The sequence below is a fragment of the Dermochelys coriacea genome, chromosome 2, assembly GCF_009764565.3.
Source record: "Dermochelys coriacea isolate rDerCor1 chromosome 2, rDerCor1.pri.v4, whole genome shotgun sequence".
Taxonomy (NCBI): Eukaryota; Metazoa; Chordata; order Testudines; family Dermochelyidae; genus Dermochelys; species Dermochelys coriacea.
The window spans coordinates 124610300-124898657 of NC_050069.1; the positions used below are offsets into that span (position 1 = coordinate 124610300).

Consider the following 288358-nt stretch of genomic DNA (forward strand, 5'->3'; position numbering starts at 1 on the left):
CTCCTGTCTTCCCAATTTGCATTAATGTACTGTAGTCATAAAAAACCTCCAAATCCTCCCATGGGTCAATGGTGTAACTGACATGGTATTTCAGTTATTAAGGCTTTCTCCGAGTCACAGTTTAGAAAATGAGAGGGGGTTAGGGAAGGAGGGAGATGAATGAAATGTATGTTTCATTTTTTTAATTCAGTAACTAAATTATGAACTAAAAATAAACCAGGTTTCACTGAAACTAGCTGTATCTCCAGTTTCTATCCTGACTTAAGCAGAGCACACAGATCATGAGTCATTGTCCAAATCTCACCTGTTTCAAAGGGTTTGCTTTAATTGATTATTGAAAACCAGTAAACATATTCAACTCAGCCTGAGCTTTACTGTTCCTCCAGGATCTACTGTGTGACCGGATCCCCCATCTCCTTCTGTCCTGGTTTTTGAGTTTATGGGTCCCACCTGCCAGCATGACTCGGCAGTAATTTCTCTGAATCTTAATGCAAGGTTTAAGCATCTGAATCAATGGATTCTCAACAGAAGAGCTACATTCTTATGTGGGGCCTTAGACTCCATTAGGCTGTGAGACTATTTTTGGGACCTTAAATGCATGTTTTTCTAAGTCATGTACAGGTTAGTCAAGCAACAACAGTTAGTTTTAACATGACTTACTACTAGAAGGGACAAAAAATGCTACACAGCACGGGGAGAATATGCCTCAAAGTATTTTCTGTGTTCACATGACATAAACTAAAGTTTTATAAAAACCTTATTCAATGAGAGACAGCAATCTTCCCTCACTGATGCCTTTTACTTACAAATTTTGGGGAAACTGGCTTGTGAAAATTATTTCACAAGAAAGTACAAATTCCCTCATTCTCTGCATTAGAATAAATTGACCTGTGTCATAGTTATTCAGAAATGCTTATCATGTGTCAGACAGCTTACCCATTTTTTATTCTCCAAGTAGCTGAGTGTGTGTAAAATGGAATATAGACTCACATGCCTGCTAATAGGAAAATGTATTCTCCTAGTCAGAGTAGAGATAGATGGAATTATTATCTGGGCACTTATTTTGAAGGTCTGTGTATGTTCCTCACTATTAAAAATTAGGTTATTGAGAGGATTCCATCTCATTAACAAAGAAGCAAGCTTATTGCCACTTTTAACTGCATTTTGATATATGAAACTCTACAAGACTATGTTTGCAGAAATCATGTAAAATGCTGGGAATGCATTATTTGTGCTTGGTACATGCAGCTTTAGAAAAGCAATTTATATTTTTGCACACAGCAGCATAACTATCGGAACATAAGCAGGATGATTAATGACTGCTATAAAAGACTAAGTGTTTCAGCAACAATCTAGCAAAGCACTTAAGCATGTGCTTAACTATAAGCAACATTGAAGTCAATGGTGACAGTCCCATTGCCTTCCAATGGGATTGGATTAAGCCTGTGGTAAATTTTAAAAGAACTGCTTATGCACTGCAAGTTAAGCGCGTGCTATAATTAAAATGTCTTGCAAACGTTGGAAATGTATATTTTAAATTCTGTTTTCACTGTGTGTCGGCCCTAGGATATCAGAGAGATGGGGTGGTTGGGGGTAATATCTTTTATTGGACCAAATTCTATTGGTGAGAGAGAGAGAAGCTTTTGACACCTTAGAGACTAACAAATTTATTAGAGCATAAGCTTTCGTGAGCTACAGCTCACTTCATCGGATGCCTCTTTGGAAGTGAGCTGTAGCTCACGAAAGCTTATGCTCTAATAAATTTGTTAGTCTCTAAGGTGCCACAAGTACTCCTTTTCATTTTAAATTGTGTTTCAGATGTCAGGAGAGTTGGTCGGAACATTTTTGGTGTATTGTGAAGCCAAAACGCTTTTCAGAGGTGAATTTGTTTTGACAAAGTTTCAGAGTCTGTTCCTGTCCTGGCAGAGCAGGGACTTGAATGTGGGCTTCCCATCTTCCCAACCAGTGTCCCAATGTGGAATATAAACAAATGATGAAACCTCAAAAGGTGCAATGAAAAGGAATTTCCCTCTGGCCAGCTCTAGATGGCAGTGATCTGTAGGAGTAATAACAGGTCAGATCTTGTAAGGCGCTCAGCAGCTGCCGCTCCTATTGATTGAAATGTGTGTGGCAGTTGCACAGCATTTCTCAGATTTCAGCCAGTAATATTATTTATAAAGGGCTGCTCTGCTAAGGTAGCACAAGAGGCATAGGCGCCAACTCTGTGAGTGTTCCACTGGCAGCCCTGCGGCTCAGTGCCTTCTCCTCCCCCCAGCACCTCCTGCCTGCTGGTGGCCCCGCCAATCAGCTCTCCTCCCCTCCCTCCCAGAGCCTCCTGCCCGCCATGGATCAGCTGTTTAGCAGGGTGCAGAAGGCGCTGGGGGATTGGGGAAGGACCGAGGGTAGGGTGTGCTCGGGGGAGGATGTGGAATGGGGACGGGGCCTAGGGCAGAGTGGGGGTCAAGCACCCCTCCTGGCAACTCATAAAGATGGAACCTATGGTTTGAAGTGCTAAGCAGGTAGTTAAAGTCTGAACCAGTTTTCCCATTTCTAGTATAAATGTTTAGATCCTGGAACCACAAAAGTTTAGAATGAAATTCAGGGTTGGCCAAACACTGTTTCCACTGTAGAGGTTCATTGGACAATTGGCTGGGCTGCTGAGAACTTTGCAAATCCAGTCACTTCATTTGCAGTAGCTTGAACCTTCTCTCTATCAATTGGCCTCGCCTGGCTCTAAATGATGTGTCATGAGTCTTGTTAATAGCTGTGCTTAATTACAAGGTATTTTTGTCAATTATAGCTGGTGCACATGTTACCAAGGAAAGTTTGAGGAGTGGAAGAAACTGTTTTTGAGCTGAGGAGCGGGGGGAGAGAGAGACAGAGAGAAACATTAGACAAAAGTCAACATTTCAAATCTAGTTCATTTTTCATTTCCTGAAGCTCAAAAATAGTGAGAGAATTTTTCTTCAAACTGGCAGAAGTGTTCTTCTCTGTCTTTAGAGTACATATGGCAACACTTCAGATGAAATTACCAAACAAAAACTACATTTAGTGACAGTTAAAGTTGTGGCAGGACACATCCCATCCACCAAAAAACTTTAAAGCATTGAAATCAGAAGTCAAGGGGAAAGATTTGTGCATTTCTTTCTACCTCCATATTGCCTACAACACTGTTGATACACTGCAGTGCTCTGTAAGATACGTAAGTCTTCCATCTCCAACATCAACAGACACACAATAATACATACCCCATCTTCATAAACTTGCAAAACCTTTACAGTGACTTCATACACTTCTATATCAACCGGTCAGTATATTCCATGCATTTGGGAAGTTTGGCCTTAACACTGCTGAGGTCTCTGTTAAAAGGCATTTTAGTACAAACCCTTATTATGATGGAGATCAGAACCTGCATTGAAACTGGTGGGCATGATAGCACTCTTCATTCAGGATAAGTGTAAGAAGCAGTTAAGCTCATAAGACTGATCATACTGGATCAGACAATGATCCATCTAGCCCCATATTCTGTCTTTGACTGTGGTCAGTGCCAGATGCTTCAGAGGGAAGGAACAGAATAGGGCAATTATCAAGTGATCCATCCCCTCTCATCCAGTTCCTGCTTCAGGCAGTCAGAGGTTTAGGGACAGCCACAACATGGGGTTGCATCCCTGAACTTGTCCAAGAGCTATTGATGGACCTATCCTCCATGAACTTATCTAATTCTTTTTTTGAACCCAATTATACTTATGGCCCCTGGCAGTGAGTTCCACAGGCTGGGTGTTGTGTGAAGTAGTACTTCCTTCCATTTGTTTTAAAATTCTGGCCTAGTGATTTTATTGGATGATCCCTGATTCTCCACCCCCTTCATGATTTTATAGACCTCTGTCATATCCTGCCCTCCTCCACCCCTTAGTAGTCTCTTTTCTAAGATGAACAGCCCCTGTCTTTTTACATTTCTTCTTGTATGGAGGCTGTTCCATACGTCTCATCACTTTTGTTGCCCTTCTCTGTACTTTTTCCAATTCTAATACGTCTTTTTGAGAGGAGGTGACCAGAACTGCAACCAGTATTCAAGGTGTAGACAGATCATGGATTTATATAGTGGCATTATATTTTTTTCTTACTATCTATCCTTTTTTTTTTTTTTTTTTTAACATTGTTAGCTTTTTTTTTTTGTGGACTGCATATAGAGGGGGCCAAAACCTCTCCCCTGAACCTTGAAAAACTAGGGTGGCTTGGATAAAATGGGAAATAAATGGATAGGGCTGGTAAGCTGGGCTCCCCACTGAGTCCACAGCCCATTTCCCAACTTACCTCTATGATTTCCCAGCTCTCCAGTCTTGCCTGGCTCTGCTGTTGTATGCCACATCTTTTCATATCCTCTCAGTCCCATGCCCATTCATTTGGAAACATTAAAGAGAAAATGCTTTAAAACTATGAATGGTTACAAATGGGGCTGTCGATTAAATCGCAGTTAACTCACACGATTAACTAAAAAAAAAAAAAGTAATTGCGATGAATCGCACTTAAACAATAGAATACCAATTGAAATTAAATATTTTTGGATGTTTTTCTACATTTTCAAATATATTTATTTCAGTTACAACACAGAATACAAAGTGTACAGTGCTCACTTTATATTTTTTTAAACAAATATTTGCACTGTAAAAATGATAAATCATATTTTTCAGTTCACCTCTTACAAGTACTGTTGTGCAATCTCTTAATCATGAAAGTACAACTTACAAATGTAGATTTTTTTTTTTTGGTTACATAACTGGGCTCAAAAACAAAACAATGTCAAACTTTAGTGTCTACAAATCCACTCAATCCTACTTCTTGTTCAGCCAATGGCTAAGAGAAACAAGTTTGTTTACATTTACAGGAGATAATGCTGCCCACTTCTAAATTACAATGTCACCTGAAAGTGAGAACAAGCGTTCCGCATGGCACTGTTGTAGATGGCGTCGCAAGATATTTACATGCCAGATGTGCTAAAGATTCATATTCTGCTTCGTGCTTCAGCCATTGTTCCAGAGGACATGCTTCTATGCTGACGACTCTTGTTAAAAAAAAATAATGCTTTAATTAAATTTGTGACTGAACTGCTTGGGGGAGAGCTGTATGTCTTCAGCTCTGTTTTACTCGCATTCTGCCATATATTTCATGTTATAGCAGTCTCGGATGATGACCCAGCACATGTTGTTCATTTTAAGAATAATTTCACTGCAAATTTGACAAAATTCAAAGAAAATACAATGTGAAATTTCTAAAAATAGCTACAGCATTCGACCTAAGATTTAAGAATCTGAAGTGCCTTCCAAAATCTGAGACGGATGTTGTGTGGAGTATGCTTTCAGAAGTTTTAAAAGAGCAACACTCTGATGCGGAAACTACAGAACCCAAGCCACCAAAAACACAAAAAAACCAAAAACAAAAACCAACCAACCTTCTGCTGGTGGCATCAGACTCAGATGATGAAAATGAACATGTGTTGGTCTGCGCTGCTTTGGATCGTTATTAAGCAGAACCCATCATCAGCATGGACACATGTCCTCCGGAATGGTGGTTAAAGCATCAAGAGATATATGAATCTTTAGTGCATCTGGCATGTAAATACCTTGCAACGCCAGCTACAACAGTGCCACGCAAATGCCTATTCTCACTTTAAGGTGATATTCTAAATGAGAAGCATGCAGCATTATCTTCTGCAAATGTAAACAAACTTGTTTGTCTGAGCAATTGGTTGAACAAGAAGTAGGACTGATTGGACATGTAGGCTCTCAAGTTTTACATTGTTATATTTTGAATGCAGGGTATTTTCTGTACATAATTCTACATTTGTTAGTTCAACTTTCATGATAAAGAGATTTCACTACAGTACTTGTATTAGATGAATTGAAAAATACTACTTTTGTTTTTTACAGTGCAAATATTTATAATAAAAATATAAAATGAGCACTGTACACTTTTTGTATTCTGTGTTGTAATTGAATATATTTGAAAATGTGGAAAACATCCAAAAATGTTTAAATAAATGGTATTTTATGATTAACAGCACGATTAATTTTTTTAATCACTTGACAGCCCTAGTTACAAATGGAATAGGGAGCAGATGGCTGGGGCATGGATCTGGAATGTTGAAGGGTCAATAGAAAATCTGGAGAATATTTCCCCAGGAGATTACTGACAGGTAGGTAGGTAGGTAGGTGTAATGGTCCTCACTTGGGATGCATGGCCTAGGGTCACAGCTACAGCTCCTGAGTGCCAAGCCTGGCCCCTCCCTCTCCACCAGGCTTTGATCTAGGTCCCTTTGGGCTACCAGTAGTCTGGCCATCAAGAGTGCTTAAGGCTGTCCTCCTTTGGCTTCTTCCTCTCATCCACCGCCCCCCCGCTTAGTCCAAGGCTTTCCCCTGATGGGGAATCCAAACCATAATAGGTAAGAGCAGGTTACCAATGTCCCAGATCCACTGGATACTCCCCTCTCTGGTAGTCACTAGGGCGGGTCATCCCTTCCCTCAGGGAAGGTCCCTTTGGGAAGCTGTATCAGAGTTAGGCTTCCCTCTCCTGGAGCTGTGGGCTGCAGGTCTGCTCACCTTCAGCTCTGCTATTCAAATGAGCTAATTCCCTGCCTTTTAATTCCTCCAGCAGATGGAGCATTTGCTGCAGGTGTGGCAGGGTGGGGCTGGCTGAGCCCAAATAATCCCTTAACCTCTTGTTGCGCACTGTGAGGTTTGTACATCACAGTAGGGTTAAGCCTGACAGTTTTATTGTAAATGTAGAGCCTGGTATAGAGCCTAGTTATCACCTGGCCATGGACAAGACTACACATAACTGGCCTTATGATTTTCATAAATGCTATGTTTTTCTCAAGTTTCAGCATTTGCTGATGAAGTAAATTACATTATTCATCCTTTAAATGTACGTAAAAGCACCTTCCATTCAAAGAAACAGCTGTCTTCAGTAACTTGGTCACAATACAAATATATCACAAAAAGAAAGGGAGTACTTGTGACACCTTAGAGACTAACAAATTTATTTGAGAATAAGCTTTCATGAGCTACAGCTCACTTCATCGGATGGTATTCAGTGGAAAATACAGTGGGGAGATTTATATATAGAGAGAGAACATGAAACAATGGGTGTTACCATACACACTGTAACAAGAGAGTGATCACTTAAGGTAATTAAGGTGGCCCACCTTGATTATCACTACAAATGGTCCCCTCCCCTCACCTCCCTCCCACTCTCCTGCTGGTAATAGCTCATCTTAAGTGATCACTCTCGTTACAGTGTGTATGGAAACACCCATTGTTTCATAATTCTCATAATTCATAATACATAGTTCTCTATGTATATAAATCTCCCCACTGTATTTTCCACTGAATGCATCTGATGAAGTGAGCAGTAGGTCACGAAAGCTTATGCTCAAATAAATTTTTTAGTCTCTAAGGTGCCACAAGTCCTCCTTTTCTTTTTGGACTGAAGAACTTATGGATCTAAAGGTAGAGGAGGCCTGGGATTACTTTAAATCAAAGCTGCAGAAGCTATCGGAAGCCTGTATCCCAAGAAAGGGGAAAAAATTCATAGGAAGGAATTGCAGGTTTCAGAGTAGCAGCCGTGTTAGTCTGTATTCGCAAAAAGAAAAGGAGTACTTGTGGCACCTTAGAGACTAACAAATTTATTAGAGCATAAGCTTTCGTGAGCTACAGCTCACTTCATCGGATGCATGTGAGCTGTAGCTCACGAAAGCTTATGCTCTAATAAATTTGTTAGTCTCTAAGGTGCCACAAGTACTCCTTTTCTTTTATAGGAAGGAATTGTAGACCAAGCTGGATGAGCAAGCATCTTAGAGAGGTGATTAAGAAGAAGCAGAAAGCATACAGGGAGTGGAAGATGGGAGGGATCAGCAAGGAAAGCTACCTAATTGAGGTCCGAACATGTAGGGATAAAGTGAGACAGGCTAAAAGTCGAGTAGAGTTGGACCTTGCAAAAGGAATTAAAACCAAGTAAAAGGTTCTATAGCCATATAAATAAGAAGAAAACTAAGAAAGAAGAAGTGGGGCCGCTAAACACTGAGGATGGAGTGGAGGTTAAAGATAATCTAGACATGGCCCAATATCTAAACAAATACTTTGCCTCAGTCTTTAATAAGGCTAAAGAGGATCTTAGGGATAATGGTAGCATGACAAATGGGAATGAGGATATGGAGGTAGATATTACCATATCTGAGGTAGAAGCGAAACTCAAACAGCTTTATGGGACTAAGTCGGGGGGCCCAGATAATCTTCATCCAAGAATATTAAAGGAATTAGCACCTGAAATTGCAAGCCCATTAGCAAGAATTTTTAATGACTCTGTAAACTCAGGAGTAGTACCGAATGATTGGAGAATTGCTAATATAGTTCCTGTTTTTAAGAAAGGAAAAAAAAGTGATCCGGGTAACTACAGGCCAGTTAGTTTGACATCTGTAGTATGTAAGGTCCTGGAAAAAATTTTGTAGGAGAAATTAGTTAAGGACATTGAAGTCAATGGTAAATGGGACAAAATACAACATAGTTTTACAAAAGGTAGATCGTGCCAAACCAACCTAATCTCCTTTTTTGAAAAAGTAACAGATTTTTTTAGATAAAGGAAATGCAGTGGATCTAATTTACCTAGATTTCAGTAAGGCATTTGATACTGTGCCACATGGGGAATTATTAGTTAAATTGGAGAAGATGGGGATCAATATGAACATCAAAAGGTGGATAAGGAATTGGTTAAAGGGGAGACTGCAACGGGTCCTACTGAAAGGCGAACTGTCAGGTTGGAGGGAGGTTACCAGTGGAGTTCCTCAGGGATTGGTTTTGGGACCAATCTTATTTAATCTTTTTATTACTGACCTTGGCACAAAAAGTGGGAGTGTGCTAATAAAGTTTGCAGATGATACAAAGCTGGGAGCTATTGCCAATTCAGAGAAGGATCGCGATATCATACAGGAGGATCTGGATGACCTTGTAAACTGGAGTAATAGTAATAGGATGAAATTTAATAGTGAGAAGTGTAAGGTTATGCATTTAGGGATTAATAACAAGAGTTTTAGTTATAAGTTGGGGACGCATCAATTAGAAGTAACAGAAGAGGAGAAGGACCTTGGAGTATTGGTTGATCATAAGATGACTATGAGCTGCCAATGTGATATGGCTATGAAAAGAGCTAATGCGGTTTTGGGATGTATCAGGAGAGGCATTTCCAGTAGGGATAAGGAGGTTTTAGTACCATTATACAAGGCACTGGTGAGACCTCACCTAGAATACTGTGTGCAGTTCTGGTCTCCCATGTTTTAAAAGGATGAATTCAAACTGGAGCAGGTTCAGAGAAGGGCTACTAGGATGATCCGAGGAATGGAAAACTTGTCTTATGAAAGGAGACTTAAAGAGCTTGGCTTGTTAACCTAACTAAAAGAAGGTAGAGAGATGATTGCTCTCTATAAATAAATCAGAGGGATAAATACAGGAGAGGGAGTGGAATTATTTCAGCTCAGCACCAATGTGGACACAAGAACAAATGGGTATAAACTGGCCACCAGGAAGTTTAGACTTGAAATCAGACGAAGGTTTCTAACCATCAGAGGAATGAAGTTTTGGAATAGCCTTCCAAGGGAAGCAGTGGGGGCAAAAGATCTATCTGGTTTTAAGATTCTACTCGATAAGCTTATGGAGGAGATGGTATGATGGGATAATGGGATTTTGGTAAGTAATTGATCTTTAAATATTCAGGGTAAATAGGACTAATCCCCTGAGATGGGATATTAGATGGATGGGATCCGAGTTACCCAGGAAAGAATTTTCTGTAGTATCTGGCTGGTGAAACTTGCCCATATGCTCAGGGTTTAGCTGATCGCCATATTTGGGGTCGGGAAGGAATTTTCCTCCAGAGCAGATTGGAGAGGCCCTGGAGGTTTTTTGCCTTCCTCTGTAGCATGGGGCATGGGTCACTTGAGGGAGGCTTCTCTGCTCCTTGAAGTCTTTAAACCACGATTTGAGGACTTCAATAGCTCACACATAGGTGAGGTTTTTCGTAGGAGTGGGTGGGTGAGATTCTGTGGCCTGCGCTGTGCAGGAGGTCGGACTAGATGATCAGAATGGTCCCTTCTGAGCTTACTATCTATGAATCTATGTGCCACAAGTCCTCCTTTTCTTTTTGCAAATACAGACTAACACAGCTGCTACTCTGAAACCAATGCAAATATATATCATTGCATAAATATATTTGGATAATCAATACTATATGCAGTAATTCCCAGTTAATGTTGCCATTGGAACCTTTCTTCCTCTGACTTTTGTACATTTAAATGCTCAACCTTAATGATGGATTAACCAAGGTTTCTGTATTTTAATACTGTGTTTGAAGTATAAGGTCCCCAGTTTTCTTTGTTGTGTTTGCCCAAAAGGGACCTTTTTCCCCCACTGACTCTTATTTAGCCTACAAGCACAGCAAGGCCTTTTACCTTTATTAGCCATAAATTTTACTGAACACCTGCTGTATTTTTGAATTAAATATTTATTGATTTTTTTTTCAGTAGAAAAATGCCCAACCACTCAATAAGGAACAATGCAACAAATTGGCACTAGCAGCATATAAGAACAAAAACCTTAAAGAACCAAATTCATGTTATGGAAGTAAGCCAAATTGAAGATTACAGAAGCAGGAGATACTGTCTGATGGAGAGGCTGTATTCTCTCTCTATTTAATTAATTATATGGGGAAGTGACTCTTTCAGTAAGATTGTTTATTCACTGATTTTAAGTCCAGAATAGCCTAGTCTGATCATATATATATGACCTCCTGTCTAACACAAAATTTCTCACAGTAATTCTTGTATCCAGCCCATAACTTCTATTTAGGCTAAAGCATACCTTTTAGAAAGATATTCAATCTTGATTTTAAGACTTCAAGTGATAGAGAGTCCACCATGTCCCTTGGTAAGTTGTTTCAATGGTTAATTACATTCACTCTTAAAAATGTGCACCTTATTTTCAGTTTGAGGTTTACTAGCTTCAACTTCCAGCCAGTCAATCTTATGCCTTGTCTGAAAGATTAAAGAGCCCACTGTCAGAAATCTTTTCCCTGTGTAGATACTTATAGACTGTAATCAAGACACCTCTTAGTCTTCTCTTTGATAAACTAACTAAATTTCTGAAATCTCCTAATTTAACATTCTTTGCTCTTTATTTAATTTTGGTAACAGTTTGAATAAAATTTTTTGGTAACTATTTGAATAAAAAACTTGGGAGAGAATCCAATGGCACTAGTCATTCAATGATGGAGTGCAAAAGCTGCCACCAGGCCTTTCTGAATCCTCCAGCACAAACAGAGTCCTCCAGCACAAACAAAACAAAAGTGAAGATGAAATTGACATTCTTGATATTTCCCAGGAAAAACAAACGAGCAAAAATCTCAACTGCCTTTGGTTCTTTAGGGTAATACTTTGATCATGGATTGATGTCTTTAGGCAAGCATTTACAGGATTGAAGAACTAAAGCAGTGTCCATTATAAGCATTACTGCTAAGAAAAAGGGGAGAAAACATAAGCAATATTTGGTTTTTGATAGACATTGTCTGACCCACTCCAATTACAAAGTCAATTTAATCCTTCCCGCCCCTTGTATATTCCTCAAAGGCATTTCTACGCCCTTCAAATTCTATACATGTGGTCTATGGATTTTATCACCTTTTATTACCATATGGCATCTTTTAAAAAAAACCAACACCTTGGCTCAGCAAGTACATACATGGTTGCTTCCCTTGGTCTTACTGAGACCAACTCAAAACGCTTTTCATATCCTTATCCTTTAGAAGTATGGGTGCTTGATTTTAAAGTGTAGCCTGCTTGGAATTAAAAACATCACACAGTCCATTGGGTTTCAGGTGACTCTGAAAATTCATCGAACACCTGGCAAAGACCTTAAGCTGGTGTGAAGATATTAACAGGTTTCAGAGTAGCAGCCGTGTTAGTCTGTATTCGCAAAAAAGAAAAGGAGTACTTGTGGCACCTTAGAGACTAACAAATTTATTTGAGCATAAGTTTTCGTGAGCTACAGCTCACTTCATTGGATGCATCCGATGGTTGGAAGATGTTGGTAGGAAGGTCCCTGTGGGTTAATATGTTGGTTAGAGGCATGTTGGAAATATTCCTTGAGTCGGAGACGTCGAAAATAGGATTCTAGGTCACCTAGGTGGGTTAAGGGAACGACTGTTGTGGCCCCTTGTGGCATGTAGTAGTTTCGAGAGTTTAATGTCCTTTTTCTTTTATAGAGAAGCAAACTGTGTGTTGTAGATGGCTTGTCTAATTTTTGTAAAGTCCAGCGACGTGGAAGTTTGTGTGGATGAGTCATTACATAAAGTAAAACTATTTCCCCATGTTATTTCTCCCTCCACTCCACCCCCCACTGTTCCTCAGACGTTCTTGTTAACTGCTGGAAATGGCCTACCTTGATTATCTTCAGCTCATCTTAAGTGATCACTCTCCTTACAGTGTTTATGATAAAACCCATTGTTTCATGTTCTCTGTGTGTGTATATAAATCTCCCCACTGTAATTTCCACCGAATGCATCCAATGAAGTGAGCTGTAGCTCATGAGAGCTTATGCTCAAATAAATTTGTTAGTCTCTAAGGTGCCACAAGTACTCCTTTTCTTTTTTGAGAATACAGACTAACACTAACTGCTGGAAATGGCCTACCTTGATTATCTTCAGCTCATCTTAAGTGATCACTCTCCTTACAGTGTTTATGATAAAACCCATTGTTTCATGTTCTCTGTGTGTGTATATAAATCTCCCCACTGTAATTTCCACCGAATGCATCCAATGAAGTGAGCTGTAGCTCATGAGAGCTTATGCTCAAATAAATTTGTTAGTCTCTAAGGTGCCACAAGTACTCCTTTTCTTTTTTGAGAATACAGACTAACACGGCTGCTACTCTGAAACCTGTTATTATGTAAAGCACTGAATTTAACTGTATGGAGTGGAAATCTATCAACTTCATGAAAAAACTCATACAGATACAGACAGACATCATCTTCCTCTCCAAATGCAAAGAGATGGACATCATACCAAAAGGACTGAAGGTAAAAAATCCATTACAATCTACATACCACACAGACAATGCTGACAGCTTGTGCCACACACTCTCAAAGAAACTGCGGAACCACCTGATCAACATCCTCTACAGCAAACAGGGAAAGATTAAGAATGAGCTCTTAAAACTGGATACTCTCATAAAGAACCAACCTTCCACACAAACTTCCTCATGGCTGGACTTTATTAAAAACTAGACAAGCCATCTACAACACACAGTTTGCTTCTCTACAAAAGAAAAAGGACACTAAACTCTCAAAACTACTACATGCCACAAGGGGCCACAACAGTCGTTCCCTTAACCCACCTAGGTGACCTAGAATCCTATTTTCGACGTCTCTGACTCAAGGAATATTTCCAGCACGCCTCTAACCAACGTGTTAACCCACAGGGACCTTCCTACCAACACTACAAAAGGAAGGATTCTGGGTGGACTCCTCCTGAAGGTCGAAATAACAGACTGGACTTCAACATAGAGTGCTTCCGGCGACGTGCACGGGCTGAAATTGTGGAAAAGCAGCAGCTCTTGCCCCATAACCTCAGCCATGCAGAACACAATGCCATCTACAGCCTCAGAAACAACTCTGACATCATAATCAAAAAGGCTGACAAAGGAGGTGCTGTCGTCATCATGAATAGATCGGAATATGAACAAGAGGCTACTAGGCAGCTCTCCAACACCACTTTCTACACTCCACCAATACCCTCTGATCCCACTGAGGGTTACCAAAAGAAACTACAGCATTTGCTCAAGAAACTCCCTGAAAAAGCATAAGAACAAATCTGCACAGACACACCCCTGGAACCTCGACCTGGGGTATTCTATCTGCTACCCAAGATCCATAAACCTGGAAATCCTGGACGCCCCATCATCTCAGGCATTGGCACCCTGACAGCAGGATTGTCTGGCTATTTAGACTCCCTCCTCAAGCCCTACGCTACCAGCATTCCCAGCTATCTTCAAGACACCACTGACTTCCTGAGGAAACTACAATCCATTGGTGATCTTCCTAAAAACACCATCCTGGCCACTATGGATATAGAAGCCCTCTACACCAACATTCCACACAAAGATGGACTACAAGCCGTCAGGAACAGTATCCCCGATAATGTCACATCTAAGCTGGTGGCTGAACTTTGTGACTTTATCCTCACCCATAACTATTTCACATTTGGGGACAATGTATACCTTCAAATCAGTGGCACTGCGATGGGTACCCGCATGGCCCCACAGTATGCCAACATTTTCATGGCTGACTTAGAACAACGCTTCCTCAGCTCTTGTCCCCTAATGCCCCTACTCTACTTGCACTACATTGATGACATCTTCATCATCTGGACCCATGGAAAAGAAGCCCTTGAGGAATTCCACCAGGATTTCAACAATTTCCATCCCACCATCAACCTCAGCCTACACCAATCCACACAAAAGATCCGCTTCCTGGACACTACGGTGCTAATACGCGATGGTCACATAAACACCATCCTATATCGGAAACCTACTGACCGCTATTCCTACCTACATGCCTCTAGCTTTCATCCAGATCATACCACACGATCCATTGTCTACAGCCAAGCTCTATGATATAACCGCATTTGCTCCAAACCCTCAGACAGAGACAAACACCTACAAGATCCCTATCATGCATTCTTACAACTACAATACCCACCTGCTGAAGTGAAGAAACAGATTGACAGAGCCAGAAGAGTACCCAGAAGTCACCTACTACAGGACAGGCCCAACAAAGAAAATAACATCACCTTCAGCCCCCAACTAAAACCTCTCCAACGCATCATCAAGGATCTACAACCTATCCTGAAGGATGACCCATCACTCTCACAGATCTTGGGAGACAGGCCAGTCCTTGCTTACAGACAGACCCCCAACCTGAAGCAAATACTCACCAGCAACCATACACCACACAACAGAACCACTAACCCAGGAACCTATTCTTGCAACAAAGACTGTTGCCAACTCTGTCCACATATCTATTCAGGGGACACCATCAAAGGGCCTAATCACATCAGCCACACTATCAGAGACTCGTTCACTTGCGCATCTACCAATGTGATATATACCATCATGTGCCAGCAATGCCCCTCTGCCATGTACATTTGTCAAATTGGACAGTCTCTACGTAAAAGAATAAATGGACACAAATCAGACGTCAAGAATTATAACATTCAAAAACCAGTCAGAGAACACTTTCGTCTCTCCGGTCACACAATTACAGACCTGAGAGTGGATATCCTTCAACAAAAAAACACTTCAAAAACAGACTCCAACAAGAGCCTGCTGAATTGGAATTAATTTGCAAACTGGATACAATTAACTTAGGCTTAAATAGAGACTGGGAGTGGATGAGTCATTACATAAAGAAAAACTATTTCCCCATGTTATTTTTCCCCCCACCTCACCCCCCATTGTTCCTCAGACGTTCTTGTTAACTGCTGGAAATGGCCCACCTTGATTATCACCACAAAAGGTTTTCCTCCTTTCCCCCCCCCCTTCTAGGTCACCTAGGTGGGTTAAGGGAACGACTGTTGTGGCCCCTTGTGGCATGTAGTAGTTTCGAGAGTTTAGTGTCCTTTTTCTTTTTTAGAGAAGCAAACTGTGTGTTGTAGATGACTTGTCTAATTTTTGTAAAGTCCAGCGACGTGGAAGTTTGTGTTGATGAGTCATTACATACTCTCTTACAGTGTGTATGATAAAACCCATTGTTTCATGTTCTCTGTGTGTGTAATAAATCTCCCTGCTGTATTTTCCACCAAATGCATCCGATGAAGTGAGCTGTAGCTCACGAAAGCTTATGCTCAAGTAAATTTGTTAGTCTCTAAGGTGCCACAAGTACTCCTTTTCTTTTTTGTGAAGATATTGTAACGTTCAAAGCATTAAGAAAAGGAGTACTTGTGGCACCTTAGAGACTAACAAAGCCACAAGTACTCCTTTTCTTTTTGCGAATACAGACTAACAGGGCTGCTAGTCTGAAACCATTCAAAGCATTGTCACCTCATTGCCAGGATGACTTGTTACTGTTACAGATTGGGTGAAACCTTATTGATGCTGGTGGGTGTAACTGCTGCCTTTCATTTAAGACAGTTGTAAGAAGCCATTAAGTTCCTTTATGGCACCAGATAGCTGAAAGAATAGGAGGCATCACCCAAAGCACAGTTATATGGCAAGACTGGAGTAGAAGCTGAACCATGTATCCCAGAGGGTTTCCCTGGGGATTGACACAGCAAATGCAGGGACTGGGGCATTGATTCGTGGAGCTGGGTATGTGTGGGTGTGAAAAGCCTTAATAAACATCACAAAAGGACACAGAGAGAAGGAGCAGAAAATCAGAACACAGCACTGGGAAAGTGCCCCTGAGAAAATTTTAGAGAGTGCTTTTGGGCTAAGTGCTGTTTGGAAAAGGGCCAAGAACCATGAGCAAGGAAACTGCCTTCGGTTGTGATTCCTGATTCTCAGGAAAACAGGATTTTGTACATTCTTTATAAATAAATAGGATTCCATTACAGAAATGCCTGCCTCCAACATCAGTTTCTTATTCCAAATCAAACCAATCCACTAGACCCTGAATTTTGACTAATTGCTTGGATCAAAAAGGGGGTAATTTTCCTTTTAGGAAAACAAACAAACAAAATAAAGTTGGAAAAATTACAGTCTGTCTCCCCAGCCATCATTGTCAGGGCACTCTTGTCTGTTATTCTCTCCCCCTCACCTCAGTCCTTGGCAGCCAGAGTCCCAAGTTAGTGTCTCAGCACTGGAAATCTGCCAGACCATCTGATATCCAGTCCATACCTGTTCATGATACTACCTCCTCAGATATGGTTCTCAAGTGATGAGGTTCTGAGTGTTGTAGTTTAAGACAGGCACAACTAAGTTTATCAACTGTTCATCCCATGAACTAGGTAGGTTCCCCTCTGGAATTAGACCTAGTACTTCATTTCTGGACTAGGGGAGCTTCAACAGAAAAAGAAATGTTTTTCTCTTACCTGTAAATTGGATTTTTTACAAGATGCTCCAGAATGCTGCACTCAGCTCATAGATTCATAGATACTAAGGTCAGAAGGGACCATTCTGATCATCTAGTCCGACCTCCTGCACAGCGCAGGCCACAGAATCTCACCCACCCACTCCTATGAAAAACCTCACCCATGTCTGAGCTATTGAAGTCCTTAAATCATGGTTCAAAGACTTCAAGGAGCAGAGAAGCCTCCCTCAAGTCAACCATGCCCCATGCTACAGAGGAAGGCGAAAAACCTCCAGGGCCTCTCCAATCTGCCCTGGAGGAAAATTCCTTCCCGACCCCAAATATGGCAATCAGCTAAACCCTGAGCATATGGGCAAGATTCACCAGCCAGATACCCAGGAAAGAATTTTCTATAGTAACTCAGATCCCATCCATCTAATATCCCATCTCAGGGGATTTGGCCTATTTACCCTGAATATTTAAAGATCAATTACTTACCAAAATCCCATTATCCCATCATACCATCTCCTCCATAAACTTATCGAGTAGAATCTTAAAACCAGATAGATCTTTTGCCCCCACTGCTTCCCTTGGAAGGCTATTCCAAAACTTCACTCCTCTGATGGTTAAAAACCTTCGTCTGATTTCAAGTCTAAACTTCCTGGTGGCCAGTTTATACCCATTTGTTCTTGTGTCCACATTGGTGCTGAGCTGAAATAATTCCACTCCCTCTCCTGTATTTATCCCTCTGATATATTTACAGAGCGCAATCATCTCTCTCCTCAACCTTCTTTTAGTTAGGCTAAACAAGCCAAGCTCCTTAAGTCTCCTTTCATAAGACAAGTTTTCCATTCCTCGGATCATCCTAGTAGCCCTTCTCTGAACCTGCTCCAGTTTGAATTCATCCTTTTTAAACACGGGAGACCAGAACTGCACACAGTATTCTAGGTGAGGTCTCACCAGTGCCTTGTATAATGGTACTAAAACCTCCTTATCCCTATTGGAAATGCCTCTCCTGATGCATCCCAAAACCGCATTAGCTTTTTTCACAGCCATATCACATTGGCAGCTCATAGTCATCCTATGATCAACCAATACTCCAAGGTCCTTCTCCTCTTCCCTTACTTCTAATTGATGCGTCCCCAACTTATAGCTAAAATTCTTGTTATTAATCCCTAAATGCATAACCTTACACTTCTCACTATTAAATTTCATCCTATTACTATTACTCCAGTTTACAAGGTAATCCAGATCCTCCTGTATAATATCCCGATCCTTCTCCGAATTGGCAATACCTCCCAGCTTTATATCATCTGCAAACTTTATTAGCACACTCCCACTTTTTGTGCCAAGGTCAGTAATAAAAAGATTAAATAAGATTGGTCCCAAAACCGATCCCTGAGGAACTCCACTGGTAACCTCCCTCCAACCTGACAGTTCGCCTTTCAGTAGGACCCGTTGCAGTCTCCCCTTTAACCAATTCCTTATCCACCTTTTGATGTTCATATTGATCCCCATCTTCTCCAATTTAACTAATAATTCCCCATGTGGCACGGTATCAAATGCCTTACTGAAATCTGGGTAAATTAGATCCACTGCATTTCCTTTATCTAAAAAATCTGTTACTTTTTCAAAAAAGGAGATTAGGTTGGTTTGGCACGATCTACCTTTTGTAAAACCATGTTGTATTTTGTCCCATTTACCATTGACTTCAATGTCCTTAACTAATTTCTCCTTCAACATTTTTTCCAGGACCTTGCATACTACAGATGTCAAACTAACTGGCCTGTAGTTACCTGGATCACTTTTTTTTCCTTTCTTAAAAATAGGAACTATATTAGCAATTTTCCAATCATACGGTACAACTCCTGAGTTTACAGATTCATTAAAAATTCTTGCTAATGGGCTTGCAATTTCAGGTGCCAATTCCTTTAATATTCTTGGATGAAGATTATCTGGGCCCCCTGATTTAGTCCCATTAAGCTGTTTCAGTTTTGCTTCTACCTCTGATATGGTAATATCTACCTCTATATCCTCCTTCCCATTTGTCATGCTACCATTATCCCCAAGATCCTCTTTAGCCTTATTAAAAACTGAGGCAAAGTATTTGTTTAGATATTGGGCAATGCCTAGATTATCTTTAACCTCCACTCCATCCTCAGTGTTAAGCGGCCCCACTTCTTCCTTTTTAGTTTTCTTCTTATTTATATGGCTATAGAACCTTTTACTATTGGTTTTAATTCCCTTTGCAAGGTCCAACTCTACTCGACTTTTAGCCTGTCCAAACCCCAGAAAAATTAAAATGTCCCAAATGAATAATCTGTTAAAGAATGTCTACGATAATATTATGTAAAGGCTGATGGCTGTTATTACCTCAGCATTTGACCATATCCTGTCCTCATGCTGATCATTGTAACAGCCTTCATGGCTTTGGGTCAGGAGGAGCTGCCATTCCTGTCAAAAAAACATTTCATAATGAATTTGCCATGGGCATTTGATTGATGTGTCAGAAGTGCCCAAAGAAGTATGAAGAAGGTGACCCTTTTGCCAACAAAGTGCGGATAATGAATATTGCAAATGTGTAAAGGGGACAGCTGTAGAAATGTTTTCCCTTCTGATACTGAGTCCACATTGTTAAAAAACCAAACCATCCAATCAGTGCTTTTGTTGCCATGCTGTGCTTTTCATTTTAGTCTGGCCTAACATTCTTCCAACACCATCTGTTGAATTTGCTTAGTCTGCAAGCATTAAGTATATAGTCCCCTTCACTAAAACCTAGCAAATGCCAGCCATTGGTCCAGCAATGTGTATGAGATCACTCGGGCAAACTGGATTTTATTCCCTGCATTCGACCCGCCACGCCCCGTGCCATTCCTTGTTCCTCCTCAGAGAAATCCCCCTTCGCCTAATGTGTCAGCAAACTGTATTTCAGTGTCAATGCCCCAAAAGAAATGATCACTCAATTAGGAAAGTCAAATTTTGTTCCTTATCTGTAAATGGGAATTCTGGGAGAAACACCCTCATCCAATGCTGATGGGCTGCTCTTTTGTCCTTGTAGGTAGACAAGGTGATTTCAAAGATGAGTCAGGCAGCGGCACAGACAGCTGCAGCAGCACAGGAGCTAGCAAACAGAGCTCTAAACAGGGGAGTTTGAGTGGGAGTTTGCAAGGGGAGTTTGGCTTGTGGTGCTTGTTTGGGGTTTGCTTTTGCTGGGGGGTGTGTGGTCTTTTTGGTGTGGCTTGTGTTTCCCAGATTAACAGGATTTAGGTGGGAAGGAGATGACAGATACAGAGGCAGCTGTGGGAGTGACTCCTGCAGTGAAAGACACATTGAGGATGACTGGATGTGGAAGCTGTGGTATGTACATGATCCTGGAGGGGGGAACCGGTAAGAGTTTTTTCTGCATGAAATGCCGTCTGATAGAGCTGATGGAGGAAAAGATCCGAGGTTTGGAGATGCAGGTGGAAAGTCTGGTTGAGTTTAGGAAGGGGTTTGAGCAGATGATGGAGCAAAGATATGAGGTATCTGAAGGGAAAAGCCCAGACTCACGGATGGAAGCAGGGCTGGGGTATTTTGAGGGGAGACTGGATGAGGAAAGTGGTCAGTGGAAACGTGACTCAAAGAACCAGGCAGAGAAAAAGACGGGCTAGTGAAGGAGAAATAGAGCTTAGGAACAGGTTTGCAGAGTTGGAAAATGAAGAAGGGGCTCAGCAGGTAGTCGCTGAAGGTGGAAGGGTAAGGAAGAAGAGAAGAGAGGCTAGCCCTATAGAAAAAGGGGAAGAGTCAAGGGAGACTACACCAAATATGAGCCCCAGGAGGATACAGAAAGAACTTGCAGCCAGAGAGAACAGGGGAGAGACTGGAGAATAGCACTGTCACCAGGAAAAGGCAGGTCTATGTGATCGGGGACTCTTTATTGAGAAGAATAGACAGGCCTGTAACTAGAGCTGATCCAGAGAATAGAAGGGTGTGCTGTCTTCCAGGTGCTAAGATGCGGGATGTAGACCTGAGGTTGAAAAGGATCCTAAAGGGAGCGGGAAAGAATCCCCTAATTATCCTTCATGTGGGAACAAATGATACGGCTAGATTCTCGCTGGAAAGTATTAAGGGAGACTATGCTAGACTGGGGAAGACACTTAAGGAAATTGAGGCTCAGGTGATCTTTAGCGGGATCCTTCCTGTTCCTAGAAAAGGGCAACAAAGGTGTGACAAGATTATGACTGTCAACAGATGGCTTAGGCAGTGGTGCTATAAGGAGGGCTTTGGGATGTATGGCCACTGGGAGGCATTCACGGACAGAGGACAGTTCTCTCGGGATGGACTTCATATGAGTAGGGAAGGAAATAGACTTCTAGGATCGAGGCTGGCACAACTGATAAAGAGAGCTTTAGACTAGGAATTAGGGGGAGATGGTTGGGAGATCTCCAGGAAATCTCCACACCAGATTTTAGCATTGAGAGGGAGGAAGACGAAGTAAGAAAGGATACAGCCGTGGGTAGGAGAATGTATATAAGGAGCAAGGGCGGTGTGGATACTAGTCTAATAGGTTATACTGGCTGTAGAATGACTGTGCCTAATAGGGTACAAAATGTGAGTGAGGCCAAACAGCAAAAATTAAGATGTTTGTACACCAACGTGAGGAGCCTAGGTAACAAAATGGAGGAACTAGAGCTACTGGTGCAGGAAGTGAAACCAGATGTTATAGGGATAACAGAAACATGGTGGAATAGTAGTCATGACTGGACTACAGGTATTGAAGGGTATGTGCTGTTTAGGAAAGACAGAAACAAAGGTAAAGGTGGTGGAGTAGCATTGTATATCAATGATGAGGTAGAATGTAAAGAAATAAGAAGCGATGCAATGGATAAGACAGAGTCCGTCTGGGCAAAAATTACATTGGGGAAGATAACTAGTAAAGCCTCTCCTACGATAGTGCTTGGGGTGTGCTATAGACCTCCGGAATCTAATTTGGATATGGATAGAGCCCTTTATAATGTCTTTAATAAAGTAAATACTAATAGAAACTGACTGATCATGGGAGACTTTAACTTCCCAGATATAGACTGGAGGACCAGTGCTAGTAATAATAATAGGGCTCAGATTTTCCTAGATGCAATAGCTGATGGATTCCTTCATCAAGTAGTTGCTGAACCGACTAGAGGGGATGCCATTTTAGATTTAATTTTGGTGAGTAGCGAGGACCTCCTAGAAGAAATGGTTGTAGGGGATAATCTTGGCTCAAGTGATCATGAGCTAATTCAGTTCAAACTGAACGGAAGTATTAACAAAAATAAATCTGCAACTAGGGTTTTTGATTTCAAAAGGGCTGACTTTCAAAAATTAAGGAAATTAGTTAGGGAAGTGGATTGGACTGGACAACTTATGGATCTAAAGATAGAGGAGGCCTGGGATTACTTTAAATCAAAGCTGCAGAAGCTATTGGAAGCCTGTATCCCAAGAAAGGGGAAAAAATTCATAGTAAGAAGTTGTAGACCAAGCTGGATGAGCAAGCATCTTAGAGAGGTGATTAAGAAGAAGCAGAAAGCATACAGGGAGTGGAAGATGGGAGGGATCAGCAAGGAAAGCTACCTAATTGAGGTCAGAACATATAGGGATAAAGTGAGACAGGCTAAAAGTCGAGTAGAGTTGGACCTTGCAAAGGGAATTAAAACCAATAGTAAAAGGTTCTATAGCCATATAAATAAGAAGAAAACTAAGAAAGAAGAAGTGGAGCCGCTTAACACTGAGGATGGAGTGGAGGTTAAAGATAATCTAGGCATGGCCCAATATCTAAACAAATACTTTGCCTCAGTCTTTAATAAGGCTAAAGAGGATCTTAGGGATAATGGTAGCATGACAAATGGGAATGAGGATATAGAGGTAGATATTACCATATCTGAGGTAGAAGCGAAACTGAAACAGCTTAATGGGACTAAATCGGGGGGCCCAGATAATCTTCATCCAAGAATATTAAAGGAATTGGCACCTGAAATTGCAAGCCCATTAGCAAGAATTTTTAATGACTCTGTAAACTCAGGAATAGTACCGAATGATTGGAGAATTGCTAATATAGTTCTTATTTTTAAGAAAGGAAAAAAAAGTGATCCAGGTAACTACAGGCCAGTTAGTTTGACATCTGTAGTATGCAAGGTCCTGGAAAAAATTTTGAAGGAGAAAGTAGTTAAGGACATTGAAGTCAATGGTAAATGGGACAAAATACAACATGGTTTTACAAAAGGTAGATCGTGCCAAACCAACCTAATCTCCTTTTTTGAAAAGGTAACAGATCTTTTAGATAAAGGAAATGCAGTGGATCTAATTTACCTAGATTTCAGTAAGGCATTTGATACCGTGCCATATGGGGAATTATTAGTTAAATTGGAGAAGATGGGGATCAATATGAACATCAAAAGGTGGATAAGGAATTGGTTAAAGGGGAGACTGCAACGGGTCCTACTGAAAGGCGAACTGTCAGGTTGGAGGGAGGTTACCAGTGGAGTTCCTCAGGGATCGGTTTTGGGACCAATCTTATTTAATCTTTTTATTACTGACCTTGGCACAAAAAGTGGGAGTGTGATAATAAAGTTTGCAGATGATACAAAGCTGGGAGGTATTGCCAATTCAGAGAAGGATCGGGATATTATACGGGCAGATCTGGATGACCTTGTAAACTGATGTAATAGTAATAGGATGAAATTTAATAGTGAGAAGTGTAAGGTTATGCATTTAGGGATTACTAACAAGAATTTTAGTTATAAGTTGGGGACGCATCAATTAGAAGTAACGGAAGAGGAGAAGGACCTTGGAGTATTGGTTGATCATAGGATGACTATGAGCTGCCAATGTGATATGGCTGTGAAAAAAGCTAATGCGGTTTTGGGATGCATCAGGAGAGGTATTTCCAGTAGGGATAAGGAGGTTTTAGTACCATTATATAAGGCACTGGTGAGACCTCACCTAGAATACTGTGTGCAGTTCTGGTCTCCCGTGTTTAAAAAGGATGAATTCAAACTGGAGCAGGTTCAGAGAAGGGCTACTAGGATGATCCGAGGAATGGAAAACTTGTCTTATGAAAGGAGACTTAAGGAGCTTGGCTTGTTTAGCCTAACTAAAAGAAGGTTGAGGAGAGAGATGATTGCGCTCTATAAATATATCAGAGGGATAAATACAGGAGAGGGAGTGGAATTATTTCAGCTCAGCACCAATGTGGACACAAGAACAAATGGGTATAAACTGGCCACCAGGAAGTTTAGACTTGAAATCAGACGAAGGTTTTTAACCATCAGAGGAGTGAAGTTTTGGAATAGCCTTCCAAGGGAAGCAGTGGGGGCAAATGATCTATCTGGTTTTAAGATTCTACTTGATAAGCTTATGGAGGAGATGGTATGATGGGATAATGGGATTTTGGTAAGTAATTGATCTTTAAATATTCAGGGTAAATAGGACTAATCCGCTGAGATGGGATATTAGATGGATGGGATCTGAGTTACCCAGGAAAGAATTTTCTGTAGTATGTGGCTGGTGAATCTTGCCCATATGCTCAGGGTTTAGCTGATTGCCATATTTGGGGTCGGGAAGGAATTTTCCTCCAGGGCAGATTGGAGAGGCCCTGGAGGTTTTTCGCCTTCCTCTATAGCATGGGGCATGGTTGACTTGAGGGAGGCTTCTCTGCTCCTTGAAGTCTTTAAACCATGATTTAAGGACTTCAATAGCTCAGACATAGGTGAGGTTTTTCACAGGAGTGGGTGGGTGAGATTCTGTGGCCTGCGCTGTGCAGGAGGTCGGACTAGATGATCAGAATGGTCCCTTCTGACCTTAGTATCTATGAATCTATGAAACTTAGGCGTGAATAGATACTGGGAGTGGTAAAACAAAGTAAAACTATTTCCCCATGTTATTTCTCCCCCTCCACCACACCCCCCACTGTTCCTCAGATGTTCTTGTTAACTATTGGAAATGGCCTACCTCGCTTGTCACCATGAAAGGTTTTCCTCCTTTCCCCCCCCCCCGCTGCTGGTGATGGCTCATCTTAAGTGATCACTCTCCTTACAGTGTGTATGATAAAACCCATTGTTTCATGTTCTTTGTGTGTGTATATAAATCTCTCCACTGTATTTTCCACCAAATGCATCCGATGAAGTGAGCTGTAGCTCACGAAAGCTTATGCTCAAATAAATTTGTTAGTCTCTAAGGTGCCACAAGTCCAGGGCTTGTTTTAGTGGTCCATTAATGTGTCAAGTGGTTGCAGGCATTCAGACAACCATAATGCACCCAAGGCATGTTATTATTTAACCTGTAAAACACATCCTGTCATGCCTTAATGCTGGTACCCATTAAAGAGGTATTGTCAGAGCTATGATGGTAGAAGTAAAATATTTAACGCCAAAGCAAAGAAAATCTTAGTTTAAAATCAAAACAATAGAGGTTGCTAAGTGAGGACAGCATACTTACCTATGGCACCATTTACAGCATCCCAATGGTTAAAAGCAATTAAATGGGTGATTAAGGAAGTCCATGCATTTTATATTGCCCATTTGATGAACAAACACATTTTTCGTATCAAGTACAGAGAAATACATTTTTAATCACAACACAACAGTCTTAATTATTAGCAGATTTGTAAATTGACAGTGGAATTTTCTGGTAAGGTAGTTACAATTACTTTTCCTTGAGAACAATGTAGTGAATTTAATTTAATAGGAAAAGTTATCATGGTGTCAATTTATATTAAAATGATGTATGCATGTATGATTTGCATTTAAAGATGATTAATATGTATCATTAATGTATAGCTATAGAGGGGCAGATCCTCAGCTGATGTAAGTCAGTTGCACTCCACTGACTTCAACAGAGAAACATCGATTTATACAAGTTGCAGATCTGGCTCATAATTTTTATGTGTGTGTTTGCTTTCCCCTGCTCCCAGGAGGGCTTTGTGCTCTGTATTTTGAAATTACTGAGGAAAGAATAACATTTATTTGGGGTCAGAGTTAAGATTATTTTGCTGTAATGTAATATACATTTGTTTGTTTCTGATCTGAATTATGAGTTTGTTTGTTGCATAGTGAGTTGAGATTTGTCATGTTCCTTAATTACTCATTGCATTTTAACTGCTTGGGTTTTGCAAATAATGCAACAGGTAAGTACATTACTGTCACTTAGCAACCTTATATGGTTTTACAAACAAAAGATTATTTTTTAAATTTTATTTTGGGGATTTCCGAAGTTTGCTTTATTTATATCTTTTTTTTCTGTTGAGAAGGTAAATGAAGGGATGGTTTAAAAAAAAATTAAATAAGAGGGTGGAGGAATCACCATATTATTAAATTAAAGAAACAAGCAGTACTGGCCAAGCCATAAATGAAACCTATGCCCATATTCCTCTCACTGCTTTGAAGCTGTAGAAAGCAAATACTGACCTCCTTTGTAAAGCACTTTGAGAGCTACTGATGAAAAGCTCTGCATGGGCACTAGATATTATTATTTACGAGTTGTCTACAAATAACATGTCATTGTAATATCTTTACTTTGGTCATTGAAAGGATCTGTTGATAAGAGTGCAAAACCTTCCCTTGATACCATTTCATCAATCAGTTAATGAGTTCACAGATGCCTGGGGCTGTTTATTTTTATACCAAGTTTGGTTATTAGATAGCTGTGGCTAGTGTTCAGATGATGGCAATTAAAAACTATATATTATAACTCCTCTTCTTGAAAACTTCCTGTTGCATGAGTCAATGTGAAAATCTAATCTAATCTTTCGGTCTAGCTATCTAATCGGTGTTTATCAAGCACTGTACTGTAAAAGGGTTAGAAAACCACAAGGAGACTGCCTGGGAGTAGTCAGTAAAATCAGCTTATCTTTTGAATTTGGTGACTTAATATGGTTTTATTGGCCTGACAAAAGGACGGCAAGGACAGATTAGACACTTTGCAAGTATTTCAAAAATGGGTGATTTTGAATGTTTTTGGGTCTGTTTGTTCAAAAGTTTCAGACTGTGTTCCAAAGGAAGCCCAAACCATCCAGAGTTCTCCCTCTCTGAGCTACAAAGAGATCAGGTTTAACTTAAAGGGCCAGATCTTCAGTGGGCATGAAGCGATACTGCTCCGTTGATTTCAGTGAGGCTAAGCTGATTTACATCCTGTGAGATTCTGGCTGTATATTGAGAGCCTTAACTATGGCGAGGCAGTCACGTCTTCAGAATCAGCCAGACGCACTTGCGAGCTCTACAGACACAGGCCTCTCCTATTTGCCGCACAGACTTACTTGCAGGCTTAGCTTTACGCACTGAGAAGAACATCTATGTTTATTCACATGAGCAATCCCACTGATTTAAATGAGACTGCTCATAGTGTGTAACGCGAAGCATGTGTATAAGACTGTGCAGAATCTGGGCCCTATCATGTGCCTAATGTCACTCAAGCAAGTCGTCTCATTGAAATCCATGGGACTGCTCATGAATACAATGAAACACGCACTTCATTGTTTACCGATCAGAACCTAACATGTTGGTTATACAAAGATCCTACCAGTCAACAAAGGACAAAATGGTGTCTCATGCACATAGTGCCAAATCCTGCTGCTACTAAAGTCAATAGCAAAACCCCGCCATTTACATCAATGGGATCACAAATGGGCCCCAAAATCTCATTGACAGCAGGAACTGGCCCCAAACTATCCACAACAAAAATGATTAACAAGTTTGCTTAATTACAGTTTGTGTTTTTCAAACACACATTTCAGGAAAAGTCTGAGTACTAGTGAAAAGCTATTTTTGAGCTAGGGAAACACAGACAACAGCAGAGCTAGCTGAAAAATGCAAATTACGTTTCATAGGAAATTTTGAATTTTTTCCCACATTTCCAGCTCATTTTTTTCAGCTTTTAAAACAAATCAAAACCGACAAAATAAAAAAATTGATAAACAAAAAATGTCAGTTCTCAAAAGCAGTTTTTGAACAGATTTTCAGCTTCTCTTAAAACAAACAAGCCCAAACAACTTCTTGGGTTTTCAAAGAACAATTTTTTTAAATAAAAAATCAAACTAAAACCTGATTTTTTAAAATTGAAAATAGATTTTTTTTTTACCAACAATAAAATAAATTTTGGTTTCAAATTTTTTAAATAAAAAAAAAGGAATTTTTTTAATCAAAATATATATTTTTTTTGCAGAAAAAAATTTTTGTTGGAAAAATGTTTTAATGAAAACATTTTGAACAGCTATAGACAGAAGTCAAAATTTCATATCAGGGCAAATTTTTTAATTATCTGCAACTCAAAGCAGTTCCATCCATTTCCTTTAAATCTGGCAGAAATATTCTATTTTCCCTTCAGAATACAGCTGGCAAATTTCAGGCCAAACCAATTTTCTGAGGCAAATTGATATAGGTACTAAAATAGGGCTTTACAAAGGAAAATGCTTGCAACCTTTGGTTCCCACACTACTGCATCTCTATAATGTATGTAAATCTCTCAGCTGAGATGGGAAGATAAATATGATAGAGTATCTGTCAGATCAGTGGGAATATATATGTTTGTTCTCTCAACTAGGCATAACATTTCCAATTTGCAGCTAAGATTTGATGTCCAGATGCTAATGCTGCTTTGAAATTCATATTTTCCTAGATGTAACACTTCTAAAACTAATTCTGTAGATTTTCTACAACAGAGCCAATACAAACGGAAAGGCTAATCATCCAGATGAACTCCTCTGGTTTAAAGAAAAGGAGTACTTGTGGCACCTTAGAGACTAACAAATTTATTAGAGCATAAGCTTTCCGATGCATCCGATGAAATGAGCTGTAGCTCACGAAAGCTTATGCTCTAATAAATTTGTTAGTCTCTAAGGTGCCACAAGTACTCCTTTTCTTTTTGCGAATACAGACTAACACGGCTGCTCCTCTGGTTTAGACTCCAACCCAGGAAAATCTTTCTGGTGACCTAGCCATGTCCACACCAGAGGTTAGGTTGACCTAACTTCAGTGCTCAGGGCATGACATTTTTCACAGCCCTGAGCTATGTAGCTAAGGCAATCTATTTTTAAGTGTAGACCAAGCTTTAGATGGGGATTGTGGCAGGCAACACCAGAATCCAGCCATTAGTGAACTGGGATTTTCCTGTTTTGTTAAGTGTGAAGGACTCTGTTTTTGCTACAACCCCAGTATGCAACTGTGCCAGCATAAGGTGGCTGTAAAAGAGTTAACACAGGATATATCTTCTCTGCAACCGGGAGTGTACTTCCCAGCATGGGAGACAGACACATGCTAGCTGTGCAGGAGTTAGCACTCTGTAAATGGCAGTGTGACCATGGAGCATAGCTGGCAAATCTGCCCGACCCCTGGGGATGTATTTACGTGGTCAGTCCAAGCAGCCAGAGCCACCCTTGCTGCACAGCCACACCGCTATTTTTATTGCTTTAGTAGCAGAAGGCTGATGGGCCAGATTTAGTAGTGATGTTATTGATGGTACAAAGTTTCGGAGTAGCAGCTGTGTTAGTCTGTACAAAGTAGATGATAAAATGGTTGGAAAACTAGGGTAAGTGGCCAAGTTTGGCATTCAGTGGGTGTACAAAACGACTATTTTTACTGTTCACACTAAAGGGGAGGAAAAGGTTGGAGCAGCAGGAAGATGAATTAACAGATGGGTGTAAAATATAGCAGCCTTCCACCGCCCACCCAGCTTAGTTTACACTCATGTGTTAATTACTTGCTTGCTACATTAATCTCTTATGTGTCCATGGCAGGTCTTACACAATCACTGAATGCCAATCTTACATGATTTTTGCACTAGACTGCATTTTCTGGCCAGATTACTCCCAGTGACTGATGTACACCAGTTTGTCCCAGCTGAATTTGGCCAAGGAGCTTTGACTAGCATTACACCTGGTTACTCTAGTGTTCAAAAATATCCCAGCTATAACTGCAATGAAGTCAGTGGACTGAATTCTACAATAATTCACACTCCATACAATCTCACTGCAGAATAATCACATTATCACAGAATTTGGCCCAATGGAGTTACATCAGAGATGAATGTGGCTCCAGCTCTAAATTACCCTGGTCTGACCTACTGAGCACTAAAGGCCAGATCTTTAAAGGACTTTATGCACCTAAAAAGGCAAATAGATACCTAAATCTCATGGGCATTTGATGCCAAATGGGATTTTGCATATTCTGTTACATGCCTCTCTGCTTCTTTACATGCCTAAATTCCTTTAAGATCTAGATCTAAACTGTAAGTATGAAATGCGAAAAAATATCCATTCACATAGCTGTAAAGTGGAATGCATGTTCAAAACATTCATAATTTACCGCAATGCCAGATTCATAATACTGAGGAAACAAAAAGAAACACATGTAATCAGTTGTCCTTTGTCACCAGGACTGGCTCGAGGTTTTTTGCTGACCCCAGCAAAAAATTTGCCACCCCAAGCTCCGAGAGCACCACTGCCCAAGGAAAAAAAAAAAAGAAAAGGATGCTGGAATGCTGCCCCTGGAATTGTGCCGCCCCAATTGTGCCGTTTGCTTTGCTGGTGCCTAGAGTCGGTCCTGTTTGTCATTGTGATTTTGGGGAAGAAAGGCTTGTCCCAGGACAAACTGCAAAGGAGTTTTGTTCTGAGTTAACTCCAAGGTTTAGCTAAACATTACAGTCAAGTAAGCTCCATGCGTTTTGTGATCCTCTGCACTGCAATAGCTTTTACAGGCCAAGCAGTGTTATTAAAGCATCAAATTTATTACAATGCTTAAGCAAATGCTACAAATCATCAAAGGTCTCTAAAATAGTATCTTGACAGAAATATGAAAACACCAAGTCTTTTGAGGCTTGGTTTGAATGGTCTGACTTCCCTCCCCTGCCCACTCCCCAGAATCGCTCACCCGTCTCTAATAAGAAAAATGTAATGTGTGCAAGTTGTCTTGGCACTGTGACTCAACCTCTTGTCACGTTGCACTATTGTGTTGACTATTCTGCACTTGGCGAGTGCATGATAAAATCCCAGAAGCGGTGTTCTGGTTCAAGCAACCACAAAAGCAATTCCCTTTGTTGATGGCAGTGGGAAAAGAGATTATACAGAGATGGGCATCTCAAAACTAATCAGCTAGTTTGACTTAAAGGGAACTGTATGGCAGAAAGCCAGAAGCATATTGCAGATCTAACTTTTCTCAGATTTAGCTACTGTTTCTCTAGCCTGGTTTTAGACTGCAGGAAGAAAAGGCCTGCAAATTTTTATTCTCAAAAATAGGATTTATTCAGTGGCGATAACCATGCCCGAAAGTGGGATAGAGTGGAATGGAGAGACCAATTATTTTAAACACTTTTGGTGGAATTTTAACCATGTATTTACTCTCATTAAAATATGTTGCTCTCCATTCTCTCCTTAGCTGGATATCTCTCTCCCCCGCCCAATGTCACTGGTTTCTCAGGTATGTATATGACCTGCACTACTGTGAGTATCTCATAACACTCCTGTGAGGTAGGAAAGTACTACCATCCCTATTTTAAGTATGGAGAACTGAGGCATATAGAGACTAAGGGCTTCTCTACATGGTAGGTTTTTCCTGTCATACTGGTATAATTATACTCATATATTTATTTAGATTTAAAATAATAAAGATGCCTCCAAAGCTCTAGGTGCCCAGACATAATTAATCATATAGTAAATAAAATAAAATTAAATCTCAGCAGCATGGAAATAAATTCCATGGAAACTTGACTAGTCACACAACCACCTACCCCCTTCATCATCTAGGAAGCTCATCCTCCGCTTTCTCCAGAAACCCTATCAGTGACTTTTGTAGAGTGCCCAGAAAGTCATCGCATTTTGGCTATTCCTGTTTGGAGGGATGTGTAGTAAAGCTTTATATTTATGCCAATTTGCCTCCCCTGTTTGAAGGGCAGGATTAAGGCATAAACTAACTAAACTACATCTTAGGGCCTTGCAATATGAAGGGCCTCTAAAAAAAAAAAAAGAAAAACTGACTCCATTTCAAATTTTATCAAAATCAGTTGATAAATAAAGGGGATATGGGAAAAGGAAGATTCTCAATAAATATAGAATTTTTTGTTCAAATATGACAAAGATATACACATCTGGCTACACAAATACCCTTACCCTACCCTTACCCTTCACTAATTGTTCATTACTGACAGGTGGGAGGCCAGGGCTGAGAAAAAAACAATAATCGCACTTGTAAAATTAGTATTTCTACGAGTAAGTCTGCTATCAGTCTCCTAAGGCAGCGTTTTGTTGGTCAGCTGCTACTGGTAAAATTCTGACCGTGCTGTTGTAACTTATGTAAGCAAATAAATAAATAAATCTCACTGCTGATAAAATTGGGGAAAATGTGAGGTCGGAGATGGCAGTGTCATGAAGCCATCCTGCCAAGCTCATACTCGAATGGGACTTGTTCGAGGCGCGACATCATGTACAGTGTCCCCCTTAGCTGGTAATAGCTGGAAGGCCGCCATCTTTTGTTTATGGTCCAGGCTTTTTGCCTGGCCAGGGGGCGGGACCTTGCGGGGGGGGGGGAAGAGGAGGAGCAATAGTGGGGCTCTGGGGGGAAGAGAAGGAACAGGGCATGGCGGCACAGCGCTGGTGCCCCCCCCCCACTTCTACACAGATTCCAGGGTTCCTGAGGTAGTCTGACCTCCTGCATGACACAGGCTAGAGAATTTCATCTAATAATTTCTTCACTGAGCCAATAACTCCTGTTTGATCTAGAGCATCTCTTTCAGAAGGACATCCAGTCTTGATTTAAAGACTGCCAGTGATGGAGAATCCCTCTCATCCGTAGGTAATTTGTTGCAATTGTTAATTACCCTCACTGGAAAAAAAATTGCATCTTTTTTCTAGTCTGAGTGTGTCCAGCTTGTAACCATTGGATCTCATTATTCCGTGGTCTGCTAGATTAAAGAGCTGTGTGTGCTATCTGAAATCTCTTCTTTGTGTTTAGATGCAAACTATTAATTCCACAATTCTCACATTTAGAAACTTGGTTACTTTATTTGGCCACTTACTATGAAGAAGAGAAAACAATCCCCATGCCCCTCGTATGGATCACTACTTTTATTTGTATATTTACGTCCACAGAAGGGTACTTTGTATTTGTAAAAACCGAGCAAGCAATTTACTTCTAATACATTTGTAAATACAGCTGAAAGCCTGCACTTGAGTCAGGCAGCAGAACCAGCTCCAGCCTTGGAAAAGAATCCGTTGAAACAAAAATTGATATTAGAGCTCTGCAAAGCATTTCATCAGGGCCTCAGGCTCACTTGAACTTAGCCTTAGGTTTGAGGTTGGATGAGTTTCTGAACCTCAGCTTATGCTTGTGAAAATTCCCAGATGTGAGAAATCTTACTTTTCCACCACCCCCAGCAGTTGCCACTTCTCTGGAAAGTCCCCAGGGCCACCCTTCTGATTGTGAGTCTGGGGAGAAAGCTGGTTACCTGCCTGCCCGTTCATTCCTCCTGTAGCTAGAGTTAATTCTCCTTCCCTTCCTTCTTGTCTTCAGGGGCACTGAGTGGCTGCAACCCCCAATAGGGTATTCAGAGACCTACATGGTCTAAGTGGCTGCCTTTTCTTATCCGCAGAGGGTCTTCTGGGCTGTCTGGATACACAGTGAAGGGGAATAAAGAAAACATTCCTGCTTCTCTAATACAATGGCCAGGTTTAGACTACAAACTTTTGCCACATAACTATGACAGTGAGGTTTGATTTGTGACCAATGTAGCTGTGATAGCAAAATCTCCTAGTCTAGATGCCATTACACTGGCAAAACTATGCTTTGACTGCTATAGCTCGGAGGAGCTGAAAAAGATACACCGGCAAAAGCACAGTTTTGCTAGTATAAGTTGTGTCCATACTAACAGCATTTTGTCAATACAAAAATGCTATGAAATCACACTCCTGCTTGACACTAGTATACAATCAAAAGTTTTAAGTGGCAACTTGGACTTAGTCTGAAAATGTCTTGAACAAACACTCCATGTTAATCAAACCAGCGAGATGTCAGTTGCAGCTAATAATTTCCAGTATGCTAAAGATAAGAGGCAATGTGATTAGCAAGGAGGTACTGATTTTGCTTCATTAATAGTTTATAAAAACACTTTTAAAAGCACAAAGCACATTGTATGGAAAAGGGTATTGCTCAGAGATCCTTTCATCTCTAGAGATTATGTAGCCGCTAGGGTCACATCGGGTATTTATGTGATATCTTTGTTTTGTTTAGGTTTCAAGCACTGCACGGTTTTGGATCACTTTCTGGAACATCAGAGAACTAAACTGTACCTCAGCAGAATTCCCTAGTATTATCAGACCTCTCTGGCCATGTCTATCCTGGGGAAATTTACAGAAAAATCCCCAGAAGCACTAACGAATTTTGCTCTGGTAGGATAAAGTAGCCAGAAAGTCAATTAAGAGTATGTCTACACTGCTATTAGACACCCTCAGTTTGCCCATATCACTTGAGATGACAGGGCTTGGGCTGTGGAACTATTTGGATGTAGTAGTTCAAGCTTAGGCTGCAGCCTAAGCTCTGGGACCATCCCACTTCTCAGGGTCCTAGAGCTTGGGCTCCAGCCCAGGCCTGAACATCTACACTGCAGTTAAACAGCCCCTTAGCCCAAGCCCCTTAGTCAGCTAGCATGGGATACTTGCAGGTTTTTAATTGCAGTGTAGATATACCCTTAGTCAATAAAGATAGTCTTGTGGTTAAGGCACAGGACTGGACCACAGGAGATGTGGGTTCTAGTTGTAGGTCTACAATAGACTTCATAAATGCCCTTAGACACACTCTCTGTACTTCAGTTCCCCATTTTTAATGTGGGGACAATTTTACATCCTTTCTCTCACCCATTGTCTGTCTTGTGTATTTATTTAGACTTTTTGGGGGAAGGGCTGCTGATTATCATGTGTTTGTACAGTGTTCAGCACTATAGGGACCCATTCTGGGTTGGGCTGTCTAGGTGCTACCATAATGTAAATAATAATAATTAACTGGCTACCTGAGGATTTCCATCAGGTGGTGCTGGGTCAGTATAATGGCTACTACAACCCGCTGCCTCCTCCCACCTCTCTTGGGCAGAGACATGTATCTCACTTCCTGTTTACTGGGGTTTTTCGAGGCTGCACAGTTCTCTGCCTACACCATAAGATCCCCAGCAAGGCAGACCGCCTAAACAGGCCAGCATCTGTGCTTTGCTTACTCTTTGAAGGCTATAAACAGCACAATTACCCAGAGTTATGTTACCGCACAGCTCTTTCTAAGCTAGCACATTTATTCTTAAGGTGAAAGCATTACAGAGAAAACATAATAGAAGAACCTACATGCAGGCTAATATGCTTACCAGAGATTGCCCCAACTCCCACAGTGACTCTGGCCAGTGAACTGTCCTTCAGATCCCACTAATGGATTTTCCTGTGGTTACAGATTCATGGGTGTGTTTGTTCTAAGCCAAAGCAGATATGAATTTATGAGTCACTCTGTTATCCCATTCAGGCCTCTGGTGATCAACAAAGGCTCAGGGCACAGTTTCAAAAGAATAGGTCCAGAGGTGAGAAGTTGTCCCCCTCCCCCAAGTATTTCCTAGGAATCTCACTTAAGTTGGTTGGTCTAGCATATCATTTCAAAGTGTCCTGTGAGGCTCATAACACTTTCCAAGTCAGGTCTCGCCCTTAGAGATGTTACATACAATTCCACAATAAGACATAAACATTTGCATTTTTAAAACAATGAACTCCTACGATACTTAAACTGAATTCATAAGGTTGGTCCTGGAAATTGTCATATATGTCACATAGGGCATGGCTGGAGACCTGTTCTATTCAGCTGACTATCAGGCCAACCCCTCTTGGCTGTTAGCAACTAGGCCTAAAATGGAATAGCCTTCAGGCTGCTCTTAATATTCTGAATTCTCTCAACCAGAGTTTCATTAGCAGGTTAGTCCCTATTTACATCTGTGGACTAGCACAGTTTCACCTTCTTTCCCCCCCAATCACTCCCTGCTGGCCAATAAAATCCTAATTAGTAAAACAAGTGTAGAGAAAATTGGAAAGAATAGAGACAAGTTACATGTACACAATGCTGATAATTCTTCAACGTGTTTACTAGTTTCCTTCACGATTCAAGTAAACAGGAAGCCAGGGTGACATTTAAAATGTTGCGAGGGGGAGGGAAAGGAACTTCCATCGCCAATTATTATGCATGTTTCAGCGATGTACTGGCGAAGAACCAATACTTTGCTAATTTGTTGACTGCAAACTGTGAATGATCTGATCGCGTCCTACTAAAAAGGTTCTAGTCCTAGTGCCAAATCTGGCAATGGAAGGCAGACGTTGCCACTGCCTCTGGCCACATTTCTCTCCATGGCGATTGCACGTAGGAAAGAAAACAGAGAAATTGAAACCATAAATGTTTTGATATTCCATATGTCTCTCTTGTCAGGCCATCTGATTGTATTTGTACATTTCTTTTTTGGTTCATTTACATGCTATTGCATGGCTAATGAAATGGTAATGCTGCGATCTAATCGGTAATTGTCTTTGCATGTGCATTGACTGGCATGTTGGCAGATGATAAATAGCTCCAGGCTGCAGTGTGAAAGGCCCTGCAGTGGCAGTGTTCACAGGACTATGACAGATGCTTTGACATTGCTAACGTAAGGTGCTGGGTTAACACAGGACAATGCTGTACTGTACACAAGTACACATGCCATTAATTTTATTGAGCTGGTCAGGCCATCATCATCACTCAGATATTACTACTTTATGATTTTTCATTGAGTATTTTTCTCTTTCCAAGTGTGACAATCCCTTTGCAAAATGAATGCCAACGCAGCTCTCGCAAAGGGGTGTTTTATGTGAATATTTGTTTTCCATAAATGTATAAAGAGATATCAGTCTAGATGTATAATAAACACATCATAAAACAACTTGCCTCTATATGGAGATTTGCAGCTGTTTTTACACGGCATGTCACAGCAACATCCATACATCAGCCCTTTCCCAAGGACGTTTCTTCTGTTTTCTCTCTTCTTGCCTTTAAAGCCTCTGTGTTAGAGTTTGACTGGTACTTCCACATGACCAAAATTTACCATCATTACTGTTATGAAAAAAAATGAAAGCATAATAAAGTATTAGGCTGGCTTGCTTCAAGTGTATTCAGAAGATGTGCACTTGAACTTCAGTGCCATTGGCTGATACATGAGTTGAATTAATGAACATCTAGTTCAGCTCTAGACCTCATTTTCCTTACACTAAAAGCCTGTTAACCTTAAAATCTTACCAGAGTGGAACTATCATTATATACAATCATTAACATTCTCTTTTATTTCCAAGGTGCTATCAAATTAGCAATAACCATTGTCCTTTGTGCGTTACAAAGATCTCTTGTTCTTAAGGGCCAGATGCTGCCATCCTTCTAAATCTAGAGTTATAATTTTCCCCATTGATTTCAAGAGTAGTCAGCAAGAGTAAGGATGGCATAATTTGATCATGGAAGATCATGGAAGATCTCCAGAGAGATGTGATGCCCCATGTCATAATATTTTCCTTGGTCACTTCTTTGCTCTTCGATTAAAACTTCATATGCTAGAAACCAAACACATCTTTGAAGAGTGTAATGGAACAGTAGCCTGTTTAGAGGTATCCTTTACAAATGATACAGGACACATGTAAGTGCGGACAACGTCTCAACAACAAAATGGTGAAATCTCTTCATCAGTGCATTATTCATGATGGTTAAAGGCTATCTATCTATCTAATTATGCCTTTCACCATGGTAACTGAACACTCACAAGAAACATGAGAAAATACAATGTTCTAACAGACCCAGAACATAAATAGAAGAACTCTTGAGCTCGGGAGTGCAGCCCAGTGCTGTGAGCAGAACAGAGCTCTGCTTCCCAAAAGGCATTCCCACCTTCTGATTTGATTAACAAATAGCTGTTTTTTCTAGAGTTTCCTGCATCTTGGACTGGCCTAGCCCTGCCTTGTTGTTCTGGCCCGCTCACTTGTGTGAAATCTAAGCAGGGATTAATTTGCCACTTTGTAGAAGTCAAGCAGGGCATCTGGATCCTGTCACTATACTCTCCTCTAAAAGTATGTAAATAACTCCATTAGACCACACAAACAGAGAGATTAGGAGGGTACATGCTTCCCTCATGCTGAAAGTCTCTGGTTGGAGCTAAGAAACTCTACACTTTTCCAAAGCGAAGAAACTTTCCAAGTTATTCACATTGTAGTTGCACCTACCAAGAAGCCCTAATCAGGGATTGGGGCCCCATTGTGCTAGGCACTGTACATGATAGCAGATAAATGATGCATGGTGTTTCCTTAAATTTGACCTTTTGTGGTCTTCCCTCCATTGTACTTTTGGAAATAAGGTTCTTGCCTGCAGCTGAACCAAAATCTTTTTGAGTGGGTATTGGGGGAGAGGGGTGTGAGCCACAAAAGAGGATTCACTACTGGTTCAACCAGTAGTACGTTCCAGATTGATTTCTGATTGAAAGCTGCTTGGACCCAAGTGGCGTGTGCTGCAGAGTTGCTTCCTGGTTCCTCCCCTTTCCTGCCAACACTCTGTAAGCTATGGAGCCACTGGATTGTGCAAGGGCACCAGGATGATGGGCTCAAGAGGGAGAAAGCAATGGAGCTGCTTTCTAATATGCCTGAGTTTGCTCCCCTCTCTGCTCTGCATACGTTAGCCTAATATGTGTAGGCCCTAGGTATTTTAATGCTTCGCACATGTTTGAATAAGTTTATAAAGTGAAAACTATGCATATTTGCTGGTGGTTCTCTGACTCACCCAATTAGAGTGGTTAGCTATTATTTGGCATTCATATGTCTCAAAACATTTAAAAAAGGCAGTTAGTATCCTTCTCCTCTTTTTACAGTTGGAGGAGCTGAGTCACAGAAAGGTGAAACAATCTCAGCCCTTGGCTAAGGCTGTCCAGAAGAAAAGGACTGTTTAAATCCACAGAGACTCTGACAGACTCAGCTGAATATGGATATCCTTGCCATGAGCCTAATGTAAACATAGTTCCTCCTGCAACATGCACTCCTGGGCATGACTTTTCAGCTTGGAAAAGAGGAGACTAAGGGGGATATGATAGAGGTATATAAAATCATGAGTGGTGTGGAGAACGTGAATAAGGAAAAGTTATTTACTTGTTCCCATAATATAAGAACTAGGGGCTACCAAATGAAATTAATGGGAAGCAGGTTTAAAACAAATAAAAGGAAGTTCTTCCCTAGCCTCTGTTTGTCAGAAGGTGGAGATGGATGGCAGGAGAGAGGTCACTTGATCATTACCTGTTAAGTTCACACCCTCAGGGGCACCCGGCATTGTCCACTGTCGGTAGACAGGATACTGGGTTGGATGGAACTTTGGTCTGACCCAGTATGACCGTTCTTATGTTTTGTGTTACACACAATATGCTGCAGTTATTGAAAAATGTTTAAATAAAAAGTTAAGGAGAAAAACAAGCCCTTTCTTGGTAGGGCTGAGCATATTCTGCAATACTTCCATCTGACTCAGAATTGCTAACAGATTTCTAGGAATTTAATTTTGATTTTCATTTAGTGAAGGAAATGCCCTGTCTGGAACTCAGAAATCATCCCACCAGACAATTCTTCTTCAATCTCTCGCTACATTTAATAGGAGCTTTTACTCTAACCTCAGGGATTCACATTTCATTTCATATGGTCAAGTCTGCACCTTTACTGGCACTAATGTTAATAACCATAATATAATCAGAGTCCCCTGGATTTGGGCCCCATTCTACAGAACTACAGTCCTACAGTCTACCTCCTACAATCTAGAACAGTAGCGGGCAACCCGTGGGCTGCATGCAGCCAATCAGGGTAATCTGATTGCAGACCGCAAGACATTTTGCTGATGTTGACTGTCCAGAGGCACAGCCCCCCACAGCTCCCATTGGCCATGGTCCGCCATTCCCAGCCAATGGGAGCTGCAGGGGGGCAGTGCCTGCAGACAGTCAACGTCAGCAAAATGTCTCGTGGCCCTCAATCAGATTACCCTGATTGGCCGCATGCGGCCCACGGGCCGCAGGTTGCCCACCACTGGTCTAGAAACATCTTCTACCAAATCCCTACTTTTCCTTCAGTTTGTTTCTTTATGGTCTTTCTTTGCCAGCAATTTTTACTGGTGTCTCGGTCCGGTCTACACTAAACTTTTAACTGAGTTTGTTAACAGTTGAGACACATGGTTGGCTGTGAAGCTAGTTTGCATTTGTACAGTTAGTAACTGTGGCAGTTCATATACAGACCATGGGTATGTCTACATAGCAATTAAATGCCTGTAGCTGTCCCGGGTCAGCTGACTCAGGTTCACAGGGCTTGGGCTGCGGGTCTGTAAAATTGCTGTCTGGAGGTTTTGGCTTAGACCGGATCCCAGGCTTTGGGATCCTCTGCTCTTGTGCGGTCCCATAATCACAAGTTTGAACATCTACCCAGCTATTTTACAGCCCCGTAGCCCAAGCCCCATGAACCTGAGTCAGCGGACCCAGGCCAGCTGTGGATGTTTAACTGCTGTGTAGACATATCCCATGCATTGCCCTTGCCAGTAGCCTAGGCTGGCACATGTTTGTCAAGTTGTAACACTGTTATTTTGCAGAGTAGATGGGACACCTGAATTGTTCTGATATCCATATATGGCTACTCTGGCACCCAGTTGGGAGCTGTTTTTCTTCTCAAAGTCCCTGGGTGGTAGGGCACTCCTGACTGCCTATGTTGCTGGTTCTACTCCATGCGCCTGTGTTACAGACATGCCGACCCTTACTGAAGCATTATGGGGGAGTTGTCCCCAGAATGCAAAGTTACAAACACAGCTAGGCAACATGATAGTTGTGAACATGCAAACCGAGCTGGGAAAAAATGGGGACATTTTCCATTGAAAGTTTTGTAGAATTCCCCCACCCCCATTTTTGGTCCAGCTTCACAACTGATCAGCAGCTTGTAACTTGAAAAAATAGGGGAACATGTTTGGTCTTTTCTTGTGTGATTGTTCATCACCCTCTTTTTTTAAAACAGCTTTTGCCCTGACCTGGTTACAAAAGCATGGTTGTTCTTATAGCACAGAAAAGGCCGTAGAGTAATTCCTCTCCATTTTAGCTAATAGCCCACAGTATTGCAGCCTGGATGCATACACTTTGATGGAAAAATTAATTAGTGAAAGGTCAGGCTGAGAGTGGGTGAAGATTTAATATAGAAATCATCGTAACTTTTGCATATTTATCCTATGGAGATTTGCTGATCTCAACCAGGTTGTGTTATCCCCACTTCCCATCCTCCCAGCTATCCCACAGTCCTATGCTACTCTTCCTTCCATCTCTGGTCCATGACTATCCATTGCCTCTCCCCTCAATCCAATTCATGACCTACTAGGATCACTAAGACCTGCCTTGCAAACTCCTTCCTATTTCATCAGAAGAATCCCAGATCTGGCAGATCCCCAGTCTTTCTGCTAGGTCAGGTTCAGTGTTCTCTCTAATTTTTCCCACGCATATGTGGAATGAATTTCGTTATGTGCACCAGTACGGAGGTGATGTGTGAGGGCTCTGGGGTGGGGCCAGGGATGAGGGGCTCAGGGCTAGGGCAGAGGGTTGGGGTCCGGGAAAGGGTGAGGGCTCTGGCTGGGGGTGCAGGCTCTGGGACTGCCCTGGGGCTATAGTGGGGAGAGAGAGAGGACTCCCCCCCCAGCTCTCACTCCTTGCAGCAGCACCTAGGCTGGGGGGTAAGGCACCTCTCCCTGCCGTGGCAGCTCCGGGGTTGTGGCCGTGGGATAGGTGCCTCTCACCTGGCCGCGGCAGGCCCGGGCGGGGCTGGGCTGGCCTCGGGGGAGGGGCACGTCCATATTGGTGCACATAATAAAGTTCATGTGGCAGGGGTGGGGCAGAGGGTTGGGATGTGGGAGAGGGGGAAGGCTCTGGCTGGGGGTGCGGGTCTGGGGTGTGACCAGGGATGAGGGGCTCAGGACTGGGGCAGAGGGTTGGGGTGCAGGTTGGGGGTGAGGGTTCCAGCTGGGGGAGCCTGAAGTGGTGGACTGTCTGTCCTGGTGGCCTGGAGGAGTGGCAGCAACTGTGGGCTCCTTTCTGCTCCCCCTTGTCACTGGCAGGCAGACGGCGACTTCTGCCTGCTGGTGACGGAGGGCAGGGGTGGAGAGAGGAGTCCTCAGATGGGAGCGAGTGGGGGGGGGGCGGCGGAAAGATGGCCTGGGCCGGCGGGCCTAGAGGAGTGTTGGGGACAGGACCGAGAAGAGGGGCGCTAGCCCTGTGGCCACTGGGCCACAGTGCAAGTGAAGTGGAGTGCCAGGCCAGGCTGGCAGGGACCCTGTTGAGCGTGGGTCTGCCGCCATTATAAACCCGGTCCTGGCCAGGCTGGGTTGGGACTGGGGAGGGGTGCCTCTCCCCACCGCAGCAGGTCCAGGTCTTGCGGGGAGGAATCTTTCCCCACCACAGCCCTGAGCACCTGCGCAGTGCTTAATAGACTTCTGCAGCTTACAGGGAACTTAGGTCAGGTTCAGTTATTTATTCTGAATCTTTGGGGAATCACAGGGAAATAACCTGTTCTGCAATAGCTTCTCATTTGGACACTCTCACTCTGCGCAAAGGCTATGTCTACACTACCGGGACTACAGCAGCATCACTCTGCCATCAGTGATGGCATGGCCACTCTGCAGATCCAGCCTATGGCGACGGAAGAGGTTTTCCTGTTGCTGTAGGACCACCGCTTGTCCAAGCACCTTGCTGCATCCACACTGGGGGCTAGGTTGACATAGCTAAGGCACTCAGGGCTGTGAAAAATCCAGACCTCTGAGCACCATTACTACGTTAACCTAAGTTTTAAGCAGAGACCCACCCTATGGCCATACCTACCTTATGGGGGCTACAGTGGCACAGCTATGGTGTCATAGCTATGGCATTATAGCACCATAGCATAGATGCTTCTACACTGATGGGAAGAGTCTTTCCTGAGTGGCAGTACTCGGTCAACAGAAGAATTCTTCAGTCACCCTAACTGCGACTTCACAGTGGGTAAGGTCGGCTTAATCACAGCACTCGTGAGTGAGAATATTTCACAGTCCTGACTGCTGTACTTATCTTGATCTTACTTTTAAGTGTAGACCAGACTGAAGTGAGCCTTTGTGCAACAGAAACTGTGGCTTTCTCTCCACCAGGGAGAAGTGAACATCTCATTATAGCTATGCTGGCAGCAGAGTTTGGAGTGTAAAGTGCTTTTCAGAACCGAGGGTGATAATGATGATCCAACTCCCCTGTACAAGCCAGGGCTTATTAGTGTTTTTTAAAATATAAAATGTGAGAAATTACTCAGAGACTGATGTAAGATGAGAAAAATTGGAGCCATGGCTGAAGACAGAAAAGCAGGTCAGCTGGGAAAACAGTTATTTTCCTTACTTGACTCAATTACCATTTAAAGTGAAAACCCACAGGGGGTAACTGGCTTAACTGCACTAACCTTTCACCTCTGCAGGCTTGCATTCAGTTGTAGGTCACACCTCAAAATACATTTCATTCCAATTATTGCTTGTGCTCAGCTCCAGACTAGTAGAACTTCAGAGTTATGAACACCAGAGTTATGAACTGACCAGTCAACCACACATCTCATTTGGAACTGGAAATACGCAAACAGAGACCCCCCCAACTCTGAAAAAAAAAAGCATATACAGTACTGTGTTAAATGTAAACTACTAAAAAAAATAAAGGGAAAGCAGCATTTTTCTTCTGCATAGTAAAGTTTCAAAGCTGTATTTAGTCAATGTTCAGTTATAAGCTTTTGAAAGAACAACCATAATGCTGTGTTCAGAGTTACAAGCATTTCAGAGTTATGAACAACCTCCATTCCTGAGGTGTCTGTAACTCTGAGGTTCTACTTTACTTCAGCATAATGCATACTTGCTATTTTTGTTAATGATTAGTTTATTACCATAGCACCTAGGAGCGCTAGTCGTGGATCAGGACCCGATTGTGTTAGGAGCTGTGCAAACACAGTATTAGAAAGACAGTCCCTGCCCCCAACAAGCCTACAATTTAAGTACAATACAAGAGATGACAAATCAACAGGGCAGCATGAGGAATAAAGAGACAATATTGGTCAGTATGGTAGGCAAAAAGAAAAGGAGTACTTGTGGCACCTTAGAGACTAACAAATTTATTAGAGCATAAGCTTTCGTGAGCTACAGCTCACTTCATCGGATGCATCCGATGAAGTGAGCTGTAGCTCACGAAAGCTTATGCTCTAATAAATTTGTTAGTCTCTAAGGTGCCACAAGTACTCCTTTTCTTTTTGCGAATACAGACTAACACGGCTGCTACTCTGAAACCTGTCAGTATGGTAGGCAGTGTCTCAACACACCAGCTACCTAACCAGTGTCAATTTTTTTGTAGGCATCTTGGCAAAGGAGAACTTTTAGGAAGGTTTTGAAGGAAGATGATGAGTTAGTTCTGCAGGTGTTTACAGGGAGCTTTTCCCAAGGGGAGGGGAGGGGAGGGGACAGCATGGGAGAAAGCACAAAGGTGCTTGTTTGAAAATTTACCAAGTGGCCTGATCGGAGGTGGGAGTCAACTTTTCCATATTGAATGACAGATGGTAAGTAGAATGGGGATAGGCCATGAAGGGCCTTGGAAGTAAAGACAAGTGGCTTATATTTGATATGCTAGAGAAGGGGGAACCCAGGGAAGGGCTGCAAAGAGACGAGTGACATGGTCAAAGCAACGGCCTAGGAAAATGATCTTTCTGCAGCATTCTGAATGGATGAGAGTGGGATCAGATGGCATTTGTGGATTCCAGAGAAAATGATGTTGCAGAAATCAAGATGTGAGATGATGTGAGAGCCTGAAGGACAGTTTTAGCTGTGTGGATGGCAAACAGCAATGGGAAATCAATGGGAGTTAAGAACCAAAGCACTTTTGAAAATCCCACCAGGTGCTTGTTTGCATCTTTAGTCATCTAATACTTTTTGAAAATCTGGCTTTTGAATCCTGATTTGTCATCATCTGTACTCTTCCCTAGAATTTTGCAGTGAGTTCAAGCATTAGGCATCTGCATCGATGCCAAGTTGGAAGCTTATGCACCACATATTTTCAGACTGCAAGAAAAAGATTCTATTTTAGAAGAGACTCTGCTGACAGTGAGCGCAAAGTGCAAGGCTTTAACTCCGCAATGGCACGAATGCAAAATAGCCTTTATTTGAGATAACGTTTACTGTTAATTGTAAAATGAAATGTATGGAAAATCAATTAAAATGTCAAATTTAAAATGACTTCTCATGAAAATGCTTACGGTAGCACAGCTGGGATGCAGGAATTCTTAGGAACGCTGCCTGCTATGAACTTTATTGATCTTTGCAGAGGGAAAATGGGTGTCATATCCCTGCCAAACCAAAAATGACATGTATGTCAGTTCAGACTAATTTCCCTCCCTTGTGACATTCGTAGAATAACTTTGGAATCTTTTACTTCTACTACTAACCTTGTCCTGTAAATTATGAGGATTAAAAATTGGGTTTTGCATTTGGACCAAACTGCATTAATTTTTTGTGAGTTGTTGCCCCATATCCAGATGTGAAGACAGGCATTGTCTGCTTTGAAGTCAGTAGTCTTAAACAGGCTAGAAAATAGATTGGGAGGAGGAGAGAAGAGTGGAGAGGGGCAGTTACTTGCAAAATTCTGAGTTAATTGCAATGGAAGGACATACTTACTTTTCAGTTGTGAACAGGATAAAAGCTAAAGTGCATGTTCAGGTTCAGAAGAACGTGAAGCTATGTCTTTCATGGACAAAAACGTATTATACTATTTTAAGCCCCTTCCATGCTGGAGAGAATTTTAGGGAGTATTGGGAGGCCAGGGAGTGCATGCAATACTGTTCAAGAGTGTTCTACCATCCTTTCAACAGATGCAAAAGAACCTGCCTATCACTAACAATGATCTGAATTAAGTAATATCTGACTAATCACTAAACACCTTGCATAGGATGTTTGTTTTTTGTTCCTTATCCAGCAGCCTTTGGTACCTATGCAAGGTCAGCCACAATCTAGCCTCAAATCCATGACTTTCTATTTCAGAAAGCCTATATAGGAAGAAGAAAAAAAAGGCAGGATAGTGATATAACCAGGCAGTAGACATTCCACAGAATAAGGGATAAAAGAAACAATATCTTACAGTTAGATTGTGGGAGATTGCCTCCCCGACCGAATAAGTACGGGACAAAGAAAGAGATGCTCATTTCTTGGTGATGAGTCTGGATCAAAACCATGGATCTGGCCACTACCATCTCCCCAACCTGGGTTAAATTCAGATTCAGATTTTGCAGCTGCTCCAATATCTCTCATGAGCCAAACTGAAACTGGCTCTGTGAATGTGCTGCAAAGTTAGGAATGTTAGAAGAAATTGTAGAAAGATAGTTTAATGTGGAAATGATGCAGTCAAAGGAATGTGGAAAAATCGCATAGATACTGATGCAATTTATCACATAGATATTGTGTCCCTATCTTGTAGATACAAATTTACCACAAGGTTCTGCAAGTTAGCACATGGTGTATGTGTCTGTAATATACACTGTCTCAGAAATTCTTTCACGGAAATGCTTTCACGAAAATTAAGTTGACTTAAGTCAATGTACAGCCATTGCAGTGATTAAAGTGGTGGTTCACATTCACACTTGGTCCTTCTGTTGGTGGTGTACGTCCTAACCAGGAGCGCTTCCACTGACTGAAGTGGGGCACTGGGGGACACTGACAGCTGGAGCCCAGCAGCCCTGGGGCTGATAGCCTCAGCTGTCAGCCCTATGTGGGGCTCACAGCTGGGTCCTCTCCCCCCTCCCAGCACTGACAGCCAGAGCTGTCAGCTGGGCCCTGGGTGAGCCCCGCTTGTGGCTGTCGGCCAACAGACCATGTAACGCAATGTCTCCATGGACACAACATCACCCTAATTACATGGATATAAGAGCTACGCCTCTCATGGAGGTGGAGTTATTATGTTGGTGTAATGGGGGACTTTGGCGGAAGCAGCATTCTAGTGTAGACACTGACATAAGTAGGTCAACGTAAGTAGGGTTGCCAACTTTCTAATCACACAAAACTGAACACCCTTGCCCCACCTCCTGCTGCACCCCTTCTTTGAGGCCCTGCCCCCACCCACTCCATCCTCCCTCTGTCGCTCGCTCTCCCCCACCCACACTCACTTTATCGGGCTGGGGCAAGGGGTTGGGTGTTGGAAGGAGTGAGGGCTTCAGCTGGGGATACGGGCCCTGGGGTGGGGCCAAAAATGAGGGGTTCATGGTGCAGGAGGGGACTCTGGGCTGGGGCCAAGGGGTCTGGAATGTGGGAGGGGGCTGAGGGCTGGGGCAGAGGGTTGGGGTGCAGGAGGGAGTGCAGGCTCCAGGTGGTGCTTACCTCACGTGGCTCCCAGAAGGAGCTGACATGACCAGCTCCTAGGTGCAGGGGCAGCCAAGGGGCTCTGTGTGCTGCCCACGCCTGCAGGCACCATCCCACAGCTCCCATTGGCCGCAGTTCCCAGCCAATGTGACCTGTGGAGCCAGTGCTTGAGGTGGCGGCAGCACATGGCGCCCCTGTAGCCGCCCCTCCACCTAGGAGCTAGACATGCCTGCCGCTTCCAGGAGTAGCGTGGAGCCAGGGCAGGCAGGGAGCCTGCCTTAGCCCCGCTGTGCAGCTGACCAGATTTTTAGCGGCCCAGTCAGCAGTGCTGACCAGCGTCACCAAGGTCGCTTTTCGATGGGGTGTTCTGATTAAAAAAATGGATGCCTGGCAACCCTAGACATAAGCCACCTCGCATCGGCCTAACTCTGTAATGTAGACCAGGGCTTAGGGATCATCTACATTAGAAATGCTACAGTGGCTACAGTGGCACAGCTGTAGCGCATCTGCTGAAGACACTTTATGCCGATGGGAGAGAGCTCTTGTTGACATGATAACTCCACCTCCATGAGAGGCAGTAGCTATGTCAGTGGGAGAAGCTCTCCTGCCGCCGACATAGCACTGTCCACACTAGTGCTTAGATTGGTGTATCTTATGTTATTCAGGGGGTAGCTGATTCAGATCCCTGAGTGATGTAAATTATACTAAAGTAAACTCTAGTGTAGACCAAGTCTAAGGCCTGGTCTACACTACAGGGTTAGATCGAATTTAGCTGCGTTAAGTCGATTTAAAAATTACTGGGTGCACACAACCAATCCCATTCCATTGACCTAAAGGGCTCTTAAAATCGACTTCTGTACTCCTCCCCGATGAGGGGAGTAGTGCTAAAATTGACCTTGCTGGGTCAATTTGGGGTAGTGTTGACGCGAATCGATGGTATTGGCCTCCGGGAGCTATCCCAGAGTGCTCCATTGTGACCACTCTGGACAGCGCTTTGAACTCTGATGCACTAGCCAGGTACACAGGAAAAGCCCCAGGAATTTTTGAATTTCGTTTGGTCAACGTGGCGAACTCAGCAGCACAGGTGACCATGCAGTCCCCCCAGAACCGTAGAGCATAGAGTGTTTCTATGCTCCCCTTATCATCTCCGTCCCTGAGGTTATTGCAGATTAGAAGGCAGAAAAAAAATGCACTTGTGATGACACATTTTCTGAGCTCATGCAGTCCTCCTGCACTGATAGGTCACAGTTTAATGCATGGAGGCATTCAGTGGCAGAGGCCAGGAAAGAATTAAGTGAGCACGAAGAGCTGAGGCAGGACGCAATGCTGAGGCTAATGGGGGAGCAAATGGACATGATGAAGCATCTGTTGAGGGAGCAAACGGACATGATGAAGCGTCTGTTGGAGCTGCAGGAAAGCCAACAAGAGCACAGACTCCCACTGCATCCACTGTATAACCGCCTACCCTCCTCCCCATGGTCCATAGCCTCCTCACCCAAGACGCCCAAGAACGTGGGGTGGAGGCTCCGGTCACCCAGCAACTCCACTCCAGAGGATGGCCCAAGCAACAGACAGCTGTCATTCAAACAGTTTGATTTTTAGTGTGGCTACAATAAGCAATATGGCCTTGTCGTTCCCTCCTTCCGCACCCCACCTGGGCTACTTTTTCTGTTCTCTCTCTCTTTTTTTTTTTAATTAATAAAGAATGAATGCATGGTTTCAAAACAATAGTTACTTTATTTCGAAGGGGAGAGGGTGATTGGCTTACAGGGAATTGAAATCAACAAAGGGAGCGGGTTTGCATCAAGGAGAAACACACACAACTGTCACACTGAAGCGTGGCCAGTCATGAAACTGGTTTTCAAAGCCTCTCTGATACATAGCATGCCTTGCTGTGCTCTTCTAATCGCCCTGGTGTCTGGCTGCTCAAAATTGGATGCCAGGCGATTTGCCTCAACTTTCCACCCTGCCATAAACCTCTCCCTCTTACTCTCACAGATATTATGGAGCACACAGCAATCAGCAATAACAATGGGAATATTGGTTGCGCTGAGGTCTGACCTAGTCAGCAAACAGCTCCAGCGAGCTTTCAAACATCCAAAGGCACATTCTACCACCATTCTGCACTTGCTCAGCTTATAGTTGAACTGCTCCTTACTACTGTCCAGGCTTCATGAGCCATGGGAGCAAGGGGTAAGCTGGGATAGGTGCGACCGTGCAGTGCTGCTGGCTGGAAGAGCAGCTGAGGCAGAAGTCTCCAGCTCACATGATATTCCAGGCAGGACTGAATCTCCATGAGATGAAACTTAAAGAAGAGAATGATCTGGAGTCTCTGGCTCTCATTCTGTGCTCTAAGAGTAGAATAGACATGTATGTCCAGGTGCCCCAATCAAACTCACCAAGGTCTGCCAGGAGCACCTAGGAGATGTATGATGGCTATCAGTCCTACTTCACTATCTGCCGCAAAGGCAAGGAGCTGCTGCTGTGTAGCAATGCAGTACCGCATCTGCCAGCAGCACCCAGGAGACGTACGGTGATGGTGAGCTGAGCAGGCTCCATGCTTGCCATGGTATGGCGACTGCACAGGTAACCCAGGAAAAAAGGCATGAAACGATTGTCTGCCATTGCTTTCAGGGAGGGAAGGAGGGGGGCCTGACAACATGTACCCAAAACCACCCGCGACAATGTTTTTGCCCCATCAGGCATTGGGAGCTTAACCCAGTGTTCTGGGCCAAGGTGCTCGAAGCACCACAGGCCTGGCAGGAGTACTCTGAGAAAAATGAGGCTTACACACATCTGTGAATTATTGGTTTCAGAGTAGCAGCCGTGTTAGTCTGTATTCACAAAAAGAAAAGGAGTACTTGTGGCACCTTAGAGACTAACAAATTTATTAGAGCATAAGCTTTCGTGAGCTACAGCTCACTTCATCGGATGCATTTGGTGGAAAAAACAGAGGAGAGATTTATATACACACACACAGAGAACATGAAACAATGGGTTTATCATACACACTGTAAGGAGAGTGATCACTTAAGATAAGCCATCACCAACAGCAGGGGGGGGAAAGGAGGAAAACCTTTCATGGTGACAAGCAGGTAGGCTAATTCCAGCAGTTAACAAGAATATCAGAGGAACAGTGGGGGGTGGGGTGGGAGGGAGAAATACCATGGGGAAATAGTTTTACTTTGCGTAATGACTCATCCATTCCCAGTCTCTATTCAAGCCTAAATTAATTGTATCCAGTTTGCAAATTAATTCCAATTCAGCAGTCTCTCGTTGGAGTCTGTTTTTGAAGCTTTTTTGTTGAAGTATAGCCACTCTTAGGTCTGTGATCGAGTGACCAGAGAGATTGAAGTGTTCTCCAACTGGTTTTTGAATGTTATAATTCTTGACGTCTGATTTGTGTCCATTCATTCTTTTTTTCCTCCTTTCCCCCCCCTGCTGTTGGTGATGGCTTATCTTAAGTGATCACTCTCCTTACAGTGTGTATGATAAACCCATTGTTTCATGTTCTCTGTGTGTGTGTATATAAATCTCTCCTCTGTTTTTTCCACCAAATGCATCCGATGAAGTGAGCTGTAGCTCACGAAAGCTTATGCTCTAATAAATTTGTTAGTCTCTAAGGTGCCACAAGTACTCCTTTTCTTTCTGTGAATTATTGGCTTTATTGAAGGTTAGTGACCCACCCACAACGGGGACTCCAAGCGTTGCAGTCACGAAAGCGGGGAACTGGAGCTCTGCCTGGGACAGAGTCCAATGGAAGGGCAGACAGTCAGTGTTAATAAGCACTACACAAAAACAGCTCATGAATATAGAATTAGGTACTTCTCAAAGGGAGGCTTTCCACTACCTGGCGAAGGGCCATGCAAAGCAGCTGTGTCCTTCAAGAACTATCTATATCTGCAATAACAAAGCAGCTGTGTCCTTCAAGAACTCTCTCTATCCCACAATAACGAAGCAGCTATCTATGTCCCACAGTAACCTCTTGGCTCAAGAAAGCAGAATTTCCCTGGCTAGGCCGTAACAAAGTCTTCCGCAGTCCCTTACACCCAGAATTCCAATGGGCAGCGGAGACTGCAGGAACTGTGGGATAGCTACCCACAGTGCACCACTCTGTAACTTGATGCTAGCCACGGTAGTGAGGACGCACTCCGCAGACTTAACACGCTTAGTGTGGATATACGCAATCGACAGTATAAAATTGGTTTCTAAAAATCGACTTCTATAAAATCGATCTAATTTCGTAGTGTAGACATACCCTAAGTCCTCATGCAAACAATATGCTTTTTAAGGATCTACTCTGCCTTCCCCTCCAGATTGCTGGAATAGGGTGATCTCAACAGCTGCTAATAGGGAAGGAGTGCTCTGTTCATTGATGGGATCTCTATACATGAAACTGAGAAGACTGAAAACTGCTTGACATTTGGGAGTGGGAGCTCTGAGTTAGTTTCAAGCTGCTTTGGAAAGTAATTTTGTTCTGTGTGTGAACTGCCCCAGAGACTTGGCAACAGAGTGTTACTTCATTGAGGTCTGGTGCATCCTGCTAATAATATGTTATATCCTGTCCTGCTCAAGACTGAAGACAATTCAAAGCTCAGGAAGTAGCCCTTTAAAACCACACCCATTTGGACAAGCACTACAAGTTATTCTTAAAGGAACATTGGCAGATTAAAAATAATAGCTTCTTTTTTAAAATAATTTCTTTCCTGTGTTCTTAATAATACCGTAGCATATTAAAACTAAAGGAATTTAGAAAAAAATTTAATTCCTGTTTCACCATTTACAGTTTGTTTAAATTTTGCTTTTCACTCAGCTTGGAGTCAGCCAGTGGAAGATTGACTACAAATTGTTTAGAAACTGATTAGCCTTTTTCACTTTCAGGCTGCCATGCACTAGTATGAAGCTGCAATGTTTGGGTTGAAAATACTGCAGGAAATCTTTATACTATTTTTTTAAAATGATTGAAACAATATTTAAATTTTGGGCAAAATTTGGCCTTGTGGTATTTTTCATTATATCTAATCCGTTTAGTTTGAGTTCTTTGTGAGTCAAATTTTCAAACGTGATCTCTTACATTGTCCTTTCAGGCCATGGTTTTCAAGTTATTTTAAGGGCCTCAATTTTTCAGTGCCCAGCTTGAGCCTCCTTAAAGAGACCTGGCTTACAGAAAGTATTGACTATCCACACTCGAAAACCAGATCCTTTTAAGATGTCTCAAGTACCCAAAAACTACTGCACCCCAAATCATGTCAGTTTTGAAGAGCTTGGCTCTAAATGCACATCTGGGTGCTCATATCTACACATAGGTACATAAAAGCCTGATTTACATACTGAAATGCCAATTAAACTTCAAGATTTGGGGGTTGTGCATTCTACTTAAGTAACCACATTGGGCCCACTATATTAATTAAGAAATTTTAATGAAAATCAGATTCACAGACATGCTTTTTGGTTATTGAAAAAAAACTCTTTAATTCTTAACTCTTTCATTTTCTGAGGACAAGCAGAAATGACATAGTAACTGAAAAAGTCTCTCAAAAGGAAAAATAAATACCCTAAGGAATAGATATATATTGTATCAGTCCCTTTTTTAAAATGTAGCTTTCATTTAAGCCATTTCTTGATTCCTAGCTCCCCCATTCCTGAAACACGGTCAAAGGATCCAGAGTGGTTTTTAAATTGATATTCACTTATGAAAACTTTTAGCATAATATAGCTGTGAGTAATTTTTTAAAAATCTCTGTTGTCCTTTGATGTGGAAAGTACCAGTCTTTTATGTAATGTTTCTCCCCTAAGGCATTAGAAGCCAAAGAACGTGAGAGCTTTCAACTAACACCAGCCATCCACATCTACTGTGTGAGGAAACTAGGCAGAACATGTCAAACATTCAGGGAGATGTTTTCTTAGAATCTTAAAACCCCCAGCCTTGCAGATCATCATCTCAATTGCTCAGCTAGATCCTTCAGACCTGGCTAGGACTGGCTCGGTTGACAGCTTTCCCCAATGCTGTAGTGTTGTGTTACAGCTGCTGGCCACTGCAGTAAGCACCTTTCAATTTCATGTTGTAACAATGTCCTTGTTTGCTTGCTCCTTCCCCCAACCTCCTAAAATATTCTTCTTTTAAACACGATCTCCTGCAAGCACTATCGCCCTACAACTATCCAGGGACACTACTCTCTGCTGATACTAGCTAGGCAGAAGCTTCAGGGGGAGATGATAGTCAGACTCCTTTCATGGTCTTTTCCTCCATGAATCTCAAAGCAAAGATGGATGGGCATTATCTAGATGGAGCAACTGAGGTATAGAAAGTTGAAGTGATTTGTCTTATGTCACACCGTATGTCAGTGATTGAGATGGAATCTATAGGCCGGTATCCTATAGACTTTCCACTGGCCTATGCTAGCTCAAGGGCACTAAAAGACTGTGAATACCTCACTATGTATTATATGGTGCAAGTTTTGCCTCAGTGTAACCAATGGGACTGATTGGAAGGCTTGTGCTAAAATTGCTGACTCCCCATTGTTCTCAGAATTCTCATGTAATTTATCTGTTGCAGTGTGATTTTTTTTTCAGTTGCCCTGAGAACAGTGCTAGGAAACCACTACAGCAGATGTAAAATTGCTTAATTACAGAAGTATTGTATATACTCTGGCGAAAAGGCCGATTCAGGATGTTTATAGACTAGCAAAGAAGGGTTTAAAGTGCGCCCCTCCAGCTTTCCTGAAAATAAAAGTGCTTATGAGTCTTCGAGGCCCAAGGTTGTTATAAACGTAACAAGGCACAATTTCTGCTTCCAATTGTTTATCAACACAAAATACCTGTGGTGGCCACTATTTTTAAGCATACGTTATGTATCATAAATCTCATCTTATCTCAGTTTATGAAGCAACAGTGCAGTTGTTAACTGCTCTTCAGAGTTTTACTGTCTGATTACAAATCAAGGACATTTGTTCTGCTGTCCTATGCAGAAGCACATGTTGCTGCATAACATAATCAATTGTTGAAGAGTCACCGAGTCTATGAGCTACTTGACAATGTGTGTGCTTGTGTACGAGTGAGCAGGATTGCGCCTTCAGGCTTTAACATGTTGGGTGAAATCCTGGCTCCAGTGAGGTCTTTGGAAGTTTTGAGTGATATCATTGCGGATGGATTTCACCCATTACTTTCAGGTTAGAGCCTCAGTTGGTGTAAACTAGCATAGGTCTATTGAAGCTAGGCTGCTTTAGTTCAACTGAGGAGCTCCCCCTACATGTTTTTACATATATATTTAATTTGAAAAATGTGAAGTTTGAGTAGTTCATTAAATTATTGGTTTTCTTTTCTTTGTGTTTTGTAGCTTTTTATTAATTTTATTTGTTTGCTGTTGTGTCTGATAAATACTGTCCATTACACATAATGGGCCCGAGTGTGCTCTCATTTACACTGGTGTATAGTAACTTCATTTTCCCCAGTGGAGTTAGTCTTGATTTACAGGTTCAACAGAAATGGGCCCAATACTACTGAATCAAACAAAAAGCAGCAAGCAGACTATATTTTAACATCTCAAGAACACTGCAGCAGGACACACCTTTCTTTCCAAAGCTGACATGGGGACTGTAAGTGACACCTTTATTATTATAAAAATATCTGGGCTAGACAATTGTAATTCATTGTGTGTTGGTAACATCACAAAATTCCTTAGCAAACTATGGCTTATTCAGGGATAATAATTAATCATTTTCTTTATTAAGTTCCCTACCAGGATTCCTTTGGACAAGGAGCTGTGGTTCAGAAAGAGTCACTCATGAAAATTGAGACTGGATAAAAGTTTGAATTCCAGCTCTTCCCAAAAAGTTTGTAGCCACACTTTGGCTTGGGACAATTTTTGTTTTTTCCCATCTAGCAATCAAGTCTGGTCTTACAAAATTCCTTTCCGGATCCGGGCAGTGTGGGGGGCAGAAGGGATGAGTGTAACTTGAGAGCTAGACATCTGAGCACAATGTTGGAAACCAGGAAGTCCTGAATACCCCTGGCTTTGACACTCTCTCTGGCCTTGGGCAAGTTATTTATCTTCTCTGGCTCTGGTTCCTTATCTATTAGTAGACAATGTAATAACACCTTATTTAAATCACAGGAATGTTGTGAGGATGTTTGTAAAATGCCTTGTAGATGAGAAGTGCTATTAAGAGCCAAATTTCCCTCTCCGTTATGCCAGCACAACACCTATTGAAGTGAAGTGGGGCTGGACCAGTGAAAACTAGGGAGAACACCTAAGGCCAAATTAAGTAATCTTATTAATCTTTCTTTGTAGAATTCTGTGAGACAAAGTCCAAAGTAGCTCTGTGTTGGCAACCCATTATATATTTTATTTTTCTGCTGATTTTTTTTTTAAATCAATTTTATGGGACCTAATCCCACTCCTGCCGAAGCGAATGGGACAGGCTTTGGCCAAGAAGTGCATAGTAATTTATAGACAACCAAGTGTGATCGAACTCCTCCCAAGATGCTCACAATCTGAAATGTACCAAGGCCAATTCTGTGCTGCACCTCCTGAGAGATGCAGCTCAGAAAGCATCGCCAGGGGCAGGTGATGTAAAGGTGCCTTTAAGCCATCTATATACAGTCTGGATTCTGGCCTGGTTTGGGGTCTGGGTGGTCATTGTAATAACTTAGGCCTGCATCCTCAAAGATATTTAGGCACCTAGCTACCATTGATTTAAATGGGAGTTAGGTGTTACCCAAAATTGGGCCAGCTAGTAAGCTTAGGGAGGACTAATGACTCACCAGAGTCTGGCAGAAAGCAGCATGTTTATTACACTGATAGCTAAGCTCAAAAGAAGGGGGGGGGGTCATACTCACACTTGCATACTCACGCTCCCAGGACAGTCATGGCACTGGAGATGTCAGGATCCTTCAAGGTAAGTGTTCCACAGCACAGCAATGGATGGTGTGATGAAGGTAAGTCTTCCCAAGGCACGATGGAATGCAATGAGGCAAACCACTGGCCAGTGAAGGGCCTTCATAGGAGGTACAAGCTTGAGAGTGCACTCCTGGGCACATGGCCCCTTCCCCTTTTAAGGACCTGCTCCTCATGGCCTGCGACTAGAGATGACTTGGCCGCATCTGGTTGGTCACACTCCACCTCAGGCAGTGTCCATGCAGTGTCCATGCACTAGGTATAAATTTGTTAGTCTCTAAGGTGCCACGGGTACTCCTTTTCTTTTTGCGAATACAGACTAACACGGCTGCTACTCTGAAACCTGCACTAGGTGTGTGATCGCTGCCTATTTAGAGTCCCAGACACCTTGTCTACCTTGGAGCTCTTCTGAAGCAGCCCATTCATCCCATAAGCATTCCAGGAGGGGAGTGGGGAAGCCACTTCCCAGGTATTCAAAGAGGGAGAGGAGACAAAAGGGGTGTGGGGGGGGAGCGTAACAGACCTTTTGAGCATAGAGGTTATATAGTAGATAGTCATACAGAGCATACCGATCACTGCTGCTCCTATAACATTAGGTACCTAAAAACCTTTGAGGATCTGGGCCTTAGAGCAGTCTTGGAGTCTGCTCTAATTTGTAGCAGCCTTACATAGGCTGCCGACAGGCTGCTCCTAGCCCAGAACAACCCAAAATCTTTGTAATGCTCAGCACTGGAACTGACCTTCCCACCCTGACACTGCCTCCCAACTGCCCAATATGCTCCCTATCATGGAGGCTGCAAAGAGGGTAGTATAGGCTGCATATCGTGGTCTTAAGGTGCTGCTGCACTGAGAGAATTCTCCCTTGGCCAAATGTGACATCTTTGTGGCCCTTCTATGCTATTAGAGCAGCATATGAGGGCTGGAGCAGGGGGCAGAAATGTCCCTACACTCACTAAGGAAATGTGAGCATGTAAAAATAAGCCTGTTAGAATTTGTGCTCAGGGAAAACATCACAGGGTGGGCTGGCCCTTCTAGGGATTTGGCTTCAGCTCCGTCTGGGCCTAGTTATCCAGCTCCAAGTAATGGATTTAGGCTTGGGTTGGGTCAGGTGACAAGGGTCATAGTCACCTCATAGTATTTCCAGGGTGGGACTTCCTAGAAGAGAGAGCCTGCTCCATCCATCGAGTTGTTGAGAGGCTCCTTGCTTTTGCAGGAGGAAAGGCTCAGGGAAGACTGGAAGGGGCTTTCCATTCTAGCCAGGTGGAAAGGCCTGACTGGAGCTGCCTGTTGTGAGGGGTATGAGCACCCACCTTAAGAGAAGCAACAAGGTCAAGAAGGAAGCAGCTTGAGGAAATGCCAGGCAGATTTTGGAAGAAACTCTTGAGCCCAGCAAGGGGCTGAAGAAACTGAGTAGCTGGGGAAAGACTTGTTATGAGTTGCATTGACATTTGTACTGTTATAAGAAAAGGAGTACTTGTGGCACCTTAGAGACTAATAAATTTATTTGAGCATAAGCTTTTGTGAGAAGTGAGCTGTAGCTCACGAAAGCTTATGCTCAAATAGATTTGTTAGTTTCTAAGGTGCCACAAGTACTCCTTTTCTTTTTGCGAATACAGACTAACACGGCTGCTACTCTGAAACTTGTACTGTTATGTTTTTCTAATAAACGGCCTTTCAAGAAGGGGACCTGCAAGTGGCTGAATGCAGTTCTTTAGAAGGTTAAGAAGGGGAAAGGAAGGCAGCATTTGGGTCTGATGTCATAATAGGTAAGACCCTGCCAAAAAAAAAAAAAAAAACATATTAGAGCCTAGGCCTTTCTGGGCTAGCATTTGCTAAATGCTACAGGTGGAATTCAGACATATTTTTGCCACTAGAACTCCTAAGTTCCTTGAGTTCCTTCACTCCTACTGAAAATGCAGCCTGCTGTTTTCTTTCACTTCATTCTGAATTGCTAGTTAACACTTGAAACTCACAGAGAACCAAGGCTGGAATTTTGACATTGCACGTGCAATTAAATGTGGGTCCCAACTACTGCACCTACAAGTTAATATTGCACCTGTAATTCATTGTGGGTACCAAACTGTGGATGTAATTAATTTCATTTGCAACAGCTGCTATTTATTTCACAGTTACTATACTCACATCTTCAGATCAGATAGTTAGATGTCTGAATCGGTGCATTTGCAGACACAGTGAATTGTGTCCATGATGCTGGAGGCTGGGATAAGACCCAGCTAAAAATCAGGGACCAAAGGTAAGCAACCAGATGGTATTCCCAGCCCTACAGATAGAGGTTTTTGATTGGACTTGGCTCTTTATGCTCGCTAACAGGGAACCATGGGCAAGCACTCAACAAAAATGACTTTAATCCTGCACATGTTCTGAATAAAGTTAAGAGGGAGTCAGAAAGCTGCTAGCATCAAAGTGGTTTGAATCAAGAATGCTTGCAGTATCCCTACTGTTTACACTTCATTGGTACCACAGACTTTACTGAGAGCAAGTATCTGCCTGAAGTGCAACATGCAGAATTTGGTCATGATCATATTTGCCTCGTAATACGTCTGTGGTGCTGAGAGTTAGGACTGTAGGTATTTAGTCCCTTTGAAAATGGACTGAATTCTACTGTTATACCACTGTAAAAGTGGAGTAACTGCATTGAAGTCTCACCTTCACTTGGGTAAAAAGCATATAGTGCATTGAAATGGGACAGTACACATACTCCTCTAGATTTTACATGGTTGTAAGGAAGGTGAAGAAAAGATGGGGACATTTCAGAAAAATAGCTCTCCTCTATTTTAATTTTCTAAGGCCCCCTCCCCAAGCAAAATAAAACCCCATGCCCCAAGCAGACCTTTGCCCCTCATAAAAAGGTAGGGCTGGAAGGAACCTCAAGAGGTGATCTAGTCCAGCCCCCTGCGCTGAAGCAGGACCCAGTGAACCTAGACCATCCCTGACAAGTGTTTGCCCAATTTGTTCTTAAAAACCTCCTGTGACCCTAAAAAGGGAGGAATGCTGGAGGAATGCTACAAAATCTGCTAGGGATTTCACAGTTTCTGTCGATTTTACATGGCAGGGGCTCATATACTATGGTGATGAGTGGCAGTGTAAAACTCTTAAGCTTAATTTGTCTCCAAAATGAAAATATAGCCTACTCCATGCCTGTCCTTATTGCCAGAAAAATAATCATCTGTACTTTTGTTTTGTGAAAGTAAAGAAGATAATTTCCCCTTTACTGCTGCCTTTCTTATTTCTTTTTATGGATACCAATGATGTTTTATCTGAGGCTCAAACGCAATGACAAACTCAAATTATATTTGAGGAAATGAGTCAATGGAGGAACAGGAAGGAAACAGACCAGCAGAAGCCTAGAAAACCACATACTGAGCCATATGCAATAATACATTAAAACCTGTCAACATAACTAGAGGCTTGTGATAGAGCTGAAAGGGCTACATTCCTATACTGTAATAAATCACATTGTTTCATTACAAAGGAGATCAAATGGGCATGTGGCAATCGCTTTTAATGAGACAAAATGAATTTTAAAATACAGCCAGCCAGAAAGCTGAGCTAAAATTCCCTTGAGAAGATTTTGGAAAGTTCTGAGAAGACAGGTGAAGGGAGGATTAAAGCAGGATCAAGAGCACTCGGAGGGCCCTCACAAATTGAAATGCTAACACTGATCACAAGCCATTCTTTGCACAAATGTAAGGCAACTTAGACTGGGTTTGGTCCCAGGACTGGAAATTTCTATCTGAAGGTGAAAAGGGCATACTTTCTAAGCAAGTTTTATGTATGGGTTGCTATAGTACCTTTAATCCTAGCACCTAAGTGCCACTTACACATATTAAAACACAAATTGCCTGAGTGGGTGGCATTAAATTACCACTGAGTCTGTTAGCAATGTGTTGTCAACTATATTGCAGGGGTAAAATAAACCTACCCAAAATCACCAGAAAGTGAAACATACAAATAAACTTTCCATTGTGTCTTGAAGGCTGCCAGTCTGGGCTTTGGCAGGATGCTAAGGAGAGTGAGTCCCAGAAGTTGAAGAATTTTACCACGTAATCCTTAACTATTTCCTCCTCTTCATTTTTGTGTTATGTTTATTCAGGGGCCATAAGGAGTTGTGCTCAGTGCTGGGGGTGGCGGCATTATTTCATGGCACAGTGATGGAAGAGAGTTACAAAACTGCTGCTAAAACAGGGAAAGCTGTAATTTCAATTTTGGGATTGGAGGATAAGGATAAGCTCACAAGCAATTATGAAACCACAATGAAGTTGCTATAATGGTCAATGTACTTCACACTTCTATGGCACCTTCCAGCCATGGATCTAAGAGATCATTACAGCCAATAATAATTAAGCCTCACAACATGCCTGTGAGGTAGGATTCGTTATCTCCGTTTTGCAGATGAAATGGTAGCCAAGATTTTAATGCTTGGGTACATAAAGTTAGACATCGAAATGTGAGGCCTAATTTTCAGAAGTACCAAGTACCTGCATAACAGCAGTTGAAGCTTCCTCAATAGCTTTCAATATCAGGCCGCTAATTTAGGTGCTAAATATAGAGTTAGTTGCCTAAGTTTGGGTGCCTATGTGTGAACATTTTGGCTTAAGTGATTTGCCCAAGGTCACATAGTTAGTCAGGGTCAGAGTTGGCCACAGAACCATAGATTCGATTTTCTGCACTGTGCAAAACGTTTGCTCCTGATGGTCAGACCATTATTACTTTATACTATAAATCCATTTTATGTTACACTAGATGGGTCAGGACAGTAAACGATCAATGACTTGAAATCAGGCTCAGTTGTCTTTGGTTTGCAAGCTTGAACGTGACATTTATAAAGATTTTTCTTTTTTCTTTTCTTTTTGACCATGGCAATGCCCTGGAACAACCTTTTTGGCAAAAAACAAAATAAAAACCCTCCATGAGAAACTGATCCTTAATTTTGAGACTCGTTTACAGTTCCAGCAAATGATTCAACAAAGGATTAGGGGCAAAGGTGTCTCATAAGCCCAACTGAAACCAGTGGTCTCTCTAAGTAGGCTGCTTAAGTCTTGGAAATCAAACCCTCGCTGTCTGCTCAGCTTGGTTTTATATAGTCTCTTTCAGGTTGGAAATAGAATGAAGCAGAATTTTGCTTACTAGTGGACACGCTGCATTTCTGGTTCTCCCCAGAAATGAAAAATAGAGCCAGATGCATCCCAGATATAATTTAAGACCTGGAGCCACTGATATAACATGAGGCCAGTGACACAGAATTTCACCTAATGTTTCTGGCAACATTTTGTAAGCAGTGCCCCAAATTCAACTGTTTAAATTTCTCTATCCTTATTATGTAAATCTGTGCAGCTCTGTAAATCGTAGGTGGATGCATATAGCATACAGCATACAGTGACTCATTTGCTTTAACAGTGTTAGCTTGATGAAATTACTAATTTTGCTTTGAGTGCTGAAAATAATAAAGCCATATGTGTAACTGCCATGTATATTTCATAAATGAGACTACTATAAACATGCATTACTATAAACTGTGAAAATAATGTCGCTGCTTAAAGTGGACTAATGTGCCAATGTCCTGCAGTTGTTAGTGAAAGCCAATGTAAGATGCTGCTTCTGTCCAACTGCCCCTAGAAGAGGATGGGCATTTTAAAAATGCTGTATAGGAAGTAACCGCTTTCTGTGCCATTTGCTTATGCACAAGACACTGCACTGGTATTGTCCCTTGCTCCTAGTGCCCCAGGGGATTGTGGAAATGGGAAGGTTAATAAGTGACATTAGTCTTCTGCTAGCTACTCCATGAGGTGGGTTTGACTTCTGCTTTGGAGAAGGACACCTGCTTTGGTTTACTGTCCAACAGTGAGTTGCTGCAGTATGGAGGCTTCAAGTGAGGGGACAGATGAAAAAAATATTCAGGGCACCAATAAGGGGAGTGCTGACTCTGCTGTAGTGTTCCCTGTTTCCTGCCAGTCCCAAGAAAACTCTCAGTGAATGCACTGTGGAAATGGGCTCCACTAACCTGGAAGGGTTGGGCCGTGTCTTGATGGGACATCAATTCCCGCAGGCATCATGGAGATTATGCAGAGTAATATCATCTTTGCTGAGCCTGTCAACATGATATGGTGACTTCCTCTTCTGCGTGAAACCCTCCCAAGCATGAGAGTGGCTGGTGGGGCCACAGGGTCAGATGTTTCCTGCAGACACTTATGGGGATAAGAGGGCTGGGAGAAGTAGACCTTTATGAGCATCCCAAGATCTGGGTGCTTAGGTGGCTGGTCCCCTGCCTATTTGATGCGTGAGGGTGGGGCAAATCATGCAGTGGAGAGCCTGTTGTTATGTATTCAACTCCATAAGTGTACATGGTGCTTTACAGACAAATAAAATTGGAGGCTCCCATCAACAGAGGAAACTCCATGAGCTGAAACTCATAACTGGAAATGACTGGGTATGAAAAGGAAACGGAAAGGTCTGTTTTTGCTTGCCTAGATAGCAGGTTGATAGGCACATGAGAGGCACCACAGACTGTAAATCCTAGAAGTTTATTTTTGGCAGCACATGTTTCTTACCTAAAGAACAGCAAGAAGCCTGCAGAGGTAAGACACTGACTCTAAGGAAACCCCACTCCTTAGACAACCTCTTTTACTTTCATTCTTCATCAGCTAGATTATCATCAGTAAACTCCAGTAACTTTCAAACCCGTGACAAAAAAATCATTGGTGAGACTGGGATGGATCTAAAATGTGGCCATGACTGAACAGTGAGAGCTAGGGGAAGGTATGCACTGCTGCCATCAGCACTTTCTTGTTCAATGGGATGTCTGAACAGGTATGACAAATATGGATCTCTGGCAAGCAGCAACTTGCAACTGCAGCTGTTTTCACAGTTAAAAAACAAGGCAGAGCAGACTGGCTACTTTCAGTGAAGTGGGAGCAAGACAGCTGAGTTCCCTACTTATCTCAGATTTATAGTGGTTCTAGTTTATTTTATCACTTCCCCACAGCTGCCTGGAGTCTCCTGGAGCTGCCAACATATGTCAGAGAAGTTTCCCTAGTAAAACAAAAGGTAGCTTGAGGCAAATAGGGCTGTACCTGGCTGGAATTGGGTGCTGTATTTATAACACATGAAAGATGAGGTAGGTAGTTTCAAGAGGTCAGGCCAAATAATCCCTTAACAGCAGCCGTGAAAGAATTCTCTGCGGTACGAGGTAAAAGAAAAAATCCTAGTGATGGAGAATGGTGTCACATAATTAAATTGAAACAAAACTGCAGCTGAACAACTTCAAAACTACTTGGGCCAAATTCACCCCATTTAGATCAATGGAATGAAACCGGGTGGATTTGTCCACTTGGATTTTAATGTGTTAACAGTTGAGGATTAAATTTAAATCAACACCAATACTTAATATAACACAAAATAAATGTCATTTTTTAAAGACTGCAACACACAGGTTTAAGACAGTTAGATGAAAGAGAAAGCGAACTCTTCTCTTCCCTGAAACATTTGAAAAGGTCTCACATTTTCAAAGAGGACCAAAGAATGTAATCTGACAGGTAGAAAATATATATCTCCTATTATCTATAATTTAAAAATATTGAAATTCAAAGACTTCAAAACAACAACCCAACAAAAAACCAACCAACCAACCAACCCTCATGACCTTAGGATGCAAGCCAGTCATTGTACCCCATTTCAATCCTGAGTTTAAAAGGGGTTAGGTACAAATATGCTCTTTATGTACATTTGCCAGTGTTTAGGTTTTGCATCTGTGTGACACAATGTTAAAAGGCCAGATTCTGCAGCCTTTATTGAGGCTTAGACCCAAGGATGTTAGAAAAAATAAGTGAACCTGAATGGATTTCCTAAACATGCATTGACTTCTATACTTTATATGCTTGGTTATTTGTACCTTATCAAGTAACTTCTGTATCCACATTAGTCCTGGAACATATCTGACCTGAATTAGGACAGGAGTGATATAACATTTCTCTCCCAGCTGAACCCCCAGCAGAACACTCTGTTCAATTCCCCATATGGCTGGCAAAGACAAATCCCTCATGATCTAGGATCCCATCCTGAAGCCTGGATTGGGTGGGGAGAAGAACTGGCCACTTTAGGAATGTTAGCTACAAGCCAAGTCCCCTAGCCTAGACCACAGGAGCCTATCCTTGGAACACAAGCGGTGGTAGAGGGTCAAAGGCAAAGGGAAGGGTGGAAGGGTGTGAGGATAAGCAACGGGAAAACTTGGGAGGTAAAATGAGATAGGGATGGGATGCCAAAGTTCAAAGGGAGCTGGGGGGTTGGGAAATATTGGGGAGAGATCTGGAGATGGAGGGAAAGATGTCTCAAAGAGAGACAGAGAACCCAGTAGAAGGTGGAGAGAGGAAGGGAGATGAAGAAGGGCAGAAAAGAGCACTGAGGTACCAAGGAGAAGAGAGAGAGGTTGAGAATGGAGTCTGAAAGCAAGCAGTAACTGAATCATGCATTTTGGCAAGAACAAGTTGAGAGAGACCATGGGAAGAGGCAACAAAAAGAATGAGAGGACAGAAAATAAAGAAAAAGGAGAGAGATTTGTAGGGATGGGAAAATAACAAACGGAACATAGAAAACAATAGGCAGAGAGGGTCACAGCAAGAATGTGGTTTGGAGAGAATGAAAGTGGAAGGTGGAAGAAGAAAGATCCATCATAGGTTAGCAAACAGTATTTAACTTATTCATGTTCCTCTGGCTCAGTGGTTCTCAACCGATTTATCATTGTGGGCTGCATATATTGCTGTCTATGTGTTATCTGGGCTGCCTCCACACAATATATATAATGTCTGTATGGCCCTGAGGCTGTCACATGGGCTGCAGCTCTGTGCTGATTGGGTCACAAGTGTCCCACGGGCTGAGAACCACTGCAATGGATGATTATATTTCCCTGGCAGCCACTGAGGGCACAATTACCATTACACAAATCTCTTCCCATACTGGGAGCAGCCAAGTGTTTTCTTTGAGGATAATAAATATGGAAAACATTCTTGAGCACTTCAGGCTTAAACAAAGTGCTCTCCAAATCCCCCTCTAGTCCTGGACAGCTTCTCTCCAGCCTTTCTGGTTGAAACTTGGCAGCTCCATTATAACCTACATGTAGGCTCCCCAGAGCTATCCCTTTATAGGCTTTCCTATTAGTGATATTCTTGTACTGAATATTAAAAAAAACACCCAACCCTGTTTGGCTAAAACAACCATGATTCAGATTAACTCTTTCCTTGTCAGAAATGGTGATGTTTCCCATTCCTTCTTCCATGGGTTTACTTATCATTGATATGTATGGCGCATATGCTACCCTGTAGTATCTGTCTGTAGCAGTCTGTATTTATGGCCTGACCAAAATCCTCTTCAAGTCAATGGGAATTGTTCCCTTAACTTTAATGGGATTTGGATCAGGCCCTTAGGGCCCAGCGCTGCATGACTTGCACATCCAAATATCCCATTTAACTCCTCATAGAATTTAACTTTTCTGATTCCAGTGAAATCAATGGGAAATTTGGGAATGCAACTCAAGCCATTAATCCTTTTTCCAGAGCAAAGAGCTAACCTCTTCCTACTGCTTTAGTTAACTTTTTCCAACCCATGGGAATGCTTCAAGAAAACATCTTCCTCTTACAGGACATTCTGTTCAGTCCAGACAATAACTTACAATAAAATTTTCAAAAGCACCAAAGTGATTTAGAAAAGGAGTACATTATTGTCACGGCAAACCTGGTGGCTGAACTCTGTGACTTTGTCCTCACCCATAACTATTTCACATCTGGGAACAAAGTATACCTTCAAATCAGCGGCACTGCTGTGTGTACCCGCATGGCCCCACAGTATGCCAACATTTTTATGGCTGACTTAGAACAATGCTTCCTCAGCTCTTGTCCCCTAATGCCCCTAGTCTACTTGCACTACATTGATGACATCTTCATCATCTGGACCCATGGAAAAGAAGCCCTTGAGGAATTCCACCAGGATTTCAACAATTTCCATCCCACCATCAACCTCAGCCTGGACCAGTCCACACAAGAGATCCACTTCCTGGATACTACAGTGCTAATAAGCGTTTGTCATATAAACACCACCCTATACCGGAAACCTACTGACCGCTATACTTACCCACATGCCTCCAGCTTTCATCCAGACCACACCACACAATCCATTGTCTACAGCCAGGTTCTATGATACAACCGCATTTGCTCCAACCCCTCAAACAGAGACAAATACCTACAAGATCTCTATCAAGCATTCTTACAACTACAGTACTCACCTGCTGAAGTGAAAAAACAGATTGACAGAGCCAGAAGAGTACCCAGAAGTTACCTACTACAGGACAGGTGCAACAAAGAAAATAACAGAATGCCATTAGTCATCACCTTCAGCCCCCAACTAAAACCTCTCCAACGCATCATCAAGGATCTACAACCTATCCTGAAGGACGACCCATCACTCTCACAGATCTTGGGAGACAGGCCAGTCCTTGCTTACAGACAGACCCCCAACCTGAAGCAAATACTCACCAGCAACCACACACCACACAACAAAACCACTAACCCAGGAACCTATCCTTGCAACAAAGCCCGTTGCCAACTCTGTCCACGTATCTATTCAGGGGACACCATCATAGGGCCTAATCACATCAGCCACACTATCAGAGGCTCGTTCACCTGCGCATCTACCAATGTGATATATGCCATCATGTGCCAGCAATGCCCCTCTGCCATGTGCATTGGCCAAACCGGACAGTCTCTACGTAAAAGAATGAATGGACACAAATCAGACGTCAAGAATTATAACATTCAAAAACCAGTTGGCGAACACTTCAGTCTCTCTGGTCACTCAATTACAGACTTAAAAGTGGCAAGTCTTCAAAAACAGACTCCAATGAGAGACTGCTGAATTGGAATTAATTTGCAAACTGGACACCATGAAATCAGGTTTGAAAAAAGACTGGGAGTGGATGTGTCATTACACAAAGTAAAACTGTTTCCCCATATTTATTTTTGTCCCCCACTGTTCCTCAGACATTCTTGTCAACTGCTGGAAATGGCCCACCTTGATTATCACCAGAAAAGATTTTTTTTCTCAACAGCTCACCTTAAGTGATCACTCTGGTTACAGTGTGTATGTTCTCTGTGTATATAAAATCTCCCCACTGTATTTTCCACTGCATGCATCCGATGAAGTGGGTTTTAGCCCATGAAAGCTTATGCTCAAATAAATGTGTTAGTCTCTAAGGTGCCAGAAGTACTCCTTTCCTTTTTGCGGATACAGACTAACACGGCTGCTACTCTGAAACCTGTCAAATTGATTTAGAAACCTAAGTCCCCTTTTCAAGACCTAACTGACACCTAACTCCCATTTGACTTTGAAAATGGGATGTAGGCTCTTAAGTCATGTGTAGGTGTTTTTCAAAATTTCCCTCTTAAATCTTTTGCCATTCCTTGAGGAAGGGATTATGTAAAAATAAAAAAGATTTTAACTTGACATTCTTTACACAATAGCATAATATTCTTTCAACAATAGCAGTAATTAAATTGATATTCTTCTAACATAAAAGACATGATGTCACATGGCTAACATTAAGTGCGTATAAAGTGTTTGACTCATCTGTGTCTCATCTACACTGGAAACATTTGTGCCTATTTTCCAGCAATGGTGCTAAACAAGATAAAATTGCTCTGTTGCTGGAAAATGAGTACAAAATTTAGAGGAGCAGAGTAGGCCTAGGAGGGTGAATCTAGATGTGATGGATTTATCAGCTTAATACGAAGCTTATTTCCTCCTTAAGTGCATGTAAAGTATATAATAACCCAGTATGGCTGTGGAATGGGGGATTTTACAGAAATCTCCCACTCTTGCTGTAGCACTCATATAGCTCTGTTGTGCTAGTAATGACTCTTATGTAGAACGGCTGCCTATACTTTTACCTTTGTGACAGCTAATGCTGCTCAGAGCAAGCCTGGACAAAATGTCATCAACTGGTCTTCACTAGGTCTCCCAGCATTGCTAGCACAGATTGCTGAATGGGTACTACAGCAATGGTGAGGGATTTTTCCTAAAATCCTCCTTGAAGAAAAGGCCTGAAAATGGTGATTTTAAAAAAAATTATTGTCAGGAGTACAGCCTCTTTTTGGTTTACCCAGTTTTATGAATGAAATCTACAAGTAAAAGTGAGACATTTTGGAGTGTGGGAATGTCAAATCACTGTTCTCTACACAGCACCATATGTGTGCATGAGCTGTCTACAGAAATATAAGAAGACACAGTCCCTGCCTTGAAAAAATGACAATCAAAGGACTTGATTCTGAAACGTAGTCACACAAGGGTCCCACTATTTTCAAATTAGACTTGATTGAAGTCCCTGAAACTTCTTACATGAGTAAAGACTACTTGTGTGAGTAAGGCTTACAAGATCAGACCCTACGTTAGATTATGTTCAATCAAAAAGATGTGGGAGGTGGACAGGGCAACACAAAATTGTGTAATTTGTCTCATTTAGATCAGACACTTGTTGTTTGGTCCAGGATTCTTTCTTTCTTTCTTTCTTTCTTTCTTTGATATGCTTGCTGACACCTGTGGACCCAAAGCACTAGCCTAATGTTGTAGCCTGTGCTGAGGGCCTGATCTTGTGTGGGGCTGAGTGCCAGAAGCCCCTGAAGAAGAAAAATATTTACTTCATATTCATGAAGGTAAATGTCCATATTTTATATCCTGAGAGACCCACAGAATACTCCATACAGCTTTGTTATTTAATAAATTTAAAAGCAGAGGCTATTGGAGCATTTGAAGTTCTAGTGTTTGTCATGAAGGATGTCATATTCAGGAAGCATCCACAAGGAACAATGTTCTCAGGAAAGCAAACACACCGGTGTGCTGATTTTTCCATGTATGCCCTAGATTATTATCTGATGTTTCCAACTATTGGTTCTGATCCTGCAAACACTTGGATATGTGAGTAAAGTTACTTACATGTGTAGTCCCATTGACTTCAGTTGGGCTATTATTTATGAATAACTTTACTTATATGCATAAGTGTTTTCAGGATCAGAACTTTAGTATATAAGTGTACAATAAGAAAAAGTACTTGTGGCACCTTAGAGACTAACAAATTTATTAGAGCTTTCAGAGTAGCAGCCGTGTTAGTCTGTATTCGCAAAGTGAGCTGTAGCTCACGAAAGCTTATGCTCTAATAAATTTGTTAGTCTCTAAGGTGCCATAAGTACTCCTTTTCTTTTTGTGGCACCTTAGAGACTAACAAATTTATTAGAGCATAAGCTTTCGTGAGCTACAGCTCACTTCATCGGATGCATTTGGTGGAAAAAACAGAGGAGAGATTTATATACACACACAGAGAACATGAAACAATGGGTTTATCATACACACTGTAAGGAGAGTGATCACTTAAGATAAGTCATCACCAGCAGTGGGGGGGGGGGGAAGGAGGAAAACCTTTCATGGTGACAAGCAAGGTAGGCTAATTCCAGCAGTTAACAAGAATATCAGAGGAACAATGGGGGGTGGGGTGGGAGGGAGAAATACCATGGGGAAATAGTTTTACTTTGTGTAATGACTCATCCATTCCCAGTCTCTATTCAAGCCTAAGTTAATTGTATCCAGTTTGCAAAGTGTACAATATAAACATTCTCTTAACACCACACTCAGTATTACAAAATGTTAATTTTCTCTCTTAACATACTCTGTGGGCCCAGTCTCACTCCCTTTGAAGTCAATGGGAGTTTTCCATTGGAGCTGAGTTGGGCTTTGTATGTATAGTTATCATACAAAAAGAATGTGGCACCTTAGAGACTAACAAATTTATTTGAGCATAAGCTTTCGTGAGCTACAGCTCACTTCATCGGATGCATTCGGTGGGAAATGGTGCTACACGGCTGCTACTCTGAAACCTGAAAGTTATCATACAGTTTACTGCACTAAAAAGAGCATATTAAAAGCCTTATATTACTTAGAATTGCTTGCTCATAAAGCACTATGTTCTGAGTTTTTCTGTTTCCTTAGTATGATCTCCTCATTTCAGAACCTGTAATGTGAATAATTAGTGCATTGGTGGATCCACACTACTGTACTAGTTACGTATATACTTGTGCTAGCATTTAAATAGGAGAATTTTTCTTCTTCTTCATTCTGTGTTTTATCATAGGTGGAGCTGGTAGCACTGCCAATAGCACTGCCTGCCTGACACTTTCTAGTACAAGAATCTATTTTCGTTTGTTTATGAGTTTGCCACCTTTTAACGGGTGAGGTTGGAATTTTCCACGCTGGTCTTTGGCTCAGGCTGTTTTTGTTTTTTTGTTTTGTTTTTAATTTCAGATAAAATGATTCAATTATTTCTGAGAAGAAAACAAGGGAAAACATATGTTGATTTGCCCATGTTAAAAAGTTTCTTACAACCTTCTCCTTGAGAAGCTCTGGCATTGCAATGTTTTGGAGCAGGGACTTGAAATTTAGCGGGAGTGGAGCTGGTATCAACGATGGGCTGCTTGCCATCCCTGTGAAAAAATGCCCATGTTTGGTCAAGTCATAAGTCTTTGAAAAGTCTCGGTTTGCAAGTGTTCAGTACAGCGTTGTTAGAATTTGGCAGCTAAATTCTCCAAAGATTCCATCCCATTGAGCTTACTGCAACCTAGGGATGAGGGTGCTGAATTGGGCTCTCCCTGCAATTGCTTCTCCCGGCCACCAGGAGAGAGTCTTGGGTGCCAGCACAAAAATTGAGAGCAGGGAGAGTTTCTCACCTGTGCTATAAATGTTCTCCCTGCTGGCACCAGGCAGTGTGTAGGAGGAAGCTGACTGAAGTGCACAGGGGTCTTGGAGGTGTGGAGTGGTTTGGAAGATGGGGGTTGTACATTGGGTAAAGGAGCGTGTGGGGTAAGACTAGGACTGTGAGCTTGGGTAGGAAAGATACTGGAACAGGCTGGACAAGGAGACTGCAGGGTCGGGGAAGGGAAACTGGGGTTTGGAGGTTGAGAGATGGGGACTGAGATCAGACAGGAAGTCTGGGTAAGGGAGGAGGGAGACTGCAATTAACTGAGTGAGGAGATTGGAACAGGAATGAGGGGCCATATGCGGGGAAGACTAGGACTGGGAGAAGGAGCCGGAGGAGTTAAGGGGTTGGGGGGACTGTGATGAGGGGGACATGGGAATGGGACAGATTAGAGGGAACATAGCCAGAAGGGGTCAAGATTGGGGGCACTACACTGGGACAGAAAGGTCTGTGTATATTAGAGAACACTCCCCTCCAGAGTCTGGAATGGAACCCAAGATCCTGTGAAGAAATAGTATGTGATCATGTGATTTAAAAACTGTATCATAATCCAGATGCACAAATTGTGATAGCAGAGGCACCTTAATTCTGGCATTTCCTAACTTTTGAATGCCTGATTTTGCAACCTTAATAATGTTTTTTTAATGTAATTTTTTGCATACAATATAGTTATGTCCAGTTATTTACCATTGTACCATGGCACAGCACCATATTGGTACTCCTGTATATAACTCGTTAACAGTAAGAGAAGTGATTGTATAGTAAATTATGGTGAAATAGTTCCATGTCATGATCTGTCATTCCCTTGTGTTGCGTTTGTATATTATTTTTGCAATTCAGTCAAACCTCAGTTACCTGAGAGGAGGACAGTGAATTAATTTGGATGAATGAGGGTTCGTATAACTGATGGACTCTCGATATAGTTAATGCACATCAAGGAACACTGTATTGCTTTGGAGGAAAGAGCATTGTGAATAATCAAGGTTTGGTAACTGAGCTTTGCCTGTGTGTAAATACTAGGTGTTTTTCATTAGGTGTGTTTTGTTTAATATACAAGGAACTATTAATTATAAAAGAATAAAGTTAGGGTTCTATATTGACACACTTAAAATAAGGAAACAGCCAGTTCTGATTCATGTCAGCTTGTACTTCTTAACATCATATGGCAAGGTGGTGACACACGTGGTGAGTGGGAGATTAGAGAGGTATAGCATCTAGCTCTGTCAGGACACTCATTTTTCCCTTCTTGATGTGTTTTTGTTGTTGTTGTTGCTGTCATTGTTGACTGCAGCAGAAGTGGAAGTAGTAGCTAGGATTACACAGATGGCATAGACCTGGGGCAAACGCTGACCTGTGGGCGTCAGCAATGATATTGGGCTTTTTGTCCAACCTCTATTGGCATTTGCACCAATAACTGTACCTCTGGACTAACTGCACATGGTCTGATTTGTTTGGGTCAAGTTGCTTTTATCCCTCTAGTGTTCTCTCCATAAAACTCACTCTGTGGGAAGCCCAATGTACCCACATAAGCCCTTAACACAGGGCTAGAGTGGTTCATATGGCCTTGTATGGGACATCTGTCACTCTCTTTAATGGTAAAAAGAAAAGGAGTACTTGTGGCACCTTAGAGACTAACAAATTTATTAGAGCATAAGCTTTCGTGAGCTACAGCTCACTTCATCAGATGCATTTGGTGGAAAAAACAGAGGGGAGATTGATATACACACACACAGAACATGAAACAATGGGTTTATCATACACACTGTAAGGAGAGTGATCACTTAAGATAAGCCATCACCAGCAGCGGGGGAGGGGGGAAGGAAGAAAACCTTTCATGGTGACAAGCAAGGTAGGCTATTTCCAGCAGTTAACAAGAATATTTGAGGAACAGTGGGGGGTGGGGTGGGGTGGGGTGGAGAAAAGAACAAATCCGCACAGACACACCCCCTAGAACCCCGACCTGGGGTATTCTATCTGCTACCCAAGATCCATAAACCTGGAAATCCTGGACGCCCCATCATCTCAGGCATTGGCACCCTGACAGCAGGATTGTCTGGCTATGTAGACTCCCTCCTCAGGCCCTACGTTACCAGCACTCCCAGCTATCTTCGAGACACCACTGACTTCCTGAGGAAACTACAGTCCATTGGTGATCTTCCTAAAAACACCATCCTAGCCACTATGGATGTAGAAGCCCTCTACACCAACATTCCACACAAAGATGGACTACAAGCCGTCAGGAACAGTATCCCCGATAATGTCACGGCTAACCTGGTGGCTGAACTTTGTGACTTTGTCCTCACCCATAACTATTTCACATTTGGGGACAATGTATACCTTCAAGTCAGCGGCACTGCAATGGGTACCCGCATGGCCCCACAGTATGCCAACATTTTTATGGCTGATTTAGAACAACGCTTCCTCAGCTCTCGTCTCCTAATGCCCCTACTCTACTTGCGCTACATTGATGACATCTTCATCATCTGGACCCATGGAAAAGAAGCCCTTGAGGAATTCCACCAGGATTTCAACAATTTCCATCCCACCATCAACCTCAGCCTGGACCAGTCCAAACAAGAGATCCACTTCCTGGACACTACGGTGCTAATAAGCGATGGTCACATAAACACCACCCTATATCGGAAACCTACTGACCGCTATTCCTACCTACATGCCTCTAGCTTTCATTCAGATCATACCACACGATCCATTGTCTACAGCGAAGCTCTACGCTATAACCGCATTTGCTCCAACCCCTCAGACAGAGACAAACGCCTACAAGATCTCTATCATGCATTCCTACAACTACAATACCCACCTGCTGAAGTGAAGAAACAGATTGACAGAGCCAGAAGAGTACCCAGAAGTCACCTACTACAGGACAGGCCCAACAAAGAAAACAACAGAACGCCACTAGCCATCACCTTCAGCCCCCAACTAAAACCTCTCCAACGCATCATCAAGGATCTACAACCTATCCTGAAGGACGATCCATCACTCTCACAGATCTTGGGAGACAGGCCAGTCCTTGCTTACAGACAGCCCCCCAATCTGAAGCAAATACTCACCAGCAACCACACACCACACAACAGAACCACCAACCCAGGAACCTATCCTTCCAACAAAGCCCGTTGCCAGCTCTGTCCACATATCTATTTAGGAGACACCATCATAGGGCCTAATCACATCAGCCACACTATCAGAGGCTCGTTCACCTGCGCATCTACCAATGTGATATATGCCATCATGTACCAGCAATGCCCCTCTGCCATGTACATTGGTCAAACTGGACAGTCTCTAAAAGAATGAATGGACACAAATCAGATGTCAAGAATTATAACATTCAAAAACCAGTTGGAGAACACTTCAATCTCTCTGGTCACTTGATTACAGACCTAAGAGTGGCTATCCTTCAGCAAAAAAGCTTCGAACACAGACTCCAAGGAGAGACTGCTGAATTGGAATTAATTTGCAAACTGGATACAATTAAGTTAGGCTTGAATAGAGACTGGGAATGGATGAGTCATTACACAAAGTAAAACTATTTCCCCATGTTATTTCTCCCTCCCACCCCACCCCACCCCCCACCCCACTGTTCCTCAGATATTCTTGTTAACTGCTGGAAATAGCCTACCTTGCTTGTCACCATGAAAGGTTTTCCTCCTTCCCTCCCCCCCCCCCCCGCTGGTGATGGCTTATCTTAAGTGATCACTCTCCTTACAGTGTGTATGATAAAACCCATTGTTTCATGTTCTCTGTGTGTGTATATCAATCTCCCCTCTGTTTTTTCCACCAAATGCATCCGATGAAGTGAGCTGTAGCTCACGAAAGCTTATGCTCTAATAAATTTGTTAGTCTCTAAGGTGCCACAAGTACTCCTTTTCTTTTTGCGAATACAGACTAACACGGCTGCTACTCTGAAACCTGTCTCTTTAATGGTGCGATTGTAATTATTCATCTTGCTGGGTGTTTCCACAGTAAAGCTTTGATTTAGCTGAGGGCTCGCCCATGTGTCTTACTTGAAGTACATGAGCAGCCCCATTGATTTCAGTGGCACTTAAAGTGCCTTAAAGTTAAGCACATGCTTAAATGCTTTGCTGGATCAGAGCATAAATATCTATTTTAGAGGGTTTACTGTGTGCATGGATACGTATGTATTCCTGTGGGAGATGAGATTAAATTTGTTAGTCTCTAAGGTGCCACAAGTACTCCTTTTCTTTTTGCGAATACAGACTAACAGGGCTGCTACTCTGAAACCTACATTGACTTTGTACTCATCCTCTTTCAACCCCATAGCAGTTAAGGAGGCTACACATGATGCAGATTTTGGGCCTGTAACTCTCAAGTAATAAACATTTCCTCCACCATGAAGCCTAGGACTGTTAGCACATGGGAAAAGACGCTTCCTAAATTTGAGGTTTTTTTTGCAGGCAGGGGTGGGGATCCTAGGTACTTTATAAAACTGAGTTACTGGGAATACATTGCTTTTTTACAATCACATTTGCAGGTTAACAATCTGTAAAAAAGCTCACAGTGTGTAACATTTTTAAAATATTTTGATGTAAAAGAAACCAAGGGATTGTGTATGTGCCTGTCATATTTTGATGAGCCAGAATGTTCATAATAATTTTTAGCATAAAGTATCAATATGTACAAATGACAGTTATATGTAACCAATAGGGCCTGAGTGTGCTTCCACTGAAGTCTTTAGGAATATCATCCTTCATTTCAGTAGAACCAATTTTGGGTGGATAGGCTTATGTTTATCACAGTTTTAAGCCGTCCTTTAATGAGGCACCATGCAAGACCTGGGGATTGCCTACACAGCGCTCATTACAGGAGCAAGGCTTTTGCTAGCAGGGGAGGAATTATTGCAGAAAGAAAATCTCCGTATCCCAGCCATACTTTTGGGCCTGACCCTACAAACTTGCAGGCCCTGATTCAGCACTTTAGCTGAGTAAATGAGTAAATAACCATGTCATATGCCAGCTCATTCTCACAATTTTATTGCGAATATTTGGCCCAGCTCTTAGAGTCATGAGAAAATTTCAGCTTTCAGCTTTAAAAGGAAAAAAGAAAAAGAAAGCAGTTTTCTAGCCCTCATGATTGCCGAGAAAAGCTTGAAAATATAACCTGAGTGCATCCTAATGGCTCAAAAACCAGACGGCAAAGAAAAAGTACCCCTAATTTACTATTTTTTAAAATATCTCATGATTTTCAGTCCAGTCTTATGATCTTTGAGTGCCTGATTCCTGATTTTGAAAGCTTGGCATTAGCAATACTGACCTGCTTAATTGCTTTGTTGACTTGGGGCCTTACTACTGTATGTGGTGCATACGAATGGTCCCTGTGGTGATCAGTGGCATGCTCATGATGGACAAAAGTCAGTTGCATTCAGAAAAGGGCCCTGAAAATTGTTGGGACAGCTTATGGTAGTTAGTATTACTTTGGTTAGTAACAGTCTTGCAGGATCATGCCCTATCAATACTAACCATACTTGAGCAAACAGGGCCTGATTTTATTTCTTGGAATAAATTATCATCCACAATTAGTTCAATTATTAAAAAAAACCAAACTGGAAATTCACTCAGCCAAACCAATGAGATGGAAATGTTAAACATCCGATAGGAGAACACACAGCCGCTATGAAATAACAAACCCAGGCCCTCACTGTGTTAGGCAATAGGGAACAACCCTTATCCTGCTTGTCATTGCAGTTTACTTTATTTGCATTAGCAACATATTTAAGAGGTCATTGCTAACTGTGGTGGTTCTTGGCATACCCAGGACTATAAGGCACCTTATTAACCACCGCCTCCAGTGAGAGTCTTTCTTATGGTAGCTGGATGTCAGATCCCTGACATTGCCAGCCTCCTGACATTGCCAGCCCTTCAGCCACTCAAGCACTCTCCTCTGGGTTTATACCATCCCTTCCTTTGCCTTGCAGGTTAACAATAGGTGCACCCCAATACTTGAATCCTTTTGAATTGTTCCCCTGTGATACTCAGCCCCTGAAGCTGGCTACTCACAGAAGTTCCAGATCCTCTGACTCAAAGGTGTAGGGTGCCCCAATTTACCAGCTTTACCATCACTCGCTGCTCCTGTAAAGAACACAGCACTTGTGAGCACTTATAATAAAACAAAAGAATGTTTATTTTAGAAAGAATAAAGTTTTAACTAGAAATGAGAGAGTGGTGGAAACAAGTGGTTACAACACAAAACAAAATCATAAAATGCAAACCTGGGTGTACACTTATCAATAGTTATCTATCCTATCTAATAAAGTAGGTTATCCCACAAAGTTCAGCTTGCAGAGCTGCAGGTTTCTCAAGAATTGGGACACAAACCTTCATGAAAGCATGCCCTCTGCTAGGGGTTTTCTTCTGTGAATGGATCCAGAGTGCCTTGCCCTACACCCTATTATATTAAAGCAGTCTTCTATTCACAGCCAGAGTGAACCCCTCCCTTCTTGTAGAAAAGAAATGGTTTTGATTGTCATTGTCTAATGGTTTTCCATTGACTGTGGCAGGGGTAGACAATAGAACTTTGCACTACCTTGCTAGCTGAGTGGGGAAGGGTAACAACTCCATCTTCCTTGAATGGGCCATTATCATGACACCCCAGGGATTAATTTCTAATCCAAGTCCACAAAGCATACTTTCCATTTACTTACATTATTCCTTAAATATTATCTGTACATAAATCTCACAATGACTATGAGTCTTGACAGTTACAAGCTTTCTGTAAAAAGAAAAGGAGTACTTGTGGCACCTTAGAGACTAACAAATTTATTTGAGCATAAGCTTTCGTGAGCTTTCTGTAGATATAGGATATTTATCCATAAAGAGTACATATAAGGTAAGATGAGTTTGGTGTAGTGAGTTTATCCTGTCTCTGGTGAGAGCCTTTTGCAAAGAACAGGGGACCACATAGTCAAGTGGTCTATGTTATGCCAGGGTATTTTTCACCATATTAAAAATCTGAATACTTTTCCTGAATACTGCATTTTAAAAAAACCCTACTAACCAACCAACACAGGTTTCAGAGTAGCAGCCGTGTTAGTCTGTATCCGCAAAAAGAACAGGAGGACTTGTGGCACCTTAGAGACTAACAAATTTATTTGAGCATAAGCTTTCGTGAGCTACAGCTCACTTCATTGGATCCATTAGATCCCCTGCAAAAAAACATTAAAAACCTCCAACAACACTACAGAGACATTGGAAGGTGAAATCTATTTCCTTTTCTTTATTTTAAGTCAACTGTTGGGAACTTTTCAAGAGTACTAATTGACACCCCTGGAGTCTCAAATCCTCCTTTTCTCATGGCAAGTGAAGGTGGTAACAGAAGCAGTGCAAGATTGTCCATGAGAATTATTATACTTCCTTTCCCCTATCTTTTGTCTGTCTTACCTACTTAAGCCCTGATCCTGCAAAGACTTACTCACATGCTTTTCCCTTTAGCTTTAGTAGAACTAGTCAGATGATTACAGTTAAGCATATTGATTACTCTGTGCAGGATCATGGCCACAGCTGTAAGCTATTTGGGGCAGGTACTGTCTTCAACTATGTTTTTGTACAACTCCTAACATGATGGAGCCTCCATCTCAGCTGGGTCTTCTAACTGCTACTGTAATACCAATACCAATAAAATAATAATGCCACCGTACTTCAGTCCTGACCTACAGGGGACCATCTCTACCAGTAAGATGACAGTGTAGTCTCTAACCATTCAGTGCTTGGCCTCTCTGCTAACAAAGGTGCTAACGGGTGCTAGATGGGATGGAAATCTGTTTTCATTTTCCTCCATTGTATCCACACTGGTTTGTTATGGTAGGGTTGTTTATAATACCATAGCTGCCATTAGTTTTTTTAAAATAAGAAAAGGAGGGAACTAATACATAAACAATTACATAGACTTGGAAGACAAGGGTGTGTAAAATTTTGTGCCCACCAACTTTGAAGTATCCCTTTAAGAATAGGATGTAGCACAAATTCCTGATGTGAACTCTATATACGGTTCTTTTTTTAATTGTAAAACCAACCCAATATCTCAAAGGCTTTATGAACAGACCTTAGAGAACCTTGAATTATTGTGGTGCAAATACTTGGGTCACGTTGCGTACATGGTTTTCCCTGAGAATGAAGAGAAAGCAAGCTTCCCAATTGACATTAAGCCAGTGTTTGTGAAATAAATCCCCCAGCCTTCAGGCTAATGAAATTCTCCAGATAGAAACAAACATACTCATCACCAGCATACTTGCCAGTGCAGACATCCCAGACTTATTTGGAAAATTATTAGTTGTATTTGTATTTCTGCAGTGCCAAAGAGCCCCTGTCCTGGACCAGGACCCCATAATTTTATTATACCAATCAACAGCACAAGCAGCTGACCAGCACTTGTCCAGATGCAGGAGGATGATGGTATCCTAAAGATCCTGCTTCACCCCAAACTCCAACACTTATAAAATATAAACTTATAAAAGAAGTCCATTAACTTTGTGGGTGCTGCAAATAGCCATCTTGCTGTTCTTCCTCCCATCCCCCTGGCTGCCTGTGGGCATAGTGGTGCAATTAAGTGGACATGAATCAGTTAGATTTTTGGGGTAGGGCATGCCCAAAATTGGTTTTGGAGGTGCTCGCAAAAATAGTAAGGCTATTTGGACTCATGCTCTTTATGGTCAGGATGCGAAAGGGAGGAGAAAGAAGAGAAGGCTATGCCATTGTCCCTGCATCCTGGACCCAGATCGCTGGTTGGATTTGGCCTATTTGACTTCTGTACTTTTCATCCACATAAAGCTCAATTATTCAATTAAGAAAAATGAAAAAAAAACAAAAACCTAAAAGCAAACAAACAAAAGCCTAATGAATCACAACATGCTTTTGGCACCTTAGAGACTAACAAATTTATTAGAGCATAAGCTTTCGTGAGCTACAGCTCACTTCATCGGATGCATCCGATGAAGTGAGCTGTAGCTCACGAAAGCTTATGCTCTAATAAATTTGTTAGTCTCTAAGGTGCCACAAGTACTCCTTTTCTTTTTGCGAATACAGACTAACACGGCTGCTACTCTGAAACAACATGCTTTGGTCACTTAGTCTAAAAACTTAGTCTAAATGCATCCGATGAAGTGAGCTGTAGCTCAGGAAAGCTTATGCTCAAATAAATTTGTTAGTCTCTCAGGTGCCACAAGTCCTCCTGTTCTTTTTGCGAATACAGACTAAGATGGCTGCTACTCTGAAACCAGTCTAAAAACTGTAACTTAGTTTTAATTATTTGTTTAACTTCCTGGTAAGCTTGTGAACATATAGTAGAATATGCTAAGTAAAAGTAATGACGTCTAAGTTGTATGAGACCTTGTTCTGCCATTAAATCCTTGCTGAGGAGTGGAGTGAGATTGAAGTGATTTTTGTGAGAATGTTTAGTTTTGTAAATTTCCAAGGTTCTACTGCTTCACCTTCACCATTTCCAGAGTGGCGCTGTAGGCAAAATTTTAAGGTGAGAGAAGAGTTTGTTTCAAACAAAAGCAAACATTGAATGTGATGCTTTTTCCCCCCAGGCCAGTAAGGTGTTCAATCAACACCTGCCTTGCAACTCTGGATGCCTTAAATGCTAGGCAGCTGTGGCTTACAGCCTTGACACCAAGAGTCAGTATATGAGCAAAAAGGTCTCACCCTGGCTTCTATCACCCAGTTTCTTTCAGGGGGGACTGCCACAACCCTTCCAGCCCCGAAAATGTTTACCTGCAGCGCTTAGCCCCTCTCACTATTAACACTCACAAAACCTAATCAAGTTTGCTGCTTCTTTAAAGAGACAGTACACAGTAACCTGTTAGCTTAACTAAGGTTAACAGAAAGTAAAACAAGCTTAGTAACAACAGAACACAGATTTAGGTGATACCAAGTAGAAGGGATAGAAATGGTTACCAACAAGCAAAAGTAAAAATACACTTCTAAGACTAAAAATCCAACTTAACAAACTAGCGTCATTTATGCAAAGTAGTTTTCTCACCAAAGTCATTCTTCCAGCATGACTGGTGAGCCTTTAGCCAGGATCCAGCATGGAGCCCAAATTGCTTGTCTTCTCAGGTGAAGGATGACAAATTGACCTTTTGTCTTCTCTTCATTTTCTCCAAGTTCATTGACCCTGTCAAAGGAGACATGAAGGCTTCCTGGGGGGTGCAGTCTCCATCCCCCATGGAGATTGTTCAGTAATCATTTTTCCTCACTTGCTTGCTTTGTTTACTTTGCATGTAAATGTGCTTTTCATTATCTTTGGTCACACCTTGCTTAATTTACATAGGAGACACAGTCAACAGCATGTGAAACAGCATTCTTTTTAGGACCATCTGGGGTTAGGCACTATCTGCCAAACAGATTGGAGGAATATATTTCCATTCCAGCACATCTCTATAGTTTGTTGCATGTGAACCATACATACATCACACAAGAATATTAATGATCAGTGAGTTACTAGTCTCCCAATGATACATTACAAGACACCTCTTAAATAAATATCATGACAGTGCGTGGGGTGCACTGGGCTGGTCAGGCCAGCTGAGACTCACGGCTAGGTACCAGGGAACCCCTTGACCTCTGGCAGTAGGTGCTCTTGGAGTCATACCAATATGTCTGTAGATTCAGTTCCCCGGAACTTGCCATCATCACATCAGGAGCAACTCTGTCTTTGGAAGATGAATGTATTCCACAATATTGAACTTCTTCAACCGACAGAAGAGAAATTCTTATCTGATACCTTAATTTATGGATCTTTCTTGTTTCACACTAGCTGACCTCATGTGTGATGCCAAGACATCTGAACACATTTGTCCGCAGCCACTGATGGAAATAGGATTGTTTTCTGAGTAAGCAGCACTGGGTCCTGTGTCTGTTTCTTCTGTTATTTTAATGTACATCAACAGTGATGTGATGACTGCCATGATGGCTGGGGACCTCCAAAGTGAAAAGCAATAGACTCTATAATGTGAGAGCCTAATTTAAGCTGAGAGCTAGAGCAGACCCATATCCTCTGTAGATCAGGCACTGAAGGGAATACCTAACACACACTGGCTAGTATTTTTTTTAGAAAGTGCCATCATCCTTTCCCTATGAAAAAGCAATAAAAATATATCTTAAAACCTCAGGTTATTACAGTTCTCCAAGCTAACAAGTGGTAAATAGCCCTTAATAACTAGTAGCCCTTCTGGCCGCTCTATTCTCCACCCCTGCACTTTGCCTAGCAGCATTGCCCAGAGAAGCAAACTCAGAGAAGTTTCAGAGTAGCAGCCGTGTTAGTCTGTATTCGCAAAAAGAAAAGGAGGACTTGTGGCACCTTAGAGACTAACAAATTTATTAGAGCATAATGAAGTGAGCCGTAGCTCACGAAAGCTTATGCTCTAATAAATTTGTTAGTCTCTAAGGTGCCACAAGTCCTCCTTTTCTTTTTGCAAACTCCGAGAAAGAACCCCTGCGTTCTCTTTCTGTTTTGGCCACAGAGGTGCTGTTTTCAGAGGAGCAGCCGTGTTAGTCTGTATTCGCAAAAAAGAAAAGGAGTAGCTGTGGCACCTTAGAGACTAACAAACCCAGAAGCAGGCCTCTTAACCCCTCTGTTTCTCGTCTGCACAGTGCGGACCAGGATTCCCTTTGTATGACTCTTCCCCCCCAGGCTTTTAGGCAGGGCGTTGTTTGAGAGCAGCAGTGCTGAAGGGTGCTGTACTTTTACCGGTCTCAGAGTAGCAGCCGTGTTAGTCTGTATTCGCAAAAAGAAAAGGAGGACTTGTGGCACCTTAGAGACTAACACATTTATTAGAGCATAAGCTTTCGTGAGCTACAGCTCACTTCATCGGATGCATTTCTCTAAGGTGCCACAAGTACTCCTTTTCTTAACACGTTTATTTGAGCGTAAGCTTTCGTGAGCTACAGCTCGCTTCCTCGGATGCATTCGGTGGATGCAGTGAGCTGTAGCTCAGGAAAGCTTACGCTCAAATAAACGTGTTAGTCTCTACGGTGCCACAAGGCCGACGCTTAGAATTTCTTCCCCGTGGGGCTGCCACACCTGACCGCTCCCGGGGGGCGGGGAGGGGAATCGCTGCTGCCAACCCCAGGCGGCGGGGCGGGAAAGAAGAGGGCGGGCCCTAGGGGCGGAGTCCCCTCGGCCCCCGCCCTGCCCGCCTGTGGCGGGGTGAAGCAGGGAGGGCGCCCGCGGGGGGACGGGGCTCGCTGTGGCACCGGCGATGATCTAGGGGTGCGAGCCCCAGTGTGTTTCCAAAGCAAGGAGCCGCTGCCCCGCCCCGCCCTTCCCTCAGCCTGGTTAGCGCCGCTCCCGGCCGCCTCCGAGTCCAGCGAGCAGGGTGCCCGGGGCCGGCCTGGCAGCGCGGGGGGCACCGCCGGGGGGAGCGACGGCGGGGGGCAGATGCGGCTTCTGTCGCCGGGCGAGCAGCCCGAGATCAAAGAAAAGCAGGTCAGTGAGCTTCTTGCAGCGCCCCGTCTTCTTCCTGCCGGCGGGTGCGAGGGAGCCTTCCCCAGTAGCCGCCAGCCAGTGGTTTCCGAGGGGACCCCCCCCCCCCGCAGGATCCCCCCCGTAACTCACGGGCAGGGCTGGCTCTGTTTTTCGGCTGCAGCGTGGGTGCGCCGGGAGGGGGGGTGCGTGTGTGTGTGTGTGTGTCGGCGAGCGGAGTTGCAAAGCAGGGTGCGGGGAATCTCTCCCGTAGGGGGGGTGATGGGGCGGGTGACCGCCGGCTCTGGCGTGGGGTGGGGTGGGGTGGGGGACCGCCAGCTGGCTGAGTCGGTGGTGTCCTCGGATGCCTCCTGAAGCCAGCCCCTCCGCCCACCACCCTCCCCCTTGTCTCTAGCGGCACGGGGGGGAGGGGGGGCGGCTGCATTTCCTTCCTGCCCCCGGGCCTTGCCGAAAGAAATCGTTTCTTCACCGAGGGGTTGTTATCTCCAGCCCGCTGGGCTTTCTATCTCCAGCCCTTTCTCCCGAGGCGGGGCCGCCAGGAGGAGGGGGAGAAGAGACAGATGTTTAGGGCTGCTCATCTGGCCGATTCTGCTTGGCAAGGGGTGAAATGCTCGCTGGAAGGGCAAGGCGAGGAGCCGGAGGTTAGGGGGGAGACAAGCCCTGCAATCTGGGGGGGGGGGGGGAAGGGGTAGGCTTTGCACGTTTCCTGCGATCGGGAAGGGGGAGGCTTTAAAAAGGGGCTTAGCCTATTAAAAGAGGGGAGGGACAGTGGTAGGGATGGTAGAGCGATGTCTGAAATGCCAGCTGATCCGTTGGTGTGTGCGTGCATGTGTTATCTGTGTAACTCTCTCCTATACTCGTCAGCTCTCGTATGTAATAGCCACAAGGTGTTTGTTTCCCTCTTCGGCACTGAGGGAGTTGCTTAAAGGGGAGGCTGCTTTCAAAAAAGGGGAACTTGGAGACGGAATCGATTTTTTTTTTCCATTTATTTTTATTTCTAGTCTGAATGAATCTGGAAGCATGTCACACCCCGCCTCCTTGCACCCCTGAAACATAGTTCTAGATCCAGGCTAAAAGGATGCTTTGGTTTCAGAATTTGCGGCTGTCTAACCCTTCCTGCCTGTAATTCACTGCAGGCAGAACAAAGCTCTGTCACAACTGTGCTTCCTGGTTGTCGCCTCCTGCCTGCAAAGCACTGAACATTTTCCACTTGATATCATGCAGAAAGGGAGAAAGGAGACGCAATGAGAGATTCAGGTAATACACCAAAAATACGCTCGCTATCGGTAACTGTCAATGCTCATGTCTGTGGAGTAATGCAATGCGCGGAGATTGAACTCTGTCTGGGTGATGTCTGTGGTTGCATCAATGTTGTTTAAGTGATGTTTGCTGAGCAAAAAATCCAGATGACTTTAGAGACTGATCTCTTTTTTCCTTTATTTTTCTCATAATGCCAGTTAGAGGAGAAAATATCCAGTAACTCAAATCCATCATTCCTATTAAAACATTCTGGTGGGTTTTAAGCATTATTTTTTAATGGACAATAATAAAAGTAATAATAATAATAATAATTAATAATTAATAATAAAATTGGCTTTTTTCTTGTTGAATTAGAAATTGCCTCTTTGGCAGCATTGCCAAAAACATGGTCTACAAATGTTACCTTTTAGGACTAGCACCAAAGTGCTTTGTTTCAGCTATGCTATTTGTTGGCATGACTTTTATTGGAAGTAATTCACTGTTTGCCTTTTAAAAAATTAAATTGTGGTTTTGCTTAAAACACAGCGAAAGATTTGTATGCAATAAGTTGCTCTTGAGGGAACTATTAGTTGTGTGTGTGGTAAAAGAAAGAGAACAAAGAAAGCAGGCTTTTGATAAGACCCCTTAATTCAACTATAAAATGCTGAAATTCATCATCAGCTCCTTGTTTCCTCAATAAATCTCTTCTTCTCCCTTTCAGAATTACGGTCCATGTTCTGTTTTACTCCTCTTCAAACAAACAGTAATTCTATTCTGACTGACATTTGCTCAAGTGTTGGGGTTGCCTGTAAGTCTGAGGCCGTTTAAAAAATATTTGTAGCTTTCAGACTCAATATATGCACAGGTCTTCCTTTCAACCTATATGTCCAGGTTGAGGTCATAGGCCTTTCTGAAGTGCCTGTTGAGACTGAAATAATATATAACTCATGGGACAATGACAACACTTTTTTTTCCTCTCCTGCTCTTGAAAATGCCGTTCTTAGCATTGTAATTATGGTTTTGCTAACTTGAATGAGAAGGTAAATATAAAAGGAACCACTGTTGAGGACTGCAGAGTTATAACTGTTCTGTATGTTGCCATTCACAACATTGTCAGGTCATAGATCTGTGGAAAATGGCCCTCGCCCCACACAAACATACCTTCATTTACAATAAAAGTAAAGAACTCAATGAAGAGTTCAGTGCTTCACCTGTAACGTCTGTCAATTTTTAAAGGTGACACTTGGTACAGCTGGCAAGAAAAATGAGGGCCGTTATTTTGTACGGAAAAAGTTATTTCAGCCACACCAGACAAAAGTATGGTATGCTTATCAAATAGTTTCCCTGGAAGCATTGGCCAGTGCTTTGGAATGTCCAGATTAGGTATCCTGATGCCATGAAGGATAATAAATATTGTTTCAATCTGTTTATTGTGTGTTTAAATTATATGAATCATGTAATAACATAGAACAGGCTGCTCATCAGAAGAGAATCCAAGGCTTAGCCAGCTGAGTCTTGAGCCGAGAGGCATGGACTTCGGTGTTCTAATTTGGCTCTGACACTGATTCACTTGGGTGTTCAACATTGCTAGCTTCTCTGTGTCTCAGTTCCCCCAGGCCTGCTCCTGGAAGTGCTCTTCGTGTAGGACTGCTACTGGTAATTCTGCATGGCATTTCAGCAGGGTCTTTCATAAGTCCCAATCTGCTGGACATTTAAGACTTTACCCAGGTGAATAGTCCCACTGAAGGTTGGAGATACAAAATTGTGTAAAATTGGTCTTGCGCTTATGTATTTTCAGGGTCAAGACCACAGACTGCAAGTATCTATTTCTATACTTGTACAGTGCTTAGCAGAATGGGGCCTTGATACTGATTAGGATTTCTGGCACTATTGTAATATAAACATTTAATAGTAATAGAGAATGCTTTCAGGACCGGGCCCTCCATCTGTGACAGGGATAATCGACACTTATTTAAAACAAGCAAACAAAACCATTTATTTAGCAGCCAACTTGAATAAGGGTTGCAGTGTTGGGCCCTTTGCTTTTGCTTTTAGCAGAACATGGGGAGTATATTCAAAAACATGGGATCCCAGCCCATCTCAAATTCTGTACTGTTTTTAAGATTCTACCTCTAGCTACTGCTATCGTGTGAGCTGGAGACTAGATCTGAGCTTGGACCTTTCCACAGTATATAGATCCTCTACAGAAATTCCACAGCTGTTTTTGAGCCTATCAAGAGTTGCCTGCCTTCTTTGCTGATGCCATTTTCTATACAAATAGCTGTTCTGCTGCTCAGCTCTGTGAGGAGGGGAGCAGAAGCCTTTGAAACTGATAAGAAAATAGCATTAAAAACTTTCTCTGCTTTCACCTTCTTAAGTTGATTATCCAGGATCTAATAACATTTTAAACAGGTGATTTAAAAAAAACAACAATGCTTGTGACTCTGATTGCCAGCCATGGTTTCCAAGGCATCCACTCACTGCACCAAAACTGAGAGCAAGCAATAAGAGTTCTCTGGGGTGAAAACTCCATCAGTGGGTTAGATATGCAGGTTGGGGATCAGATCTAAACAATCCCAAAAGAGCCGTAGAAGATATAAACCCAAGGAAGGTTCCACACTGAGGGCATGGCTACATTTGCAGATGTAGAGCGCTGTGAGTTAAACCCACCTTCATAGAGCGCAGCAGGGAAAGCGCTGCAGTCTGTCCACACTGATGGCTGACAGCCAACTGGCTTGGCCACATTTGTGGCACTTGCAGTGGCATTGGGAGCGGTGCATTGTGGGCAGCTATCCCACAGAGCACCTCTTCCCATTCTGGTGCTGTGGCTTGTGGGAAGGGGGCGGGGAGTGCAGGGCATTCTGGGTCCTGTGCCAATGCCCCGTGATGCATCGATTTGCATCCCAGCATTCTGTCCACATTTGGCGCCATCTTTCAACAGTTTTTGTATTGCGCGGTCTGTCTTCCCTTTCAGTCTGCAGGAATGGAGCCCGAAGAGCTGAGGAGAATGCTGACGAGTCTTGCCAGTGCATCATGTTTGGCAGTTGAGTTATTCCTTAAGATCCAAAGCGACAGTGACTCCGATGATGATATCGACTCGAGGAACGCAAAGGACATGAGTTTGCTTGTGGCATTCACGGACATGCTCACCACTGTGGAACACTGCTTTTGGGCTCAGGAAACCAAGCACTGAGTGGTGGGATCACATCGTCATGCAAGTCTGGGATGACGAGCAGTGGCTGTAGAACTTTCAGATGAGAAAAGCCACTTTCATGGGACTGTGTGAGGAGCTCGCCCCCACCCTGCGACGCAAGGACACGAGATTGAGAGCTGCCCTGACTGTGGAGAAGCGAGTAGCTATTGCAATCTGAAAGCTGGCAACTCCAGACAGCTACCGATTGGTCGCTAACCAGTTTGGAGTGGGGAAGTTGACCGTTGGAATGTGTTGATGCAAGTTTGCAGGGCCATTAATCGCATCCTGCTCAGAAGAACCATAACTCTGGGTAACGTGCATGACATTATGGCTGGCTTTGCACAAATGGGTTTCCCTAACTGCGGAGGGGCGATAGATGGGATGCATATTCCAATTCTGGCACCAGACCACCTAGCCTCGGAGTACGTTAATTGGAAGGGCTATTTCTCTATGGTTCTCCAGGCACTTGTGGATCACTGTGGGCATTTCAATGACATTAATGCAGGCTGGCCCAGAAAGGTGCATGATGCTCGCATCTTTTGGAACACTGTCCTGTTCAGGAAGCTGCAAGCCGGGACTTTTTTCCCAGACCATAAGATCACTTTAGGGGAAGTCGAAATGCTCATTGTGATCCTTGGATGCTGTGGCTCATGAAACCCTATACAGGGAGCCTTGACAGCAGCAAGGAGCAGTTCAACAACAGGCTGAGCCAGTGCAGAATGACTGTGGAGTGTGCTTTTGGCTGTTTAAAGGGTTGCTGGCGCTCTCTGCATGGGAAGCTGGACCTGGCTGATAACAGCATCCCCGCAGTTATATCAGTGTGCTGTACCCTCCATAACATTTGTGAAAGATTCACTCAGGCATGGAACTCTGGAGGTTCAATGCCTGGAGTCTGAATTTGAACAGCCAGAGAACAGGGCTATTAGAGGGGCCTAGTGCAGGGCTGCAAGAATTAGGGATGCCTTGAGGGAGCAATTTGAGGCTGAAAGCTAACAGTAATGTCTGGTGTGGTGCCCTGCATGGGAGTGAAGTGTGGTAGGAATCTGTGTTTGCTACGTATGATACACTGACTTGCAGTGCCTGTTGCTTTCCTGGGTTTCTTTTGTTATGCAATAATAAAGAATGTTTTCAAGGCCAAAAAAATCAATTTATTGAAAAAAAACACAACACAACTGCTTGGGAAACACAAAGGACAAGGGGGTGGAGTGGGGAACGGTAGAATCACAGATTTGCGTATGTACTGTCTGGAGTGCTGTGCAATGCATGCAGCACTTCAGGATGGCTATACAACATGGTGATGGGGTTGAATGCAGTGGGTAAGGGTCATAGTTTTCAGGGCTGTGGGGTGAAGCTACAGGTGTTGGAGGCAGTGGGTGGCGGTAAGAACTCAGATGTTGGGGAAAGTGGTTTGGAGGTGACATGGTGGCACAAGGAAAAGAGCTTTGGGACAAGGGCTGCAGGGTGGGGCGGGCATGGTAGTGCTCCACCTGCATGGCTACGAGCGCCTGGATCGAGTCCACTTGGCCCTCCGTGATGCTTATCAGCTGCTCTGTGCTTTGGTGCTGGCAATCCACATTCTGCTGGCGGACCCTCCTTTCACTGTCCCGCCACTCCTGCACCTTTTGATTTTCATTAAGGGAGTGCTGCATGACTTCATGCAGCATGTCCTCTTGGCTTCTACATAGCCTCTTCCTGATTCTTTGCAGCCTCTCGGCTGTTGATAACATGGATGACTGAGATCTCAAGGTTGCATCTGTAAAGGCAAAATGCAACACTTAACAGAGTCAGCATTGTTCACACCAGACAGTAATGATTCCCCCATACTCAAAGGCAAGCACGGTCTACACAATAGTATAATTTGCCTGTCCCAAAGCGAGTGCACATAACGCACAGGAGCCCCAAAATGGTGAGTAAGCACAGGGTCAAGGGGGACTAATTCTTTCATGGCTGTACTGTCCTCTGGGTTTCTGTGCCTTGGGGAGAGCCGACAGCGGCAGGGGGCCCCTATGCTGAACACTGTCCCTCCACAGGAGTTCATCCTGGAAGATATCTCGCTGCTGAGGGTGACCAGGGAACCAAGGGAGGGTCTTCTACTGCAATGCAATAATAAAGAATATTTTCAAAGCCAAAAAAAATCAATTTATTGAAAAGAAACACAACTGCTTGGGAAACAAAGGACAAGGGGGTGGGGTGGGGAACGGTACAATCACAGATTTGCGTATGTCCTGTCTGGAGTGCTGTGCAATGTGTGCAGCACTTCAGGATTGTTATGCCCTGTGGCTTCTGCCCTGGCCCATATACAACTTGCATGTGTGCAGCAATGGTCCCCTTGCCCCTCACTGCACAGTGGCATGGACAAGTTAGCCTTACTGGGATGAGGACCACAGTGGCTCTCCTGAAAAACCTGCACAAGTGCGTTGCCCAAGTTCTGGCTGAGACCTTTGAAGAGATCACTGAGGCCAACTACCGTGATGTGAAAGAGCACATCAATACCCTATTCCGCATCCAGGCCTGCATGGAGCCCTAACTTCCTCGCCCCAAGAGCCCACACCAAATAACTTCCTTCCCAAAATAAAAGCCGCTTACCGGGCACCTCCTTTGGTGTTTGTCCTTCTCCAAGCACTGGCTGCCACGACTGGTTACCTTCCGCCTGGCTTGAGAACAGCTCCTGGCTGCCTGCATCTAGCGATTCCGGGGTGAGCACTCTCGCTCCTGCTTTGCTGCTGCTCCTTCTCCTCCTGCCTTGTTGCACTGGCCTCTGAGGTGTCCATGGTGGTACTCGGCAGGGACGTGGGGTCGCTCCCAAGTATGACGTCCAGCTCTTTGTAGAAATGGCAGGTTGCGGGGCCAGCACCAGAGCCGCTGTTTGCCTCATGGGCTTTGCGGTAGGCATTCCGCAGCTCCTTCACTTTAACCCTGCACTGCAGTGCATCCCGGTCCTGGCCCCTTCCCAGCATGGCCCTTGATATCTGCCCGAAGGACAGCTTCCTCCCCCAAAACACTGATGAGATCCAGCACCTCACCATTGCTCCAGAATGGGGCTCGCCTGGAGCGTGGAGACATTGTCACCTGGAAAGATTCGCTGAGAGCGCTCCACGCCTGGCTGAGCAAACAGGATGGCGATTTTCAGAATCCCAGAGAATTTAAAGGGTAGGTCTGACGGTTGGTCACCGTAGGGCAGGGCAGTAGAGTTCAAAGTGATGACTGAGTGGCTAGAACAGGCATTGTGGGACTCTTCTGGAGGCCGATCAGAGTGCACCAACAGACCAGGGTGTCCACACTGGTGCTGTGGCGCTCCAGCGGTGGCTCAGCAAATGTTATTCCACTCGCCGAGGTGGAGTACCAGCAGCGCTGTAGCCGCGGAGTCAGAGCGCTCTCCGTGCCTTGCCAGTGTGGACGGGGAGTGAGCTAGGGCGCCCGGAGCTCCTTTATTGCACTGTAAATCGCAAGTGTAGCCAAGCCCTGAATGTTTTGTGATGAATTGAGTCCTGTCTCACTAGAGTTTCTTTGAGTGAAGTTAACAGAGCAGGCGTGGCATAGAACAGAAGAGGCTTCATAAAGCCTCCCTAGGGAACAGCAGGGGGAAAAAGGAAGAGAAAGTTTCTGGGATAAGATAAGCTCCCTGCTTAAAACTTCTGAGGAACTGACGATAAAAAAATTTATTATAGAGACGCAATAGCAGCTTTCATAGTTAAAGCTGAATAATAATACTTAGCTCCTGACCTGGCCTTTTTGCTCTTTAAAGTACTGTACAGATGTTAATGAATTTGTAATCTGTCCCTTCCTACTAGCTACCCCAAGGTCATTAAAATAGCTGACAAGAAATCATAAGAGGTATAAAATTAATTTGAAAAGTGTTATATGGCGAAGAGACCTTATCAGGGAAGAGCCTGTTATAGAGTTCGCTAACTGGAAGATAATTACAGGACATGGAATCTTCATAGGCCAATCTGATCCCCAAATTTTATCAGAATTATGGTTTAAATAGAGTTCAATTTCCTAACATTTTTGTGAAAGATGGTAGGCAAACCATCTCAGTCCAGAACCGACTTTCCCAATTTAGGCTTTAGTATTTTGGATGCATAAGGAAAAGTGTTTGTGAAAAAGTGCATGTGTAAGTTGGGGTTGGATTTGTGCAAGGGTGTTTGTGTGTGCCAACCCATGTGTGCATCAGGTGCTTTGGCCACATGGATGTTTTACAAATGTTGGCCTCTGATTTCAATTGCAATTTGGGATGTACTGGGAAAATGGGATTAAGCTCCAAATGTTCTCTCAAAGTTGGAAATGTGGGAGAAATGGTTCCTCCCTTCCACCCTCCTTTTCCCCCAGCATTATCTTAGACCAAGTCTACACTAGAAACCTTTGCTGGTATGGCAGTGTCAGGGTTGTGGTTTGTTTGTTTATTTATTTATTTTAGGATGATGGTTCTATATTGACAAAAGCCCTAGGGTAGAGACAGTAATACTGCAATAAACGTGCTTTGCTGGTATGGCTTACTTTGTTTGGGGGGACTGGTATAAACTATACTGACAAAAGTACTTTTCTCCTGGAGCAAGCTGTGCCTTCACTGGGAGGGCTTGCCAATATAGTTATATTGGTAGATATGCTGGCAAACCTTTTCAAGTGTACACCGGGCTTTAGGCTAAGCTGAAAGTGAGGGATTCTTTCAGACTCAGGAGTAGAATGTAAGTGTGCTGGGACTCTGGAGGCAAACCTGGGGTGTGCGTGGAACCCGTGGGTTAGGGTGTGTTATGCTCCTCTGTCTGTACTCCAATTCACAGAAAATATGTATGTTACAGCCCCAGCTACAGAGCCTGGTTCTTTAAACTCAGACTTTGAGCTTTGGATGTCTCTGGTTCAATCATCTGTGTCAAGATAGCAGCTGTCACATAAGTGGAGCTCATCTAGGATTCAAACTGCTGAGACCCCCTACTTATTTGATAGATGCCACCCAGGGATTGAACGAGGGTCCTCCAGAGCTAGAGTATGAGTTTCTTCAGCTTGACTTAAAGAGTTGGGCTGTCAAGCTGGAAGCGACTCACATCTTCTGTGGATTGGGCACAGAGAGGGACACGTTGACCAGTGGGTCACACATGTATGCGTATAGGGGATTTGGGAAGTGTATGGTACCTTGTGGGAGGTGGGAAAACTACTGGTTTATTTCACTTCTTTATTGTGTATTAATACTGTGGATACTCTAATCTAGTGTATTAATATTATACATAGGAACACAGGAATTGCCCCAGTGGATCAGACCAATGTTCTATGTAGTTATTTCCCTGACAGTGGCTAGTACCAGATGCATCAGAGGAAGGTGCAAGAAATCCCGAAGTAGGCAGGCATGGAATAACCTGCCCACAGGAAAAGCTCCTTCCTAACCCTAATCTATTAGAGACTGGCGTATGCCTTGAAATCCGATTTCTTCTATCCCTTCCAAAACTCTTGCTGTTTTTAATTCTTGTTATTGTAACTCGATGTTCTTGTTATCATTATAAATAAATGTAGCGCTATTAATACCATATTGCTCTACATAGTACATTCTACACAAAGCTGTGTGAGTCTGATACCAAAACAGCAAACACTGCAGTGCTCTGATCAAGTTACTTCTCCATAATTAAACTTAAAAATGACTAAAAATCATAAAACGATGGCAAGGTTCAAGTGCTTGGAACGTTCAACAGCATCCCACTGGCTGAAAGCAAGATGATGATTTATTCAGTAACCCCAGTAGTTGCAAGCTCTGCTCTCAGATGATGAGGCATGATGGGAATTAAGTTTACCCTGCTAGGGCAAAAGAACTTGTATAGCGTGCAACAATTGGTGATTACACCTGTTAGATCAGTTGCTCTCAACCTTTCAGACCACTGTATTCCTTTCAGGAGTCTGATTCTTCTTGTGTACTGCCAAGTTATATCTCACTTAAAAACTCCTTGCTTACAAAAAAATACAAAAGTGTCACAGCACACTGTTACTGAAACATTGCTTACTTTCTCATTTTTACCATATAATTATAAAATAAATCGACTGGAATCTAAATATTGTACTTACATTTCAGTGTACAGTATAAACAAGTCATTGTCTATATGAAATTTTAGTTTGTACTGACTTTGCCAGTGCTTTTTAAGTAGCCTATTGTAAAACTAGGTAAATATCTAGAAGAGTTGTTATACATGTACCCCTGGTTGAGAACCACTGTGATAACTAATATTTTTACCTTATTATCTAAGTGATTTTTTTTAACATTATATTCTGAATAGTGACTGATAAATTTTATTCTTTTAAAAAAGGATAATATACAGTGAATATTCCATTAGATGCTGTGTCTTTTGCCAGCTCAGATCAGCTGCAAATAAAATGAATTAGGCTGTTGCTGTTGCTTCTTTTCCCTTTTGAAGTAGTATGACCCAACTGCTGCAGCTCAGGAGGCCACACTGGCAGCTTGCCTGAAGTCCTTCGTCCACTGTTTAATTTACTTTTAAAAACCAATAAAACAAATTATTTTTATTCAGATAAATGCGCAACCCATTCCATTTGCTTGTACTTGTATTTTCCATGTCATATGACTAGAAATTGCTAGTTAAAGGGAATAATTATATTTAAACAAGTCTAAATATGGGAGGTAGCATGGTGCAGTGGGCTGAATATGTGCCTGCTCCGTGGGGCATTTGGATTCTACTCCCTACGAGGTCCCACTCTAATCTTGGGCAAGACACCTCAGATCTCTTTGTTTCAGTTTCCATATCTGTAAAAGGGGAATAATGATACTTACCCCTGGTTGCAAAGTCATTTGAGATGCTCCTCTACAGGTGCTATAAAACTACAAACTCTGTTTTTAAAATCTGATTTTTGAATATCAATCTGCTATTACCGATTTAAATATAATTGATTTTTAAATCAATCTTGGTTTACTCATTGGAAAAACGATACCATTTCTGTATATGAAAATAAAGTTAAAGGATAATTAAAATACCTCTTTCTGCATCCCAGTGGAAGAAAAAGAATGATACATACATCATAAGGCTGTGAATGACAATCACCCTGGAAGCACAGTGTTAATTATTCCACACATTATTAATGATGAAACTGAGTTTGTAATTACATTATATTTAAATGTCAGGTTTCAGAGTAGCAGCCATGTTAATCTGTATCCACAAAAAGAAAAGGAGGACTTGTGGCACCTTAGAGACTAACAAATTTATTTGAGCATAAGATTCAGATTACAAAGTCATGCACTCAAAAGTTAGGGAATGCCAGAATTAAGGTCTCTGTGCTATCTTAATTCAGCCCCTTTGTGCATTCTGACACCATCTTAAGTTACATGGCAATACATTTTTTTTTTTTTTTTTTTTTTTAACCACAGGACTCCTGCCTCATTCAGTGAATGGGTAGTTATTTAACATTTATTTTTATTTTCTACATTTAATGTGTGGTCCAAAACCTTATTTATTCCACATCATCCACACCTAGCCCTGAATACAAAATTATTAATACTGTTATGGGTTTCGAAGTATCAGGGGGTAGCTCTGTTAGTCTGTATCCACAAAAACAACGAGGAGTCCAGTGGCACCTTAAAGATTAACAGATTTATTTGAACATAAGCTTTTGTGGGTCAAGAAGTGGGTTTTTTACCCATGAAAGCTTATGCCCAAATAAATCTTAGTGTTTAGGGTGCCACCAGACTCCTTGTTGATTTTGTTATGGGAATTCACCGTAGTATATGGTGCTTCACACACACTGATAAATTGATCATAACAACACCCCTGTGACAATAAGAGGTATTACTGTCCCCATTTTTACAGCTGGGGATTAAGGCTAAACTTGTTAAGAGTTCACTAATTTTGGTTACCCAATTTAAGATGCCTAGAGCCTGACCTTTTTAGAGTACTTAGCATTACATAGCACTTCATATGTTTTGTAGTACAGCTCTAATCAACTTCAGTTGCAGCTCTGAGCATTCAGCATTTTGGCAAATCTGGCTCCAGGTGTCTCAGGGTCTCAGAAAATGAGAACACACAATTAGTGACCACCTGTGAAAATTTTTGTTTAAGACATAGAAACTCTGTGGCAAAGACAGGGACAGAATCTGATTCTTAGGGTGACATTCCAGGAGATCATCCTTTCTTTTCCTGCATTTCCTTGCCACATTCACTCCATGACTTTCAAGTTCTGCAAGGAACATTGTCAACATTGTCTTTGACTGCACAATCCTGATTCATCCCCAGAGCAGGTCCAGCCTATTGGAAAAAATAGTTTATGATCAAGTAATTAAAAACTGCATCACAATGCATACACACAAGGGGGCTGAACTAAAGTAGCACAGGAAACCTTAATTCTAGTATTTCCTAACCTCTGAATGCTTGACTGTGCAACCTTAGCTTCTTTTAACATAGGGTTTTTAAATATAATTTCTTAACTAACTCCCCAGCCCCCCCCCCCCCCAACCCAAAACAAAATAAAACACCCTGGAAAAAATAATATTCTGTCTGGGCCAACAGGGTTCAGACCTTTAGATCCATAGCAGAGACTTCTCCCACATGAGCTAATGGAGTAACTGGTAGTAGTAGGTTGTTATCCTGTATGTGGAGCAGTCACTAGAGGTGGGTGATGAGAGACACACTTGGCAAGTGGATTTCACAGCTATTTGCTGACAGTAGATGAAAAATTGAAATTTAAGAATCTTGGGTTCCATTCCAGGCTCTGGAGGGGAATATTCAGTGGTTATAGTTGCTTCTGCTTCTGTCCTCCATGTGCTCTGTTACAATCCAATCTCTCAACGGTGGCTCCATCCCCATTCCTATCCACCTCCTCTGCTCCTTCCCATCTTTCCACCCCACTGATTCCTGTTCTTACCACCATCCCAGCGCCTTCTCACCCTGTCCTCCATCACAATTCCTAGCCCTCTGCATGTCAATTTGGTAGGTAGATTTCCTCTCTTGCTGCGTGGGGTTGGCAGGAGGGGATTAAGAGCACTGAAGAGAATCTCCCTATTGTGTTTCATCATCTGGTTTCACAGTAACCTGCAGCAACTAGGAAAGTCCTGCTCAGTTACTGCAGCCCCAGGATGGAACATGCTAAGTTGCTCTGTGGGGATGGTGCATGCCCAGTACGAAAGGAATCTTTGGGGAATTTAGCTGCAAAATTCCAAGAAGTGAGCATATGTTAGCTGCAATGTTCCTGGCTGAATTTGGAGAAGGGGGTGTTACAACCACAGAACAAAAGGATTGTAAGAATTTTTTTGACATGGACAAAATGGCCTATTTTCTCCTAAGCGCATTCTTAGAAATGGAAGAATCATTTTGGGTACAACTTTCCTCAAAAATTCAGCCTGTGGCAGACACGCAGCATGGAAAATTTTAACCTGAACAGTTAAGACTTAAACAAAGTTTATAAGTAACTGAAAATGGAAGTGTTGGGAAACCTTAACTAGAGGTGGTGCTACCATCTTCGCCTATAATGTGAAAAATCTGTCAACAAGAGGTGGCCTTGAAGGTCCTAGATGCACCTTGGGGTTTGTGTGGAACCTGAACTCAAATCCTGATCTGAATTTCGTGCTGCTTTTAGCCAAAATCTTTGTGGGTTTCGATACCCATTGCTTCATATTTTAGGGCCATCTCTACTGAGATTTTCTATGAGATCAAGCAAAGGATAAAAATGACCATACTGCTTTAGACCAACTCTGTAAAAATGGCTGATACCTAAAGAATATTTTGTGCTCTACCCTTTTTTCTAAAGTTTCTTTCCTTCCAGTATTCAGTCTCACATACCTGATTCTACAGTGGAACCTAGTTAAACATGCCACCTTTATGGCTGTGTGTGATTTGTTTAAAATAGGCTCCGGCTATGTCTACACTGGCAATTGAATGACAAAACTTTATCTTTCAGAGGTGTTAAACTGTGTAGTATAGACCTAGCTGGAGAGTGAGACAGATTGGGGCAAGGTGATGAAATTCCTTTTATTTGGTATTGGCCTGAGTTTAAAAAAAAAAAAAAAAGTGATAGCCCTACCAATGTTGTGCATATCCCATGGACTGAGTGCTTTGTTTCCAGCTGAATGAAGTGCCAACAACTTGTTGGAGTGCACATTGTTTTGTAAACGAGCCACATTTGCTTCTTTCAGAACAAGCTATGAGGTGTTCTTCTGTCTAAATTTCAATCCCTGATTGACTTAGTTGCTGATGCTTTTGTTGTCAACAAAAGCAATTATAAAACCCACAATGAATTGGGAGGAAGGGAAATGGAAATTCCTGATTCTCATCAAGTCGACATAACAGCTGGTTTTCTCTTTGTGCATTGTTGTTTCAGAGTATAGAGATGCATGAGGAGATGTGGATGGAAAAAAAATCACCATCATTAGAAAAGACTAGCTAGGCCACAAATGGAATAATCACACTAAAAACCTGCATTTTAACTAGTCTTGTATGGCTGGGGAGTTTTGGCTTAATTTAGGACCATGACTGACATAAAACATGTAGACTATATCACAGAATATCGAGCCTCATAAAACTGAATGTCTTGAACATTTTTTGACTCAACAAGCTGCACACACTTATAAAAATAATGAAACAGGTGTTTAAGCTTGCATAAATCAATTTGCCATGTATTTTTATGATGTTCATATGACGTCATGCTAAGAGCAGTACTTCAGGATTGTAACTCCATGAATTTGAGTAAGAGAGAATTACCAACAGGAGCTTTAAAACTTTTTGACATTCTAAATATTAGATGGGCTTGAACCAAAGCTGCATGCCTGACCATCTTGAATTTGGTGTAAGGTCATATCCAGGTTTGAATTGTTTGACTTCAGTAATCTCTGATGCTGACAGTTTTGAATCATTTGTGTCTCTTGGTTTTTTTCCTTTTTCTTTCTTGAGTTGAACAACTTTGGACAAGTCCTGGGGTGGCGTAAATTGTCACGGCTCCATTGAATCAGGATCTGCCCTGTTGTAGATTAACTCCACTGCTATGCTTGACTTTGTCCTCTCTCCATTCTTTACTCTGAACCAAAGAGTCCCCTCTCCTCTCAGCAGGTATGGCTTGGTGCTGAAAGGCTGGGACAGCTTGGAAAAGCAGGCTCAGCAGGAGAGGTTGAGAGCAGCCATTTCCAGTATTCATATTCTTTCTAAACTGATGGATGAGAGGATTATAAAATTGCAGAGGGAAGTGAAACATAAATGTTTTAATTGCATTCAGGATTTTTCAGTGGTCTTGCTCATAAGGTACAGCACAGATAAGCATTTTGTGCAATTGGCCCCTTTCGTCTCCCCCCAAAATAAGAGGGTTTTCATGCCCATCTATTTTCTCCTCTCTGGTACTCTTGGTCTCACTTAGTTGCTATACGTGGTTGCATGCCACATGATGATGGCAAATCACTCTGAAACACTGTCCCTGTGCAACTGGTCTGGAAATTCTGTAAGAATAGGTTTTCTTAAAAGGTTTCCACCTTCTGTGCTTATAGATCAAGCTGGTTGGAACAGACTCTCTTGCTGTATTTTAGTTCTAGTTTCTCCTTCTGTACTTTCCATTCTGGTCTTAGCTGGTTATCTGAACATTTCCAAAATTAAGTTTTTGTTTTTTAAGATGGGGACAGATGGCAGAGTGTAGCGTGGTCTCTCTGAGTTACAGAAGCTTCTAGTCGAGTACAGTAACTCCTTGCTTGACGTTGAAGTTATGTTCCTGAAAAATGCGACTTTAAGCAAAACGATGTTAAGTGAATCCAATTTCCCCATAAGAATTAATACACAGCAGTGATGATTGTGAAGCTTGGTTGAGGTGTTTCAGAGTAGCAGCCGTGTTAGTCTGTATTCGCAAAAAGAAAAGGAGTACCCGTGGCACCTTAGAGACTAACAAATTTATTAGAGCATAAGCTTTCGTGAGCTACAGCTCACTTCATCGGATGCATTTGGTGGAAAAATGCATCCGATGAAGTGAGCTGTAGCTCACGAAAGCTTATGCTCTAATAAATTTGTTAGTCTCTAAGGTGCCACGGGTACTCCTTTTCTTTTTGGTTGAGGTGGTGAAGTTTAGAGGGTGGAAGAGGGTGGGTGGGATATTTCCCAGGGAATGCCTTACTGCTAAATGATGAACTAGCTTTTGGCTGAGCCCTTAAGGGTTGTTAATGTAGCCTCACATTCTACAAGACAGCACAAATGGAGGGAGGGGAGACAGCATAGCAGAGAGAGACAGAAAGACACACTCTGTGTGTGGGGGAAAGAGAGAGATGCACATTGCCCCTTTAAGTAAGCTGACCCCACTCTTAAGTGCATTGTCTTTTTAAGTCGATCAGGAAGTTGAGATAGCAGCTGCTGCCCCCAAGCTCTCTCTGTCTCTCTCCGTCCCCCCCACCCTGCTGAATATGGAGAAGGGGTAAGCGGGGTGCAGGAGCAGGGGGACATGCTGACATTAGTCCCCCCCTTTCTCCCCCCTGTACAGCAAGCAGGAGGCTTGGGGAGCAGCTCCAAGGCAGAAGGCAGGAGCGGCACATGGCAGTGGGGGGGAGGGACAGCTGAACTGTGGCAATTGATAGCCTGCTGAGTGGCTGCTGCACAGGGAACTTAGGGGAGCAGGGAGCTGATGGGGGGCTGTCACTTAGGAGAGCGGGGAGCTGATGGGGGGCTGTCGGTCCACCCTGGTTCCAAGCCCTCACCAGCTAGCTGCAACGGGCTGCTCTTCCTGCAAGCAGTGGACAAAGCAGGCGGCTGCCAAACCTTATAAGGGAACATTTGCACAACTTTAAACGAGCATGTTCCCTAACTGATCAGCAACGTAACGTTAACTGGGATGACTTTAAGTGAGGAGTTACTGTAAATAGTAAGCACTGAAAATGAGTGGCAAATCACTACTGCCTTCTGATGTCCTAGATGGTGAAAATCTTTGTACTGTTTACTTTGACAATATTCTCAGTGTCTTTCTTGGAAATATACTGTTTACATACAGAAATGTTAAGGTGTTGCAGTATGTTGTTACTTGCCAGATGTGGTATTTGGCAACAGCTGGTATTGCTGATAGGAGTTCCATTATACAGTAATTGCCATTAGAACATCAAAATTTGCCAGCGATGGCATTCACGATACTACAGTTCTCCATATAACTAGTAAAGGAAATAGCTGTGACACCTGTAAGAAAATGTTAACTTTTAATGGTGACTGCTCTATTTCCATAACATAGTATATCAATGGGATAGGAAGTTGTGAGCTGTTCACTCTCTAACAGGTAATCTACTTTTAATAAATTTAACTATATTATTTCTCAAGCACTTGAAATGTATTTTCTTATTCTTGCTACAGCAATCGCCATTTAAAGTCAATGGCTGGATTTTCAAAGGCACTCTTCACCTGCAGCTCCTGTTGACTTGCAAATCAGTGTATAGTACATAGAGCTGTATAAACAAGTCATTGTCTGTATGAAATTGTTTGTATAGACTTCACTAGTGCTTTTTACGTAGCCTGTTATAAAACTAGGCAAATATCTAGATGGGTTGATGTACCGCCTTGAAGACCTCTGTATAACCACAGGGGTACACGTACTCCTGGTTGAGAACCAGTGTAGTAGGCCACACAGCTTATTAAAGGTACAATATGAGAGACACAAAGCTATTTTCTTATATCTGAAACAACTCCCATTTCATTTCATCATAATGTTTCCAATATCTAAGCACTGTACAGTTTTCCTTTGTTTCATGAGGACATGAAGGCATGGAAAGGGCCCATCATCTGTCATTGCATTTGGAACTTATCTTGGTTCTAAGATAAATGGACATGTTGTTTAGTAGACTTTTGTCGACAGTTGCATAGAATGGATTCTACAGCATAATGAGAGTAAGGTGATTTGAGACTCATATGGTATTAGCATCCCTGTTAATTAGCAATGGAGTGTGGTGCCTGCCTGTAGGAGAAATGCAAAGTGAGATCATCTTCAATGTTGAATGGATTTCCATGACTTTTATATTCTTATTTTATATGTGAAATTTAAAAGGAAAGCTGACGTATGCCATGCTTACAGCCAAGCTCTTTGCTCCAGGACTGATGCTTTCCAATATTTGTTATGAATGTAGCTGGCTAAAATTTTTCAGATGAAATTGGCCTTTGCTGAAAATGAAAACTTCATATTCCCCACACACCCAATTTTTTTGTTGAAATTTTCCATTTGTTTTATTTTTTTTTCTGCTCTTTCTGCACCCTTTTGCATCCTTTTTGATGGCAAAATTGGGGGTGGGGAGAATGAAAGGGGAAGTGGGAAATATCAAAATCGAAACATTTTCAGTAAAACTTTCATGAAATGTTTAAATTTTCAAAAATGTTCTCAAACTTTGTTCTGGTGTGTTTTTTTTTGTTTTTTTTTTGTTTTTTTTTTTTGACTAGCTCATGAGTAACTTCTGATGTGGTTTAAACAATGGGCTTGCTTCTCCACTTTCTTACCCTGGCTTTTACATGTGTATCACCATTGACTTCAGGGAAATTACACTGGTGTAAAATGGAATCAGGCCCACCGACAAGGAGGGCAATTTCCCGGGGGACCAGGCGATTTAAAAGGGTCTGGGGGTCCCTGGCTGCTGCCGCAGTAGCGGTGGCGGCCAGGAGCCCAATGCCCTTTTAAATGGTGCCTAGGTGCGCGAGACCGCTCCGGGCCCTGCCCTTTTGGGGGACCCCCATGGGCCAGCATAGACGGTCCTGGAAGTGACTGATTCGTTACTTCTGTCCCCCCGGGGACAGTCCTGGCCCAGGGGCCTGGAATTTTTGTCAGCGGGCCTGGACGGAATGAGGAATCAAGCGTGATATTCTTTTAAATGATTGTACAAATGTACTAATAGGCATATTTTCTGTATATGTGTTTAAAAGTTTCATTTCACGTTGTTTCTAGTTCTGATATCTGTTTAGTAATGCTTATCTGGCTAAAAGATTGTAAATTAGTGCTAATAGGATTGCTTTAATTTGCCCTGTAATTTTTACAGTGGTAACCTCAAAGGCATTAAAATTTACAATATGCTAATCTTTCAGTGTGGGTAGAGTATCATAAATCTGCAGTTTCTAATGACACACAACTTTGTCCATATGCAAAGAAGATAGATCGGGTTACTTCCAAAGCAAGCTGGTAGGATATGACTGAGGCAATAGCCCAAACACTGTTGTTGAAGATCTGCAGTCACTTGTACAATATTTTATATACTCTTGAGATGCAATTCTCAAACTGACTAGGAGAGGACAACATGCAGTGGTAAAAAGACGGTGTCTTTTTTGTATGTAAAAAGGACCCCAGAAAATGTATGCAAACATTTAGGTCAAGAATACCATCTATGAACACTTGTATAATTCTGAATTGAATAGAAATTGTGAAGCTTTGTATAAGTAAACATACCTCTTAAACAGGGGTTCTCAAACTGGGGGTCGGGACCCCTCAGGGGGTCAGAAGGTTATTACATGAGGGGTCGCGAGCTGTCAGTCTCCATCCCAAACCCCGCTTTGCCTCCAGCATTTATAATGGTATTAAATATATTTAAAAGTGTTTTTAATTTATAAGGGGGTCATACTCAGAGGCTTGCTATGTGAAAGGGGTCACTAGTACAAAAGTTTGAAACCACTGCTCTTAAAATAAAGAGAACTTTTTCAACTAGAAAGCCTAGCCCAAGGAGATTCCACTCTGACCCTAATAAAATTACAGCACTCTTCTGCAGCACTCTGTAATGCCCTCACTTCTTTCTTGTTTTCATCTGATTCCTGCTAGTCTGCTTTACAATCTTCGCTCAGCAGTGGTAGTGGTACAATCTGACCCCAAACAGCTAGGTATACAAGTATCATCCATTCAAAACTCTCCATGTAGATGGAAACTTGCAAGTGACAATGTTCACAATACTGAAATAAGCAAAAGGCTATTTCTGAGGTGCTATTCATCTGATTCTTCTCTCACACTGGTGTAAATAGGAGGGACTTGAGTTACACAAGTGGAGTTACTTACACCAGTTTTACAGTGGAGTAAGATCAGAATTGCTCCTTAATGCTTTATGGAGAAGTAGTTAAAATGGCAGTACTAAACTGATTTGCTTCACTATAGGCCATCAGTTTTCTTCATTATTCCTACTCATAAAACATGTATTTACATAGATTGGGTGGTTGTTGTTTTAGTGGGTTTTTTTGTTGTTTTTAAACTAAGTCAGTCAGGGGTCAGCTTTTTCTGAAAAGCAAGGGCATGCAGTGACTATGGATTTTTTTCCCCCCTGTGTAATGCAGTTATGTTTAATATCTTTGGATCGTAGGAAAACATTACCAAAGTAAAGATTTTCAAGAAAGCTAAATATTAGCGAAAGGAGAAACCTTTTAGCCCACCCTAGAACTATTTAAATAACCCGCGGATGAAATGAAAGAAGCAATGCTTCCACATTGTGCACAATAGGAAGCTGTTAAACTTATCTCTGAACAAAAAACATCACAGGTTTATTTACTGAGAGAGACTCTCTTAAGTAGGCTCCCTTCTGTTGTAAACTTGTAAATTTCCCAAGTTTTCAATTTCCTCAGTGATGGAAGTACTGGGAGTTTTTGCAACGATGAGCTAGAAGAAACAGCATTTTGTGAACGTAGCAGAATTGCAGAAAGATTGGTTGGAATTTTAAATAGGAGTTGGTTACGAGGCCTTTCTGAGTTACTGTACAATGCATTTGGTACCCCATATCTCCATTCAAGAGAACATAATGTAACTAGATTTGATTAGAGTAGGATATTCTTTGTCCACACTTTCACTCACTCTGGGACTGGATTTACTGGTCTATTTAAGCAAAGAGGCCTTAAAAGGGCCAGAGATAGTTTGGTGGAGAATTCACTTTATGAGAAGAACTCTCCCCTGATGGAAAGCTGGAAGAAGCGGTTCTGTTCCGCCTCCCTGAGCGATGGCAGCTAGTCTGATGGAAGAGTGCTTCTTTTGACCTAGCTATGAGGTCAGCATAGCTGTGGTGCTCAGGGGTTTGGATTTTTCACACAGCGGAGTGCCAGAGCTATGTCAAACTAAGTTTTAAGTGTAGACCAGGCCTTCAGTGCCTAACTAAGCAATATTTGAATTTACAAATGCAAGGTTTTTTTGGATACATGAGAACATTTCAAAAAATGCATGCAAATGACATAGACCTGGAAAATGCGCATGTAGACACAGCCATGGTCTATGCTACAAACTTATTTTGGTAAAGGTACCTTGCAGTTATACTGACCAAACTCCCGGTGTAGACAGCACTATGTTGACCAGAGGGCTTCTCCTGTCCTACCGCCTCTCGGGGAGTGGAATACCTACACCGATCGGAGATGTTCTCCCCTTGTCATAGGCAGGGTCTTCATTAAGTATAGACAAGCTCTTAGAAGCCACTTTGGAAAATTGGCTCTTGAGTAGAAGCCACAAGATTGTCTCTTCTTTGATTCTTTTTTTAAATCAAGGTAGGGTTGCCAACTTTCTAATTCCAGTAAACTGAACACCCTTCCCCCGCCCATTGCCACACCCCTTCCCTGAGGCCCCATCCCTGTCCGACAGCCCGCCCCTCCTCACTCCCTCCTCCCACCCCCCGTTGCTTGCTCTCTCCCACCTTTGCTCACATGCTCATTTTCACCACAAGGCCAAAACAGGCATTTTTATTTTTTTGTCAGATGTATTCAGGTTTTATTTGTTACAGGACGCTGGAGCTGGCAGCAAAATAGTCAAATGGGTAATTTTTTAAAAAAATGACATTTTCACAAAGGTTTTCATGATTCTTTCCATTTTTCATAACCGGCTCCATGTGTTTTGTTCACTAAAGTTATTGTAACTTTATGTGTGGAATTAGGACCATACACATTATCACAGCAGCAATGGGTCCATTAGAGGCCCACTCCTGAAGCCCAAATACAAATCCATAGAGTACAACCACATAAATGCACACCTGTCCATATACTTATATAAATAAATCTGTAAAAACTGACTCTGTGCAGATATACATGTGTATTCATGTGTACACATCTAGCATGCACTAACACATACTTCCACATTATTTATTATTACAGTTGTTGTTTAGTGCCTAAGAGACCCCAACTAAGTCTAGGGCTCCAGGGTGATAGGTGCTGGACATACCCAGAAAAAGAGAGTTTATGATCTAGATAGTCAAAGGTGGGGAGAAATGTATGATACATTGGCTCTTCTGCAATTACTGGTCAACAACATTCACTTTTTAAGAAATAATTTTTCTTTCTAAACTTTCTAATACACACATATTTTATGTCATACTTTTTTTGTGTGCAAGCTAGCAAAAGGAACAAAAGTCAAAGAGTTAGGCTGCACATTTTATTCACATGCGTCAATACACACACCTCCCTACGCAAAGACGCACAGTTTCCTACACACACATAATCCATGCATGCACACACTTGCCTACACAGACACACTCAACTGGGAAGGGAGCAGGGTGGGCTGGAGGGGAAAATGTGGGAGTGGAAGAGAGAGGATGGGTAGGGAAAGAGGCCAAGGATGAGAGCAGGATGGAGGTGAGAAGGGGCAGTGAAGGAGAGAGGAGGGGTATGTGGGGTGGATGAGGATGCAAGGGGCAGCAGAAGGCTACAGGTGCACTAGGATGTGGGGGGCACAGGGGTTATAGGGACATAATGGGTGTGCAGCAGTGTATCAAGGCGAATGGGTTGCAGGGCTGTGGGGGGTGAGGGACACGGGTGTGGCGGCTCTGGGAGGTGGAGAGGATGAGTGGGAGTGCGCTGTAAGAGGTATGGAGCTGGGATGGGTAGATGTGGATGGTAGAGTGGGATGGGACAGGGGAGGGATGCAGTGAGGGGCATGTAGTTGGGATGGGGAGGGATGGAGGTGAAGGGGGTTGGGATGGAGAGGGATGCAGTGAGGAAGATGGGGATACATCCCCATTCCCAGCACTCGGAGACAGGGATACATATCTCCAACTCCTGGGTGCAGGCAATGGGGCGACAAACTGCGGTTCACCGCAGGGCATGCGCCGCAGCTCAAGCCTAGCTACAGGAGGAGAAGAGGGCCAGCAGCAGTGGGAGAAGCGCATGCCACAACCCCTCAACAGCTGCCTGCTAGGTGTGCTAGTTTGTCCCCTGCCCTGCCTTGCCCCGGCCAATGGGAGCTGCGCCTGAGGGTGGGGAGCGGGGCAGCACAAAGACCCGCCCTGGGCCTAGGAGCTGGACATGCTGGCTGCTTCCTGGGAGTCACACGGCACAGTGGCTGGGAGCTGGGAGCCTGCCTGTCCCGCTGTGTGGTGCCACCAACCGGACAGTCAATGGCCTGGTCAGTGGTGCTGACCAGAGCCGCCAGGATTCCTTTTAGACCAGGCATTTGGTCGAAAACCGGACACCTGGTCATCCTAAATCAAGGTGTTTTGTAACTGGTTGTAATAATAGAGATTCAGATTTCTTGATGCAACGTAATTCAGCACTGATGGCAAAGTATTCTAGAATTCTTTTTCAGATGGTTTCCAAAATGTTTCAGCACAACAGACAGACTAATGGGTCAGGTGGAAGATTTTTTTAATGGACCTGTTGTGGTAAGTAGAATATATTGCATGGATTAATGATACATTTAGGAATGCTCCGAATTACTGGAAAGAGTTCAGCATTTACTTTTCTACCAGCAGCAATTTCTGTCAAGTTTCAGATATATAGTAGTTGTCATTAAAGATTGTAACATATTAAATCCCATAGTGCAATATAAATCATGGAAGAAAAAAAGCAGCTACAGAAAGCTTGAAGCGCAATTAATTGTGCACAGTGCTATGATGACGAGAGCTGTACCAGAACCTTTGATAGTTTAATATTGGATGCCATGCTGATACAATGTGGCACACCAGTACTAAGTATAGTGAGTGTTGAGTATTTGTATATAAATATGGACGGACAGACACACACACACATATAACTGCAGAATGGCTTATTGGGTATTTCTATTATTTGTAGCCACTGTAGCTAGCATTGTAGGCTAGGACCCCATTGTGCTAGGTGCTATGCAAACACTGAACAAAAAGACGGTTTGTGCCTCAAGGAGTTTACAGTCTATGCATAGGGTGAGAGAGAACAGATGGATATAGACAGATGGAAGAGTACAAGGAAATAACGAGACAGTATTGGTCAGTATGAAAGATTGTGTAGTTGTTTGATCAGGAGAATGGAAAGCAGGATTCCAGGGTTCTATTTACAACAAACACAAACTTCCGACTCTCATTTTCAAGGCCCTGCAAAGTTCTGCCCTGCCTATATCTCATCCCTAAATGCTTTTAACCCCTTCCTCAAGCCCTGCCAGTAACTATTGCACTCACATTATTGATTCCCTGGTCTTCTGCCCCCATAACTGGCACTGTGTTTTTTGTTTGCAGTGCTGTTGTAGCCATGTTGGTGCCGGAAGAGAGACTGGGGGGGAGGGGGGTATTTTTTTTTTTTATTGGAAGTCCACAGGCAGAATTCAGATTTGGCATTAGGCCTTGTCTGTATGGGCAAGTTATACTGGTATAAGTGAAGGCAGTGGTTCTCAAGCAGGGGTACACAAAGATTTTCTGAGTGGTACACCAACTCATCTAGATATTTGCCTAATTCTACAACAGGCTACATAAAATGCACTAGCGAAGTCAGTATAAACTAATATTTCATAGAGACAATGACTTGTTTATACTTCTCTATATACTATACACTGAAATGTAAATACAATATTTATATTCCAATTGATTTATTTTATAATTAAGTAGTGAAAATGAGAAAGTAAGCAGTTTTTCAGTAATGGTGTGCTGTGACAATTGTATTTTTATATCTGATTTTGTAAGCAAGTAGTTTTTAAGTGAGATGAAACTTGGGGTACTGTTGTATCAACCAGGCAAGATACTAACAAGCTTCAACAGGACTTTATTTTCAAAGTGGAAACCTCTTTACCAAGCTACTGCTGCATCCTTTGTAGCTTTCTCCCAGCCTCTCAACTCCTTCCCCCTCCTTTCTGTTTCCTGTCCTTTCAGACTTCCAACAGCCAGTGTTCCCAGTTCTAATAATTACAGGCAGCATCTAAACACCACAGGTACGCAAGCCAAATCACTCATGAAAGGGGTACAGTAGTCAGGAAAAGTTGAGAGCCATAGAGTTAAAGTATAAATTTAACCTTACAGTTCTATTGGTATAATCCCCAATGTGGACACTGTATAACAGTGGCTTTAGTTTGTTGTTGGGGAAGTGGTTTAAACTAAACTGAAAAAAAGCTATTCTTATTCTGGAGTAAGAGTGTTCACGTAGGGGATTACATTGGTATAACAATACCAGTGTAGTTATACCTAGTGATCAGCTGCCAAAAACTGAAGAACCGGTTTCTTCACTCACTCCGGGTCTTTGGCGGCACTTTGGCGGCGGGTCCTTCAGTCACTCTGGGTCTTCAGCCGCCACCGAAGATCCAGAGCCCGCCAGGTGAGTAAAAATTAAAAAGGGATTTTCAGGGGAGCCTCCCCAGCCCAAAAGCTCAGGCGGGCCAGACAGGACGGTCCGGCGGGCCACTGGAGTTTGCCCACCCCTTTAACAACCGGTTCTAAACCGGCTTCAAAATTTAATAACTGGTTCACGTGGACCAGTGCGAACCGGCTCTAGCTCATCACTGGTTATACCCATATAGCCAGTAAAAATTTCCTTTGTGGATAATGCCTTAATGGGTGTAACACACTTGCTTACACTCTGCCTGAATTTGGCCTTGCATGTCATTGGTTTTTCATTAGTATCCTGCTTATGCCCAAGATAATGATTTCTCTTGTACGATGTCTCATGTTAGCAAAATAAAACACATTGCTTTCTGAATACCAGTTTGGCTGCCTCATTTCCAAGCAAGTCAGTATTCTCTGGGACTATCTGTTCCTCACAATCCAAGCTGGTGTCCTGTTCACTCTCCCTCCCCGGAGGCTGCTGTTACTCATTCTTGTGCAGGGCTAACAACTTTAAATGACACCTTTAGAAATACTTCATTACCATGCAAAAGAAAGTGAGCACTTTGCAGGAAGTCTAGACAGAGAAATTTATATCTGTAAGGAGCATACATACAGAACCCCAGTTATTAAGATCATCAATATTTATACAGCAGATAAAATTCATGCGGGTCAGACTGAATACTGTCTGTCACAACAGCATAGCTGCTGTGGGGAAAACCAGACAAAACACATCTATTTCAATAACTACCTAACTTAAAGAAAAACACCAGTCATTAATCAGACTAACTTGGATGGCTAAGGAACCCTGCTCTCTTCAGCCCAACCTTACAGCAAATGGAAACCCTTCTGGAAAGTTATCCTGAAGGGAGTGGATCTCACTGAGGGGTAGGGTAGATCTCACTGAATGTGTGCCATTCATTGAGTATAAATATGAAAACTATTTAAATTCCCATTAAAGTTAGTGAAGACTCCCTCAGCCTGGGCAGCTGTAATGATACTTTCCAGCAGGGCTGCCCTAGCTTTAAGATCTTATCCCTCTGCTGCCTAGCTCAACTGAAGTCTTCTGTGGCAAGGAGTTTTGGGAAATCCCGTTCCCCTGAGAATTAACCCTATGTTAGACTGAATGTATTTCTGAAAACGGGATCAGCCAGAATGGACTTTTCCTAATGCAGATGAGGACAAAGCATTGCAGCAAATATATTATTTCAGGTTTTTGATTGTGACAATTGGAAAGGTTTTGTATGAGAGAAAAATCAGTGATGCTTTGTAAGTTAATGACCTTGGGCAATATCATAATTCATATGGACCATTGCTACTAGAAGACTACCTGAAGACCTTCATTACTCATTACTTGAATATCTGATTATTCAAAACCCACATTTTTTCTCAGCCTATAGTCGTATATGTATGTAAGAAAAGGACAAAGCAACCTTCAGAATAGTTCATAGTCAACATTACAAGAATTCCTTGTATTGAACTATGCTATGAAAAACTATGAAAAAATGAGATTTCTAATCAATCTGAAATGTTTGTGAGACAAGTGGATGAGGTAATATCTTTTATTGGACCAACTTCTGTTGGTGAGAGAAACAAGCTTTTTGAGTTTACACAGAGCTTTTCTTCAAGTCTAGGAAATACTCAGTTGCACAGCTAAATACAAGATGGAATGGATTGTTTAGCATAAGCACAAGGTGAAGTGGCCCATTAACACTTCTCCAGTCATAGGGCTTGTCTACACTACTAAGTTTTGTTCACAAAAACTTATGTTGACACCCAAAAGTCGACAAAACAAAAATCGCCAAAGGGGTTCACACTTGCTCCCTCTGTCGACAGATCATGCCCACATCAGGGACACCATCATCGAGAGGGTGAGCAATGCACCATGGGTATGTATCCCACAATGCAGTGTTGTGGGAAGGAAGAACTGATTGCCGCGCCTCTTGGGGATTCTCTCCGAATTCTCCCACCAGCCCCCTCAGCTGCTGAGAGCAGCATCATGAGTAGCTCTGTGAGCTCTCCATGCTGAGGAAGGGCACAGCAGTCTGTCCCCCAACCTCTGCAGCAGCAGTTTGCCTGCTGCTGTGTTCCTAGTGCTGGGTAGAACAGGAGCATTCCAATGATGTGCTCTTTGTTTGTTGGAGCAGCCCACAGATACTTTCCGGAGCTTTGAAAGGGGAGGGGCAGCAGAGATCAAAACGCTGAGCAGAGCAATCAGGGCAGGAATTGTGGGATATTGGAGGAAGCCAGTTCTGTTGACAAAACAATCAGCAGTGTCTACACTGGCTCTTCCGTTAATAATAAAGGGAGAGAAAAGACAAAAGTCTCTCCTAGGGGTGGAAGTTTTTCATGACTAAAGTCCCATTTGTAGTATGTACACTCTTGCTGTTTTGTCGCCAAAAGGCAGTTTTTGGCGACAAAACTTGCCAGTGTAGACAAGCCCATAGGAAGTAACAAAAAAAGAAGTGGGGTGGGGGTCTGTGTTTGAAATGTTTGTGGGCATGGCTACACTGGAATCTTCAAAGCACTGTTGTGGGACCACTCCCGCAGCAGTGCTTTGAAGTGTGAGTGTGGTCCTGCACGAGTGCTGGGAGAGAGTTCTCCCAGCGCTCTTGGTAATCCACCTTCATGAGGGGATTAGCTCTGAGCACTGGGAGCGCTGCTCTCAGCGCTCTGAGCCTATCTACACTAGCGCTTTAAAGTGCTCAGACTTGCTGTGCTCAGGGAGATGATTTTTCACACCCCTGAGTCAGCAAGTTGGAGCACTATAAAATGTAAGGGTAGACAAGCCCATGGTCTAGTTGCCTGTTTTGAGTCTTTTCACTTTAGGGAGGTGGAACTGGTATCAGAAGGTTACAAAAAGGGACTACTTTTTTTCTCTCTTTAACAAGGCACTGTTTTGATTTCACTGCCAAACATCAACCCATGAGCTCACATATGTTCTAGTTCTGGAAAGAGATGTTAGTAAGTTGAGAAATGGGCCTTCTTTGGCATCCAGAACACCTGAACCCCATTTAATTTTGCTTGGTTCACCTCTATGTCAAGCATTTTAAGATCATTTTAAAGTTATGGGCCAAACTCTGCTCTCAGCCACACTGGTGTAACCCAGCTGAAGTCAATAGAAGTTTTGCCTGGGTAAAGACCTCAGAATTGGGCCTTTTGGCAGTGAGGGATTTTGGATTTTTTTAAACAAAGGGCTGGATTGTACCACAAGAGCACAGCCCATCGTGGACAGAATAGGGCATTACTTTGCCACTTCAGGAACATTCCTAAAGAAGAAATTTTAGCTCCTGCTTTTCCTCCTTTCTCCTGGGGGTTGAGGGAGTGGGGTGAGTAATTTTGCTGTTGGACTAAAGTACAGTTGGTTTGCCACAGAGCTGATCAGAAAACCATTTTCCCACAGTGGAAAACTTTGACAAAACTAGGAAAAAATGTATTCTTCAAAAACGTTCACAAAAAAAGTTTAAGAATTTCATCAAAAAAACTTATCTAAAACTGAAAAAATCCTATTTGGAAATGCTATCACATTGCCTCATGGGAGTTGTAATTGAGGTGCCTCATGCCGCCATGGGCCAGGCTCCCTGGCTGGACTACATCTTCCATGATCCATCACTGTTTCTCCTCCTTTTTGATCCACCATGGTGTGTCATAAAAGTCCAATTGCTTGATGTATCACGGGAGATATAGTCTAGCTGGGAAACCCAACCTGTAGAGCAGAATGGGAGTATGAGGCATGCAAACTACAACTCCCCTGAGGTACCACATGAACATTTTCAAATTTTGGATTTTTGATGTTTTAGTTTTTTGATAAAAAGTGAGACTTTTTTCCTCAGAAAGCAGACACTTTTCACAAAAAAAATTGTTTTAGTTGAAAACTCAATTTTCTATCAAAAAACAGTTTTGACTGAAATTTTCTGACCAGCTCTTGTGTATTGGTTTAGTTTGCTTGACAGCAAAATGCCTGGTTTTAGCTGGCTTGGCCTAGAATAGTTAATGTAACTGCAGAACTCTGGAATTTGTTATAAGGTCAGGGTAAGGAACCCTAAGAGGGGATATCTCAGCACCAGGAGTGGGTGCTTCTATGGTATAAACAAGCACCATTTCTGTAGCAGGGGAAGGAAATGGAGTAGGAAAGGAAACAAGATGTAAAGTACATTTCATACTATTCTACCTTTTTGAAACAGATTAGATTTTTAAATAGACACTTGGCGTTACACTGACTGAGGAGTGCAACACAGGAAGGCTAATGGAGCAGGACCTGTCAGTTTGTGAAGTTAGTGAAGTATGTCTAGAAGATAATAAACATTCAGTAATAATGAGTTGGTGAGAAATTGTTGAAGGAATAGTATCACTCCCAGAATAATTTTTCTATTAATCATTCCGACAGTTTTGAAAATATGCTGTATATTTAGCATGCACCAAAACATAGAGACCAAGTGGATGAGGTAGTATCTTTTTTGTTGGTGAGAGACACAAGCTTTCAAGCCACACAGAGCTCTTCTTTACGTCTGGGAAAGGTTCTCTCAGCATCACAGCAAAAGGCAAGGTGGAACAGATTGTTTAGCATAAGTAATTACCACATATTGTAAAAGGCCATTCAAGGTAGAGTGGCCCAGTAACATCACTGCAGTCATAGGACAAAAAAAAAAAAAAGAGGGGGGAGGGGGTTAATGGGTTATAGATGGTTGTAATTAGCTATAAATGCAGTGTCTCTGTTCTGTCCATGATTTTTGGTGTCTAGCAGTTAGGAATTTAAGTTCCCAGGCTTGTCTTTTGAAAGTGTTGTGCAGGTTCCCTTTGAGGATGAGGACTGATAGGTCAGCTATAGAGTGGTGGCTTTGTGAAAATTGTTCACCCACAGGTGATAGGGTGTTTTTGTCTTTTATCATTTTCCTGTGTGAGTTCATTCAAGAATTAAGTGATTGAATGGTTTCACCCACATAGTTGTTATTGGGGCATTTAGTCCACTGGATGAGGTACACCACATGTAGGACCCATACATCTTGAAAGGTGTGTTGTGTGTTTGGGGGTGGGACGGGACGGGGCATTGATTATTGTAGCAGTGGAGATATGTCTGCAGGTTTTGTAACTGTTGTTCTGTCAGGATCTGGTGCTGCTTTGAGTTGATGTGTCCTGGTCTGTGGGGAGCTTGTTTCTGGTGATGAGCATGGGGAATTGTTTGAAGGCCGGAAGTTGGGTTTCAGGATTGTAGTATTTTGATATCCTGGGACCTACATGTCTGCAACTACACTGCATAGAACTAAGGATATAAGACGGACTCCAAAGGAGCTTATGCACTTCCATAGGTACTGAGTACAGAGAAAACACCATCCTTTTATTCCCTTCTTTCAATTTCCCAATGTTTTCTCTCTGTCTTTTAGATTATAAACTCTTTGAAGCTGGCACTCTCTTTATCTTTGTGACTTCTGTAGAAACAATAAATAATACTAGTTCAGAGAGCATTTTAAATCGATCAGACTTACAATATAGACCATTCTGGGAAGATTTAGAGATGCTCCAAGAATCCAGTGGTAGCCATTTTTGGAAAGTTTAGTGGAAGAAGTGTGTTGGGAGGTGGGATTTGAAGGAGAGGAAGGCGATCTGATACACAGGAAGAGGGACATTTGCCTCCAAATGTCTTCTATAACAGACTGATAATATCAAAGGTGGCTAATGAATCCAGGGCTAGATTACAAAGTAAGGGCCAGAGTTTGCCACACTCCTTCCATGCAATAGTATCTTATTCCATGAGTACTCCCACTGATTTCCATGGAAAAAAATACTAAGTATAAGGGAGACTACTCATGCTATAAAATGCTACCCTCAGGCAAAATCTGGCCCTGAATCCCACCCTGAAAACCATTACTCCAGGAAAATGATGCTGCTGATGTCAGTGGGACCTTTGGCTGGATAGGGACTACTGACATCAACAAATCGTTTCAGAACTGAGCCTTAATTGTCTCCAGTGAATTTAAAAAAATCTGTTTCTTATTTAAAGGAACACAGTCAAACCTGGTAGACCTCAAGTTTGATATGATTTAATTACTTCCCTCCACCTACCTATTTCCAAAGTCTATGTAGATATGTAAGTCAAATAAATAAATTGTAAAATTATTTTTCTACATAAAATAAAGTAATTTTGACAGCATTGTAATACTCATGAACTAGCCGAGTAACGTGCAGGGATGCTGAAGAAAAAAGGATTTTGATAAGGGAATGTGAGTTTCAAGAGGATTTTATGCCAGTGATGAAAAATAGTTTAGAAAAAATAAGGAAAGTTCCCTACTTCTCTCCTAAAATCTCTTAATCTAAACTCTTGTCATCTCTCTTCTGATTCAATCCATGGTTCAATGTACTGACTTCAGAAGCTCTATAGGTTGAAGAAGGGACATTAGTCAGTGGGTTAAATTTATCCAAAATCTGTCCTGACAGTGCAAATTCTACTGAGGGAGAGTTGCAGCAATGCAAAATATCCTCAGACAAGTGACTTGCAGCTGGCACAGCCCTGAACATGGATCATGCTGACTGGTGAAAGGTGGTTGAGGATTTGCTAAATCTTTGTATCCCTCCCTAGGAGCCTTTGTTGGTATACATCCATAGGGATTAAAGTTGCCCCTACCTAGCATAAATCTTCAGAAAGACAGCGTTTCAATATTTGGTGAAGTTTCAGAGTAGCAACCATGTTAGTCTGCATTCGCAAAAACAAAAGGAGTACTTGTGGCACTTTAGAGACTAACAAATTTATTTGAGCATAAGCTTTCGTGAGCTACAGCTTACTTCATCGGATGCATTCTTTATGCTGAATGCATCCGATGAAGTGAGCTGTAGCTCATGGAAGCTTACGCTCAAATAAATTTGTTAGTTCCTAAGGTGCCCACAAGTACTCCTTTTCTTTTTGCGAATATTTGGTGAATGTCTTAAAGCTCCAGGTTCTGGAGTTGTGTGAGGATCTCAGCTTTCACTTAAAACAAACACAAGTTTCTAACACTAATGGTTACAGAGAAAAGCTTGAAAATATGCACCCAAATGCTCAAAAACCAGAAGGTAGATTAAAAAAGAATCAACTGTTTATTAATTTTTAAGGTCCCGTGGTTTTTGTAACCAGCCTCATGATTTTTTTGAGTGCCTGCGTTTGGTCCTGCTCTGCTACCTACTCTCTTCTAGGAGGCAGGGAGGATCTGGCCCCATGTCTGAGTAAAAATGTTATCCCTTTATGCTATGTAGATTTAGAACAAGAACAAAACATAAAAGAAAAAGTACCAGGCAATCTATCAAGGCTACAAAGATCTACATCTTTGTCCTTTAATAAGATGATAAAACTTTCTTTTTCAAATAAAACTGAGGTGAGGATGCAATACTCTAGAAGGTACAATTTTTAAATAAGAAAATAGCTGTGACGTGAAGCTTTAAATTTGCTTCCTTAAAACCTTATTCTGCTTGTTTCTTTTGTGTAATTTAAACAAGGCACAATACCATTTTTCTATCATCAAATCCATATACATGTCAGTGACCTTTTTCACATACTGCAGGGTTTTTTTTGGTGAGAAATAGGGGTAAGAAAAAAATATGGATGGACTTTTAAAACAGGGCTTCAAACAGGAGATTTTGCACCCACATATATGTGGTTAGAAATGGTAACTATCTGTTTTGAGGACACACTTTTTTAAATGCAAGCCCAAAATTGCATATTCCAAATCTGAATATCAGGCTCAAAGAGAATATAATTTGCTGAAATGATCAGCTTGAAGAAGGAAACTTTTGGCCTGTTAGCATTCCTTCATTCCTCCCACTAAAATAAATATTGTCTCCCCTATGGTTTAATGTGAAGGAAGTGCTTGCAAGAAGAGTGAATCCCTTTATTTATCTATATAACCACTGCAGTGCCCACAGTGGCAGTGCATTTCCCACATGCTGCCTTGTTAATGTGCCTCAGGGTGAAAAGCAGTTTGATCTCCACACCTATTCAATCCACTTCCTCTCTGCTAATACAGCCAATTAGTGCCATTTGTGATGGATACCCATTCACAAGGAACTGGCCTGAGGTAGAAAGAACCTTTCTTTACTTACAGAATCCAAGTTGGGCTGGTGGGAGTAGTCTAATTAGAAACGCCACCTTGTAGCCTGGGAGTAATTGGGAGATAGTAAACATGGAATCTCAACACTGCAATTTTTAGAGTCACTTTAGACATGGGAAGAAAAGGAGTACTTGTGGCACCTTAGAGACTAACAAATTTATTAAGCATAAGCTTTCGTGAGCTACAGCTCACTTCATCGGATGCATCCAGTGAAGTCAGCTGTAGCTCACGAAAGCTAATGCTCAAATAAATTTGTTAGTCTCTAAGGTGCCACAAGTACTCCTTTTCTTTTTGCAAATACAGACTAACACGGCTGCTACTCGGAAACCTGTCTTTAGACATGGGGACCATGTTTTTATCCAATAAAAAGGAGAACATATTGTCTATGTGGTATCGTATTGCAGCACTGGAGACTCCAGAAGCCAAGGACTCAAGATACATCACGGCATTTTGTTTGGGAAGCTGACCTCTTGCAGCCTGGTACATTATTCTCATTTCCCCTTTATGTTTATGCCTATATATAGGATGCAGAATAGGGACTGATGTAGAGCATTGACTTGGATTGATGCCTTAATCATAAAAGATGACTAAGTATGAAATGGGGAAACAGGTTGTGAGTGAACATTGCCCAAATGCTGGGATGCAACTCTAAAGTATCCCTCTAAGGCAATCAGGAGTTTCAGGATGTTACTTACATCTTGTTCTATAGATTTTCAAGAGTCGTACCAGCTGCGTCTGTCATATCAAGAGAAGTTGCTCATTAGAGAAGAAAATTTGTTCCATAGGAGTGCTTTGGGGATTGAAAGGAGATGTCTCTATACTAGTTTCATGTCAGGTGTCAAGAACACACACATCAAGCAACACAGATGATCCATAGGGAAAAAGAGATCAGAACAAGACCTTAAAGCAGTAACTTCATAACTTGGAAATATTTATGTCTCATGATGATCACCAGCCAGTTAGTTTCTTGCATTTTTCCAACATTTTCCATCCATGAAGATGGATGTGGATTATAATTACATTTCTTATTACTTGGTTTACTGCATGTGAATTTTTTTTTTTTTTTTTTTTTTTTTTTTTTTTTTTTTTTTGCACAAATCTGCCTCAGGCTAGTTGATAGGAAGCCAGAGTAAGCAAGAACGGAATTCCATTGCTGTTTCTTTGTTTGTGGACTTAAGCTAGACTCTAAAATCATATATTGCAGCAAACATATTTGTACACAACACAAACATTGGGCTGGATGGGGACTTTAATGTGTTTTACTCTTTCAGTACACAATGTTGAAGACATACCACAATGGGCAAATATGGTTTTCATTGCTTGGTTATGAAAAACCTTTAGCATTATAGATGCAAAAAATGTCATAACAAGCAACATTTGTCTGTTCGGTAGTTCTTCAACATTGTCCTCTGTCAGAGTAAAATCCTCATCAGCATTGTTCCTGTCCTTAGTTCAGTTTACACCCAAAGGTGATTTTAAACTTTAAAGTTTTGTCTCAACTTATGATCTGGAGTCAGTTTGGATGGGGGAAACGCGTTGGTGATCTGCTCAACTGTAATAGAGGGACATGGGCAATTAACTCTTCACAGAAGGGTTCTTGACGACTTATATTTCAGCTGAAGTATCACATGACCTAGGTGTGTATAAAATGCAGTTCCATCAAATTGCATGAGCTTTAATGCTTTATATCACAAATTTCCCCCAGCAGTGGACGGAATGATCAGACCACGTCTTTCTCCCATGGGCAAAATTCATCACCTCACTAAATGTTAAGTACTGCGTATGACATCTGAACAAAATAATTGATTCTTGCATCTCATGGTTTTAATCTTGTTTTCTAAGAGAGTAGCACAATTAGGGCTATGTCTGCACTACAGCTGTGCCACTGTAAGGTCTCCCGTGTAGCCTCTTTTATGCCGGCGGGGGAGAGCTCTCCCACTGGTATAATTAAATCACCTCCAATAAACAGCGGTAGCTATGTTGGCAGGAGAGTGTCTCCCACCGATGTAGCGCTGTTTACACCTGTGCTTTTGTCATGCCCCTGACCAACAAAAGTTTTGCCGACAAAAGTGCTAGTGTAGACAAAGCCTAGTTTCACAGGCACCGACTTGCTATTGTGCTGGGGGGTGCTCAACCCCCAGCTCTGCCCCAGACCCCATTCCCACTCCCACTCCACCCCTTCCGTCAAGGCCACACCCTGCCCTGCCCCCTCCCCACCTCTTCCCACCCTGCCTCTTCCACCCCTCCCCTGAGCACACCATGTCCACGCTTCTCCCCTCTCCCCCCAGCCTCCTGTATGCTGCGAAACAGCTGATTGTGACAGGTGGGAGGCGCAGGGAGGGAGAGTGAAGCACTGATCGGCAAGGCCCACCAGCGGGTAGGAGCTGCTGGAACGAAGGGGATTTGTTGGAGAGGGGGATTTGCTGATAGTGGGGACTGCTCAGCACCCACCATTTTTTCCCTGTGGATGCTCTAGCCCCAGAGCACCCACAGAGTCGGTGCCTATGCCTAGGTTGATATGTTAGATATTTTTTAAGTTGATGTGTTTTTTAAAAGCTCCCATGTCGGCAAACCTGAGAGATTAGGTTTGAAGGTTTTGAATGGTGAAAAAATAAAAAGCTGTTGTCATGGTTGGATTGAGAGTAATAAAGAGTGAGGGTGAAGCAGAGCCTTCTGAGTTGGGTTTTTTTCCCCCTTTCAGCTGTCAAACTTACCATGTAGAGACTGCCACTGACAGCCAGGTTTTAATTGGAAGGATTGTCAGCTTGATTGAATCTGCTATTGGAAGCATGCCTGTGGGGGGTTCAGTGGAAGATGGTAATCTTTATCAGGAGTTTGATGAGCTGTCTCCAGTGAGACATTGGAACCATACAGGCAAGGAAAGTGGTGTGTGTGTATGCGATATTACTAAAGATCAAGTGGGAAGGAAAATTGACTGACTTCTTCTTCTTCTTAAGCAGGAAAGAAAATAACATTATTTGGGCTACATCTTGCTTGGCACTTGGTTTAGGGAAATATAGGAGACTGGTGAGTGGAAGAGATTGTAGGAAGCACTGACTTTCCAAGCACAAGCAGCCGGTCAGGCTCTCTACCTACCTTTCAAAGGAGTGGCAGGGTGGACTCTGCCTAGTATGCTGCCCCCAAGCCAATCAGAGCATGACTAGCTGGCTAGCACTTTGGCTGCGGTTAACATCACATGCCAACTGTGGGCACCCATTGCTCCTTTGCAAAGGAAAAGTACAATGCACCCAGCAGTGGGAATGCAGTGGAGCCATCCTACCCTTCGTCGGCCTCATGATGTGATAGAAAGAAGCATGACTGGTACTGATTGGCTTTCTGCTCCCAATGTGGTGCCTGGTTAGAGCTGATGTAAAGACGTCAGAGCAAACCATTTGCAGTGCAGAACAAGAAGTGTTACTGGTCCTGCAAAACCCCAGAACAATGGTACTTATTCCTGAGTGTCATCAATTGGCATTTTATTAGCGGTTTACATCTATACAGACATGTTATTTATAGATCCTCATTTCCCCCCCCCCCCCACCCCTCAGAACTATTCTTCCACAGGACAAGAAATCGCCCTTTAAAATCACAAATCAGAGTAATAGTTGTCATAATGATCAATATAGATTATTGTTTTTTATTTGTATCACAGTATCAGTTAGGATCCCCAGTCACAAACCAGAACCTCATTTTGCTAGATGCTGTACAAACACAGAACATAAGGATGGTCCCTGGCCACCAAAGCTTGCTACTGAAGGAATATATAGATCATGGATCAATAATAGAAATAGCTGAAATATGGCACATTTTCCCCCACAAGACCCCACTTTTTCCCATCAAAATTCAATATATTTTTTGTGTTGACAATTTGAAATTCAAACTAGTTTGGCCAACTCAGTAGCTAGTTTAAAACCAGATTGAATCTTTCACAGAAAGTTCTTCTGAAGTTCAAAAAGCTGACAAAAAATTTCATAGCAAAAAAAAAACAAACTCTGAAAATTTCAACCATTTTTAACAATAAAGCTGGCTAATAATCAATATGGCCTGGCAACCTGTCTGACTAGAACTCAGTTAAATTCACTACGGAACTCTGATTCTATAACAGAAATATTTCAGCTGGGTCAAGCAGATGTTGTGACTGTGGGGAGGAACGGTGTCTGTAACTTCATTCTACCCGGCTGAGCTTCTGTCTGTAAGCCAGGAGTTTAGCTAGTATAAAATCAGTGTAGATAGAGCCTTTTACTTCAGAGGTGCTACATGAATTTATGCCACCTAAGCTCCCTGCACTATTGGAAGGCACTCAGATACTACAGTGATGAGTGCAGTATAAGAACCTATATAGACTACAGTGGGGTCTGGCCACGTGTTCATTTGTTAGGCACCCATCACCTTAGTTTCTAAATACCTACTGGTAGGATTTGTGCAGGATTTCACCCTTTATAATTGTTAATTATAATTGTAATACTGGTTGGATATGATGGTTGCTTTGCCATGTAGTAAGAAGATTTCCACAGACACTAAGGCACTGGCAAGTCAAAGCTACTCGGGTTTTCATTTTTAGATAACCTTTTCTCTCCCCTCCTGCTCCAATCTATATAACTGTTATGAGTTAGTTGCAGACATCACCCAGTAAATTATATGGTTGATTACTTCTTTTACTAAGCAACCTATAAAGAAGATTTTAAAAGTTATGGTTTTTTTTTTTTTCCTTTTTGCTCTTTCATGATGTATAAAGATTCCCCTTTGTCTTCTTTTTATGACAGAAATATCAGGATTATTAAATTTGTTCTCTCTGGTGTTTGCTGGAGGAATCTTTAGAGAACTAGAGAATTTTTAGGGTTGCCAATTTTGGTTGGATGTATTCCTGGAAGTTTCATCTCATGACATAATCTTTAATTAAAGATTAATCTTTAATTCCTGGAGGCTCCAGGACAGTCCTGGAGGGTTGGCAATCCCTAGGTAGCCGTTTTTACCACTCCTGATTTATGGGGTGGAGGTACTGAATCCTTCAGGATTGGAACTTTTCTCCAAATTTTTGTCAGGAGTTTGAGTTAAATAGAGATTAGCATAAAATAATTTAAAACAGTCTAATTAAAGATGGAGAGCTAATTTGAGCTATCTACACTCAAATTAACTCTCCTTGAGCTGGCTGCGCTTAAGTGAGAGTGGCTATGCTGTGAAATAACATCTGTGTAACTCATGGATGTTGTTAGAACTTCTGGGGGCACTCCCATGATTCTTAGCACTGCAGTAAGATGAGCCATTCTATGAATTCTTTCTCAGTGAACAGTAGGAGAACTTGTCTGTCCTTTCTGGGCACATGGGGGGAATTATGAGAAGGCATTTGGAGGACTATCAGCACTTGAGTGGCACTAGCCTGCATTCACAGTGCAGAGTGGTTGTTTTGGCAACTGACAAGTTGTGCTCACTCAGGTTTTAGCCTCACCTTTGTGCTAGCCAGTGTGAGTTAAAAACTCCACCGGCACTTGAGTTAAAGGTTTTCATGCATGGATGGGACTTGAGATAGGAGCAACATTCAAATTGTAACTTGAGTTAACTTATTAGTGAAGAAAGAAAAGGAGTACTTGTGGCACCTTAGAGACTAACAAATTTATTTGAGCATAAGCTTTCATGAGCTACAGCTCACTTCATCGTAGTCTCTAAGGTGCCACAAGTACTCCTTTTCTATTTGCAAATACAGACTAACACGGCTGCTACTCTGAAACCTGTCATTATTAGTGAAGACAAGCCCTAAAAATTCCTCTCCCTCTGCATTGCTCAGGTTTTAGTTTCTTGTCACTTGTGATCTCAGAAGTCTCCCAAGGAGTCTTCAAGCAAAGAAAGAAAGTCAAGACTTGATATTTATAATGTAAAGCAAGCAGAAGAAAAACAAACATTTTAAAAAGAATGTGCCAGGCTTCTTTATATATCATAAACAGAGCAAAAAGGGTATAAAATGGAGGGTTTTTGTTCTCCACAGATCACCTTTAAGATTATTTTACCCAACCAGGCTGAAAAGTCACTTTAATCTTACGACTTGGTTATGGTAACTGTTAGATCTCAGCATTGTCTGTTAAGCCATAAACACTTTGTGCTGCAGTTAATCATATTGTGCTACAAGGACAACACTTTGTTGTATATACTCCATGGGCATGTGTGTGGACACATTCTGGCTATTTCACACTACAGCCTACGTTGGTAAAACCTATGTTGCTCACGGGTATGAATATTTCACCCCCCTCAGAGACATAAGTTACACTGACATAAGTGCTCATGTGCACAGCTACTGTGTTGGCAGGAGAGCTCTCTCCTGTCAACACAGAGCGTCTTCACCAGATGTGCTGCAATGGCTCAGCTCTATTGGAACAGCTGCAGCACTGTATGTATAGACACGCCCTCTGTCTCTTCCTCTTTTGTTGTGTTAGTACTCCCAGGACTCCCCTGCACTGACTGCATCACTTACTAGCATAAGAGTGAAAATGTGTTGACCCAGTTCTTTAACGCAATAGTATGGATTTATTAGAAGCAGCTTTCAGCTTCAGATCACGAATACTGGCTGAGTCCCCACACTCCGACACGTGTTTGCAAAGCCTGCTTGAGGGGCCTTCAACTTTTAACTGCTATTTAAAGCAAGGATCATTTTCTGTATATAATGCTTTGATTATGGGTAAAAAAAAAAAAAAAAAAGGCCTCACCCGTATTGCTTCAGACAGGCATTCTGCTACAATCCAAGTTTAGGCACCAAATGCCAGTCTGGACTTTACCTGTAATTGTTAAAGGCACATGAACCAGTTCGAGGACAGAGATCACTCTTTACTTCTTAAGACTACTTCAGTTGACTTCATGAACTAACCCTTTTTCACTTTTGATGCTCATAGCCTAGAATTTTATGCCCTCTGTAGTTGGATCTCATATATCTGGGACCTGACAGATCTAAGGAAAACAATAGCAAGTTTACATCAGGTGAATATTGTACCAAATAAACTGATGGGGTGATTCTGACACAGACGCTCCTAAGAGAAGGGTCTCCTGTTCTTTGCAAACTACTCTTGTCTCAGACCTGACAAACTCATCACACCAAACACATCTTACAGGATATTTCTCCATAGAGAGTAACATATAAGGTATCTACAGAAAGCTCATAACTTGCTGAGATTCCTAATCATCGTGTGATGAATGTATGGATACTATTTGAGGAATAATGTATTTGTATATGAAAGTATGCTTTATGGACTGGGAATAAAGATTAATCACTGGGGGATAATAATGTGTCTTGGTGATGGCACATTCAAGCAGGAAGGATTTGTCATCCCACCTGTTTAGCTAGTGATGCAAATCAAGGCTCAATTGTTTAGCCTTGCACAATGCTAAGTGTATACTTAAAATGCTACAGAGGTGCAGTTGTTGTGCTTCAGTGCAGACACTATCTATGCTGACAGGACGGGTTCTTCCATTGGTGTAGGTGCTCAGCCTCCCGAAGAGGCAGTAGCTAGGTTGACAGAAGAATTCTTCCACTGACCTAGGTGCTGTCTACACCAGGGGTTAGATTGGTATAGCTATGTCTCTCCCAGGAGTGTGGATTTTTTACACACCCTCCCACCCCCCCAGAGATGTAGCTATACCAATGTAAGTTCCTAGTGTAGACTAGCCCTTAGACTTTCAATGAAAAATCACCAGAGGCAACTGCTAACAATCGACACTACTTGCAAGTAAAAAAGGAACATTACAAAATAGAGGATCACCCTGAATATGACTAGGGAAAAAAGACTCAGTATCGCACAGAGGAGGGACAGATCTTCTGGATCCATTCACAAACCCTTGTAGAATGGCAGTGTTTTCATGAATGTTTGGATCCTTGTTCTTGTAAAACCAGCCAGCTCTTCAACAGAAGAAGCGTTTTTGGGTGGGAGGGAGGAACCTACTTTGTTAGTTAGGAAAGGCAGCTATTAATAAGTATAGGACCAGGTGTGTGTGTTATGATTTTGTTTTATATTGTAACCATTTGTTTCCACCACTTTCTCTCATTTCTAGTTAAATCTTTACCCTTTCTTAAAATAAATCAAAAGTAAGTTTGTTTAGCTAAGTGCTCACAAGTGTTGTGTGGTTTCCAGGAGTGGTAGTTTAAAGTAAAATTGGTAAATTGGGGCACAGTGGATCTTTGGGGGTAAAGGATCTGTTTTTGCTACGTTCTCGAAATCCATTACTCCTTTGCTATACTCTTCAGGCTAGCCAAGAACCCAATCCTGTGCTGGTAAATTGCCAATCTGTCAACACTGCAGGATTAGGCCCCAAAACAAGAGGTAAGGGAATTAGTTTGTTTTAGGATTCCTGCAGCAATTAGGCATAATACAGCCTTTTCTCAATATTTTCACTCATGCCATTTCCCTCTCACAAACAGTATAAATCCAATGAAGTTGGGTAAATATAGCCAAATTAAATACATCAGACCAGGAGATTTTGAAAGCAGCCAAGCATTGATTGCATCTGATTGAAAGAAATACAGTGAGCATCATCTGTCCTGAACTTTGAAACGCTCTGTAGAGAATGAGATACGACTTGGAGAACATTGGCAGTTCTGATAAATGCCTTGCAGCTAAAGCATCTGTGGGCCAAAGCAAATGAATGAATGTTGGAATCGAATATAGTATCCAGGAAGCAGTGCAACTGTAGGTTTACAGTGATGCCTACAGGGATTGTTTATCTTAGTGCTCCTTAGAATTTGAACTTCAGAATGCCTGGCTTTCTTCAAGCATGATTGTCAGAGCTTGCAGCTCTGAGCTTAGCCTTCAGGTATCTAATTTATCTTTCTCTTTCCTGACAGTGGAATTGTGATACTATGCACATGGCAGGCTCATCTCCAACAGTCTTTAGCCTTTAGTCATGGCCACAAACAGGAGAGTGCTATATTGCATACTTGAGAGATGCCTTTCTCCACATGTGAGGCTGCTTCAGTTGCAGATCAGTGGAGATGCTTGGAGCTAGAGATCCCCCCTCCACATCTGTTTGGGCCAGATCCAAAGCCTGCTGAAGTCAATGGAAGTCTTTCAGTCGACTTTGGATCAAACTGTGTTGGGATTTTCTGGGAAGGCCTCTCAGCTTTGGCATTCATTCCCCTCCCTTTACTCTGAAATGGCTAAACTGTAGGGCATGATGCCAAGTCCACCCTATTAGCTCCAGCTTTTTTGGGGAAGGTACAGTTGCCTTGGGGTGTGTGTTTTCAGAGGGGCACAGGTCTGTGGGGGAGAGTGGAATATTGGAAGAGGCCCTGGAGGTTTTTCACCTTCCTCTGTAGCATGGGGCACGGGTCACTTGCTGGAGGATTCTCTGCTCCTTGAAGTCTTTAATCCACGATTTGAGGACTTCAATAGCTCAGACATAGGTGAGAGGTTTTTCGCAGGAGTGGGTGGATGAGATTCTGTGGCCTGTGTTGTGCAGGAGGTCGGACTAGATGATCATAATGGTCCCTTCTAAACTTAGTATCTATAAATCTATCTCTTCTGTGATTACTGGGTATTACTGTTGTACTAATTGATCATGCTTCTGGGCCCCAGCTCAGCAGGGTGCTTACATAGGTGCCTAACTTTGAGCAACTTTGTGAGTTGTCCCACAAATTTCACTAGGATTACTTGCATGGTTAAAGGTAGGCATGTGCTTAAGGATCTGGCTAAATTGGGACCTTATAGAATGTCAATAGCCAGGGTAGGCACCTTTTGGTTGTAAAACGTGAAATAAATTTGTATATGTGGTATATACCACGAGCTTTTTAAAGGGGTTTTATTGGGGGAGAGATGGTTTTAGAAATCTGGATAACGGATCACTCAGAAATTGGAGATAGTAAATACTTATTCAGCAAGGGCTTGCTCCATCTCTCATTGAAATCCAGGGAAAGATTCTTATTGATTTCAGCAGGAGCTGGACTGGACCCTAAATTAGAAAGTCAGCAGAGTATTAATATCAGGTGCCAAAAGTTACCAGGCAATTGCTGTCCAGAGGGAAACAAGTTTGCTGATCTCAGTCCAATTAGCAGAAAGCTAGTTTGTACATCATCACAAGAGCCACCACCGCAATTGGTATTAGATGGCAATATTAGCAGAGGTGTTAGGGACTGAAAAGACATGGAGAGTGAAGTACTAACTCACTGCCCGGGCTTGTCTGCACTAGAAAATTAGACCATGTTAGAGTACAACCTTAAGGATTCATGTTAGTTAACTATATATGTGGCTCTACCAAATTCACGGCCATGAAAAACTCATCATGGACTGTGAAATCTGGTCTCCGCCTGTGAAATCTGGTCTTTTGTGTATTTTCCCTATACTATACAGATTTCATGGGGAGACCAGCGTTTCTCAAACTGGGGGGACCCAAAAGGGAGTTGCAGGGGGATCACACGGTTATTTTGGGGGGGGTCACAGTATTGCCATCCTCACTTATGTGCTGCCCTCAGAGCTGGGTGGCCAGAGAGCGGCAACTGTTGTTAATGCCATACCATGTCACCTTACTTCTGTGCTGCCACTTTCAGAGCTGCGAGGCCGGAGAGTGGTGCCCACTTAATGAGGGCCCAGCTCTGCAGGCAGCAGCACAGAAGTAAGGGTGGCAATACCACACTATGCCATCTTTACTTCAGCACTGCTGCTGTTGGTGGTTCTAACTTCAGAGCTGGTCTCCCAGCCAGCAGCCGCTGCTCTCCAGCTGCCCAACTCTGAAGGCAGTGCCGCCGCCAGCAGTAGCACAGAAGTAAGAGTAGCAGTACCTCAACTCCCATATAATAATCTTGCAACACCCCTCCAACTAATTTTTGGGTCAGGATCCCCACAGTTACAACATCCTGAAATTTCAGATTTAAATAGCTGAAATCATTAAATTTATTATTTTTAAAATCCTATGATGTGAAATTGATCAAAATGGACCCTGAATTTCATAGGGCCCTAACTATATATAATTTTATTTTAAAGACAAACTCCTAGAGGGTTATAGCTCATGCTACACCTGTTCTCTGGGTAAAAAGAGGACTTCAATCTCTTGGGCTCTCAATACAGTTCACAGGCACTAAATTCACACAAAAGCAGAAGAAAAAGGGGGGGAAATGCATTAAAAGGATGTATTTGATGAAGTGAGCTGTAACTCACGAAAGCTTATGCTCAAATAAATTTGTTAGTCTCTAAGGTGCCACAAGTACTCCTTTTCTTTTTGCGAATACAGACTAACACGGCTGCTACTCTGAAACCTGACATTAAAAAGAAAAAACTCCTACTGATAAATGATTTCATTTAGTTCTGATCTAAAGAGAGAGAATTCTTTTAACTATCATCATGAAATCTATAACTCAGTATGTTCTTATCATGGTCCTATCTAATATAGTTATCAGCTGGGTAGGGAAAAATGTATTTCTTTTGTGCCCCAGTCCTATTGCTTCATTTCCTATCAGTTGAAGAAAACAAATACACCAGAATAACGGCATGAACCAATCACTTCCTCAGGAAATCATGTGAGTGTGAGTGAAAGCAAGTGTAGTAGTCTAAGTGACAGGAAAAGAGAGTAGAATTGTCACAATTAAAACTCTCATTTGAAAAGCATTGTTTCCTTTGCTACCTGTGAAATTGTAGCATCCTAGGCCCTGTGGGAACTACATTAGCCTTGAATCCCTTCTTTGCTCCATCGTTTGGGCTTATTTGCAGGTAGGATTTGACCTAGTTTTAGTATAAGACATTCAATAACCCCAGAGCTGGAGAATTCTCTTATGTATTGGACTGACTGTCTTATACATTAATTCAAGCTGATTCCAGCTCAACCACCCTCTGACCTATATTGATGAGGTACGTGTGTGTCGTAGATTTATTTTAAATTAGATCTCTCCCTTTTAGATTAATTGGGGCGTATTTGTAAGTAAAATACCAAAGTGTGTGTGTGTGTGAGAGAGAGAGAGAGCACGCATTTAATTAAGTTTCTCTTCTGGTATCAGTAAGACGCCGTCAATGTCAGATGAAGCACAGAGCTCTAATGGGAGAGGGAACTGTCATCTAACTAATACGGTTCTCTAAAGCACAGGTGAGAGGCTGCTTTACTTGTGGGTATCTCTCTTTCTTGTTCTGAAATAATAGAGAGTCTTGCAGTAAACAGCTATCGCGCTTTCAGTGCTACAGCCTTCTAGTGGTGTACGTGAAAAGCTCCTTGAAGAAGATATTGCATTGGAATCAAAAGCTGTAACTTAGAGCACAAAATAACCAAATCCTACAGTCCTTATTCAGACAAATCTTCGACTGCAGGACTGTGGCAGTATATTTGGAACAGCTTCCAAATATTTCTTATTGGTCACCTACTCCTGATGTCTTGACCAAAATTACTTCTGATGGTTGTGGAATAAATTCACACCCTTCTACTCCCAATCATTCCTATTAAAATTAACCAGAATTATCAAGTTAATTTCTGATTCTGTGGGGGAGATAATTTTTTTCTCTTCTGTATTTTTAGAGTGATTAGGACATAATTAAGATACGACAACAAACGACGGAGAATGATAACAAAACAGTATGGGTTTACTTTGAGCTGGCTGAAAAATTCAATATCTGTCGTGAGCGAAATTGCAAGGATTTGAGATTTTGTTTCGTTTTGAATTGGAACAAAAACTTAGACCTTGGAAGTTTGCACACAAGGAAATATTTCAATTTGGCAACGTACTGGTGCCACTGCTACCTGTCCCAGGTTTCCATCTGCCCATGCTGCTCCTGCGGGGGAAGGAAGCCCCAAGTCTGATGGCGGGGAGGGCTGTTGACGAGCCTGGGAACCCAAGCTGCCAAGGGGCTGGGAGCCTGGGAATTGGGGCTCCCCAGCAGTTCACCAGGCTGCTGAGAAGTTTAGTGAGTGAACTGGCAGGAAACCTGCCTGTTTTCTGTTGAAATTTCCTCAGAATCTGCATGCTCTCGTGGAATGTTTTGATTTGGATACGCTGACATTTTCTGACAATATTTTGTCTGACAATTTCCATCCAGCAATAATTGTGTTGTTTTGACTCCATGGGCATAAGCATATCGATGTTTTGGTGAACAGGAATGTAACAGGTGTCTAGTACTGTTGCTGTTAGAATAGTGCTGCTTACTCTCAGTGATGACTAACCAAAATGAACTCTTGGAACCAGGGAATGTGAACATTTTGAGAGTTTCTCTAGTCTTGCAGATAAAAGGAAGGAGGAAAAACCTCAGTGAGGGCAAATAGAAAAAATTGCATCATATGACTGCAGCTATAAACTTCAGAGTTTGTTTTTTGTCTCACGTTTTCTCCACAAGGGAACTTCTAAGCCCAGGCCTTGGGCTATGTCTGAGCTACACTTTCAAGCTACCCTCATGCCCCTGGCCCCGGTTACTGGCAAAGTAGAGCAACTTCAGAGAGCTTTACACTGGCTAGGATAGATGTTCCATCCGTGCCCCCTTTCTCCTGGCCATGCCTACTGTTCTGGTCAGCTTCTACTTCAGTCACACCATACGGGGGAAATTTTTTGCATATTTGCCAAAATTTATTCAGCACCAATCATCTGGAGCAAAAGCCAGGCTGTAGCTAGCCCTTCAGTGGGCTTGGTTTTCCAGTATCTTCTACCTAGCGAAGTCGTATACACTTGTGGAAATTGGGCCAGATCCTCAACTTGTTTAAATTGTCATAGCTCAATTGAAGTCAATAGAGCTATGACAATTAAATAGCCAAGAATCTGGCCCATTGAGTGTAAAATGACACCAAATCAGAATAGCATCATTTTGCGTCCTCTTTATACTCACTCTACACAAGAGTGAATACTATGCAGAGAGGGAGGATCTCGGGTGTGGGCTTGAGTGATCTGGAGGGAGGAACCCTGGGAGTAGCCAAGTCTAGAGACAAGGTATGATGAACTTTATTGTCTCATTGTTAATTTATTTGCTCATAAAACCAAACCACAGGATTCTGTATTATGTGTGAACTGTGTTTCAGGGCAGGTTTTGTAAAGTACCAGCTCACAGGCTCACCCTGACTTCAAAGTCAATGGGAAAGCTCATGTGTGCACTGGAAGCAATGGAAAATGCCCGGTGTGCTATATGGGTTCCCTGTCAGCTGGGGACTCCCCCATGCTCGGGGAATCTTGTGGTTGGAAAAATCCATCTACTTCCAGCTTATTTGTGCTTCCAGATTGCAACTCAGAATCTGGCCCCAAAGATTCTATTTGTAACTTTGCATCCGATGAAGTGAGCTGTAGCTCACGAAAGCTTATGCTCAAATAAATTTGTTAGCCTCTAAGGTGCCACAAGTACTCCTTTTCTTTTTGCCACCTCTGTCTGAGACATGGTTCATCAGTTAAAGGGTGGTGGTGTGGGGAAGACATTGGACTCAGACTCAAGAAATCCAGGTTGCATTTGTTACTCCTGCAAGTTTACTATGTGACCTTGAGCAAATTGCTTCTTTTCTTTGTGCCTCCATTCCCTGGATGTTGAAGGGGATAATACTCACTAACAAAGGTGCTGGGAGGAATAAATTCATTAATGTTTGTGATGCTCTGTTACATAAATAAGATCTGAGGAAATCAGATAGTAAACACTGGGCATGCACAACAACAGCAAAGCTATAATATAAAATTATTAAAACATGCACAAATGTGAAAACATTGCCAAACTTTTTAATATATAATTTTTCCGTCTTGGCTAAATTGAAGAGACTCCAACAGACACTTCCTTTCATATCTGAGGGCAGATGATTCTAGCAATTAGTTCCCCTGTTGAGAAAAGGCTGTTTCCCCCATATCTGCTTTCTAGCCTTAGGGCACCTGAAATTAATGGAACTCTCTTCATCATAAATCATCTGTAATGCTTTCAAAGAATTCTTAATGTGTTTGGGGAGTTTACATAATGAACCTTCCTTCATAAAGGTGAACTGCTATAATATGCTTCCTTGTTAAAAGTTTTATATTAACCTTGCTGTATGGTATATATGAGCACGCATAAATTTGTCCAAAGTTTGAAGCGGTCAGTGGCATATCCAGGCCCATAAATCAGCCTTTGAAATGTGTTGTTATATTTAATCTTCTGCATATTGTATTTCATTCTACAAGTATTTTTTTTTAATTTATTTTTCACAGGTTTTAAAGTTAATATAATTTAGAACTTTGACTAAGCTATGAACTGTGCATGAAAATAATTCTTAACTGTAGGCCTGAGCCAAAATCCATTGAAAAAATTAATGGAAAACTCTCCTTGACTTCAGTGGCCCAATATCATTGATATCATGCTTACATGACAGGATTATTATGTTAACAGGCAAATAAATACTATTGTATTCTATATTGATTGACCAAATCTCATTGCACACACGAGACTTTTTAATCTCTTTATTTTTTTGCAGTGGGCCCATACCTGATCCTGTTGCTGGGGTCAGTTCTGAGCCAGTCTAACTAGGGTTCTTGCAGATCTTTCACTGCATAAGCCTCATTTTGTTCTGATCTGTCATTCCTTTTCCATGTTCTCTTATCAAGTTCCTCCAAATATACTGCACTAGCTGCAACATACACCTTATGAATTTTACCTCTATCTTGTGCAATACCATCATCCCACACTGCAACTGGCTGCAAAAAGAGCAGGAAATGCCAATCCCTCCTTATTGCTTGTCTGGAAACAGGAAGTTGGCGCCTTATCATTTCTAACTTCCTGTTGACCCAAGGAACGATAGTCTGGAGACCAGCCTAGTCTCTGACATCGCACTAGGCCCTGGTCTACACTAGGCATTGAGGTCGAATTTAGCAGCTTTAAATCGATTTAACCCTGCACCCGTCCACATGACGAAGCCCTTTTTTTCGACTTAAAGGGCTCTTAAAATCTATTTCCTTACTCCACCCCGACAAGGGGATTAGCGCTGAAATTGGTTTTGCTGGGTTGAATTTGGGGTACTGTGGATGCAATTAGATGGTATTGGCCTCCAGGAGCTATCCCAGAGTGCTCCATTGTGACCGCTCTGGACAGCATTCTCAACTCAGGTGCACTGACCAGGTAGACAGGAAAAGGCCCGCGATCTTTTGAATTTCAATTTCCTGTTTGGCCAGTGTGGCAAGCTGCAGGTGACCATGCAGAGTTCATCAGCAGAGGTGACCATGCAGAGCTCATCAGCAGAGGTGACCATGATGGAGTCCCAGAATTGCAAAAGAGCTCCAGCATGGACCAAACGGGAGGTACGGGATCTGATCACTGTATGGGGAGAAGAATCCATGCTATCAGAACTACGTTCCAGTTTTCGAAATGCCAAAACATTTGTGAAAATCTCCCAGGGCATGGACAGGGACCCAAAGCAGTGCCGCGTGAAACTTAAGGAGCTGAGGCAAGCCTACCAGAAAACTAGAGAGGTGAATGGCTGCTCCGGGTCAGAGCGCCAAACATGCCACTTCTATGATGAGCTGCATCCCATTTTAGGGGGTTCAGCCATCACTACCCCAGCCATGTTATTTGACTCCTTCAGTGGAGATGGAGGCAACATGGAAGCAGGTTTTGGGGACGAGGAAGACGATGATGATGAGGTTGTAGATAGCTCACAGCAAACAAGCAGAGAAACCGGTTTTCCCAACAGCCAGGAACTGTTTCTCACCCTGGACCTGGAGCGAGTACCCCTCCGAACCCAGCCAAGGCTGTCTCCTGGACCCGCCAGGTGGAGAAGGGACCTCTGGTGAGTGTACCTTTTTAAAATACTATACAAGGTTTAAAAGCCAGCATGTTTAATGATTAATTTGCCCTGGCATTCATGGCTCTCCTGGATATACTCCCAAAGCCTTTGCAAAAGGTTTCTGGGGAGGGCAGCCTTATTCCGTCCACCATGGTAGGACACTTTACCACTCCAGGCCAGTAGCACGTACTCAGGAATCATTGTAGAACAAGCATTGCAGTGTATGTTTGCTGGCGTTCAAACAACATCCGTTCTTTTTCTCTCTCTCTTATCCTCAGGAGAGTGATATCATTCATGATCACCTGGTTGAAATAGGGTGCTTTTCTTAAGGGGACATTCAGAGGTGCCTGTTCCTGCTGGGCTGTTTGCCTATGGCTGAACAGAAATGTTCCCTGCTGTTAGCCACACGGTGTGGGGAGGCAAAATGTGACCTTGTAATGAAAGCACATGTGCTATGTATGTAATGTTAACAGCAAGGTTTACCGTGAAAGAGTGTACCCATTGTTCTATAAAATGTATCTTTTTAAATATCACTGTCCCTTTTTTTATCTCCACCAGCTGCATGTTTTTCAAGGATCACAGGATCTTCTCCTTCCCAGAGGCTAGCGAAGATTAGAAGGCGAAAAAAACACACTCGCAATGAAATGTTCTCTGAGCTCATACTGTCCTCCCACACTGACGGAGTACAGACAAATGCATGGAGGCAGACAATGTCAGAGTGCAGGAAAGCACAAAATGACTGGGAGGAGAGGTGGAAGGCAGAAGAGAGGAAGTGGCGGGCTGAAGAGAGGGCTGAAGCTGAAAGGTGGCGGCAGCGTGATGAAAGGAGGCTGGATTCAATGCTGAGGCTGCTGGAGGATCAAACTAATATGCTCCAGCGTATGGCTGAGCTGCAGGAAAGGCAGCAGGAGCACAGACTGCCGCTACAGCCCCTGTGTAACCAACTGCCCTCCTTCCATAGCCGTCTCACCCAGATGCCCAAGAACGGGGTGGGGCGGTCTCCAGCCACCCAGCCACTCCACCCCAGAGGATTGCCCAAGTAACAGAAGGTTGGCATTCAATAAATTTTAAACTTTTAAAGTGCTGTGTGGCCTTGTCCTTCTCTCCTCCACCACCCCTCCTGGGCTACCTTGCTAATTATCCCCCTATTTGTGTGATGAATTAATAAAGAATGCATGAATGTGAAGCAACCATGACTTTATTGCCTCTGCAAGCGGTGATCGAAGGGAAGTGGGGAGGGTGGTTAGCTTACAGGGAAGTAGAGTGAACCAAGGGGTGGGGAGTTTCATCAAGGAGAAACAAACAGAACTTTCACACCGTAGCCTGGCCAGTCATGAAACTGGTTTTCAAAGCTTCTCTGATGCGCACCGCACCCTCTTATGCTCTTCTAACCGCCCTGGTGTCTGGCTGTGCGTAACCAGCAGCCAGGCGATTTGCCTCAACCTCCCACCTTACCATAAATGTCTCCCCCTTACTCTCACAGATATTGTGGAGCGCACAGCAAGCAGTAATAACAGTGGGAATATTGGTTTCGCTGAGGTCTAACTGAGTCAGTAAACTGCACCAGTGCGCTTTTAAACGTCCAAATGCACATTCTACCACCATTTTGCACTTGCTCAGCCTGTAGTTGAACAGCTCCTGACTACTCTCCAGGCTGCCTATGTATGGCTTCATGAGCCATGGCATTAAGGGGTAGGCTGGGTCCCCAAGGATAACTATAAACATTTCAACATCCCCAACGGTTATTTTCTGGTCTGGGAAGAAAGTCCCTTCCTACAGCTTTTGAAACAGACCAGAGTTCCTGAAGATGCGAGCGTCGTGTACCTTTCCCGGCCATCCCACGCTGATGTTGGTGAAACGTCCCTTGTGATCCACCAGTGCTTGCAGCACTATTGAAACAGACCCCTTGCGGTTTATGTACTCGCTGGCTTGGTGCTCCAGTGCCAAGATAGGAATATGGGTTCCTTCTATGGCCTCACCACAGTTAGGGAATCCCATTGCAGCAAAGCCATCCACTATGACCTGCACATTTCCCAGGGTCACTACCCTTGATATCAGCAGATCTTTGATTGCGTTGGCTACTTGCATCACAGCAGCCCTCACAATAGATTTGCCTACTCCAAATTGATTCCCGACTGACCGGTAGCTGTCTGGCGTTGCAAGCTTCCACAACTATTGCCACTCGCCTCTCAACTGTGAGGGCTGCTCTCATCTTGGTATTCTTGCGCCTCAGGGCAGGGGAAAGCAAGTCACAAAGTTCCATGAAAGAGCCTTATGCATGCGAAAGTTTCGCAGCCACTGGGAATCGTCCCAGACCTGCAACACTATGCGGTCCCACCAGTCTGTGCTTGTTTCCTGGGCCCAGAATTGGCGTTCCACCACATGAGCCTGCCCCATTAGCACCATGATGCCCACGTTGCCAGGGCATGTGCTTTGAGAGAAGTCTGTGTCCATTTTCTCATCACTCTCATAACCACGCTGACGTCACCTATTCGCCCGGTTTTGCTTTGCCAGGTTCTGGTGCTGCATATACTGGTGGATAATGCGTGTGGTGTTTAATGTGCTCCTAATTGCCAAAGTGATCTGAGCGGGCTCCATGCTTGCCGTGGTATGGCGTCTGCACAGAAAAAAAGCGTGGAACGATTGTCTGCTGTTGCCCTGATGGAGGGAGAGGCGACTGACGACATGGCTTACAGGGTTGACTTACAGGGAATTAAAATCAACAAAGGGGGTGGCTTTGCGAGAAACTGAATGACCGCCTCAAGGATAGAACTCAAAACTGGGTTTATCAGGCCATTGATTTCACAGAGGGAGGGAGGGAGGGAGGAGAAAATGAATACAAAACAAATCTGGTCTATTTCTTGTTTTGAGCCACTTCATCTTCTTTATACATCTTGCTGGTAGCAGACTGTGCAATACGACTGCTAGCCATCGTCACCTCCTGGGTGCTTGGCAGAAGACGGTACAGTATAACTGCTGGCCATCATCTTGTGCTGGCTGCAGATTAAAAGATAGTGCACTGCCGGAAGGACTCAATCGCCAGGAGACGAAACAAGGGAAATGACCTGGCTGAGTCACTCCCATGTTTACCCAGGTGCCTGGTTAAAAGAGCACCCAGGACTACGTCGATGACGGCTACCAGTCATACTGCACTGTCTGCTGCTAAAAGGCAATAAACTGCTGCTGCGTAGCAATGCAGTACCATGTCCGCCAGCACCCAGGAGACATACGGTCACGGTTAGCTGAGCGGGCTCCATGGTCTGCCGTCTGCACAGGTAACTCAAGAAAAAAGGTGCAAAACGATTGTCCGCTCTTGCTTTTACGGAGGGAGGGAGGGAGGGAGGGAGGGAGGGAACGGGGGCCTGACGATATGTACCCAGAACCACCTGCGACAATGTTTTAGCCCCATCAGGCACGGGGATTTCTACCCAGAATTCAAATGAGCGGTGGAGACTGCGGGAACTGTGGGATAGCTACCCACAGTGCAAAACTCCGGAAGTCAATGGTTTCCTCGGTACTGTGGACACACTCCGCCGACTACATGCACTTAGAGCATTTGTGTGGGGACACACGCACTCGACTGTATAAAAATTCTTTCTACAAAACCGACTTCTATAAATTTGATCTAATTTTGTAGTGTAGACATACCCTAGCTGAGCAGATGTCAAGCCTGGCAAACTGCAATTATTTATTGTAGCATCTTCAGAGCTCTTCCTCTTCCATTGCTCTCTAATCACACATCCTTTCTCAAATCTTAAAAACTGTTACCTACTCCAGATAACAGCCTGAATTCTTGGGATGTGTATGTGTGTGTGGGGGGACATTCTGTCACGTTCTCAGCCGTCCCTTCTTCCATTTCACTTTGATCTCCCATTGCAGGATTCATCTGCTTTACATATTCCTCTCTGGTTCTCATCTGCTTCTGCACCTTTCTGACACTTCTGTTTTGGTGCTTGTGGATTTTTTACCCCATTAGTTTTTATTAATATTACTAGTTGTCTCTCAGCCCTGTAGAGCTTGCTGTCAGATCTGCACCATTCAGGGTTATTAATCATAATTCCAGTTGCTCTGTCTGTATGTCTGATTTCATTGTCATGTTCCCCCTCTCCTTCAGAGCCCTATGGATACTCTGACAGTCTTTACTGGCTCTTCTCTGTAAGCAACTTTTTCTTGGCTGTCACTTGATAATCGGAGCAACTAATGATAAAACAACATTTTTGACTGCTGCAGAAGTCAGCAATGACCTCATATGAGACCTGACTGGCTCCACAGGCTGTGCAAACCTCTGCTCTGGGAAGAGTCCAGCCTGACTAAACCTTTGGACCAGCTGTTCATTTTGAATAACTCGGCACCTTTTGCCTGATTTAGGAAGCATAGAGATAGATAGTAATCCCATGCCAAAGAAGCTCTCAGTTGGAACACTTAACTGTTGACACATTCATTAAACTGAAATGGTACATAAGTGTTGTAAAATCTCATGTGATTTACCATCTGTCCTCACCAACACACAGTGAGCCAAATGGGTGATAGCTGTTTCCCTATTTAATTCTGACTACAGGTGATGACTTACTTTTTAAAATTGAGCTGTGGCAGAAGGAATGAGTACTGTGGGGCTTTCAGTATATTTTGAGGTAAAATTACTCATTGTGCTGCCATTATGTCAAATGTTGAATCTCCAAAATGATGTCAGGAACTCTGCTTCAGTAGAGGTCAATGGGTTAGATGACAGAGGCTAATATTTAACCCATTCTTAAATGTTCCTAAGCAATCTTCTCCTGGAATTAGACTAACTGCATGTTCTAGCTGGTCTGTCAAAATAAATCTGTGATCACATTTTGAGATCTTTGGGGAAAGGAAGGTAGACAAATTCAGATTGGAAATAAGGTACAATTATTTAACAGCGAGGGTAATTAACCATTGGAGCATCTTACTGAGGACTGTGGTGGATTCTCTATCACTGGCAATTTTAAAATCAAGAATGGATGTTTTTCTAAAAGACTCGCTCTAGTTCAAATAGGAATTAATTCAGGGAAGTCCGAGGGCCTGAATTATATAGTAGGTTACATGCTCACAGTCCCTTCTGGGATTAAATCTATGAAAAATATAATGTCCCCACCCCATGCCTCACAATCCCTGCAAAATCATAGGCAAACAAAACAAAAATCCCATGGAATAATAGTGAAGGAAATAAATGATCTTTAATGTACTGAACTAAGAAATAGGCGGAAACATCAAAGAATTATCTTGAAAAGTACATAGAACTAGTACAATTATTAATGCTGGAGAACAGTATTAATAAATATTTGTTCTTTAATATGTTAATATAGTGCATTACTATATCACTATACACAACTTAATGGCTTTTTGCCATCTGGGTCGTATACGGCTTACAGTCTTGAGCTCAGTTTCCATTGACGTTATTGTGCTAAATTTTCAAAGGAAAGCACTCCAGTTCTGCCCACAAAGTATTCTTGTAGCTATACAAAGAATTAATGTTACTGAAAAGCAGATAGTTCCCTTTTATTTGCATACAAATATGCATTTCTCAGTTGGGATGCTTTTCTGGGGTGCCCAGGAGTGAGAGTAACCTTGTTATCCTCCTGCCTCAGTGAGAGGAAGATTTGCTTGTGCTTAACTGGATGTCCACTCCCTGACACCACCAGTTTGTTAGCCACCCAAACAATCTCCTAAGGGCTCTTTCAGCTCTTGCTTTGCCTTGCAAGGTTAATAGGAGGTGCACCCTAATCCCCTTTGAAGTGTTTGCCTGTAGAGTCCAGCCCCTGTCACAGGACACTCACAGAAATTACCACCTAAGCTGTCCCCAGAGAAACAGTGCACACACCAGCTTGTTTGATTCAACTGAATGAATATCAGCTCCAATATAACATCACAGCACTGAGGTGTGTTTACAGTGAAAACAATCATAAGTTTATTTTCAAAGGCTAAGATTTAAGACAAGTGAAGAAGGACAATGATGGAAACACAAATGATTACATATAAAACAAAAGTATAACATGTTTCTTAGAGCCTAAACTTAACTATATCAGGCTAAAACCTTTGTCTAAAGTAGTTTATCTCACCTAAGCAATTCCCCTGCTTCTTCAGACAACCTGGCTGGGATCCTCCATTTCATGCATACAGAAAGCGCTGTCCTTTTTGCTTCTTCAGTGAAGGATAACAAAATATCTTTCCCCCTCCCCCGCTCCTTATATACTTAAGAATTCATTGTGTTGCTTGCAGAGTCAGGATGATCCCCTGTGGTTCATTCCCTGGTGTGCTGGCTCCATGTTGTATGCAAAATGGGGCTCTCACTGTATTGGCTTACAATGCATAATCTACCAAGGGAGATGCATCTCTTTGTCTGGTAAAAATACCTGTTTGCCTACCCAGCCTGGGACACAGTCTCTAAAACATATTTTCAGTACATACACACAGAATCCTTAAATTAAGCTGTAAGTACATCTCACAATGATTATGAGTATCAGTATGACATAAGCTTTTATTAGAAACCTCACTTGACCCTTTTTCGGTAAGTGCTATGAAAGCAATGTGTTAGGTGTAGTGAGTTTGTCAGGCCTGTCAAGAGTTACTGTTACAGAACAGTGATCCCTTTGTCAGTTGGCATTGAGGGGTTTTTAGGGTAACACCAGTGAAATTAGTTGTTTGCTCATTCATGCATATGTTTTACTGGCATAATTTAGGTGCCTAGAAAAATTTATTCTTTTTAAGCATTTGCATTTCCTATCTCATGTACAGACTTAGTCGTGGATGGAAAAGCTAAAAATTCTTAAGGGCTTAAAAGCTTAAATGGAAATGATTATTAAGGTGCAGAAATGTTTAGAATTGGGAAATTCTAAAAATGTGTTAAGTGAAAGATGGGCTAAGGGCCAGGGTTTCAGATTCTAGCCTCCATTTTTTGCAGGCATAAACTGCCATTGCAAAATTGTGTTGGTGGTTACATGTCGCTACAAAAATGGAAGCCCAGTAAAGACTGACCTGAAAATTTGGATCTAAAAAAGGACATTAGTTATTAATCATCTTAAGAGATGAAGATTCTATTCTCCTGCATTTTAAAATCTGTTTTTTTTTCTCTCTGCATTTTGTTTGGTCTTCCTAATTAACCTGGTTCATTTGAATTTTCTGTTTTGTTCAGATACCAAAAGATTAAAGTCAGATGCTCATCTACAAACTGCCTAACCATTGTCCTTCACTGGTGAGATAAAAGGAAGAAGTCGCAGGAAGAGAGGAACTACACCAGGCTTCAGATTTTGGACTATACAGCAAGACTGTAAGATACTTGGGTGTTTTCTCCATTAGCGCTACAATGGAGACACTGTCCCAGGACTCTCTGCTGGAATGTCAAATTTGTTTCAATTATTACAGTCCCAGACGGAGGCCCAAGTTGCTGGACTGTAAGCATACCTGCTGTTCTGTTTGCCTTCAACAGATGAGGGCAAGCCAGAAGGACCTGAGATGTCCCTGGTGCCGAGGTATCACTAAACTGCCACCGGGATTTTCTGTATCCCAGCTGCCCGATGACCCAGAGGTGATTGCTGTGATTGCAATTCCCCATACTTCAGAGCACACTCCAGTCTTCATCAAACTTCCTAGCAATGGGTGCTACATGTTGCCCTTGCCCATCTCCAAGGAGAGAGCGCTGTTGCCAGGAGACATTGGCTGTCGCCTCCTGCCAGGTAGTCAGCAAAAGTCAGTCACTGTGATGACAATCCCAACTGAGCAGCAGCCCCTGCAAAGAGGGATCCCGCAGGAAGTCGGAGAGGAGGAGCAAGACAGGAGGGGCGTTGTGAAAAGCTCCACCTGGTCAGGTGTTTGCACTGTGATCTTGGTGGCGTGCGTCTTGGTTTTTCTCCTTGGTATTGTCCTCCACAATATGTCTTGCATTTCCAAGCGTTTCACTGTGATTTCCTGCGGCTGAAAAGGGTCTGCTCCCAGAATACTCTGATGGGATAATTTAAGGGTTGGGAAGGTGGTGGTGATGACAGGCTTGAGTGAGATGATGCACTGCAACGTTGACCAATTACTACAGAACGCTTGACACCAGACAGCTGTTTGACAGTCTGAAGACAATCCTAAAAGGCGAAATGTGAGACCTCTCAGCAGAGTACAGAGAAAATCATAATGAGCATCTGATGGTAACAGCATTGAGGAAGACTGCATGTGTCACCATCCTCATTGATCAAATGGACTGTAACTTCTAATGATTTTTATCATGTTATGAGACTAAAGACATCTATTTAGCTGGTTATACTGTAAAAGTATATGATATGATCACTCTGTCTTTAAATACAGTAGATTAAAATCAAAATGCTATATTATAAGTAGAATTGAACATGAGAATCAGTGTAAGACTCAGTAAAGATATTCCAATGCCAGTCCATACATATTCTTTTTAATGGGGGGTGAAGGGGAACTGTAAAAAAGAAAAATTCATTTAGTTGGTAAGGCTTTTTATATATTTTAAATTGCACATTAATTAAAATAAGTTTGAAAGTTGCATAATAGTTCTTAAAAGGAAACATTTTACAAGCGATTGTGTTTCATATGTGATGTGTGTTTTGTCATATACTTTCATTTTGTTTCCACCTGTAGTGAAGTGTCCTTTCCAAGTGTTTTGTTAAAGCAAGATCCAAGCGGAGGAGCAAGGAAGTGAAGAAGTAGGGCTACCTAAAAGTGCAGCCAAAACCCTGCTGTGTAAGCCCTGCCATGAAGTCTGGCTTTGAAGTGTAAACAGTGGACATGCTGTTTCACCTCCAGTCTGTCAGGCAGGCTTCTCAAGGCTCTGGCCTCCCTGGGGATTAGTGAAGGGATGGGTCATAGAAGTGCTGGGCATTCTTCCTGCAAGGACTGGATAGCAAATTACTTTTTAGAATATGGGACCAGCCTTGCCTCCATGTTGAGTCATAGTTGCAGCTGTGTCATTATTGACAGTAACTCTACGGATGCCTAGATGACCGAACAGATATCGAGGTCTTACTGTGCCAAGCATTGTACAAATATCTAGCAAGAGACAGCTCTCATCAGAAAGGGTTCATGCTCTAGATAGATAGGACAGACCAATGATGGGAAACAGGTTGAGAGGGGAAAGGGACTTGCCCAAGGTCACAGATGAGGTCAGTGGCAGAGCTGGGAACAGAACCCAGGCCACTTGACCATGCTGCCTCTCCTAACCCCCTGGAGTCAGACTGGTGTAAAACCTGTGTGAGATCATAATCGGGCCCTGTGCCTCCTTTCAGTAGTATAAACCTTGATTCCTCTTAGGGCCAAATGTGAAACTACCAAGAGAAAATGATATATTTTTTACTGCACATTGACATTACAAAGCCCACATGACTGCAGTTCTTTGCTCATAAAGGGCCAAATTAGGATACTTATGCTAACACCTCACTTAATAAGAAGGTTCATCACCTTTTGTGGGACTTCTTGTGGAGTAAGGTATTCAGCATGAGTAAGGGTATCAGAATCTGGATGAAAGTCTGGATTTTTTTTTTTTTTTAAAGGGTCAGAGTGGGACTTGTGGCAGAAAAAAAACTATTGGTTTGCCTGATTTGTATTACTAGTATGAAGAATGGACAATTACACAGTTGTAAGCAGTGAACAATGACCTCTAATCTATTACTAATATGCTTTTTAATAGTTAATTTGAGGTAGTTCAGTCCTGTGTAATAACACTGGAGAATCTTATTCTAACTGTTAGGCACATGAAAGAAGTCAGTGGTGGTGCACCAGTGCAACTGAGGAAAAACTGGCTCATTATGAACGCCATTCTAATTCGAAAATACAATACAGAGCACATATCTTCCTTTGTGCTAGATTCTCTCCTCTCTCCCCCCGCCAAATGTCTGTTTTCTAAAGAATGGCATATATATGCCTGATTGTTAAGTTAGTATATGTAAGGTTACATGTGAAGATAAAGCTCCTGGTGCACTGTGCCTGCTTTTATCTACTGTAATTTGCGTGGGCATAACAAAGAAAATACCCCAGAGGTGACACATTTGATACCTCCTTTTTTCCACTAAGAAAAGCACATGCAGAACCATATGCAATATTCAGAGAACCTGGTTTACAAACGCTTATTATAAACATTCAGCTCCTGGACATCAGTGAAAGTGGGGTGTAATAGAAAGGAATAGTAATTCCAAACGCATGCGGTATTAAAATTGTTAATCTGAAGCATCGTCTTGTAAGGAAAACTCAATTTACATCCACGTTACATGTTAGCATGTAATGGAACTGTAGCCTGCTAATATTTCTGCCTTAGTAAGACTCCATGCTAGTGTACAGTTAGAGGACATAGTGCTCTACTGCCTCGCCCCTTGTAATCATCTACCCTCCTGGGACATGAGGGGGGTGTGGGCGTGGCATGCTACTAGATCAGCTATTTGACACCGATTTTGCACTCACTGATCACAAGTATAAATGACTAGACAAGATGCAAGACAGTGGAGTAGAAGGCCCCGATAGTACAATACTAATAATATTAACATTGGAATGACCATAAAATGCCTAACTGAAGCTCTTGACAAAGTAGGTTCTCTTGATCTTTTCAAATAATGTCTCTCATAAAAGGTGCTGGTTTTCCTTCTCCACATGAAGAGTGTTGTTGGAAGGATAAACCAGAAATTAGGTTAAAATGCTACACTGCATAACACATTACACAACAGGCAAATATGGGGTTTAATCTGGTATTAATGATGTAGGCATCATCTGACCAGAACGCCATATTGTATTACTTAACACAGTGCATTGTTTTGTTAGTGTGAGTTTCTTGTACTGTTAAGAGCCTGCTGAAATGCATGGCTGACCTAATTTCTGATTCCGACATTTGCCTGTTTTACAGTCTTTGTATGAGTGCAATAAAGAAAACCTCAAGATTTTTTGTGGGTTAGCTCTTATTCAAAAATATAATTTTATGAGGGAAGTTTCTTCTTTGCTTTACGCAGTGGGACTATCATTTAAATTTTGCAGCTTTATGCTGAAGAACTGTAATATATTGCAATATACAGTGTTAGACCATTTCTCAAGTAGGTTAATATTCATACTTTAAAATGCAGTGTGCTCTATTCCATTTTGTATTCCTCAGTCCCATACCTGGCATTCAGAAAGGAGACAGCTATCTATGGCTATAACTTTGCAAAACGTGCTAGAAAAATTATTCCCAGGAAAAACATTTAAACTCATACAATATCCCTCTTCTGCACCAATTTCATGCCAAAATGATCAGCTCCTGGGTAGGTTCTTAATCCTTGTATATCAGCAACTCTTTTGATCACTACTCAGTTCTTGAAAAAGGAAGACAAACTTTTATTTTTTTATGGCATAAGTACTAGTTGAGCAAACATTATTTATACTAAATCTTGTCTGAAGTTATTTATCCACCTGCATTTTTGAACAAATTACCCTTTATGAAGGTGTATTATTTGTTTGTTTAACGGGAGAGTACAGCTTCTTTTATTTTAAAGGTCTCAGCTTCAGTTTTTAGCTTGTGCTTTGCTGGGAGACAGAAATAGGGTACACTTCGTGAAAGTTTGTTCAGTGAATTTTACAAATTCAAAATATGCAATTTTGGTATGTGCGATTTTTTTAGAAAATTGTTTATTAAGTGTTTGTGCTTAAATGATATGGAAAAAGGATGGGTGGTTTTGTAAACGAAGCAATTGTGAGTCTAAAGTTTCATCTTTATTAATGAAGGTTGGTATGAATAAAATATTAGCAGGAATAGAATGAATACATCAAGTGAATTATGGTTTCTCTAGTCTTTCACCTTAAAATGAACAGCACAGTGAATACTCAGTGGAATTATTCTGTATTTACACTGGTGTAACCAAAGCTAGCATTTGGCTGCCTTCCTCAAGACAAATTTTTTAAGTATTGGCTGTGGCACATTTTCAGAGTGTGTGTGTGTGTGTGTGTGTGTGTGTTGGGGGTAGTGATTTTGTTGTTGTTGTTAAATAGTTGATTTTTGAGTAGAAATTACATCTGATGATCACAGAGCTACAAAGATTTTCTTTTCTGTTTCAAGTGATTTAAAATTTGTGAGTGAATTTACTCCTTACAAAAGTGAGATATATTAGCATGAGCATGTATTGTTCAGGCAGGTATGTGTCACCTTCCCGCCGCCCCCCCCCCCCCCGCCAAAAAAAATTATGCCAGTACTCCTTAATCCAGATCAGCCATCCCCCACTAGTATTACAGGCATGAGGCTTTTACTGAATGGAGATTATACATGTAACAAATTCACAGCAAAATAAGCAAACAGGGTGAGGATGAAACCAAACAGTTTATTTTCACTTGTGACTGATGCATGATTTGAATCTACTATAAGCCCACACTTTATCTGGATTTTTTTTCTGTTAATACCTATTGCACTAAGGTAACATTGTGACCTCTTCCTCAGTGATTGGCCAGAATCAAAAATCCCAGATCTAAACACACTCCTGTGAATTCAAGCTGTATTACAACACAGTAATTCGTTCAGGAGACATCCATATGTCTAGTAAATATAGTTAGTCTAATGCTGGCTTTAAAATGTTTCCTCTTGCCAGCTGCCCAGGGCATGTGGGTTTAAATTTGGGGTTTTCTTTCTTTTGTGGGGGAATGCATGATGATAAATGAATCCAAACACCACCCAGGAGGATATAATTAAGATTCATATACAATTAAAGCAAAGACCTTTATGTTTGAGTATTTAGCAGGGCAAGATTCTTCTGGAATGCTGCAATGGAATTATAGCATATTAATGATCTTTTCTTTCCTTTACACTGTCCTAAGACCTGACAGCTGGGATTGTTCTTCTTTCTTTCTGTCACTTTAACATTTTGCATGCCAGTATTGACCCAACGCAAACTACACTGCTTGTTTCATGCTTCTGAAACTGAACGGCATTAGCTGCCATTTCTCAACCTGCCCTTAGCATCTTTAGCAAATGAGCATTTACGTGTTGTCTAAGCAGTTGAAATTTGAAGCCCCATAAATGTCTAGGGAATGCATTTTTGCAGCATTCAATCAATGCTTCAGTAAATATCTCTTTATTTTAGATCTAAACATTAGCTAAATTTTCACTAAGCATTTTCCCAAACACCAGAAGCAGGCATTAGAGAGGATTCACAGCTGGAAGAAACTATTTATACCAAACCCATAGCACTCTCACAGCAAGGCTCAGAAGATTATCTCTGTTACCTAGGATTGAGTGGATCATAAGTAACCAAAAATGGATGAATGCTATATGGTTATATTGGGGGTGTCGTACCCCCTGAGGCAGCTTCTTCATTGTGGAGGAGTCCACACCTTTTCCTCAGTTCCTTGTGATAAGCTCCTGCCTGGTGTTCAGGTGAGGAGCTACTGAACTGCTGCTTGCCTGGGCACTGTACAGAGGCTTCTGCCTGAGGTGGGATGAGAAGCCCTGAAATGAGCAGGGCTGGAAGGTTGGATTTGAGAGTTATTAGGGGTTCATCAAATGAGCAAGAGGAAAGAGTATTTGGGCCTGGAGAGAGGCTCATGAAATTAGCAGGGTGTCATGAATTGAACTGATTGGGATGAAGAGATGTGGAGGAGGGGCAAAACTGAATGGAGGGATGATTAGGCAGTGTCTTGGAATTGGGTATTTGCAGTGAGTGGAGACATTTATCAGGCAAATTTGAGAAGAATTAGATTAGTTATTTCTGATGCCTGGGAGTTGGATGGTTTGTTATAACATAGCTCAAGAGTGGTTTGGCCAGGCAACTTGAAATTTTGGTTAATTCAGATCTTGGACCGCTTTGAGTTTTGAGGCTGACTATTTTGGAAGTTAAGTTTTCTGCCTAATTAAGAAATTTGAAAAGTGCATGGGCTGTTCTAAGATTCTGAGAAGCCCTTAAATCTTGGGAATAGCATGAGTTACAAGCATGCTTCTATTGAAGGCCAAATGTATGGAAAGCAGATGGTCATATCCCAGTGCAAAAATAAACTTCACTGATAAAATTGGCAAGAAAAGCCCAGAAAAACTCCACAAAGCTCTTTAGGCATTCCATGTTAATGTCACTGTCACGCCTGTTTGATTTAAGAAGTTGTTTAGTTGAAGACAAAGGCAGTATTGCTGTACTTCACATTTGTATGTAAGAAAAAATTAGGGTGATATAAGAGGGTTGGGTTTTTCTGTTTTGTTTTTCAAGTTGATGTAAATAAGGCAATTGAGAAAGTCGAGTAGTTACTTGCCCAAGAGTATTTACCTGCCTATTTTAAGAATTATAAAGCATGTCTTATGTCATTGCATCAGTCTTGAAAATTTCCATCACCTATTCGCAGTTGCATGCACTGAATGGTTCTGAATGTCTGTGGTGAGACCCATTAAAGAGGGATCTGAGTCTCGATCAATATCTGAGAACTTGTCCAACTTGTCAGGTTGCTTGACTTCAGATTCAAATTTCTCTTCTCAGTTCCATATCTAAGTTGTATGTAGTCCCTAAAGAATTGGAAATTGATTGTCCTATTACTATGAATAACTAAATTCTGTTTATTTCATACCTCTGAGAGCATGGGTCAGTTTTCAGTAACATACAAATGTTGTAGCTAGTCCTTTTACCTCTGTTGATGGAATAAATGTGATAAATTATTATTTTTGGGGGGTGAAAGTTTGTGGTTCCACTCCAGAGAAAGATGATATGGAATTTAAGAAAGTGGAGCTGATAGGTTGATGTTAGTTCATGTTTAAAATCAACTTGTCCCATAGTAGTAAGGCTCCAATTTCCATTACGGGAAAGGAATGCCCAGTTTTCAAAGCATCTGAGCCAATCTACTGGCTGAACTGCTTACGTATAGTTTCACATTTAAATAATTTGGTATAATGGACATGAATGCTTCTCAAATTCTAAAATTTGCTTAAGAAATGTATTTCTTTAAACAGTTGGGCTCTGAGTCAGGAAAACATCCCTATTTGAGAAAGCTCTTATGCATTGAGTTAAGCCAGTCAAAGGGATTTAGGCACATGCTTAAAATTTAGTACATGCTTTAGTGCTTTCTGCATAGGGATGGATTTAAGCAAGGGCTTAGGTGCTTTCTTGAATCATGCTCAGTCTTTTGAATGATTTTCAAAATCATATGAAAAATAGCTTTGCCTTGAAGAAACTTTATTTTGCAACTTAAAAGTAGGATTAACAGGGAGATGCTTTTGTGACTGTAAATCCCATAGTACAGCTGTTGTTGAGTAGAACTAGTTGGAAATTTTCTGTTCGGACATTTTTCTACCAGAAAATGCTGATTTGTCAAAATTAAAATGTTTTTCGGGAACCTGTCCATTGGTTTCCGTTCAGCTTGCCTGCTTCATGGGCTGCTGCAAAACCAGGACTCTGATAGCCCTGGGACCCCTGGTCTTTAGTCTTCCCCAGCTTCTTGATTGCCTGTTCTGGGCAGTTTAGGGAACCTCACCAATTTTGTTTAAAGTAAGTCCAGATAGAATTTTGATTTTTTTTTTTTAAACTAAAATCTCAAACTCCCCTGGATTCCATGGAAAACTTTGAAATTATGAGTTTTTGTTCTGATGCAGAACAGAATTTTAAAAAAAGATTTTTGGGGGTTTTCCCATCAAATGGGAATTCTGGGTTCCAACCAGCACTATTTTCAAACCTTTGAATATAGAAGCTTGTACTAACATACCTAAAGATTTTTTAATTTCCTATAAGTTCTATTTTTAATTGCCCATTATACGCATCCTGTAGAGCAGTGGTTCTCAAAGCCGGTCCGCCGCTTGTTCAGGGAAAGCCCCTGGCGGGCCAGACAGGTTTGTTTACCTGCCGCGTCCGCAGGTTTGGCCGATGGCGGCTCCCACTGGCTGCGGTTCGCCGCTCCAGGCCAACGGCGGCTGCGGGAAGGGCAGCCAGCACATCCATTTGCCCATGCCACTTCCCGCAGCCCCCATTGGCCTGGAATGGCAAACCGCAGCCAGTGGGAGCTGCCATCAGCTGAACCTGTGGACCAAACCAGTCTGGCCCAGCAGGGGCTTTCCCTGAACAAGCGGCGGATCGGCTTTGAGAACCACTGCTGTAGAGTGCTCAACTGAAGCTGCAAGTTTTTTGTTAGAGAAGACAAGACAGGCCTGCTGCATGTCTGGATTTAGCAGGGAGATAAGGGCTGTAAAATGTGACCACTAGTAATATTGTGGCATACAAATTATTGCAACATTTAGTGTCTTTGGTTAGTCATCCAGCCAGGTCAAGTATCTTGTGGAATACTGCCAAGATTAACGGATAATTTAAAAACAAAACAAAACAACCAGATACTATCTGTATTTGTTGCTAGTGATGTTTGATCCATCTGGCTGTTTTTGGTTTGGGTCCTTCTGATTGTATCTTTCACAATAGAAACAGCACGAACAAAAAATATTCTTCTTCATTACATGAATGCAGTCTCCTTTCTGCTTTTCTCACCTGTATTTAGGCCCTGGATTTCTTTGTAAATTTGCCTCTCTGATGATAAATTACTCATAAATAAGTGCCACACCTTTATGCTGCAGCATTCTGAATGATAATAAGGCTAACCAGTGAAAGCAGTGTACTACAGAACATGGAACCTCACCAACACACTTAAAAAGTTGTATTTTTTATCAGTCTGCTATTTCCATCATCAGTCCCATCATCTATTTAAATAGATAAATTACAGTATTTCACCCTTGAAATGACCCTGATTTTTTTTAAAAACAAACAAAAAGGAAACACGATATTTTCACATTTGATTTTTCAAAAATAAGATAGTATAGGAGCTGTAATTTGAAAATTAACTGCATTTTTTTAAAACTAGTGCATCAGCGGTAAAAGTGTTGTAATTAATTTAAATTTTTTTGGGGGTAAACAAATGGAAATTCATGATTTGGATTTTCAGTCTGTAGCGGGGTGGCTACCCTGCTCCTAAAATAGAAGTGATTAAAAGCAGAGAGGGCTGTGACTGGAGATGGCTAATTGGGGAAGCAGCCGCAACAGGTCCGAACCCCCTTATCTATGATGAGTGGCCTTTACAAGGCAGTCTGCTCCAGAGAGTGGGGGCTTGGTGATGACTGGCAGTAGCCCAGACTGAGGCAAGGTGGGATAGTGGTTTGGGGGTTCCCCAGGAAGGGGAGACCCAGAGGCAGAGTGTGGGGGTACTGCCAGGGGGCAGAACCGCAGAGAAAGGGGCACAGGGGTCTGTGAGGGACACAGGGGCCAGAGTTGTGCGGATCACTGGCCTGCAGAGGGCACTCCAGGCTGGAAAAGAGCTAATTCCCAATGACCAGCAGGAGGCGCTGCAGGGGTGAGTCTGCTCCTTTACACAGTCCTTGATGAGTTTCAGGTATATGTGTGTGCTTCTGTTTGCAGTATATCATAAATATTGTAACAGCTGGAAACTCTGACACCAAAAATCTTAATAAAATTCACGTTGCCAATTAAATTTAAAATGCTTATTGAAAGGTAGGAAAGTTTTTATGGCACACGACAACTTAGCTTTTATTGTCTTTGTGGTGTTAGTCCTGAGTCTCACCTGTGCCACAACAGCAAGCAGGCCTTTTGCTTCATTAAGCCATTTGATTGGCTCAGCTAATGAGAATCTATGTGCTGTGTAATATATGAAAAGGTAGCTATCATTTTATAAATCTTTATCAATAGATGGCTACTCATTGCAGATCAGCCAGGTTTGTGAATAAATGCCTTGTCTCTTGAAAAGACTGTTAAATCTTTGCTTCAGTTTAGTGACCTGGATTTTGCCTGAGGAGACGACCTTTTATATAAATGACTTTATACTCGGACACTCGGGAACGTGAACTAAGCTAAACTGAATTAAGGCCATTTAAATTCCAAATGAGTGTGTCCACACAGGGGTTTAATGCAATTTATCCAATCTATTTTAAATTCACACACATAGTTAAATAGGATTAATTTTCCTGAGTGTCCCTGTATAGATAAATCTTAATTCACTTCTACAGGATTTGGCCCAACTGGACTTCTTACCTGTGTGTGTGTGTGTGTGTGTGTGTGTGTGTGTGTGTGTAAACAAACAAAAACAAAAAAAACCCCACCAGGATTTGGCCCATTGTTGTGTTGAAATGAAGTATGAACTTTCTTACTACAATTTTTCATTTTCTCTAGAATCAATCAATCTGTAAGGACATACTATAGTTTCTACCATAGCTGGGATAGTCAAATATATCTGATAACATCTTTTCAGTCTTATGCTTTGTTGCCTAGTGGTTACCATAAAAATTATTCCAGGGAAGCACTTAAGAGAAATGTGAGAACCATAAGCTTCCTCTTCCAGGTTTTCAAGTAGTTAGACCTTGTACCTCTATATTCCAAGAAATGAGGGACCACTTTTCCTTATACATCTTCATGCGACATGGAAAAAGTAGCCCAGAAATAGACAGAATACCTGGCAAATGCTGCTGCTTTTTCTGAGCAGTCTTAGGTTATTGTGCCGCTTACATAATGTTTTGTGGTGGCTTCTAACCCCTCCCCGCCCCCTTTTCCCCTCCTTGGTTTAACTTGTTTTCTTCTAACGAGAGATACAAAGAAGAGTAAAGCTATTAATGCAGGTCATGTTTGCACCATCTGCTCTATGGCTATTTAAATATTGTCACAGGAAAGCAGTGGTTGCCCTGTTTTTCATCTGTGCTTCAAATGAGTGCCAGCAGGGCTCTGTTGCAGAAACTAAACCTGTCTGGCGTGCGTGTGTTAAGCCCTGGAAGTAAAGTGATGAGATCTGCAGATGTGGAGCACTTGCTGGAAAACTCAAAGGGAGCAGCTGTGGGATCCAGCTAGGTGATTCCCCTACATACAAGAGCTGACATTTCTAAGGGACAATCAAAACAGAAGCCAGTAGTCTACCAGGGTGTATGGGAAGCACATTGAAAAGAGTAATGATGGAGTCAGTTCACATAGATATGTTCTCTAGGGAAGTCAATTGTCAGCATTCCAACATTAGTCAAAATAACTTGCAATTGATTTCAGATTAGATTGCTTCAGCTACTCTGTTTCTAATAGCTCCAGCCTCCAGGAGTGTTTCAAGCAAATTGTAAGCAGTCTCAGAAATCCAGTAGTCCTGGCTGGAGTTCCTTTGCATTTTGAACTAACCTTATTAGCAAAGGTTGGTGTATTGGCAAATTCCTCAGGAAGGAGTGAGGATACTTGTCCTGATCAGTACAGACAAGTTTCAGGAGCTGTAAACAAAACAATCCAGCATCATCATGACAGCTGAAGTACCTCTCAGTGCCAGTACAAAGACTTATAAGTCTTTAGACTGGCAGTGATGTATAACAATACTGTGTGTGTATACACATTTTTGTAAAGACAAATGTGCTTGGTTTCAATTAAAATCAAAGTAAGAAGCCTCACTCAGTTACATTTTTGCAACTCCTTATTTCTTATCCCTACCCCCTCCAATACATTTTCAAATCACTTTCAGTCTTTTTAATTGATCCATGAGATGTTGTGAAGGTTGATTTTAGCCTGGAGGCACCCAGGGTATTGCAATGGCTCTTCTATAGCTGCCGCACCAGCTTCTCTCGTATTACGCTAAGTAGGTATGTTCCCTTGCCCTTTCCAACTCTCTCTCCCCACCTCCCCCTGTAGGTTGTTGTTAATCTAATCAAATGGTAGGTTGATATTGCTCAGTAGTTAACTAAAGTCCTTGACACGGTTCATTTGCAATAATGTGTATAATTTAGCTCAAACTGTTTTTAAAGGACTAAATAGCCCTTTGGATATGAGCTATAGCTGTCTTGTCAAAATTCTGCCAAATATTGACTTTTCAAAGGGGATATCAAGCCGTTGAATGTTTTAAAAACCATTCTTTCCTTGCTCCTCCTGTCCTAGATGGTGTCTAGAAAGTCCATGAGTTTTTGGTTTTCCCTCACTGGCCCCAATTTTAATATATGGTATTTTTGTACGTTGACCTCTGGTGTCTTGTCCTTTGTATATGTGGAAATGTTGAGAACAGCTCTGACACATTTGGTATGATTAAAGTTCCTTAAAATGATTTTGAATAGACTGGGATATGTGTGTGCATGTGTGTTTCTTAAAAAATTGGCCAGGATTCTCACTTATTAGTTTCACGGAGCATTTTAATAGCTTTGTGGAGTAATAAAAGAACTGTGATCCTCAGCCAAGTTTTATGTACGTGGAGGTGACTTTCAAGTGGACCATCAGATAGGCCAAAGAAAGCCTTCTTTATGCATTAGTAAAAGAAAGCTATGGAAGTCTCTCCAACAAAATGCAATTCTAGTTCCTTTGCCTTTCATGGGTAACCTCCATGCAACTGCTAAGTGCTACCTAACCCATATCTGATTCAGGTGCAAATCCCAGAACTCCCGACTATGTAGAAGGAGTCTCTTCATATTACTCATTCACTATAAATTTTTTTTAAATTAGTGGATCCTCTCAGTTGGTGTAAATGGGGGTAACTCCAGTGACTTCAGGGAAGCTCTGCCAATATACAACAGCTGAGGAGCTGGCCCAGCATGTATAGAAAAGCTATCTTATGAAATTTGAAAAGTTTCTAAATTTCAAATGAGTGGGATTGCAGTAGATAAGAACAAAAGATTTTTTTAACTGTCATTTGCAATATTATTCCCTTCCCCCACCCTCTCCCATTTGGCATTTTTATGTAGACATCAGCTGCAATTCCATAGTTAAAGATGAGATGGGTTTTGCTTTCATCTACAGAGGTTGAATTGCTGCTCTAATGCTGTCATGACAGCTTTTGTGTGTTACTTTGCATTCAGCAACTTCACATAATTAAACATGGCTTGCCCAATCTAATATGATGATTCAAACAGAAAATGTAAAAAATCTGTAGGAAAGTTGTGAAGGAAAAGTAACCTTTTGAAGAGTGTGTTAAGAAGAGAAGCTTTGCTACCAAAGCAAATGGGCTCCAATGAGCTGTCACTCATGACAGGTAGGTAGGAAGCATTCCTTTTCCTGTGCAATCAATGGATGGGATATGGGGCATTTGGAAGCTAATAACTTTTTAATTATTGCAAATTCTGGAACACTAAAGTAAAAAAAATATTTTGACCTTCCCCCTGCTACAGTCAAGCTAAGTTAAAACACAACCTCAGTGCTTCAATCACATTATTTTTAATATATCTCTACTGAAAAGAAATGTCTCTGACAGGAGACTCAGGGCCCATTACCACTGTGACATTTGACCTAGACATACACGGCTTGATTCTGAACTCGCTTACATTGGCATAAATCAGAAAAAGTTCCACTGCAGTGAATGGAATTACTCTGGTGTAAATCTAGCATCAGTGAGATTTGCTTCAGGCTCATGACCGTGATATACTGTATTAATGTGGAGAAACCTTTTATACTGCATCATGCCAAAATTCATACTCTAAATTGTGCTGGCAAGGTACAAATGCATAGTGAGACACAATCCCTTCCCTCAGAAGTTACAATCTAAATAGACAAAAGGGTAGGAAGAGAAACTGATGCTGGTGAAATGACTTGCCTGCCGTCACCCAGTAGGTCGCTGTCAGAGGTGGGAAGAGAATCCAGGAATTCTGGTTCTCACTTCAGGGGACTGCCCACTAGATCATGCTGCCTCTCTGTCAAATTATTGAATTGAATTAAATAAGATATAATCAAATGAAAAGAGAATCAAGGTCCTGGGCAAATAAAATGCAACAAGTATAGATAAATGGGTGGCCAGTGAAAACAATCTTCTAGGTAAGAAAATGAAATGGGTTTTTGTTATAGGTCTGAATTTTCTCAGTTGCCCAAGTGTAAGTCGGGAGTATCTTCACTGAAGGAAGTGGAGTTATCGCTGTGTGCTGGATTGGTGTGAAATTGTGGTGGGGCTCATGGTTGTAAAAGGAATGTCATTTCAATTGCAGCACTTTACCTCTCTAGGTTCCATGTGAACACATGATTAAGGGATGGATTTTCAAAGGTATTTGGGCTCCTAAAGATGCAAATAAACACTTAGTGGGATTCACAAAAAGCATCTAAACAGGTTAGGTGCTTTTGTAAATCCCAGTAGACTCATATTTGCATCTTTACATGCCTAAATGCCTTTGCAAATCTACTCCGAAGTGCACAGCCATCCATTAACTGACTCACAAAAACCTGAGTGAATGTCTTTTGAAAAGCACTTGCTGGTGATTTGCAGTGTCAACACAGCCAGAATGAAAACACTGGGGTCCAGATTCCAATATTCTTACTCAGGACGCGTTGTGCCTTGCCACATGAGTCAGCCCATTGATTTGGGATAGTAAGTACTAGTCAGCATGAGCAAGGGCTTCAGAACTAGGCCCTAAGTGAGTGGTAATGCAGAGGTTTCAGAGCTGCTGAGCATCAGCTTCTCCCATAGACTTCAGCTGGAGTTGTGGAGTTGGAACCACCTTTGCAAGTCAGGCCCCCAAGTGAATTGCCAGTGAGTTAAGTGGTCCAGCCAGTCAGTGTTTTCATCATTAGTAAAGTCGTCACTGTAGCCACATTGATGATAGCTTTTCAAAAGTTTCTCTTCCTACTGATTGGAAGGAATGATCTACTCCCAGCTGTCTACTGTATTATCTACTGAATGCTTAAGCATTACCCAGATGGGTGAATTGCTTTGTGTATTAATAATTGAGCATGCTGCCCATTGTTCCTCGCTTCCTATGCGGGATGATTTTTTTTTAAAAATGTCCGTAGAGAAGTGTCTGCTTCTCATTTCACTTGAGTTTCTGTTTTGCTGTTTGTTATGATGTTGGGGAGATTTGTCCAGGCTCCTTTAAATGCTGATGCTTGCAAACTGCCTTTGTGGTAGATGCATTAGGATTGCAATGTTTTGTTGATATTTTAGGCTCAGCAGTCACCATTTTAATCTTTTTTGTTCCTGTGAGATATTCTCTACGGTGCCAGAAGGGGGACGGGGGGAGGCACACGGCACAGTTTAGCCGCATAGCTGCGAACAGGCTGATTGCAAGAGAGAACATAAAACAGATTTGCTTTAGTGTTGATATTATTCAAATGGAATCCCTGGGCTGGTTTTAGATGTCATGAATTATTATTATTGCTTACATGATGATGATCAGAGGTTTAGTTTTAGATTCTGTGGCTGCTTCTCTCCCTCTCCTGTTACATGTTGGTGCTGTCCAGCAATTGTGAGAGAACTAATTTATGTGTCTGTGATGGTGTGTGTGGATGGGGGATTGATTACAAACCAGAATGGACCAAATTAATCATTGGTGTAACTTCCTTGTGAGTAAAATGGTATTATTCCAAGCATGACTATATTCCTAAATATATGTGCCATATTTGGCAGTGCTAGTGGATGTCCTGCTCATATGCAATACATTAACACTTCCTTGCTATCTTTTAGATAGAGTTGAGGATATCAAAACTTTCAACTGACATGGATGAATTCAAGCCTTACAACACTCTTATGACATAAGTAAGATTATATAACCATTTTGCAGCTTGGGAATCTGGAATAGAGAATTTTTAGCTGAATTTTCCAAGGTTACACTTTTCAGAGTGGTAGCCATGTTAGTCTGTATCAGCAAAAAGAACGAGGAGTACTTGTGGCACCTTAGACCCTAACAAATTTATTTGGGCATAAGCTTTCATGGGCTAAAACCCACTTCATCAAATGCATGCAGTGGAAAATACAGTAGGAAGATGTGTATATACACAGAGAACATGAAAAAAAATGGGTGTTGCCATACCAACTATAACAAGACATTAAGCTGGGCTATTATCAGCAGGAGGGGAAAAAAAACCTTATCTGGGAGGACCAGAAGCCAATATACATAGAATAAAGCCCCCCAAATCCCAGCTCTTCGTTCCAACCACTAGAGCACATGGCCTTTCCTTCTTCTGAAGGTTAGAAGTAAATCCAGAAACACTGTGATTCAGAATGTTTTGGCAAGAATAAAAATCATAGGTGATTTTATTCATTACTACAACTATTTGTTTTACACAAACAGGTCCCATGATGCCGTTCAGCAAAGTAGTGTGTCCTGACTAATTGATTGCAGATGCAGGCTAGAATATTAATTGCAACAATATATCACTTTTAACTGGTTGTAGTCACTTCTACCAATAAGAGCAGAGCAACTGGCAGATTGCTGTGTAGCCCATAAGCATACTGTGGTGGATAAATCATTTAATCATTTAATTCTGCCACCCTCATTCATACTGAACCAGTTGCTGTATAAGAAGATCTATTTAAACCACTGAAACTAATTACATAGTAAAACACAACTTGGCACAAGCGTGACTGAACTGAGCCATTTGTTAGTGGATTAATACATGATGCCAAGCTCTTATCTAAAATTAAGCATTTTATACCATTAATACCCTGAGATTATGGTTTCCAAATAATTGCCCATTTCTTTCTTCTGTTTTTTGTGTTGGTGTTCAAATATTGATAAAAAAGACATTTAAACAGGGATGGATAAGGTCTGAGTAACATAGTACAATAAACACGAACTGGATGGACTTCAATACTTAAGTCATAAAGCTGTAGTTAAGCTATTATTGTCTTCAGTGAGGCTAGAAGTATTAACATATCAAGGCAAAAAAGCAAATTTGCAATGGCTTAGTTTGGAATTACCTTTCCAGGAGAAACTACTACAAGAAAAACATGTTATGAAGCAAACACAACTCTTTAAGCCAAACCATCCTGGGGACAATTTAAAGGGACCTGCTGAAATTTTAAAAATTGAACCAGATCCTCAGCTGATGTAAATCAGTGTAGCTCTAAAAAAAAAAAAAAAAAAAAAGTCGGATTTACACAATATTCTCTACCTGTTACAAACGACATATTCAACGATCGGTTCCTTGCTTAGGGGACACCACTGTGGTAGCACACTGAAACTGTTTCAGATTAAAGTATTCCCCATTGTTGTGGTGGCAGCTCCCTATGCTTCTGCCTCAGCATCTCCCCATAGCCTTCATCCTACTCTGTCAGTACTGAATCCCTGCACTTCTTGACTAATGCCACCTTGAGCCTAGTCCTGTCTCCTAACTCCTCCACCAGCATTGCTTTGGCTCCCTACAGTTCACTCTTTCCTTTAACTTCCCTCCCCAGTGGCCACTTTAACTTCAACCCCCACTGTCAGCCACACCCTCTACTAACCAATCTACTCTCTCTGCAACATCTTCCACCCTACATAGGACATTCGCCTTCTGTGATCATCTGATCCTTCACTGAATTTCCTATAGCAGTTTATCCAAATGTCTCACCCTTCTGGTTCCAATTTGTACCTCTACTCAGATAATTCCAGGATCATGCAGCTTTTCCTGATTTCATTGCTGCTCTTCTGCCTGGGTCAGCTCTGGATTAATCTAACCCCCACCTTGACAGGATGTTCTCATTTGCTCTTCTCTCCAAAGTTTGGAAATGGCATCTCTAGAGGGAATACAAACATGTGTGATCCAAGGACCTCTTGAAGCCAACAGTCAGAGTGCAACACGGACACAGGGTTTCCCTGGGTTCATCAAAGAATGTCATGTAATGTCTCTAATGAGAGCCTCTGTCACACTGGTCATCATCATCATCATACATTTTCCATACAAATATCTTACAATGAAGAGTTTAGTAGATGTACTAAAAAATATGTTCTCTAGGTCTGCAAGGTAAAACAGCTCACCAAAAGGCAATCCACAGGCAGGCATATGTACTCTTCCTGGTAATATACAGATTGAGAATTTTATGATTCACAATGGTCATCCACTCAAAAGTGTGAGTTGAATACGAATGAAGGCTCATGAAATCTTCAAAGAGGAAATTAACAAGTAGTAAACAGCAGGAATTATCCTGTTTAGGGAAAAGGCAATGAACTTTTGGAACTGTATCTGGGCTACAGCTGATCCCCTTGGTATTTGTTCAGTCTATGAGAACAAGCAGACAACAGGCTTGATCTTATGAGAAGTGGTTTCACCAGGGTTGGTGGAAAACACTGAAGAGAAATTTGGGTGAGAAACTTTTTATAGGCAGGAGGATAACTTGTCAGTTAAGTTCAGGCTTTAGAATGAGTGTTATGTTTTATATGAAATCATTTGTCCCCATCTTTCTCACTGGTTTTTATTTGAAACTCAATTCTTAAATAAGTTTCCTTTTTGTTTTATAAATGAACTCAGTGCTGTGCACATTACAGGAGCAGTGGTCTAAAGTACATGGTTCTTTTGGGAACAGAGGATCTCTATGAGTATCCTGTGATCAGGGGCTGTATACCACACAGGGATGCTTTGGAAGGGCTAGGGTGCATCTGTTATCAATTTGCAAGGCAAAGACACGGCTGGTGTAGCCCAGAGGATAGAGTATGAGTGGCTCTAAGTTAGGGAGCTAACACCCAGCTAGTACAGGCAAGACTTCCTTGTGCTGGAGATAGGTGGTAACAAGGTGACTCTCAACCCTGAGTGCTCTGAGCAGCATCACTACATGGTAACACATTTTGTCTATTAAGTGAAGTAATTACAAATATGTGGTCCCCTCCCACCCCAGTTAACTTGGCTTTGATTTCTGGGATGTGACATCTCAATGAGATTTTTTTTCTCTTTAAAATGTAACATAGGCAAAAGCAAAAAACAACCTAAATCTTAGATCTGTTGCAGGAATTATCCTAAAATACTGTCTTTAAACATGCTCAGGTTTTGCTTTTAAATAAAGACTTACTGTAGGCCACTGGAGGATGCATGGGTGAATTCTGAAAGAACTGCTTAAAACCTGGTTAAAATATTGTCATGCATTATTCAATATTGTAAAGCATTTTGGGATATGGACTGTATATGAGAAGCTTCAAAATCAAACTGTATATTAATGAACTGAACTGGAGCATATCACCTGTGAGAGTATTTTAATATTTGGTGATTACACAGGTAAATAAAAAAAAAACTTCAGCCAAACACAATATTGTTATTCCCTTTAGTAATGTAGGTATCAGCCTTAATGGACTGTTCTTTCCTTATGATTGTAGTTTTAATCTGACAGCAAGGGAGAGAGAGGTATTATATCAGACATTAGATAAGCCTATGTTAACTGTTACAGCCTAGTTTATCCAAATGTTACTGATTATTAAAAAAATGTCATGTGTTCCTTCGCATTCACCAGCAAGCTATGTTCAAACTGATAATACTTATAACTAACAAAGCACGTTGTAAAATTCATTGTAACATTCTCTGGGAAACTTCACTGGCAAAGCATGTGTGTTCATGAGGATACAAAAATTTCACATCTCACAAAAAAAATCTTTAATCTAAAATAAGGTTAACACTTTTATCATGTAGTAACTTTGAACACCACAATTTGTTTTCAGATGTATTTGTGATTACTTGCTCAATTTCCAATCTAGAGATTGTTTACAAATAGTTAGTTGTATGTATTTGATGTTTGGAAACCCAAACTGTGGTTGGCTTTGATTGGCATATATAGTTGGTCACAATGTTTCTATCCCCCTGGTTAGATGAAAATTAGGGTTCTTGTTTTGAATACAGATACAAAATTCACTTGTCACCCACAAATATACTCTTAATGTGCTGGTTTTGCAAATATTCCTGAGATTAAGCTTGTGTGCTAGAGTATTCAAGGAAAGCAAACTCAAGCAAGCATTTAGCAATGAACTCATTTACAAATATAACTGAATGCCTGTCTCTGGGAATTCATCAGCAGTATTCACCCACTACAAGCTGTATGCATGTGTAAACTCTTTTGTCCACAGGCAGGCCACTCCTTGATTAATGTAATCTTCTATTTTGCTGTAGTGCATCTTGGCTGTTTCCTCTCCAGCCTTTCCAAAATTCTGCTGCTGCTGAAACAACTTTCCTCTCCTACTTCTCTGATCATGTCACTCCCTGTTTGAATCCCTCTGCAGGCTTCTTACTTCAAAAATGAAAAAAGCTCCCCTTCCTTACCCACAATGCACCATATGACCTTTCCTTGTGGTGACTCTTGCCCTCTCATGCATCTGCCTGTGAGAAGAAAAGTGCAATTTCTGAGCTCTCCTAACCATGCATTATCTCAGAATCAGTGCAAAATGGCCCTAGCCTGGACAGAAAGGCTCTACTTGTAAGCTATAAATCTCCTCTCTCCCACTACTGCCTCCCCATCCTTTGCCAGGATGGGGAGAGATAGTCACCTGGAAGAGCTGCCTCAGGAACATGCTGCAGTGTTCATTTCTTGGAAAAAGCCTGGGCCCAGAGTCCAGGGAGCAGTGGGGATATGGAGAGAGGGTACTACAAGCAAGATGTCAGGTTGTCAGAAAATGTCACTATGCCATAATACTTATTTGGTCTCACTTCAAGCTTTCCTGGCTCCTCCCAACACAGATCTAAACTTGTTGGGAATCTTGGCTGGGTCTCTGTCATTGGCAAGTGCTGGAACTTCATTCCTTTTGTAATTTGGCATAGATCTAGTCATGCTAACACTCCACTCAAAAAATTCGCGGCTCTGATAAACTTCTCCCACCCCAGACTCAGAGATCAGTAGTGAAATATATTCACCTCCAGATAAGAGAACCATTCGTATTACACAGCTCTGCAGATCAGAGTGATTGTAAAAATAAACTGCATTTGCAAAAACAAACCCCTCGAGCTTTTAAAGAGGCAGAGAAGATGCTGCCTAGAAACTAACCTCCTACCCATGGGATGCTAGCGTTCCCTCTCATCTCTGAACCATTGGACAGTTACCTTCCTATCAGCTTTTTCACCTGCCTGACTTCATTGTATTGACTTTCAGCCATATTATCTGCCAGTCTTCTGCACTGACAGCTTTATGGGATTTGGTCAGATGCCAAATCTCTTAGTATTAGAAAATCTTACCATCGTTTATTCTCTCAGTAGATGGAACACAAAATATTCAGGGCCAGACTCTGGCACCCTTGCTCACCTTGAGAAGCACTGTACTCCCCAAGTCAAATCAGTGAAACTACTCGGGTAATAACTTGCTGCTTGAGGGGAATAAAGGCATCAGAATTAGCAGCTAGGGCACAGTTCTGCGCCTGTTGCCGTCAATGGCAAAATTCCCACAATTGCAAGCACAATAGCAATTTGTGTGCATAATGGCTGCAATTGCATGTACAGTTATGAACATCTAGTCCTATGCCTTTAATGTTGGATGATGGGCTTAGTTCTAAAATAAAAATAACTTTCCTTGCTGAAATGAGGTTGCTGTTTATTGGCTATATAGTAGGTATGTTTATTAATCACATAACAAAGCTGTTAGCTTTAGGAGTTTTATGGCTTGATTAATATCTGGTTGTAATCGCAGTATATTGTGGCCAAGATTTTTCCAAAGTGACAACTGTTCTGAGGGGGCTCAGCTTGAGATGAATGAAAGGGACCCAATTTTCAGAAAATCCTAAGTGCTCCAGTCACTGAAAATCAGGCCCCTTTAAGGTATATCATGTTGGGCCTCCAAAAATGGAGGTCCCTACTACTACCTGTGAAAATCTTGGTCTAAGAGTGTAGCATTTTACATCCTGATAGCTTGCCAACCCTGAGTTTGTGAAATGGTGCATGTCAAGTATGCAGGGTACACAGACTGCCATTCAGGTGTAACCTTGGCATGTTGTAGAAAATAAATTCTTCTTTGCCAAGTGATCACTTTTTTGTTTGTTTGTTTTTAATACTCCCAACCATTCACTCTCCCAGTGCTTCCTCTTAGAGCACTATTCTGTCCTTACACCGGATCCACAACCAATCTCATTTTTCAAACATTCTCCATTTGTTGACACTCCTTCCCATTGCTTTCCCCTCAATAATGAGCTTATTCACATTCCATATTCAAAACCCACTACGTGATTCACTGAACAGAAAAGTGCCCTGGCTTTGCACTGTTTGAAGGCTGATCTGGGGATGACATTATAAATGAGCTTTTATATCCGAATAGTTTTATCCTGTTTTAACAAAGTCAATAAATACATTAGATCACAGCAAGAGCTTGGTTCTGAGGGGCTTGGCTGCAGACTTGGGTGCTCTCTTTGATCTCCTTTCATTCCTTCCTGTGGTGTATGGAACATGTTGTTGGTTCCAATTTTTAATGAGTGAAACATTCAAAAGAATAATTACTGCAGCAACAAAAATCAAATGTACTTGTAGCTTTCAGACATCAGAAGAGATGGGTGAACTCATTCAGATAAAATCCAAAGTTCCCTAAATTTTTATCTGGATCCAAGCTCTCTTTCTACTTAATGTAACTAAAGTCTTGTATTGGTTTGCTTGCAGTATTTCAGCATTTCCACCTCTGCTGAAGCATCAATACACAGCCTATTAAAGTATTTCCAGCACAACTGGACACAGTAAATATCAGAAATCTTGAGAATTTCCAGTCTTATTTTGCTGATTCAAGGGGTTCAGGATTTTAGTGTTCATTCAGAGAGGGCTTGGCCCTGTGTCCATTCAAATTAATGGTAAAACTGCAGGATCAGGCTTATAAACATCTAAACTTTAGGCGGTGCTTATTCAGACAAAACTTCCAAGCCTTTAAAAGCAACTCCCATCAATAGATATGATTGCTATACACTCACATTATCACTGACAGAAATGTAAGAACAGGAGAAGCTTGGTCATCAAAGTAATAAGCAGAGATTGCACCTGATTCTGCTGTCATTTATTCTATAGTTTTGCTCCAATGACTTTGGAGTCTTCTTATACTTTATACCAATATAAGTGAGCTCTAAATCAAGATTTATTGACTTGAGAAATATCATCAAGGGTGAAGCTTTATCTTAAGACATATTAAATGTTGATTTTAGCAAAACAATAGGTTACTGTATGCATTCTTACATAAATTCATTATTGGAATTGCTCAGGTAGCTAGGACAGCATGACAGCTAATGGCAGAAAGTAGCAGGAAGTTTCCCCCTATAATTGAGTTCTAAAAATAAGTTGAAGTAAGAAGCCTAAACTCCCTAATCCCTTGTAAGGAGTGAAACACTAGCTTTCAAGAAACTCAGCACAACCAATTGGGAAGCAGTTATTTGTACAATTCATTTGATTGGTTGTATACGGTGTTAAGCCATGTTGACATTCTTCCAGATCTCCAGTATTGCTCAACGCTCAGGAGAAATTTACTATCTGTTATGACTATACTTGTGATGAGTCTAGCTCTGTTTTTCTGGTTAGTTAACCGTTGGTGAACCAATCCTAATTTCCTTCTAGTGTAATCATTCTTCATATGTATTACTAATTTTCAGATTGTGGGTTGTTCACAAGCTGTTCTCTGACTATTTATGTTGTCTGGTAGGGCACCTGATGTAAACCAAATGATGATGTTTGTGCTTCTTGATTGGATGACCTAAATATTTTAGGTAGAAGAACAACACCTGTGTAACAAATATTCAATAACAAGCAATGCATGGATTTTTGAACAATCATCTGCATGTGAAAGCTTGATGAATTTACCATAAGACTTCCAATTGTTTCAATAATTGTAAATAGCATGATGCCAGGAATGCCGGTGAACTTTAATCACAAATGGATTCATAAATCAGGGTAGGATTATTTTTTGACTATTTGACCACCCTTCCTCTTATAAATAATGTATATTGGACAAAAAACTGAAAGATATTCTTTGCCTATTTTAGCATTCAGGACCCTTTCCTTTGGGCCCAGAGCCTAGAATTGAGGCATTGGGTTGTCATGCTGCCTGTAACTGCTGTTACTGTCACATCATTTAAATGAAGTATTTCTATTACAGATGTAAATGTTATCACTGGCTTTGGAGATAAAGTCCGTGTTCCTGTCATACAGACCCAGGTTTTATGTTAAACAATGCTTAACAATTTGTAGCTTTTTTTCGTGACTGACATATTTACTATCACTTACAATTCCAAAATACTATGATCTGGAGCACTACACTTTAGATGTCAGTGTCTTGTGACTAATGAATATAATGCAGCAATTTCTATTCTGAAATATGTCCTATACAATGAAACCTGACTTCTATTTTAGAGTTTTACTCTAAAAAAGTGCAACTCTCATAGAACTTTTGCATTACCATTATTTTGGTACAGGGCTATATTCACCACTAGGTGAAATCCAATTACTTTAGATCCAGAGGCGAAGGTGTAGAGTAATTAGTAGAAGAGGGTTTCCTGAAGGGAGATCTTGGGGATAGTGGCAAGTGTGAGAGACGTTCTGGGTAGGGGGAGCTAGAGCAACATGGGGTGGAGCATGTGAAGAAAGTGGGGAAGAAGAGCTAGGCATGTGGAGAAGCAGTGACAAAGAAGGGAACTAGAACTGAATACAGATGACCCTGAGAAGAAGCTCTCATTCCATAGCAGCACCATTACTAACCAACCTGGGAGAGGAGCTAAAGATAAGGGCTGGTGGTACATAAAGGGTAACCAGATGGACCTAGCCAAGGAGCGCTAGATGGCGCTCGGAAAAGAGAGCGGCAGGGAGGTGGCAGTGTAGTGGTCTCTGAGTTGTTCTAGGGCATGTGCGGGCAAACTTTTTGAGGACCACACTGGGTTTCAGAAATCATATGGAGGGCTGGTTAGGGGAGGCTGTGCCTCCCCAAACAGAGAGGCATGGCCTGGCCCTCGCCCCTCCCTGCTTCTCGCCCTCTGATGCATACCCCTCCCTCCCCCCCCGGACTCCTGCCCCATCCAACCCTACAAGTTGAACTAATCGTGTGCTAAATAGGTAATAAAACCAGCTTAATATACACACCGGAAAAAAGCAGTAACAGAAAACAAACCCAAGAACCATACTCTCTTTGTACCAGGTGCCAGCTCTTCCCGAGACTGCAGGCATTAGCTAAGAACTGACGAACTCAGAGTTGGAGACTAGACCAGTGCACCTGTATGTTAATTTTGCTCAAAACAGGTATTAGTCTTATAAGAATGTGCTTAGTATTTAGACTTTATGAAATACTTGTAAGTTGTTGCATGCATTAATCTCACTTGTAATGTTGGTATTCCATGCTATAAAAAAAATATGCAAGTCTTGGTTTATAACTTTGAAAATGTTTGCTCTGACCTTGTAAACCCAGGCACAGCAATGGTTCCCCACTGCCCACCCAGAAGTTCTATCAAAATCAGATGGGCCATCAAAGAATATTGCAATACAAAGGATTGGCTAATGGCCCTATCACACCTTGGAAATGCTCCATGCAAGGAAGCTTGTCATGGGGACTTGGAAGCTGAATGAAAGAAATAAGTCATAGGAAAATATTCCATCTCTCATCACAGTTTTGAACTCTGACAGGGCCAGAGACTCTAAACTGAGGAAATGTTCCCCAGGGGTTACTTCTGGGTCTGCACTAAAGGACACTTTGAATTGACAAAAAGAAAAGTACTTGTGGCACCTTAGAGACTAACAAATTTATTTGAGCATAAGCTTTTGTGAGCTACAGCTCACTTCATCGGATGCATTCGGTGGAAAATACAGTGGGGAGATTTATATACATAGAGAACATGAAACAATGGATGTTACCATACACACTGTAATGGGAGTGATCACTTAAGGTGCGCTATTACCAGCAGGAGAGCGTGGGGCAGGGGGGAGGGACCTTTTGTAGTGTTGATCAAGGTGGGCCATTTCCAGCAGTTGACAAGAACATCTGAGGAACAGTGGGGAGTGGAAGGGGGGGAAATAACATGGGGAAATAATTTTACTTTGTGTAATAACCCATCTACTCCCAGTCTCAACTCAAGCCTAAGTTAATTGTATCCAGTTTGCAAATTAATTCCAATTCAGCAGTCTCTCGCTGGGGTCTGTTTTTTGAAGTTTTTTGTTGAAGAATTGCCACTTTTAGGTCTGTAATCGAGTGACCAGAGAGATTGAAGTGTTCTCTGACTAGTTTTTGAATATTATAATTCTTGACATTTGATTTGTGTCCACTTATTCTTTTACGTAGAGACTGTCCAGTTTGGCCAATATACATAGATACTAAGGTTAGAAGGGACCATTCTGATCATCTAGTCCAACCTCCTGCACAATGCAGGCCACAGAATCTCACCCACTCACTCCTATGAAAAACCTCACCTATGTCTGAGCTATTGAAGTCCTCAAATTGTGGTTTAAAGACTTCAAGGAGCAGAGAATCCTCCCTCAAGTGACACATGCTACAGAGGAAGGCGAAAAACCTCCAGGGCCTCTTCCAATCTGCCCTGGAGGAAAATTCCTTCCTGACCCCAAATGTGGCGATCAGCTAAACCCTGAGCATATGAGCAAGATTCACCAGCCAGATACTACAGAAAATTCTTTCCTGGGTAACTCGCATCCCATCCATCTAATATCCCATCTCAGGGGATTAGGCTTATTTACTCTGAATATTTAAAAAATCAATTAATTACCAAAAATCACATTATCCCATCATACCATCTCCTCCATAAGCTTATCGAGTAGAATCTTAAAACCAGATAGATCTTTTGCCCCCACTGCTTCCCTTGGAAGGCTATTCCAAAACTTTACTCCTCTGATGGTTAGAAACCTTTGTCTAATTTCAAGTCTAAACTTCCTGGTGACCAGTTTATACCCATTTGTTCTTGTGTCCACATTGGTGCTGAGCTTAAATAATTCCTCTCCTGTATTTATCCCTCTGATATATTTATAGAGAGCAATCATATCTCCCCTCAACCTTCTTTTAGTTAGGCTAAACAAGCCAAGCTCCTTAAGTCTCCTTTCATAAGACAAGTTTTCCATTCCTCGGATCATCCTAGTAGCCCTTCTCTGTACCTGCTCCAGTTTGAATTCATCCTTTTTAAACATGGGAGACCAGAACTGCACATGGTATTCCAGGTGAGGTCTCACCAGTGCCTTGTATAATGGTACTAAAACCTCCTTATCCCTACTGGAAATACCTCTCCTGATGCATCCCAAGACCGCTTTAGCCTTTTTCACAGCCATATCACATTGGCAGCTCATAGTCATCCTATGATCAACCAATACTCCAAGGTCCTTCTTCTCCTCCGTTCCTTCTAATTGATGCGTCCCCATCTTATAACTAAAATTCTTATTAATCCCTAAATGCATAACCTTACACTTCTCACTTTTAAATTTCATCCTATTACTCCAGTTTACAAGGTCATCCAGATCCGACTGTATAATATCCCGATCCTTCTCTGAATTGGCAATACCTCCCAGCTTTGTATCATCTGCAAACTTTATTAGCACACGCCCACTTTTTGTGCGAAGGTCAGTAATAAAAAGATTAAATAAGATTGGTCCCAAAACTGATCCCTGAGGAACTCCACTGGTAACCTCCCTCCAGCCTGACAGTTTGCCTTTCAGTAGGACCTGTTATAGTCTCCCCTTTAACCAATTATTTATCCACCTTTTGATGTTCATATTGATCCCCATCTTTTCCAATTTAACTAATAATTCCCCAAGTGGCACGGTATCAAATGTCTTACTGAAGTCTAAGTAAATTAGATCCACTGTGTTTCCTTTATCTAAAAGATCTGTTACTTTCTCAAAGAAGGAGATTAGGTTGGTTTGGCATGATCTACCTTTTGCAAAACCATGTTGTATTTTGTCCATGGCAGAGGGGCATTGCTGGCACATGATGGCATATATCACATTGGTAGATGTGCAGGTAAACGAGCCTCTGATAGCGTGACTGATGTGATTAGGCCCTATGATGGTGTCCCCTGAATAGATATGTGGACACAGTTGGCAGCGGGCTTTGTTGCAAGAATAGGTTCCTTGGTTAGTGGTTCTGGTGTGTGTGCGTGCGTGCTTTCTGGTGAGTATTTGCTTCAGGTTGGGGGGCTGTCTGTAAGCAAGGACTGGCCTGTCTCCCAAGATCTGTGAGAGTGATGGGTCATCCTTCAGGATAGGTTGTAGATCCTTGATGATGCATTGGAGAGGTTTTAGTTGGGGTCTGAAGGTGATGGCTAGTGGCGTTCTGTTCTTTTCTTTGTTGGGCCTGTCCTGTAGTAGGTGACTTCTGGGTACTCTTCTGGCTCTGTCAATCTGTTTCTTCACTTCAGCTGGTGGGTATTGTAGTTGTAAGAATGCTTGATAGAGATCTTATAGGTGTTTGTCTCTGTCTGAGGGGTTGGAGCAAATGCAGTTGTGTCGTAGAGCTTTGCTGTAAACAATGGATCGTATGGTGTGGTCTGGATGAAAGCTGGATGCATGTAGGTAAGAATAGCGGTGAGTAGGTTTCTGGTATAGGGTGGTGTGTTTGACCATCGCTTATTAGTATCATAAACTACACCATTTGCTCAAACTCCCTGAAAAAGCACAAGAACAAATCCACACAGACACACCCCTGGAACCCTGACCTGGGGTATTCTATCTGCTACCCATAAACCTGGACGCCCCATCATCTCAGGCATTGGCACCCTGACAGCAGGATTGTCTGGCTATGTAGACTCCCTCCTCAGGCCCTACGCTACCATCACTCCCAGCTATCTTTGAAACACCACTGTTTCTGCTAGCAGGCTGGCTCACAGGACAACTGAAACAGTTGCTGGTAAAAAGCACTTTATTTCCCTTCCCACAGCCATATATATACAGCACTTGTTTATTCCTTTTCTGTTGTTTATCACCCAATGTTCTCATCATTCTTATCTTTGGGTTCCATTATCTTGTGGTGGTAAAGACTCTCAGGTGCTACTTATATCATTAGTCCTTAGTTCAGCCAAAGTTTAGTCCTCAGTCCAGCCAAAATCTTCTGGCCTTGTCCTTCAACTTGTTACCCGCAGCCCCGCCTCTTGTACTGTTCTTTTCCATTACTTGGTACACATTTCTAAAACATCTGATACTCAGCATTTCCCACATCTCCCCCTTTTTGTTTAAAAGCAGCTTGAATCATCCTTGACATTCCCCAACGCATACATTGAACTATATATGGACCACACAAACAAATTATATCAATACAGATACCAATTAATAAAAGTGTGCTATAATGATGTTATTCATATTTTGTTCTAATTTTGCAAGTAACTCATGAACAGAGTGAGAATGATCTGACAAATTAACACAACACATACCCTCAAAATCTTCACATCCGTGTCCATGTGCTAAAAACAAAAATTCAATTGCAGCACAATTTTGTAAAACTGCATGGCAAATGCTATCTACATCGGTTAATAACGCAATTAATATTTCAAAAATTAGATTACACTGTTTAATATTCCAACACACTAATTTCTCTAAATTAAAAGCATTTTCCATAATAGCAACACTAGGGGCAAAAAACGCCGCACATGGGTCAGCCTGTAGCTACCTCTCAATAGTTCACCAAAAGTTCATTAAAAAATTCACCGTGCTCCCAACTATCCCACAAACACTCTCAACTTGCTCACAAATACACCATGTTCTCACATCTCCTCCCTTATTATTACATGACACACGAACCACCGGCTACTTGCATAGTTCCATCCAATTTTCATTCATCAGCAGGGGCGACCCAACAGGGGTAGAGCGATGCATTTCACGGAACATATTGAACAAGGAGGGGAGACATTGCAAACAGCAACATAGGCAAATAAGACCAATACATATAAAAACTATAATTCCAAATAATTGCCGAAGCCACCCCAAAGAAGGCAAGCACCCTGTAAGCCAATCCCAAAATCCCGCAAACCCGGTATCCTGACGGATGTGCTCAGTGAGGGAAGTTAACTCATCCAGACGCTCTTCAATGGATCGGCTATTATCCGTAAGATTAAAACAACACACGTTTAAAAGATTCACATCCCATATGATGCTTAAGCAATAAAAAATCAATCGCAGCTCGATTATCTAAAATGGCATCTCTTAATTCCTGTTGTTCCATACTTAAAAGAGCAATTGCCTGTGATGTAGCATTAAGCGCTTTAACAGCAAAACAAGCTAATGCATTCAAAGTTTGCACCGTATAATAAGTTGCAAAGCCAGGAATGCCTGCAACGGCATTCAGCAAAGCCAAATATTCTGAGTGACTATATAAGGTAACATCGGCGGAACACGTATTTTGCAGGGCCGTGCTTCGCCGATTTCGCTGCTGATTCTTTCCGGGCAACAAAAGGGTCATTCGGCTAAGACAGCACAAGGTATTATGACTTAGATTAGCAGGAATATAACTAAAGGTTCGTGCGCCGCAGGTAAAAAACCAACCAGACGGCAAAATAATATGTCCATAATTAAAAGAAACATTAACCGCATTAGTACAATTCAAAAGGGGGGCACTTACGGTTTGGCAGCCCATGGGTACTTTTGCGCGTGTGCAATTAACCACTCGCGCACACGTTACATTATCTGCCCCGGCTGGGTACGGGATATGTAAAGATAGGGCCCCAGGGGGCAAGCAATAATTGGCAGGGCCCCAATTTGCCATATTCGAATACTGTGAAGACAAATTGGCATAAGCTGCAAGCATGGTGTGACTGCCAATTTCTTTGGGATGATGACATATGGGCACAAGACAAGTGCCCAGTAGTTCCCCGGCTGCCACAGAATCAGACAAACAAAAGTGTGTGACATTGGCTATCAATGCTAGACGTTCCCATAGGTTATACGTCATTCGCATGCGTAGGGGTACAAGGAGTCCCCCCTGTAACCCAAGCAATAGCACTATAACAATATTGATAACCCACATCCTCATTCTGGAAATAAACAGGATATGGCCACAAGCACAACCTCCTCTGATGCTTCCCCTCCAAGCACGGGATCTTGTTCTCCAGGCGCCGGGTTCAAGGGCGAGGGAGGTTGCTGTAGCCACGGCCGCACCCACTTAGCAGGTATCCACCGAGGACCTTCATCAAGGGAGACACAAGCATAACCCAGTCCCCAGGTTAGCAATTGGCTTCCATTGTTGAGAGGCATAATCAAACCATTTCACCTTAGGTTTCTTCTGCTCATGTTCTATCCCAATACTTCCTAGATGTCTTTGCATTGGAACATGATTGTTATCAGCACTACTAGGTTGCAACCAATTAAGGACATATACCGCTTTAGCTAATTGCCCAGCTGGTGTCTGAACTTCTGCATCCTGTCCAGTTTGTGCCTGCTTATCCAACATTCCTTTCAAAGTACCATGAGATCGTTCAATAATGGCCTGGCCTGTCGAATTGCCTGGCACTCCTGTTTTGTGTATTATCCCCCACATTCGCAAAAAGGTTGCGGTGCGCCTGGCCACATACCCAGCTCCATTATCTGTTTTTATCGATCGAGGCACCCCTAATGCAGCAAAACATGCCTGCCAATGTTTTATCACATCCTTACTGCCCGTGGACACGTGGGGTGTAGCCCAGATAACTCCAGAGAAGGTGTCTGACACATGGATGTATTTCTGCTTTCCGAATTGGTTATATTGGGTGACATCTGACTGCCATAATGTTAAAGCCTCTAGACCTCGGGGATTAACCCCGGCGGGAAAGGTGGGTGTCAACCTATTACATTCTGAGCAAGAGGCTACAATACTTCGGGTTTGGGATATAGGTAGAGAGAATTGTCGCGCTAGGGCTTTCGCTGATTGATAGAAAAATCCATGAGACAGGCGAGCTTGCTCAAACCGATTGGGTACTACTACAGATCCCACCAGTGCATCCGCCTGATCGTTGCCCGTGCTTAAGTATCCAGGCAGGCCAGTATGGCTCCTTATATGGCCTACAAAATATGGATACTTTCTTTCATTGAGTCGATGCCAAAGGCGCAAGAGTATCTGTTGCAATGCTGGATTATGAACCTTTCCCAGCATAGCTCTCTCCAGCCTGTTTACTAACCCCACGGCATACTTAGAATCGCTCATCACGTTGAGCGATTCTTGGTTCCAGTGATCAAATGCCAAAAGTATAGCTAGGAGTTCTAATATCTGTACCGACCCCTCACTAATAACCTTCTTATGGGCCCAAGTATGTCCATAGCACCAGACTACCCCTGCTCTCCCTGTTCGCCCCGCCGCATCGGTAAATACTGTTATTCCTGTCACTGGATTCTTCTGTCTCATAAGGTGTTTTTCCAACTGCAACGGGGAAGAAAACAGGCGGTGGGGAGGGTAATGACAACTCAATTGTCCCTGATAATTTGCTAGGGCAACAGCAAACACTGCTATACATCAACAGATGTGTAATCATCGTTTTTGAAAATGGCAACAAAATCTGATGCGGATCAATTCCTGTCATTACAGTTACTCTTTTCCGCGCTTGCACTATTAGCATGGCTATTGCTTCAATTCTGGAAGTTACCGTACGCACATTTTTACACGGTGGAAATATCCATTCCAAACCGACTAGGGGGTCTTTATCCCTTGTATCCCACTGAAATAATAGCGCTTCCAATACTACATCTAGGCTAAAGATCGCTACCACGAAGGGTAAGTTTTCCCGATATCTCCCGGAATAACCCTCCCCCACCTTCTGTCCTATTCGTTGAAATGCTTGCTTCTGTAGTACCGACAGTTGTCGTTTATCTCCAGGGGCTCTCCCCCCTTCTAATAAAGGAAGAAGAGGAGTTATATCCTGATTTGTGATGCCACAAAGGGGGCGAAGCCATTGCAGTTCACCTAGCAGTTTCTGTGCATCATACAGTGTGCGAACATGAGGAGAGATTTTCAACTGCTGGGGGCGTACGGTGCAGTCAGTGATCAGAAGTCCCAAATACAAAAAAGGGGCTTTAGTTTGAACCTTTTCTGGGGCCACAAACAGACCAGCTTCTGCTAACGTGGAGGTGATCTGTGTTATAATCATGGGTTCAAAGGCTACTGGTGTCGCAAATAAAAGATCATCCATGTAATGATATATTTTCCATTGGGGATATTTCACTCGGATTGGGCGTATTGCCCATGCAACGAAGAGCTGGAAGATGGTAGGGGAATTTTTCATTCCTTGGGGCAAAACCTTCCACTGATACCGTACGGAAGGTGCTTCGCGATTTACCATCGGAATAGAGAAAGCAAAGCGCTCTCTGTCTCTCGGGTGTAATGGAATAGTAAAATAACAATCCTTTAGGTCAATGATTAGTAATGGCCACTCCGATGGGAGCATGGATGGGGCAGGTAAACCGGGCTGTAAAGCACCCATGTCTACCATAATTGCATTAATGGCACGCAGATCTTGGAGCAAACGCCATTTTCCTGATTTCTTTAGGATAGTAAATACAGGTGTATTCCATGGACTAACTGAGGGTTCTAGATGGTCAAGACGTACTTGCTCCTCTACTAGTTGTTAATGCGGCAAGTTTTTCTGTTGGCAGCGGCCACTGAGCAACCCAAATCGGCTCATTGGATTTCCATTCCAATGCCAGGGTTGGCCGCTCCTCAGTGGCCGCTACTAGAAAGGGGGGGAGCTGATCACCACCCCCCATTGACTCAAGCAATCCCTCCCCAACAGCCAAATAGTCGTATCGACAAGGTAAGGGCGGACTGACCCCTTCAATGCATTATCGGCAGCATCAATAATGTTAATAAAAAATTCACTTAGCATGGGCTCACGCTGTTCGCCAATGCCCTGAAGAGGTGTGGTTACCGGTCGAAGCGGCCACGTCACTGGCCAACCCTGCAGGCCAACACCGTCACATCTGCCCCAGTATCGATAAGGACCTGATGCTCGAAAGAATCACCATCTGGGCCCTTAAATTGAACTAATCTAGTGGGACGATCTTGTCCCACTGACAAAACAAATGCTGCTGTTAGTGGTGTGGGGTCTACCTGACTGGACGACCCGAAGCCCCCAGTTCCTCTTATCTGGGGTGATTTCACAGGAACATTCGCACGAAAGGGTATTAATTGTGCAATTTTGGTTCCGGCCATTATTGTAATAGGCGGGCATATAGCTCGTACCATAATCCCAATGTTCCCTCTATAATCAGCATCAATTAGCCCTGGAAGCACAAAAAGCCCCTGTAAGAGGCGGATGATCTACCTATTAACAATGCGCTTAACCCATGCCCCAACGGTCCAGATGCCACCGATGGAACGAGCGTCACCCTATCATTCTCTAGGGAGACGTCGGCGGCGGTGGCCAAATCAACTCCGGCACTGCCGGAAGTTGCCCCGCGGAGGCTGTCCAAGCAGCCGTTGTATTTTGTCCTCACGCCCTGCCGGCTGGTGCTCCGCAAGGCGTTTCCTGACCCCGACAAAGGGGTCCCATCTTTTTTAAACCGGGAGTGACACTCAGTAGCTTTATGACCGAATTTTTCACATCGATTACATGTCCCGGGAAATGGGGAGGGAAGTGCATTGTTTTGTGGCTGACCTCTTTTCTTGGGGCAATCCCGTTTTAAATGACCCATCTTTCCACACTGATAATACGCCCCCCCACTTTCCTCTACGCCAATTCGACTTGGAGGTATTCAAGGCTACCGCCAAGGCGCGTGCATGAATCTTTGCCTTATCATCCTCCTCCACCAAAGGAGCACGAGTGCAGGCTTCAATCATGTCGACTAGGGAGGCCGATTTTGGTAAAGTCACCAAAATCTTCTTACATGTGGGGTTAGCATTTTGAAGGGCTAAATCTACCCCCAATGCCGATCTGGCGTCTGGTATTAAATTAGGGGCCCTATCCAATGCTGTCCTTAGGCGGTCCAAAAAGAGGGCAAAAGATTCGCCCACTCCCTGCGTGACTTTTAAATAGGGAGGTGACGGGGCGCCCAAATCAGGGAGCTCTTTGAATGCCTCCAATGCTAGAAGCTGAGACTGTTGTAATATTTGGGGTACCAATCGCGCCTGTAGCTGAGGCTCTTCAAATCGCCCCTATCCCAACAATATGTCTATAGTTGCTACATGGAGAGGGTCGTCCTGGGGTCTATCTAAATTAAGCACTTCCGCGTGCTCAGCCTTCTTTCTCCATGAATCCTTCCATAATAATCTCTGTGTGGGTGTTAACAACATATCTGCAAATTTCTGGGCGTCAAAGGGACGCATCGCTTGCCTCGACAATATTTGTTCTAATAACGCTTGTACATACGGATTTTTCAAGCCGTACACCACAATAGCTTTCTGAGCCTCCCTCATCAATTTCCAGTCTAACGGCACCCAAGATTTAACCCCCTCCCTTGATACCGATACCGGGAAAGTAGCCGGCATGGCATCCAAAAATTCCCCTTCAATTATAGCATCCTTTATCAATCCATGCCAGCGCTTAATTGGGTCAGGAGATCCCGCTCCTCCCCCCCATCCCTCCAAATCACCCCCGTCCCCCGTTCTTCTTGCCCTCGTCCAATTGAAGAACACGTAGGTGGCGGAGGTTTCACTTTTGGTCGAACTGGTTGCGTAGCGGGGGCATAAATTTTGCGATATTCTTCCTCTGCTGTCGGTCGCAACTCTCCCTCGGGAGTGAGGTGCTCCGTACAACCATAATACCCACACAACCTACAAATATGGGGCAAATGTGAGGGGTCAGGTATGCCGTGCTCTTGAAGCTGTTGTAGCAGATGCTATCGTGACGATCCTTGCAGTCTGTTTTCCTTTCTATCCAGCTCATCCATCATCTGTTGAGCTGCAATACCTTCCTTATATAACCACCGAATTATCTGGTCCTGCGTCAAGTTATCAAACTCTCCAGTTTTAGGCAAGTCAGTAATCCGAACGTGTCGGGGAGGGGCTGGTGGCACAACCGTGGGCGGCAATCCTGACTCCCCTTGTAACGGGTTCTTTGGATTGCCCGATGACGATTCCCCCGACACCGGCTGATCCACGGCCATCGGTTCGCCCCGATCTGAGTCGTCATCCTCCAAGGGCAACGGTACCTCACTGGGGTCCAACGGCGCCAAAGGAATCATAGGTGTTGTTTTACCAAAAAAGTCTTTCACTCCTACCGTGAAGGCCCCTTTCGCTGATGATTCTAATGCCTCGCGTAATGCAATACGCGCCCCTGCCTGAGCCGCTGCGGTGGTAACGGCTCGATGAACAGTCCGCCAGATAGGGCTCAAGGCAGTAGCTTCTTTATTTCCGACCCCCACAGAGTCCTACAGGTCTTCCCCCAATGTTTTCCACACCAAGGAGTCAAACACATTCTTTGCATTAACCAGGAAACCCCGTCGCTTTCCCCACCGAAGCAATTTTTGCAGACCTTCTGGGGAAAATTTTTCTCCCTGGTTATTAAGCAGATTGCTTAAGACCTTAAACACGGCCTGCTCATTTGCTGATGCTGCCGCTCCCATTATGAGAGATATTCCCCACCGCTCACCTTTCAGTGGTAGCTCCCCCGCCTCAGTTGGGCGTCCTGGTTCCTCACCCGAATGGAGGACACCGGCAGCGGCGGTCCCTGCTATTTCTTCCTCTGTCCGTGGTACCAAATTCACAGAATTCTATCATGTCGGGGTCACCATTTGTTGCTGCTAGCAGGCTGGCTCACAGGACAACTGAAAGTTACTGGTAAAAAGCACTTTATTTCCCTTCCCACAGCCATATATATACAGCACTTGTTTATTCCTTTTCTGTTGTTTATCACCCAATGTTCTCATCATTCTTATCTTTGGGTTCCATTATCTTGTGGTGGTAAAGACTCTCAGGTGCTACTTATATCATTAGTCCTTAGTTCAGCCAAAATTTAGTCCTCAGTCCAGCCAAAATCTTCTGGCCTTGTCCTTCAACTTGTTACCCGCAGCCCCGCCTCTTGTACTGTTCTTTTCCATTACTTGGTACACATTTCTAAAACATCTGATACTCAGCATTTCCCACACACCACTGACTTCCTGAGGAAACTACAATCCATCGGTGATCTTCCTGAAAATACCATCCTGGCCACTATGGATGTAGAAGCCCTCTACACCAACATTCCACACAAAGATGGACTACAAGCCATCAAGAAAAGGAGTACTTGTGGCACCTTAGAGACTAACAAATTTATTAGAGCATAAGCTTTCGTGAGCTACAGCTCACTTCATCGGATGCATTCGATGAAGTGAGCTGTAGCTCACGAAAGCTTATGCTCTAATAAATTTGTTAGTCTCTAAGGTGCCACAAGTACTCCTTTTCTTTTTGCGAATACAGACTAACACGGCTGCTACTCTGAAACCTGTGTACAAGCCATCAGGAACAGTATCCCCGATAATGTCATGGCAAACCTGGTGGCTGAACTTTGTGACTTTGTGCTCACCCATAACTATTTCACATTTGGGGACAATGTATACCTTCAAATCGGCAGCACTGCTATGGGTACCCGCATGGCTTCACAGTATGCCAACATTTTTATGGCTGACTTAGAACAACGCTTCCTCAGCTCTCGTCCCCTAATGCCCCTACTCTACTTGCGCTACATTGATGACATCTTCATCATCTAGACCCATGGTAAAGAAGCCCTTGAGGAATTCCACCATGATTTCAACAATTTCTATCCCACCAACATCAGCCTGGACCAGTCCACGCAAGAGATCTAGTTCCTGGTGCTAGTAAGCGATGGTCACATAAACACCACCCTATACCGGAAACCTACTGACCGCTATTATAGAACATTCCACCGGTTTGAGGTGTCTGCCCTGTTTTTGACAGGCTGCACTTCAGTAGGCATTCATGGTTGTGAGCCATGATACCATGGGCATAGTTTGGGGGGTGTGAGGGCATGGCCCCAAAGCCTTGGGCAGGTGCAGAATTTCTCCTTACACGCACAGCCCAATTGGCCTGACAGGAGCTGCCCCTCTCAAAATTATAAGTCAAACTACACCTGTGTGTGACACTGACACCTGGACACCTCTGAGACTTCATAGAAATATCTAGAGCAATGTATTAGCTTGTTAATGGGGATTATTAATAGTATTTGTGACTTTTATAGCACCAAAATGCCCCAACCAGTATTGGGGGTCCATTGTGCGAGATCAGATGTAGGCAAACTATGGCCTGCAGGCCACATCTGGCCCACAGGACTGTCCTGCCCGGCCCCTAAGCTCCCAGCTGGGGAGGCTTGCCCCCAGCCCCTCCCCCTCTGTCTCCCCTCCCCTGCAGCCTCAGCATGACATGACACCAAGGCTCTGACCTGCTGCTCCTGCCCAGGGCAGTGGTGTGGCTGTAAGTTCCTGCTGCTCTGAGTGGCATGGTAAGGGTGGGGGGGATTGGATAAGGGGCAGCAGGTCCTGGGGGGCAGTCAGGGGACAGGGAGTAGGAGGAGGTTAGACAGAGGTTCAGGGCGGGGTGTGGTCAGGGGATGGGGAGCAGGGGGTTAGATAGGGGATGGGGTCCCAGGGGGAGGTTGGGGCAGGGGGTGTGGATAGGGGATAGGGAGCAGGTGGGGTTGGATGGGGGTGGGAGTCCTGGGGGGCCTGTCAGGGGGCAGGGGTGTGGATAGGGGTTGGGGCAATCGGGACAGGGAGCAGGGGGATTGGATAGGGGGTGGGGTCCTGGGAGGGGGCAGTCAGGGGACAAGGGGGAAGTTGGATGGGTCAGTGGTTCTGAGGGGGGCAGATAGAGGGCAGGGTCCAGACTGTTTGGAGAGGCAAAGCCCTCCCTACCAGGCCCTCCATAAAGTTTCACAATCTGGATGTGGCCCTCAGGCCAAAAAGTTTGCCCACCCCATGCTAGATACTGAATAAATATAGAATAGAAAATGGTGCCTACGCGGAAGCGCTTACTTTCTAAAAGATAAGACAGACTAGTTGAACCTAGGTGGGTAGCAGAGAATGTGGTATTGCTGAAACCTGGTGGCACAAGTGGAATGTTAAAAACATCAGTGAGGAGGACAGAGTATAGAGGTGCAGTGTGGCATTCTACGTTAAAGACACCATCCCCTGTTTTAGGGTTATCAAAAACTCAGACCTGCAGGATCTTGAATGCATGTGAATCAATGTGCTAATTAACAAATCCCAGGAAAGGAACTGGTGGGGTTCTGTTACAGATCATTGAATCAAGCCAGATCATCGAATTAAGCACCATCTGTTATGTGTGGAAAAAAATGGTAGTATTATGCATGATTTCACTTTGGCAGAAATATGTGGGAAGTCTCATGTAGCCAACAGTAAAACATTTTTGAAATTTCTAAAAATTAGAGGATAATGTACCCAACATGAGGTAACTATTTTGGACCTCATTATGATGGATAAAGATCTGGCCTGAAAATTGGTGGTTGCTAGGAACCAGTGCCCATGACTTGTTTGCCTGTAAGTAATCGGGGATTGTCCCAATCAGTAATATTTGTGCTTGGTGCTTCAAAAGGGCTGATTTCTCAAGGCTGAGATTAAATGAAATTGATTGAGAGGAAAGATGTAGACAGAAAAATGTGCATGAAATTTGGGACTTGTTTAAGAATTTATTAGATGGTGTGACAAAGCTCTGTCCTTACCTCCATGGGTCCTGCATTTCATAGCGTATTTCGCTAGCCTCAGAGGCTCACCATGATCCTGCACATAACCCTTTCTCTCTCTAGAGACAAGGGTCACAACTACTGAGCCATTTTCATCATAAGCCAGCGAGGTAGGTGAGGAGAAGTTACCCTTCCTTGCACAGTCTCTGTTGTCTCCCAATCTCAGTGATAAATCAGGGGGCAAAGGTGGCAGGGGGGAGTCAGGGCACACCCTCTACTCTGGGCTCCAGCCCAGGGACCCTAATAGCATCAGCTATGGTAGCTGACCTTTTAGAAACATGACATGTACAATTCCCTGGGCTACTTCCTCCACAGCAGCCCTCACTTCCTCAAGCTCCATTTCACCCTTACCTCAGGGCCTCCTTCCTTGTGCCTGATATGGTGTGTACTACTCAGCCTCTCCAACAGCGCAACTTCCTCCCACAGCTCCTGACGTGCACACCCACCTGACTGACTGGGAGGCTTTTAACTAGTTTCAACCAGCCCCTGACTGGCTTCAGGTGTCCCAACCAACCTAGCCTTCTCCCTGTCTTCTGGAAAGTTCTTAATTGGCCCCAGGTGTCTTAATTGACCCAGAGCAGCTTCCATTTCACTGATCCTGGTGCCAGGGATTTGTGTAGCCTGGAGCGAATCTCTCTCTATCCCACTGCTCTCCCATAGCCTTCTAGCTTGGAGGGAGGTGGGAAGCTGCTACTCCTGCTGCTGCTAGGCCCTAAGCTCTCCCTGCTGCTCCAGCTGCTCCCCTGGCTGGGCCAGACACCCCCCACCCTGTTCTCTGCTACCTGGTTGCTGGACCCCCCACTCTTGGGTGCTGCTACTGCTCCAACTGCAGCCCTCGGGTGGGGAGGGGGCTGCTAGCCCACTCCCCAGAGAGGAGGAGTGGGGACCCCAGCCACTGCTGTTGTGGATACCACCACCACCATCACCTGAGAGGGGTCCTTTCTGCCTGCCTGGACGACCACCTGGAGTTCCTGGAGCTGCTGCTGCTGCAGAGGCCGCTGCCTGGAGCTGCTGAAGCCCAAGGAGGAGAAGAAGAGGATCATCTGCCAGTGGGGCAGCACCTAGAGACTTTGCAGACCACCGTGGAGGGGGCCCTAAGACTGAGTAATTTTCAAACTGTGCTCTTGTGGTGGGGGTTTTGACTGTGTTTGTAGGGACACGGGGGGTGTGGCGTGGAGCTGCCCCCCGATCCATCTGTGTGTCCCCCCCCAACCCCCACCACTATTACTACCACCACTGCCCCCTCCACCACCCCCACTGGCTGTATACCATCTGCCTCAGCTCCTGCCTCTGGACTCAGCTGCTTGCTTGGCTTGCCATGCCCTATTTCCACCCTTTGGGCCAGAAGCAGCAGCCAGCTAAAAAAGACTTGTGCAAGTGCACATGGGCACATGTGCCCCCCCCCGGACTGCCTAACCCCCAGCTTTGCCCTTTACTACCTGCCCCATTTGCCACTTGCTTTGCCTCCTCTTTTGCTCCAGCCCCCCTTACTAGCTTCAGTTTGTTTGCCTGCCCCGCCCATTTCCTTCTGCAGCCTTTGTTTGTTTGCCCCGCCCCAGCCTCTGAAGCTAGCCCCTTGGTTTCCCTGTTCTACCCCCAGACCGCTTAGCCCCTCGCTCCGTGTGCCCATGCCCCCTCCCATGCGCTTGTGCAACTCCCCATTTCAGTTGCAACCCTCTTCACTGCACCTTCGATGTTGTTGAATCCCCCCCCCCGTAGTGCACCAAGAGGAGCCGGAATTTCCACCTTGTGTCGGTGACTGACCCCTAACCCCTGATTGCCCCCCGTCCAGCCCACCCCTTTTGGCGCCCTCCTCCCCTGCCTGCAGCCTAGCGGGGAGGAGTGGTCGACCTGCTTCCCCTCTCCCCTCCTCCTTTTGATGTCCTCCCTTTCCTCCTTGCTCATGATGGCGGGGGATGAGACGGGTGAGACCTCTCCAGTAGCCCGAGCTCCCCCTCCCCCGCCTGCCCCTCTGTCACCCCCCCAAGCTTCTACCTCCGCTGCCAAACCATCTGCCATCGCCCCCGCTGGGGCACCAGCAGCGACGGGCACCGGGGTGACCTCCACTGCTGCCACGTCTATCACCCCCTCAGATTTGGGGGGAGTCCTCCCAGCCGGCGGGAAGGGCCAGGGGAAGAAGAAGGGGAAGGGCCCCGCTAAAAAGACCAGGCCCTCCATGGCAGGGGCTGTCCCCGATGCCCCGGCCCCATCTCCAGCTGGGGCGCCCCTCCCCGCTGTTCCCTCCACCAGCTCTGCAGGTGTCCCTCCCCCGGCCCCTAGAGCATACGCCCAGGTGGCGGCAGCCCCCCCGCCTGCCGCTACATCATTTCTCCAGCCCACCGCCTCCGCTACCATCTATAGCGGCCGGGGCCCCTTTCCCACCATGACCAGGAAGCACGGCGTCCGTTGCCTCCTGGTGCCCGCCTCACCCCACGTGGAGACCTATGTGCGGGCGTTGGCGAGGGTGGTGGGGCCCACGGCCATTGTGGCGGCCTCCAAAATGTATGGCAAGGTCGTCTTCTTCCTAGCATCGGAGGCCGCCGCCCAGGAGGCGGTGGAGAAGGGCCTGGCGGTGGGGGGCGTGTTCGTCCCCTTAGAGCCACTAGAGGACCTGGGCGTCCGCCTGGTTCTGACCTCCGTCCCTCCCTTTCTGCCCAATGCCGCCCTGTTACCCGCCCTTTCTACCTTGGGAAAGCCCATCTCTGTCATCAGCCCTCTCCCGTTGGGCTGCAAAGACCCCGCCCTCCGTCACGTCCTCTCCTTCCGCCGGCAAGTGCAGCTTCAACTGCCGCCGGCGGCGCGCGACGGAGAGGCACTGGAGGGGTCCTTCCTAGTCCCCTACCAGGGAGCCCATTACAGGGTGCATTATTCCACCGGGGAGGCCCGGTGCTACCTCTGCCGGGCGATGGGGCACGTCCGGAGGGACTGCCCCCTGGCCCGGGAAGAAGGGGCACTCAGAACCCCCGAGCCCCGGCAGGGCACCGGCCCCGTCATCGCCGACGCCCCTGGCTGCCCGGCACCCGAAACCGCCCCTCCTCCTTCACAATCCACCATTGCTCCCGCTCAGGCCCAAGGGGCACCTCCCCCACTATGCCCAGACGAGCGGGAGAACCCCGCCCCCGCTGCTTGCAATCTGGCGGGGCCTGTGGAGGAGGGTGCGACAGGGACACGGCCAAGTATGGGAGAGGGCCCGCCCCAAGGGGAATCTTCCCTCCCTTGTGCTGCCCCACCGTTACCCCCTCGAGTCCCTGAGCCATCGCCTCTGCCCCCTGACACAACCCCTGCTAGCCAGCCCCCAGATGATGCCATGGAGGGCTGGGCCCTAGTCCAGGGGAAGCGGGGCAAGCGGAAGGCTCGAGCTCCGCTCCTCCCATCTGACGTGGAGGCCCCCCGGAAGACCAGGAAGGGGGGCACCGATGCCGAGCCTTCCGCTCTACCCACGGGTGTGTTCCACCCACCAGAGCCGGCTGGGGAAGACGTGGCAGCACTGGAAGGCGGTATCTCCCCTCCACGGGAGTCCCTCCCCTCCAAGACCCCCGAGGCACCATCTGAAACCCCAGTGTGCCCCAAAGTAACCATCGCGTCAGGTGCCGGCGGGGAGAATCCTGGGGTAGCGGAAAATAATTTCCCCTCTATATATGAGGAGATCGAGGCCCTGGGTCTGACCCCGGTCACCCAGGGGGAGGACGATCCTATGCCAGCGGGCCTCGATCTGGGCGACTTCTTTCCAGCCCCCCTTTCCCCATACTCCCTCCCCCTAACCGTTGCTTCTGCTCCCACCTCCGAGGAGCCCCTGGACTCCTCCATCAACCCGGCTGCAGAAGGCACCCTGCTGAGAGCCACCGAGCCAGTTGAGGCGACGGCCAGTGCCACGCGGCTGGAACCTGAGTCACCAGGGGCATCCCTCGCTGGTGAGGAGCATTCGACCTCCTTTCCGGGAGAGGACCCTACAGAAGAAGGTCCACCTCCTGATGCCGTGGCTGCCAAATCCACCAGACAGCTTGCGCCCGGCATCGGTGAGAGCCCTCTCCTGACCCAGACTCTCACCTCTACCCCTGCCCCTGCCCTTCTCCCGCCCACCTCCCGAGATATTATTGCCACCCCTGGGACAGTCTCCTTCCCCTTTCCAACAGATGACTCCCAGGGAATGGCCTTTGTGTTTGCCCGTCCCGACCCACCAGGGGCTGCTATCCTCCCTCCGCCGCCCCCTATCGCCCCAGCATTCAGGTCAACCCATCAAGAGCCCCGTCGGGGGTCCGCACCCTGTCTGCCCGTCCCGCTGGGCCAGGGGGCTGTACCAAGGGCCCCATCGGGAAGCAACCAGACCATAACCCCAGCCCCCCATGCGCTGCGAGAGGAGTTGCGGGAGTTCCTAGAAGACGTCCGTGGCTCCCGCAACAAAGTCCAGCTTGCCCTCCAGCGATGGGGGGACTTTAATCAAATCCTCCGGGCCGCAAGGGCCCTCATGGGGGAGGGGAAAAGGACCGGGAGACAGGGCGCCGCGGCCTACCAGCGGGTCCGCCACTTCCGTGACTCCTTACTCACCTACGGGGTGGGTCACGGACTGCTACGCGGCCCGCCGGGAGCCACGAGCATCCCTGCCGGCGAGGATCCCCCCCAGCCCTCCTCATGGCACCCTTTACCATCGCAACATTGAACACCCGTGGCTGTAAGATGGGTCTCCGCAGGTCCCAGGTGCTCTCCTTCCTTCGAGAGGGGAGGTACTCTGTGGTTTTCCTGCAGGAGACCCATACGGATCCGACCGCCGAAGACAGCTGGCGGCTGGATTGGGGGGACAGGGTCTACTTTAGCCACCTCACAGTTCATACGGGTGGAGTGGCGACCCTGTTCTCCCCCGACCTACGGCCCGAGGTGCTGGGGGTCGCCGAGGCTGTGCCGGGTCGCCTGCTGCACCTCCGGGTCCGCATGGAGGGGCTCGTAGTCAACCTCGTCAACATCTATGCCCCAGCAGCGAGCCCGGAGCGGCTGCAATTCTATCAGCAGGCATCCGCCTTCCTCGGCACCTTGGATCCTCAGGAGTGCCTGGTCCTGGGAGGGGACTTTAACATCACCCTTGAGGAACGGGACCGCTCGGGAACCGAGCAGAGCCCGGCCGCCGTGGCCGTCCTCCAGGAGATAGTCGAACACCACTCCCTGGTGGACGTCTGGCGCGACCACCACCCGGATGACACTTCCACGTTCACCTTTGTCCGGGTGGAGGCCCATCGGTCGCGCCACTCCCGGTTGGACCGCATTTATTTATCACGCTTTCATCTTACACGAGCCCACTCCTCCAGCATCCGGCCGGCCCCATTTTCTGACCATCACATAGCCACCGTGACAGCCTCCCTCTGCGCGGAGAGGCCGGGGCCGGCCTATTGGCATTTTAATAACAGCTTGCTGGAGGATGCGGGCTTCGTGGCGTCCTTCCGGGAGTTCTGGCTGGCCTGGCGAGGGCAGCGGCGTGCCTTTCCCTCGGCACGGCGGTGGTGGGACGTAGGGAAGGTGCGCGCCCGGCTCTTCTGCCGTGACTACACCCGGGGCACCAGCCGACGGAGGGATGCAGCGATAGAGCAGTTGGAACGGGAGGTCTTAGAGCTGGAGAGGCGTCTGGCCGCCAGCCCCGAGGATCCACCCCTCTGCGGAGCGTGCCGGGAGAAGCGGGAGGAGCTCCGGAGCCTCGAGGACCATCGGGCCCGGGGTGCCTTTGTTCGATCCCGCATCCGTCTCCTTCGGGAGATGGATTGCGGCTCCCGCTTCTTCTACGCCCTGGAAAAAAAGAGGGGGGCTAAGAAACATATCATCTGCCTACTGGCAGAAGATGGCACCCCCCTCACGGATCCGGTGGAGATGTGCAAGAGGGCGAGAGCCTTCTACGCAAGCCTTTTCTCCCCGGAGCCGACCGATCCTAACGCTTGCAGAGTGCTGTGGGAGGAGCTCCCGACGGTCAGCGTGGGCGACCGAGACCGGCTAGAGCTGCCTCTCACTCTGGCCGAGTTCTCGGAAGCCCTCCGTCGCATGCCCACCAATAAATCTCCGGGCATGGACGGGCTGACCGTGGAGTTCTACCGCGTGTTCTGGGACGTCCTGGGCCCAGACCTAGTCACCGTCTGGGCCGAGTCTTTGCAGAGCGGGGTCCTCCCTCTTTCGTGCAGGCGAGCCGTGCTCGCCTTATTGCCGAAGAAGGGGGACCTCCGCGATTTACGAAATTGGCGTCCCGTCTCGCTCCTCAGCACGGACTACAAAATCGTGGCAAAAGCCATCTCCCTGAGGCTAGGGTCCGTGCTGGCGGACGTGGTCCACCCAGACCAGACCTACACCGTCCCGGGCCGCAGTATCTTCGACAACCTATATCTGGTCCGGGACCTATTGGAACTTGGGTGTAGGGATGGTCTGTCGTTCGCCCTCCTGTCTTTAGATCAGGAGAAGGCGTTCGACAGGATGGATCACGGGTATCTCCTGAGCACTCTGCAGGCATTTGGCTTCGGACCCAGGTTTGTGAACTTTCTCCGGGTGCTGTACGCTTCCGCAGAGTGTCTGGTAAGACTCAACTGGACCCTGACCGAACCGGTCAACTTCGGGCGAGGAGTACGGCAGGGGTGCCCCCTCTCAGGCCAGCTCTACGCTCTGGCGATCGAGCCCTTCCTCTGTCTCCTCTGAAGGAGGTTGACAGGGTTGGTGCTGAGGGAGCCGGAGCTGCGGCTGGTCCTGTCGGCGTACGCTGATGACGTGCTCCTCATGGTCCAGGACCCGGGCGACTTGGTGCGAGTGGAGGCTTGCCAGGCCATCTATTCAGCAGCCTCCTCTGCGCGGGTCAACTGGGTCAAGAGCTCTGGCTTGGTGGTAGGGGACTGGCGGCAGGCGAGCCCCCGCCCACCCGCGCTTCAAGCCATCCGGTGGAGCACGGGTCCGCTGCTCTATCTGGGCGTTTACCTTTCTGCCACGCATCCCTCTCCGCCGGAGAACTGGCAGTATTTAGAGGGCGGGGTGATAGAGCGGCTCCGGAAATGGACAGGACTGCTCCGGTGCCTCTCCCTTCGAGGGAGAGCGTTAGTGCTTAATCAACTAGTCCTGTCCATGCTTTGGTACCGGCTCAACACCCTGGTCCCGGCCCCGGCTTTCCTGACCAACCTGCGGACATCGATTCTGGAGTTCTTTTGGTCAGGACTGCACTGGGTCCCTGCAGGGGTTCTCCATCTACCTGTGGAGGAGGGAGGGCAGGGCCTCAAATGTCTGCTTACTCAGGTCCATGTCTTCCGCCTCCAGACCCTGCAGAGGCTCCTTTATGGTGCAGGTAGTCCGGCGTGGAGCATACTGGCGCACGCCTTCCTGCGCCGCTTCCGAGGGCTCCGATACGACCGGCAGCTCCTTTATCTCCATCCGAGAGGTCTTCCGCGAGACCTCTCCGGGCTGCCGGTCTTCTACCAGGACCTCCTCCGGACCTGGAAACTCTTTACAACGAGCAGGTCCGTGGCGGCCACCGAGGGGGCAGATCTCCTCGCGGAGCCCCTGCTACACAACCCCCAGCTCCGTTTGCAGGTGGCGGAGTCCCGCTCGGTGCGCCAGAGGTTGGTCCTGGCAGAGGTCACAAGAGTCGGAGACCTCCTGGACTATGACCGGGGAGACTGGCTGGATCCCCTAACCTTCGCTCAGCGCATGGGGCTTTCCAGACCTTGTACTCCCCGAGGCATACTTCAGGAGGTGAAGGCCGCTTTGCCGCCCGCTGCTCGGGTTTATCTCGACCGGGTCCTGCACGAGGGCACGCCCCGCCCACCCACTACCCCAGGCCCGCCGGACCTTTTAATTGGACCCCTCCCCCGTGGACCCAACCGATCCCTTCACCCCTTCACTAGAAGCCGGCTGCACGAGATGCAGCCGGTCTGTTTTCAAACCGCGCCAAGAAAACATCTCTACACGCTCGTGTTCCACACCCTTCACGCCCGCACCCTCGTGTCCCGCCCCGATACAAAATGGCGGGACCTCCTGCCACCTTTGGAGGGTGAAGAGCCCCGGTGGGCCAGCCTATATTCCATCTTAGTCCCAAAGCCCGCCGGGGATGTCAGTTGGCGGCTCCTTCACGGAGCCGTGAGCACGGGCGTGTACTTGGCGCGGTTCACCACAATCCCAGACACCTGCCCCTTTTGCGGCGTGAGGGATACCCTGGCACATGTCTACCTGGAGTGTGCCAGGCTGCAGCCCCTATTCCGGCTCCTCACCAATATCTTATTACGTTTTTGGTTGCACTTCTCCCCTCACCTTCTCATTTATGCACTCCCTATCCGTGGCCCCACAAAGTCCCGGGATCTCCTGGTCAACCTCCTCCTGGCCCTAGCTAAAATGGCCATCTACAAAACCAGAGTGAGGAGGTTGGCCGATGGAGTCTCCTGTGACTGTGGGGCCTATTTCCGATCCTCGGTCCGTTCACGTATCCGGGCAGAGTTCCTCTGGGTGGCGTCCTCTGACTCCCTTGACGCCTTTGAGGAGCAGTGGGCGCTGTCCGGGGTTCTCTGCTCGGTGTCCCCGTCCGGTTCCCTTCTTTTGACCCTTTGACCGCACTCCTGTCCCTGTTATTTTATTAGTTGTCCCCCGGAATTTTTTGGGTATCTAGGTCCTGTGGATCCCCCTTTTAGGCTAGGGGGGACCCTTTAGCAGTGGACGGGCTTCGCCCGCCCACTTCCCGGATCCCAATAAGACTGCTCTTCCATAGCCTTCTAGCTTGGAGGGAGGTGGGAAGCTGCTACTCCTGCTGCTACTAGGCCCTAAGCTCTCCCTGCTGCTCTAGCTGCTCCCCTGGCTGGGCCAAACAACCCCCATTCTCTGCTACTTGGATGCTGGACCCCCCACTCTTGGGTGCTGCTACTGCTGCAACTGCAGCCCCGGGGGGGGGGGGGGCTGCTAGCCCACTCCCCAGAGAGGAGGAGTGAGGGACCCCAGCCACTGCTGTTGTGGATACCACCACCACCACCACCACCTGAGAGGGGTCCTTTCTGCCTGCCTGGACCACCACCTGGAGTTCCTGGAGCTGCTGCTGCTGCTGTGCAGTCCGCTGCCTGGAGCTGCTGAAGCCCGAGGAGGAGAAGAAGAGGATCATCTGCCAGTGGGGCAGCACCTAGAGACTTTGCAGACCACCGTGGAGGGGGCCTAAGACTGAGTAATTTTCAAACTGTGCTCTTGTGGTGGGGGTTTTGACTGTGTTTGTAGGGACACAGAGGGTGTGGTGTGGAGCTGCCCCCCGATCCATCTGTGTGTCCCCCCCAACCCCCACCACTATTACCACCACCGCTGCCCCCTCCACCACCCCCACTGGCTGTATACCATCTGCCTCAGCTCCTGCCTCTGGACTCAGCTGCTTGCTTGGCTTGCCACGCCCTATTTCCACCCTTTGGGCCAGAAGCAGCAGCCAGCTAAAAAAGACTTGTGCAAGTGCACATGGGCACATGTGCCCCCCCGGATTGCCTACCCCCCAGCTTTGCCCTTTACTACCTGCCCCATTTGCCACTTGCTTTGCCTCCTCTTTTGCTCCAGCCCCCCTTACTAGCTTCAGTTTGTTTGCCTGCCCCGCCCATTTCCTTCTGCAGCCTTTGTTTGTTTGCCCCGCCCCAGCCTCTGAAGCTAGCCCCTTGGTTTCCCTGTTCTACCCCCAGACTGCTTAGCCCCTCGCTCCATGTGCCCATGCCCCCTCCCATGCGCTTGTGCAACTCCCCATTTCAGTTGCAACCCTCTTCACTGCACCTTCAATGTTGTTGAATCCCGCTCCCCATAGTGCACCAAGAGGAGCCGGAATTTCCACCTTGTGTCGGTGACTGACCCCTAACCCCTGATTGCCCCCCGTCCAGCCCACCCCTTTTGGCGCCCTCCTCCCCTGCCTGCAGCCTAGCGGGGAGGAGTGGTCGACCTGCTTCCCCTCTCCCCTCCTCCTTCTGGTGTCCCCCCTTCCCTCCTTGCTCATGATGGCGGGGGATGAGACGGGGGAGACCCCTCCAGCAGCCCGAGCTTCCCCCCCCACTCCTCCATCACCCCCCCAAGCTTCTACCTCCGCTGCCAAACCATCTGTCACCGCCCCCGCTGGGGCACCAGCAGCGACGGGCACCGGGGTGACCTCCACTGCTGCCACGTCTCTCACCCCCTCAGATTCGGGGGGAGCCCCCTCAGCCGGCAGGAAGGGCCAGGGGAAGAAGAAAGGGAAGGGCCCTGCTAAGAAGACCAGGCCCTCCATGGCAGGGGCTTCCCCCAATGCCCCGGCCCCACCGCCGGCTGGGGCATCCCTCCCCGCTGTTCCCTCCACCAGCTCTGCGGGTGTCCCTCCCCCGGCCCTCAGGGCGTACGCCCAGGTGGCAGCAGCTCCCCTGCCTGCCGCTACGTCATCTCTCCTACCCACCGCCTCCACTACCATCTATAGCGGCCGGGGCCCCTTTCCCACCATGACCAGGAAGCACGGCGTCTGTTGCCTCCTGGTGCCCACCTCGCCCCACGTGGAGACCTATGTGCGGGCGTTGGCAAGGGTGGTGGGGCCCACGGCCATTGTGGCGGCCTCCAAAATCTATGGCAAGGTCGTCTTCTTCTTAACATCAGAGGTCGCCGCCCAGGAGGCGGTGGAGAAGGGCCTGGCGGTGGGGGGCATCTTTGTCCCCTTAGAGCCGCTAGAGGACCTGGGCGTCCGCCTGGTCCTGACCTCCGTCCCTCCCTTTCTCCCCAATGCCGCACTGTTACCCGCCCTTTCTACCTTGGGGAAGCCCATCTCTGTCATCAGCCCTCTCCCGTTGGGCTGCAAAGACCCCGCCCTCCGTCACGTCCTCTCCTTCCGCCGGCAAGTGCAGCTTCAACTGCCGCCGGCGGCGCGCGATGGAGAGGCACTGGAGGGGTCCTTCCTAGTCCCCTACCAGGGGACCCATTACCGGGTGCATTATTCCACGGGGGAGGCCCGGTGCTACCTCTGCCGGGCGATGGGGCACGTCCGGAGGGACTGCCCCCTTGCCCGGGAAGAAGGGGCATCCAGGACACCCGAGCCCCGGCAGGGCACCGGCCCCGTCATCGCCGACGCCCCTGGCTGCCCGGCACCCGAAACTGCCCCTCCTCCTTCCCAGTCCACCATTGCTCCCGCTCAGGCCCAAGGGGCACCTCCCCCACTATGCCCAGACGAGCGGGACAACCCCGCCACCGCTGCTTGCAATCTGGCGGGGCCTGTGGAGGAGGGTGCGGCAGGGACAGCGCCAAGCATGGGAGAGGGCCCGCCCCAAGGGGAATCTTCCCTCCCTTGTGCTGCCCCACCATTACCCCCTCGAGTCCCTGAGTCATCGTCTCTGCACCCTGACAGAACCCCTGCTAGCCAGCCCCTGGATGATGCCATGGAGGGCTGGGCCCTAGTCCAGGGGAAGCGGGACAAGCGAAGGCTTGAGCTCCACTTCTTCCATCTAATGTGGAGGCCCCCCGGAAGACCAGGAAGGGGGCACTGATGCCAAGCCTTCCGCTCTACCCACGGGTGTGTTCCATCCACCAGAACCAGATGGGGAAGACGTGGCAGCACTGGAAGGCGGTATCTCCCCTCCATGGGAGTCCCTCCCCTCCAAGACCCCCGAGGCACCATCTGAAACCCCAGTGTGCCCCGAAGCAACCGTCGCGTCAGGTGCCGGCGGGGAGAATCCCGGAGTAGCGGAAAACAATTTCCCGTCTATATATGAGGAGATCGAGGCCCTGGGTCTGACCCTGGTCACCCAGGGGGAGGACAATCCTTTGCCAGCGGCCCTCAATCTGGGCGACTTCACTCCAGCCCCCCTTTCCCCATGATCCCTCCCCCTAACCGTTGCTTCTGCTCCCACCTCTGAGGAGCCCCTGGACTCCTCCATCAACCCGGCTGCAGAGGGCACCCCGCTGAGAGCCGCCGAGCCAGTTGAGGCGACAGCCAGTGCCACGCGGCTGGAACCTGAGCCACCAGGGGCATCCCTCGCTGGTGAGGAGTATTCGACCTCCTTCCCGGGAGAGGGCCCTACAGAAGAAAGTCCACCTCCTTATGCCGTGGCTGCCAAATCCACCAGACAGCTTGCGCCCGGCATCGGTGAGAGCCCTCTCCCGACCCAGACTCTCACCTCTACCCCTGCCCCTGCCCTTCTCCCGCCCACCTCCCGAGATATTATTGCCACCCCTGGGACAGTCTCCTTCCCTTTCCAACAGATGACTCCCAGGGAGTGGCCTTTGTCCCGATCCACCAGGGGCTGCTATCCTCCCTCCACCGCCCCAGCATTCAGGTCAACCCATGAAGAGCCCCGTCGGGGGTCCGCACCCTGTCTGCCCATCTCGGTGGGCCACGGGGCTGTACCAAGGGCCCCGTCGGGAAGCAACCAGACCGTAACCCCAGCCCCCCATGCGCTGCGAGAGGAGTTGCGGGAGTTTCTAGAAGACATCCGTGGCTCCCGCAACAAAGTCCAGCTAGCCCTCCAGTGATGGGGGGACTTTAATCAAATCCTCCGGGCCGCAAGGGCCCTCATGGGGGAGGGTAAAAGGACCGGGAGGCAGGGCGTCACGGCCTACCAGCGGGTGCGCCTCTTCCGTGACTCCTTACTCACCTACAGGGTGGGTCACGGACTGCTGCGCGGCCCGCCGGGAGCCGTGAGCATCCCTGCTGGCAAGGATCCTCCCCAGCCCTCCTGGCACCTCATGGCAACTTTTACCATCGCAACATTGAACACCCGTGGCTGTAGGATGGGTCTCCGCAGGTCCCAGGTGCTCTCCTTCCTTCGGGAGGGGAGGTACTCTGTGGTTTTCCTGCAGGAGACCCATACAGATCCGACCACCGAAGACAGCTGGCAGCTGGATTGGGGGGACAGGGTCTACTTTAGCCACCTCACAGTTCGTACGGCTGGAGTGGCAACCCTGTTCTCCCCCGACCTACGGCCCGAGGTGCTGGGGGTCGCCGAGGCTGTGCCGGGTCGCCTGCTGCACCTCCGGGTCCGCATGGAGGGGCTCGAAGTCAACCTCGTCAACATCTATGCCCCAGCAGCGAGCCTGGAGCGGCTGCAATTCTATCAGCAGGCGTCCGCCTTCCTCAGCACCTTGGATCCTCAGGAGTGCCTGGTCCTAGGAGGGGACTTTAACATCACCCTTGAGGAGCGGGACCGCTCGGGGACCGAGCAGAGCCCGGCCGCCGTCGCCGTCCTCCAGGAGATAGTTGAACACCACTCCCTGGTGGACGTCTGGCACGACCACCACCCGGATGACACTTCCACGTTCACCTTTGTCCGGGTGGAGGCCCATCGGTCGTGCCACTCCCGGTTGGACCGCATTTATTTATCACGCTTTCATCTTTCACGAGCCCAGTCCTCCAGGATCTGTCTGGCCACATTTTCGGACCATTATATAGCCACCGTGACAGCCTCCCTTTGCACGGAGAGGCCGGGGCCAGCCTATTGGCATTTTAACATCAGCTTGCTGGAGGATGCGGGCTTCGTGGCGTCCTTCCGGGAGTTCTGGCTGGCCTGGCAAGGGCAGCGGTGTGCCTTTCCCTCAGCGCGGCAGTGGTGGGACCTAGGGAAGGTGCGTGCCAAGCTCTTCTGCCACGACTACACCCGGGGCGCCAGCCGACGGAGGGATGCGGCGATAGAGCAGTTGGAATGGGAGGCCTTAGAGCTGGAGAGGCGTCTGGCCACCAGCCCCGAGGATCCACCCCTCTGCGGAGCGTGCCGGGAGAAGTGGGAGGAGCTCCGGACCCTCGAGGACCATCGGGCCCGGGGTGCCTTTGTTTGATTCTGCATCCGTCTCCTTTGGGAGATGGATCGCGGCTCCCGTTTCTTCTACACCCTGTAGAAAAAGAGGGGGGCTAAAAAACATGTCATCTGCCTACTGGCAGAAGATGGCACCCCCCCTCACGGATCTGGTGGAGATGTGCGGGAGGGAGAGAACCTTCTATGCAAGCCTTTTCTCCCTGGATCCGACCGATCCTAACGCTTGCAGAGTGCTCTAGGAGGAGCTTTCCAGGGTCAGCGTGGGCAACCGAGACCGTCTAGAGCTGCCTCTCACTCTGGCAGAGTTCTTGGAAGCCCTTCGTCGCATGCCCACCAATAAATCTCCAGACATGGATGGGCTGACCGTGGAGTTCTACCGCGTGTTCTGGGACGTCCTCGGCCAGACCTAGTCACCGTCTGGGCCGAGTCTTTGCAGAGCGGGGCCCTCCCTCTTTCGTGCAGGTGAGCCGTGCTGGCCTTATTGCTGAAGAAGGGGGACCTCCGCGATTTACGAAATTGGCGTCCCGTCTTGCTCCTCAGCACGGACTACAAAGTCGTGACAAAAGCAATCTCGCTGCAGTTAGGGTCCGTGCTGACGGATGTGGTCCACCCAGACCAGACCTACACCATCCCGGGCCGCAGCATCTTCGACAACCTATATCTGGTCCGGGACCTTTTGGAACTCGGGTGTAGGGATGGTCTGTCGTTCGCCCTCCTGTCCTTAGATCAGGAGAAGGTGTTCGACAGGGTGGATCACGGGTATCTCCTGACCACTCTGCAAGCGTTTGGCTTCGGACCCCAGTTTGTGGGTTTTCTCCAGGCGCTGTACGCCTCCGCAGAGTGTTTGGTCAGGCTCAACTGGACCCTGACCGAACCGGTCAGCTTCGGGCAAGGAGTACGGCAGGGGTGCCCCCTTTCGGGCCAGCTGTATGCTCTGGCGATGGAGCCCTTCCTCTGTCTCCTCCGAAGGAGGTTGACAGGGTTGGTGCTGTGGGAGCCGGAGCTGCGGCTGGTCCTGTCGGCGTACGCTGATGACGTGCTCCTCGTGGTCCAGGACCCGGGCGACTTGGCGCGGGTGGAGGCTTGCCAGGCCATCTATTCGGCAGCCTTCTCCGCTCGGGTCAACTGGGTCAAGAGCTCTGGCTTGGTGGTAGGGGACTGGCGGCAGGCGAACTCCCTCCCACCCATGCTCCAGGCCATCCAGTGGAGCACTGGTCCGCTGCTCTATCTGGGCGTTTACCTTTCTGCCACGCATCCCTCTCCGCCGGAGAACTGGCAGAATTTAGAGGGCGAGGTGATAGAGCGGCTCTGGAAATGGACAGGACTACTCCGGTGCCTCTCCCTTCGAGGGAGAGTGCTAGTGCTTAATCAACGAGTCCTTTCCATGCTCTGGTACCGGCTCAACACCCTGGTCCCGGCCCCGGGTTTCCTGGCCAACCTCTGGACATCGATTCTGGTCCTGATCTTTTGGTCAGGACTGCACTGGGTCCCTGCAGGGGTTCTTTATCTACCTCTGGAGGAGGGAGGGCAGGGCCTAAAATGTCTGCTTACTCAGGTCCATGTCTTCCGCCTCCAGACCCTGCAGAGGCTCCTTTATGGTGCAGGTAGTCCGGCGTGGAGCACCCGCATGCCTTCCTGCTCCGCTTCCTTGGGCTCCGATACGACTGGCAGCTCCTTTATCTCCATCCGAGAGGTCTTCTGCGAGACCTCTCCGGGCTGCCGGTCTTCTACCAGGACCTCCTCCGGACCTGGAAATTCTTTTCAACGACCAGGTCCGTAGCGGCCACCGAGGGGGTAGATCTCCTCGCGGAGCCCCTGCTACACAACCCCCAGCTCCGTGTGCAGGTGGCGGAGTCCCGCTCGGTGCGCCAGAGGTTGATCCTGGCAGAGGTCACAAGAGTCGGAGACCTCCTGGACTATGACCGGGGAGACTGGCTGGATCCCCTGACGCTTGCTCAGCACATGGGGCTTTCCAGACCTTCTACTCCCTGGCGCATACTTCAGGAGGTGAAGGCCGCTTTGCCACCTGCTGCTCGGGTTTATCTTGACTGGGTCCTGCACGAGAGCACGTCCCGCCCACCCGCTACCCCAGGCCCGCCAGACCTTTTAATTGGACCCCTGCCCCATGGACCCAACCGACCCCTTCACCCCTTCACTGGAAGCCGGCTGCACGAGATGCAACCGGTCTGCTTTCAAACCGCGCCAAGAAAACATCTCTACACGCTCGTGCTCCACACCCTTCACACCCTCACCCTCGTGTCCCGCCCCGAAACAAAATGGCAGGACCTCCTGCTACTTTTGGAGGGTGAGGAGCCCCGGTGGGCCAGCCTATATTCCATCTTATTCCCAAGGCCCGCCGGGGATGTCAGTTGGAAGCTCCTTCACGGAGCCGTGAGCACAGGCGTGTACTTGGCGCGGTTCACCTCAATCCCAGACACGTGCCCCTTTTGCGGCATGAGGGATACCCTGGCACATATATACTTGGAATGTGCCAGGCTGCAGCCCTTATTCCGGCTCCTCACCAATATTTTATTATGTTTTTGGTTGCACTTCTCCCCTCACCTTCTCATTTATGCACTCCCTATCCATGGCCCCACAATATCACGGGATCTCCTGGTCAACCTCCTCCTGGCCCTAGCAAAAATGGCCATCTATAAAACCAGAGTGAGGAGGTTGGCCGATGGAGTCTCTTGTGACTGTGGGGCCTATTTCCGATCCTTGGTCCGTTCACGTATCCGGGCAGAGTTCCTCTGGGTGGCGTCCTCTGACTCCCTTGACGTCTTTGAGGAGCAGTGGGTGCTGTCCGGGGTTCTCTGTTCGGTGTCCCCGTCTGGTTCCCTTCGTTTGACCCTTTGACCACACTCCTGTCCCTGTTATTTCATTAGTTGTTCCCTGGAATTTTTTGGGTATCTAGGTCCAGTGGATCCCCCTTTTAGGCTGGGGGGGATGCTTTAGCAGTGGACGGACTTCGCTCGCCCACTTCCCGGATCCCAATAAGACTGCTCTTCCATAGCCATCTGGCCTTGCCCCGTCACAATGGTCATAAAACTAAAATTCCACAATTGTGAAAGAAAAGCTTTGGTTAAAAGACATCCTGGTTAGTAGGGGAAATGAAAGCAGAAATTAGAAGTAATAATAAAAATAAAGAGATAGAAACAAAGTTGCCTGTGCAACCTTAATTTGCCCCCATTGTGAGTATGAATTATGATTCAATCTTTAATTACATGATCACATACTATTTTTTCCACAGGACCCCTCTCTCATTGAGTTTTCATGATGGAGCTGCTCTGGGGATGAATTGGGTGTGTGCAGTGGAGACTGCCTATGCAAGCTCTCTCATTTATTACAGAAGTAACAAATGGGGCAACCAAAATTACTGGAAACTTTTGACTAATCTCCTTGTGCCTGAGTTCCCCATCTGTAAAAGGAGCTATTAATACCCCTTCACTCCACAAAGGTGGTAAAAATAAATTCATTAATCATAGAATCATAGAATCATAGAATATCAGGGTTGGAAGGGACCCCAGAAGGTCATCTAGTCCAACCCCCTGCTCAAAGCAGGACCAAGTCCCAGTTAAATCATCCTAGCCAGGGCTTTGTCAAAGCCTGACCTTAAAAACCTCTAAGGAAGGAGATTCTACCACCTCCCTAGGTAACGCATTCCAGTGTTTCACCACCCTCTTAGTGAAAAAGTTTTTCCTAATATCCAATCTAAACCTCCCCCATTGCAACTTGAGACCATTACTCCTCGTTCTGTCATCTGCTACCATTGAGAACAGTCTAGAGCCATCCTCTTTGAAACCCCCTTTCAGGTAGTTGAAAGCAGCTATCAAATCCCCCCTCATTCTTCTCTTCTGCAGACTAAACAATCCCAGCTCCCTCAGCCTCTCCTCATAAGTCATGTGCTCTAGACCCCTAATCATTTTTGTTGCCCTTCGCTGTACTCTTTCCAATTTATCCACATCCTTCTTGTAGTGTGGGGCCCAAAACTGGACACAGTACTCCAGATGAGGCCTCACCAGTGTCGAATAGAGGGGAACGATCACGTCCCTCGATCTGCTCGCTATGCCCCTACTTATACATCCCAAAATGCCATTGGCCTTCTTGGCAACAAGGGCACACTGCTGACTCATATCCAGCTTCTCGTCCACTGTCACCCCTAGGTCCTTTTCCGCAGAACTGCTGCCGAGCCATTCGGTCCCTAGTCTGTAGCGGTGCATTGGATTCTTCCATCCTAAGTGCAGGACCCTGCACTTATCCTTATTGAACCTCATTAGATTTCTTTTGGCCCAATCTTCCAATTTGTCTAGGTCCTTCTGTATCCTATCCCTCCCCTCCAGCGTATCTACCACTCCTCCCAGTTTAGTATCATCCGCAAATTTGCTGAGAGTGCAATCCACACCATCCTCCAGATCATTTATGAAGATATTGAACAAAACGGGCCCCAGGACCGACCCCTGGGGCACTCCACTTGACACCGGCTGCCAACTAGACATGGAGCCATTGATCACTACCCGTTGAGCCCGACAATCTAGCCAGCTTTCTACCCACCTTATAGTGCATTCATCCAGCCCATACTTCCTTAACTTGCTGACAAGAATGCTGTGGGAGACCGTGTCAAAAGCTTTGCTAAAGTCAAGAAACAATACATCCACTGCTTTCCCTTCATCCACAGAACCAGTAATCTCATCATAAAAGGCGATTAGATTAGTCAGGCATGACCTTCCCTTGGTGAATCCATGCTGACTGTTCCTGATCACTTTCCTCTCCTCTAAGTGCTTCAGGATTGATTCTTTGAGGACCTGCTCCATGATTTTTCCAGGGACTGAGGTGAGGCTGACCGGCCTGTAGTTCCCAGGATCCTCCTTCTTCCCTTTTTTAAAGATGGGCACTACATTAGCCTTTTTCCAGTCATCCGGGACTTCCCCCGTTCGCCACGAGTTTTCAAAGATAATGGCCAAGGGCTCTGCAATCACAGCCGCCAATTCCCTCAGCACTCTCGGATGCAATTCGTCCGGCCCCATGGACTTGTGCACGTCCAGCTTTTCTAAATAGTCCCTAACCACCTCTATCTCTACAGAGGGCTGGCCATCTCTTCCCCATTTTGTGATGCCCAGCACAGCAGTCTGGGAGCTGACCTTGTTAGTGAAAACAGAGGCAAAAAAAGCATTGAGTACATTAGCTTTTTCCACATCCTCTGTCACTAGCTTGCCTCCCTCATTCAGTAAGGGGCCCACACTTTCCTTGGCTTTCTTCTTGTTGCCAACATACCTGAAGAAACCCTTCTTGTTACTCTTGACATCTCTTGCTAGCTGCAGCTCCAGGTGCGATTTGGCCCTCCTGATATCTTTCCTACATGCCCGAGCAATATTTTTATACTCTTCCCTGGTCATATGTCCAACCTTCCACTTCTTGTAAGCTTCTTTTTTATGTTTAAGATCCGCTAGGATTTCACCATTAAGCCAAGCTGGTCTCCTGCCATATTTACTATTCTTTCGACTCATCGGGATGGTTTGTCCCTGTAACCTCAACAGGGATTCCTTGAAATACAGCCAGCTCTCCTGGACTCCCTTCCCTTTCATGTTAGTCCCCCAGGGGATCCTGGCCATCTGTTCCCTGAGGGAGTCAAAGTCTGCTTTCCTGAAGTCCAGGGTCCGTATCCTGCTGCTTACCTTTCTTCCCTGCGTCAGGATCCTGAACTCAACCAACTCATGGTCACTGCCTCCCAGATTCCCATCCACTTTTGCTTCCCCCACTAATTCTACCCGGTTTGTGAGCAGCAGGTCAAGAAAAGCGCTCCCCCTAGTTGGCTCCCCTAGCACTTGCACCAGGAAATTGTCCCCTACGCTTTCCAAAAACTTCCTGGATTGTCTATGCACCGCTGTATTGCTCTCCCAGCAGATATCAGGAAAATTAAAGTCACCCATGAGAATCAGGGCATGCGATCTAGTAGCTTCCGTGAGTTGCCGGAAGAAAGCCTCATCCACCTCATCCCCCTGGTCCGGTGGTCTATAGCAGACTCCCACCATGACATCACTCTTGTTGCACACACTTCTAAACTTAATCCAGAGACACTCAGGTTTTTCCACAGTTTCGTACCGGAGCTCTGAGCAGTCATACTGCTCCCTTACATACAGTGCTACTCCCCCACCTTTTCTGCCCTGCCTGTCCTTCCTGAACAGTTTATAACCATCCATGACTGTACTCCAGTCATGTGAGTTATCCCACCAAGTCTCTGTTATTCCAATCACGTCATAATTCCTTGACATCACCAGGACCTCCAGTTCTCCCTGCTTGTTTCCAAGGCTTTGTGCATTTGTATATAAGCACTTGAGATAACCTGTTGATCGCCCCTCATTCCCAGTATGAGGCAGGAGCCCTCCCCTCACAGACATTCCTGCCTGTGCTTCCTCCCGGTATCCCGCTTTCCCACTTACCTCAGGGCTTTGGTCTCCTTCCCCCGGTGAACCTAGTTTAAAGCCCTCCTCACTAGGTTAGCCAGCCTGCTGGCAAAGATGTTCTTCCCTCTCTTCGTAAGATGGAGCCCGTCTCTGCCCAGCACTCCTCCTTCATGGAACACCATCCCATGGTCAAAGAATCCAAAGCCTTCTCTCCGACACCACCTGCGTAGCCATTCGTTGACCTCCACGATTCGACGGTCCCTACCCAGGCCTTTTCCTTCCACGGGGAGGATGGACGAGAACACCACTTGCGCCTCCAACTCCTTTATCCTTCTTCCCAGAGCCACGTAGTCCGCAGTGATCCGCTCAAGGTCATTCTTGGCAGTATCATTGGTGCCCACGTGGAGAAGCAGGAAGGGGTAGCGATCCGAGGGCTTGATGAGTCTCGGCAGTCTCTCCGTCACGTCACGAATCTTAGCCCCTGGCAAGCAGCAGACTTCTCGGTTTTCCCGGTCAGGGCGGCAGATAGATGACTCAGTCCCCCGGAGGAGAGAGTCCCCGACCACCACCACCCGCCTTCTCCTCTTGGGAGTGGTGGTCGTGGAACCCCCAACCTCAGGACATCGCATCTCATGCCTCCCAACCAGCGGAGTCTCCTTCTGCTTTCTCCCCCCAGACCTATCATCTGGTCCACTCTCCGCAATGGTACCTGTGGAGAGAACATGAAAGCGGTTAGTTACCTGTGTCTGTGTTACTGGAACCCGTTTGTGAATGTAATGTTTGTAATGTTTGTGAATCACTCTGATACTATAGTTTTGAGCACTATAGAAAAGCCCATGAGACACTAAGGGATCTTTCTCCAGCGCAGGGTTTGAATAGTGTGCATAAATGAGGCAGGGGGCCACATGCTGAAAAATGTGGATATGCAATAGCTGCTAATCAAGTGAGCACCGTCTAACTTGTGCACGGAATGAGGTCCAACTTGAGAAGCCTAGCATCTGACCTTTCCAGAATACTTTGGATACTTTCTGTTCAAAGCACAGTTCCCAGTTGCAGTTCTGAGTGCTCCACACTTCTGCAAATCAGACTCCAGGGTCTCAAGTTAGACACCCAGAAAAAGAGGAACGCACAATTAGTGTCCACCTATGTAAAGTTTGGTTTAAAGAACTATGTAGCAGAGGCAGGGTTAGAATCCAACTCTGCAACACAGCATTCATAGGAGATTAAAGTTGGAGGAGACCTCAGGAGGTCATCTAGTCCAACCCCCTGCTCAAAGCAGAACCAACCCCAACTAAATCATCCCAGCCAGCCAGGGCTTTGTCAAGTCAGGCCTTAAAAACCTCTAAGGATGGAGATTCCACCACCTCCTGAGGAAACCCATTCCAGTGCTTCACCACCCTTCTCGTGAAATAGTTTTTCCTAATATCCAATCTAGCCCTCCCCCACTGCAACTTGAGACCATTGCTCATCAATGGGTATAAACTGGCCACCAGGAAGTTTAGACTTGAAATTAGACAAAGGTTTCTAACCATCAAGAGGAGTGGGGTTTTGGAATAGCCTTCTAAGGGAAGCAGTGGGTGCAAAAGATCTATCTGGCTTTAAGATTAAACTCAATAAGTTTATGGAGGAGATGATGATGGGATAATGTGATTTTGGTAATTAATTGATCTTTAAATATTCATGGTAAATAGGCCTAATGGCCTGTGATGGGATATTAGATGGGTGGGATCTGAGATACCAGGAAAGAATTTTCTGTAGTATCTGGCTGGTGAATCTTGCCCATATGCTCAGGGTTTAGCTGACCGCCATATTTGGGGTCGGGAAGGAATTTTCCTCCAGGGCAGATTGGAAGAGGCCCTGGAGGTTTTTTGCCTTCCTCTGTAGCATGGGGCACAGGTCACTTGAGGGAGGATTCTCTGCTCCTTGAAATCTTTAAACCACAATTTGATTACTTCAGTAGCTCAGACATAGGTGAGGTTTTTCGTAGGAGTGGGTGGGTGAGATTCTGTGGCCTGTGCTGTGCAGGAGGTCGGACTAAATGATCAGAATGGTCCCTTCTGACCTTAATATCTATGAATCTGTGATTGAAGTCCCCCATGAGAACCAGGGCCTGTGATCTGGAAATTTCTATTTGTTGTCTGAAGAAAGCCTCACCTACCCCCTCCTGGTCTGGTGGCCTATAGCAGATGCCCACCATGACATCACCCTTGTTGCTCTCACCTCTAAACTTAACCCAAAGACACTCAACAGGTTTTTCTCCATTTTCATTCTGGAGATCTGAGCAATCATACCGCTCTCTTACATACAGTGCAACTCCTCCACCTTTTCTCCCTTGCCTTTCCTTCCTGAACAGTTTATATGCATCCAGCACAGTGCTCCAATCATGTGAGTTACCCCACCATGACTTGGTGTGTTCCAATCACATCATAGTTCCTTGACTGTGCCAGGACTTCCAATTCTTCCTGCTTGTTTCCCAGGTTTCTTGCATTCGTGGACAGGCACCTAAAATAACTAGCCGATTGCCCTGCTTTCTCAGTATGAATCAGGTGGCCTCCCCTGTTGCACCCTCCTCCTTGTGTTTCCTCCTAGTATTCCACTTACCTCAGGGCTTAGGTCTCCATCCCCCAGTGAACCTAGTTTAAAGCCCTCCTCACTAGGTTAGCATGCCTGCCCTGCAAACATGCTCTTCCTACTCTTCATTAGGTGGATCCTATTTCTTCCTAGCAATCCTTCCAGGAAGAACATCCCATGGTCGAAGAATCCAAATCCCTCTCTCCAAAACCACCTGCGTAGCCACGCATTTACTTCCACAATTCAATGGTTCCTACCTGGGCCCTTTCCTTCAACCGGGAGGATGGATGAGAACATGACTTATGCCTCAAACTCCTTTATCCTTCTGAGAGCCACATCGTCTGCAGTGATCTGCTCAAGGTCATTCTTGGCAGTATCATTGGTGCCCACGTGGAGAAGCAGGAAGGGGTAGGGTAGCAGTCTGAGGCCTTGATCAGTCTTGGCATAGAGTCCCTCATATCCTGAATTCTAACTCCAGGGAAGCAGCACGCTTCTCGTTTCCTAGTCTGGATGTCTGATGGATGACTCTGTCCCCCTTAGGAAGGAGTTCCCAACCACTACCACCTGTCTCCTCCTCTTGGGAGTAGTGGTCATGGAACCCCCATCCCTAGGACAAGGCACCCCATGCCTTCTGGTCAATGGGATCTCCTTCTGATCCCTTCCCTCAGATGACTCTTCAAAACCATTCTCTGCCGTAGTATGTGTGCAGAGAGCCTGAGAATGGTTTCTTACGTCCATCTGCATTGAGGGTACATGGGTTCTCCCCTTTCTCCTACGGGAGGTCACATACTACCAATTTTCTTTCCCATTCTGCACTGCCCTCGCTGATTCTTCAGCATGCTGTGCCTGCAGTACCAAACACTGACTTCTATCCAGAAAGTCTTCATTTTCTCTGCAACTCAGGGTTGATACTTGGGTCTCTAGTTCTTTAACCTTCTCTTCCAGTATCAAGACCAGCTTGCACTTCATATAGATGAAGTTGCTTCTTATCCTCTGGGAGAAAGACAAACATGGCACAATGGCTGATTGCTCACTGTCCATATTGTCTTCCTTCTAAGAGCCTCTTCAGATTTTGTATTTACCGCTCATCGAAGCCTGAAAGGCAAAAACAACAACACAACCTCTCTGGGAACTCCACCCAGGTGAACTCCCTGTGTTAGCCTCTCCTTGGTTGGCTGCTCACTTGGTTTGCAATTGGCTGCCTTTTTTATAAGGCTGCTGGCTCGAAGCCTTCCCTCCAATCAACCACTCAAGGCCCATCTGGAACAAAGCATTCCCAATTCACTTTTCAAACAACCACCCACAGTCACACTTTTCAAGCTAGCTTCAAACAGACACACCGTCAAACAAATAGTCACAGCAGACAGCTATTCGGATATTCACCCCACCAGCTGACAACACAGCCCCCTTAATGCAGCTTTCACTGTAACTCATCACCATAGTTCCCAGGCAAACTCCCTCTGTTGGCCTCTCCTCTGTTCACTGCTCAGTTCAATTGCTTTAACTTTGGGACCATCCTGTCTCATGTACCATGTGCTAGGTAATCACACAAAATGACTCCATGCTTGTAAAACTAAACTGGCTCTTTATGAAGAGAACTATTTACAGAAGTATACAACCGCAGTTAGCATTCTAGCCATGTGCATACAGACTGACTTCCTAGCACCTCTTCCAAACTCTTCTCTCCTACAACCTGTGTGCCTCCTGCCAAACTCCACACAGGTTGTTGCACATCCTCTCTTTCTGCAAAGTTCTGACTTACTCACTATAAACCTTCCAACTTCTATAACAGTTGATGCAGTAGTTCTACAGACAAGTCTCCTTCACTACACAAACCCCAATTCCTACTCAGAGCAGTTCTGTTCTGTGCACTGAATGAGACGGGGATTCTGTGTTAAAAGTAGCCAACTGATCATGTAATTAAAGACTATCAGAATAACTAAAGTAATATTGGAATGCCTATGTACAAGGGGGATGAATTAAAGGTTGTACAGGAAACCATAAATTTGGCATTTCCTAACTTTGGAGGGCTTGACTGCAACCTGTGGCCTGGTCTTCACTTGGAAATTAGGTCAGTATAACTACATCACTCAGGGGTATGAAAAATCCACACCCTGGAGTGACACAGTTAAACCAACCTACTCCTTGGCTCCTGGTGCAGACAGCAGTACCTACACAGATGGGAGAAGCCCTCCTGTTGGCATAAGTAGTATCTTCATTGAAGTGCTACAGCAGGGCAGCTGCAGTGGTGCCACTATAGTGGTTTGTGTGTAGACAAGTCCTTAATCATGATCCTTGAACACAGTTTTTTTTATGTTTATATATATATATATATATACACACACACACTCTTTCTAGTTCTAGTGTCTCCTTTTCCAGAAAATGGAAATTCATACGATGTATACTCTGACACTGTCCTGTCTAAATTGTGCCTTGTAGATTCAATTAGAGAAGCTATTTCTTTTCTTATCCCTACCATAAAACTAAGTACTAGGGCTGTTTTCCATCTCAGATGTCTGAATTTCAGTATTGGGTAAGGGATCCTGACAAAGGCCCTGTCAAGGCTGATTCCACACTCTAGGACTTAGAGTGCAAAAGGTGGGGGCCCACAAGGACTCTAAAAAATACTTGTCACACCAGGCTTGTATTAAACTCCCAAGGTTACAGCTTTTCTCTGACCTTGGATGGATAGATGCTGCCACCACCCAAGTGCAAAACCCCTTTGAGAACCCAGGAAGGTGAACTTGGGAATTCCTTCCTGGGGTACTCTCAAGCCCTTACACACACACACACACACACACCCCCACTCTGGGGAAGAGCTGAGAGAGAAAAATAAGAAACCCACTGTTACCACCAGCAAATTAAACATGTGCACAAACCTCTTAAGACATACAACCCCAATCCTGTTAAAAAAAAAAAAAGGTAAATTTTATTAAAAACAAACAAAAAAAATACATCTCAATACTCAGGCTAGTGCTAGTTTAAAAAAAACCTCACAAGGATTAATCATCAAGAATAACTTGAAGTCTAGCTTAAAGGTTACAAGGATAACAAAAGCATTTGGGGTTAGCACAGAGGAGTCCACAAGCCATAAAGAAATAAAAGGAGATAAACCCAATTGTGTCTTCCTGACATTTCCTTATCTACTTACATATCTGGGGTTTCAAATGAGTAGTTTCTAGATACGAGACCGATGAGTTTTCATACCTGGCCCCAAGCTTCTTACAGTATAGTTGCATTGTGTTTGCTTCTCCCTGAGAACAACAGACAGACAGACAAAAGGGGAGTCTTGTTTCAATTTTAAAAAGTTCTAGCCTTCCCATTGGCTCATTTGGCCAGGTGCGCACTCACTTCCTTTTACCTATGCATCACAATGGGACTTTTAACCCTTTACAGGTAAAGCAAGTAGAGAACAGCTGCTAAGGGGATTTTATAGCTCGCTGGCTGGATCCATAAAAGGGAGCTTCCCCCCCATCTTCATTTATCACAGGCCCTGATCCAAAGTCCACCGAAGTCAATAGAAAGATTCCTATTGATTTGAATGTGGTTTGGCTATGATACAAAGCATGTTGAGATTGATTAATGCCATATAAATGTAGAGAATAATTACTATTTATTATTCTTTCTTAACTTGTACATAGGATAGAAATTCAATATTAACAATAAAATACATATTGAGTCTTTAATGACTTCAGAAAACAGTGTAAAAAAAGCTTGGGGATAGGCTTATAAAACATGTATGCTGCTGATTAGCTATTGTGGAACATGAACAACTTACAAAAAACATGTGGGGGGACAGAAAAAATATGGACTGCTGCTGTTTAATGGCTAATTCAATAGAGAAAATCTTAAAAATATTATGGAGTCACAGCAGAGTCTCTATATTTAAGATTGTAAGACACTTTCCATTATAAACCAAATAATTACCTCCCATATGATATTCTAGGAGAGATGGGGTGGAAGCTCCATTATGTATAAACTTTTTTTTATATGTAGCCCTGAGGAAACTTTTTTGTTGAAAGTTTGAGGTTAGTTGCACAAGCAATTTCAAATTCTGACTACACAGCGGTAGTAGTTGCTTTGTAGATAAGAATGAAGCTAGCTTCTCCTTACAAACCGAAGGTTTTACTTCCTCTTAGCTCCGTCTCCCACCCCATATGATCCAACTGAATTTAATATGCATTTGGATCATTTACTATCATCCCCATATGACTAATACTGCCCATTTCATCTTACTATTGCATGCTTAAATTTGGAAAAAATATAGACAGACAACATAAAAAATGACTAGATCATTCATTTCCTATTCACATACACTGCCATTACTCAACAGAAAAAAAAAATCTATAGTACTTCAGTTTCTACCCAATATCGTTAAAAACACAGACTTGAAAAGTTTGTGTACTTCCCCAAACCAATCAGCACATTTCAGGACAAACTGCACTTTCAGGACATCAAGCAGATTGATATAGAGGCTGAGTGCCTCCGTCCTGGCTCCCTGGCCCTATAGACTGGATGGAGCTGAACCGTCAGTGAGTTCCCCCTTTCAGCCAGTACTCACAAAACTGCAGGACTGGGGAGCACCTAGATTAATGCTGCCATCTATCCATCCTAGGAACATACCCAAATAAGTATCTCCCAATCCTTTTAAAGAGATGTATTCTCACAGTACCCCTTTTATCCCCATTATCATAGATTCATAGATACTAAGGTCAGAAGGGACCATTCTGATCATCTAGTCCGACCTCCTGCACAGTGCAGGCCACAGAATCTCACCCACCCACTCCTATGAAAAACCTCACCCATGTCTGAGCTATTGAAGTCCTTAAATCATGTTTCAAAGACTTCAAGGAGCAGAGAAGCCTCCCTCAAGTCAACCATGCCCCATGCTATAGAGGAAGGCGAAAAACCTCCAGGGCCTCTCCAATCTGCCCTGGAGGAAAATTCCTTCCCGACCCCAAATATGGCAATCAGCTAAACCCTGAGCATATGGGCAAGATTCACCAGCCAGATACCCAGGAAAGAATTTTCTATAGTAACTCAGATCCCATCCATCTAATATCCCATCTCAGGGGATTTGGCCTATTTACCCTGAATATTTAAAGATCAATTATTTACCAAAATCCCATTATCCCATCATACCATCTCCTCCATAAGCTTATCAAGTAGAATCTTAAAACCAGATAGATCTTTTGCCCCCACTTCTTCCCTTGGAAGGCTATTCCAAAACTTCACTCCTCTGATGGTTAAAAACCTTCGTCTGATTTCAAGTCTAAACTTCCTGGTGGCCAGTTTATACCCATTTGTTCTTGTGTCCACATTGGTGCTGAGGTTAAATAATTCCTCTCCCTCTCCTGTATTTATCCCTCTGATATATTTATAGAGAGCAATCATATCTCCCCTCAACCTTCTTTTAGTTAGGCTAAACAAGCCAAGCTCCTTAAGTCTCCTTTCATAAGACAAGTTTTCCATTCCTCGGATCATCCTAGTAGCCCTTCTCTGTACCTGCTCCAGTTTGAATTCATCCTTTTTAAACATGGGAGACCAGAACTGCACACAGTATTCTAGGTGAGGTCTCACCAGTGCTTTGTATAACGGTACTAAAACCTCCTTATCCCTACTGGAAATGCCTCTCCTGATGCATCCCAAAACCGCATTAGCTTTTTTCACAGCCATATCACATTGGCAGCTCATAGTCATCCTATGATCAACCAATACTCCAAGGTCCTTCTCCTCTTCCGTTACTTCTAATTGATGCGTCCCCAACTTATAGCTAAAATTCTTGTTATTAATCCCTAAATGCATAACCTTACACTTCTCACTATTAAATTTCATCCTATTAATCCAGATCCTCCTGTATAATATCCCGATCCTTCTCCGAATTGGCAATACCTCCCAGCTTTGTATCATCTGCAAACTTATTAGCACACTCCCACTTTTTGTGCCAAGGTCAGTAATAAAAAGATTAAATAAGATTGTTCCCAAAACCGATCCCTGAGGAACTCCACTGGTAACCTCCCTCCAACCTGACAATTCGCCTTTCAGTAGGACCCGTTGCAGTCTCCCCTTTAACCAATTCCTTATCCACCTTTTGATGTTCATACTGATCCCCATCTTCTCCAATTTAACTAATAATTCCCCATGTGGCACGGTATCAAATGCCTTACTGAAATTTAGGTAAATTAGATCCACTGCATTTCCTTTATCTAAAAAATCTGTTACTTTTTCAAAAAAGGAGTTTAGGTTGGTTTGGCACGATCTATCTTTTGTAAAACCATGTTGTATTTTGTCCCATTTACCATTGACTTCAATGTCCTTAACTAATTTCTCCTTCAAAATTTTTTCCAGGACCTTGCATACTACAGATGTCAAACTAACTGGCCTGTAGTTACCCGGATCACTTTTTTTTCCTTTCTTAAAAATAGGAACTATATTAGCAATTCTCCAATCATTCGGTACTATTCCTGAGTTTACAGATACATTAAAAATTCTTGCTAATGGGCTTGCAATTTCAGGTGCCAATTCCTTTAATATTCTTGGATGAAGATTATCTGGGCCCCCCGATTTAGTCCCATTAAGTTGTTTCAGTTTCGCTTCTACCTCTGATATGGTAATATCTACCTCTATATCCTCCTTCCCATTTGTCATGCTACCATTATCCCCAAGATCCTCTTTAGCCTTATTAAAGACTGAGGCAAAGTATTTGTTTAGATATTGGGCCATGCTTAGATTATCTTTAACCTCCACTCCATCCTCAGTGTTAAGTGGCCTTCTTCCTTTTTAGTTTTCTTCTTATTTATATGGCTATAGAACCTTTTACTATTGGTTTTAATTCCCTTTGCAAGGTCCAACTCTACTCGACTTTTGGCCTGTCTCACTTGATCCCTACATGTTCTGACCTCAATTAGGTAGCTTTCCTTGCTGATCCCTCCCATCTTCCACTCCCTGTATGCTTTCTGCTTCTTCTTAATCACCTCTCTAAGATGCTTGCTCATCCAGCTTGGTCTACAACTCCTTCCTATGAATTTTTTCCCCTTTCTTGGGATACAGGCTTCCAATAGCTTCTGCAGTTTTGATTTAAAGTAATCCCAGGCCTCCTCTGTCTTTAGATCCATAAGTTCTTCAGTCCAATCCACTTCCCTAACTAATTTCCTTAATTTTTGAAAGTCAGCCCTTTTGAAATCAAAAACCCTAGTTGCAGATTTATTTTTGTTAATCCTTCCATTTAGTTTGAACTGAATTAGCTCATGATCACTTGAGCCAAGATTGTCCCCTACAACCATTTCTTCTATGAGGTCCTCGCTACTCACCAAAATTAAATCTAAAATGGCATCCCCTCTAGTCGGTTCAGCAACTACTTGATGAAGGAATCCATCAGCTATCGCATCTAGGAAAATCTGAGCCCTATTTTATTACTAGCACTGGTCCTCCAGTCTATATGTGGGAAGTGAAAGTCTCCCATGATCACGCAGTTTCCATTAGTATTTACTTTATTAAAGACATTAAAAAGGGCTCTATCCATATCCAAATTAGATCCCGGGGGTCTATAGCACACCCCAAGCACCATCGTAGGAGAGGCTTTACTAGTTTTCTTCCCCAATGTAATTTTTGCCCAGACAGACTCTGTCTTATCCATTGCATCGCTTCTTATTTCTTTACATTTTACCTCATCATTGATATACAATGCTACTCCACCCCCTTTGCCTTTTTTCTGTCTTCCCATTAGCTATTATCCCCATTTTGCCCCATCAGTTGAAGTGCAGAGAGTCTAAGTGATTTACTGTGACGGGGTGCTGAGTGAGAAGCACTTAATCAGCCCCTGCCATTCCAGCCCCAATCAAGGCAATAGGCAGCATCTGCCAGCCTCATTAGCCAGGGGCTACCAAGGTGGGAGGAAGCTAGAGAGGAGGAGGAAGAGAAAGGCCAGGCACAGAGGGAGGTAGGAAGCCTTCTGGTTTGTTGCTGGCCAGGCCTGCTCTTGGCAAAGTTGGCTGCAAACCCTGTACGTAGATGGAAAGTGGTGGCAGGAAAACAACTGTAAATAACACTGGTGTTGCATCAAGCAGAGGCATTCCTGACTGATTGGAGAGGGTAATAGGGGCCAAAAGCAGATGGGCACAACATGTGTGTCACTACACTTGCCCAAGGTCATTAAGGGTAAGTCTACTCTGCAGCTGGGAAAGAGCCTCCCAGGTCAAATAGTAAGACTTGTGCTAGTTTGGCTCAAGCTAGTGTACTAAACATAGCAGTGTGGATGCTGTAGTTTGGGTTCTCAAAGTCCACCTGATCCTGTGGGTCAGAACTTGGGAGGCTAGCCTGAGCAGTAACATCCCACCATTATGTTTAGCGCACTAGCTCAATACAAGCTAGCGCAAGTCTGTCTAGTGAGGCTTGGAGACTCACTTCCACAAGGGGATCAGGGCAGAGCAGGGAACTGAACTCATGTGTCTCAAATCATAGGCTGTACCCTAACCACTGGACTGTCTTTCTTCCTGCCAGTACAATGGGCTAAACTGAAATGGGACGTCAATCAGTTCCCCCCTAATAAGAGTGATTGAATTTAATCAGGTGGGGCTAGGGCTGGGTGAGATAATTAGCCCATCAGATCATGACTGATAAGGGCATAGGAAGGAAATGAGGTGAGGAGAGTAATAGGGCTAGCTGAGCCTAGACTGATGGAGATCTCAGGGAAGGGAAAGCTTTGCTCCTTGAGATGTGAATAGCATTGCTGCATGGGACTGTAAAGGTGTGGGTGGAGGAAACGTAAATAAACTGTACAACATTGCTACCTAACTTGCAGAGTCTGAGCAGATTTCTGTGACAAAAGAGAGCAGGGGCAGAGTGCCGCCCTGTTACATGGGGCTTTTCTGGGATTGATTCCCCCATCAGAGGTGACAGAGAACCAGATGGGATGGAGCAGGTGTGAATTTGGTGTCCAGGCAATGTAGCAATGGTGTCCAGGCAATGTAGCAGACTCTGCAATGGTTACTAGAACAACAAAAGGAAATACAAAAGACCATGCAATTGTTCCAGTAGTCCCATTGTGACTGTCACGGAAACCCCCTTGGGAACTGCCACCTGATGTGCTGGGACTACTGTACTTCTGAGATGGTTTTCCCTGGCAGCTTGGGACTTCAGTACCTTGCCTGGTTGTGCCAGACACCTAGGTCTGAACCACATCCCCCCAAAGCTGCAGGCTTAACTGTAAACAGCTTAAGAAGTGCTCCGGTCTCCAACACCCAGATACCCAGTTCCCAGTGGGATCCAAAACCCAAATAAATCCATTTTACTCTGTATAAAGTTTATACATGGTAAACGCATAAATTGTACGCCCTCTATAACACTGATAGAGAGATGCATAGCTGTTTGCTCCCCTAGGAATTAATTGTTTGCTCTGTGTTAATTAATAAGCACAAAGTGATTTTATTAAATATAAAAAGTAGACTTAAGTGGTTCCAAGTAATGACAGACCGAGCAAAATAAATTACCCAGCGAAATAAAACAAAAACATTCAAGTCTAAGCTTACTATAGTAAGAAACTAAATGCAGGGAAATCTCACCCTCAGAGATGTCCCAATAAGCTTCTTTTACAGATTAGACTTCCTCCTAGTCTGGGTCCAGCAATCACTTACACCCTTGTAGTTCCAGTTTCTTTCTGGCATCTCTTTGGGGGTGAAGAGGCTATCTCTTGAGCCAGCTGAAGACAAAATAGAGGGGATTCCAGGGGCTTATAGTCTCTCTCTTGTGGGTGGAAACCCCTCTCTCCCCTTGACAGGCACAGCTACAAGATGAAGTTTTGGAGTCACATGGGCAAGTCACACATGCCATGCATGACTCAGTTCTCCACAGGCTGAACCATTTCCCACATGTTAGCCCGAACATTCCCAGGAAAACTCAGATGTGGATTGGCATCTATCAGGTCCATTGTTAGCCAAGTACTCTCAATTACTTGAATAACCCCTTCACACTCTGTTGACCAAATCTGCCTTAGGTGCTTTCTACAGCAAACACTTTAAATACAAGTATAGAGCCAACACTCATAACTTTAGATATAAAAATGATACATGCAGTAGAACATAATCTTTGCAAAGATATGTTACATGGCATATGTAGCATAAAGCATATTTCAGTTATGTCATATTTACATTCATAAGCATATTTCTATAAAGCATTAGGGGATGCAACGTCACACCCATCATGTGGAAAGACAGTCATTCCTCGTATGGCAGGGTGAATAGCAGAAGAGCCTACAAGAATTCATAAAGGAACAGATGCAGGTGCAGCAGCAGCTGGTACAGAATCTGGTGAGTTCCACAATGGAGAAAAGTGGAAGAACCCTGGGGGTTAGCCTGTGCAAGATGGGCCCAGTGGAAGATCCTGATGCATTTTTTAGTGACCCTTTAGAGGGTACCAATCCGAACCAGATGGGATAAGGTCTGTGATGTGCACCATCCAGGTGGAACCCTATTTGTCGGGGATAGCCCAGGTGGCCTATCTGTCCCTCAGTGAGGAGCAGGCTCAGGATTAGGATGTGGTAGAGGCAGCCATTCTGGAGTGGGGTAGGCTTCTCAGAGGAAAAATTAAGTCAGAAATTTTGGGCCACTTGGTGGACTGGAGGTGTGTGGCCCAGTGCACTTACACAAAAATTAACTGACTGGGCTACTCACTGTCTAAGGCCAGGCACCCAAAGTCAGGGTGGAAATAACAGATGGCATATTATTGGTACAATTTCTCCAGAGCCTCTTCAGAAATGCATGTTTGGGTCTGGAGGCATTAGCCAATGACCCTGGAGGCAGCGGTTAAACATGCAGAAGAATTTGTGGAAGTGGATTTTCCCAAGAAAGAAGTCCAGCCATTTCAGGGAATGGACTTAGTGAAAAAGGGAAGATACCTTGATTACAAGGGCAACGGGAGGTGGGGGAGGGAACAGGAAATGAGAGGAACTCTTTCAGGGAACCGGGGAGTGGTTTGCTACAAATGTGGGCATCTGTGGCACATAAAGCAAGACTGTCCTGTCATGGAGTGTGGGTTCACAGAATTCTGCAAGTATATTGCAACTAAAGGGGATGGACAGAACAAGAAAATCTCCACCATCCTTGTAAAAGTGGGGTGGAAGCTCCAGAGGAGACTTGTGGATACTGCCTTGGATGCTCATTTATCTGGAAGGATTTGGTGACGCCTCAGTGGATGCTGCCAGGTGGGAGGTTAGAGCTGGAGTGTATTCATGGAGAAAGGAGATTCTGCTCAATGGCTGAGATCCCCTATACCTCTATGGGTAAGTTCAAATGGAAGTGCGTAGGAGTTGTCAATAAGCTACCTCATCCAGTCAGTGGTAGGACAGACTAGAGCCCCTTCCCTTGTAAGAGAAAAACAGGGGTCCTGTGTGGCAGAAAACTGCCTCAACAGGCAATGAGGAAATGGGACTTGAAATAAAAGAATCAAAAAATCCTAGACTAAAGGAAACAAGCCAGGAGGAAAATGGGACCTTCCTAGGAACAGGGAGTGGAGGAAATGGTAATTCAGAATGAGGCTTAGGGGAAAAGAATAGCCTTATTGTGGTGACAAGAGCCAGAGAATCCCTAGTACACTTGCCACCAGAAAGAAAGAAAGTTATGGGGATGTCCCCCACCCATGAAATGTGACTTCTGTGGGTGCAGGATGGACAGCCACCCTGTAGGGCAAGCGTGAGCACAAAGAGTCTAATGCCCCCTTTAAAAAGGGAGTGTGTGGGGAAGGAACAGCCTCACAGCTAGGCAAGGAGGAGAGATGTGAGACAGAGGCCTGTCTTACACTACAGAGTTAGGTTGATGTAAGGCAGCTTATGTTGACCTAACTCTGTAAGCATCTACACTAAAATGTAGCACCCACCCATGTAAGTCGCCCACTACACCAACTTAATAACTCCATCTCTGTGAGAGGTGTAGTGCTTAAGTAGTAAGGCTGATGTTGTGTCTGTGTAGGCACCGCATTGCTTATGTTGACTGTTGCTACCTTTCAGAAATGCTAATGCCTGCACAAGTTCTAGAAATCCTGTGCTACTCATACCACTGAATTACACTGGCTCCTTGGTCTATAAGGCCCTCTGTTCTCGAGGAGTGAGCAATATTTCCTTCTTATGGCGGCATCCTGAACTCTTTACTTAGGCAAAATAAAATGGAGTTTTGCCCAAGTAAGACTTGTAGGACTCTTAACAAGAAGCCTTTTCTGGCTCTCAGAACTGAAGAGCCTTATGAATTACAAACTGGCATCTCCTTTATCATACAGAATGACTACATTGGACTCATTCATGGAATATTTCCCAGCATGAAGCTCCCTCTGCTTTATTTCCATCAAGATATGATTCATATTCATAGGTAGCCACTTAACTCTATAATCTCTGCACTTTGCTGTGTGTGGTCTGGCAGTAACATGCTCTCTTGTGCTTTAGTGATAGCTTCAGGATAAATAGCACTATTTTCATCATGGTTTGATTTTTGTTTATATTTCTCTGCCATTTGAGCAGCAACGCCCAGCACTTTAAGATATAAAAAAAGCATCTTCAAGTTCCTGGATGCAAGGGCCAATACACAGAGAGCACTTAGAAAATTCATCAGATGTAGACAGTAAGGCAAAGCAGATAAGAGCTGCATTCTTTCATTAAGAAGGTTAATCTTTCAAGACCTTTTTAGATTCTGCTTTGTGGATCTCCCAATAGAGGTAATGAAGATAACTAGCTTGTAGTTAGAACTTTTCATGAGGCTCTCATAATGTATTACAAAGGAGGTCAGTATCATTATCCTCATTTTACAGATGGGAAAACTGAGGCACCGAGAGAGGCTGGCTTGAGGTCACCTAGCAGGCCAATGGCAGAGCAGGGAGTAGAACTCAGGTGTCTGAGTTTAGGTCAGTGCCCTGTCCACTAGGCCATGCTTTCACCTTCAGGTAAAGGGCTGGATCCTCATCTGACGTAAATCAACGTTACCCTGTTGACATCAAAGGAGAGATATCAATTTACACCAGCTGAGGATCTGTCCCAAAATCTCAGATATCTAGACTCCCTCTCACTGCATGCATGTATAATTCCATTAACATTAGGAAGTGGTCATGCAAGAGCTGGTCAAAGAAGAGACCTCTACATCTTGATTAATTCAAATTGGTTTGTGCTCCTCAAAGAGAAACAAGAGTTTTGTTGTTTATGTAATAAAAGTGTAAAATATATACCACTGAAGTCCATTAGTTGTGTTTTCCCTTGCATACAAGTAGGCTTTTCTTTGTTATTTATCCCAGGTAGAAATGGCCTTTGGAAACCACAAGGCTGGGCCCCGCTTGAGTTTTGGGACTCTGCACATGTCACAGCTAACTTCAGTGTTCATTTCAAAAAAGAAAATTGATAGGTCATTTCACATTTTTGAGGCTTTCTCCACAAAAGAAAAAGCTATCTGGAAAGTTGAAAATTTGCAGTTGTGATTCTTCCTAAAAATCACTGCCTAGTCACTCACTTTGAATCCCTTCACTCACAGATAATCAGGGCAGGCCCCTAAAATTTGTAAAACCCATGGCTACAGGTCTCTTGGCATCTGGAGGGACCTCAGAGCAATTCACAGTTGTGAGAGTGCGTGAGTGCAGCCTCAGCTATTATCACTGGACTTAGAAATACTGCAAGCTCCTCCACGGCCACTTGCCAATGATTACAACTCAGCTGTGGCTCTTCCGCTGAGCAGGCAGTGGACACTGTGTATGTTGTCAGGGGGCTGCTCAAGTGGCAGGAGATGTAACATTATCTAGTGCTCTGAGTGTGGGATTGAGAGCAAAGGGCTTGAACATTCCAATCCTCATTCTGATGTTGATTGCCTTGGGCAAGCCATTTAAGTTTTCTGCCTTAGTTTCCCTAGCGGTGAAACAGGGTCAGTAATACTTACCTACTGCCCAGGGGGCCTGTGGAGATGAATAACTTTTGTTTGCACTGCAGTATAAGATTATAAAACCCAGAAGGACTGCTGTGGTCATCTTCTCTGACTTCCAGTACAATACATGCCATGGGACTTCCCTGAATTACTTCCTATGCAAATGAGGAAGAGGCATAGTAGTTCCAACTCCCATTCTAACTTTTCTTCTTCAGCGGCTCATAATTTTCTCAAGCAACCTACTTTGTTGTTAATTTTTTCCACATTTGGTCTTGGTCCATAGACCATTTTTTTTGAGTGGTGAAAGTGAAATTCTAATAAAAATCAATTGACTTGTTCTGGAAGTGCATATTAAAATAACCATCCCTCCCTGCTCAGAAGTATCCATCAGAAATTTTGTGCAGGCAAAATTCTCACTCAAAAATGGTAGAAATGATTTTTTTTTCAAACTTGGATTATTTTATAGAAGTAATTAAGAGATAAAGAACAAGTCCAGAAGTCCGAAAGCAATCGGTTCAGTGGTTAAGCTTTGAAAATGGAAAATTTCATGAAGAAAATAGAATTCTGTTTTTGTTTTAACAATTTTGAAATGAAAAACCCCAGAGCAGCTTAGAATACTGGGGAACTCTGAAGGTCTTTAGCTATGATTGATCTAAACTCTCTGCTGACCTAAACGTGGAGATGTCAGGGAAGGCCTTTGTTAAAAATGATCCTGTTTGAAAGTCCTCATACTAAATAGATTGAGATTAATGAATTTGCACGTTCTACTTTTTATTCTTTTTCATTAAACAAGCAAGGCTTTAAAAGAAAGTAATTAATGGCAACATTACGGTTGAGTAAATAAGCATTCAAAAGTCAAAATTAAACATGAAGGCTGTGGAATCATTAAAATTAAAGGCTGTGGAATCATCAAAATTAAACATGAAGTCAGGAAGGACAGAATTGAGGCTGAAAGTTAAGCCTTATATCTGTATATGACTTAAAATATCTCAGTGAGATCAACCAAGCAAGCCAAGTTTGAAGAAAAGAAAAAGAGTTCACTGGCTTGGTTAGTCTTCAAATGACTCCTTTATTTCCTTTTTTTTTTTTCATCACCAACCATAGAGGTAAAGCCATCTTATTATAAGCTTGGAAATGTGGTTGCTGAAATGAGTAATAGAATTATTTTGGGACAGCTTCTGTACATGGTAAGGAAATTGAACCACACAGCAGAGAGAATAAATGAACTTACTAAACACATGCTGCACATTAATGGTAAGAGACTGTAAAGATCATGTTATTGTTTGAAACCTTGTGGAAAACATAACCAAACTGAAAGGCAAGGAGCAACAGCAAAAAGAGCAGAAGGTGCCAGACTCCAACACAAATTATTTGAATTCCACAAATGCCATGAAATTGCCTTAGATGCATGTCTTATTCCATACATAGAGCGGCATAGTACATACATGCTGGACCTACATGGAACATGTTCAAGTACAATGTAAACTTGAAGAATATTGTAAATTGCTAGATGATATTATGTGACTTACAAGTATCTTTAGTTTTATAATTCACAAAATATCAGGTTAGTCAAATCAATGGAAATACATCAGCCCCATGGCTTTTAATGAGCACCTAATTGCATCAATCCAGCAGTCCAACTTTGATCACTGTGTGCATAAAAATTGCTTCAGAATTTTCACAAAGTTATGGAAAATCTTTCATCTGGCAGAAACCAAGACAAAACAAAACATAAATTATTAATGTGGGGGGGAAGCGTCTTGTAAAAAAAAATACCTTCCTATAAATTCTATATTAATTGGGCTATAATATGAAAAGCATTTTAAAAGCAAATAAAAATTTTGCTTCTGCAAATGTGAATGTCTAAATATTATCAAAGCTTAGCTGCAATCCTGCTGAAATACATAAGGTTTTCTAGTTGTCACTCACTATAATTCTGACACTAGTAATGGAATGCTGGTCTCAGCTGTGCTTGTGAATGACTTGGGAGACTGGATCAGGTGTTGTGTTCCTTAAAAGTCAATATGCAGACTGTCAGCCAATTTCTTTCCATTTGGCAGTGCAAATTGTCTATAAATTGTGCCAGGCTGAAAATATTAGAGCCAATGTGCATTTAAGACAATATATGTGCTTCCCGCTTTCCCACTCTGCCACCTCTGAAGAAGAGAAGCTGCTATGGGGTCTAGCTTATGCTGACTTCCTTGGCCCCAGCAATGGTGGTGAGAATCTAATTTAGAAAGACAAAGAACTTTGGAATTTTCACTGTAAAGTAAATGGAAAGGTTATAGATAATGGCCATTAATTAACTATGGGCTCCAGGTAGTAATAGCATATTTGCTGTGATGAAATGCCATTTAAATTAAATTCTATCCACAGCAGAACTAAAATCAGAGCAAAGTATATAAAAAGTATATATTTAAGCCCTGAGACCCTATCTGGTGATTATGTAAAGACACTTCAGACCCCTTCCTGATTCACCAAGTGTACTGTCCATCTCTGGAGTGGTATTTATCTCTATTTATTCTATAGGTATTGCCAGGCCCCTAGAGCATGAGGAAGGGAAGGAAACCCTCCACCACCACAAAGGTGAGCACCATTCATTTTTATTGCTATAGTCAAAGGAGCATATAGTCATGACAACAATTAGAAATGTGTTGAATGGCAAATCTTTAGACTTTCAGACTGGGTGACTCCCTCTGCTTTTCCTTCTTATTTGAAAAAACTGCCCGTTGCAATCTCTTTTTTTTCTAAATCTTATTCCATTTTAAAATGTGCTCACATATAAGGAAATACATGTATAATTCAGTTATGGAAGCTTTGCTGCTCAGGCATTTGAGAAGTTGAGAAGCACCTATTTAAGTATTCTGCAATCTCTCATATCTTCCAATTGCACATATTCTGCAGGCACTGCAGTATGTCTGCTTTTTTCAGGGCTTATGTTGGATTCTTTAGTAAACATATCGGGTTCTCAATGCTCTGTATAAGACACTGAATCCCCTACACAGGCTCAAACACACATGCAAATTTTGGATTTATTTGCATATCCCCGTGTTTAAAATGTGCTGCTTAGATTGTAGAACATTGCATATTTTGAAACTAATGATTAAATATTTTCTTGACTTGAGAATGCCTTTTGAGGAGGTTTGCTCACTTAGCACCCACCTCCCACCCACGAGGTGCTAACTTATTATTACTTGTATTACCATAGTATATAGGGGCCCTAGTCATAGTCAGTGCTAGATGCTGGGCACATATTAACAGACTTAAGCTAGATGTTTGATAGCTTACTTTTATACCCATTTTCCGATGTACTATCAAAATATAGAGAAAAGGAAATATTTTACAGATGGGAGGGGCAGTGGGGAAAGCTGTAGTGTGATTCCCAAGATCAGACAGAAAATTTGGGATAGGACTGGGAACTGAACCCACCTTTCCAAAGTTCAAGTCTATGGCTTTAGCCATATGGCTATCCTTCCAGTCTCAGAATGATTGCGATAGAAACAATCTATTAGATTATCTAGTCCACCATCCTGGCAGTGCAGGTTACTGTCACATGCACATGAAATGTTAGCCCCCTACAAGGAACAAAATGTGTACCATATATGTGGGGCTTTTATTTCAGATTAAGAAAGAATGCTTATAAAATCCCGAGGGGAGAGAGCAGACTGTGTCTTCCATTCTGTAAGCTGCTCCATCATCAATTTCTTCACAGTTCTGCCCCTAGCAGACAAGCAGGCAGACATCTTACAGTTAAAGACAAAAATATATACCACAGAGGGCATATGTTTATGGACACTGATTAGCTTCAACATATGACTATCATCATCCAATTTCACTGGTAACTTAGATAATTTTTCCTGTACAAAGTACCCCTCAGACACAATTGTTTCATGAGATTTACAACTTATCAGTACTGCAGCCAAGATTTTAATCATGTACTCTTCATGTATTATCAATACCCGGACACAGCTGTTACTCAGGAATTGGGTGGGTCTGGCATGGCTGCTAGATTAATAGACTCTCAGAAATGTAGGTGTGACATACCCTGGTGTTATCTGGAGTGGTGATCTGCTAGGTCCCTCCAATCCTCGACTCTGGGAGCCACCCTGTTCTGCTGTGAGAACCCCCACTTCTTGGCTGTTCATGCAGAGCCTCTGGCATGTAAGCTACTCCTTGGATTGTGCAACTGAATGACACTAGCCAATATCTCTGGGCCCAGACACAACCCTAGGAATCTCCATCTTGCAAAGTCCAGTTATGCCCACTGGATGCTGCAAGCCTATATGAGTTTGTCAATTTAACAAATAAATTGATATGCACCAGGCTTGTTATCCCAAAGGGAGTCTCTGACCTGCTTCAAACCAAACACACTGCTTCAGGTAGAATAAACAAACAAATTTATTAACTACAAAGATAGATTTTAAGTGATTATAAGTCAAAGAACAAGAAGTCAGATTTGGTCAAGTAAAATAAAAACAAAATGTATTCTTAGCTGATCTTAACACTTTCAGTGCTCTTACAAACTTAGATGCTTCTCACCACAGGCTGGCTGGTTGCCCTTCACCCAGGCTCTCCCCTTTGATCAGTGATTCATTGCTTGGTGGTGATGTCTGTAGATGGAGATGGAAGAGAGAGAGGGCATGGCAAATGTCTCTCCCTTTTATCATATCCTTTCTTCTCTCTTGGCTTTGTCCCCCCCCCTTTAGAGTCGCGTGAGCATTACCACAACATTGTCCCAAACTGACCAAAGAAAGGGGGGTGACTCACTTGGGTGTCCAACAGATCCTTTGTTACTGCCTAGGCCAGTGTCCTTTGTTTCTGTGAGACTGGGCTGGGTTTGTCCCATACATGCCCTGATGAGGTGTGAACTGCCCCTCTGCTCTTGGAGAGTTTTTGCCTGGGCTTGCTTTAAGATATGAGGACACATTGTCAGCCTCATAACTATATACATAAAATCACAACCTATAACATTACTATAACAACAATGCTCAGTGCATCATGAGCTTTCTGAAGATACCTGACATGACAAACTTTGCACTGGATACCACACAATCATAAGGATGAACATGGGGGTGTAAGGTGTTCCCCTGAGGTACAGAACATCACAGTAGGTCTGGAAGGGACCTCGAGAGGTCATCTAATCAAGCTCTCTGCACTGAGGCAAGACTATGTATATCTAGCTCGTCCTTGACAAATATTTGTCTAACCTGTTCTTAAAAACCTCCAGTGATGGGGATTCCACAACCTCCCTTGGAAGCTATCCTTATAGTTAGAATGGTTTTTCTGATATCTAACCTAAATCTCCTTTTCTGCAGATTAAGCTCTTTACTTCATATCCACTGACGGTAAAGCACAATTGATCACCATCCTCTTTATAACAACTCCTAGCACCAACCCAGAGCAGCACCAGATCCTACCAGAATAACAGGTGCAAAACCTACAGACATATCTCCACAGCTACTATGATCAATAACCCTCATAACACACATGCCTATTACAACATGTGCTCTGGATGAGGTACACCACTAAATGCCCCAATGAATACTATGTGGGTGAAACTAGACAATTACTCTGCTCTCAAATGAATTTACACAAGGGAATGATAAGACAAAAACACCCTATCACCTGTGGGTGAACACTTTTCACAAAGTGATCACTTTATATCTGGCCTATCAGTCCTCATCCTCACGACACTTTCAAAAGATGAGCCTGGGAGTTTAAATTCATAACTTTGCTAGAAACTAAAAATCATGATCCCAGTAAAGAAGAAGAATAGTTGTATGCAATGTTGTTTGTAGCCATGTTCATCCCAGAATATTAGAGAGAGAAGGTGGCTTATTACAACAACCTATAACCAGCTGACCCCCCCTTTTTGTCCTATGACAACAGGGATGTTAACAAGCCACTTCACCTTGAATGGGGCCTTGAAATATGTGCTCAACTACCTGTTCCACTTTGTATTTAGCTGTGACACTCTGGGTACATTTTCCAGACATGAAGAAGAGCTCTATGTAAACTCAAAAGTTTTTCTCTTTCACCAAGAAAAGTTGGTCCACCTTGTCTCTCTAATATCCTGGGACCAACATGGCTACAACAACACAGCATACAAGTTTGTACTCCTCCTTAGCAATTCATCCATGTTTCCACTTTTTGTAGGATACCTTTCTGATTTTCCAGGTCATTAAAGAGTTTCTGATGGAGCCATATTGGCTTCTTACTATTCTCCCTATCTTATCTTCACATTGGAATAGTTTTCAGAGTAGCAGCCATGTTAGTCTGTATTCGCAAAAAGAAAAGGAGTACTTGTGGCACCTTAGAGACTAACAAATTTATTAGAGCATAAGCTTTCGTGAGCTACAGCTCACTTCATCGGATCCGATGAAGTGAGCTGTAGCTCACAAAAGCTTATGCTCTAATAAATTTGTTAGTCTCTAAGATGCCACAAGTACTCCTTTTCTTATTGGAATAGTTTGTAGTTGTGCCTTTAATATTGTCTTCTTGAGAAGCTGCCAGCTCTCCTGCAAGTCTCTTGGATTTCCTTCCCCTGGGACCTTACCTACCAGTTCTCTGCGTTCATTAAACTCTGCTTTTTAAGTCCATTGTCTATATTATACTGCTCTCACTCCTTCCTTTCCTTAGAATCATGAACTCTATAATTTCATGATGTCTTTAACCTAAACTGCCTTTCACCTTCACCTTTGTAACCCATTCCTCTCTGTTGGTCAGAATCAAGTCTAAAATGGCTGAGTCCCCTGCTACTTCCTCCACTTGCTAAAACAAAAAGTTCCAACACGTTCCAAGAACTTATATTTTGCCATTTTACTTTTCCAACAGATGTCTGGATAGTTAGAGTCCCCCATTATTACCAGGTCTTGTGTTTTGGATATTTTTGTTATTTTTTCTCAAAATGCTTTATCCACCTCCTCTTCCTGATTTGGTGGTCTATAATAGACCCCTGCCATGGCATCATTGTATAGTTTTCCCTATTTTGTCTTTACCCTGGGTCTTTGAACTGGTCTACCTCCTGCCTCCTTCTTCACCTGAGAACACGTTACTGTATATAGGGTGACCAGATAGCATATGTGAAAAATTGGGACAGGGGGTGGAGGGTAATAGGTGCCTATATAAGAAAAAGCCCTGAATGTCAGGACTGTCCCTATAAAATTGGAACATCTGGTCACCCTAACTGTATATATTCCTTATGCAACATCTCCCCCCTTCTTACTCTGTTTGTTCTTCCTGCACAAGCTATGTTCCTCTATACAAATATTCCAGTCACAAGATTTATTCCCCTTAAGTCTCTGTGAAGCCAATTGTCTAATTTGTCATAATTGAGCTTATCTACTAATACTTCCTTTTTATTCCCCATACTCCTTGCATTTGTGTATTGACATCTAAGTTGTTGAGCAGATTCCCCCAGTGATTTTTCCCTCTTATTGCTTCTATGACCCTATGATTTAACCGCTCCTCCACCAACTTCTAGCCCTCTGTTAAGTTCACCTTATTTATGCTTACCTCTGTACTTTAGTTACCTGCCTGCTTTGAACTTAGTTGAAAGCTCTCCTCATTAGGCTGTCAAGTCAGCGTGCAAAGATGCTCCTCCACTTCTTGGTCAGGTGGACCTCTCTCTCCTTCCCAAATCAGAATCCCATGGCCAAGGAAGCCAAAGCCCTCCCATCGACACATATGCTCAGCCATTTATTCATCTGCATTCAAACCAGCAGAATGTTTCCCAAAGTGCATAGGGACAACAGGCTGTTGTGTGCGTTTCACTTTCCATTAATTATGCAGTCTAATCTAATACCTTCATTGTTTAATCAGTGATTTATCTGCAGAGAAGTTTTATTAATAGAAAAGGAATAAAATGCTGATTTGTTCTAATCCTGCTACTTTAACAGTTGTTTTGCCTTTGGCCATTTCCATTTATACCCTAGCTCACTTATCTATGACCGTATCTATAGATATGACTTATCTATATTTAGAATTCTGCTAAGCTAGCTGTATGTTAAATAAAAAAAAAGACCCTTTTAATTAGACATATGTCCCTGGTGCTGATAGCACTGCCACACTGAGTTTTCTGTCTGACACTGGGAGGCAAGTGAGACTGGCACTGCCTTGCTTGCCATTTTCCATTGGGTGAGGTTTTCTTTGTGTTTGTTCAGTATGTAATATTGAAATGGTTTTCATGTCATCTCAATGTGAATCAAATAAAATAGGATTTCTTGCTTTGTTTAAAAGTCTGCAGGGGTTAGTGCCATTTGAGAAAAACTATCTCTTTATGGCAAGGAAATGACTAACCTGAATAATTAATTTAAAAAAATGGTTAGATATTTGCAGGAGAAGCTGTGCAATAAGATAAATACTCAAGGCATTTTTTTAAAATGTAAAAGTCACATTTATGAAAACAATAAAGATTTTGTTTGTCACATCACAGTGCAAGGTTACATAGGCTCTGATCCTGCAATGTCAGTGTTGCCATCTCACAGGAATTTATTCACATCTCATGGTATCTGTTATTTTCTTAAAGCTCCAGCTCATAATTTTTGAATGTTTGGAGGTGGCAAACCTCTAAAGAGGTCCAGGAGTCCAGATCCCTTCACCTCAGAGCCTCATTGATTCCTGTAGTGATCTGCACAGGGGTCTGCCCATCAATGTCCTAGATTGTGTGTTTTTGTTTTATTTAAATATACACATTTCAGTGTTACGTTATGCTGATAGGGTCATACAGGTTCCTAAAATAATACAGGTGACTTTCCTTTTCTGTTTTATAGACATTCAATCATTATCATAATAAAACACCCCTCAGAAGACAGTTAGCAGTCAGATCTCAATGAGGAGTTAGGGGACATAAAAGTAGTTTTTTTTTGTGAAGTTTTGATAGCTACTAGGCTACAACCAACACAAATGCACATGCTTCCGAGTAATACTGTTTGAAATAAAATATGAAAAACAGTAGGTACCACAAAGTATGTTTTCCAAAGCAAGTAAATTTGTAATTAGTGGGAAGAATAGTTACTTATTTACTTCAGACTGAACTGTGTTAAATTAAATGTTACTGAGCAGGTAGGTTGGGATGCTCCTGGTTTCTGTTCCTGTCTCTGCTACTAATCACGGTATGATCTTGGGCAAATTACTCGGCCTATGATTGGGGATGATCTAGTAGTCAAGGAGCTAAACTGGGACTTCAGAGATTTAGATTCAGTTCCCTACTTTGCCACAGACTTCTAGTATCACCTTGGCCAGTCACTTGGCCTCTCCATCTTGGTTCCCCATCTGTAAAATGGGGTAAATATACCCTACTTTATAGGGGTGTTGTGCCGATAAATACTTTAAAGATTGGAGATGCTGAGATATTCTGGTAATGGATATTCTGGTAATAAGAGTATGTTAGACAGATTCAATCATGCTTGTAACTTTAAGCACAGGAGTAGAACTCATAGAGTTCAGTAAAAACAACAAGGAGTCCGGTGGCACCTTAAAGACTAACAGATTTATTGGGGCGTAAGCTTTTGTGGGTAAAAAAACAACTTCTTCAGATGCATTATTATACTGACACATGAAGAGAAGGGAGTTACCTCACAAGTGGAGAACCCGTGTTGACAGGGCCAATTTGATCAGGGTGGATGTGGTCCATTCTCAATGATAGATGAGGAGGTGTCAATTCCAGGAGAGGCAAAGCTGCTTTTGTAATGAGCCAGCCACTCCCAGTCCCTATGCAGGCCCAAATTAATGGTGTTAAATTTGCAAATGAATTTTAGTTCTGCTGTTTCTCTTTGAAGTCTGTTTCTGAAGTTTTTTTGTTCAAGTATAGCTACTTTTAAATCTGTTATAGAATGTTCAGGGAGACTGAAGTGTTCTCTTACTGGCTTTTGTATGTTCCCATTCCTGATGTCCGATTTGTGTCCATTTATTCTTTTACTCAGGGACTGTCGGGTTTGGCCAATGTACATGGCAGAGAGGCATTACTGACACATGATGGCATATATTACATTGGTAGACATGCAGGTGAATGAGCCTCTGATAGTGTAGCTGATGCGGTTGGGTCCTCTTATGGTGTCACTAGAGTAGATATGGGGACAGAGTAGGCAACAAGGTTTGCTACAGGGATTGGTTCCTGGGTTAGTGTTTCTGTGGTGTGATGTGTAGTTGCGGGTGAGTATTTGCTTCAGGTTAGGGGGCTGTCTGTAAGCGAGGACTGGCCTGTCTCCCAAGGTCTGGGAGAGTGAGGGATCGTTTTCTGTACAGATTGCGTCTGTATTTTCACTCCATGCATCTGAAGAAGTGGTTTTTTACCCACAAAAGCTTATGCCCAAATAAATCAGTTAGTCTTTAAGGTGCCACCGGACTCCTTGTTGTTTTTGTGGATACAGACTAACACGGCTATCCTCTGATACTTGATACCATAGAGTTCAGTAGGATTACTCCTGTGCTTAAAGTTACATACGTGCCTAAGTACTTAGCTGAAATGGGATCTTGAAGACTGTACCTCAGTATCCCCACACAGGGGTGCTGTGAAGTTTAATGTTTGTGAAAGGATCTTGGATTAAAGTCCTTCAGTGTATTACTACTGTACATAAATGCACTAATACAATTTTTTGCAGGTGTACAGAATTCAGAATTCTGAGGTAGCTGCTCCCTCCTTCCCCTCCCACATCTTCATCTCTTCTTCCTCTTCCCCGGCCCTCTGCTGTCCTATGAACAGCACATGGCGGAGTGTTTGGACTGTGCTGTCAGAGCTTAGTGGATATTGCAATGCAGTGGGGAGGAACACAAACAGACTGAAGGATATATTTTGTCCTTGCTCTGGGCCAGCTATGCACTATATCATTTAAAGGTGCCATTAATGTCCTGCAGCTGACTCAAGGAATCCCTCAGTGCATATACAAGGTAGAATTGCTGTAAATGGCACTGTGTTGTGCCCCTTGAAACCTTCCCGGTTGAGGGTGGGAGACGGTAAATTGGGAGGCAAGAGATGTCAGGTAGTAATGCATGCAACTATGAGGATTATGAGCTGCCCTTAAGTTAGAGGAGCTGAAAACATCTTTCTGCCTTTACTCTGAATTCAAACCTCTAAGTAGGGTGACTAGGTGTTCAGTTTTTGACCGGAATGCCCGGTCGAAAAGGGACCCTGGCGGCTCTGGTCAGCACCGCCGACTGAGTCGTTAGATTCCAGTCAGTGGTGCTGCAGGGCTAAGGCAGGCTAGATCCCACCTGTCCTGGCACCAGTGTAGCCTGACCCAAAGTTGGGTGTATATAATCGTAACTTGAGGATACACAGGTTCTTGTCCCAAGATCAGACCCAGTAAGATTATTGTAAAATTATCATAAAATCTGGGAACCCCGACGTGCACAGTGCAACACTCACACCATTGGAATTCTTTATATTTGTTAATATTTTAGCAAAGATTATACACACTTAAGATCAACAAGGCAGATAGAGATAATACAGAAAGTACATTTGGATGTCCATACTTACACCCTTATCTTTCTTAACCTACTTAACCATTATCTTACATACTTAACCATAATGTCAGAATTCTGGACAGAATTCCCCCTCTTGCATGCTACTTTCAGTTGTCCATAACTTATGAGTTACTTAAGTTTATCTATACCACAGGTTATAGGCTTCAAGCCTCCTGCTATCTACTAAAGCCAAATCTTACAGGATAAAAGCCTGTAGGTTCCTGCATTACTACAAAATATAATAAAGCAGGATAAGAAAGCAATGAATATAATACAGGTAAGCTGGCTCACTGGGCTACACCGCGCTGTGCCCTGGAAGCGGCCAGCAGGTCCGGCTGCTCCATAGGGCTCTGTGTGCAGCCCCTGTCCCAGGCACCAGCTCCGCACTCCCATTAGCTGGGAACCATGGCCAATGGAAGCGGGGGAGGGTTCTGTGAACAAGAGCAGTGTGCGGAGCCTCCTGGCCCCCCTGCCTAGGAGCCGGACCTGCTGGCTGCTTCTGGGACACAGCGAGGAGCCAGGACAGGCAGGGAGCACCACTGACTGAGAGCCACCCAAGCCCTGAGTCCCAACCCTCTGCCCCAGCCTGAGCCCCCTCCTGCACTCCAAACCCCTCATCGCCAGCCCCATACCAGAGCCTGCACCCCCTCCCATGTACCAACCTGCAGCCCCCACTCACATTCTGAATCCTCGGGCCCAGCCTAGAACCCCCTCCAACACCACGAATCCCTCCACCCCACCCCAGAGCCAGCAACCCCAGCTGGAGCTTCATGCACCCCAACTCCCTGCCCCAGCCTGGAGCCCCCTGCCATACCCTGAACCCCTCATTTCTGGCTCCAACCTGGAGCTAGCACCCCTAGTTAGTCCTCACCCCCTACCACACCCCAACCCACTGTCCCAGCCCACTGAAAGTGAGTGAGGGTGGGGGAGAGCAGGCCACCGAGAGGGGGAATGTAGTGAGTGTGGGGGTTGCGCCTCAGGGAAGGGGTGGGGCTAGGGTATTCATTTTGTGCAATTAGAAAGTTGACAACCCTACCTCTAACTGCTCTGATGTCCTGCAAGTGAATCTGATGCATTATGGCCTTGCAACTCCTTCGGCCAGCTAGACTATTTCAGGAATACTCCAATGCAGAGGGCCTCTACCCCCGGGACAGAGCCCCTGTATGGTCAGTGGCATAGAGGCTGTGGTTGGCTGGGGTGGGAGTAGGGTGAGGCAGGTAGGCACAGACTGTAGGGTTGCCAGGTGTTCCTTTTTTTAACAGAAAATCCAGTCGAAAAGGGACCGTGGCAGTGTCCAGTGAGATGTACTGACCGGATACTAAAAGTCCAATTACTGCGGGCAGGGCAAGAGAGGGAAGTGGTAGCCTATTGCCCAGCCCTGAAACGGCAGCTCCCGCAGCAGCACCCTTGCACCAGCTCCGGCAGCCCCTTTGAGGTGCACAGTTTGCAGGGCTGTGGCAGAGAACAGAGTGTGGGGGCCCATGGCGAGCAGGGTTGGGGCTCCCAGCAGGCATGGAACGTTCCCTGGGAGGGAAGGAACATGAGCTGCCCTACCAGCCGGTGCTCCCACTGGCCGCACTCTCAGGCAGCTTTGGGGTGGGGAGGGCTGAAGCAGGCGGGGAAGAGGACTGCTGGGAAGATAGCATAGAGAGAGGTGGGAGGCTGCCATTGTGTCCTAGCTCCCCAGCAGAGGGTTGCGTTCTAGCTCCCCAGCAGAGCTGCCTGGCTACTCCCATGCGGCCTCAGCACTTTTCTGACCTGCACTCCCAGGTGTCTTGCTGGGATTTGCAAGTTCCTTGGGGCTGCTCACACTGGAGTTGAGGGGGGAGAGGAGTGAGCACGGGATGGGGCCTGGGGGAAAGAGGTGAAGTGGTGGTAAGGTTTGGGGGGAAGAGGTGGAGCAGGGCCTCAGGGGCAAAAGGGAGGATAGTGGGGAGGGTCCAGTTTTTACACATTAGAAAGTTGACCACCATAGCACAGAGCAGAAGGAAAGGGCGTGGCTAACCTGTGGCCTGGGAATTCTGCACCCATGTAAAGCCTCTGGCCATTGATGAAGAGTGCAAATTAGGGTCATTGCAAGGCTGCTCTTACCTGGGCTGGGGGACTACATTATTATTAAAGGATTATAAAGGAAAATAGGAATGAAAAGAACTTGCAGCCAGAGGGAACAGGGGAGAGACTGGAGAATAGCACTGTCACCAGGAAAAGGCAGGTCTATGTGACAGGAGACTCTTTATTGAGAAGAATAGACAGGCCTGGAACTAGAGCTGATCCAGAGAATAGAAGGGTGTGCTGTCTTCCGGGTGCTAAGGTACGGGATGTAGACCTGAGGTTGAAAAGGATCCTAAAGGGAGCGGGAAAGAATCCCCTAATTATCCTTCATGTGGGAACAAATGATACAGCTAGATTCTCGCTGGAAAGTATTAAGGGAGACTATGCTAGGCTGGGGAAGATGCTTAAGGAAATTGAGGCTCAGGTGATCTTTAGTGGGATCCTGCCTGTTCCTAGAGAAGGGCAACAAAGGTGTGACAAGATTATGACTCTCAACAGATGGCTTAGGCAGGGGTGCTATAAGGAGGGCTTTGGGATGTATGGTCACTGGGAGGCATTCATGGACAGAGGACAGTTCTCTCGGGATGGACTTCATCTGAGTAGAGAAGGAAATAGACTTCTAGGATCAAGACTGGCACAACTGATAAAGAGAGCTTTAAACTAGGAATTTGGGGAAGATGGTTGGGAGATGTCCAGGTAATCTCCACACCAGATTTTAGCATTGAGAGGGAAGAAGACGAAGTAAGAAAGGATACAGCTGTGGGTAGGAGAATGTATATAAGGAGTGAGGGCGGTGTGGATACTAGTCTAATAGGTTATACTGGCTGTAGAATGACTGTGCCTAATAGGGTACGAAATGTGAGCGAGGCCAAACAGCAAAAATTAAGATGTTTGTACACCAATGCGAGGAGCCTACGTACCAAAATGGAGGAACTAGAGCTATTGATGCAGGAAGTGAAACCAGATATTATAGGGATAACAGAAACATGGTGGAATAGTAGTCATGACTGGACTACAGCTATTGAAGGGTATGTGCTGTTTAGGAAAGACAGAAACAAAGGTAAAGGTGGTGGAGTAGCATTGTATATCAATGATGAGGTAGAAAGTAAAGAAATAAGAAGCGATGCAATGGATAAGACAGAGTCCATCTGGGCAAAAATTACATTGGGGAAGATAACTAGTAAAGCCTCTCCTACGATAGTGCTTGGGGTGTGCTATAGACCTCCGGAATCTAATTTGGATATGGATAGAGCCCTTTTTAATAAAGTAAATACTAATGGAAACTGCGTGTCATGGGAGATTTTAACTTCCCACATATAGACTGGAGGACCAGTGCTAGTAATAATAATAGGGCTCAGATTTTCCTAGATGCGATAGCTGATGGATTCCTTCATCAAGTAGTTGCTGAACCGACTAGAGGGGATGCCATTTTAGATTTAATTTTGGTGAGTAGCGAGGACCTCATAGAAGAAATGGTTGTAGGGGATAATCTTGGCTCAAGTGATCATGAGCTAATTCAGTTCAAACTGAACGGAGGGATTAACAAAAATAAATCTGCAACTAGAGTTTTTGATTTCAAAAGGGCTGACTTTCAAAAATTAAGGAAATTAGTTAGGGAAGTGGATTGGACTGAAGAATTTATGGATCTAAAGGTAGAGGAGGCTGAGATTACTTTAAATCAAAGCTGCAGAAGCTATCGGAAGCCTGCATCCCAAGAAAGAGGAAAAAATTCATAGGCAGGAGTAGTAGACCAAGCTGGATAAGCAAGCATCTTAGAGAGGTGATTAAGAAGAAGCAGAAAGCATACAGGGAGTGGAAGATGGGAGGGATCAGCAAGGAAAGCTACCTTATTGAGGTCAGAACATATAGGGATAAAGTGAGACAGGCTAAAAGTCGAGTAGAGTTGGACCTTGCAAAGGGAATTAAAACCAATAGTAAAAGGTTCTATAACCATACAAATAAAAAGAAAACAAAGAAAGAAGAAGTTGGACTGCTAAACACTGAGGATGGAGTGGAGGTTAAAGATAATCTAGGCATGGCCCAATATCTAAACAAATACTTTGCCTCAGTCTTTAATAAGGCTAAAGAGGATCTTAAGGATAATGGTAGTATGACAAATGGGAATGAGGATATGGAGGTAGATATTACCATATCTGAGGTAGAAGCAAAACTGAAACAGCTTAATGGGACTAAATTGGGGGGCCCAGATAATCTTCATCCAAGAATATTAAAGGAATTGGCACCTGAAATTGCAAGCCTATTAGCAAGAATTTTTAATGAATCTGTAAACTCAGGAGTAGTACCGAATGATTGGAGAATTGCTAATATAGTTCCTATTTTTAAGAAAGGAAAAAAAAGTGCTCCGGGTAACTAGAGGCCAATTAGTTTGACATCTGTAGTATGCAAGGTCCTGGAAAAAATTTTGAAGGAGAAATTAGTTAAGGACATTGAAGTCAATGGTAAATGGGACAAAATACAACATGGTTTTACAAAAGGTAGATCGTGCCAAACCAACCTAATCTCCTTTTTTGAAAAAGTAACAGATTTTTTTAGATAAAGGAAATGCAGTGGATCTAATTTACCTAGATTTCAGTAAGGCATTTGATACCGTGCCACATGGGGAATTATTAGTTAAATTGGAGAAGATGGGGATCAATATGAACATCAAAAGGTGGATAAGGAATTGGTTTAAGGGGAGAGTGCAACATGTCCTACTGAAAGGCGAACTGTCAGATTGGAGGGAGGTTACCAGTGGAGTTCCTCAGGGATCGGTTTTGGGACCAATCTTATTTAATCTTTTTATTACTGACCTTGGCACAAAAAGTGGCAGTGTGCTAATAAAGTTTGCAGATGATACAAAGCTGGGAGGTATTGCCAATTCAGAGAAGGATCGGGATATTATACGGGCGGATCTGGATGACCTTGTAAACTGGAGTAATAGTAATAGGATGAAATTTAATAGTGAGAAGTGTAAGGTTATGCATTTAGGGATTACTAACAAGAATTTTAGTTATAAGTTGGGGACGCATCAATTAGAAGTAACAGAAGAGGAGAAGGACCTTGGAGTATTGGTTGATCATAGGATGACTATGAGCTGCCAATGTGATATGGCTGTGAAAAAAGCTAATGCAGTCTTGGGATGCATCAGGAGAGGCATTTCCAGTAGGGATAAGGAGGTTTTAGTACCGTTATACAAGGCACTGGTGAGACCTCACCTAGAATACTGTGTTCAGTTCTGGTCTCCCATGTTTAAAAAGGATGAATTCAAACTGGAGCAAGTACAGAGAAGGGCTACTAGGATGATCCGAGGAATGGAAAACTTGTCTTATGAAAGGAGACTTAAGGAGCTTGGCTTGTTTAGCCTAACTAAAAGAAGGTTGAGGAGAGATATGATTGCTCTCTATAAATATATCAGAGGGATAAATACAGGAGAGGGAGAGGAATTATTTCAGCTCAGCACCAATTGTGGACACAAGAACAAATGGGTATAAACTGGCCACCAGGAAGTTTAGACTTGAAATTAGACGAAGGTTTCTAACCATCAGAGGAGTGAAGTTTTGGAATAGCCTTCCAAGGGAAGCAGTGGGGGCAAAGAATCTATCTGGTTTTAAGATTCTACTCGATAAGTTTATGGAGGAGATGGTATGATGGGATAATGTGATTTTGGTAAGTAAATGATCTTTAAATATTCATGTTAAATAGGCCTAATGGCCTGTGATGTGATATTAGATGGATGGGATCTGAGTTACTCAGGGAAGAATTTTCTGTAGTATCTGGCTGGTGAATCTTGCCCATATGCTCAGGGTTTAGCTGATTGCCATATTTGGGGTCGGGAAGGAATTTTCCTCCAGGGCAGATTGGAGAGGCCCTGGAGGTTTTTCGCCTTCCTCTGTAGCATGGGGCACAGGTCACTTAAGGGAGGCTTCTCTGCTCCTTGAAGTCTTTAAACTACGATTTGAGGACTTCAATAGCTCAGACATAGGTGAGGTTTTTCGTAGGAGTGGGTGGGTGAGATTCTGTGGCCTGCGCTGTGCAGGAGGTTGGACTAGATGATCAGAATGGTCTCTTCTGACCTTAGTATCTATGAATCTATGAATCTACATGAACCTCTGCTAGGAGAAGATACCAGCACAGAGATGAATCTGGCCCAGTGTGTGCTTTGCAAATGGATTCTGTTGGTGATTCAAATAGCTTGCAGACATGGGCGGTGTGTAATGGAAGCTGGGGGCTGGTCCAGGGCAGGGCTCAGATCTCTTCCGGACAGCAGGGGCTTGGAGTTCGTTCCACTGGCAGTGGCTTGGAGCGGTGGGCCAAAGGTGGCTCAGGTGTGTTGGGGCTTGGGTGGGTGGGCTAGGACTCATGGCAGCAGGCCTTAGCTTGGGGATGGCTCACCCTGGGCTCCTCTGGCTGGGGCAAGAGAGATGGGGAAGAAGGGGCGGGGTAGGGTTGGGACCTCAGGCAGAAAGGGCGGGGCAAGGGGCTTGCCTCCCCAAACATGGGGTTCATGTGTGACCCATGCTTGCAGAAGCTTATCTGAGCCAGTAATGGAAACAATGGTGCACAAATAAAGGCACCCCTTGCTTCTGAGACACTGCCTTTGTTGGTTGATGGATCCACAACATCCAGGCCCTTGTTGTTTGCTTCTGTGGAAACCCACCCCCACACCCAGTGAAGAATGGTAGGTAGGTTTGTGTTTGGGAGGTGGGCCATATTATAACAAATAGCTCATTTATTTAGCCAGCTGGCATGGTGTTTACATTAAAATCTCTTGTTCAGGATAGATGAGTGTAAATGATAGTATCCTATCGTTCGAGTGCCAAAATTAGTTTGAGTTTTGTCATGTGAGAAGTCTGACACTCTGCTCTCATTCTGGGAATGCAAATTTTGGCCTTCTCTTCACTGCCAAAAGAGGTGTTTTGTTTTTTGTTTTCTCCAGCAGGATAACTGATTGAGGTTCCCGTAGTTTGTACCCTAGGGAGCCAGGTGAGGTCAGCCCTACACTGCTCACCTCATAGCTGACATCACATAGTTTACCTCTCAGTAACAAATACAGGTGCCTTTTCTCCACTAGGATTTTACAGTGGGATATCTAACATGTCTTTGTTAGTTACGTGTGGCACTTCTCTTCTGCCTAAGCCCCACAATGATTTACACATTGGGGAAGACAAGTGTTCAGGCCCTATCCAGGAGGCATGGTCAGAGCCTGCCTACTGGTTTGGACCCATCAGGTGAGTTCACACGAAACAGAACCCTCCAAACAAGGCTATTAGGGAGCTTCCTCAGAAATGGATCTCTCCTGTTCTAGTGGGACAGGATCACCATATTTTTATAATAAAAATACCAAAGGATTTTTTCCCCTCAATAATCAGCAACAGAGTAGGGACTATGACAAGTAGGAGCGGCGTTAGCAAGTCAAGCCTCATCTACAGTGGGAATTTTCCCCAATTACAGCTTTCAGTAGCCAGGCACCAATGCAGCTGCAGTGGTGCAATCCCCTAATGTAGACAAGATAAACCTGTGTAAGCCATGATTTGCATCAGCACAGCTTACTCTAATTCCAGCTGAAGCAAAGAGTCGCTTTGCCTGTCTATGTTAAGCCACTGGTGTTTGGCTACTGATTATTACAACTGCGACCATAGGCATCGTCTTTCTTCAATGCCAGGGGTACTTCCTCCGCCTCGGGTCCTGCCCCACTCCACCCCTTCCCCAAGGCCCCACCCCACCCTGTCTCTCCCTGCCCTGTTCCACCCCAGTGCCTCCTGCATGCTGCGGAATAGCTGATTCCACCAGGAGGGAAGTGCTGGGAGGGAGGGGAAGGCACTGATCGGTGGGGCCTCGGGAGGCGCTGGAGGTGTGTGTGTATGTGGGGGGGTCACTGACCAAGGGGGAGGCACTGACCGGAAGGGGAGGAGCTGCCAATGGGTGCTAAGCACCACAATTCTTTTTCCATGGGTGCTCCAGCCCCAGAGCACCCATGGAGTCAGTGCTTATGACTGGGGCAAATTCCCAGGCTAGAGGTTAGGAGGAGCAGGTCATTGGAGCTGGCTGGGTGGAGAATATGTGAATATAGCAGGAATTTGGCTTAGTACTTGCAATTTGGGAGCTACCCTTTAATTTTGTAGCACCAGTTTGTGTATGTTCTGGACAGTATAATTGGCAACACTGCCCGGTAGAAAAGGAAGGAGACTAGGGCTGAATTTGGCCTCAGGACAGTTTATTTCCTGTTCTCTACATTTTACACTTTAACACTTTAACAGTTTTCAGGCTAGGAATGTATGGAAAAATCCTCGGCTCTTTTCTGCAAAGTAGATACTTCTAGTTCCCTGCTTTTAAACTAAATCTGCTTCTCTGATAGGAAGCATGCAGTGGTATTGTAGCCTTGTTGGTCCCAGGACATTAGAGAGACAAGGTGGGTGAGGTAACAGCTTTTATTGGGCCAAGGGCTTGTCTACATTATTAAGTTGTTGACAAAACTTTTGTCTTTCATGGGTACTTAAAAAAGCTCCAGAAAGACACAAGTTTTGACAACTCAAGTGGCAATGTGAACATGGCTTTGTTGACAGGAGTGCTCTCCTGCTGACAAAGCTAACACTGCTCATGGGGCTGGAAGTGCCGACAGAGTACTGAAAAAGAGTGTTTACACACGCTGACTTTTAGCGACAAGCCTGTGCTGACCCAGCCTTATCACTAAAAGCTGCCCGGTGTAGACAAGCCGTAAGTGAGACAGGCAAGCTTTCAAGCTACATTGAGCTCTTCTTCAGGTCTGAGAAAGGTACTGAACTAACTACATGATCAAACAGGTAGTTTAGCATAAGTACTTAGCACATATTCTAAGGGACCATTCAAGGGGAAGAGTCACTGTTCCTTCAATCTTGTATTTAGTTGTGACATACCTTTCCCAGAACTGAAGATAAGGTCTGTGGAGCTCGAAAACTGCTCTCTCACCAACAGAAGTTGGTCCAATAAAGGATATTACCTCACCCTCTTTGATAAGAAGGTTCAACCATTCTCTGCCTTCAGGCTGTCATGTGGTCTGAACACTTGCAAATAAAAGTCATCACCATTTCAAGATGGGGGCAGAGCTATTACTCCGTGGGCATCTTCTTCCAAAGCTTCCATTTCCTATGACTGTAAAGAAAACAAGGAGCAGCAAGAAATGCTTAGAAGAGCTATACAAGCACAAAATATAATTTAACAGGTGGTTGGAAAATGGTTTAAAGTCACATTTGAGATAGGCAGACTTCACGTCTTAAAAGGAGTGATCTCCTGAGTCCTTCTGAATCCTGATCTCTTATGCCAGCAGTAAATTTGACTGAAGGAAGAAAGAGAAACAAGAATATTTTGGGTGTGTTTTAATCAGCTTTGTTATAGTGACATCTTCTGCCTCTGCTGTGTGCAACCAAACAAAGGCGTTGTTATCCTCTCAGCGAGAGCTGTGTTTATAGGCCATGACACTGAGCTCCCCTTCCGGCCAGTACCGTATCTTGGTGTTCTTCCATCTAACCAAAAAAACAAAAGTCCGGCTAAAATGATTAATGAAAATAAAGCTATTATTGTTTTCTGACATTATTCATACCGTGAATATGGAGAGACAGAAAACAGAGCCAAGCTCTTGCTGACTTCCACATCAAGTAACTTTTGTTTTTGCACGCATTAAATTTACACTAATTTTCTTCAAAAAGACAGTCATTCTCCTGCTGGGGAAAATCAGATCTATCTTTCAGGAAAATAAGGTCTCTAATGTTATGGCCAAGAAGTCAGTGAGGGTGCTCTGGCTGTGCATGGATCTTAGAAACATAAACAAGGCCGTGATGTCAGACTGTTAGCTGCCCACAGCAAAAGAATTAGCAGTACAATGCTATTGCTTCAAGGTATTCACTGAATTTCACCTCCACTAGAGATAGCTCTAGATTCTTTCAGCAGTTCTAGCTTTCCTGACTCATCTGAACTTATTTAATGTCAAGAGGATGCTATTTATTTGCAGTCTAACCTGCATCCAATACTTAGTGCTTAGTGGAATATTTGGAGATATCTGGATCATATTGTTCATGATGACCCCACTTTGGAAACTATACTACTAAGTATGTACTACATGCTAAACTACCTAATGCCCATTTACAGACATTAACATTGGACAAATGTCTGTTTTTCTATGTAAGCTTTGTAAGTTGCTATTTGTTTGGTTCTATCATTTAACCACCATAGTCCAATAGAACAGCTACTAGTCTTCCATAGAGGCAAAGAACTGGGTTCCTATTGTATCCAATGGTGCATATCCCTTTGCAATAAAGAAAAGGCAACTTATTTGCCCTCTCTCCTTCTTCTCCCTGTGACTATACAGAAGAAAGCCGCCAGGAAATCTGGTAGGAGTGATAAAGCTTTGGGTGCTTTGATGTGAAGAAGTAGCCTTCTATTTATATCAATCAGTTGAGTCATCTGTACTGAAAGAGATCCAATCAATGAATTGGAAATAGGAATATCTTCTCCTAATCATCATACCTTCTGAGAAATACTATACTTTGTTTCTTTTAGCACCTACTCTACAATATTCTGCATAAGAGAGTAGAGTGGCACTGGACGAGCCGGGAGAAAGATGGAATAGCAACTCTGGAAGTTCATTTGATGTCTGCCCTGGTCCTCTCCCACCACACCCAATAAGATCCCATGACAATTACTGCCCCCAGGCTGGTCACTTACACAATCCTCTCATAAATCCACAATGGTGTTACAGTATTAATCTCATCCTTTGTTCACACAGTTGGGTTCCTGGTTAGGTGTCCATCGGGGACCATCACTTCATTGCTCAGTGCTGGGTTTTAAAAAAAGCACTTTTTATTATTACTGGCTTTGCTGCTCCAGCATGCAATGATTCCTAGATCATCATAATCCAGTACAGTATTTCATGCTCCTTTTGCTTGTTAGCTCTAAACACAGCCCCTCTTTCATGGCTGCTCTCTAACTGCAACACCTGCCTATCTTTCTTGCTGCCTAAGTCTGTTCTTAGCACACACTCAATGCAAAAGAGTTCCTCCTCCTTTCATTTATAAGGCACACTATATTTAATCAGGGCCGTCCCCTGCTCCGCCATCACCCCCTCAATGTTTTTGAGCTTGTTTTTGCTCATCCAATGGGTTTGGGCCTCAGGGGTAATTATGATATAAGACTTCGATGTATATGGCATATCTATTACCTTGGCATGTTCCAGCTGCTTTCTGTTTGAAATTTAAGATTCTCTCCCATTTGCAAGGGGATTAACTGTTGAGTATTCTTGGCATAGTATTTCTTCTGTTCTAGTTCCCTGAGATTTAGTTCTTTTGGTTCTACTTGGGTGAATAGTCTTTGGCTGAAGAAGCCAGTGGTTTGGGGACTTATGTTTTTGTCCTTCTGCCCACATGTCTCTGAATGGATGATTCTAATGAAGCATTGTGAGGTGAGTTGTAATATTCTAAATATAAATCTTTTGAACCTGGCTGGGAGTTGATTTTCTGTATGTATATATGTATTTATTTAAAAATGCAAGTTCTTTGGTATTTGCACTGACTTTTCTGCTAACCCAGTTAATTGAGGACTAGGTGTGATGTATGTGAACTGATGAATCAGAGATTTGTTGAAATGACCCATTTCATTGTGGGCCATTATATTACCAACTCATCAGGAGTTCGGTTCCATCGCAAAATTCTAGTGGAAAATTTTCAGACTTTTCTGAATTTTTTTAAATTAAATGAATAAACATGAAAATGTTTAGTTTATTTCAGATTGAAAATTTTCATTTCAGTTTTTGAAACTGACATTTTAAAACCTTTTGTTCTTTGTATTGCTCCCTCACCCTTTCTCTCCCATTTTTCTAGGAAAAATGGCCCACACCTCGGGGGAATAAACGGGAGACAAAGAGAAGGAGACCCCTAAAAATAAAAAATATTTTGGTTCTCAAAAACCAACATGAAACAAAATGTAGTGATACAAAACAAAAATCAACTTTTTTCATTTTGTTTGGTACACAAATCAGAGTATTTCAAAAGAAGTTCAAAATTTTGTTTCCTTCAAATTCAAAAATAATTTTATCTTTTAAAACATTTTCCACAACAATGATTAAAAAAATGTAGACCATCTCTAGTTATGCCTAGTTTTGTGACAAGGTCAGTGGCCACTGAGTCTAATGACTACTGTTATAGCGTTCATGGCTTTAGTCAACCTGCGCCTCTTTTGTCCTTAATCTGTTCCTGGTGTGTTTTCAGTGACTGAGTTAGGATGGAGAAAACTGTCAGTGGGCTGAGCTCCATCAGGTACCATGTCTCTTCCTGCAGTCAGGTTCTGCCACAACAAATGCATTTATTGGGAACAGAGAGATACGTTGGATGAGATATGTTTCAGAGTAGCAGCCGTGTTAGTCTGTATTCGCAAAAAGAAAAGGAGTACTTGTGGCACCTTAGAGACTAACAAATTTATTAGAGCATAAGCTTTCGTGAGCTACAGCTCACTTCATCAGATGCATTTGGTGGATCCGATGAAGTGAGCTGTAGCTCACGAAAGCTTATGCTCTAATAAATTTGTTAGTCTCTAAGGTGCCACAAGTACTCCTTTTCTTTTTGTTGGATGAGATAATTACTTTTATTGGACCAACTTCTTTTGGTGAGAGAAATCAAACCTTCAAGCCACACAGAGCTCTTCTTCTGGTGTGGGAAAGGAACTCCCAGTGTCACAGCAAAATGCAAGGTGGAACAGATTGTTTAGCAAAAGTAGCTAGCATATTTTGTAAGGGACCATTCAAGGTAGAGTGGCCCATTAAAACCTCTGCAATTATAGGACAAGAAGAAGAGGTTAACGGGTAACAGATTGTTGTAATAAGCCATACATTCATTGTCTCTGTTCAGTCCATGATTTTTAGTGTGGAGCAGAGTAATGAATTTAAGCTCCCAGGCTGGTCTTTTGGAACAATCAAATAGCCAACAGCAAGCATGAGTGAGATTACAAGAGCAGGGCTTCATTCTGTCTCAGGAACTGGCCCTCATTTGTGTAACTCTTCCAAGAGATTAGAATGACAATGACTCTTATTCCTTTCAGGATGAAATGCAAGGCCTATCTCTTCACTATGGCTTTCCCACACAATATTATATTAGTAATTACAAGGACAAAAAAATACCCGTGACTACCTGTCAGGAAAGGGGTGGAGGGTGGGGGAAAAAAGAACTATAATTTTACTGTTTGTTGTCTATTAGAGAGATAAGGTGGGTAAGTAATATTTTTATTCTGTTGGTGAGAGAGACAAACTTTTGAGCTTACACAGAGCTCTTCTTCAGGCCTGGCAAACTAACTCAAAGTGTCACTGCTAAATACAAGATTTGAACAGATTATTTACTATAAGTAGTTGTTGTCAATGTAATTTTATAAGTTGAGAAGATACTACAATGATGAACACAGAATAGAAAGAGAGAGATCTAAAAAAGACACAGCTGCTGTAGATTTCATTCCAAGTTTCTAGAGGTGGGCTAATTTGCGTCTTATTCCCTTTTTTACTCTTTCTGTGTTTTTTCTCTCACTCTTCCTCTGTAACAGCTAGGCTTAGGGCTTGTCTCCATTAACCGGGGGATCAATGCTTGGTGATCGATCTACTGGGGGTCAATTTAGCGGGTCTAGTGAAGACCTGCAAATCGACTGCCGATCACTCTCTCCTTGACTCTGGTATTCCACTGTAATGAGAAGCATAAGGTAAGTCGATGGGAGAGTTTCTTCCCTCGACCCAGCATGGTGTAGACACCACAATAAATCGACCTAAGTTACATTGACTTCAGCTATATTATTCACGTAGCTGGAGTTGCGTAACTTAGGTCAACTTAGCCCTGTAGTGTAGATCTGCCATTAGTGTCTGTTTCACAACTGTTTGCGATTCCTCCAGTCCCAAAAATCTGAATGCTTCTGATGAACAGGCAAATGCACAAAGTGTGCTAGGCATGTATGCTGTGCATGCACTGCTGACCTATTTGCAGCAATAACCATCTGCTTTCCATAGGGTGGCTTAGGATGGGGAATCCATCAGAGAGGCAGAAATGTCAAACTGCAGTGTGGAAGCCTTTTCCTGCTGTAAACTATTCTCTCTTCAGTTGCTTTTTCTTTATATGCTTACTTGCATTGCTCTGTTATAGCAGTGGTGCTGATGCTACATGGACAACATAGGTAAAAACAGGGACATGAGAAATAAGTGTAGAGTAATTGGCCCACTCTCTGCCAGTTATCTTCAGGTTAATAGTTTGTTTTTTCCCCTTCTCTTCAAGGGGCCTAAGACTTTTAACAGGTAACTGGTAGGTCAGGTCATATGAGTAGCTGGGAGTATTTTCTTGATGGCTAAAGTAGTATGTATATTGGGTACTGTGATTCTGACATATATCTGTAACTCTCCACTGCTTGTTTGTGAATTCTGCCTGTAACAGTGCAATCTGCTCTACAGGTGCAAGGTACTGTGGCTAATAAGTAACTAGAGTAAATTTTTACTTAGCTGCAATCATTTAACACAGCATTTTAATTGCTATTACATAAGTGAACCATGTAATGACAAACTGGCACCTGATGTCTTGCTGCTTTCTACAAAGAATGTGCACTTGACTGGGGTTTTTATGTTTAGCTTTTGCAAATACTAAATCAAAGAGAGAGAGATTCTGGCTAGGGTTGTACAGTATATCATTTTGTCCTTCTGAATATTCAAAGTACCCTCACTATTTTCTTTCCATAAGGGTCTCATATCCATCAATTGATAAATCAAACCTACTAAAGGCCTATATGGATCATGTTTTTATTTAGTATCCCAGCAACATGTATTGTCAGCCAATCCGTTTTCCATTTGGAATAACAGAGTTTTGTTACTCGTCATAGGAGATGAATCGTTGCTTACCTTCTCTTTGGTTTTAATAATAGAATAGTTGGATTTATACTGGCTAATTTGTAAACCTATTATACCCCTAACTCTACCCCTTTCCTCCCCCCCGAAACTTGGTAGCCACCAAGATGTAGTGTAGATTACACCTGTCAAAGGGTTCATTTATAAAACTAGTTCTGGAAAGCTGCTATGCAACACTGTCCAGTCCTCAGAATCACTGATGAACCAAAGAGTTTGTTGTGATGATATGTTTGTAATCTAATCTTGCTAGAGAGCTTTGGAAATAGCGTTTTGCAAAAGCTAGTCTGAACTGGTTCTCTTTAGATAAAGAATACTCTCAGCTATATGGCTTGTGTAAGTGACTTAATCTCCCTTTTCCTATAAAGAAATTGATTTGATAGCCTTTTGGAAAAGAAAGAACCTGATAAAAGTGAAGGAAGCGGGGGAAGAGAAATAACCTATTTCAGCAAAGAGATGGGTTTGTGTGTGGATTAAGAGGTTGATTTGGGTTTTCGGATACCAGAGTGGTGGGCAGGGGATAAGAACATGAATGGTGCTAGTGATTAATTACCTTCACTGTTAAAATGTTTTCTAGTCTGAATGTTGTCTAATTTCAGCTTTCAGACATTGCATATCATTGTGCCTTTTTTTCTAGATTAAAGAGCTGTTTGCAATAAGAAACCTCTTCCCTAGGTAGGTGTTTGTAGATAGTGATCAAGTCAACTTTTAATCTTCTCTTGGACAAGCTAAATAGATTGAGCTTATTTAGCGTCTCACTGGAAGGCAGGTTTTCCAGACCTGAATCATTCTGGTGTAGCTCTTTTCTGAACCCTTTCCAAACTTTCATCAGAGAAGGAGATTTGTAACCACCCAAGAAAAATATCTAAAATCAAAGTTTTAGCTTCTGAAACAAGTCAACATTCAGGAGAAAATGTACCTGAATTTATAGCAGATTTAAGAGGACTGACTTCCATATGTGAGGAGTCTGGTCCAAAGCCCAGGGAAGTAAATTAAAGATCTCCCACTGACTTCAATGCATGTTGGATAAGTCTTTACAGTGCAGTTGAGAGGATTTATTTGTGTATGCTATTGACAGCAAGGAGCTGTGCAGCAAGTTACTTAATACAGTCAGTGGTGTGCTGGAAGAATCCTGGACACTATGAAGTATTTTGAAAGCAATGCACTTGGTATAGAGAAATGTAATTTCTTAGATCAACTACTTGGGTGCATTGAGACTTCCATTTGTAAGGAACAGCCAGCCAGTCACTTCACACAAGCATCATCATAGTCTACCAGCAAAACAAGTGAAAAAAGTCAGCTTTTGTAGGTTTTCTCTGTTTGGGGACTGGACGCTTAGGGCTCGACCTTGCCAATGGCTAAAGTGCCCTCAGCTCCCCCTGAACTCAGTTGGAGCTCAGCACCTTGCAGGGTCAAGCCCTTTCTGCAGGGGAGGCAGGTTTAAGAATTTACAGTATCAGGCGTGTTCATTGTGGGAGACATTGAGCAAATGGGTGTGATCATCGATTGATCCTTGACAATGGCAGGATTACCCAGACATGGCTCTCAACCATCACTCCTCAAAATCATTAACCAGACCCAGCAATACTGGGTGAGCGCTCACTTACTGCTAGTTCTCCATATCCCGCAAAACCCCAAATGGGAACTGTAGAGATAGAAAAAACAAAACATGGGAGTGTCTTCAATGATCTTTCTTCTCAGGGTAACTTATAACTCCCATTGAGCTTGGAGTGAGCTGAGAGACGGGGTTTATTCTTTCACCCGCTCTATAATTTCAGGCTACCATGTTCCTATCTATACACCATTGGTCAAGTTCTGTTCTTATCAGAGATTAAGGCCTTCGTGTCCAAATCATGTTGATAGGACTCTCTTGCTGCTGCTTGTGAGAACACACAGACTCAGATCTTTATAGGATTTAAGCTCCTACCTTCAGTGGAAGTGGCCACACAGGAATTTCACTTACAAACTGTGCTGCCAGCTGGCTGACCTTTGTATAAATCATTTGCCCACATATGAAGAGGTTAATTTCTGAATGGCACTTATAAAATGTTCCTTTTTCTATTATGTGAGAACTAACTGCCTCCAGCTCCCACAGGCTTATTCTAGCTTACATTGGTTTTAGATCAGTGTAATTCTTTCAGTGGATTTACTTACAACTTGCACAAGTGAAGGCAAGAGAAGAATCAGGCCCTGAGTGCTTCCTTCCCACAAGTCTCTCAACCCCACTGGGTGTATAATCCCAGGGTCACGCTGAACACACACACTTTCCTTTTGCCACTGATAAAAGTGAGAAGCAGATTGATCTCTATGAGATCAAATGAGTGATCACAACAAGCCATCAATCATCTGCCATTTACTAGGACTAGCAATTAATCTTATAGCCTTTATAAAGCTTTCTAAAATCCAGGAAAGGTTGTGAGAAACAGCCCCAGCTTTCATCAAAAGCCCAAGAAAAAAGGTAAAGGTTTGATAATTGTTTTCATTGTCCAAGTCTTTCTCATTCAGGACCCTTCTACTATGTATTCCTTTGTAAGGTGTTAGTTTGGGACATCTTCTGAATGTTCTTTGAAAGCAGCTTTTCCATTCTATGAAAACTTGTGACAATTCAGTGGGGAATTCTGATGGCCTTGTAATAGGCTATGTAGTGAAGTCATCACTAGCCTCTTCTAGAGGGGCTATCAGACCTGATCAAGGGGAGTGTTGTCCTTCTCATGTCATGTTCATAGAGGGTATGGTCACTCATCCAATAAAAGATTTAAGCAAGGGTGTAACTTTAAGCATGTGACTAATCCTACTGCTTGTGTACTTAAACACCATGCCAAGTTAACATGGACATAATATTAATCATGTGACTTCAGTGGGACTACTCAGGGACTTAGTAGCGTGACCCTATTTCCCAAAGGGAAAATGGGACACCGCATGGGGCTAGCCCGAGGGGCTCGCTCAAGCCGCCTTTGCCCCCCGCGCAAGGCTGAAGTTGCTGATCGCCCGAGCCCTGCTTCCCCCCTCCTGTGCAGGGCTAGCATCACCGCTTATCCCCACCCCCATGTTCTACTGCGCCCTACTTTTTTGATAAAAGGGAGTATCTGATCAAGCCGGCAAAAGCAAATGGGACAAATGTCCACATTTGCAACAAAAGTTGGGGCGGCCGGGACAGGGCTTAATAAAAAGGACTGTCCTGGCTAAAACGGGCTGAATGGTCACCCTAGACTCATGCATGTAGTTGAGTACCTTGCTGAAATGGGGCCATGAGCCCTAAAACCTGGGGGAAGATCCTCAGCTGGTGTAAATTGTCATAGGTCTATTGAAGACAATGGATTGTGATTGTGCTCAGATACTTATATACTTCCCATTAGCATAGTATCTTAGATAATTTTGTTGCTGTCTTCAAACACTGATTTCAAGTTAAGTATCATATATAGGGTGTACCTTACATTTGTAGCCAGAAGAGAACTGTGCCTTCCGCACAGCACACTTATGCTCCCCTGTAAATTAACATTAAGGAGAAAGGGAGGGACCCTAGTTCTGATAAAATTAACAATACTCTACATTTATATAGTTGTTTTACTGATGTCGCTCAAAGTGCTCAACAAGCATGAATTAATTAAGCCTTACTACAGCTCTGAAAGGTAAGCATATCTATTTTATAACTGACCACGCCCTGGAGAAGTTAAGTGCTTTGCTCAAAGTCACGCAGTGAGTTAGGAGTATAACTCAGGGCAGATGACTTCTAGTTCTACTAGATTATACTGCCTCATCGGTACCATTGTTCATCCAGAACTCAAACCAAAAGAGAACCAAACTTTTGTTGAGGTTCAATAAAGTTTGGATTAACTATTTTTTTCAAGTATTTTTCACTTTTTTTTTTTGCTCTTCTAAACTTCCTAATTAGACTAAATTGAAAGCAAAAGTTCAAGAATACTACTTGGTAGGCTGTTCTTGTGAAAATTTATAAAACACCAGAAGCAGGAAGTGATGAAACCCTGTAACAGTGAGTTTTCCATTCCTAATTGTCAGACTTGGGAATTCTGTGTAATTTGATAAGAAGCGGAAAAGCATCCAAACGTTGATATTGATCTGAACTAAAGCTCCAATTTGGTGGGGAGGGGGGATTCATTAATTATAATTTACCTCTTTGTCAAACCAGGTCCTAGTCATTCATTCCGAAAATGCCAGTCAGTTTGATCCAAAAGCATGAAATTCTTGGTTTTGTCCACAATTCCCAAAAGGGTGACTTCCCAAAAACTCAGTCAATCAAAACTGTATAATAAAACATACTGTCAAGAATCAGGGCCTGCAGCAAAGCAAGTCTGGATGAAGTCTGGGCAACCTAAAGAGTGCAGCTGCCTGTAGTAGGCCATCTGATCCACTATACCTCCTGATTGGTTTCAAAAGTCAGTAGACTGGCTCCTAAACCACAGGAGTAGCATTAGCAGCAAAGTGGCTGCTCAAAACACTTGACTGTGACTGCAATAGCTTCTGTGCCTGCTTGTTCCTAGCCTTGGGCACAGCCTTGCCATACTTCAGGTAACCTGACTCTGACCCTCGGCTCCATTTCCTGACCTCTCACTTTGGCTCTGACCCTTGGTCTTAGCTTTGGCTCCGATTCCTGGCCTCTGTCTCTGGCTCTGACTCTTGGTTCCAATTCCTGACTCCTGACGTGTGCTGTACCCATGAGGCCTGACTGCTGCTCTAACCACTGGCTATAACTGCCTGTGTCCCAGTCACAGACACCCACCCGTAGGTATTGTTTCACATCCTCAACTGATGTATAAGACCAGCGGTTCCCAAACTTTTTGCTAGTATGACCCCATTTTCAGACTTTATTGCTTCCTGTGACCCCAGACAGCATGGAGAACACCATTTTGTAGATCATGGGATTGCAACCCCATCCACTAATGACACAACCCACTTGGAGTTGTGACCCATAGTTTGCATTAGATTATTCTTAAAATAAAAATACTAGGGGCCAGCTTTTTATCTACTTTTCCAGCATATTTAATAATTTACATTCACTTTTTTGATAATTTCCTCAGTGTTTGGTACTTTCCAAATTCTTTTTGCATCTGCAGTTTCTCATCTTTTGCCAGTAGCATTGATCATTGCAGAATCTTTTACTGGAAACAATTCTTTAACAATAGCAGAAGCAGCAACTACTACCAGAAAGTCCATATAAATAGCTCCCAAGTGTACTTTACCTAGGAACAGTCCTAGTGGAACAGACCATCTGGCCTGGTATCCTGGCAGCCTATGCTAGATGCTTTAGTAGAGTTTTCTGTAGTTAGGGATTTGCAGAAACTGTGAAACTGTACAATGAACATAGGAAAAACTGCATGATGGTATAGTGTTTCCTGCTGTGAGGTCTTTGTAGAACTAGTAGACTCAGACAAAACACACTGCTGTTTGGGAACTAGATGTGTATTGCTTTAGTTTTTCTTATATTGAGCATTAATTAATCTGAGGTCAGATCCAGACTGTGTGTCAGGCTGCTTCTTCAAAAGAGACTTTCCCACAGTCATTATTTTTCCATGTACAAGTTGCAAAACACATTTACAGTTTAAGAACCTGATCCTGCAATGGAATTTATGTGGGTGGAAGGGTCCATCCACGCTTATTCCAATGATAGGACTGGGGCCCCAAATGGTTTATTTTAGATTAAACTAAACAGCAGGAAAGAACAAAAGTAAAGTCTGTGTGGTTGTGTGTCTCTCCTCCAGAACAAGCTCCAGCAGCTGAAATGGCTGCTGAACTCTGCACTGGGTGAGAATTCTTAACAATGTACAAATACAATACACAGAAACAAAAAGGGTTTGCAATAGCTACATCCTGTATGCAACAGTTAGTCAGTAAGAAGAGCAACAAGCCCCATGTAGATGCCTTGTTCCAATTTGGCAGTTTCTTTGTGATGTGATTTGTCATTCTTCCTTCAAACTTGACTGGATTAAGTTCATAATGAGATTTCCCTTGCAGTGGAGTGATTGGAGGTTGTGAAGTTATATTTAAGTGTGAAAGCTGAACCCTAAGGTCAGCTAGGGTATAGGTACAATAGTTACCCTCAGTCAGAACCTAAACATCTATAATGCAATTAAAGCTTTTTGGATTCCATGCAGTGTATTATAAGGCAAGCTAAGGCTGTGCAGATTGCTGGCAGGTGTTTTTTTGTTTTGCTATATATATATTTTTTGTTAAGAATTTCCGGAGTTTTATAGAGATTTTATAATATTTCTGTGGTCATTACAAGTAGGCAATTACTATGGAAATTATAGACTATGCTTGAATGTTTGGAGTGAGAAATTATAGATAATTCCTAGTATGTCGGTCCAGTTTCTATGGTAATCTGAATAATTGTGAATTAATTGCCTGTTGTTGCCATGGTTCTTTATGATAATTCCAGGCTGTTAATGTTTGAAACATTCAGGGTTACACTTTATGCTTGGCTTTGCTACTTGTTACCCTGCCTCCTCAGATGTTTCAAGATAATTAGAGTCAAAAACGGGAAATAAAACTATTTGGGGATGTTAACATGAAAATCTGAAAGGTAATTAAAAAAAATTCCTCTTGCTGTATTGGTTGGTTCTAGATAGGACCAGTTTGAAGTCCGTCAAAGACTGTGGGAGCCTTTCCATTAACTACAGGAGTCTTTGAATCAGGCCCATTATTTTTCTTGTTCAGTAGTGATGTACAGGTCATGGGTTTTGCTTCTTCTCTCCTTATTGCCGCTGCCCAGACTACCACTACCTAAAGTAAGGAGAGACCACAAACTTGGACCAAATAAAAAGTCTCAACCCTGTTCAAAAGCAACATTCAGACCTTCCATAACAGGAATCCAGGGAAAGCTGAAACCCCCAAGGAAAGGTGGAGGCATGAATCCCTCAGGACTTTTCTAATAGAAAGTGATTCTCCCAATAGCACCAACTTGACAACTGTTGATGAATGATACTGTGGAACCACTGCAGAGTTACACGGTGATAAATAGTAGAGATTATTTTCTCATTGGAGTCACTGTAGGATATGACTCCATGGGGAATCTAGAGTATTTCCTAGGGACAGGAAATATATTTTAATCCGTCTTGTAAAGGGTTGTGCGAACTATGCTGTTGGGTAAATGACCCCTGTGCTGCTATCTAAACTTCTATTTATTCTAAGCCCTCTGTTTTCCAAAACAGGGTCATGCCCCATGATGTTTGTTAATTATATTCACCATTCCCTAGATTACATAAATTAATATAATCAAGATTTTATATAATCTCCCCCCACACCATGACATTTGGTTTATCAAAGCTCTGCTGTATTATTAATTATGATTATTTATCATTAATTACACACACAAAACTACGTTAAAAGAATATAATTAAGGTTGTGAAGTTAAGCTCTCAAAAGATAGGGAATGCCAGAATTACTGTAATCTGTGCAATTTTAAAGCAGCCCCTGCATCATGATACCGTCTTTAATTACTTGATCACACACTGTTTTTTCCACAGGACTCCTGCCTCATCCAGTGCACAGAATGGACGGTGCTCATTTAGTGAGCAGCTATTCAATATTTTGTATTATTCTCATGGTTTCTTGTGTGGCCCCCAGGGCTTATTTATTGTACTCTATTCAAACCCTGTTCTAAAGACCAATTTATTGATTAGTTTATGGGCTTTTCTATGGCACTCATCAGAATAGTATCTGAGTGCTTCACAAATATTATTTTACTTTCACAACACCCCTGTGAGATGAGGGCGTTCTATTATCTCCATTTTACAGATGGGGAACTGAGGCACTTGGAGATTAAGGTCAAAAGTATCCACTAACTTGAGGTGACTAATTTAAGATGCCTAGACTTGATTTTTCAGAGTACTTTATTTTTTTAAAGTACAGCTTGCATTGACTTCAGCTTCAGCTGTGAGTGCTCAGCTTTTCTGCAAATGAGACCTCTGGTATCAAGCTGGGCACCTGAAAAATGAAGAACACAAATTAGTGGGCACATGTCAAACATCTGGATTAAATGACTTGCCCAGAATCACATGGAAACTCTGGGAGAATCAGAGATAGAATCCAATTATCCAGGGAAGCATTCAATTACCTTAACTATGAAACTTTTCTTGCTCTTCCTATAACCCCTGCCTCATTCACTACACACCTTCCAACTTTTTCCAGAAATGCAGGGAAGGTTACAGACAATGGCTTCTGGCACGAGCAAACTCCGATTCATTCTGTGGGAAAAAAAGTAGTATGTGATGATGTAATTAAAGACTATATCATAGCACATATGCACAAAGAGTTAAACTAAAGTTTCACAGGCAACTTTAATTCTGGCACGTGCTATCTTTTGAGAGCTTGACTTTACAACCTTAATGCTTTTTAAAATATTTTTTTGCATGAAATTTCCTAGTTTTTAAAAAAGCAAACTGAAAAACTAGAAATTCCACCACACAGATCTCACCGCTTGAGCTAACAGAGTAACTAATAGTAGTAGTAGGCTGTAATCCTCTACATGGGCCAGTACTGAAGGTGGATGAGACATACACATTGCCAGTGGGTTTCACAGGTATTTGCTGACAGCTGAGGAATGTTGGGTTCCTTTCCATGCTATGCAAGGAAATGTGCTCTTGTGGTCATAGTTTCTTCTGCTCATTCCTCCCTATGCTTGACCCTTTCTGCCCTATTCCTTCCAAATTGTCCTTGTCCACTTCTCATCCCAGTCTCATTTCCTTGCAAAGCCAGTCCTAATTTCCCATTCCTGGCTTGCCGTCTGAGTCCCAATCTCCCCATCCACTAGGTCTCTCCTTCCCGCGCCTAGCCACAGTTGTCTTGCCCAGCCAGTTCCAGTTTCCCCTTCCTGATTCCTCTTCAGGTCTGTTACTCTCTCCCTCCTTCCCCCTGCCCATTACTTCCCAGTCCCAACCTCCCTCCTGCCTCATTGGAGTCAGTGGGTATTAGAGGCATGGTTGTGAATCCCACTTCCAGAGCCATGTAGTAAGGGTCAGACACACAATACTGCGGCGTAACCCAAAGAAATTAACCTGTTATTTCCTGGCCCATGTGACCGAGATCGAGTCTCTAGCATTCTAATGTCTGCAGAGGTGTGTTACTGTAGGATGGGTTATCTGTAATCCAGGGAAAAACTCCAAATCAAGGGTCAGGTTCTTCCTTCCTGTAGAAGTGAGAGCAAGACAATGTCTCTGAAGCTGCAGCAGCAGGGTTTGCTGGCTTTGCAGGAGGCTACCACAGAACACTCAAGTCTTCCCTCTTAACTCTCCAGCATCAGAAGGGGTGAGGCTAGATTGGAGCAGGGGGACATCTGGATTCCACAGCATCCTCCTTTCTGGTCCTGAGCATTCCTATCAGACATCGAGGTGGGAACTGATGTTGATCCAAACATACAGCTGCTGAGGATTGTGCAGCTTCTTGCCAAGCTATGCACAATGATCAGTGTGCAAATATACATAAAACCATACACTGACTGACTGCACTGCAAGGACTCCCATGAGCAGCTGTGGGGAGGCAGGAGCTCATTCCCTACCTTCCTCACAACAGGGCAGTGGACAAGCCTGAAGAGAGCCAGAAGCAGCTTGTAGAGGAGGAACATGGAATAACCATGGGAACCTAAGGCATGCTGCTTATGGCACAAAAGTGCCCAGGTGGTTGTTGATGTGTATCTAAGGGGGATGCTATGGAATGGAACTTCTTCCAGCATCCAACTCTAGGCCATGTCCATCACCCACTCCTTACCCTTCTGCACTCCCTGTCAGCTGGAAACCAGTAAAGGGAGCGGAGAGGTTGCCTGCTCAGCAGGTACATAGGAGAATCAATTGCAGCTCAAGACTGCCTGCTTCCCACAGCCCAGATGAATACTTGGACTCTACGAATTTGTCAGTGACCTGCATGTGAGTGTTGCAGGAGACGATACTTGACACATCTGCAGCTTCTTTTGTGCTGCCAGGTGAGGGAGAATCCAGGTGCAGTTTTAGAAGCTCTGGGGAAGTTTCAGGATCTGGAACAGAGGTCTCTGGTTCCTCAAGATGAGCTGGTTTGGAGGACCCAAGCCCCAGTACCCTGCTGTGCTCTCTATGCTGGCAGCACTAACAGACAATTCTGTAGAGTGACTCCTGTACCTCTGTATTTCCTCAGCCACATGTATCGTATCCTTCTCTGGCAGACAGTCCACCAGGAGGATAAGAGCTCGCTACTGCTACTATCTGATGAGTTCATTTGGGTGAGCTTAAGTGGTAGAAGCATGTGCCTATGGATTGAATCTGAGCCTTCAAGCTCCTAGAGTGACCTATTACTTTTATGGATCTCCTTCCTTCAATTATACAAAGATAAAATAAAGTTCCATTTGGTAGTAAAGAGACACATTTTAAGCCCTTCATGGCTAGTCTCCTCACAGCCAAACTGCTTTTTCTCAGAGTTGCTGCCCATCAACTTAGTTTCCCATCATCTCTTTCTTGGCTGCTGTCTCTTGATTGCAGGAGCTCAGCAGATGTTCTACCTTTGCTCTTTTATTTACATTCTTCACTTCTTTGTACAGAGCTAGTCATAAACATACAGCTACGGGTAGCATAAAATCCCTCCTTTACCTGTAAAGGATTAAGAAGCTCAGATAACCTGGTTGGCACCTGACCAAAAGGACCAATAAGCGGAGAAGATACTTTCAAATCTGTGGGGGAAGGTTTTTGTTTTGTTTTTCTTTGTGTTCTCTCCAAAGACAAAGAGAGAGGCCAAGCAAGTAATCCATCTCCTACGGAATGATACATCTAAAATTATACAAATAGTAAGTAATAGCAAGGAAATGAGTTAGAGTATCTTTTGTTTTAGCTTGTGAATTTTCCCTAGGCTAAAAGGGAGGTTTATTCCTGTTTTTTTTTCTCTAACTTTAAAGTTTTGCCTAGAAGGGAGTCCTCTATGCTTTGAATCTGATTACCCTGTAAAATTACCTTCCATCCTGATTTTACAGAGGTGCTTCTTTTACTTTTTCTTTATAATAAAATTCTGCTTTTAAGAACCTGATTGGTTTTTAGTGTCCTAAAAATCCAAGGGGCTGGTCTGTGCTCACCTTGGGTACTCTCAAGCCTCAAGGGGGTGAAGGGGTATGGGGGGATATTTTGGGGAAACAGGAACTCCAAGTGGTCCTTTTCCTAAATCTTTGTCTAACTCACTTGGTAGTGGAAGCGATACTGTTCCAAGGACAAGGAAGAATTTGTGCCTAATTTTTAATTAATTAAGAATTTTTAACCTAAACTAGTAGATATAAGCTTAGGGGGTCTTTCATGTGGGTTTCCACAGCTGTACCATAGAGTTCAGAGTGGGGAGGGAACCCTGACAGAGCTGCATGTGCCATTGATTGGCCTCATCAAAACACCCAAGTCCTCTATGTAGACAGGCAGCAACAGCCAAGTCCCAAAGCCAAACTCCCATTGAGAGCAGTGGGAGACTAGCTTGGGTTGTCAGAACCTCAGGGTTTGGCCTATGGTGACTCCAAGCACTGCAGCTGCTGCCACCTACATGGTGAATCATCCAGCCCATCACTACATCCTGCTAGGGGTGTCACTGGCTGATTATTTGGAGAACAGAAATCTTTTGTTAGAGGCAGATTTTTTTTCTTTATATGGCTCCCCAGGGATTCACAGTGAAACCTGACTGTGAAGGATTCTCTCCAAGAGTTCCCTGCTCATCCACTTGCAATGGTCTCTGACAGTGGCAATGGGTCTCTGTAGGCTGTCTCTTCTATGACTGTCTGAATGGGAGAATATTAAGTCTTGTGATTTAAGGCACAGGTCTGAGTCAGGGCTCCTGGGTTCTATGGCTCTGGTAGTTGGTGAAGCTGGCTGGTAGTCAATACAGAGATTTAATCCTATTTATGTCAATCATGTTGTGTATGACCTTCCTTGCACCCACTCACTTTCCATCTCTCCCCCCTAGATAATAGGGATTGTGAGGTTATGTACCTTGGGGGAGCATCCTGTAACTACCCATATTCCTAATCTATATATAATTGCGATATTACATATAGAGCATGCCTTGTAAGGTATCAGGGGAAAGGTTACAATCTGCTGAAAGTAATTTCTATATCGTATAGATGTATCATTAATACATGTGAAGTTAGGAGAATTGTGTTGTATGGTGGTCACTAAAACATGCTGTAAATTGGGGAATCAGCCAGATATTAGCTCCCAAGAGGCAACAGCAAGAAAAGTAACCAGTGTCCAGGCAGGGTGTGAAACAACCCATCAACAGCCATTATCCAGCAAGGGAGCTACAACGCAATGACTCACCTGCATGAGGCCACACCAGCGGAATTGCTCAACCTTGCTTGGAGAGACTCAGCAATACCCCAGACATGCCTGGACTTGTGTTTTTCCAAGCACATGGACTGAGGGTATAAAACAGACAGAGTGGACACATACGGGCCCTTTCTCCTTCACCTACATACACTGCAAGCAACAAGGATGCTGAAGATTTGAGACTCCAACTGAGGGGACTGACCCAGATTTCTAAGGTGAAATCTGTATACTATTGGACTGCAATATCCAGTGGGGTGAGAAAAACTGCTTAGTCTAGTTGCTACCCAGTCTAATAGGGTTGAACGTTTAGACTGCATGCTTATATTTTATTTCTTTTGGTAACTAACTCTGACTTTTTGTCTATCACTTAATATCACTTTACATTTATCTTCTGTAGTCAATAAATTTGTTTAACTGTTTATTTTTAGCAGTGAGTTGGTATGAAGTATGTGGCAAATCTGCTCAGGTTTGACAAAGGCCGGTGTATGTCCACTTTCCATTGTTGAAGTGGTGAACATTAATACATTAGATGGTATATTCCTGACGGGTGTGTGTGGGGGGTGGGGGTGGGATTTGGCTATTTGGCTGGTGCTTTTCTCTGTGTGATTCCTGAGTGGCTCTGGGAGCATTCATGCAATCTAGTTGGGTGTGGGGCTCCACATGCAGTTGTGCTGAGTGATCACAGCACCTGGAGGCGGTTGCTGCTGATCACTAGCAAGGCATTGTGAGAGACGGCCCAGGCTGGAGAGAGTTAAGGGGTACAGCAGTCCCACAGTCCCAGGCTGTACCTCAGGGGGATCCTGTCACAGGGATAATACTGACCCACTTTGTGGGGAGAGACTGGGACTGGGTGGGGTATCACGAACTACTCATCTCTAATGCCTTCCATCAAAATATCTCAAAGTTAACAGGTTTAGCTCACCCCTCCACCCCCAAAAGCTAATTGCTTGTGCATCTCCAACGCCGTGGAATTGCAAACAGAGGGTGAAGGTCTGCCCACAAGGTTATATTGATGTAAGGCTTCAGAGTAGCAGCCGTGTTAGTCTGTATTCGCAAAAAGAAAAGGAGTACTTGTGGCACCTTAGAGACTAACAAATTTATTTGAGCATAAGCTTTCGTGAGATGAAGTGAGCTGTAGCTCACGAAAGCTTATGCTCAAATAAATTTGTTAGTCTCTAAAGTGCCACAAGTACTCCTTTTTATATTGATGTAAGAATCCCTTTTAGATGGGAACCATTCCTGTTGACCTCGCTCACACAGACCTGCCCCTTACTGCTGCCAGAACAGTGTGAAAGGTTTGTAGTATCTGGTCCTGCAATCAGAAACTCAACCCCAAACAAAGTTACCTTGTCAAAGTGGAGCAACAGTAGGAGTGGCTAATGATTTCAGATCCCAGCTGTCTGCAGAGAAAGGGCTCCAGTCCCTCAGCGCAGAGCGGGCCAGTTGCCATCAAGACTCTTATGATGAAACACAAGACTCATTAGGTAGTGCCCTGTGCATTGGAAGGAGTTTTGCTGAGCAGCCCCATACCCTCACATGAAGCAGCCATAAGAGGCTGCTTCCCAAATATGAGTTGGATTCTCCAATAGGCCACCGGCCTTAGTGGATGCTGGATATGAGTAAGCTCTAGCCAGATCCTCAGTTTCTTCTCCAAGCCAGCATGTGGCAATGGAGGTTGGCCAGAGTTCAGTTTGGATATCTATTCATGGTATGTTGACCTGGAACAGGGCATGGGTTAGGGGTCAAAGCACAGGATGTAGAACCAGAACGGAATTGCAATCAGACTCCTTTTTGATGGGGTTGCTTATCTAGTGGATGGGGGGAAGCAGTTGACAGGATATGTCTTGATTTTAGTAAGGCGTTTGAAACATTGATCACATTGATGTACATCAAAAAGTAGGCTCAGGCCCTAGATATCTGTAATTAAGCTGAGAAATTTTAACTCAAAATGACCACTTGGCATTCTCATAAGCAAACTAGGGAAATGTGGTCAACATGATTTATTATTAAAGCTTGGTGTACAACTAGTTGAAAAACTGTACTCCAAGAGTAGTTATCAATGGTTTATTGTCAAACTGGGTGGTCGTATATAGTGAGGTACTGCAGAGTCAGGCCTGAGTCCAGTACTAGTCAATATTTTCATTAATGACTTGGATAATGGAGTGGAGAGTATGCTTATAAAATTTGCAGATGATGCCAAGCTAAAAGGGATTGCAAGCACTTTGGAGGACAGGAGTAGAACTCAAAATGACCTTGATAAACTGGAGAATTGGTTCATTGAATTTGAAATAAAAAAGATAAAGTGCAAAGTACTTCACTTGGAAGAAACAATCAAATGTGCAAATACAAAATGTGGAATAACTGACTAGGTGGTAGACCTGCTGAAAAGGATCTGGGGATTATGGTGGATCACAAATTGAATATGAGTCAACACTGTGATGCAGTTTAGAGAGAGACTAATATTCTGAGGTGTATTAACAGGAGTATGTAAGACACAAGAAGTAACTGTCCCACTCTGCTCATCATGGTGAGGCTCCAGCTGGACTGCTGTATTCAATTCTGGGCACCACATTTTAGGAAAGATGTAGATAAATTGCAGAGAGAGTCCAGAGGAGAACAATAAAAATGACAAAAGTTTAGAAAATCTGATCTGTGAGGAAAGGTAAAAAACAAACAAACTGGGAACACCACTTATGATTGCACAGTCCAGGAGAGATTATGACAACATGATCTCTACATTACCCTTGAGATATATGCATTCAGTCTGGCCTCAACAAAGTTCCTTGGTTTAATCCTGTCCCTGGAAGGAATCAAGATGGATCTGCGCAAGGTGCAGGCTGTCCGAAAGTGGGCAGCCCCCCGCATTGTGTGTGACCTACAACGTTTTTTAGGTTTCCCAAACTTTTACCAGAAGTTCATTTTGAATTTTTCAAAACAAGCCAAGCCTCTCACTGCTGTAGACCAGAAAAAAAAACCCAGTTCCATTGGTCAGCCAAGGCCCAACATGCATTTGAGCATGTTGCCTTTACCACTGCTCCAGTACTGAACAACCCAGATACGATGCAAACTTTCGTTGTCGAAGCTGACCCCTCTAATACAGTGATTGGGGCAATCTTCCCCCAGAGTCATGGACCTGAGCAAATACTACATCCCGTTACCTACTGCTCAAGCTTACCCCTGTTGAGCGAAACTATGAAATCTTGGACAAGGAGCTCCTGGCAATTAAGACCACCTTTGAAGAGTGGTGACACTACTTTGTAACCGTTTCCCCCCTCTAGCCTAGTTTCTCAGAAACAGCTGAACTGTTTTGACTGTAGTTTAAAAAAAAAAAGAAATCAGTCAGAGGTAGTAATCCGGCATGGAAAATTCAGCCCAAAAGGTTAGAGTCCTACAAAGTTGTAAGCAACCCATAAACAGGGTCTTGTAATGGGAAGCTTTGGGCAGTCTTAATAATTCCAGCATCCCCATTGTGAATACCAACCAATGGAACTTTATTCTTGTTTTTGCAAGATCATTTTGGCCTGGTATATGTTAATTCATTTTAAAACTGTCTTATTTATGGAGACATCTCTAGCTAAAATGTAGGAACAAATTTGTTACCCTTTGGTGGAAAAAATAAGGGTTAGATTGTGATAAGGTTACTATTGATTTCAAAGGGAGCCAGACTGAGGCCTTACTCATGTTTCTTTTACTATAGAAATGTTTCTCACATGATACAAGCATACACCTTAGGATAGCAAAGAACGAATCGTACATAAGCATTGGATAAATCATGGTAAATACCAAAATTTCAGACTAGATCCTCAGCTGGTGTAAATCCGTATAGCTACCGTCACCTCAATGGAACAATACTGATTTACATCTGGCCTGAAGAACACTTTTATTAGTGATGAGGAACTTGGTATTTTCGAATCCTTGCTGAATGTCCTAAAACTAACTTCTGTGTAAAAATGGTAAAAAGCCTCCTGTATGGAAGTAAATTAATAATATATGACCATATCCAGGAGTGTTTTGGTTTTATACTATTAAGTTTGCACATCTGTGATGAAAGAGAGAGTTATTATCTGGCTGACTATTCTCTATTGCATTTGTCACTACACCTGAGTGCCTACTTCAGCATTACGGTAATTATTTTGTGCTACACTTTCAAAAGGGTGGATTCCATGCCTTGACATCTTTGAGGTTCTTTTACATTTGACTCTGAATTTCCTGGTTTCCAATGCTTATTTTTAGGATAAGTGGAAAGTTCTTGCAATGTTCTCTTACCCTAAACTAGTAGTATGTGCTCTCAACATCAATGCCAGCTTAACCGGTTTTCCTTTGGGAATTTCTGTTTCAGTGATGTGTTTTTAAGTTATCCCCAAGGTTTCCCTACTTGCTTGAGAACCTGGTCCTGCTATTTGTGTGCAAAACTTCTCAAGTGGAGCCAATGACATTTTTGCCCAAATTGTCTCCTATGCCCATGTCTGCACAGCAAAGAGAAGGAGTGGTGAGCTCAAGAGATGGGTATGGCTGCTTGGGCTCAGCCTTAGCATAAGGTAAAGCAGCCCAGGGCTGGCCATGGTCACAAGCTCAGTTCCCTGTGAGATGTGTGGCTGCGCAGCATCCTATTGAGTGCTGCAGAGGCTCTCAGGGCTGCGGCTGGGAGAGATGCCGCAGCCGGGGGGAGAGGCGCCTAGCCTGCGCCCCAGTCCCAGAGCTGCCATGGCGGGGAGAGGCACCTCTCCCCCCCACAGGCCAGGTGCTGCTGCAGGGAGGGAGAGCTGAGGAGAGTCCTTTCTCCTCGCTGTAGCCCCAGGGCAGCCTGCACCCCAAACACCTCATCCCCAGCCCCACCCCAGAGCCCGCACTGCTAGCTGGACCCTCCCCCTCCCCCACACTCCAACCCTCTGCCCCAGCCCTGAACTCCCTCCCACACTCTGAGCCCCTTGGCCCCACCCTGCCACATGAATTTTGTTATGTGATGTGTGACACATCGGCTCCCTATTGGTGCACATCATAAAATTCATTCCGCACATGTGTGGAAAAAAATTAGAGGGAACACTGGTCACAAGCTGAGAATTGGTGGAGGGCAAACACACTCCACTCAGCCCTAACTTGCCCACCATGCCAGTGGGGGCACAGATGGTGCCCATTTTATGCCAGCTGAGGTCCCCTATGTCGGTGAAATTCTTTGTTTCAGATGGCCAGTTTAGGGCCAAGTTCCGACCACTCTGCCACCTGAACAGGGCAAAGTGGCTGGAACAAGAAAAGAGAATCTATCCCTTTGAATGTAGATCAACGGCAGGCTCAGGCCCTAGATATTTGTAATCAAACTGAAAAATTTTAACTGAAACCATGGTGGGAAGCCTGGGGTTTTTAGGTTATTGAGACAAAAAGAAAAGGTGGTTTAGAGTTTTAGTGATTGCTGTCAATTAGTGACAGAAGTCCCATTGAAGGTCATGTGCCTGGCTTGAGAGCAGCACATAGCCCTAAAAATATCTTCTTAGAGTGAGACACCTTTGTGGTGAGATCTGTGATTTTTCAATAGAAGGTTATATAATGGAGTTGGAAAGACAATAAGGTTCTATGGAGGAGGAGGAAATTAACTAGACAGTGCATAAAGTCATGATGATACTTAAAAAAGGGAGAACCTTTTAATAAACTATTGTCAAGAGTGAAACAAAACATTCTGTTTCCTCTCTCTGTGAAGCCCATTATTATCTAGCATATCAGCACTGGAAAGAAAAAAAATATAATCACTGCCGTTATTCTTGAAACAGAAATGGAGGCATATCTCAAGGAAAACATGCTCTTCTCTTCAGGAGTGGGGATGGTTTGAGAGATTTTCTGGTCCAAGCAGGCTATGATTCTAAAACTACCTGGAGGAACATAAGAATGGTCAGACTGACCCTATCATACACGCACTGATGGGACTCTCCATCTTCAGATTTCATTCCTTTCAGCTCACTCCTCTTCTTTCACCACCACTCTTTCCATTTCCCAGGATGATTAGAGATGCTCTGCTTGGAATGGATTCATGGCTGAGGAGGGGACGGGCCGGGAGCAATAGGAGGGCCAGGGGCAGGGTTTAGGGAAGGGAGGAGGAGACGTATCGTTCTGATGGCGAATGTGCTCAGAAGCTTAGGGCTTTAAAAGGCAGTTTCAGGGGCTGTTACCCACAGAAAGGAGAATCCCGTCAACATGACTGCAGTGAAGGTGGGATACAAGGGCAAGGAGAGAGAGGCAGGGAGCCAGGAGGCAGTGTGGAGACCCAGGGTCTCTGTGCAAATAATGCTCTGCCTCTATCTGGAGCTGCAGGGCTCGGGGTGAACTCCCTGCTTCTTCCACGGCAAGGAGGGATTGCAAACCCTATTCTTCTCCCCTGATTGGGAAAAAAGATCTCAGGAAATACTGTGAAGGAGGACCAGGCTGAATATATTCCCTACTTAGCCTTTCTCATGGAAGGTGACAACTTTGTTATGACAGGATAGTGCTTAACTCCCCATCATGAATAAGGGGGATTTTTTCTCAGTCCTCCAGCGTCTGATTAGAGACAAGGGTGTGTTATATGTAAAACATGCTATGTGGTAAGATTGAAACATAGGCAATATACTGTATGTCCCTGTGGTGTGGCAGATAAATGAGATGCTCCATGGTGCTTAAACTAATATAAATAAACATAACAGGAAAGGATTTGCCGTGGTGTATCAGATCATTGGTCCATCAAAGCTAGAAAGGACTATTGAGAGTGGCCACTCATTCCATAAATAGGAATATTAGGTCTCTTTACTTAGGGCTAATCTGGAAGTCATTAGACAAACAGCCTGACATAGACTTCAGTGGAAGTTTTGTCTGTGCAAAGTTTATAGACTCAATCCCTTACATTTCAAAGTATAGATTTGTAAGCAAGGAGGGGACTGAGCCTTTCAGAGAGAGCGGCGTTATGGACTTTATCCTTTACAGACCATTTCATCCTCACATCAGAAGTAGAATCTGGGCCTCAGTACTTTATTTCTAATGAAAAGGCTGATACAGAAGATTGATTTTTGCCTTTAATCTCACCTTTGACTTTGCAATCATTATACTTTCTTTGAGCCATTGTGTTTCAGTTTCTAATGGGATTACCCTCAAAATACAGAATTTAGAAATAATTAAAGAATTCTGATAATGAAATGATGATGCTGGACACAGGGTTCACTCTACACTGGCATAATAATTAACGTCATATGAATTAGATATGGTTTATGCATTCTGAGACCCTAGGGGAAGCAGTGTTGATGCTGAAAAATCCCAGATGCTAGACACGATCGCAAAAGATAGCTTGAACATGTCTTTATTTGAACAAATAATCTTGCATAACAAGATTCTAGTGTGTAATCTACGGATTGCAGCACAGGTGACCTAACCCAGACGAGTATGAAAATATATCACTGGAATCCATGCTTCGCTGGGAGAATGATGGTCAAATAACTGGAGAAAAAATAGTTGATCTAAGGAAGTGATCCCTGGGTGGATTGTCCGGAAGAGAAGGTACATGTGACGATGGGTCTTTTTGAAGTTAGTACAGTTGCAAGTAGTCCTAATGGAAGCATCTTATCTCCCTGTTATGGATGGTTATTAGTGGGTCATTGTCATGGGGTGTTCAGAACCCTTCTTGTCTCAGCCGCTAAATGGTTAATAGGGAAACTGATTGGTGCCTTCTGCTGGAGCTGACTGGAAGCCTCACAAGTGCTTCAGTCTGCAGAGATAAAAGGGCAAAGAGGGGCAAAGAGGGGAGGATGCCAGAGAGGCTGAGGAGCCACAAAGAGGAAGGGCCTTCAGCAACAGACAGATGAGAAGCTGCCGAGGAAACCAGACCTGGAAGAGAGGACCACAGGGTGTGACTCCAAGGAATGGCCTGCAAGAGAAGCGTGGCAGGAAGCAGACAGAGCAGGACATGGAAATGAGTGGGGAGAGATTGGGGCCAAACACTTCATAAAGGTTCCCTGGCCTGGAACCCAGAAGAGTGGGTGGCCTGAGTTCTCTTACCAACCCAGCAATGAGGGAAACTGAGGCAGAGTTGCTGGGTTGCCTGGTCTTGCTGCAAGGGGGCACCAAAGATCGAAGGCAACACTGACAGTCCTCTTTTTCCAACATCCTTGTAGGCTGATCACTGGCCTAGCAACTCTTCTTTTGGGTAATGACAGCCCAGTAACATCTGAGGGAGAAGGGACAGAGACTAGCAACAGTTGTTTCACTTCTTCCACCAGGTGGTCACAGCTGAAGGCAGTAAAAGGGATGGAAGTGGCTGTTTTGAGGCATCTTATACCATCCATCCCAGCCTCCTGACAATCCTTTAGCTCTGTGACATCTGGGAAGTAGGAGCATCAGTTCTGGTCCCTGTGCTTCCTCCAACCTTCTAAGGCTGTCCTGGGTCAGTGAAAGATGGGTGTGCTTTCAGATCCCTGGTCAAAGAACAGTGAAGCAGCAATGAAACGGAAGCTAAATTTACCATGGACTGTACTGAGAATGCTTTATTCATCTTGTAACATCACAGCAAAGCATAAGTCTTCAGCTGGCCCCAAGCAGCTAAGAGGCACAGATAAAGCACAAAACTATGGAGCACAGAGAACCAATTTTAAAGTAGACCATCATTGTCTTGTCCTCCAACAGAGGTTCAACCACTGCCACAAATGTTAAATTTTGAGCCAAATCACTCCATCCGCTATTTAAGCTAAGAGAACTTCAGTCTGAAGGAACAAGGAAGAGAAGTTTCCACTGGCTGCTTTGCTGTAGGAAAAAACATTACAGTGAATTCATTGTTACCTAACTTTATTTTGCCAACCTATTATGCACCAAGTGCCAGTAAATTCCTGTGCCAAACACAGACAGAGATATGACTTAAAAGGTTTAAATCCTCATAAATCCTCATAGCTCAGTATAGTTGAATTACATAAAACTACCTTAAAAGAACATTATTAAGGTTGCAAAGTCAAGTACTCAAGAGGTAGGAAATGCCAGAATTAAAGTGGCTTATTAAACCTTAATTCAGCCTGTGTTTGCAACAGTCTTTAATGACATGATCACATGCTATTTTGTTCACAGAAGGAATGTTGAAACTCAGGAATAATCAGTTCCATTTCAGGTTCTGGAGGAGAGTGTTTTCTAGTGATTACAGACCCTTTCTGCCCCTTCCCCCCTGAGGTTCTCTCTGACTCCTTCTGCACCTATTGCCTCCTCCCCAGCTCCTGCTTTTATCTTCCCCACACTACTTCTTTCCTCCCCTCACCCACCTCCAGGACCTATCCTGCTCCTTTCTTCATCCTGTTCCCCGCAACTCTCTGGCCCTGCCTTGTCCCACCCTCGTGGCTCCTCCTTCTAATCCCCCTACCCACAGGCTGCTATCTCGCCATTTCTCACCCCTCTGCATTTAAATCAGGCTGCTTTCACCTTTCCCTCCATGCTGGGTGGGTGTTAGCTGGGGCAGCACCGAGAGCATAGAAGAGGTAGTTTTCCTGCTTCCAGTTCTTGTGTTTGGTCCCATAGTGGCTCCTAGTAGCCAGGAGGAGCCATTTCTGGGAAAGTACCGTGCAGTCTCCACTCATTTACTCTGTGGGGGATGGCACATGCACATGTTAACATGGGCAAAACAATGAATTTTTCCCTATCCCCAGCCTCAGAAACAGCAGCACAGTTTTAGCTGAGATTTAAAATATTCAGGCTTGAGGCAGACCCCCAGCATGGCAAACTTCAGCCCAACTGGTTAACATTTGACATTTGGAACTTCTCTTTAAATTCTTATAATTGCTATTCCCGTGCTGAACACTCCCATTTTACTGTCTGATACTACTAAGACCTGAAATCTTCTCATCCAGGCTGGATTCTCTGTGCTGACAAGCCAGGAATCCTGCAGTGCTGATTCCTGTTCATGGAAAGTGTCCGCCAGTCTTAATGACAGGGGTCACTACTTGTCATTGGAGCAGGGGGAATGGAGCTTGGGTGCTCCAGTCCCGAGGCTACAGAGTCACTCTCTGTCTCACTCTGGCCCAGTGACTCTTTAAGCATGTATCCACTTCAATGGGAGCTTCAACAGGAGAGAGTGAAAGAGCAGTGCTGATTCCAACTGACTGTCTTTTTAAAACAACAAATCTGGAGGGTCAAATCAACCAATGTCAGAAGAAAGTTCTGCCCAACCTAGGATAAGTGCATATTCATATCACTTAGTGACCAGGGGCCAGGTACTGAATGCCCTCAACTCCTATTGGCAAGGTCCTGGGTACTCTTTGCAGTAAGCTGGATGTATCTTCTGCAGTAAGACCCCCAAACATCTGTAACTCGACGTTACAGTGAACTGGAAATTCTGTAGTGGCTTCAGGTGACTTAAATAGAAGATTTTTTTCTATTGAATTAAATCAGTACACAATTCATTACTAGGACCCGACCAAATTCATCATTCATTTTGGTCAATTTCACAGTCACAGGATTTTTTAAATGGTAAATTTCATGATTTCAGCTATTTAAATCTGAAATTTCACAGTGTTGTAATAGTAGTGGTCCTGACCCAAAAAGGAGTTGTGTGTGTGTATGTGGGCGGGAGCGGTCACAAGTTTATTGTACGGGGGAGGGTTGCGCTGCTGCCTTCAGAGCTGGGCGCTCGACCAACAACTGCCACTCTCCGCTGCCCAGCTCTGAAGGCAGTGCAGAAGTAAGGGTGGCAATATTGCAACCCCCCCTAAAATACCCTTGTGGTCCCCCTTTTGGGTCAGGACCCCTAATCTCAGAAGTGCTGCTGAAATCTGTATAGTATAAGGTAAAAGCACATAAAAGATCAGATTTCACGGTGGGAGACCAGTTTCCAATGTTCGTGACACATTTTTCATAGCCGTGAATTTGGTAGGGCCCTAGTCATTACCTTATTATTTTGATGTGTTTTATGGAGGAAATTGGAGGTTTTAGCAAATGGGTAGGGACCTCTTGGGAATTTTGACAATTCAGATTATGGGACAGGCACGCTATCTGGATGTTGCCGCTAAAATGACCAGCAGTTAAGTGGTTAACACTATCAGCATTTTATTGCTATCATTAAGTTTCATAGTTAACAAAGCAGATGAGATGAATGGGCCTGTTCACACCACTCTTAAAGCTATTGTTTTAGACTCTGTACGGATTCAGGAAGAAAACACTCTACTAGTTTGCACTGGGTTCTGATATGAAAGGTTTTAATTGCTTCTAGAAGATACAGGTGCATACTTTGCTCCAGAGTCCAAGTGATTGTATAAAAAACAGAGTTCTGGGGCAAGGCTGTAAGATCTTCAGGATATGACTTTGTTATGTGTTTGCCTGTCCCCTTGCACAGTGGGGCTGGGGCCTTTACTGCAATACAGATGACAATTACTAATAATGGGTGGATTCTGCAGTAAATTTCATGGGGGCTGTACCTATTAATTTCATGGGGGAGTTGAGGTCACTCATCACCTCTCAGGATCAGTCCCCAAATATGGTTTACATGTCATCAGCAAGGTTAGTTCCTGTTGAAGCTGAAAGGCAATTCTATTGGTAGGTCAGAAAAAAATGTGCAAGTCTTTCATAGATGCCTTGTTTAAATCTTCAGCACTCAAGGTCTGATCCTGCAAGGTGCAAGAGGAGTGGAAGATGAGGCTGTAAAATACCCTGCTGGATCAGATCCGAAGTGAACAAATACTTCCAAGCCTATACAATGGTCTTTGCAAAAAAGAAAAGGAGTACTTGTGGCACCTTAGAGACTAACACATTTATTTGAGCATAAGCTTTTGTGAGCTACAGCTCACTTCATCGGATGCATTCGGTGGAAGTGAGCTGTAGCTCACAAAAGCTTATGCTCAAATAAATTTGTTAGTCTCTAAGGTGCCACAAGTACTCCTTTTCTTTTTTGCGAATACAGACTAACATGGCTGCTACTCTGAAACAGTGGTCTTTGGTGTTGCAACTTACTACCACTATACATTTCAAAGGAGCAGTCACTAAGCATGAGTTCTCCAGGTGCAGGTAAAAAAAGATAGTGGTGAATTGCTATGACGACAACTCTTCTATATCTCTGTGGCATGACTGGTTATCTTAATGATAGACAGAAAAGGCAACTACTAAATTTGAAGGTGACCTGCAAACATTTTAGTACCAAATTCAGCAACGTTGCCAATATATGCTGAATTACCCACCTCCCTATAGGTAATCTAAGAGTGGTATCCAGTGCATTACTTAAAGTACATTTTTATCTTTCTTATTTCAGGTCCTTCTCCATCTACCTCTATCAAGGCTGGCAAGCTCCTTTTTTGTTGAGAGGTGCTATGATAATCACAGACACCAAAAAAACTTGCTGGAAAACGGAACCAGCTCATAGAAAAGTGCCCCTAAAAACATATATAATTTAAAAATTTCTCCTTCCTTCTGTCCATCCCCTGCAAATCCCTGAGATGACTATGCCTCTGAGCCTGTGGGAACATTCAGATCATATTGGTACCCAAATGCAGTAACTGTATGATTACATACAGTTTAATTAATTGAGCAGCTAACCTTGCACAGTGTTGTAGAGCAACTAATTTGTTTCCCTAGCCACCAGGCTGCAGAACTACATCTTAGTTGACTCTGAACCCTTATGAATACAACAATATATAACATCAGCCAGAAACAAAATAATCAGCTGCATGTTCGTACGTAGACATAATTGTAATGTTCTGAAACACTACCATCTTGTGGCAGCTTGGAGATACAATTATCAGAGCAAACAAACATCGCCCTCATGTCCCAGCCAACCATGAAAAGTAAAATATATATATTTTTTGTATTTTATCTGTGTTCTTGCATTCATGCATTAAATAGGAATAGGAATTCAGAAAATCACACCCCATATTTAAACAATGTTCCTGCAGCTATTTAATAATTTTAAAAAGCAATGCATTGTTTTCCCTGCTTCTCTCCCCAGCAGGCATACTGCATAACAATTTTTCTCTGGGGGAGAGGAAGTCAGAGGACCACACGACAAATGTTTGTCATGTTGCTTAACACACTACTGGAAGGGGCTCTGATACTGTGGTGATGAGAACAGCATCCATCTAGCTGAGGTACTTTTGTGGCCCCCATCACCGTAGTGGTGCTTAGTGCCTCACACTGTATTTATCCTCACAATGCCCCTGTGAGGTAAGGAAAGCGTGATTATCCCCATTTTACAGATGGGGATTTGAGGCATAGAGAGGCTAAATGATTTGCACAAAGTCACACAGGAAGTCTGTGGCAGAGCAGGGAATTAAAGTGAGGTTTCCCAGCTCTGAGGCTAGTGCCCTAACCACTGGGAAATCCTTCCTTTCCATATGAAAGTATATAGAATAGAAATATTTAAATCCTTCAGCATTTGATATTGAGATAATTGGGCTCTGAAAATTGTGGTATACACTGTAAATCATTGGGAATGCCCTGTTTAATTCTGTCTTTGAAGTTCCTAAAACCTCTAATCCATGAGCCTTTCCTGTTTGCATATAATTGTTTTACATTTAAAAACAAATTGTGAGACTTTCTAATTTTTCCACCTCTAGTGCATTTCCTATAATGAGGATTTTCTGAGGGCTCTCTGGAGGCCTGGTATCTTTGATTAGGTTTAGGAAGGGGGGTTGGGAGCAGGTGATTCAGTTCCCGAGACTGAAAGAATGGGGAGATTGTGTGTCAGATATATTCCAGAGGGGAGTCCTTAATTGAACAGGGCTACATGAGAAAGTATATATACAGTCAATTTAGTGATAAAGGTTAATGTGATGGTTATTTGATTGGTTAATGATATCTCTATTGGGTTAGCTAAACACTCTAACCTACTGCCTGATTTAAGACTGTGATGTTTTGGGAGATTATCTAAGTGATGCGACTGTAATCAGAAAAAATACACAAGGTGATGCAAGTTAGATTCCCTGAGCCTGATTCTCCTCTCACTTAAACTGCTATATACAAGAGTGAACTCCAATATTTTGATAATTACTCCCGGATTTACAGCAATGCAAGTAAGAGCAGAATAAGGGGCCTACTTGGATTAAATAAGACTCCTTCACACCTAGTTAGATCCTTGGGCCTGATTCCTCTCACTGATGTAAAATAGAAATAAATCCTCCTCAGTCAATGGCATTATGCAGGTACAGTTGTGTAATAGAAAGGAAAATCAGAGCCCTTAGACTTACTTACAGACACTTCCTGATGTGAGTGTACAGGAATCTAAACTGGTGTAACTTGCCAGAAGAAGGTGTTAGATAAACTAAGGGATTTTAGTTTTTAACTTTTTCCTTCTGCGACTCCTCTGAATTTGTCCCACTCCCGTTACTCAGTGATTCGGCCAAAAGAATATTAACCAGACTGATTGCTTAAATGGCTCTTATTTATCAATACAAGTTTAAAAGCATAGTATTTCAGTCAGATCATGACTAGATCACATTTTTAATGTGCTAGAAGAATAAAGTCAAGGCCAGTAATTTATATACTTGGTGCTTTAATAGGGCCAGTTTCAAAAAGATGAAAACAATTATGAGCCAAATTAGCTGGAAGGAAGAATTTAATCAGAAACCTGTTAATGATAACTAGGAATCATTTCAGAACTCCTTACTAGATGCCCAAAGAGCCACAAACAAGGAGGAAAGCTGTGCTGTTTAAATAAACAACCTGACAGAGTGAAAGCGTAGACAGCAGTAACAAAAAACACAACAAAACCAAAAACCAACAAATGGCAGAAAGAGAAAGCCGATAGTAATTAATATAAATTAGAAGCTAGGAATTATAGAAAATTAATAAGGGACACAAGAATAAATCAATGGCCAGCAGAGTTAAGGATAATAAGGAATTATTTAATATATTAGGAACAAAGAGAATTGTGACAATGGTATTGGTACATTACTGGATGGAAATAGTAGTATAATCAATAATACAGAAAAGGCAGAAGGATAAAAATATTTCTGATCTGTATTTGGGGAAAAAACAGTTTATGTCATCTCAGCATATGGTGATGATAACACTCTTTCCTGTCCGCTAGTATCTCTGGAGGATGCTAAACAGAAGCCACTAAAGTTAGATATTTTTAAAGCAGCAGATCCAACGAAGAGTTTCAAAAGAGCTTGCTGAACCATTAATGCTGATTTTCAATAAGTCTTAGAGCATTGGGGAAGTTCCAGAAGACTGAAAGAAAGTTAATGCTGTGTAAATTTTTAAAAGGGTAAATGGGGTAGCCCTGGTAATTATAAGCCTGACACTGATCCCTGACAAGATAATGGAGCGGCTGATACAGGACTCGATTAAGAAAGAACTGAAGGAGGGTAATTACAACTGGGAGGATTCCGCACCAAAAAATTAAAAATTCTGTAAAATTCTCTCTTTTTTTTTTAAATGGGCAAGTAAAATAAATCCTGAGCTGTAATCTAACCCCATCGTGCCACTTTGGCACAGGAAAAAAGTGAGAAAGCACATAGATCTTTCTAGCTGATTTGTTTACTGTTGTTTAAGAAGGCTTTACATCATTCTGGCAATGTAGGGGCCTTAAAACTTCTACAGGTTTTATGGTTCTGGGGAAATTGACTGAGAATGGAAACAGTTTCATAGATACTAAGGTCAGAAGGGACCATTCTGATCATTTAGACTGACCTCCTGCACAATGCAGGCCACAGAATCTCACCCACCCACTCCTACGAAAAACCTCACCTACGTCTGAGCTATTGAAGTCCTCAAATCGTGGTTTAAAGATTTCAAGGAGCAGAGAATCCTCCCGCAAGTGACCCGTGACCCATGCTACAGAGGAAGGTGAAAAACCTCCAGGGCCTCTTCCAATCTGCCCTGGAGGAAAATTCCTTCCCAACCCCAAATATGGCGATCAGCTAAACCCTGATGCTAAACCTTGCATATGGGCAAGATTCACCAGCCAGAAACTACAGAAAATTCTTTTCTGGGTAACTCAGATCCCACCCATCTAATATCCCATCACAGGCCATTAGGCCTATTTACCATGAATATTTAAAGATCAGTTAATTACCAAAATCACATTATCCCATCATACCGTCTCCTCCATAAACTTATCGAGTTTAATCTTAAAGCCAGATAGATCTTTTGCCCCCACTGCTTCCCTTGGAAGGCTATTCCAAAACTCCACTCCTCTGATGGTTAGAAACCTTTGTCTAATTTCAAGTCTAAACTTCCTGGTGGCTAGCTTATACCCTTTTGTTCTTGTGTCCACGTTGGTACTGAGCTTAAATAATTCCTCTCCCTCTCCAGTATTTAGCCCTCTGATGTATTTATAGAGAGCAATCATATCTCCCCTCAACCTTCTTTTAGTTAGGCTAAACAAGCCAAGCTCCTTGAGTCTCCTTTCATAAGACAAGTTTTCCATTCCTCAGATCATCCTAGTAGCCCTTCTCTGTACCTGTTCCAGTTTGAATTCATCCTTTTTAAACATGGGAGACCAGAACTGCACACAGTATTCCAGGTGAGGTCTCACTAGCACCTTGTATAACGGTACTAAAACCTCCTTATCCCGACTGGAAATACCTCTCCTGATGCATCCCAAAACCGCATTAGCTTTTTTCAAAGCCATATCACATTGGCAGCTCATAGTCATCCTATGATCAACCAATACTCCAAGGTTCTTCTCCTCCTCCGTTACTTCTAATTGATGTGTCCCCAACTTATAACTAAAATTCTTGTTATTAATCCCTAAATGCATAACCTTCCACTTCTCACTATTAAATTTCATCCTATTACTACTACTCCAGTTTAGAAGGTCATCCAGATCCTCCAGTATGATATCCCGATCCTTCTCTGAATTGGCAATACCTCCCAGCTTTGTATCATCTGCAAACTTTATTAACACACTCCCACTTTTTGTGCCGAGGTCAGTAATAAAAAGATTAAATAAGATTGGTCCCCAAACTGATCCCTGAGGAACTCCACTGGTAACCTCCCTCCAGCCTGACAGTTCACCTTTCATTAGGACCCGTTGTAATCTCCCCTTTAACCAATTCCTTATCCACCTTTTATATCGATCCCCATCTTTTCCAATTTAACTAATAATTCCCCATGTGGCACGGTATCAAAGGCCTTACTGAAATCTAGGTAAATTAGATCCACTGCGTTTCCTTTGTGTAAAAAATCTGTAACTTTCTCAAAAAAGGAGATCAGGTTGGTTGGCACGATCTACCTTTTGTAAAACCATGTTGTATTTTGTCCCCTTTACCATTGACTTCAATGTCCTTAACTACTTTCTCCTTCAAAATTTTTTCCAGGACCTTGTATACTACAGATGTCAAACTAACAAGCCTGTAGTTACCCGGATCACTTTTTTTTCCTTTCTTAAAAATAGAAACTATATTAGCAATTTTCCAATCATACGGTACAACTCCTGAGTTTACAGATTCATTAAAAATTCTTGCTAATGGGCTTGCAATTTTGGATGCCAATTCCTTTAATATTCTTGGATGAAGATTATCTGGGCCCCCTGATTTAGTCCCATTAAGCTGTTTGAGTTTCACTTCTACCTCAGATATAGTAATATCTACCTCCATATCCTCATTCCCATTTGTCATGCTACCATTATCCCTAAGATCCTCTTTAGCCTTATTAAAGACTGAGGCAAAGTATTTGTTTAGATATTGGGCCATGCCTAGATTATCCTTAACCTCCACTCCATCCTCAGTGTTTAGCGGTCCTACTTCTTCTTTCTTTGTTTTCTTTTTATTTGTATGGCTATAGAACCTTTTACTATTGGTTTTAATTCCTTTTGCAAGGTCCGACTCTACTTGACTTTTAGCCTGTCTCACTTTATTCCTACATGTTCTGACCTCAATAAGGTAGCTTTCCTTGCTGATCCCTCCCATCTTCTACTCCCTGTATGCTTTCTGCTTCTTCTTAATCACCTGTCTAAGATGCTTGCTTATCCAGCTTGGTCTACTACTCCTGCCTATGAATTTTTTCCTCTTTCTTGGGATGCAGGCTTCCGATAGCTTCTGCATCTTTGATTTAAAGTAATCTCATGCCTCCTCTACCTTTAGATCCATAAATTCTTCAGTCCAATCCACTTCCCTAACTAATTTCCTTAATTTTTGAAAGTCAGCCCTTTTGAAATCAAAAACCCTAGTTGCAGATTTATTTTTGTTAATACTTCCGTTCAGTTTGAACAGTTTGAATTAGCTCATGATCACTTGAACCAAGACTATCCCGTACAACCATTTCTTCTATGAAGTCCTCACTACTTACCAAAACCAAATCTAAAATGGCATTCCCTCATGTCGGTTCAGCAACTACTTGATGAAGGAATTCATCAGCTATTGCATCTAGGAAATTCTGAGCCCTATTATTATTATTAGCACTGGTCCTCCAGTCTATATCTGGGAAGTTAAAGTCTCCCATGATCACGCAGTTTCCATTAGTATTTACTTTATTAAAAACATTAAAAAGGGCTCTATCCATATCCAAATTAGATCCCGGCGGTCTATAGCACACCCCAAGCACGATCGTAGGGGAGAGTCTACTAGTTTTCTTCCCCAATGTAATTTTTGCCCAGACAGACTGTCTTATCCATTGCATCGCTTCTTATTTCTTTACATTCTACCTCATCATTGATATACAATGCTACTCCACCAGCTTTACCTTTATTTCTGTCTTTCCTAAACAGCGCATACCCTTGAATAGCTGTAGTCCAGTCATGACTACTATTCCACCATGTTTCTCTTATCCCTATAATATCTGGTTTCACTTCCTGCACCAGTAGCTCTAGTTCCTCCATTTTGTTACCTTGGCTCCTCGCATTTGTGCAAACATCTTAATTTTTGCTGTTTGGCCTCACTCACATTTTGTACCCTATTAGGCACAGTCATTCTACAGCCAGTATAACCTATTAGACTGATATCCACACTGCCCTTCCTCCTTATATATATTCTCCTACCCACGGCTGTATCCTTTCTTACTTTGTCTTCTTCCCCCTCAATGCTAAAATCCGGCCAGAGATTACCTGGACATCTCCCAACCATCTCCCCCAAATTCCTAGTTTAAGGCTCTCTTAATCAGTTGTGCCAGCCTCCATCCTAGAAGTCCACTTCCTTCCCTACTCAGATGAAGTCCATTTCGAGAAAACTGTCCTCTGTCCATGAGTGCCTCCCAGTGGCCATACATCCCAAAGCCCTCCTTATAGCACCACTGCCTAAGCCATCTGTTGATAGTCATAATCTTGTCACACCTTTGTTGCCCTTCTCTAGGAACAGGCAGAATCCCACTAAAGATCACTTGAGCCTTGATTTCCTTAAGCATCTTCCCCAGTGTCGCAGAGTCTCCCTTAATACTTTCCAGTGAGAATCTAGCCGTATCATTTGTTCCCACATAAAGGATAATTTGGGGATTCTTTCCTGCTCCCTTTAGGATCCTTTTCAACCTCAGGTCTACATCCCGTATGTTAGCACCTGGAAGACAGCACACTCTTCTATTCTCTGGATCAGCTCTGGTTACAGGCCTGTCTATTCTTCTCAATAAAGAGTCCCCGATCACATAGACCTGCCTTTTCCTGGTGATGGTGCTATTCTCCAATCTCTCCTCTGTTCCCTCTGGCTGCAAGTTCTTTCCATTCCTGTTCACCCTTATAATCCTCTTTAACCCATCCTGTATCCTCCTGGGGCTCATATTTGATGTAGTCTCCATTGACTGTTCCCCTTTTCCTATAGGACTACCCGCTCTTCTTTTCTTCCTTGCCCTTCCACCTTCAGTGACTACCTGCTGAGCCCCTTCTTCATTTTCTAACTCTGCAGACCTGTTCCTAAGCTCTATTTCTCCTTCACTAACCCATCTTTTCCTCTGCCTGGTTCTTTTAGTCACATGCTTTCACTGACCACTTTCCTCACCCAGTCTCCCCTCAAAATTCCCCAGTCCTGTTTCCATCTATAAGTCTGAGCTTTTCCCTTCAGATACCTCATGTCTTTGCTCCATCATCTGCTCAAACCCTTTCCTAAACTCAACCAGACTTTCCACCTGCATCTCCAAACCTCGGATCTTTTCTTCCATCAGCTCTATCAGATGGCATTTCATGCAGAAAAAACTCTTACCAGGTTCCCCCCCCCCCTCCAGGTTCACGTACATACCACAGTTTCCACATCCAGTCATCCTCACTGTGTCTTCCACTACATGAGTCACTCCCACTTCTGCCTCCTTATCTGTCAGAGCCTTCCCACCTAAATCCTGTTAATCTGGGAAACACAAACCACACCAAAAGACCACCACCCACAGCAAAAACAAACCCCAAACAAGCACCACAATAAAAACTCCCACTCAAACTCCCCTGTTTACAGCTCTGTTTGCTAGCTCCTGTGCCACTGCAGCTGTCTGACAATAGGAACATTAACAATGTTACTATGCAGGCAGGCTGCTTCATTTTTGCCTCAGAGAATGAGAACAATTAACTAGCAGGCAGGTTGCTACATTTCTGCCTCGGGGACAGAGCCTTCCTTGTACATAATAAAAATACCTACCTCTCCATGCCCCTAGTGAGCCACAGTAGCAAGCGAGAGGGACAGAGTCTCTCTCGCTTTTTGGCAGGCACGCAAACACATTCCTGCTCCCTGATGGTGATCAGCATCTCCCTTGCAGGCACCCATGCCCAGCCCCCTCCCCCTGCAGTGATTTGTATCTCTGAGGCTGCTCCATTCACACTACAACAGATGTGCTGCCTGAACTGCCAGGGAAGAGGCGAGTGTCCCATGACAGATTTCTTTTGCATTTTTCTGCTTGGGGGCATAGAAATATGTGGGTTACACGAATTCTGTGCCCATGCCGGGGCACAGAACTCTGTCAGAAGTAGGTAATGTAATTAGTGAAAATCAACATGGTTTAATGGAAAATAGATCTTGTCAAACTAACTAGATCATAGAATCATAGATATTTTTTTTGGTGAATCATAGTGATCTTTTTTTGGTGAGATTACAAATTTGCTTGATAAAGTTAGTAGTGTAGACATAAATATAGACTTCTGTAAGGCGTTTGAGATAGTATTGCACAACATTTTGATTAAAAAACTAGAATGACATAAAATTAACATGGCACACATCAAAGGGAGTAAAAACTGGCTAACTATTCGGTCTCAAAATGTATCTGAATATAGGGAATTGTCATCAAGCAGGTGTGTTTCCAGTTGGATCCCACAGGGAACAGTTCTTGGCCCTTCAGTATTTAACATTTTAATCAAGAACCTGGAAGAAAACATAAAAGCATCACTAATAATGTTTGCAGATGATAAAAAATTGGGGGAATGCGAAATAATGACAAGGACAGGTCACTGATTCAGATCCATGTGGATCGCTTGGTAAACTGGGCCCAAGAAAACAATATGCATTTTAGTATGGGTAAGTGTATAAATCTAGGAACAAAGAATGTAGGCCATACTTACAGGTTGGGGGACTCTATCTTGGGAAACAGTGACTCTGAAAGAGCTTTGGGATCATGGTGAATATGAACTCTTGGTGTGATGCCATGGCCAAAAGAGCGAATGCAATCCTGAGATTCATAAACCAGAGAATCTCCGGTAGGAATAAAGACTATTTTACTTCAGTATTTGGTAGTGCTGCTGGAATACTGGGTCCAGTTCTTCTGCCCACAGTTCAAGAATGATGTTGATAAATTGGAGAGGGCTCAGAAAAGAACCATGAGCATGAGTAAAGAATTAGAAAACCTGAGCTCCTTCAGTCTATTTTAGAAAGAGAAGATTAAGGAGTGACTCGATTAGTTTATAGATACCTGCATGGGGAACAAGTATTTAATAATGGGCTTTTCAGTCCAACAGAGAAAGGTAAAAAAATGATCCAGTGGCTGGAAGATGAAGCTAGACAAAATCTGATTAGAAATAAGACATAATTTTTTACCAGTGAAAGTAATTAATCATTGGAACAATTTATCAAGGGTTGTGGTGGAGTCTCTGTTGTGACAATTTTTAGATCAAGACTGGATGTTTTTCTTAAAGATCTGCTTTGGGAGTTATTTTGGGGAAGTTCTATGGCCTGTGTTATACAGAAGGTCAGACTAGATGATCGTTATGGTCCCTTCTGGCCTTGGAAACTATGAATCCATGAAACATATAAGTATGGAATTAAAATAAAATCAAACAGTACATTGATGAATATACTGTCGTCTGATTAGTGGTAGCATAATTACAAGCTGTTTTCAAAGCCAACCAGAGCACATCTTTCCAATAATAGTACAGTGGGCAATTCTCATGCACACTTGAATGTTCATCAGGCAAAATACCAGTACCTATCTGATAAATCATGTGGTATACTAGTAGTAAAGCTACTGGACACTATTTAGGAGCAGATGACCATTATCCTATGACAACAGGCTAATCCAATTACTTTCTTTTAAACATACCACTAACTGGAAGTGAAGTAGTTACTGTAAAATTGTTTTAAGGAAGAAGTGATTATCATGAATGATTTTTAATTGGAGTCTGCTGTTGCTCTAGATGTGTTTTTTTATTTGGCTTTCTAGTCTGTGAACTGATTGTGATACCATCCACAATACTTTGCTATGCTTACATCATTGCATGTTAGAATACTTATAGGATTCAGTCATGTTTTTAAGTACCTTCTTTTGGGTAAGAATAAAACCATTTGTGCCACTGAATTTTTTGTAGAATATGGATGGGAAGTTAACTCCCAAAAACCTGGTCAAATTCTGTTTTGTGTAATGACAATCTGTCTACTGAAACTCCACAGCAGTGTGCATTGATTATGGTATTCTTTTTCACTTCTTGTCCTAAACTGATGATTACTGATGCTGTGTGTATCCACTCTTATGCAGGGATAGCTGCATTTCAGGGTAGGTGAAGTGATTGCTGTGTATACATTTTGTAATATTCACAAACAGCTGTTGGGATTCTTTGGAATTAACAAAAGCTATATACAAAATAATCTATTCTATTCATCCCTACTACAGTTTTACTGAGTCAGGGTATCAAGGCTGATTCCCCACTCTGGCACTTCGAGTGCAGAAGGTGGGGGCCCACAAGGATTAAAAAAAATTAATACCTACTCCAGGCAGGTATTAAAACTCCCCAGGTTACAGCTTTTCTCTGACCTTGGCTTGGTAAACACTGCCATTACCTAAGAGAAAAACTGCCTCTTGCAAATCCTGGAAAACTCACTTGGGAAGTTTTCCCAGAGGCCCCTCAGCTTTTCCACCTCTTGGGGAAGCCAAGAAAGAAAACAACAAAAGGGAAACCCAGCTGTTGCCACCAGCTAATTGAAAAACATATGCACAAACCTTTTAAGACACAAAAGCAATCAGGTTTTTAAAAAAGGTAAATTTTATTAAAAAAAGAAGAAAGGAAACATATCTGAAAAATCAGGCTATTGCTAGATGTTTAGAGCAACTGAAAAGGGGTTAAACACCAGGAATGGCTCCCTGGGTCCAGCTTAACATTACAAAAGAAAACAAAAATACTTGAGCTTGGCACAGAGGAAATCCACAAGTCAAAATAAAGAAATAAAGCTAAACATTCCCTGTCCCAGTGAATCCTTCTAGGAATGGAAGATAATTTTTCATACCTGGTTCAAACTTTACATAGCATTGCAACTGCCCCTATCTCTTCAGCCCAGAAAGAGCAACAGAGAGACAAAGGGAAAGCTTTTTTTCCCCATTTTAAAAAGTTCTAGTCTTCCCATTGGCTCTTTTGGTCAGGTGTTTACCTGGAGGACTTTTTAACGCTTTACAGGTAAAGCAAGCAGCAACCAAGAGGGACTTTATAGCTAACTGGCTGTCCAAAAAAGGGAGCTCCTCCACCTTCGTTTATCACACAGGGTTTCCCATGCCTATGGAGGAGTGGACAAGAGTTGGGTCCAGGATATGAGTGAACTATTATGGGTAATAGCAACTGCATTTGTCTATGTAGTCACTGTGCTGCTAGAAACAGTTCTGAAGAGCTTTGAGGAACCTTGACCAGTAGTGAATAATGGTAGTGGCTCAGTAGTGATTAAATCTACCAAATTGCCCGTTAAACATTTGCCATCATATTGCCAGTATAGAAATTTGTAGGGGAAGGGAGACATGGCTGTGAAAACTTGGACAATAAAGTGAGAGATTTGTAGAGGAACGTGGTTTCTCTTTTAGTAGTTTTCTGCCTGCAGGAACTGCTAAATTATGTCTAAGTGGCTTCAGCAAACCCCACTAACTTGGCGTGACAGACACTGGAAGACAGTGAAAGAAGCATTCACTATGAAATATAAAACTAATTAGCTATCTTGTGGTGGGTTGGATCACAGAAACCCCCTTGGAGCTGCCAACTGATGTGCCAAGACTACTTCTGCCCCTGCCCTCCTTGACAGCTTGGGACTCCAGAACCCTGCCTGGCTGTGCCAGACGCGCTTGCCGGCCACAAACACAGACCCAGGTCTGAACAAACGTCCCACAAACTGCAAGCTTAACTGAGAGCAGCTTACAGAAGTGTTTCTGTCTTGACACTCAGATGCTTAACTCCCAATGGGGTCCAAACCCCAAATAAATCAGTTTTACCCTGTATAAAGCTTGTACAGGGTAAACTCATAAATTGTTCACCATCTATAACACTGATAGATAGGCAGAGCTGTTTGCCCCCTCGGTATTAATACATACTCTTGGTTAATTAAAAAGTAAAAAATGATTTTATTAAATACAGAAAGTAGGATTTAAGTGGTTCCAAGTAGTAACAGACAGAACAAAGTGAATTACCAAGCAAAATAAATTAAAACAAAACACGCAAGTCTAAGTCTAGTACAGTAATAAAACTGAATACAGATAAAATCCTCACCCAGTAAGCTTCCTTTTACACACTAGTCTCCTTCTAGTCTGGGTTCTGCAATCACTCACACCCCCTGTAGTTACTGTCCTTTGTTCCAGTTTCTTTCAGGTATCTTTGGGGATGGACGAACTCTCTCTTTAGCCAGGTTTCAGAGTAGCAGCCGTGTTAGTCTGTATTCGCAAAAAAGAAAAGGAGTACTTGTGGCACCTTAGAGACTAACAAATTTGTTAGTCTCTAAGGTGCCACAAGTACTCCTTTTCTCTTTAGCCAGCTGAAAACCAAATGGAGGGGTCTCCCACCGGCTTAAATAGACTTTCTCTTGTGGGCAGAGACCCCCTTCTCTCTCCTATGCAAAGTCCAGCTCCAATATATCACCTGGACAAGTCACATGTCCATGCATGACTCAGTTTTTTACAGGCAGCAGCCATTGCCCACATGGTATCTTGAATGTCTCTGGGACAACTTCTTATGTGGATTGGAGCCTTCCAACATCCATTGTTCGTTAAATGCTTCTTGATTGGGCACTTAACTTTGCAAATTCCTTTCTAAAGAAGCTGATCAAATGCCTTACTAAGGTTATTTAAAATCAGACAAGTATACAGCCAATATTCATAACTTAAAATACAAAACTGATACATGCATTCAAATAGGATTAATGTATTCAGCAGATCATAACTTTTACAGAGATATGTTACATGGCATATGTGGCATAAAACATAACCCAGTTATGTCATATATACAGCCATAAGCATATTTCCATAATTATGGGGAGTACTGTCACATATCTGATTACCTTACTGATGCTAATTCATATAATTGGTTTCAATGAAGTTAAGGACTGACCATAGGGAGGTGGCCATTGATAAAGGAAGAGAACAGGAGCAGAGATCAGGAGATTTGTTCCTTTTCCCCCCCTTTCCTTTGGTGCTCTGAGAATTACTGTTTGTAACAAAGTTTCAGGCTTCTGAAGTACCTTGCTGAAGTAGCTAACTTGTGCTTTTGATTAATTTTGTATAACTCAGTAAGCTGTAAATAAATGGATTAAAGAGCCATTTGATCTTCAAGAAGAGATTTAAAATAGCTTTTATTAAGTACTATGGGGATACAATGGATTATTATGGATAATGGATTAAGACATTGGGGGACATAGAGCTAATATTGTACAATATGTATTTATGTGTGTCTCTGTGTGTGTATAATATACAGTTTGTGTGCATGAGCATGGGTGAGGCGCGTGTATGTATATGTATTTATATGTATATGTATATGCATATGCATATATGTGTTTTGCTCTTTATGGAATAAGAGGTGGCATGTGGATCTGTTAAACCTGAATCAAATTTGGATATTCAGCAGTGTGCAGTGATGCCAGCAAGCCAAGACTGATACAGCACTTGCCTTTTCCCCCGTTCATGCGACTATGGTGAAACTGGTTTCAGAGTAGCAGCCGTGTTAGTCTGTATTCACAAAAAAGAAAAGGAGTACTTGTGGCACCTTAGAGACTAACAAATTTATTTGAGCAAAAGCTTTCATGAGCTACAGCTCACTTCATTGGATGCATTTGGTGGAAAATACAGAGGGGAGATTTATATACACACACAGAGAACATGAGACAATGGGTTTTATCATAAAAAGAAAAGGAGTACTTGTGGCACCTTAGAGACTAACAAATTTATTAGAGCATAAGCTTTCGTGAGCTACAGCTCACTTCATCGGATGCAATTGGTGGAAAAAACAGAGGAGAGATTTATATACACACACACAGAGAACATGAAACAATGGGTTTATCATACACACTGTAAGGAGAGTGATCACTTAAGATAAGCCATCACCAACAGCAGGGGGGGGAAGGAGGAAAACCTTTCATGGTGACAAGCAGGTAGGCTAATTCCAGCAGTTAACAAGAATATCAGAGGAACAGTGGGGGGTGGGGTGGGAGGGAGAAATACCATGGGGAAATAGTTTTACTTTGTGTAATGACTCATCCATTCCCAGTCTCTATTCAAGCCTAAGTTAATTGTATCCAGTTTGCAAATTAATTCCAATTCAGCAGTCTCTCGTTGGAGTCTGCTTTTGAAGCTTTTTTGTTGAAGTATAGCCACTCTTAGGTCTGTGATCGAGTGACCAGAGAGATTGAAGTGTTCTCCAACTGGTTTTTGAATGTTATAATTCTTGACGTCTGATTTGTGTCCATTCATTCTTTTACGTAGAGACTGTCCAGTTTGGCCAATGTACATGGCAGAGGGGCATTGCTGGCACATGATGGCATATATCACATTGGTAGATGCACAGGTGAACGAGCCTCTGATGGTGTGGCTGATGTGATTAGGCCCTATGATGGTATCCCCTGAATAGATATGTGGACAGAGTTGGCAACGGGCTTTGTTGCAAGGATAGGTTCCTGGGTTAGTGGTTCTGTTGTGTGGTGTGTGGTTGCTGGTGAGTATTTGCTTCAGATTGGGGGGCTGTCTGTAAGCAAGGACTGGTCTGTCTCCCAAGATCTGAGAGAGCGATGGCTCGTCCTTCAGGATAGGTTGTAGATCCTTGATGATGCGTTGGAGGGGTTTTAGTTGGGGGCTGAAGGTGATGGCTAGTGGCGTTCTGTTGTTTTCTTTGTTGGGCCTGTCCTGTAGTAGGTGACTTCTGGGTACTCTTCTGGCTCTGTCAATCTGTTTCTTCACTTCAGCAGGTGGGTACTGTAGTTGTAGGAATGCATGATAGAGATCTTGTAGGTGTTTGTCTCTGTCTGAGGGGTTGGAGCAAATGCGGTTATATCGTAGCGCTTGGCTGTAGACAATGGATCGAGTGGTATGATCTGGATGAAAGCTAGAGGCATGTAGGTAGGAATAGCGGTCAGTAGGTTTCCGATATAGGGTGGTGTTTATGTGACCATCGCTTATTAGCACCGTAGTGTCCAGGAAGTGGATCTCTTGTGTGGACTGGTCCAGGCTGAGGTTGATGGTGGGATGGAAATTGTTGAAATCATGGTGGAATTCCTCAAGAGCTTCTTTTCCATGGGTCCAGATGATGAAGATGTCATCAATGTAGTGCAAGTAGAGTAGGGGCATTAGGGAACGAGAGCTGAGGAAGCGTTGTTCTAAGTCAGCCATAAAAATGTTGGCATACTGTGGGGCCATGCGGGTACCCATCGCAGTGCCGCTGATTTGAAGGTATACATTGTCACCAAATGTGAAATAGTTATGGGTCAGGACAAAGTCACAAAGTTCTGCCACCAGGTTAGCCGTGACAGTATCGGGGATACTGTTCCTGACGGCTTGTAGTCCATCTTTGTGTGGAATGTTGGTGTAGAGGGCTTCTACATCCATAGTGGCTAGGATGGTGTTTTTAGGAAGATCACCAATGGACTGTAGTTTCCTCAGGAAATCGGTGGTGTCTCGAAGATAGCTGGGAGTGCTGGTAACGAAGGGCCTGAGGAGGGAGTCTACATAGCCAGACAATCCTGCTGTCAGGGTGCCAATGCCTGAGATGATGGGGCGTCCAGGATTTCCAGGTTTATGGATCTTGGGTAGCAGATAGAATACCCCAGGTCCTGGCTCCAGGGGTGTGTCTGTGCGGATTTGTTCTTGTGCTTCCAACTGGTTTTTGAATGTTATAATTCTTGACATCTGATTTGTGTCCATTTATTCTTTTACGTAGAGACTGTCCAGTTTGACCAATGTACATGGCAGAGGGGCATTGCTGGCACATGATGGCATATATCACATTGGTAGATGTGCAGGTGAACGAGCCTCTGATAGTGTGGCTGATGTGATTAGGCCCTATGATGGTGTCCCCTGAATAGATATGTGGACAGAGTTGGCAACGGGCTTTGTTGCAAGGATAGGTTCCTGGGTTGGTGGTTCTGTTGTGTGGTGTGTGGTTGCTGGTGAGTATTTGCTTCAGATTGGGGGGCTGTCTGTAAGCAAGGACTGGTCTGTCTCCCAAGATCTGTGAGAGTGATGGGTCGTCCTTCAGGATAGGTTGTAGATCCTTGATGATGCGTTGGAGAGGTTTTAGTTGGGGGCTGAAGGTGATGGCTAGTGGCGTTCTGTTATTTTCTTTGTTGGGCCTGTCCTGTAGTAGGTGACTTCTGGATACTCTTCTGGCTCTGTCAATCTGTTTCTTCACTTCAGCAGGTGGGTATGGTAGTTATAAGAATGCATGATAGAGATCTTGCAGATGTTTGTCTCTGTCTGTATGGTGAAACTGATTCAGTCTAAAGGGGCAGGACCTTAGGCAAATAGCATGTGTTAGCTGATTGGATTGGTATAAGAGTCTTAGACATGTTATGAAAAAAAATTTAAAAGCACATAAATTTAGTGATGGTTGGTGAAAGGTGTCAAACTGACAGTCCTGGAGACTTGTCTTCTATATCCACATCAGTGATAGTGTAAGCTTCCACCACTGTTCACCAATATGCCTCAACTTAGACTACCCCCAGCTACTCTAGGGTTGTAAAAAATAGGTTCTGAGAGAAGGATAAGAGATATGTGAAACTGATAGCAGGGGTGGGGGGAAAGACAAGAAGATCATGGAGATGCAGCCTTCAGCCCTCTCCTTGACAGAGTCCAAAAACTGCAGTCTTGGCTTTTAAAATGAGAGTCAGCCAGAAATTAAATGAACCTGAAAAGACCCCTCCAAACTATTTTCTTGACCTCTTTAGATCTAAAAATTGGCCTTTCTGGGTTTGAAGCCAGGTTTCAGCCTGGAGTGTATAAATCAGCAGCATTATATAAACCCTGGTGAATGGGAGGGGTAATGGAAACACTAATTCAGTCTTGACCTTATGAATGGCAGGCTACAGGACCCAGGTTCAATCTATATCATTTGCTTTCAATTTCTTTTTTTTGGGAGGGGAAGAAATTTATTTATTTTTACACAAATCCTCCCCTAACCCCTTCTCTTTCCCTTCATTTTAGTGAAGGATTCCTGCGGAAAGGTGAACTTTGCTGTGCAGATAGGCAAAGGTCTAGGCACATGACCTTTCTATGATATGGCAGTTCTCTACTGTGTGACTGATGATATTTTTAATTCACTAGTTTTATAGTTTATAATGACCCTGAGGAAAACACAAAAGCAACACCAGAAACAATACTCTGTTCCCCACCTACCAACCACATTAAAATACCTAGTCCTTCAAAGTAAGCGGAGATGGAAGGATTTAGTTTGCGCTGGTGGGGAGAAATAGATAAGACAGCTGTTCACGTCTACTAGAAGCAACAGAAACAGCACAGACTGTCCTCTGGGAACTGAATTAGAGTACAGTGTTGCATTATAAATATCATTGCCTAAATACAGATTGGGTTCCCTGAGACTGCTGCATAGACCCATGCTGTCTTAATACAGCAGGTTAAAGAACAACCTTTTCTTCATTCACTGTCAATGTTTGGAGGCGAGGCGGGGGGGGGGGGGGACGACTATTGCTGTGTTTCTGCTACTTAATTGACGCAGTTTCAGTCAGATGGACCTTTAATAATCAATTATGGTCTGATTTTTTCAGAGAAGCCTGCAGCTCCCACTGAAGTCAGTTGTACGTGTGAGTGCTCAGCACCTCTCAAAATCAGGCCATGAGAATAGTGCTTAGAACAAGGCATTGAAAGTTTGTTTAGACTCAGTCACTGATTTAATGTCTGACCTTGGGTAAGTTGCTTCACTTCATGTGTGCCTCATGTTACATATCTGTAAAATGGGGCATAATGCTACCTACAGTACCTCACCAAGGTGTTGTGAAACTTAGGGTATGTCTACACTGCAGCTGGGAGGTGTAAATCCCAGCACAGGTAGACATACATAGACTAGCTCTGCGCAAGCTAGTGCCTACAAATAGCACCATGGCTGTGGCAGCACAAGCAGTGAATGGTGTTAGTCCCCTGAGTACAATTCTGCCCAGGGCCTGCCCTAGATCAAATTGTGCCCCAGGTGAGGAGCATCTTCGGTGCCCATCTTCCATTTGTTAAACTTTTGAATACCTTATATTTTTTATTGCATTTGTAGCCCATTTCATGACTTTGATGCACAATTTGCATGCATGATTTATCCCTGTCATATAAGATGATAAATTTGCATGTTAGGATTTGTGAATCTGTATTTATTCATTCCAAATATAAGTAAATAAAAATTTATTTCCTCTACAGTTATAGAAACATTTTAATTATAACTGAAATGTGCTAATGTCAAGAAATTAAACTGTGCATCAACATTGCGTGGGCCAGTATTAAATAGTGTTACAGTAGGGGACAGCCTTAAAATGTTGACCCTAGTCCTTTAGTTCCAAAGGTTGCTTACAGTTACATAATAAAACAAAGTTCACAATATCGCAGCTGTGCTACTTCATTTCATTCTGATATCTCATGGATTGGTGACACCCAGCCCCTTATATACCCATGAAGGCATGGCTGAAAACATTCTAGGAGGATCAAGGAAAATGTAGTTCTCAGAAAGTTTGGAAGGTTCTATGAGATTCTACAGAGGTCTGGAACATTCTAGGTTAGTGAAAAATGACTCCACATATGGAATATCTGAAACATTTTACTTCAAACATTCTATTTTCCCTTTTATAGCTAACAACAAAAACAGCACCTTGATCCCATCACCCCCCGAAGCCCAGCACCTCAGGTGGTCACCTGGGTTGCCTGCCCCTAAAGACAGCCCTGATCCTGCCCAACTTCCTTGTAAGTACTTGGAGGGCTAGTGAGAACCACTGCCTGTACAGCTGCAGCCATGCTGCTATTTTTAGGCATTAGCTTGAACAGAGCTTGTGGGTAATGTGTGTATATCTACTTGTGCTAGAATTTATGCTTCCCTGCTGCAGCATAGAATTACCACGACTAAATTAATGGTTTTTAACCAACCCTCACTAAATGGTTATCTTGATCAAGCTCCTGCCTTATCTCATTTGCCTGAAATTACATTCCACTCCCACTAGGAAAACAAAACACTCCTGCCCCAGCCTGATGGCTATAGTGTAATCATTGCATGACTAATTCCATCAGAAGGGACCATGCCAGGTAACCTCCCC

The 288358-nt window shown here is 43.6% G+C and overlaps 1 protein-coding gene across 7 annotated transcripts; it reads left to right on the forward strand.

Annotated features, from left to right (window-relative positions):
• The first annotated feature begins 83364 nt into the window (after positions 1-83364).
• Positions 83365-220487, forward strand: RNF152 (ring finger protein 152). Of its 7 annotated transcripts, none has more exons than XR_006279066.1 (3): positions 83365-83658; positions 84792-84912; positions 220440-220487. XR_006279066.1 is itself a non-coding variant. In XM_038392874.2 (3 exons), exon 3 carries the CDS (start codon positions 141552-141554, stop codon positions 142161-142163), a length of 612 nt encoding a protein of 203 aa, XP_038248802.1. In that variant the 5' UTR covers positions 83376-83658; positions 84749-84912; positions 141381-141551; the 3' UTR covers positions 142164-148333. The 7 variants fall into 7 exon arrangements, 2 of the variants coding, with proteins under 2 accessions (XP_038248802.1, XP_038248805.1); XR_005291504.2 differs by lacking the exon at positions 220440-220487 and adding an exon at positions 87869-88372; XR_006279065.1 differs by lacking the exon at positions 220440-220487 and adding an exon at positions 85616-87662.
• The last annotated feature ends 67871 nt before the right edge of the window (positions 220488-288358 follow it).

What these genes read in the sequence shown, in the direction of transcription:
- RNF152 (XM_038392874.2), top strand. Translation starts at nt 141,552, where the DNA reads ATGGAGACACTGTCCCAGGACTCTCTGCTGGAATGTCAAATTTGTTTC.